The following is a 288,358-nucleotide window of genomic DNA, read 5'->3' as shown; positions in this document are numbered from 1 at the left end:
CCTTTTTGGGGTTATCTGCAGAGTCTTTAAGAAACAACCAGACTCGGGAAGACCTAACAGTTGTACTGGCAACTTCCGTCGTGTTGGCGTTACGGGGAATGCTTTCCCGCCTTGTGTCTGTGGCCACCACACAGCTTCTTCCTGCCTATTGTGGTGCTACGCCTCCCTCCCGTGTACTGCAGTTCTCGCTCTGTATTTCCCCATGCCAGGTTGGGTCATTTACTATATCATCCACCACCTCGTCTTCCACTTCCGCACCCTTGTATTCCTCCTGACTTTCTGGCAATTGTGTCTCATCATCATCATTCACCTCTTGTAACAGTAGTTGCACTTTCCCACCATTGCCTTCGTGTGACAGTGGCTGCTCCAATATTTGGGCATCTCTACACACATTCTACTCTTGACTCGCTTGAAGCAGGCCGGGCGAGAGGACTGAATCTACAAATGGAAAAGTGAACAGCTCTTCTGAGTGTCCAAGTGTGGGATCAGTTGTCTCCGGGCACTCAGCATGGTGGGAGGAAGGAGGATCAGGGTGAGGAACATGCGGTGCAGACTCTCGGCTACTGAGACTTGACCGTGTGGAAGACAGGGCGGTGGTGGTGGCAAAGTGACTGAAAGCATTATCTGCTATCCAACCAACAACCTTTTGACACTGCTCTGAGTTCAATAGTGGTGTACTGCGGTTACCTAGTAATTGGGACAAGAAGGTCAAGCGACAAGATGTGGGTGTTTGTTGTGGCACAATTTCAGCTTTCCCACGGACACGGCCTCGGCCTCTGCATGCACCATCACCATCACATCCACTTCCCTGTCCCTTGTCATGCACCTTGCCCATTTTAAATGGAGGACAATATTTTCCACATTCACGAGAAATGGCTGATCTTGGAACGCAGTTATATGTGATACTTCTGACAGAGAACCACGGTTTTAAATAGCAGGCCTGTAATTTACTAATATTATTTTACACAGAGACCTAGTGTGAATAGCTTGACTGACCCACTGCAACAAAATGGAAGGCAGAAATGACTGATTTTGGATCACTGTTATAGGTGATATGTCTGACAGAGACCCACGGTTTTAAATAGCAGGCCTGTAATTTACTAATATTATTCTACACAGAGACCTAGTGTGACTACCTCGACCGACACACTGCTACAGAATGGAAAAGGAGGCCAATATTTTCCAGGTTCAACTCAAATTTCTGGATTTTTATCGCTGAAATATGGAACAGTTCTGGCTGTATTCTGTAGTGCTAACAAGCAAATAGAGCAGCAAAATGATGTACTCTGGATTGCTTTTTAAGCAAATAACCAGGATTAAGATAAAAAAAAATTGCCCTGGTCACTGATATCTGGGGCTATGTCTACAAATATCTGTAATTATTACAGCAGCAGCAGCAGACAAGACGTTCAATGGACTCTCTTGCGCTATATGCACTGCAGTCTGCCACATACACTGCCTGCCTGCCTAACACTGATAATATGCAGCTGGATTAATCCTCAGAAGGACTGTTAGTTCAAATGGATATATATATATGTTGTAGAATACCTTTACTAACAGGACGTTCAATGGACCCTCTTGCACTATATGCACTGCAGTCTGCCACATACCCTGCCAGCCTGCCTCCTGCTATCATCACTGAATATATGCAGCTGTATTAGTCCTCAGAAGGACTGTTAGTTCAGATGGATATATATATACAGTGGGTACGGAAAGTATTCAGACCCTTTTAAATTTTTCACTCTTTGTTTCATTGCAGCCATTTGGTACATTCTAAAAAGTTCTTATTTTTTCTCATTAAAGTACACTCTGCACCCCATCTTGACTGAAAAAGAACAGAAATGTAGAAATTTTTGCAAATTTATTAAAAAAGAAAAACTGAAATATCACATGGTCGTAAGTATTCAGACCCTTTGCTCAGACACTCATATTTAAGTCACATGCTGTCCATTTCCTTGTGATCTTCCTTGAGATGGTTCTACTCCTTCATTGCATTCCAGCTGTGTTTACTTAAACTGATAGGACTTGATTTGGAAAGGCACACACCTGTCTACATAAGACCTCACAGCTCACAGTGCATGTCAGACCAAATGAGAATCATGAGCTCAAAGGAACTGCCCAAGGAGCTCAGAGACAGAATTGTGGCAAGGCACAGATCTGGCAAAGGTTACAAAAGAATTTCTGCATTTCTCAAGGTTCCTAAGAGCACAGGTGCCTCAATAATCCTTAAATGGAAGAAGTTTGGGACCACCAGAAGTCTTCCTAGACCTGGCCGTCCAGCCAAACTGAGCAATCGTGGGAGAAGAGCCTTGGTGAGAGAAGTAAAGAAGAAACCCAAGATCACTATGGCTGAGCTCCAGAGATGCAGTAGGGAGATGGGAGAAAGTTCCACAAAGTCAACTATCACTGCAGCCCTCCACCAGTCGGGGCTTTATGGCAGAGTGGCCTGACAGAAGCCTCTCCTCAGTGCAAGACATTTGAAAGCCCGCATAGAGTTTGCTCAAAAGCACATGAAGGACTCCCAGACTATGAGAAATAAGATTCTCTGGTCTGATGAGATGAAGATAGAACTTTTGGTGATAATTCTAAGCTGTATGTGTGGAGAAAACCAGGCATTGCTCATCACCTGGCCAATACAATCCCAACAGTGAAAAATGGTGGTGGCAGCATCATGCTATGGGGGTGTTTTTCAGCTGCAGGGACAGGACGACTGGTTGAAGGAAACATGCATGCGGCCAAGTACAGAGATATCCTGGATGAAAACCTCTTCCAGAGTTCTCTGGACCTCAGACTTGGCCGAAGGTTCACCTTCCATCAAGACATTGACCCTAAGCACACAGATAAAATAACAAAGGAGTGGCTTCAGAACAACTCTGTGACCATTCTTGACTGGCCCAGCCAGAGCCAAGACCTAAACCCAATTGAGCATCTCTGAAGAGACCTGAAAATGGCTGTCCGCCAACGTTCACCATCCAATCTGACGGAACTGGAGAGGATCTGCAAGGAAGTGGATCCCCAAATCCAGGTGTGAAAAACTTGTTGCATCATTCCCAAGAAGACTCATGGCTGTACTAGCTCAAAAGGGTGCTTCTACTCAATACTGAGCAAAGGGTCTGACTACTTATGACCATGTGATATTTCAGTTTTTCTTTTTTAATAAATTTGCAAAAATTTCTACATTTCTGTTTTTCTTTCAGTCAAGATGGGGTGCAGAGCGTACTTTAATGAGAAAAAAAATAAACTTTTTAGAATTTACCAAATGGCTGCAATGAAACAAAGAGTGAAAAATTTAAAGGGGTCTGAATACATTCCGTACCCACTGTATGTTGTGGAATACTTTTACTAACTATAAACAAGCAAATCTCTCCCTGACACAGCAGCAGCTCTCCCTACTCTGCCGGTTTCCGGGTAGAATATGACGAGCATAGCGGCGCCAGGTCTTATGTACACCTGATGACGCTGTGCGACCAGCCAATCACTGTAATGCCACAACCAACACGGCTATGGCATTACAGTGTGTGGTAGGCAATCCTTGCATGTTCATTGGCTCTCTAAAGAGCGCCAAACATGCAGGGCAGAGACCCGAGTTCCCGCCCGAGCAACCCGGAAATACTCGCCGAGCTTGTCGAGCACCGTGATGCTCGGGCGAGTACCGAGCAGTGGCGAGCACGTTCGCTCATCACTCTGGGACACAGAACCTGTCTCTCCTTCCTGAGCAGTATGATGGCTGGACATTCCCATCATGTATGTACTTGCGTATAATTGTTTGTACAGATGAAAGAGCCACCTTCAGGTATCTTGAAATTGTACCCAAGGATGTTCCAGACTTGTGCAAGTCCACAATTCTCTTCCTGATATATTGGCTGATTTCTTTAGATTTTCCTATGATGCTGCACAAAGAAGCAGTGTGTTTCAGATGGGCATTAAAATACATCCACAGGTGTGTCTCTAATTAACTCAGATGTTGCCAAAAAAACAAAAGCTTCTGTTACACGCAAGCCGCCTAAGTTCAGATAGGGGCGAGACCGGTTACATGAATTTGTTGGAATCCTGGGGGAACCGTTACTCAGGGCAACCATAGGCTGCAGCATCTCTCAGGCACACGATAGATTCAGTTGCTGACCAGACACATCTGACAAGAGTCTTCATAAATGGTAGAACAGTAACATTTAATAAGGCATGGCCAGTGCAATGCAAATGTCTCTTTGAGCAACAGGCTCCAGTAATAACAGTACAGTTTCCTTTGCAGCACAGCAGTACACAGTCTATTATCCGGTAGAACAGTACAGCACAGTTTTAATGCATACCCACCACAGGCTTTTCCTTCATAAGGACACAATAGTACACAGCATTCTTTAGCCTGCATGAAGATGAAGAGGGGTAAGGGTGTGATGAGGGAGATGATCTCTATGACAGGCTTCCTTCCTGTCCTTATCTTCCTGGCCGATAATACGTTACACGGTTAGCTCAGGGAGTCTAACTGACCTTTGATTAGCTTCCCTCCTGACCTGAATTCTGTTTCCTTGCCTTCTGTGAGATACAGATCATAAGCCACGTTTCTCTTCGGGTCTCGGGCCAGACAGTAAACAACTTCCCCACAATCCTCCTGGGGCTCTGCTAAAACTCTTCCAGTCTCCTGTGTCTGTGTAAACCCCTCTAGTTGCTGGATGATTTTAAAGCAACAGTGCTACTTCCGCATGTCACATTCTTCCCTCCTTTTTGAATGTTGTCCTCGCCTTAATTGGTCAATCTGACCAATTCTGAGACAGTGGTGAAAGTTGAGTAACTTTATATACAAATGACCAGTCAAATTGGCATAAAATTTATAAACATTGATAACAACCTATTCTTACGACCTTTTTCTTGTAGGATGCCTGTAAGAAATAAACAATTAACACAATTAAAACAATCAGCATCTCTTCAGCTGGAGCTTTTCGTACATCTTCAACCAGCTGTCTCTCTATGCTTTAACAGTTCTTTGTTTCTACAGTCTTTTAAGGAAAATCAAAGTATGAAAACAAGTCTTTCCACCAGGCAACATCTTCCATACTGCCTCTCGGTTGTGAATACCACTCAAGTGGGCTTACCTGGTCCGCAGGCAGAGATACCTGTTTCCAAACAACAGTACCCTTGGCACTTGACTCGGTTCACCAAGTGTCTCATACGTCAGCATCACGGGCCTCCTCACTTCTCGAGTCGACATCCTCCTGGTGGGTTATTCCTCAGAGACCACGGGTTCTTCGGTCACAGAAGTTTCTTCCATCACACTCATTTCCCATGCTTCCTCAGATGCTCTTGGAGCTGCCTCTGTAAGTTCCTGTACTTCTCCTGAGTCGCTTGTTTCTGCACGGACTGGTAATTTCGCTCCTCCCGAGTGTCGATCGGTCTCTTAAGGGACCGGTGTTCGATCATCAGATCTGAATTGCACTTCATCTGTACTCCTTGGTACGAACTCTGGAGCCTCAGGACTTAGTTCACTCTCCTGAGGATGGCACATCCCTCTCATTGCCATGCCCAGAAATACAACGGTGTGTTCTTCTCCATCGGAACTTTCAAGGTCACTATCCACCTCCAGAGCTTCAGTCTGTGGTGGTCCCTTAGTCGATTTCGGACTATGTCGGTCTACTTCTGGGAAGTCTTGTGGTGGAAGATAATCACAGGGTAGTAGTAAATTCCGATGGACTATTCTGGTTTTCTTGTCTCCCATTTCCAATTGGATTTCATATACTGGGCTGTCATAAGCTTTCCTCTTTACGACCACATACACCTTGTCTTCCCAGTATGAACAAAGTTTTCCTGGACCGCCTTTCTCACGTACGTTCTTGACTAGCACTCGGCTTCCGATTGCCAATTCTGCTCCATAACATTTTCGATCACAGTACTCCTTACTCTTGCTCTGTTCTTGCGTAAACACTTTGAAAGCTATGCTGTATGCCTCTGCCATCCGTTCCTTCCATTTCCAAATGTACTCTGGATACGTTCTGTAAGTCTCTGACACCAGAGTACCAAACATGATGTCGATTGGCAGTCTTGGCGATCGTCCATACAATAGGAAAAAGGGTGAGTAACCCGTTGCATCGCTCTTTGTACAGTTATAGGCATGTACCACTTTTGACAGAGAACTCTTCCAGTCTTTCTTCTCATCAGCTGTTAAAGTGCGCAACATCGACAATAATGTTCGGTTAAAACATTCCACTTGTCCATTACCCTCTGGGTGATAGGGCGTTGTGGGGATCTCTGAATTCTACAGTACTTACCTAGCTTGGCAAAGAGATGGTTCTCAATTTCTCTTCCTTGGTCGTGGTTAGAGAGATGAGCGGTGTTCGACTCGAACTGTTTGCCAATCTCAAATTCGAGCTGTTTTGGGCGGTGTTCGTGTCGTTCGACGAACTCGAACGATTTGCAAAAAATTCGGCTGTTCGAGGTTATGTTTGATAACTGTTCGTGCACCAAAAGCGTAACTGGATTTTTTCACAGTAATACTGTTAATCAATGTTAATAGACAGTTTCAGTGTAGAGTGGGCGGGGGGAGGGGCAGGGGATGGATCTCTTCAGAAATAATGCCGATCTCCATTTTTTTTTCTTTCCCGCATTTACAGTGGGGCTGTGCAATCTGTCAGCCTATCAGCAGCGCACACACGCAGCGAAGTGCTTTTTTTTCACACAAGCAAGGGCATGTGTCATTGGCTGTGTATGTGACATGTCCTTGCCCTATAAGACCCAGCCATTTTCCCCGTCGCCACCATTTTCTCACTACTGCAGCTGAGTGTTAGACGGCACCGCTGCTGCTGTGGGCGCTATACAGTATAACTGTGTGAATTGCGAGCGAATTTCAAGTTACAAAGAGAGATAGGTTTAGGGAGTAGGGACTAGTTATAATTGCAGCCCTTTTGAGGGCTAGGTTACAGCAGTCCATAGCACCTTTTGCCAGGCTGGTCTGTGCCAGTGCTGTGCAAGTGTTTTCCACAGCATTTGGCAAAATGTAGCTCAGCCAATCCTTTTGGGCCTGTATCAGTGTCTGGTAGTCAGTGGAGTAGCCCATCTGAAGCAAGCTACACCACCTGTGTATCTAATAACAATTTTTTACTGCATCTAACCCAGTAAATCCTTTTGGGCATAGTAGCAGTGTCTCGTAGTCAGTGGAGTAGCCCACCTGTGAAGGAAGCTACACCGCCTGTGTATCTAATTCTAATTTTTTACTGCATCTAACCCAGGAAATCTTTTTGGGCCTAGTAGCAGTGTTTGGTAGTCAGCGGAGTAGCCCACCTGTGAAGGAAGCTACACCGCCTGTGTATCTAATTCTATTTTTTTACTGCATCTAACCCAGGAAATATTTTTGGGCCTAGTAGCAGTGTCTGGTAGTCAGTGGAGTAGCCCACCTGTGAAAGAAGCTACACCGCCTGTGTATCTAATAACAATTTTTTACTGCATCTAACCCAGTAAATCCTTTTGGGCATAGTAGCAGTGTCTCGTAGTCAGTGGAGTAGCCCACCTGTGAAGGAAGCTACACCGCTTGTGTATCTAATTCTAATTTTTCACTGCATCTAACCCAGGAAATCTTTTTGGGCCTAGTAGCAGTGTCTGGTAGTCAGCGGAATAGCCCACCTGTTAGGGTTAGGTTGCGCCTTCCTGGACAGAGACAGAGTACTGGAAGCACGTCAACCACTGCATCCTCAACCACAACTCTGCCTCTGACCACAAGTCGTGGTGCCTCTTCAGGTCGCATGGGCTCTAAGCCTTGCATAGCCTGGGCATTTTTTCAGATCGCAAAGGATGACCCAACTCATGTTATATGTAACATTTGTCACCAAAAGCTAAGTAGAGGCCCAAAAATCCATAGTTTGAGTACTTCATGCATGAACCGTCACATGGATATGAAGCATAAGTTGCAGTGGGAAGCTCACTGTGCTACAATGTGGCCTAGCGGGCCGGGCCGACCACGGTCTGCCCCATCTTGTGCATCCGCGGCCTCTTCATCCTCTGTGACTGGGGGGACAGCAGTCACACATGTTTTTGGACGCAGACCTGACACCTTTTTACCCGCAACAGCCAGTGTGATTGGTAGGTCGTCAGTTCATTAGGAAGTGGAAACACCTGCTGGTGTTGAGCGATCTCCGACATCAAGAGCACCACCTTTGGATCAAGGCAACATAACATGTCCGCCTGCATCTTCCTCACAGACCGGCAGTTTGCCGAGGACACCCTACACAACCAGGTCTAAGCACAACAGCCAGCCCTCGGTCCCTCAGATGTGGACAAGTAAAAGACCATTTCCTCCTAGCCATGACAAAGCTAAGAGGTTGAATTTCACCATCTGCAAGCTGTTGGCTACTGAAATGCTGCCTTTCGGACTGGTGGACACGGAGGATTTTCAAGACCTTATGTCCGTCGCAGTGCCCCAGTACCAGCTGCCCAGTCGCCACTACTTCTCAAAGAAAGCTGAGCCTGCGCTACACCAGCATGTCGCACACAACATCACCTCTTCCTTGAGAAACTCTGTGTGTGACAGGGTGCATTTCACCACAGACACTTGGACGAGTAGGCATGGACAGGGGCGTTACATGTCGCTGACTGGGCACTGGGTAACTATGGTGACAGCAGGACAAGGGGCTGCTGTCCGAGTCTTGCCGTCCCCACGAGTTCTGCGTCAATCCTCTTTATCTAGAAGTTCCTCCCCTGCTTCTGCCTCCTCAACCTCCTCTTGGTCCTCCACCTGCACCCAAAGCCTGTTTGGCAATGCCACCCACGTTCTAACTGCGCAGAAGGAATCCTGCACACCTCCTTACTATGCTGGCAGCAGGGCTCAACGGCATCAGGCGATGTTTACTTTGAAATATCTGGGAAATGTGAGTCACACAGCTGAGGAGTTGTGGTCAGCTCTGGAGACCGAGTTTCATGAATGGTTGTCTCCACTGAACCTGCAGCCAGGGAAGGCCGTGTGCGACAATGCTGCAAACCTGGGTGCGGCCCTTCTCTGGGGCAATGTCACACACGTGCCTTGTATGGCTCACATGTTGAACCTGGCTGTCCAGCAATTTTTAGCCCACTATCCCGGACTAGATGACCTTCTGCAGAGGGCACGGTCACTGTGTGCTCACTTCCGCCATTCGCATCCCACAGCTCAACGACTTACATCTCTACAGAAGTCGTTGGGCCTGCCAGTTCACCGGCTGAAATGCGATGTGCCAGCACGATGGAATTCAACTCTGCACATGTTGCAGCGACTGTGGCAGCACCGACGAGCCCTGGTGCAATACGTTATGATGTATAGCCTGGGCCAACGAGATCCAGAGGTGGGGCAAATCACGCTGCAGGAGTGGTCTCAGATCAGGGACCTATGCACCCTTCTGCACAGTTTTGAAATGACAACGAAGATGTTTAGTGCTGACGATGCCATTATCAGCATGACTATTCCGGTCATTTACATGCTGGAGCACACTTTAAACAGTATTCGGAGTCAGGTGGTGGGACAAGAGGAGGGGGAGGAAGTACAGGAGGAGTCGTATGCGGAAGGGATAACATTTCCAAGGTATAGACGGTCGGCAGCACCAAGGCGGCAGGCATGGGAGGGTGGGGGAGAGGGATTAACCAGGGTGCAGGGTAGCAGCCAAACTGTTGAGGAAGGTGCAGAAGCCAAGGAAGAAGTGGAGGACGAACTGGCGATGGGCATGGAAGACTCATCAGATGAGGGATACCTTGATCACATTTCTGTTGTGCGAGGTTGGGGGGAGAGGGCAAAGGAAGGAAGCATGATTCTTACCTCGCCACCAACACAACAAGGACTTGGTCCTCCAGGATGCGCAAGACACATGAGTGCCTTCTTGCTGCACTACCTGCAACATGACCCTCGGATTGTCAGAATTCAAAGTAATCCCGACTACTGGGCTGCCACACTCTTAGATCCCCGGTACAAAGGTAAATTTGCCGAAATAATTCCTGCCATAGAGAGGGATTCACGCATGCAGGAGTATCAGCAGAGGTTGTTACAGAATCTTACATCTGCTTTTCCACAAAACACCAGTGGTGCACGTAGTGAATCTCACAGTTCTAACTTGCCAACCATGGGACTGCCGAGTCTTCATCACTCAAACCGTAACAGTAACACCGTATCTGCTGGTAACAGCAATTTTGTGGAATCATTTCACCAATTTTTTAGACCATCCTTTGCAAGGCCACAGGAGAAAAGAAGTCTGACACATAGTCAACGCCTAGAGAGGATGGTACAGGAGTATCTCCAAGTGAACATCGAAGCCATGACTGTGTCACTGGACCCTTGCTCATTTTGGGCTTCCAATCTGGAAACATGGCCTGAGCTCGCCACTCACGCCTTGGAGATCTTGTCGTGCCCCGCAGCGAGCTTTCTCTCTGAACGTGTGTTCAGCGCTGCTGTTGGTGTGCTGACAGATAAGCGCACGTGGCTGTCCACTGAGAATGTAGACAGACTCACGTTCATAAAGATGAACAAATCATGGATCCGCAAGGACTTTTCTACCCCTGTGTCATCCTGGGGAGACTAAAAGCTTGAGGATTTTGGAAAATCACATCACCAACCATTTTAAGCAACTCTGGAGTAATTGATGCCACTTAAGTGGTGTCTGTGCCTCAATTTTTGGAAAAAATGGAGACTCTTTTTGGAGTCCCCTTGCTGTGTTTTACATGACATTGGCATCGTCAATTCCAGGTGGGTCGGGTCGCTCCCCCACCTTTTAACCGTAAGAAACTACATTCACTATGGCTTTGGGTAACACAGATGGTTGAGTCTGCAGAGCTGTTTACTCATACTATAGCCTGGGAATCAGAGGTCTGCTCCAAAGCTTCAGTGTTTGCTAGTCAGCATAGTAGCCCTGCTGTGAAGCAAGCTACACCACCTGTGTATCTAATAACAATTTTTTACTGCATCTATCCCAGCCAATCATTTTGGGCTAGTAGCAGTGTCTCGTAGTCAGCGGAGTAGCCCATCTGAAGCAAGCTACACCACCTGTGTATCTAATAACAATTTTTAAATGCATCTAACCCAGGAAATCCTTTTGGGCTAGTAGCAGTGTCTCGTAGTCAGCAGAGTAGCCCATCTGAAGCAAGCTACACCGCCTTTGTATCTAATAACAATTTTTAACTGCATCTAGCCCAGGCAATACTTTGGGCCGAGTAGCAGTGTCTGCTAGTCAGCGGAGTAGCCCAGCTGTTAAGCAAGCTACACCGCCTGTAGATCTAATTACAAATTTTTAACTGCATCTAGCCCAGGCAATACTTTGGGCCTATTAGCAGTGTCTGCTAGTCAGCGGAGTAGCCCAGCTGTTAAGCAAGCTACATCACCTGTGCTTTGGACACAATTTTTTCAAAGAAAACGCTTCGGGCCCCCAGGACACTCAGTCAAGAGCATCGGGGAGGCGCCCCAAGGCAAAGGGGCTGGGACTGGCGGTAGCACGCCTTGCGGCGGACCGCCAAGCTCGATTCTTATAAAAGCTTTTTAACTGATTTTAGAAGGGCATGACATGCCTATATCTGTGTCTCCTCCTCCTTTTACTCCTCCACCTCTTTTCTTTTCGCATGACTAAATGTACTTGTCACTTTTCCATGTGTTAGTTGTGTCTTCTGAGCAATTTGTCAGCTTTTGGATACCTTTGAAGGTGTTTTCTATGTGTTTTCTATGTGTTTCTATGTGTTTTTGTTTGCCTGCCATTGGTTTTAACGGTGTTCGACGAACCGTTCGGCGAACATGCCGGTGTTCGACGAACCGAACCCGAGCACTACGGGGGTGGCTCAACACTAGTCGTGGTGTAACCTCGTAGGGTACCCAAACCTCAAAGCTAAATCATTGAAGATCTTCTCTGCCACTGTTCGACCTGATTTATTGGTGGTGGCATATGCTTGAGCAAATCGAGTGAAATGGTCCATCACCACCAAGATGTATTCATAACCACCCTTGCACATCTCGATATGTAGAAAGTCTATTGAGACCATCTCAAACGGATACGTAGTTTGGATGTTGCCCATAGGTGCCCGGTGTCTTCCTCCTGATAAGCTTGCACAGTTTGGGTAGTGCTCTTAATTGCTTCCAAACTGACTTCCTCCGAGCATTCTTGCATGAACTCCTCAGGCTCTAGTGGCATTCTTGACAATCCGTCAGCATCCGCATTGCATTTTCCTGGCCTGTACTTGATGCTGAAATTGAAGTCTGCTAGTTCAGCCATCCATCTCTGACCCCTTGCATTCAGTTTGGCTGTAGTAAGGACATAGGTCAAAGGGTTGTTGTCAGGGTATACCTCAAACTCTTTTCTGCAGCAGAGATCTCTAAATTGTTCACAGATAGCCCATTTCAATGCCAGGAACTTCAATTTTCCAGAATGTAGATGGTAATTGTTCTCAGTGTCTGTCAACGTTCTGGAACCGTAACCGATGACCCTCAATTTTCCATCTTGATGCTGATACAGGGGAGCTCCCAGTCCAACTTGAGAAGAGTCACAATGAAGAACAAATGGTAAATTGAAATCAGGATATCCCAAGATGGGTGGTTTTACCAGGTAGTCTACTAGTTCTTCCAATACCTCCTGGTAGTCTGCTGTCCAGAGAATAGGCTGTTGGGACGAAACGGCGTTGTCTCTTTTAAGCCCCATCCTACCCACGTTCTTCTTTTTCTCCATGGGTATTGTTGTCTCTGTCGTCCCCGCCAAGAGGAGGTATAGTGGGGCAGCAATCCTGGAGAAGTTCCGAACGTAAGTACGATAGTAGGAGAGGAATCCTAATATCTGCCTCAACTACCCGACGGTATAGGGCCGCTTGTCTTTTAAGGCCAGTACCAGGGTCCATGGTATATCCTTCTCCAGACACAATTTTCCCTAGAAATCAGACTTGTCTTTTGAACAGTTCACACTTCTTTGGGGTCAACTTAACTTCGTGTTGTTGACACCGTTGTAATACGGTCCTCACGTGTACAACATGCTCCTGGAATGTTTTGCTGTGTACCACATTGTCATCCAAGTACGGCTGGCAGATATTGTCCCTCAATCCTTCTAAACATGCCTCCATGCTCCTCTGGAATTCTACTGGAGCTGAACTGAGCCCAAACGGTATGCTGATCCACTCATATAATCTCCACGGTGTGATGAACACTGTCAAGGGTCTACTGGACTCTTCGACAAGCCCTTGGTGGTATACCTTACCCTGATCGAGGACAGAGAACCAGGTGCTTCCTGATAGGCTATCCAGCATATTTTGGATCTTTGGTATAGGTGTCGATCAGGTACTGACTTTCGGTTTAGTTCCCGGTAATCATAACAGAGTCTCAACGTACCGTCCTTCTTCCTAACACAGACAATAGGAGAGAAAAAAGACGACTTCGACTTTTGGACCCATCCTCTGTTGATGAGATCTAGTAAATATTCTTTCAATTCACGATGTAATGTTACTTCTGGTTATTGGGGTCGTGTCTTTCAAATTGATTTTCAAATGCAATGACGGGATACAGCCTATATCAGAGTCAACTTTGGAGAACGCATGACACTCTTCTCTCAGCATCTGTTTTGCTACCGCTAGATCTTCAGCACACAAGTGTTCCAGGGGTACTGGGGGATCCCAGGCCCCCGAGGTGGGTTGCGCAATTTCCTCCCTTGGGCAACTCCTTTTCCTTGGTGGAGAGACTGAATTCACTGTAGACCCCTGGACTGGTCTCACACTGGCTGGATATACCGTTTTAACGGATTTGATGTGACCTAGCACAGTCTTTGGATCCAGTCTAATTTCGTGTTTCGTAGTACTGTCACTCGAGCAAACCCACCAGTAGGAATCTTAAGCACAGTCTCACCTTGAACTAGGCCTTCCGGAAGTTCTGAGGAGTCTTTTGGCATGATCAGTCTTTTCTGGACTTTTCTTCCCGGATCTACCCGGACTCCACACCTCACCCCCATCATTCGGTTTGCAGGGATGATGGTTGGGCGCAAACCTACCTTGACTTCTTTTAGGTCCATTGTATTCTGTGCTTTCATTACTCTATGAATCACGTTTTCCCCCACGGTGTTGGGTATGGCGAGCGATGAGGCAATTGCATCCGCCACCAGCGCCCCTGCCTTGTGTTTCGTGATGACCTCACTGATTACATTATAACCCAGGATAGGATCCCCTGCCATGTTGTGATCACTGGTCACGAGAAAAGGTACCAAAAGCTTGATGGTGTTTTTGTTCTTCGTAGCGCTGAGTTGGAAAGTTACTTCCACCCATCCTATGAAAGGGTTTTTGGGCTGGTTGACGGCTTTGCCGTGGAGTTCCGCTGGCCCCAAGAGTTCTTTTAGTGACCGAAGGCAAGTGTGTGGCAGATAGCGCTTTCTCCATTTTCCAGTTAAAAGGCTCGCTTGGGCTCCTGTGTCTCACAGTGCTCTTACTAGGAGTCCATCTAGCTAGCACTGTATAAAGCACCTTTCACCGATTAGGCTTATGAGGCTATCTTTACTAACCGAGGAATCCTCCTCCCAGGAGTACATCATTTGACCTCTGAACTGGACATTAAGTAACTGATGCCCCTCTCTCCCTTGCAGCTGTTGTAGACAAGAACACACGTGGGGATAACACTGACGCAACCGCTTTACCTCATGCGCTGTCCTGGAGTTTGATGAGATTTGAATTTGCTTCTGGGGCCTCCTCCGTGTCGCAGTTACCAGTCCCACCCGACACTGGTAACCTTCTGTCTTTTAACTCAAATGACCGTGGCCATTGGCATTCCTTGGCATAATGTCTTTCCTCACCACATCTTAGACAGTGGACACACACCGTACTCTGATTTGATGAACGGCACGCTTCACAAGCCGGATATCTTCTATTTTGGAACCCACTCCTGGGTCTGAGGGATACCGGTTCTGGCCTAGAATGAATCAACTTTTTCACGTCAATCAACTCGGATCACAGTTCTCTTATTATTTTCTCCCAGTCAGTGCTGACGGTCCTCTCTTTTGTTGGTGATTTTAAGGTTTCCTTTTGGAGGTGGCACTGGAGGGTCTCTATGATGATCTTCGGATCCAACTTCAGCTGACTCATCTTGGTGATTTTAGGAGCAGAGCCTTTCTTTAACTTTCCAAACTAGTGGCCTCATTCATTTTTTCAATTAGGACTTCACCCAAAATGCCAGGATCTTCTAGGTACTGTTTCAGCTGCAACTTGATGTCTTTGCTTATTAATCCCGTTCCCAATGATCTCAAGAACTTCTTCTGGACTAGTCCAGCATCAAACTTCTCTTCCACTTCTACATATCTGGATGCAAACAACAGTCTATCCTTCAGTTCAATTGCTCTGAACAAGAAACTTTGGGGTGATTCATTATTTTTCTGTGAGAGGTTAATGAGTCGGTGGAACAGTTCTGAAGTACTCTCTTCTTTATAGTGCCCTTTTAAAATCATCTTCAGCTGTTGCAAGGTCAATTAACTTTTCATTTCTACCATACTACGGAGGTTCAGTCCTGGGCTGATCGCTTTCACCACTCCCTCAACGATCTCATCTGGCTGGTAGCCTTTCTGTAAGCCTGCATCGATCTGGTGCAACAAGTTCCTATAAGACAGTCTCTCTTTCTGTTCACACTCTCCAATCTGTCCCAGGATCTTGAGTTCTTTCCTTATGGCAATTTGTGGTGTTAGAGAGGACCGTCTCCCTGATTTACTTAACCCGAGCAGGTTAAAGGTTCTGTCTGAGTCTATCACCCATTCAGAGGTTTTGTTCGATTGCTGCAGGGCTGTTCTTACAGCTTTGAATTGTTCTTCCAATTCCTGTAGTTCAGTCTGTGGACGGAGATTCCCGCTTTTGGTAATTGGTGCCGCCCCTCCATCCTCCAACTTCAACCTGGTTAGAAACTGTGTTATATCCTGGAGGAATGTCCCCATGATGTCTTCATTTTCTTTCTCCCCCAGCTCATCCATTTTTGCATTAATGGCAGGTAAAAGTTGCCTGCGGTTGTGTGCTTTGGAAATCTGTTCTACATCTTTACATGTTCTGCTACTGTTCTCAATTCTTCACAGGTTAACTGATGATGCAGCTCACTAATTCTGTCCATTTGTATTTCCACATCCATTGCTTTAGGGCTGGTCCCCTTTAAGTGGTGTAGCAAGCAGAGTTGAGTTGAGGTGCTGTGCTGCTGTGTTTTTCGAGACACTTTTCCTCTTCTGAGGAGTCTCTGAGAGTCTCTGCAGCCCTCTATCTCCGGCGTTAATACGCTGTTTGAACCCATTTTCTGCAACACTCACGGCTTGTTCTACAGACTCCGGCACTTGTCCATCACCTCTAGTTTCAGTTGTGACTTCTTCAAAGGACCCCTGGAAGCTGCATGCGTATATCTTCATTTGGACTATCATTTTCTCTTAGACAGGTAGGAATCACTCTCTTGGTATTTTATGAGTGGTTTGCAGCGCATCTCTTTTCTTTTTATCATTTCATTATTATTTGCACCAGGGCATACGGTGCTTTGAGATTGCGGCTCTTTGCCTATCTGATCTTACTATAGCAGCAGCGCTACTGCAGTTTTTTACATTTTACTTTTCCTCTTCTCCCTCTACACACTAATTCCCTCTCAGGATTCCTCCCTGTCTCCTGTGACTGTGTTAACCCCTCTAGTTGCTGGATGCTTTTAAAGCAACAGCACAACTTCTGCATGTTACACTTCCAAACACCTGACATCATTATATAGGCAGTCCAGAATTGTTTAAAACCATAGTAATCTTAGTGTATGTAAACTTTTGACTTTGCAGTAAGTAATAAAAATGCTTTAAAACATTCTCTCTCTCTCTCTCTCTCATTATTCTATCATTTGGCAAATATTAAAAATAATGGTAATCCTAATTGGCCTAAAACGGGAAAGGTTTATTCTGATTTCATGTCTGATATTGAGAAAAACAAGCATACTGTGCTGGCCAAAATTATTGGCACCCCTGCAATTCTGTCAGATAATACTCAGTTTCTTCCTGAAAATGATTGCAATCAGAAATTCTTTGGTATTATTCTCTTCATTTAATTTGCTTGTAAGGAAAAAACACAAAAGAGAATGAAGCAAAAATCAAATCATTGATCATTTCACACAAAACTCCAAAAAAGGGCCGGACAAAAGTATTGGCACCCTCAGCCTAATACTTGGTTGCACAACCTTTAGCAAAAATAAATGCGAACAACCGCTTCCGGTAACCATCAATGAGTTTCTTACAATGCTCTGCTGGAATTGTAGACCATTCTTCTTTGGCAAACTGCTCCAGGTCCCTGATATTTGAAGGGTGCCTTCTCCAAACTGCCATTTTGAGATCTCTCCACAGGTGTTCTATGGGATTTAGGTCTGGACTCATTGCTGGCCACCTTAGAAGTCTCCAGTGCTTTCTCTCAAACCATTTTATAGTGATTTTGGAAGTGTGTTTTGGGTCATTGTCCTTCTGGAAGACCCATGACCTCTGAGGGAGACCCAGCTTTCTCACACTGGGCCCTACATTATGCTGCAAAATTTGTTGGTAGTCTTCAGACTTCATAATGCCATGCACACGGTCAAGCAGTCCAGTGCCAGAGGCAGCAAAGCAACCCCAAAACATCAGGGAACCTCCGCCATGTTTGACTGTAGGGACCGTGTTCTTTTCTTTGAATGCCTCTTTTTTTTTCCTGTACACTCAATTTTGATGCTTTTTCCCAAAAAGCTCTACTTTTGTCTCATCTGACCAGAGAACATTCTTCCAAAACGTTTTAGACTTTCTCAGGTAAGTTTTGGCAAACTCCAGCCTGGCTTTTTTATGTCTCGGGGTAAGAAGTGGGGTCTTCCTGGGTATCCTACCATACAGTTCCTTTTCATTCAGACGTCGATGGATAGTACAGGTTGACACTGTTGTACCCTTGGACTGCAGGGCAGCTTGAACTTGTTTGGATGTTAGTCGAGGTTCTTTATCCACCATCCGCACAATCTTGCATTGAAATCTCTCGTCAATTTTTCTTTTCCGTCCACATCTAGGGAGGTTAGCCACAGTGCCATGGGCTTTAAACTTCTTGATGACACTGCGCACGGAAGACACAGGAACATTCAGGTCTTTGGAGATGGACTTGTAGCCTTGAGATTGCTCATGCTTCCTCACAATTTGGTTTCTGAAGTCCTCAGACAGTTCTTTGGTCTTCTTTCTTTTCTCCATGCTCAATGTGGTACACACAAGGACACAGGACAGAGGTTGAGTCAACTTTAATCCATGTTAACTGGCTGCAAGTGTGATTTAGTTATTGCCAACACCTGTTAGGTGCCACAGGTAAGTTACAGGTGCTGTTAATTACATGAATTAGAGAAGCATCACATGATTTTTCAAAGGGTACAAATACTTTTTTCCACCCCCTTTTTTAAGTTTGGTGTGGAATTATATCCAATTTGGCTTTAGGACAATTCTTTTTGTGTTTTTTTCATTGAAGACAAATTAAATGAAGAGAATAATAACATAGAATTTGTGATTGCAATCATTTTCAGGAAGAAACTGAGTATTATCTGACAGAATTGCAGGGGTGCCAATACTTTTGACCAGCACTGTAGGTGTCTTCTTAATGATCACATTCTTCATTCACTTAAATGGAAAGATGGCTGCATTTGTATGCTGCAACATTTCCACTAAAGTATATTAAGAATGTAGCAGACGGGCATTGGTGCAAAAATTGGTCATTGGGCTGTAGTTTTCCTGATGGTTAGGGATCGTGGTATTTACAGAAGATCTTGTGAAGAGTGGAAACTGCACATGTAGTCCCATAGATAAACTGCTAAACAACATAGTTTTAAAATGATTAATGGCCATATAGTTTTATAGGTAAACAGCAATTTACCTACAAAATCACACAGCCATTTCCAATCAATTCAAAACGATGATGATTTGTTATAAAAGCATATACGTATGTCAACTTTCCCTTTGCCTACATTTTAGTCATTCAGTTGGTACTACGTGCGAGCTGACCCTTACTAATGTCGGATACACACGCCCATGTTTCAGAATGGCCACTGGTATCAGGTGCGACTTCTCCACTCCAAGTGCTCTTTTCCCTTATCTTAAGATATTGCTTATATCATATCAGCGCTGCTGCCTTCATGACTATGTTAGAATGGATGTTCACAGGTCCATCATAGTGGACACTTACAGTTCTGTCAGAGCACACATTCACAGTTATTTTACATCAAATATTCACAGTACTGTCAGAGCGGACGTTCATGGTTCCGTCAGAGCAGATGTTCACAGTACTGTCAGATTGGATGTTCACGGTTCCGTCAGAGCAGATGTTCATTGTTTCATCACAGCTGATGTTCACAATACAAAGGACAAATAGATAAAATTTCTAAAGGAGTTTTGTCAAACTTCATATAAATAAATAACTGGTCCACTCATAGAATTGTATTAAATTTTTTTTATAAAATATTCAATAATGTCCATAGCAGCAGACTAAATGACAAGCACACAAACTATATAGTGATATTGAAATTACAGATGAGAATTGAGTTATGGAATTGTTCACCTAAGAAGGTTGTGATTGTCACAACTCCAATTGTAGCCCATGAATATTTCAGCTGCTACAGTCCCATCAGCAAATGAAGGGAAACCCTTTTTTGCATATCGATTAGCAGAAAAAGGAGATTGATGTTTCAAAATAGACCACGCTGGTGTAAAAAGGAAGCAATTCCAGAGTGGAATAATAATTCTGTAGTTTTTATTCCATTCAGACAAGGGGCTAAAATTCTGCACTAAAACCTGCACCTAAATCCATGGAGCTAAATGGAGATTTTGGTGTAGAATTATCTATAGCTGTATATCTACAGTTGTGGATAATCCACAGAGGTTAGGAGACATGTTAATGAATCCTTAAGGTACATTCACATACACTAAGTAGTTGCAGCAGACAATCTGCAGCTATTTTAAAGCAGAAAATTCTACACTAAAATTGATATCTAGTGATGCGGGTTTGATGCGACAACCTTGTCCTTTGGCTGTGATTGACAATGGCTGGATACCTGCAAATCATGGTTGGTGGACAAGGTTACCACTCTGCTTATGAATATGGCAGACCACTGTATCTCAAAGGCAGGACTTCTACTTTGAAGCTGAGCAAAGAATCAGATTGCAACTAAACAAGTGAGGCATAGTTGGAATCAGTAGGCCTCACCCTACATTATACTATCCTCAAAGTTTCCCTTTAAGGAAAAAAAAATCACATAGTATTCTATATCAGCACTTTGTAATATAGAATTTTTCACATTTGTGCAACATAAACTTTGCAATAATTCTGCATAATGAAAATGTTAAATGCTTACCAGAGTCATGCAGAAGGAACTGCTGCTGGATACCATCAATATTGATCTCCTGGAACTCCTGGGGAATAACAAGTTGATCAAGGGTTTGGGGCAACCTTGGAGTATTGCCAAGTTGCCGTGATAATCGTATTGTTCTCTTCAGTAATGCTTTCCTTGGGAGAAGTGCTACAACATTAGAATGGGCTCCTGAAATTACTTCTGTGAGAATCTGTTGTGGTGTCTCCTGTGTTGTCCTTGCCCTGGTGACCGCCTCATTGACAAGTCGGATTGCTTCAGGTCTTGCTGCTTGTGCTGCGTGGTTGTGGGAATTGGTTACTTTCACCACTTCACCAGATGCTTCATTGGTCCAAACACGTCCCTTGCAAGTCAACCGTTTTTCACACACCCAGATGGAATGGACATCGTCAAATGTTCGTTTGGAAAATACGTAAATGTGATTCTCGTAGACCAACTTCTTCTTCCCACGTTTGGATAGAACTGAATTCATACTTGTAGACAGTGAATTGCTGTGAAAGCTGACTGATATTTTTGTGCTCGTACACCTCTCTCTTTGTAGAGATTTTAGACACTGCTATATTCTGATGTAAAGATGGAATAAAAGCTAGTCTTATGCAACTTGCAGGACACCTGACATGCAAATTGTTACATCTGCAACAAAACTTGCAAAAAAGCAGGTCAGTGCTAGGTCAGGTAAAAGTTCACAAAATGTTTAGATTTTAGAGTGGTTTACATTCCCCACATAAATCAGGCCTCATTCACACTACATTTTTTGAATCCGTTTATTTTTTTTACATTCCCCACATAAATCAGGCCTCATTCACACTACATTTTTTGAATCCGTTTATTTGTTTCGTGTTATGTTTTTGTAACACAAAAGCGTTTTAGAAACGTTTTGGAAAATGTCTTGTTAAAATTGAAGGCAAAATGCTCTGACACTATAATGCAATCAGTTGTGAGGTTTACAGATGGAAACAGTTGATTTAACATGTCACAAAAGTGCAGCACTCTGTACAGTACTTTGGTGACATGTGGATTGATAACGGACGGGAATTTATGAACCACAAGGACAAACTGGCGAAACATCCAAACACAAAATTCTGGGGGCAAAACAGGGTACAAACATCCAGGGGTGAACTGCTGGTGGCGAAACATCCGGGGGCGAACTGCTGGTGGAGAAACATCCGGGGGCGAACTGCTGGGGGCGAAACATCCGGGGGCGAACTGCTGGGGGCGAAACATCCGGGGGCGAACTGCTGGGGGCGAAACATCCAAAGGCGAACTGCTGGGGGCGAAACATCCGGGGGCAAACTGGGGGCGATATGTGCGGGGGTGAAATGTGTGGGGGCAAAACATCCTGGGGGCCAAATGCTAGGGACGAAATGTGCGGGGGCGAAGTACCCGGTGGCAAATTGTAGGGGGCGAACTGCGGGGGGCCAAACATCCAATTCCCGGCTGAGACAAGTGACAAATGCCGTAGGTCTATGCAGACATTGTCCATTTTGTAAGAAGATGCCAACTGAATGGACTTAAGACTGACTTGGTAAACCCAAGATGCTGCACAAGCTCATCAGAGAAAAGGATACTATACTAGGGTCTCTGACAATCAGAGGCGTATCTAGGGGGGGGCAGCCAGGGCATGTACCCCGGGCGCAGCCAGCAGGGGGAGCAGTCAGGGCACCTAATGCGGCGGTCCAATGGGTCTTCCCTGGCTGCGGCATTGTGCCACCCCCGGACTAAGAGTCGGCTGACACCCAGCTCAGAAAAGCTGCAGCGTGTCGGCTCCCAGCGTTGAAGCTCTGACCTCAGGGTCAGATCGACACCAGCGGCATGATCAGGTCATGTGATCACGCTGCTGACGTCACTCACTGGCGCTGCAGCAGCAGAGGCACAAATTGGTGGAAAGTGCTCTGTGCTTCAGAGCTGAAGACACCGAAGATGGAATGGAGGTGAAGATTCATTGTGGGGGCTGATTTACTATGGGGTGGGTGATTTATTGTATGGCTGGGGGGTGATTTATGCTATAGCTAGGGGGTGATTTACTATGGGGGGTGATTTATGCTATAGCTAGGGGATGATTTACTATGGGGGGTGATTTATGGTATAGCTAGGGGGTGATTTACTATAGGGGATGATTTATTGTATGACGGGGGTGATTTACAATGGGGGGTGATTTATGGTATGGCTGGGGGGTGACTTACTATGGGGGGTGATTTATGCTATGGCTAGGGGGTGATTTACTATGGGGGTGATTTATGGTATGGCTGGGGGGTGATTTACTATGGGGGGTGATTTATGTTATGGCTAGGGGGTGATCTACTATGGGGGTGATTTATGGAATGGCTCGGGGGTGATTTACTATGGGGATGATTTACTATGGGGGGGGTGATTTATGCTATGGCACAGCCAGTGTAAGGGACAGTAAGCCAAGGAGGCTTAGTGTGAGGAGGGGTCACAGTATAGACTAGGTCCTATAGGGGGGACACAGTGTGAGAGGATAGTGTGAAGAGGGGGCTCAGTATGGTAAGGAGAGGGCAGTGTGGAGGGCATGTACCATAAGAGGGACACTGTGGGGGTCATATTTTGTGTAGGGAATATAGTGAAGGGTAATAATTTATTCAGGGGCTCAGAGAAGGGCAGATATTTTTATTCAGGAGCATTATAACGACACTGCTATCTTTAAGGGCATTGTGTGGGGATGTGCTGCAGAAGACCAGAGAAGGTGGAAGTCTGCAGAGACAGCTGTGGATGAGAAAAGTCATAATGACGTCTGGACAAGATGAAGAAGAAAGAGAACGACTCCAGAGACGTCATCTATCAGGTATCTGGATGGAAATGCTTTTTTGTGATACTGACTAATTCTCATATTTGTATTTATTATTTATGTTAGGAGCATTAAAGTGTTGTCAAAGTTTGTGATGAGTCTGCAGTCATTCTATGTGACTGTGTGGCGCCCCTGAGGGTTCGGTCGCCACAGAGGTATTGCATCTCACCCAGAGGTGTGGTATCTCACTCTCGGGTAAGGAAGGAGTATGGCTCAGGACCCTAACACTACATCCACTACACCACATTTCCGGGGGACAGGGCGAGATTGCTCCTATGGGAGAGCACAGTCCCTGATCCCTGGCTGGAGTGTGGAGTAACCACCTAGAGAAGGGGAACTAGGTAGTGGATGAGTGGAGGACGTAGATCCTGGGAGCACGGTAGTAGGTGATATAAAAGGAAGGAACCATTTTGGTTCAACAGAGAAGGGAGTGGTAGAGTGAGTGGTCAGTCAGAGGAGGAAGGAGTCAGGAGCAGGGGCTCTGTACAAGCTCTGCTCCACAGGCAGGCCTAGTCAAGAGGCCTGAGCCTGAAAGGAGAGAAGAGTGGCAAGGGGAGCAGGAAGGCTCCAGGACAGGAACCGAAGGGACCCTAGGGGTAAGGGCCATGCAGCCAGCCACCCATACGCCCGCCGCTGCCAGGAGGTAGGGGGGTCAGGCCAGAAGAAGGGAACCGGATCCCTCAACCAGCAGAGACTACAGGGCTCAACTGGGAACCGGAGGCTGCAGCACTTCAAGTACAGCAAGCCGTCCACACTAGCCACTAGGAAGGTAGCCATATAGGGCCAGGGGACGGAACACACGTCGCCCACCAAGGCCCGAGGACACTGGACAGAGGTGCCGTTAGGTGTGAGGTACAAGGAGAGAGGCCAGAGAGGTCACACTGAAGGGGGTCCTGCTAAATGCTCCAGAGATACCTGAGGGTCGACTGAGCCCCTTACTGCGTGAGCACAGGACGGTGTGGGCTCTTACACTGGCCCTGTAAGTGGAACTGCTTAACCGTGAGTAAAAGATCTGAGACTGCATCATCTGGGCTCTGTGATTCTTCTTACACCGCGACACCCTGCACTATCACCACCATCATCCATACACGCTGCCCTGAAGCAACACTCTTCCTGTGGGGAGTTACACTATCTTGCTGCGCATAACAACAGCTTCAGTGGACTGCTCCGCAGCGGCGGTTCCCAATAACCGCATTCCACAGGTGGCGTAGTTGGACTATTTAAACCAGATACACATAGACTACCACTGGTTTGACCGCCCTGGGTCACGGACCGGGTCACCGCCACGGTGACTACAACCCCCAGCATCTACAAGGCCCAGCTCCGGGTATCCCCACGGCCCAGGGGGCGCGTCAACTTTGGTGTAGTCGGCAGGATCCATAACCCTCCCGTTACCATCGGGTATTGTGTGCCTAAGAGACTGTGTTTTCTACTGAATGCGGCATCCATCCCTGAAGAATGGGCGCCATTATGTGCCAGCCAAACAACAACCAAAGGTCACCTCCCATCGTGGGCCAGGTCCCAGAATGGCGCCAAAAGCGGGACCCGCCCCAAGCAGCAGTGATTATGTATGTGGATGTGTCCATCGACGTGGGGGGGGCTGCTCTTGGAGGTGACCGACAGCAGACTGACCTGGAACCGCCCCCGAAAGGGGAGGGGAGGCAAGAAAACTGAGAGACAGGGTGTGGTCTGGACCAGTCGAGGCAGGCCGCACCCGGGAAAGGAGATGGATTGTGGCAGCTCCGGAGACCCTGCCAGCGACATGCTGCTGGCCGAAGCGCCTTATACCCTGGAGGAGCTGGTGGCCAAGCTTCCCCGGGAGGATACCGAGTTCCTCTGCGCCGGCATGGGAGATCTGGGCCTGAGGATGGCCAGGGCGCAGAGAGACGCCATCACGGACTGGAAGAGGGAAATGGAGCAGAGGATGGCGGCCCGGTAGCCAGAGAGGCTGCCCAGCACCGGCAGCGCCCAAGCCTCCGAGGACCGAGATCGAGGTCAGGAGACCGCGCCTGACACAGGAGCGGCCGCAGGAGCAGGTAGGAGAAGTTCCCCTGTGCCGGACGCTGTAAGCGTCAACCAGCGCCTAGGCCCCCTGGTGGAGTCGCAGATCCCGGGCGTCACCGAAACAGCCCCACTCCCGACGCCAGTGCCAGGCCCTTTAAACCAGGTGAGACCGCCACGTGCTCGCTATGCGCGTACCAGGGCGCGCCAGTTCCAAGTGCCCTCCAGATCCCGGAACCAGCTCCAGTCACCAGCGACGCCGGCCAGCTCCTAGGTCCTCTGCAGGAGCCGCCCCCTCCGACACCCGAATGGGTGTATGGGCGCTTCCCCTGGGAGTGGTCCGCGGAGGTGGAGGACCAGCGGCCTTCACTCCTGCCAGCTCCACAGCCCACCGCCGCCGCTTCCCAGGCACTGGAGGAAAAGGCCCGGACCCACCATGACAAGCGAGCGGCTCGTGGTCTCAGAATCACCGGGACCGTGGTGAAATTCAACTTGGACGCGGGATGGGGGTTCATCTGGGATAAGCAGACAGACACAGATCTCTTTGTAAATAGGAGAGACGTAGAATCCCGTCTGCCAGAGGGACATCCAGATCGAGACCTGTATCCCAGGGACACCGTGTCCTACACCAGGCACCGAGGAGTCAGGGGCTGGTATGCCCTACACGTCCACCGAGTGGAGACAGAGTTCCACCATGATGAAGACCCGGCTGCGTCAGCCTGTGATAGGCCAGCGCCTCCCCGCAGGGAGCACCCTTACTAAGTACTGTAAGAGGGACAGAACTTTATATGTAAATAAGTTACCAGTCAGGGTGCGCAGAGTGGACACTGCAAGTTAACAATTTACCCGTTTATTTAGTTATCCGGAACGGGTCCCAAAGACTAACTGGCTGAGGACTGGGAGCAGCCAATTTTGGAAAATAGTTGCGCCTCTTCAGGTGCCCCTTATTGGTTTTATAAGAACTACGAGTACCTCAGAACAAAAACCCGTTGGAGGTGGCCAAAGACGAGGTCCAGCATCTGGATCATCTAAGCCCTGCAGCCACCCCAGGGCCTCCGTTGAGGGTTTGGGACGGGTCCCTCATATTCGTGTTTGCAAGTTGGCACTTTATAGAACAATGGACACCTGGTTGCAGACAATACTGTGACCGGTTGACTAAAAGTTTACTTGAAAAGTTTATGTGAAAATTGTTTACGGAAATGTTTTATACGCAAAGGAAATGTTTATAATGTCTTATATATGTGAAGAAATGTTTTATAACATGTGAAGAAAGTGTTTATAATGTTTTGGTAAATTAAACGTAACCAGTAACGTTAAAAGAAGTATGCCTCCCATAAAGGGAAGATGTGTTGTTTACAATCTTATATGTGGATGCATCCTAAAAGTTTTTGTATGTCTTTGATATACAGTGCTGGCCAAAAGTATTGGCACCCCTGCAATTCTGTCAGATAATACTCAGTTTCTTCCTGAAAATGATTGCAATCACAAATTCTTTGGTATTATTCTCTTCATTTGATTTGCTTGCAAGGAAAAAACACAAAAGAGAATGAAGCAAAAATCAAATCATTGATCATTTCACACAAAACTCCAAAAAAGGGCCGGACAAAAGTATTGGCACCCTCAGCCTAATACTTGGTTGCACATCCTTTAGCCAAAATAACTGCGAACAACCACTTCCGGTAACCATCAATGAGTTTCTTACAATGCTCTTCTGGAATTGTAGACCATTCTTCTTTGGCAAACTGCTCTAGGTCCCTGATATTTGAAGGGTGCCTTCTCCAAACTGCCATTTTGAGATCTCTCCACAGGTGTTCTATGGGATTCAGGTCTGGACTCATTGCTGGCCACCATAGAAGTCTCCAGTGCTTTCTCTCAAACCATTTTATAGTGCTTTTGGAAGTGTGTTTTGGGTCATTGTCCTGCTGGAAGACCCATGACCTCTGAGGGAGACCCAGCTTTGTCACACTGGGCCCTACATTATGCTACAAAATTTGATGGTAGTCTTCAGACTTCATAATGCCATGCACACGGTCAAGCAGTCCAGTGCCAGAGGCAGCAAAGCAACCCCAAAACATCAGGGAACCTCCGCCATGTTTGACTGTAGGGACCGTGTTCTTTTCTTTGAATGCCTCTTTTTTTTTCCTGTACACTCTATGTTGATGCTTTTTCCCAAAAAGCTCTACTTTTGTCTCATCTGACCAGAGAACATTCTTCCAAAATATTTTAGGCTTTCTCAGGTAAGTTTTGGCAAACTCCAGCCTGGCTTTTTTATGTCTTGGGGTAAGAAGTGGGGTCTTCCTGGGTATCCTACCATACAGTCCCTTTTCATTCAGACCCCGACGGATAGTACGGGTTGACACTGTTGCACCCTCGGACTGCAGGGCAGCTTGAACTTGTTTGGATGTTAGTCGAGGTTCTTTATCCACCATCCGCACAATCTTGCGCTGAAATCTCTCGTCAATTTTTCTTTTCCGTCCACATCTGGGGAGGTTAGCCACAGTGCCATGGGCTTTAAACTTCTTGATGACACTGCGCACGGAGGACACAGGAACATTCAGGTCTTTGGAGATGGACTTGTAGCCTTGAGATTGCTCATGCTTCCTCACAATTTGGTTTCTCAAGTCCTCAGACAGTTCTTTGGTCTTCTTTCTTTTCTCCATGCTCAATGTGGTACACACAAGGACACAGGACAGAGATTGAGTAAACTTTAATCCATGTTAACTGGCTGCAAGTGTGATTTAGTTATTGCCAACACCAGTTAGGTGCCACAGGTAAGTTACAGGTGCTGTTAATTACACGAATTAGAGAAGCATCACATGATTTTTCAAAGGGTGCCAATACTTTTGTCCACCCCCTTTTTTAGGTTTGGTGTGGAATTATATCCAATTTGGCTTTAGGACAATTCTTTTTGTGTTTTTTTCATTGAAGACAAATTAAATGAAGAGAATAGTACCAACTGAGTATTATCTGACAGAATTGCAGGGGTGCCAATACTTTTGGCCAGCACTGTATATATCTGTCTTTTGCCCTGTTCCAGCCCGCGAACGTGCTGTGTTTTACCAGGGGGGTGTGTGGCGCCCCTGAGGGTTTCGGTCACCACAGAGGTATTGCATCTCACCCAGAGGTGTGGTATCTCACTCTCAGGTAAGGAAAGAGTATGGCTCAGGACCCTAATACTACATCCACTACACCACATTTCCGGGGGACAGTGCGAGATTGCTCCTACGGGAGAGCACAGTCCCTGATCCCTGGCTGGAGTGGGGAGGAACCACCTAGAGAAGGGGAACTAGGTAGTGGATGGGTGGAGGATGTAGATCCTGGGAGCACGGTAGTAGGTGGTATAAAAGGAAGGAACCATTTTGGTTCAACAGAGAAGGGAGTGGTAGAGTGAGTGGTCAGTCAGAGGAGGAAGGAGTCAGGAGCAGGGGCTCTGTACGAGCTCTGCTCCACAGGCAGGCCTAGTCAAGAGGCCTGAGCCTGAAAGGAGAGAAGAGTGGCAAGGGGAGCAGGAAGGCTCCAGGACAGGAACCAAAGGGACCCTAGGGGTAAGGGCCGTGCATCAAGCCACCCATATGCCCGCCGCTGCCAGGAGGTAGGGGGGTCAGGCCAGAAGAATGGAACCGGATCCCTCAACCAGCAGAGACTACAGGGCTCAACTGGGAACCGGAGGTTGCAGCACTTCAAGTATAGCAAGCCGTCCACACCAGCCACCAGGAAGGTAGCCACATAGGGCCAGGGGACGGAACACACGTCCCCACCAAGGCCCGAGGACACTGGACAGAGGTGCCGTTAGGTGTGAGGTACAAGGAGAGAGGCCAGAGAGGACACACTGAAGGGGGTCCTGCTAAATGCTCCAGAGATACCTGAGGATCGACCGAGCCCCTTACTGCGTGAGCACAGGATGCCGTGGGCTCTTACACTAGCCCTGTAAGTGGAACTGCTTAACCGTGAGTAAAAGATCTGGGACTGCATCATCTGGACTCTGTGATTCTTCTTACACCGCGACACCCTGCACTATCACCACCATCATCCATACACGCTGCCCTGAAGCTACACTCTTCCTGTGGGGAGTTACACTACCTTGCTGCACATAACAACAGCTTCAGTGGACTGCTCCGCAGCGGCGGTTCCCAATAACCGCATTCCACAGGTGGCGTAGTCGGACTATTTAAACCAGATACACATAGACTACCACTGGTTTGACCGCCCTGGGTCACGGACTGGGTCACCGCCACGGTGACTACAACCCCCAGCATCTACAAGGCCCGGCTCCGGGTATCCCCACGGCCCAGGGGGCGTGTCAACTGCAGACTCCTGAATTCTCACAGTGCGCACTGTAAGAATTCTCTGGTGCCAGCGATTTGTATACTTGCGGTCACATGCTGACTAGACATGCGTGGCCTTACTCAATGGCAATGAATTGAGCCAGGCCGGACATGTCTAGTCAAAGTGTGGCCAGAAATATACAAATCACATACTTGTGCAAGGAAGAATCCTAAAAGTGTACAGTACATGTGCTGTGAGAATTCAGAAGCCTGCAGTCACATAGAGTGACTGTAGACTTTAATTTCAAACCTGGACAAGCCCTTTAATTATAAGATGAAGCCTTGTATTCAATCCTAACAGTGTGTAATATACTCGCTGTCAGGATTCAGATTGCTGGTTCCAGCAGTCATCACATGGATACCTCACTCATATGCGATTTTCAGAATTACAGTCACGTGACAACAAGCTTCTCTTTCTGCTTCTCTCAGTTTTTCACTGAACATTCAGAGAATTAGGCAGAGCAGCTCGTCGGCATGTGACTAAGTGTGCAAATCGCATATTTGCTGGGGGGGGCCAAACTAAACTCTTGCCCCGGGTGCCAGAAAGCCTAGACACACCTCTGCTAACAATATTACAGAGGCTTTAAGAATTAATGTGGCTTAACCAATGAGCACAAAAACTTGTCCTGGAACTATTCAAGGGTGTTTTTCACTCAGATCATACACGCATGCCAGCAACCTGTACAAAGCCCGGCACTAACAAAAGTGACCACTAACAAAAGTGAAATATCGTTGCACAGCTTATAAAAATGCACTTTTGTACAGGGTCTAATGCCCTGTAATATAAGCTAAAAGGCCTGGTATGTGTGCCAGAGTGAAATGTGGCCATTTCATTAAGGGGTGCACACCACTTAATAAATGAGAGGCATAGTTTAACTGGCATGCATCTTCGTGCACCTGGTCAGAAATGTTACTCCAGTCATGGACTGGAGTAACATTTCTGGCGTAACTGACACCACAGCTTTTGATGAATATACCGGACGGGCTTTACACTCCCTATTGTGCCCCAGGTCCATCCACTTTGGCAGAGCTAGCCAAAACTGACATGAAAACCCTAAAAGTCACAACTGTTTTACACAACTTCGAGTTGAGCAAAAAAAATGCCACATTTAAAGGTGTTTTACATCAATATTCTGGTGAGAGGTTCTTCATGAATTGGGCCCAAAGACTTTGTAACCAGGAGCAGCATCATGTGTCACTTGGTGCTTTATGTGCTTTTTCCTTGGTTACATACTGTATAGTTGAGACCTGGTGCCTTTTAAACAGTTTTGAACATGCTATATAGATTTCCAGAAAATGACCCATTATGAGAAGGGAGAGCATGTGAGGCAGCAGCTGCCTCAGGACATGAAGAGGATCACACTAGTGATGAGCGCAAGAGCTTGTTACTCCAGTTTGCTCAGGTATGCACCGAGTATCACGGGTGCTCAAGTGACATGTTCGAGCCCCTGCAGCCGCATGTTTTGCGGCCGTCAGACAGTCACAAAACATGCGGGGACTGCCTGACAAACACGGGCAATCCCCACATGATTTGAGGCTGTCTGACAGCCACGAAACATGTGGCTGCATAGGCTCGAACATGTCAGTTGAGCACCCACAATACTCGGTGCATACCCAAGCACCCTAGGAAAACTCGAGTAATGAGCACATGCGCTCATCACTACATCACACCCCTCTTCCCTTTAGGAGGGTTATCTATCTATAAAGCTTCAGGCCTGTGATCTCGCCGCCCTATACTGTTTCCCAATCCCCATCCCTTATCAGTGTATGAAATGCATTGATGATGGACTTGATAAGGAAGCTGGAATGTATTTATTTTGTAGTACTTCGCAGCTTGACTCCACAGTACATATGATGTTTGTACATAACTACATGATTATTAATAAACATTTACTTGATATTGACTTTTAGGGTAGCACCTCAAATAGAGGACAATAGATTGGCAGCTATTTTCCTCTTGACTGAGTGATAATTTGCATATATTCATATATTGTAAATGGGAATACATGAAACTTTGTAATATATCAAAAAATGGTAAAGTGGTATCTTTCTACTCTGTCAACATTTGCAAAAACTCTTTTGCAATAATAGGTATAGCACCTGACCACAACTGAATAATGATCAGTTCCCCTCCTGTGTTTAACCCCTTTACCCCCGAGGGTGATTTGCACGTTAATGACCGGGCCAATTTTTACAATTCTGACCACTGTCACTTTATGAGGTAATTACTCTGGAACGCTTCAACAGATCCCCCTGATTCTGAGATGATTTTTTTGTGACATATTGTACTTCATGATAGTGATAAAATTTCTTCGATATCACTTGCGTTCATTTGTGAAAAAGTCAGAAATTTGGTGAAAATTTTGAAAAGTTCGCAATTATCAAACTTTGAATTTTCATGCCCTTAAATCAGAGAGGTATGTCACACAAAATAGTTAATAAATAACATTTCCCACATGTCTACTTTACATCAGCACAATTTTGGAACAAAATGTTTTTTTGTAGTGAATGGAGTATATACTACCGCGCTCGCAGACGTCAAAAATAAATGTCTGGAAGAATCTAGAACACCAGGGTAAACATATGTCAGGAGTAATCCGGCTAATGCCGTAATAGACCTACCTACAATAGTGTCAATAATAAAATGGAAAAAAAAAAAAATCCCTGCACCTGCAATCCCCTATTGTGCTGCTATAGGGATCACAGAGACAACTGATAAAACCATCCAATTAGACACTACATATGATCCAATGCAGTGGATAGCACTGTGTACCTGTGTAGTTTGCTTTGTCCTCCTATATTGTGCTGGGTCCTGGAATCCCCGTATAATGCCTGGGGGTGAAAAAGTCTGTAATGGGAGCGTCCTCCCAGAGATGCCCCTTGCCGTATATAAAAAGGAGCCTGAAAAATATATAATAGTATCTTTATTCTGGATAGAAGAACACTGATTAAAAATTAGTTTATTTAATAGTAACTTATTTAAAAGGTATATGAACCTATATCAAGAATTAAAAAGTGAAAAATATATACACTGCTCAAAAAAATAAAGGGAACACTTAAACAACGGAATATAACTCCAAATAAATCAGACTTCTGTGAAGTGAAACTGTCCACTTAGGAAGCAACACTGATTGACAATCAATTTCACATGCTGTTATGCAAATGGAATAGACAATAGATGGAAATTATTGGCAATTATCAAGACACACTCAATAAAGGAGTGGTTCTGCAGGTGGGGACCACAGACCACTTCTCAGTACCAATGCTTTCTGGCTGATGTTTTGGTCACTTTTGAATGTTGGTTGTGCTTTCACACTCGTGGTAGCATGAGACGGACTCTACAACCCACAGAAGTTGCTCAGATAGTGCAGCTCATCCAGGATGGCACATCAATGCGAGCTGTGGCAAGAAGGTTTGCTGTGTCTGTCAGCGTAGTGTCCAGAGGCTGGAGGCGCTACCAGGAGACAGGCCAGTACACCAGGAAACGTGGAGGGGGCCGTAGGAGGGCAACAACCCAGCAGCAGGACCGCTACCTCCGCCTTTGTGCAAGGAGGAACAGGAGGAGAACTGCCAGAGCCCAGCAATATGACCTCCAGCAGGCCACAAATGTGCATGTGTCTGCACAAACGGTTAGAAACCGACTCCATGACGGTGGTATGAGGGTGCGACGTCCACAGATGGGGGTTGTGCTCAGAGCCCAACACCGTGCAGGACGCTTGGCATTTTCCACAGAACACCAGGATTGGCAAAGTCGCCACTGGCGCCCTGTGCTCTTCACGGATGAAAGCAGGTTAACACTGAGCACATGTGACAGACGTGACAGAGTCTGGAGATGCAGCGGAGAGCGATCTGCTACCTGCAAAATCCTTCAGCATGACCGGTTTGGCAGTGGGTCAGTAATGGTGTGGGGTGGCATTTCTTTGGAGGGCCGCACAACCCTCTATGTGCTCGCCAGAGGTAGACTGACTGCCATTAGGTACCGAGATGAGATCCTCAGACCCCTTGTGAGACCATATGCTGGTGGGGTTGGCCCTGGGTTCCTCCTAATGCAGAACAATGCCAGACCTCATGTGGCTGGAGTGTGTCAGCAGTTCCTGCAAGATGAAGGTATTGATGCTATGGACTGTCCCGCCCGTTCCCAGACCTGAATCCGATTGAGCACATCTGGGACATCATGTCTCGCTCCATCCACCAACATCACGTTGCACCACAGACTGTCCAGGAGTTGGCGGATGCTTTAGTCCAGGTCTGGGAGGAGATCCCACAGGAGACTATCCGCAACCTCATCAGGAGCATGCCCAGGCATTGTAGGGAGGTCATACAGGCACGTGGAGGCCACACACAATACTGAGCCTCATTTTGACTTGTTTTAAGGACATTACATCAAAGTTGGATCAGCCTGTAGTGTGTTTTTCCACTTTAATTTTGGGGGTGACTCTAAATCCAGGCCTCCATTGGTTAATAAATTTGATTTCCATTGATGATTTTTGTGTGATTTTGTTGTCAGCACATTCAACTTTGTACAGAACAAAGTATTCAATGAGAATATTTCATTCATTCAGATCTAGGATGTGTTATTTGAGTGTTCCCTTTATTTTTTTGAGCAGTGTATACGTGATTGTATGAAATATGAAATATAAATACACCCCCATAAAAAGTTGTTATATCAATTATTAAAGTGATATTAAAAATATAATATATGATAATAAAGTGTATATATATATAAAAACTAAACTAAGCCTTTTGGCAATTGTTCCCTAATCAGTCCTGAAAGGATGTCTTGCAGGGAACACAAATACTTGCCCCATCGATAGCCTACCTACCCTTAAGGGAAAAAAATAATATGTAAATAAAAATATAGAAAGGGAAAAAGGTAAAAAAATGAGGCATAGGGGTTCATGCAAAAAAAGGGGGGGGAGAGAGGGCTGACTGGATTTGGTGAACCCCTAATTAAAGGCATATAACTCGATCTCATGATTCAAACCCCTAGGTGCCAAACAATCCAGAGTAAAAATCCATATAGATTCCACCCTGGACATTTGCCTTAGATAATCGCCCCCTCTCCAGTTCCTTGGCACCTTCTGAATCCCACAGAAAGACATGCCTATACAGGATCGGTTATGATAATCAGAAAGGTGTCGAGTGGGGATGCCCTTTAAAACCCTTCATAATATTATCCAAATATTCCTTAATCATAACCACAAGTCTACGTTTTGTTCGGCCTATATATATTTTGTCACACAGGCAACGAATCATATAAATGACACTCGTTGAATGACAGGATATATAATCCTTGATGTTATAGGATCTCTTACCACTAGAATCAGAAAATGAGGTATGGATTGAAACCCATACTTATAGGGGCCACAGTTCTAGTAGTAACTTCGGTTTTTGGTTTAATTTTAATAGAAGGAGCTACAAGGTTACCCACTGTTTGATCCTTTCTAAAAATAAATCTTGGGCAATCGGGTAATAACTCCCCTATAATTTTGTCCTGTTTTAGAATAGACCAATATCTACTAATGATGTTTCTAAAGTTTCTGTGATTAGAATGATATTGCGTAATTATTGGTAAGTGATATATCTGTTGTGAAATATTATCATCAAATTGGGCTGTTTCCTTTTGCTTGAACACTAGGTCCCTACGGGGAATTTTTTGCACCTCTTGTAGAGATTTCTCAAGATGGTCCTTGTCGTATCCAGTATTTAGGAATTGGTTTTTCACATATTCAGATTCGTCCAAAAAGTCCTCCACATTTGTGCAATTTCTGCGAATGCTTGACCTGATGCTTCTAATGTCAAATAGAAGAGATTTGTACACACCACATTATCCAGACCCTCTACTTTTAACCCCCTCAATGAGTACTCCAGCGCATTCAGCGCATTTGAGAGTATGGTTACCTCAGATGTCCGGAAAATTAAAATGAGGGATCTGAAGTATATTCCACAAAATTTAAGTAGAAAGGAGAAGGAGGCCATTACTCGGCTACAAGAGAATTATGGCATAATTATCCATCCAGCGGATAAAGGGGGAGGCATTATGGTCCTTGATAGGACCATGTACGATGAAGAATCTCTGAAACTTTTAGGAGACTCTGTTGCATACAAAAATTGAGAAGTGAACCTACCACAAAGTTCATTAAGGAACTGAGTGTGCTTACATCTAGAGGGAAATCCTTAGGTATCCTTAATAAGAAAGAATATCAGTATATACTTACAAAAACCCCGACCATAGCTGTTTTTTACCATATTCCTAAATTACACAAGTATTACATGCCCGCCTGGTAGACCCATCATTGCAGCTATAAATTGTCTAACAGCCAATTTATCAAAGTATGTAGACATCCACCTACAGAAATGTGTTCCACATTTACCGGCTTTTCTAAAGGACACAGGCCATATACTACAGATTCTAGATTCTATTCAATGGCAAAATGGATATATTTTGGGTACATTGGACATCAAGTCCCTATATACGGTTATTAACCAACAAAAAGGATGCGAAGCATCAGGTCATTCCCTTCGAAAGGCTAATATCTATGAGGAAACACAAATCCAATTAATTTTGGACAGTATTGAATCTATCCTTACCCACAATTATTTCATGTATGAGCAAGATTTTTATTTGCAAACCTGGGGGACCGCGATGGGAACACGTTTCGCGCCAAGTTATGCAAATTTGTATGTGGCTAAGTGGGAGGAAACTTGCATTTTTATCAATGGGCAATTGCGTAATAATCTAATTTTATGGCGACGATTTATCGATGACATTGTATTTATTTGGGATGGAACACAATCTGACTTACAATCATTTATCGGAAGCCTAAATGAGAATGACTTCGGTCTTGAATTTACCCCTACCGTTAGTAATACTAGTATTAACTTTTTGGATCTGACGATCATCGTGAATCAGGGTTGCCTTTCCACAAAGTGTCATCGTAAATTGGTCGATTCCAATAGTTTTATACATATCACCAGTTGCCATCTACCAGTGTGGCTAACTAATATCCCTAAGGGGCAGTTTACTCGCATTCGCAGTAATTGCACAAATGTGGAGGACTTTTTGGACGAATCTGAATATGTGAAAAACCAATTCCTAAATAGGGAATACGACAAGGGCCATCTTGAGAAATCTATACAAGAGGTGCAAAAAATTCCCCGTAGGAACCTACTGTTCAAGGAAAAGGAAACAGCCCAATTTGATGATAATATTTCACAACACATATATCACTTACCAATAATTACGCAATATCATTCTAATCACAGAAACTTTAGAAACATCATTAGCAGATATTGGTCTATTCTAAAACAGGACAAAACCATAGGGGAGTTATTACCGGATCGCCCAAGATTTATTTTTAGAAAGGCTCAAACGGTGGGTAACTTTGTAGCTCCTTGTATTAAAATTAAACCAAAAACCGAAGTTACTACTAGAACTGTGGCCCCTATAAGTATGGGTTTCAATCCCTGTGGCAAATGTTCTTATTGCACTCGTACAAATATAAAACGGGGGATACAGACCTCATGCTGTGACTCTAGTGGTAAGAGATCCTATAACATCAAGGATTATATATCCTGTCATTCAACGAGTGTCATCTATATGGTTTGTTGCCTGTGTGACAAAATATATATAGGCCGAACAAAATGTAGACTTGTGGTTAGGATTAAGGAACATTTGGATAATAATAAGGGTTTTAAAGGGCACCCCCTATCTCGACACTTTTCTGATTATCATAACCAATCCTGTATAGGCATGTCTTTCTGTGGGATTCAGAAGGTGCCAAGGAACTGGAGAGGGGGCGATTATCTAAGGCAAATGTCCAGGGTGGAATCCAAATGGATTTTAACTCTGGATTGTTGGCACCTAGTGGTTTGAATCATGAGATCACGTTATATGCCTTTAACTAGGGGTTCACCAAATCCAGTCAGCCCTCTCTCCCGCCCTTTTTTTTTGCATGAACCCCTATGCCTCATTTTTTACCTTTTTCCCTTTCTATATTTTAATTAATATATTTTTTCCCTTAAGGGTAGGTAGGCTATCGATGGGGCAAGTATTTGTGTTCCCTGCAAGACATCCTTTCAGGACTGATTAGGGAACAATTGCCAAAAGGCTTAGTTTAGTTTTTATATATATATATATATATATATATATATATATATATACACTTTATTGTCATATATTATATTTTTAATATCACTTTAATAGTTGATATAACAACTTTCAATGGGGGTGTATGTGTACATATTAGATATTCATACATCCATTTATATTTCATACAATCACGTATAGATATTTTTCACTTTTTAATTCTTGATATAGGTTCATATACCTTTTAAATAAATTACTATTAAATAAACAAATTTTTAATCAGTGTTTTTCTATCCAGAATAAAGATACTATTATATATTTTTCAGGCTCCTTTTTATATATAATATATCTATTTTCATCCACTAATTATCACATATCTTGGGGCCCCTTTTTGCTTTGTGTGTGTCTCCTGGAGCCTAAACATCAGATGTGCTTAGAGGAATTAAAACTCCTCTGTAGGTGGAAAGGTTAATTAGTAGCGCTATATAATCATGATGAGCATGGGGGGCCACTCCCTGAAGAAGGACAGTGATTCCTTCGATACGCATTGGATTTTGTGGCCACTCTGAGGCTCTCTGAGCAGTGACGTCACCCTAACCACTCCCCACCGTGTGCGGCATCAGCTAGCGGCGTAGCTTCCGGCCAGAGCACGCCGCGGGTCGAGCGCCAGCTGAAGATTCACGGCAAGGGGCATCTCTGGGAGGACGCTTCCATTACAGACTTTTTCACCGCCAGGCATTATATGGGGATTCCAGGACCCAACACAATATAGGAGGACAAAGCAAACTGCACAGGTACACAGTGCTATCCACTGCATTGGATCATATGTAGTGTCTAATTGGATGGTTTTGTCAGTTGTCTCTGTGATCCCTATAGCAGCACAATAGGGGATTACAGGTGCAGGGATTTTTTTTTTCCATTTTATTATTGACACTATTGTAGGTAGGTCTATTACTGTTATGATCTGCAACAAGTACTAAGGAAAGATAGGGGAAAGCTGTCCCTACAGTAAGACTAAGCTGAATCCCTACGATGTAGCGGGCTGCCTGTTCCTTGTGAACAGACCCACCTTAGTCCTCGGCTAGTCTGAACGAAGACCTATAGAATTAAGGGAGGGGTCCCTAAATGAACTAAGGACTGGGATAAAAATGGGACACCTCCTTAACAGAAGTTGTTGCAGAGCACAAAAAGATAAACTGGCAAAAAGTACTAGAGGTCCCAGAGGACCAAGCGAACTTGACAGAGAAAGGCACAGAAGCACCAGGCTAGAGAACACTAGTCCAGCACAGCCAGGAGGGCATAGCTGGAATGTAAAGGCAGATGGTCACATGACCGCAAACCACAAGATAGAAAAACAAACAGGAGGGTTCTAACAGTACCCCCTCTTTTATGAGGATCCTCCGGATCCTCCAAGCCCAGGCCTATCCGGAAACCTCCTGTGGAAAGCTTTAGCAAGCCTAGGAGCAGAGACATCATCTGTCCTTACCCAGGAGTTGTCTTCGGGACCGAAACCCTTCCAGGAGACAAGATACTGTAATCTCCCTCTATGCCATCTAGAATTCAAGATACGAGAAATTTCATATTCGCCGTCTTCCACCACAGGAGGAACTGTGACAGTGGCGTCCCTATCAGATACGTCGGCCTTTTTCTACAAGGAAACATGAAACACAGGATTAATCTTCCAGGAAGTAGGAACATCCAACCTAACAGCAGACTGGTTAACAACCTGAAGCACTTTAAATGGACCCACAAACTTAGGACCCAGTTTGTTAGAGGGAATCCTCAACCGCAGGTTCTTCGAGGACAATCAAACCATGTCACCCACAGTAAACAAAACCTCTTTACGTTTCCTGTCAAAATACTTCTTGGACTTTTTGTTAGCCTCATGAAGGTTACAACGTATATTAGTCCAAACTCTCTCCAAATCACCGGAAAAATTCTCCTCCTCCGGCACCGCCGACCCCAATTTGGAGAACGAACCAAAAGACGGATGTCTCCCAGTACAACAAAAAAAGGGAGAACACCCAGCAGAGGAGGATGTATGATTGTTAAAAGCAAATTCTGCGAGAGGCAGAAACTCAGACCACATCTCTTGATTGTCCGCCACAAAACAACGCAAAAACTGTTCAACATCCTGGTTCTTTCTTTCAGTCTGTCCATTAGACTCAGGATGATAACCAGAAGAAAATGACAAATGGACTCCCAACCTGTCACAAAAAGCACGCCAAAAGCGAGCCACAAACTGAGGTCCTCTATCAGAAACAATATCCGTGGGAACGCCATGGAGCTTGACAATCTCCTTAACAAACGCCTTAGCGAGTGTCTTGGCGCAGGGCAACTTAATGGAACCAAATGACACATCTTACTAAAACGGTCCACGACCACCCAGATGACAGTAAAACCCTCAGACACAGAAGATCAGTAATAAAATCCATAGTGAGATGCGTCCAAGGCGCACTAGGAACCTCCAGAGGGCAAAGCAACCCCGCAACAGGAGTATGTGAAGCCTTTGACCTAGAACACAGTACACTGACTAACCCACTTGATGACTTCCTTCTGCCATCCAGGCCACCAAAAACTGTGACTGATCAGTCTCTTAGTCTCCGAAATTCCTGGATGACCTGCCAACAGAGACTCATGACACTCCACAAACAAATCTCTCCTAAAGGCTCTAGGCACGAACAACCTCCCATGGGGATTGTTAGATGGAGCATCATCTTGAGCTTTCAGAATCCCATTCTCCAAAATGGAGTCCAAAGCCGCCACCACAACTCCTTTCTGTAAAATTCTCTCTTCCTCCTCGGCACCGACCATAGGAGAGAAGCTGCGAGATAAAGCATTGGCTTTAACATTCTTAGTACCAGAGATATAGGTAACAGAAAAATGAAACCGAGAAAAAAAAAGTGCCCAACTAGCTTGACGGGCATTCAAGCGCTTGGCAGCATCCAGATATATCAAATTCTTATGATCTATGAAAACCTGAATAGGAAATCTAGCGCCTTCCAAAAAATGAAGCCAATGTTCAAACGCCAGTTTAATAGCCAGCAACTCCCGATTTCCAACATCATAATTCAGTTCGGTTTCCGAAATTTTTTTCGAAAAGAAGGCACAAGGATGTACTCCACCCTTGTTCTCCTGAGACAAAACTGCTCCGACCCCCACCGATGAAGCATCGACCTCGACCAAAAAAGGCTTGGTCTCATCAGGCTGCATAAGGATAGGGGCTGAACTGAACCTCTCTTTGAGATACTCAAACGCTTCAATGGCCTCAGTAGTCCACTGGGCCGTATTCGCACCTTTCCTGGTGAGATCGGTTAGAGGTTTAACAATTACAGAAAAATTCTTAATGAATTTCCTGTAATAATTGGCAAAACCCAAAAATCTCTGAATAGATTTCAAACCAATAGGCCTGGGCCATTCCTGCACAGCCTGAACCTTCACAGGGTCCATCTCAAAGCCCTCGCTGGAGACAATGTAGCCCAAAAAACTAATTTTCTGCACAGCGAACTCACATTTCTCCAGCTTAGCAAAGAGTGAATTATCACTCAATAACTGCAAAACTTCACGTACACTCTGCCAATGGGACTCCAGATCTGGTGAATAAATCAAAATGTCATCCAAATACACAACCACATTCTTACCAATCAGAGGTCTCAGGATGTCATTAATAAGGTTCTGAAAAAATGCAGGTGCATTGGTAAGACCGAAAGGCATCACCAGGTTCTCAAAATGACCTACCGGAGTGTTAAAAGCAGTTTTCCATTCATCACCCTCCTTCACACGTAACAAATTGTATGCCTCCCGGAGATCAATTTTGGAGAACCACTTGGCTCCCACTAACTGGTTAAACAGGTCAGGAATTAACGGTAATGGGTAGGAATTGCGTACGGTAATCTTATTAATTTCACCAAAATCCAGACATGGACGTAAACCGCCGTTCTTTTTTTTAACAAAGAAGAATCCAACTGCCACAGGCGACTTAGAAGGTCTAATATGACAAGCAGCCAGGCTAGTCTGTATGTACTCCTCCAAGGCCTTTCTTTCAGGTATAGTCAGATTAAACAAGTGACTTTTGGGAAGAGTAGCACCCGGAACAAACTCAATGGCGCAATCATAATCTCTATGAGGAGGTAAAACTTGCGACTTCTCCTCCGAAAAAAAACTCCAAAAATCTTGAATAGGTACAGGTAATTCCACTTTTTCCACAGCCGCAATGTGACCATTACAACATTTATCATAGCACTTCGGACTCCAAGACTTAATCTATACGAACAGCTAACTGCATAGCTTCCTGCAGAGTCTCAGGTGCAGGGAATGCAATTAGCAAATCCTTAACCCTTTCACTGAGACCAGCAAGAAATAAACATCTTAGCGCCGAATCATTCCACTTAACTTCCAAAGCCCATCTCCTGAAGTGTGTGCAATAATTTTCAACATCATCTGACCCCTGATTCAAATGTCTAAATTCTGATTCAGCAGATGAGATTCGATCAGGATCGTCATATAATAGCCCCATAGCAGAAAAAATTCTTCAACAGAACTTAAACACGGATCATTAGGCTGGAGAGAAAAGGCCCATCCCTGTAGTTCTTTGCGCAAAAGTGACATAATAAAACCAATGCGCTGTGATTCATTCCCAGAGGATCTTGGTCTCAAACGAAAATATAACAAACAAGCATTTTTAAAGGAAAAAAAATCTTGCTGTTTACCATAAAAAAACATCAGGCAGTCCTACCTTGGGTTTCACAAAATGCGCTCCAGGACAGCTACTCACGTGTTGCTGAAGCTCGGCCACCTCCAGAGGCAATCCCTGCTGGCGTTGAGCCAACTCCTGGACGGAAACCATACTGATCCCCGAATTTCTTTCCTTTTAGTTTTTTTTGGCTGGACTTACTGTTATGATCTGCAACAAGTACTAAGGAAAGATAGGGGAAAGCTGTCCCTACAGTAAGACTAAGCTGAATCCCTACGATGTAGCGGGCTGCCTGTTCCTTGTGAACAGACCAGCCTTAGTCCTCGGCTAGTCTAAACGAAGACCTAGAGAATTAAGGAAGGGGTCCCTAAATGAACTAAGGACTGGGACAAAAACGGGACACCTCCTAAACAGAAGTTGTTGCAGAGCACAAAAAGACAAACTGACAAAAAGTACTAGAGGTCCCAGAGGACCAAGCAAACTTGACAGAGAAAGGCACAGAAGCACCAGGCTAGAGAGACAGTAGAACACTGAAGTCCAGCACAGCCAGGAGGGCGGAGCTGGACTATAAAGGCAGATGGTCACATGACCGCAAACCACAAGATAGAAAAACAAACAGGAGGGTTCTAACAATTAGCCGGATTACTCCTGACATATGTTTACCCTGGTGTTCTAGATTCTTTCAGACATTTATTTTTGACGTCTGCGAGAGCGGTAGTATATACTCCATTCACTACATTTATTCCCACAGGCAGGTGATCACACGAAACCTGCTCTACTACCAGCAGCAGCATTTCTTCTAGCAATTGTATAGCGCGAGTGGATGGTGATTTTTAATTATTTGATGAAAAAAAAATTATTAGGAAGTTATAAGGGTTAAAAGTTGACCAGCGATTTCTCTTTTTTCCAACAAAATTTACAAAACCATTTTTTTTAGGGACCACATCACATTTGAAGTGACTTTAAGGGGCCTTTATGACAGAAAATAACCAAAAGTGACACCATTCTAAAAACTGCATCCCTCAAGTTACTCAAAACCACATTCAAGAAGTTTATTAACCCTTCACGTGCTTCACAGGAATTTTTGGAATGTGTAAGAAAAAAATTAACATTTAACTTTTTTCACAAAAATGTTACTTTAGACCGTAATTTTTTTTATTTTTGCAAGGGTAACAGGAAAAAATAGACCCCAAAATTTGTTGTGCAATTTCTCCTGAGCACGCCGATACCCAATATGTGGGGGAAAACCACTGTTTAGGCACACGGCAGGGTTCGGAAGGGAAGGAGCACCATTTGACTTTTTGATTGTAAAATTTGCTTGAATAATTAGCGAATGCCATGTCGCGTTTTGGGAGCCCCTGATGTGCCTAAACAGTGGAAACCCCCCCTACAAGTGACACCATTTTGGAAACTAGACCCCTCAGGGAATTTATCTAGATGTGTGGTGAGCACCTTGAACCCCCAGATGCTTCACAGAAACTAGACTCCTCAAGGATTTTATCAAGGGGTATAGTGAACATTTTGAATTCAGAGGTAAGACACAGAATTTGATTACATTAGGTCATCATATTGAATAAGTTGTCAGTCTTGAGCGCAAGTGCTTGCTACTTGTGTTTGCATCGGGTACTCGGGTATGCACCATGTATCGTGGGTGCTCGAGTGACATGCTAGAGTCCCGGCACCTATATTTCACGGTTATTAGACACCCAAAAAAAAAAAACACATGCAGGGATCGCTTGAGCATGGCAAGCAATCCATGCAACTTTTTTTGGCCACGAAGCATATGGGGCAGAGACATGTCTGAGCCCCCGATTTAAACTCAAGTAGCGAGCACATGCACTCAACACTGATCGCCATATCGTCATCATTTTTTTTTTCTTTACTTTTGAAAAAATCCCAACCTGAACCCTAACACAACCATAACCCTAGCACAACCCTAACCCTAGAGTTTATTTTTTACTCCATTCCTTATGCAGTATAAGTGATGAGACGACTTTATTCTTCGGGTCAGTGCGATTACAGCGATACCAGATTCATATCGGGTTTTTATGATTGACAGCTGTCATACACTAAAATACTCTTTTTTTTTTTTTGCAAAGACTAGTTTTTGCATCACCATATTTTGAGAGCTACAATTTTTCCATATTTCCAGTCATGTTACTGCTTGCTTTTTGTGGGACAAGTTGACGTTTTTATTAGTACCATTTTTGGGCACGTGACATTTTCTGATCGCTTTCTATTCCGATTTTTGGGAGGCAGAATAAACAAAAAATCAACAATTCAGGAATTGTTTTTTTTATGCCGTTCTGCGTGTGGTAAAATTGATAAGGCAACTTTATTCTTAGGATCAGTACGCTTATAGCGGTACCACATTTATATAGATTTTTATGTTTTGACGCTTTTACACAAAAACTATTTTCTAGAAAAAATTATTTTTTTTGTATCGCTTTATTCTGAGAGCTATAACTTTTTTATTTTTCGGATGATGGAGCTGTATGGCGGCTTGTTTTTTGCGGGACAAGATTCCATTTTTTGTTTGGCGGTATTATGATAAAGCATTGTTTCTTGCTTCATTTTTTATTTTTATTTTTTTACTGTGTTCACTAAAGGGGTGAACTAGTGGGACAGTTTTATAGGTCAGGTCGTTCCAGGCGCGGCGATACCAAATATGTGTACTTTTATTGGTTTATTTCTTTTCAGAATAAATAAATATTATGGGTATAATATATTTTTATTTTTGGGGGATTTTTTTTTTCGATTTTTACATTTTTTTTTTCACTTTCTGGCACTTTTTTTACCTTTAAACTTTGTCCCACTATGGGACTTTCACTTTTTGCAGCCTGATCAGCTGTATAGCATGGAGAGCAGCAGCTCATTATGCTATGCAGCCTGTCAGCGCTGCACGCAGGGAGAAGTTACTTTGGTCATGCTTCTGCTGTCTGGTGACCCAGATGTTGTCATGACGACATCGGGTCACCATGACAACATCTGGGAGCCACCGCAGACAGCGCGGGACACTGGCAGAGGAGGTAAGTATCGGCGCTTACCTCCTCTTGCCCCCACTTCGATCTTCGATCGCAGCATTTCGGGGGTTAATGTGCCAGTGACCGCTCCTCCTGGAACATAGCATCAGGTGTCAGCTGTGACAATCAGCTGACACGCAGCGGCGATCGCCCTGCACTGCTTGTGTGCGGGCGCGATCGCCGCACGTGTAATAGTACATAGCTGGTCCATAAGGCCCAGGGCGCAGCTACATACTAATACTGACAGGGTCATAAAGGGGTTAAAATTGCAACAAGAAGGAAAATTCATGGGGGTTATGAAAATCACAGGGTAAATAGAAAAAGCACTCCCAAAGTTTTTATCCTCTTAATATACTGCAATCATCATATTATACAGCACTGTGTACCTACAATTGCTCATTCTGCCTATCTAATTAATTCTTGTGTTTTCCATTAGGTCTATGATATCACGATTAAAAACTGACTAGCTGAATTCTTGTTATCTCTTTGTAGCAACAGGAGGTCAGTTTTCCCTGTATGACTCATGAGTCACTGCAAAAGGCCATGGCAGGGGGAAGGAGTAAGCAGCTGGGTCAGGAGTTGGAGGGGAATGATTTCTGCAGGGAAAGGAGACTTTGTTTCTACATAGCAGAGAAAAGAGAAGAATTAGCTGGATAGTAAGGCAAAATGAGTAATTGTACATACACAGTGCTACATACACTGCTCAAAAAAATAAAGGGAACACATACAACAGAATATAACTCCAAGTAAATCAAACTTCTGTGAAATCAAACTGTCCACTTAGGAAGCAACACTGATTGACAATCAATTTCACATGCTGTTGTGCAAATGGAATAGACAATAGATGGAAATTATTGGCAATTATCAAGACACACGCAATAAAGGAGTGGTTATGCAGGTGGGGACCACAGACCACTTCTCAGTACCAATGCTTTCTGGCTAATGTTTTGGTCACTTTTGAATGATGGTTGTGCTTTCACACTCGTGATAGCATGAGACGGACTCTACAACCCACAGAAGTTGCTCAGGTAGTGCAGCTCATCCAGGATGGCACATCAATGCGAGCTTTGGCAAGAAGGTTTGCTGTGTCTGTCAGCATAGTGTCCAGAGGCTGGAGGCGCTACCAGGAGACAGGCCAGTACACCAGGAGACGTGGAGGGGGCCATAGGAGGGCAACAACCCAGCAGCAGGACCACTACCTCTGCCTTTGTGCAAGGAGGAACAGGAGGAGCACTGCCAGAGCCCTGCAAAATGACCTCCAGCAGGCCACAAATGTGCATGTGTCTGCACAAAAGGTTAGAAACCTACTCCATGAGGGTGGTATGAGGGCCTGAAGTTCACAGATGGGGGTTGTGCTCACAGCCCAACACTGTGCAGGACGCTTGGCAATTGCCACAGAACACCAGGATTGGCTACTGGCGCCCTGTGCTCTTCACAGATGAAAGCAGGTTCTCACTGAGCACATGTGACAGACGTGATAAGAGTCTGGAGTAGCCGTGGAGAGCGATCTGCTGCCTGCAACATCCTTCAGCATGACCGGTTTGGCAGTGGGTCAGTAATGGTGTGGGGTGGCCGCACAGCCCTCCATGTGCTCGCCAGAGGTAGCCTGACTGCCATTAGGTACCAAGGTAAAATCCTTAGACCCCTTGTGAGACCATATGCGGTTGGCCCTGGGTCTCTCCTAATGCAGGACAATGCCAGACTTTATGTGGCTGTAATGTGTCAGCAGTTCCTGCAAGATGAAGGCATTGAAGCTATGGACTGGCCCGCCCGTTCCCCAGACCTGAATCCGATTGAGCACATCTGGGACATCATGTCTCGCTCCATCCACCAACGTCACGTTGCACCACAGACTGTCCAGGAGGTGACGGATGCCTTAGTCCAGATCTGGGAGGAGATCCCACAGGAGACCATCCGCAACCTCATCAGGAGCATGCCCAGGCGTTGTAGGGAGGCCATACAGGCACGTGGAGGCCACACACAATACTGACCCTCATTTTGACTTGTTTTAAGGACATTACATCAAAGTTGGATCAGCCTGTAGTGTGTTTTTCCACTTTAATTTTGGGGGTGACTCCAAATCCAGGCCTCCATTGGCTAATAAATTTGATTTCCATTGATGATTTTTGTGTGATTTTGTTGTCAGCACATTCAACTTTGTACAGAACAAAGTATTCAATGAGAATCTTTCATTCATTCAGATCTAGGATGTGTTATTTGAGTGTTCCCTTTATTTTTTTGAGCAGTGTACTATGACAATTGCAATATATTAAGAGGATAAAAACTTTGATGGGAGGAGGGCTTCTTTAATGTATGCAAATGAAAAATGAGAACAAAATTTTCAAAACATTTCGCTCTGTTCAGTATAGAGTATGAGCACAGAAAGCACACTTACACATCTTGGCTGCTATCAATGAAGTTATTAATGGTTGTCGAATGTTTTGCCACGCTGAATGCATTTGGGTACACAAATCATCAAGATGCACTGTAGATATAAAGAAAAAGTGGGAAAAGTCTCTGTCTTTGAACATCCTGGAGCTGATCGTTGGCTGAGCCTTTCCCATTCTTCGATTAATTTGAATGTAGTAGTCTTCCGTTTTCTTCCACATCTCTCTGGTTTTGATTTACACTTTAAAGCATTGGGGAACATTTTAGTTAAACAGCCTATCATTGTCTGCGCTTCTTTATAAGTTTTACCCTCTCCAATCAACTTTTTAATCAAAGTAAGCTGTTATTTTGAACAATGTCTTGAACGACCCATATTTCTCAGACTTTCAAGGAGAAATGCATGTACAACATGTGCTGGCTTCACCCTTAAATAAGGGCCACCTGATTCACAGCTGTTTCTTCACAGAATGATTGACCTCACTCACTGAACTCTACACTGCTATTATTTTGAACACACCCCCTTTCAAATAATTATTCAAATACACAGACTCAAAAACATGAAGATCATGAATGCAGAGTCTGTTGGTTTTCTTAGAATCTACTGCACCAACTGGTAAATTGTTTGACATGTGGTAATATAATTTATTCCACTCTCCACAAGGAGAAAAGTTACCCCTTAGACCTCAATCCAGAGCCTCTCTCCTAGCCAAATCAGTTCTCATACTTTGCACTGACGAGGGCCAATAGCCCGAAACACCATGTCTGCAAATTGAGATTCTGATTTGGCTTTTATCCTAAGTTATATTGTACGACTAATTAAAGGGTTGATTGTGACTTGTAGGATTGCTGCTTCCAATAGGTGGCGCTATAGAGTTCAAGTCCTCTTTTTCTCTTTAGAGGCAATTTGCATTCCAAAAACAATTAATCCGGTTAGTCATATTGGACTGCTATTAATTTGAACACTACTGTATGTTCCCTCAAGAAACCTTCTTCATAGCATTGCCCACGTGGTCTCCAGAAAGATGTAAGACTATCATATCCAAGACAAAAGCAGGACTTATCTCTGAAGAGGATAGACCTCTATTGCAGTCTTGTTCTGCACTACAATAGCCTTTGACTGTGGTTGCATGAGGTCAATGGAGCACCTGTAGCTAAACATCTGGCTTGTGGCCCAACATCATACTAATGCCTTCTGATGGTTTGAGTGGACAGTGTTTCACACATTAGGCTTTTTATATGATGTTCAAATTAACTTGTAGTACAAAATGTATTACTAGACACCATCTGAAAGACCACCTGGGCAACTCCATGAAAAGGCCTTCACAAGGGAACGTCACACCTGTCCTATTCGCAAGAGTTATTCTGTGGGGAGACATTGTATGATAGCCGCACCGTTCTAGTCTTCATTCGAGGCACAACAGCTTGGCATTACATTGATTTGGTCGTGGAACCAGTGGTACAGCCATTTCTCCAGAGAGTCTCAGAAGCCATTTTACAAAAAGATGCCGTCATGCTGCATGTTGCTCATGCTACTGTCAGTAACCTGTATGGCCTAAATATACTACCATGTCCTGACGCATCTCCCACCTGGTCCCCCATCAAACACATCTGCGATGTCAGCAGTTGGCAATTGCAAACGGAGCTACCAGTACTTGATGATTTGCGACAACCCATATTAACCTCATTGCCAAGATGTGCAAGTGCAAGTATTACTGGGTGTGACACTGAAAATTTGTTTCTTTTATTTAACATATACATTAACATGTCTATCATTCATGTGATTTTTAACAACTCCGTGACTTTTCGTTCTTGGTGTTGCAATTTTAATGTTGAGTAGCGAGATGCAACACTATATAAAGCAGACCTGCACAACATGCCCACACAGAAAACCGGTAGAAAGCCGGTTCCCTTATTTAATTGTATTCATCTTTCAGACATGAATATATTTGAAGACTTGAGCACTGTGACAGTAGTGAGTGTTTGTCAACTCCCACCCAACTTGCATTGGAGACATTAGGTCATCACGCCGCTGACCTCAGCAGCGAAGAAGGCAGGGAAGGTGAGCGACATGCAGAGCTGAAAAATGCAGGGACTTTTATTGTAGACAGATGATATTAGTGTGAGGGCACAGAATAATGGTGGCAGTGTGCTGAAGATGAGAAAAGTCTGAGAGGGCTCGTTGAAGACATGGAGCAGTGTGGTGGGACAGTATGAACAAGTGGCAACATGAGAGGGTGGGGGGCATTGAAAATGTAAATAGCATGAGGAAGGACAGCGTGGAGGCCACAGTTCATAAGGAAAGACTTTGCAGCGGTTATAGTTCATAAGGGGGGACAGTGTAAAGGCAATATATATCATAAGAGGGACAGTGTGAGGGTCATATTTTTGTACAGGAAACAGTGAGGGGCAATTATTTATTCAAGGGCACAGCATGGGAGATAATTCATTATAATAGCAAATAAATAAAATTAATTTTAAAATGACACCACTTCAGGATGTGCTTAAGAAAAGCAGGGGAATTCTACAGAGACTAGCTGTAGGTGTGAAAACTCATCATGGTGTCTATACTACAGGATCATGAGATACAAGTGTATATGGTGGGGGGCGGACCGGACATTACAATTGATCACAGTACCAATCTTGGTGGTGCATCCATCCAGGTTTTAGTCATGTATTCACGTACTGACAATGGTTCTGGTGCTGTATTCATGCAAGCAAACCTTTAATTTTTTTTTTTTTTTTTTTAAGTCATTGGGATTGGGACAGTGTGGCCTTTGGACCAAAAAAAGGCTGTGCATCCCAGATTTAGAACACTGTAGGCCACATTTTTCATAAACAATGCTTTGCTTCAAAGTGGCTTAACATTTTAGCCAAGATAAAATGGAAAACCTCTTCTGGTTGATGTCCACCTTTCAAAACAATCCTATAGGTTCCAGATACTGTGCCGATATAATTTCAACACCGACAAGATTTCTTCACTCAGGCGATGTTGTCTTTACATTTTGTAGAGCTTTCTATTGTTGTGAGTGTAAACAGATATCTGTATGGTGCTGTAGTTCAGCCTCAACTGAGGAAATAGGTGGAGAGTCCAATCCAAATTCATGTGGCACTTCAAAGACCTTACTCTAGGCGTCTATGGCAAGTCCTGGGGTTTGTCTTCCCTCTCATAATTCTCAGTTTTGTTAATGAATATATTCATGTTCCGTAGCATTTTTACCTGTGTGTTACCTGGTGGCAGCAATTCCAAATAGGTAAAAATGCCTGGGGTCTGTACATGTTCATTCACAGTTTGTTGCCAAAACACGTTGTTTGACAAACTCCTATATTGACTGTAACAGAGTGTCGTTCCCCCCACCCCCTCCAGCCTGTTTTCATGGACTCGGGCCTATATTCACATTTTCTGTCCTGCATCTAGTGGGGACCTGTGTGTCTTCGTTCCTCTCTGCTGGGGGCTTCCCTTAAATACATAACTCTGTAGACTGGCTGGAGACTGGAGTTCTGGAAGATTCCTCATTCTTCCAGTTACCTGTAGTACATGTTTAAGGGGATGGGGTGTGTACATCTCTGCCCAACCTGGGGGCTGATCCCAAGAGAAGGAGAACAATAAGCCACGTTTTTTAGTTAGTTGATGCTGTGCTGTGTGAAGGGCTAGAAACTGTTGCTGAGGCCAGATCCTGGAGCCGTGTATGGACTATTGAAGATCCGTTGGACTATTGGGGATCAGTTGCCACATGGGATTGTGATCTCTCGCCACCCTGCTGGATTTGAGGACTTAGTCTGAGACTGTTGTTGCATTGTACTTGGCATTGGATTACCGGGTGGCGCCCCCGGATTTGTCCCTTTCTGGGCTACTAACTAAGGAACTACAGCTAAGTTTGGTGTTCTATTCTCCTAGTACCAATAAAGGTTGTGGGATTGTTCATCGGCCTGCTGTCTGTGCTTGCTCTGTCCCACGCCCCGTCACATTGACAATAAAACAAGAATATAGATTTTTTGCCTGCTGTTCCTCTGCTTCGGGAGTGACATGCAGACCTATAACCTCTGCCTTCCTTTATTTTCTACTGTACAATAGTATTTTCACTACGTTATGCATTTTCTCCATGTGTAAATAGTTTTACAAGGAAATGCAAAAACTGCCATTGGATTGTTGCAAAATAAGAGGCTACACAAGTCCAGTGTAAACAATCAAACCCTTTATTGTGTAAATTACATTAGAGCGCTGTAAAAAATAACCTGTTAAAAGAGTGAGAAACAGTAGATTGGTAGAGGTAGTAGGAAAATTGATGTAACAGTCCACAGATGGTTAACAGGAGTGTGTCAGGCCAAAAGTAATTTTAAAAGCTGATCAAAACAGGTTGACTAAATAAATAACAAAAAAAAAAAATCATTTTTTAAATACTATAACCTAGCAGATTTCTACATTAACAAAATCAACACAATACTGATGATGATAAAATAAGAGCACAAAAGCTACACCACTAAATAGGGTGATATTACAGGGAAAAAAATATGTTGTTAGGATCCGTGGAGATTATTTTAATGCTTGTTCAATTATGTGAATCTTTTTTTTTTCTGAACTGTACACAGCATGTAATTACCTACAATCATTTCCCCCTACAGTTGTTCTCCATAAAGAAACACTGATGCTGTAAACTTTGCTGATTAATACCAACATAGCATCAGTGACAGTCATGCTTCCTGCCATTTGTCAGATGTTCTTCAAGTCTGTGCCAAAATGAAAGAGGACCTCTATTTAATTGTAAGATCACTGAAAGCGAGACTGTTTAATACCATAGTTGTCATGTTTTCAATGTTTTGATAATAATAGACCATATATTATACCATTTAATCACTATGCCTTTCCAAACATTCACATTAAACAAAGGGTAGGAGCAGTCTTCTAATGGAAAGAAAATGGAGATAAATGTAACCGGATGATACATATATTTTCATATACGTTAAGACATGGAATGCATCCATAACCTGAAGAAATACTTCTAACTAAAGCATCTCAAATCTATTACCTAGCCAGGCAATAATGTGGAATCCAGATTTAATAAATTGGAATATTTGAGGGGGAAATTGTGTAATCTAAAGATGGGGGAGGGTCTAAATTTTTTTTTCTGGTATACCATATATTGCCTTAAAGATATTGGTATGATCCGGAATAAAACAATAAACTAGATTAAAATATTTGTTGAAAAAACACGCACATGGAAAAAAAAAAAAGCATTTTTTTTATTTTTTTAAACCAAATTTCTATTAGAAGCCGATACTATAAAAAAAGCTATTCTTTATTGTACAAAGTAAACTGTTGCTCTCACCAGTATTAAAAGGTTAGCTTTATATCTGTACATGTAAAATTATTGCTTCTTTTGAAAAATATATTTAGCATGCTAGGATTTTTATACCCATTTCTGCCTTTATAAAAGGTTACAATAGAAAAAAAAAAAAAAAAGAAAAAAAAAAACACTAGTAAAGCTTTTGCAATTTTTTTTTTTTTTTTTCACAGAACATTTTCTTTCAAGGCAGCAGTAACTTTTCTTGATAATGCATAAAATCATATGTGCAAAAATTGAGACTCCGAGGCATTGCTGTAACACATAGTGTCACAGCAATAAGTGGGAAACAATTATTTATATCTATGGAATAATGTGTAGTCCCGGTCAGTACTGCACAGCACCACAGCCTGCTGGACTGAAGGGTTAAACTGGAGCACACTGCTTCACTTGCTTCTATTTACCATCACCCCACCAAAAAAATGTCGCTGCAGAAGAGGTATATAAAGCTTTTTATATCTTATTTTCCCCCACAACCTGAATGCCACCAACAAAAACAACTTTTTTTTTTTTTTTTTTTTAAACATGCTATAAACAGGAAAAAATATATATATATATAATCTTAAGACCTCTCTCAAGGTACCGGCTTGGAGAAGGGTGGTTTTTGCAGTGGGGAGAGAAATTCATGCATGCTAGTCCATGCGCATCTTATTTTTTTTCTTTTTTTTAATTGTTTAAATCCTCTATCTAGTACAGTACTAAAATCTGCAGCGGATGTGTGGCAATAACAAAAGGGAAGGAGAAAAAAAAATGGTAACTTGCATAATCTTTCACGAGTAGGATTAAGAAAGTAGCCCTATTATAAAAAGGTCCTGAGAGTAAAATGAATAAGCTTCCCCCCTGTATTAGTGTTCTTGGAGCACAATGTCACGTGTTCATTTCGGTCGTCGCGTGGAACATTCTCAGATGCAAGACCAGAAACATCTTAGCGAGGTCTTCAGATAGAGCAACTGCATATCACTATGCATTTTAGTGAGTCAGTGGTAGATGAATTCAAAGCATTTCTTGGGCCTCGTCTGTTACGCCCTTGTCATACTCACAAGTAGTCCTCTGAAGCAGGTAACAGATCAGTGCTTACAATTACATATGGTCCACATGGTGTCATGCTGTACCTTTCCTTCCATCCAGTGTGTGATGAAAATCTGCTGCATCAGCAAGTGTCTTAGGTCATCTCAACATCTGCCATTTGTAAAAACACAAAGTCTGAAACTTTAAACTAAACAGGAATTAAAATGATATGGATGTATTGTCTCCTACATCTTCATTTAGTATAAATTGTTAAGTAGCACAGATATACTCCTGCACTAGGGATAGGTCGACACAAGTAATGTTTTCTTCACTTTAGGACAAGAGCCCCAGGGACTTGATGATTTGAAGGCAAATTTTCCAGCTGTTCCTCCATGTAACTGTTGGGATTGTCACCTTGGGGTTGAAGAAGCTGCTTATCTGGGTACTCGCTGTTGTCAAAAGGTACCCGGTGCACACACTGCACATGTGTCTTTAGGTTCCCTTTTTGAGAGGCACTGTATGGACAATATCTGCACTGGAATGGTCTCTCCCCTAGGAAAAGACAAGAAACATCACTTTTTCACAGCGTAACAGGTTAATTGACTACATAAAAAAATCCTGAAAAACAACCAAAATTTAGTGCAAAATCTAAATAAATGTCATTATTCACATCACATTCTTAAAGGGAAGCTGTTACCTGGGTTTTTGACTATAAGATTCAACCACTTTATGGGTCTCTAATGGCTGTACTAACATGGTTTTAGTTCTTGAGGCAGAAAAGGATGCCTTTGAAGAAGAGCTCTTCCATTGTGTGCACTATGTAGTAGCCAGCCATTTGGGCAGAGCCATTTATCTCAACAGTCACACAGTCCCTGCCATCTGCTCTGATGACTTGATTCCTGGGCATTCAGTGACCTGGACCACATGCCCAGCTATAGCTGACGTAAGTATACCTAGGGTCATTGCCCTTTCCCCGGAAGAATGAATCAACAGAGCAGACAGTGGTGAGAGGGCCTATTACTATTTCAACCAGACTAGTTATAACATAGAACGCATAGAATTAAAAGTTCATCGTCTGCAGTAATCATTATCAGCTCACAAAACTAAAAATGTGTTTGTACAGCCATTAAAGAACTCCATAATATGGTGGAGCAAAATCCAGCTGACAGGTTTCCCTTTACCATAAGTGACCTGGAAAATAACAGTATGATGCTGAGGTCACAATGAGGAAAGGAGAATGAAAGAAGAACAGATAACAGGAAAGTACAAAAGCAAAGGGAGATGTAAAAGTGATCATCAAAGAAAAAGGTTCAATGTGTGTCCACAGAAAGAAGAGAAGTAAAGTATTACTCTCACACAAAGAACTGTCAAAACCTCACAGGCTTTGTACCGATTTCCATAAAGAATCACAATGAGGAACAAATAGGAGGTGCTAAGTACAGGGAGAAGCACGGCAAATGTGAACTAATGCGAGCCTGAAGCCTTCATAGAACTGTTCAACAATGACATTCTGAACATCACAGAACAATGCCATGTTCCTAACATAACATGGCAAGCTTAATGTTTAATTAATACATTAACCTTATGTAGAGTTAATTAGAAAGGGAAAATCATTTGGAATCAAAAGGAAACCAGCCAGGCAAATTATATTTAGGGCTGAGAAATGCTCCCGTCCTACTTACTTAAACATGCCACTGCTGGAAGGGGGCTGACACATGCACATTTTCATTATATACATTATAATTATCAACCAATTCAGATATATACCCAAATTAGTGTGGCTTATGTATGACATTAGATTGTAGTGAACAGTAAAATACATTTGCACACAAATTTACATGGATTCAAAATCCCAATTTCTTGCCAATGAATATAGGTTTCCATATATTAGCTCATAGTCTATTACAGTGACCATACTGCATCAAAACTGATTAAAGCACAACTTCAGCGTTTTTTGTTTTTTTTATATCACCGCTGGAGTGGTGCTTTAAATGCAAGTCCCCTGTCTGATACTGCCCTTCCAGCGCTTTTTCCCGTCGCTCCGGTCCGTCTCCTGCTGTTTGTGACCTGCCAGCTGCTCCAGTGTTTCATAGAGAGAGTCGGAGGTCATAAACCAATGCACGTCTATGGGAGGTCATTAACCAATGCACGTCTATGGGAGCCATTGAGAGCGTGATGTATCTTCTGAGCTCAAGCCAGTCAGAAGCTGCGCTCACAAGATGGCGCCGTGGAACCGGATGAGCACCGCAAAATGGTGAAGACACCGGAGGGTGAGTATATGACTGCGGGCAGGGGACTTACGTTTAAAGCACCACTTCAGCAGTAAAAAACAAACTTGCTGGAGTGGTGCTTTAAATATAACACTTGCAAGTTGGGAAAGAATGGATTATGCATACCCCATACCTGAAAACAAAACAGTAATTTGTAAAATATACATTTCTTCCGAATCACATTATAAATTAATATGGAGAGTTTTCGCTGCCTTTTTATTTCGAAGTGTACATGTGCAAACCGTGAAGAGTATTACTGTACTACAATATAAGAAAACGCACTCTAGGAAACAAATAACTAAGGATCTCAAATATTCTAAGATTCTTACAATTCATATAGGAACAAAAATCCCTGTGATTCTTGATTAGTCTGTTGCAGAATAAAGGAACAAATGCTATCAAAAACCAAAATAAAATAATAAAAAAAAACACCCAAACAATCTGCTGTCTCATTAACATTGAGGCAGCATCATGTTTAGTGCAAGACAATGGTTCTGTTGCAATGCAAAAATTGTATCATCGGTAGATAAATCTTAAGTGGTTCTCATATAAAGCAGCACTCTAGCCTTTTTTCTTTTTTTATTGCACTGCTGGAGTGGTGCTTTAAATGTAAGTCCCCCGCCCCGTGTCTGATATTCACATTCCGGCATTTTCATTGTTTTCCAGAGTCACTCCCGTCAGTCTAGGGCAAAAAGTGACCTGTTGGCAGCTCCAGTGTTTCTTGGAGCTGCTCAGAGGTCACTTTTCAATACAAGTCTATGAGCGCCTCCTCTGGCTACCACCACAAGATGGCGCCACAGGACCGGAGTACTGCTGAAAAACAGTGAAGACGTCGGAGGGCGAGTATATGACAGGGGGCTTACATTTAAAGCGCCACTCCAGGGCTGAAAAAATACACACTGGAGTGGTGCTTTAAGAGCAGGATAAGAGATCTCTCAATAGACTTTAGCACTGGAAAGGTGTTTTACTAAGAGCCCCATTTAGGTGAGTGAAGAGACAGCACATAAGTGTCAGCTCTCAAAAAGGTCAGAACCCACATAATTTACTTTTAAAATTGGTCTAATTTGAAAAGCTATATATATAAAAAAAAGACAATGTTGTGGCAAACACTCCTTTGTTTAAAGAGAAATTAAAATGTATGCAACTTTAACAATTTAACCCTCTCTTGACAGGTAACACACATGTAAGCCACACACCAGGCACGGGTGTATGCAGTGCACTCCCATCACTCCCCCCCAAGAACGCAATTGCGGGGTGCCAGTCGATTGCCATTGCAGCCCAGGGCTTGAAAGTATTATTACTGTCAGAGTAGACGTTCATAGTTCCGTGAATTAAATTAAAAAAAAAATAAAAGTTTGGCATCATTGTAATGTTACTGATTTGAGGGATCAGGTTGCTGGGTCATTTTCACTGTACAATGAATGCAATAAAAGCAAAACCAAAAAAACAAAATCGCGGAATCAAAATTCACCATCTGATCGCATTTATTTTTTCATGATACAATATGGTAAAATGAATGGGGTCATTCAAAAGTACAGCTCGTTCTGCAAAACAAAGGAATATGGCTAGGTCAACAGAAAATATGACTTTTGGAAGAGAGGGAATCAAAAAATGAAGGACAATCGCTCGGTCATTAAGGAGTTTAAAATATTTTACTTTGTAGCCTGTGGATGCACTGACTGCATAGAGATCTGGCAAATACAACAAAGCCCTACAGAACCCTACCAGAGTGTTAGCTACAATGTAATCCTGCCAAGGCTATGCATTTTGTATAAGTTCGGCTGGTAGTTCCAGTTACACTGTTTTTGTAAGTGTCGACACTGGAAGTCAAATTTTGCCGTAATTTAAGGGAATGTATCATCGACCTTCTATTGTCTGTTTTTTATTCTATTTGTAGAATCTTTTACTCTTTCTGTATACGATTATTGGAGCAGCCATCTTGACTGAGCTGCTGTTAACAGCATTAAGAGATCTAAGCACACAGAGGCAGTGTGCGCTTTTCAGCTATGCACACCATCCAACTTTTTATACATGGCTTGTGGCAGCCATTTTTCTTGTTTCAGCACTTAAGAGATATGCTTTCAAGCAGCCATATAGGCGTATGAAACAGCAGTCGGAGACGTTCATTGACTTACACAGGAGAGTTTTCTAGGCATGATCTGTGACCTGTGCAGAGGTCATTGTACAGGGAGGGAGACGAAGTGAACGGGGTCCATCACCTATTGTAAATGGAGGATCCAGAGATTTCCGTTTATAGGAGATACATTAGTGTAATTCTGCATGCGAATCCCAGTTGCCAATGAAAACGAAACAGATAGTGATTTATAAAATTAGGAGGAAAAAAATATAATCAAAAATGCAAATCTATATAATATTGAACATAACTTTGATTTACCCAGTAGCCAATTTTTGTCTTGAGATTATTTTTTGCTAACTATGCTTTAAACCATTATGAAATATCTAACATGAAAAGGTCCATGAAAGTTGGAATAAAAAAATAGACCATATAAAACGGATTATTTTTTTATTTTGCATTTTTCTCCTTGGCCACTAGAGGTCAGCCCAATCGGCAAAAATAATAAATAAAAAATTGTTCCACAGCCCACAAGTGGCTTATTATTAAAAATAAAAATCTCTGTTGTTACACAAAGAACCAGCTTTAAACAATGACAAAAATACTTTACTAAATAACATTGGTTATACAATGGTTTTATTTCTGTGACTATGTAAAATAATAAGTAACAAAATTATTATTGGTCATAAAAGTGTGGATATCTACCTTATTAGTTACAAACATTTATATTGATGCTAAAGATGGTTTTGTGGCTTTATGAAATATATCCGTTCACTTAAGAAGCTATGCAATTTTCAAAATATACTTTTTTTTGTTAATTCCTCAAATTTCCTGGTACCTGCTTTTCATTGGGAATGTAAATATTCTTATTTATATTCAGAAAAAAAAATCTGATGGCACAAGTGCATAGCTCATACCAAGAGAGGTCTAAACATATTATAGGGTATCCCTGCTACACAAACCCCATCAGTATTTGCTCTCTTGTGAATCATGCTCTGTTATACTGTGTAGCGAGCATTGCCAAAGACCGCATCCAGTATGTAAATACTGTAGAATATAAAATTCATATATTGCAAAAAAAAATCATTGTTTTGTGGGTCTTTTTAAGCAGATGTTCAAGGTGTTGTCCTATTTTATTTAATGCAAGTTAGGAGGCTTCTTATTTTTTTAGGATTCACATAATAGTTCTAAGGAATTCACCCCCCAAACTATTTATACGCGCATGTAGCTCTTTCATAGACAAGCCCAGCAATGCCTTTACATGGCCAGAAAGTTCTTCTGTTACTGAGAAATCGGCATTTGAATTGATATACAATCCTACTGACAGGTTGCTTTAAAAAATACACACAATTTAACCAACATTATCATATTAATAAACCAATCCTAATCAACGTACATCGCTTGTCAGTAATTGAGCTACCCGTAATCTTCACAATCTAAAACTTTTCCATTTTTTCCACATGTTATAAAGGGTTTTTGTGCCTAAAGATAGAGTTCCACCATATGCTTCGCCTAATAGATGAGGGTCCTGAAGAGGGAAAACCTCAATCAACTCAACATGAACCATAATTAAAAGATTTATGATAAGGAGTTTTCTAAATTTGACAACCAAACAGCAACCATAATAAAAGTTCTGGTAACAGTCTACATTAATAATATGGAAATAAAGGTTTGCATAATGAGTAGTGAATACGGTGACAATTAAAATAAACTAATGAATCAAATCTAAAATGTTTCTATGTTTGGATGACACTACAATTTTATCTCTTTCATTGAATCTAAACTTTATCCAATCTTCACTATGAACAGAGCTGGCATGCAGCAACAATCCTAACTAACATGTCACAAACTGAGCCTCCCTCACATTGCTAAGGTCCACTGTTGAGTCTCCGCCGCTGCTCCCGATGCCGGATATCATCTGCAGCGCTGACGTCATGTTGATAGCTCAGCTCTGAACTTGATAACTGAGCTCAATGGCGCTAAACGCCTCATGCCATCAACTTGGGCAAAGCCGCTGAGCTGTTATTGGCTGCACGATACCATAAGCAGTGGCGGAGACTCAGCGCTGGACCCAAAGAGGGTAAGCATAGCATAGGTTTGTGTTTTTTTTTTAAAAAAAAACTGCAGTCGGGGAATGGAGGCTTTCTGAAATGGAAAAACCACTTTAAGAAGCAATAGCAAAGACTTTTTTTGCAACAGAAGTTTAGATATAACCCAAAATATTTTAGTCAAACTCTCTGGCTCAAACAATGGGAAACTTAAAGTACAAGAAAAATTCCAGCAACACCTCACTTAACCTACTTTTATCCCATTTTGTTTCACATTGTAATGAAAACTGAGAAAAACAATATATGCACAAAATAATTGGGACACACTTCTTAAAAGGAGTTTTCCAAGACCTGTGTCTCAACTGACAGAGGAGCTGTATCATAAGCACACAAAGGTGAGCTGCCAGAGAAGAGCTATGACAGGAAACAAAATAAATCTGCTCTTTGACTGACTGACCACATTAAAAAAAAAGAAGAAGATCTCTGAGCTTCAGTCCTCTGATCAGTCAGCCGAGGAGATTTCTTCTCCTAGGCAAACCGAGGTATGTGTGTTTACAATACAGTGCCTGTCAAGTTGAGACACAGGTCTTAGGAGCAGTGTTTCTTCAGACTGCAGCCCATGTTGACACGTTACTAGGACGGGCCACCGTTTGAATTATGCGATGGGTCATTTTATTACATTCCTGAAAAGCCCATTTAATCACCGTTTTTCATTTAGTCACATTAGAATAAGTGTATAAAATCAAGCACCTAGTCATGTAGTCTGCTTTTTCAAACATTTCTGCCTTTACAAATATTTGTGAAAAAATGAATCATTCTAAAAAGATCACTGTACTGTAATAGGATGTAACAGTTGTGATAAGTCAGTTCATGGAATATATAGGAGAAGATTTTCCAAGATCAAATTGAGTGATATTATTGAAAAGTGGAAGCATTTAGAAATCACACAAAGTGGCAGACCAAAAAAAGTTACACCCTTTTATCAGATGGAGTGGAGTAAAGCATTCTGCCACTGGACTCTGGAGTAGTGGAAATGTGTTCTGCTGAGTAACAGATCTCACTTCTCTATCTGACAGTCTGATGGACAAGTCCGCGTTTGTCAAAGGACAGGAGGTATCCTGCCTGACTGCATTGTGCCAACTATAAAGTTTGGTGGAAAAGGGATACGGGGTAGTTTTCCAGCGGCTAACCTAGTACCCTTAGTTCTAGTGTGACGAAATCTTAATGCTTTAGCATACCAAAACATTTTGAACAATTTTATGCTTCTTTGTGGGAACAGTTTGGGGGAAGGCCCTTTTCTATTACAGCACGATTGTACCCCAGTGCACAAGAGAAGATCCAAAAAGTCATGGTTTGGAGCGTTTGGTGTGAGAAAACTTGATTGGTCCAAACAGTGCCCTGACCTCAATCCCAACGAACACCTTTAGGATGAACTAGTACAGAGAAATTGAGTCATTCTTTCTTGTCCAGCATCAGTGTGACCTCAAATACTGTTCTGGATAGCAGGCCAAAAATTCCCACAGACATTTACAAAAATCTCCTAGAAAGCCTTCCTCCAGAATAGTGGAAGCTGGTTTATCAGCAAAGGAGGGAGCAATTCTAAATTAATGCTAACAGATCTAGAATGAAAGTTTATAAAGGCTCCTGAATGTGCAGTGTGCATGTGCCCAATGTCCATATACACCAAGTTCTAAATTATTATGCAAATTGGATTTAAGTGTCATAAAGATGTAATTTTTTATTTTTCAAATAAACTAATGGATGGTATTGTGTCCCAGTCTCTTTGGATCACTGAAATCAATCTCAAACACCTGTGATGATTAGTTTGCCAAGTGAGCCCAATTAAAGGAAAACTACTTAAGGACTTTCTACATTACTAAGCAGGCCACAGTTTTCAAGTAATAAAAGAATGAAAAAGAATCTCTCTATTGTTGTCAAATAGTCCAATGCCTCGGACAAGGTATGAAAATATTAGATATGTCCCAAAAATGTAAGCATGATCATCATACTGTGAATAGATTTGTGGCTGATACAGAGCACAGATGGGTATGTGCAGATAAAGGCATAATGAGGAAGCTTTCTGCCACACATTTATCAGATTAAGAGAGCAGCTACTAAAATACCATTACAAAGCAGCAAACAGGTATTTGAAGCTGCTTGTGCCTCTGGAGTCCCACGAACCTCAAGGTGTAGGATCTTCTACAGGCTTGCAGTTGTGTATAAGCTTACTATTCACCCACCCCTAAACAGTGCTCACAAGCAGAATCAGTTGCAGTGGGCCATAATATTACATGAAGACTAATTTTAAATAGTCTTGTTCATTGATAAGTAGTGATGAGTGAGCGTGCTCGTTTAACCCTTTCGCCGAGCACGTTTGGGTGCTTTCCAAGTATCATCAACGTGCTCGTATATTAAGTTCAAGTCACTGAATCTGCATGATTTATGGCTGTTAGTCAGCCTCAATACATGCAGAGATTGCTTGTTTGTAAGGAAATCCTCACATGTGTTGAAGCTGACTAACAGCCAAGAATCATGCAGACGCAGGGACTGGAACTTAATATACGAGTACACCGAAGATACTCAGAAAGCACCCAAGCATGCTCGGCGAAAGGGTTAAACGAGTATGCTCGCTCATCACTACTGATGAGTGTTGTGCAACCTAGGATGGTTCAGATGAATAGAGTAGGGGATGGTTGGTAGGTGGCCACCATGTCTCAACAAGGCAGCAATGTCAGCAAGGATGTGGCAGAGTCATGTTTTGGGCCTGAATCATGTGGAGAGAGCTGGTAGGCCCCTTTAGGATCCCTGAATGTGTGAAAAGAACCTCGGCAAAGTATATAGAGTTTCTGACTGACCACTTCCTTCCACGGTACAATGACAATGCACCATCTCATGCTGCAAAGAATACTTCTGAGTCATTAGCTGCTATGGGCATAAAAGGAGAGAAACTCAGTGTGGCCTCCATTAACTCCTGACCTCAACCCTATGGAGAACCTTTGGATTATTCTCAAGAAAAAGATCTATGTAGGTGGAAAGCAGTTCACATCAAAGCAGCAACTCTGGGAGGCGATTTTGATATCCTGCAAATAAATTCAAGCAGAAGCTATCCAAAAACTCACAAGTTCAATGAATGCAAGAATGTGAAATCAAAGAAGGGGATCCATGTTAATATGCAGCTTGGCCTGTTAAGATGTTTTTGATCGAAAAAACTTTCATGTTACCTCTTAATGCCACAAATGACCGTTTTTATTTCTTTACAATCAAAATGTTTGGAAACTCTGTTGTGCGTAATCATTTGCAACAGAGCATTTTGAGTTGTTTTAGTTTTGAAAAAAAAAAATACTGTTTTCATTTGGAGGTTTGTCCAATAAAATTAGATTTATACGGTTGATGATTTGGACATTATACGGACTCATTTGCATCGACCAATACGGAAAAATCAGAGAAAAATAGCATTTGCATAATAATTTAGAACATGGTGTAGGCTAGATAAAGAAATGTATGCTGTGTCTTAGAAGCTCAGCCATGTCCCCCTTTCTACTGTGTGTGGCTGTAAGACTACTGGCAGTAGCACAAGCCTCTCTGTCGTGCCCAGCCGGACATAGGAAGATTAGCTAAAAGGGTGGGACGTCAGGGTTTCTGGTTCTGGATCATGTAGAAATAACTGCAGAGGAACAAACAGTGAGGGCAACTAAATCTCCTATTTCATTCATTGTACGGTTCTCATTCCGGTAAACACTGCACTTCATCCATAACTCACATTCAAACCTTAGTAGTACTCAATGTGTTCTAATTGTCCAAAGAAATAATTCACATCCCAAAAAGACCAAACCAAATATAGCAAGACGAAAAAGGAAGAAGGGAAAAAAGTTCACAATAAAGGTTCATAAAATAAAAAAAAATAAAAATTGTGGGCTAGTGGTCTGCACATTCACAGAATTCTGGTAGACTAACAAACCTGTCAGAATATTTTGTTAATCTAAAAGACTTAGACTAAAGTATTGGTTGCAAAGAAATAGGGATGATGGCAGTGCATATAGCGAACACCATTAGGTTGTTGGAGAAAATATTTCTCGTAGAAAAAAAAAAAAAAAAAAGATGGAAAGGTGAGGAATGAAACAAGCAGTAAGAACCCTACATGGAAACCTATGAGAGACCCTGGCTTTCCTGCCACCACTGGAAGGAACCGATGTGAATCTCCATATGCCAAGTAATGTAATGGGAATGGGTCTTTCTAAAAGTTTTCTTTGCTATGGCAGGTTTTCCCTTTTCACCATTTACGTTATATAAAAAAATAGACAATATTCTACAGCCCTTCTTACAAATTGTAATCTGTGCTTTTAGACACTGAATGGGAATCTTCATTGTTTAAAGAGATAATCAGTGGGGATTCACCACTGGAACTCCATCGATGGTCAGTATGGGGGACTTCTGTCCCCCCATTTAAATGGAGTGGTGGTTGAACATATGCTCAGTTTACGCTCTATGGGATTGCCATAGATAACCAAGCACTCAGTGCATGGCTTATTACATGGCAAGTACAGAGTTCAATTCATTCAATTAAGGCTCTTATTTAACCTTTCAACAACCCACCTGTTTTAGTTTTTGCATTAGCCATTTTTTATTATTATTTTTTAAAGGGGGTAGGTTTATTTTTATGTTTTTTCAGTTTTACATGATTTTTTTTTATCATTAGTTTTAGGCTATGTGCCCACAATGCAGAAAATTTCTGCAGCATTTCTGCATGTCCTTGCCAGTAAAAACACATGCGGATTTTACACACGTTTTTTGAAGAGTTTTTACTTGCGGATTTGCCATGCGTTTTTCAAATGCATTGTTAAGTCAAATCCGCATGCAGAAACGCACAAATAATGGACATGCTGCGGATTTTTCCGCTAAGATAATTCGCAGCGGAAATTTCCGCACCATGTGCACAGCACATGCGGATTATCATTGGGGACCATTGGGGCACGTATTACCAAGCGTTTTTAAAGCGTTTCCACTGCGGAAATTCTGCATCAAAAACGCTAGAAAAACGCATAGTGGGCACGGAGCCTTAATGTCATCCATATTCCAAATTTTTTTTTTAATAGGTTTACTTTTTAGTAAGGAAAGAATTAGCATTTTTTTAATTTGAAATGTTCCTAAAACTTACTATTGCCCAACCCCTCTCTGTTCAGTTCTATAAAAGAGGGCAAACCAGGGGCCATAGCAACGTAGTGTCCCAGAAGTGGTGTTCTTTCTGATCCCGGCAGTTGCGGGTGCTCTTATAGCCCCTGCCATGATCACAATGACAAATATTTATGTCACAGAACAGGAACTAGAATCCAACCATGACGTACATTTTTCTCATACATTGCTAAAGTAGATTCTTGGAAAACTACGAGGAATCCGTATGCCAAGCATATTGGAAAATTATTTTTCATAATTTAATGTGCTTTATTTCATGAAACTAGAAAACCCCTTTAATTAGAAAAGTGCTAATTTGGGGTCTTTCAGCTATACCATTTTGAATGACTATATTCTCTGTGCTCTTCTATGGCTTCAGGTACATTCAAGCACGGAAGTGTGTTCACATTTCCTCTACAGAAGCGGTTAGACTAGAAGTAAGGAGGAAGAGGAAAAGGAGCCTGTATAGATAGACACTGGACAGTAGAAAACAGGAAAGGCACGCCACCACACAGAGTCCACAGAAACTGCAGGGTCAGGATACGGAGGTGCTCTACAGACTTCATGTGTTGGGAAAAAATACTCTTCAGAAAAACACAGACTAAGTCTTTGCTTTATAAAACATGGAAACTTGGGATTTGTATGTTACTGGCTAGATTCTAAAAAAGATATATGCATACATAAGAATAGAAATTAAACGTTTGAGTATGGAGCAAATATGCAAAAGGTCATCTTGACGCAGATGACGAAAGGTCAGTGCTTTACTGAGGAGTACTACTGTGCAACGTTTCTCCCCAGCAATCATAAGAAAAACCAAACACTCAATTAGTTGATAACATACTTGTTTTGGGGCATCTGCGGAGGTGGTGTGAACTTCAGTACCTCGGAGTCCATTAGACTCAAATACCACTGTGGGAACAAGGGGTCTTGTTAAACAGAGGAGCATTGAAGCTTTCGTTAGTGTGTGTACATCATTGAGACCATTACAATTCAACCACATTAAAAAGGGAAGGGAGGGAAGGAAAAAAAAATAGACACCAGTTACTTGCCTGTGGCCAGTACATACCAATTTACTGTAACACTTTCAGTGAGAGTGTGTGCTAATGGCAGCCTAAGGCCACTGCCCTTTTTAATTCAGATTTCAGTGCTGAAGAAAGCAATCACTGACAACATTAATTATCAGTGTGTGTGTAAAGGGACCCTCTACTTGCATTACTTACCATTTGGCCTCTGTCATTTCACATCAGACTGGCTTATGTATGCATCATTCACACTTCTGCACATAAGCCCAATAGTCTGGAGCTGTCACAGAACGCTCGTAGCACATTTTAAGCTCTACCTAACTTGCAATGTTAATAGTCGCAAAGACCAAACTGGTGTAGCTTCAAACAGATATTAAATGGCAGTATTAATTAGGTTTCATTTGTCACTGTCCAGCCTACAGAGGGCATTTTGCCATAAAACAAAACTGGCATAAGGTGGTGGTGATGAGGAGGAGGATGATCATGTAAAACAGGGGTTAATGATATGCAGAGACGAGTAGCTGGATATCGGTGCGCTTGTGGCAAAATGAATCACTTGCATATTCATTCATACTCATTGTGGTCTTTAGTTAACCTTTCCCATAAAAAAGAAAAAATTCTCAAATAAAAGACGTAAAATTACAGCCGGTAATGCTTAAATGGGAGTATTAATTGCTCAATACCATCCATACCAAGATCAAGAAGACCTCTTATCAATACCAATAAAAGGTTATTTTTCAGGTAGGTAACTAGAACAAAAGACGTATAGAAGCAATCAATGCAAGTAAGTCCATGGAGCCAAAGCAATACATCTGCTTGAACAGGTTAGTATCTGCAATATTAGAAGGAATACGGCTGGAATACGGATTGCCAAAATGCAAAGAAGATGTACCTGTGTGAGACCTCATATGGGTCCTTAAGTGGCTGGGCTGGGTGAAACATTTCCCGCACTCAATGCAAACGTAGTCTCCTTGTCGTGCCTGTGTCCTTAGCATTCCTTTGGTTGATAGAAGGAGGAGGGAGGGGGAATAAAAAAAAAGGAGAGAAGTTGAGAAGAAAACATTATGCTAGAAGAAAACATCATTAGTATGTCTAATGTGTCATTATGTGAGGCTACCTTCAGGCCCTAGATGACAACTGTCAGCCTTCATCTGGGCTGGGGATGACAGGCCAGGCACACACAGGACTGCGAGAATGCATAAATTACATTGAATTAAAAAACACTCCCCGTGATGTGCCCGCACCAGGACTGGCATGTCAGGTGTGCGCTTTTCAGAGCAGCTGGATCCACTTTTCAGCCATCACCCAGCTTTGTCAAGCAGTGTATCAAGAAAATCAAAGTGACTCCAGCGTGCCAGAGACTAGTCACATGGATAATAGAAAATGAGCAGAACCAGAGATTGCCTGTCCCCCCTGGGCTGATGTACCTTGGAGACAAATGCAGAGTGAGCGGAGCCATCACAGACTTCTCAAACCTTTAGCCCTCACCTATCTGCCTGCTGGTGCTGCTCTGACCCTGGACCTGGGAGGCACACTGAGACAGCGCAGGATGAGAGTGGCTTTCTGGACGTTTGGAGACCGTGGCCACATAACAGCCCTCTCTTCTGCCTTTAGTAAACATGTTTTCTGGCCCATTAGCATTTGTGGAAAACTACTCAGACCTTCCTTTTTTTTAAAGGTCAGTTTACAACATCTGACTTAAAGGGCTAGCTGTTGTCTTTGCTGCTGATCAAGAAAGACATGTCTGACTTTTAGATTTGTATGTTTCCTTCGGAATCACATTTGCTTCTTTCAAACAAATGTTCCTGGAAACAACACACACTCAGCTTCTAGTGGGTCAGAAAAGAAAAAAAAAGTGTGTCCTAATAAACAGCATATAAAAAAATCATTTACAAAACTATTTTGTATTAAATAAAAGCAAAAAAAAAATAATTTTAAAAACTATTTGCTAAATGTGAGAAAATAAATTAAGGCAAATGTGATGTAAATAGTGCTAAATGGGCAAAACTGGCCCAACAAGAAACGCCATATGAGATTTGGATGACGTGAAAAGCGGAGCGTTATGATTTTAAATAGATTAAACTTTTTTAGACTTTCTGGAGAGTAAACAGTTAAAACAAACTATATAAAATTGGTCAGATTAATTAAAAATAAAAAAACACGCAGGTCTCCTTAGTGGTTTTACCTATAGTACTTCACATTTAGCAGATGAGCCTTCCCAAAAGGAGAACAGAAGCCCCCCACATAACAGAAGCCAATGTACTGTATATATACTAAATGTATATACTCCGGCCCAGGCTCTGATGACTATAGTTGACAGAATCTACAGTATTTCTTCACTACATAGAGGCAACAGGTCGTCAAAGGAAAAAAAATGGTTACATTGCATGATCGTTATCACATCTGTATTGTCTGCAGCCAGGAATTCTAGAAGTTTTTAACATGGATTATAGCATGACCCTAGGAACATGGAGTTGTAGTTACTGTTGCCTCATGGTTATAGAACGGTTAATTCTGAGGAAAAAAAAAACTCCAATAACCGCTATCGGACACTACCAAACAGGCAAACGCAACAGATACCTGGAGGAAGCAACCCGCTTAAGTCAATCTGTCAAGCTTACAGCACCATCTGGTGGCCACCAGAGCTCACTGCAGCAGCAGGTTCAATTCCCCGTACAAGTGCATACATCAGCAAAGAAGAGCTTAGGAAGGATAAAGCCTCCACTGAAGACTGAATCTTCCTTGAGAATCAATGCAACCCACGACTGAAAATAAAGTCAGTTGTCAGTCCACATTGACACCAAAAGCAGGGAAAGGCAGAACCAAAGCAAAAAGTATGGTGGGAAAATCTCTATGGACTAGAACATGTGTAATTCCCTTTATTAACATGCTAACACATAATACTGAACATGATGTGATGAGTAAATGTATGATGCCCACAACAGGACTGCGCTGCTAAGGAGTAGGAGAGACAGGTCTGTTCAGCATGAGGAATGAGACGGACAGACATTGAGCAATTCTACCATCTGTGCAGATTTCTGTGAAAGATAATCCTGTAAGCTGATGCTCCCTCTCCACAATAATAATAATAATGCACAAAAGAGAAGAGACATTCTGCAGTCCACTCATACAGGAACCCAAGATTCATTGCATCATCTAGGAGACTAGGAGAGCTTTAAGCAACGGATGTTACAGGGGTTACCCCATGATCTCTATCAGGAGTGCTCTGCTCCCCTGCCTCTCGGCTTCCTGCTTGCCAGGGCGCAAGTGCGATCCTGAATTATAGAGTTTGGGCCTTCCACACAGTTGTACTCTCTGATACTCTGAACTAAAGCTCCCCAGAATACTTGCATGGAGGTATCCCTTTTTATAATTAGGAAAATGTGCATGTCTTGAATTTCTAGAAAGGTGGGTGCCTAGTAATACTACCTATACCATATGTCCACTATCCACAGGGTAGGGGATACAATTCTACTCCTTCAGCCCAATATTAAAGGGAATCTGTCACCAGGTGTTTGCTACCCCATCTGAGAGCAGCACAATGCAGAGGCAGAGACCCGGATTCCAGTGATATATCACTTATTGGGCTGCTTATTGCAGTTTTGACAATATCAATGTTTCATCTGCTAAAGATATACCAGTTATTGGAGTGTTTGGCTCCGTAAAACTCTCCCCCGCCACTGATTGGCAGCTTTCAGTGTACACCATGCATAGTCAGAAAGCTGATAATTAATGACAGGGGCAGGAATATATAGACCTCATGAATATGCTTGACCACCTGGCAGCAGGTTTACTAGTCCTCTTATGATAATCTCCTGCTGATAAAACAGTGATTTTATCAAAACTACTCTAAGCAGCACAGTAAGTGACACATTGCTGGAATCAGATTCTGTCTCTACATTATGTGGCAAAAAGCTGGTGACAGATTCCCTTTAAAGAAGAAATCTGAAGAGCTATGAACAGTATGTGCAGTATGTGAACAGACTACATCACAGCAGAAATTTACCTGCATTATCCAAACTACTATTGGCGCCCCAACTTTGGTACAATGTTGCTAGGTCCTTTGGAATGTAGGTCTTGAAGATATTAAGAATGTCTACTCGCTTCTCAAGGCCCTCAGCCCCAGGCTCCTGCTTTATTGTCTGAAAAGGCGATGGAGTGCCCGTCGCACTCAGTTGAGATTGTGAAACAGAGCTCGTCTTGGGTCCAGCACTGCTGTTGGACATGGTTCCAAAGTCATTAATAATCTTAGCCTGAGATTCCCTTTGAGGCACTGCTGGGCTCTCCTGTTTCAAATGCGACTCTACTTTCTGGAATGGAAAATGTGGCTGTGACAATGTGAATCTGCTTTTTATCGCATCAGACACAGAAAGTTTATTTGGAGATGTAAAATTGGATACTCCCTGGGACATCAAGTATTTTTCTGCCTGTTTACTACTAGAAGGCTGCAGAACTTGTCTTGATACTGATGCCTGAACAGATGGATGATTTCTGCTGTAACTTCCAGTTTGGGTCAATTTGGGACTGGAGTCGTATGTGACCTTTGATGCTGGTTGTTGGACCACTGGGCTATATTGTTCCTGAGCAGGTGCTGCCTTAGGCTGCCGCTGTGCATCAAAGTTTGGGGTTTTCGGACCATTGATGCTACGAGAATTACCACGCACCTGAGATGTGCATGTCTTATTTCCTAAATTTGATGAATTGCCTTTGGATGCGGAAGGAGGATTTGGCATCTGTGTACGAGAGAACCTAGCTATGGGTAATGGTTGACATTCCTTGCCACCCAGAGCTGGAGGAGGTCCTGTACGCCCATTTCTAACCAGAAAAAGAACATTATTTTTTAAATTTTTGAAGCCATTTTGTTGAATCCATTGGGGAGCCATGGAGTTACAACTGACTTTATGCCAAATTCTTTTGTGCATCCATAAAACTTCTGGGTAATAGGTCTTATGACTACAGTAGGGACACGGATGAACCACCAGTTCAGCTTGCAATGCCTCAGTAGCACTTTTACTACAAACCTCGCTCCGGTTTGAGTTTTCACTTAGATCCAAGGGAATAAGCTCTTGATTCTCTGCTCCAATATTTTCGAACGCAGGTGTTTCCTTCGGCAAGTCAAGTGCCATTCCGCTTGAATGAGTAACTTCAGACAAGTGTTTTTTCAGATCCACCGTTTCCAGATTATTTTGTAACAGCGGATAGGATAAGCTAATATTATGGGTGGATCGGTGAGGATCTCTGTTGTATTTGAATGCTGGTACTTTTAAATCAGAAGGATATTCATTTTTCACAAAGGAAAGGTTTGGATGCGTCTCAGAAACAAAAGGACTTTGCAGATCTAGGTTTTCACATTTGCTGGTGTCTTCAGACTTGAACGTTTGATGGTTTGCGCTGGGTATTTCCATATCCATATCCTCAGCACAATATTCATGGTGGTATGGCTTCATTCCTGAAAAACAAAACAAACCATTTGTAGCGAAACGAAAAAATACAAAAACTCAAAGCACAAACCTCTGCCATGTGGAGGACCATAGCAGATCAGTGTCACTTACTTTATAACGTATGTATAAAATGGGGTTTTCTGAAGTATAACTAAAAATAATTATTCTCTGATTACCTACTGTACTTAGCATATAGCCAGTGCAAATAGCATTTTCCAAAGAACCAGGAACATAGGAATAAACAGAAGTTAAAGCGTACCTGTCATTTCATCTAAATTTTCAGAATAAGTTAACATGTGAGTACTTGAATAACCCTTTCATGCCACTTAATGACTTGTACCCTGCATTTTCACCAGTTTTTCCTTATGCAGGCACTTTTGAATATTCAGTTGTCTCTGAGCTGGTGGGTGGAAACTAGTTGCATTAATGTCTCCCATATATAGCACACAGACATGAGACTGGAAAGCAGGAATCCCTTAAAGAGAACCTGACACAGCTATTAATCATTTACAGGACCACTGTTTTTCACTGACTGCACTAGGACCAAAAAGTATGGCCATGTGAACGAGCCCCAAGGGTGATAAAATAAGCACTTACTAGAAAGCAGTAGAACAGTCTGTCTTAGTCCTCCCTCTACTCTCTCTATAGATTTTAATAGGCAGCTACAATCTGATCTCTTGGTAAGCTAACAGTCTATCTTGCCCAGGATGAATTTTGGCAATTTTTCAGTACAAATGATGAGTTTCTTAGGCGGGGGGAGGACAAATAGCGGTTCATAAGTGGGGGGGGGGAATATATTTCTCTAATAAGTTACTACAAAAGGTTTCTTCATTTGCTTGCACTATTGAGTCATGCAAAAGTTTGTTGAAAGATCAAAGACCCAGAGTGTGAACAGAACAATCCAAAATGTAGGTTTTTGCAGATGGGTGCAAATTCTCACAGACCACCATTTCCTGGATTGCAAACTAACATTCAGTAACCTTTAAGTATTGTAAATCAAAAAGGGCAATCTAATCAGATAAACCACAAAGATAGCGACAGGAGGAAGTAAGAGGAAAGATGGCCTCATCCCATCAAATGAAACCGAAAATTGTAAGTGTCCATGTGACACTTCATGGTAACATGAAAGCACCTTACAAAAGATCACAGTAATAGGGTGACCAGAATACCTAACTTTTTCACTTGACAGAAATAATAGGTGAAAGCTTCGCTAACAGTCATCTGTAAAAACTTCCAAGGCCTTCAGGAAATTGAGAAGGAATTATTTGTGGGAGATATGGCCTTTTCACAAGATCAGCTTTATCTGCAAAAGGCAGCTCCACAGAATGACTGCACAAGACCCGCTCCACACTGTGATGTCAAGCTTCTCTATATCAATTTTATAGCTACAATTGCTTTTCCTTAGGCACCGCGCCTGAAATGTGCGAGATGGCATCAATACAACAGCAATAGAGATGACCCCACATGCCATATGAAGAGGGAATATGGAGCTAAGCTACTTATCGCAGTCGTTTAAGCTTTATTTATACACAGAATAACTCTTTAGGCTGACACAAGGTCTCCGCTGCTGTTTTCTAATACCTTCGTTCACACTGAACTGTAAAGAGTTAATAAACCTCATATCCGCTTCTATTGCTCTGAATAAGAGGTGGCTGTGCAGTACCCTGCGGCGGTCACTACCAAGAAGACGGAGCAGTTGGGCAAGTGAGTACTTCCTGCCGGCGCCGCCACCACTGATGACAGCTGATCGGCGGGGGTGCCGGGTGTTGGACCCTGGCCGATCAGACATTGATGGCCTATCCTGAGAATAGGCCATCAATGTAAAAGTAGTGGACAACCTCCTTAATCACTGGGATCCATGATTAGTATATTTCGAGGAACAAGATTAAGGCTACGTTCCCATGATGAGTATTTGAAGGGTTTTTGATGTTGCAAATGTTCTGCTGAATTTCTGCACCTATTACTTGCATTGTTTCATTATGTTTTTAGTGTTTTTTGCCATCCGAATTAGAGAGGAGATGTGAGATTGCTTTCTATCATTAGTACAATTACTGGGAAAGAGTTCAGCTGCCATCTACACCACAGTGGAGAAGGGAGATCTGTGGAGCCATGCTGCCACTTGCTGGTGAGCTTTGGAAATAACAGCTTGGAAAACAAAACAGAAAATCATTACTGCATAATCAGCTTTTTATTAATATTATTACTAAAGGCTTGTGCAAATGGGACCTCTTGTTCTTTAAGATTGACGACCCTTCAATATTAGATCACGGACTCTTGGCAGTCCCACCGATCAGCCTTTTAAAAGGGGGTAACCTTCACCATTTACCAGGCATAGCCGAGTGACCGTGCCTGGTATTACACTGGGCTACAGGTCTTTATCTCTGTACCTGGGACTGAACTGCTACTTAGGCTACGTTCCCATGATCGGCCCAGAGGAAGGACCCCTAGCAAACACACTTTCTCATGGATAGCATATAAACGTGCTGGAAGATTCATCTTAAAAAGGCTACGTTCCCACAATGAGTATTTGGTGAGTTTTTGATGTTGCAGATTTTCTACAGAATTTCTGCACTTAATAGCTAAATTAGGTCACTCGTGTTTTTTTACATGTGTTTTTATCACGTCTTATTGGCATGACGCGTTTTAAATAAATCTGCTTGGTTTTTGATACTTCCTAGTATTTGGCAAAACTTTACTGATAAAGTCATGTGCGGATCACACACAAATTTAGCATGGAATTTCCACAACGGAAATGCACTAAACAAATTGCATTATTTTTACCAGCAGATTTTTCACATCTAATGTAATTTTATGAGGAAAATCCACGCATTAAACTCAGCGTACATGCAAGGGAACATGCTGCGGATTTCAGACATGCACTATATAAAAAAGCACAGTGGGCATAATATTTCTATAAATCCCATCCACTTTGCTGGATTTGTAAGAGGTTTGTATTTTCATCGCACGAAAAAAAAAACACAACACGAGCAACAAACACTCATCATGGAAACTCAACTTAAGGTTACATTCCCACGATGAGCTTTTGATGTTGCAGATTTTCTGCACCATTCTTTCACCTTTTAAGTAAATTAAGTTACTTGGGTATTTTTCATAGCTTTTTTTACATGCGTTTTTATTGCCTTTTTGACCCTGCGGTTTTTGTCTCTTATTGGTCTGTCATGTTTTAGGCTATGTGCCCACGATGCAGAAATGCTCCAGATTTTTCCTGAGCATTTCTGCATATCCCTGGCAGAAAAAACGCATGCGGATTGTACATGCGGATTGTACATGCGGATTGTACATGCGTTTTTTCTGCCAGGGACATACGGATGTGAAGCGTTCTTTACATGCATTTCCGCATGCGGGTTATCAAGTGCCTTCCAAGCGATTTTAGCATCACTTGGAAAGTGCTTGACAACTTGGTCACACTATATAAATCCATGCAAACAGCATGGCTTTATATACTGTGACCGTCAAAGAATGTTTAAAAATAAAAAAATAAATCTATACTTACCTTCTGACGGCCCCCCGTGTCTTGCTTCGCTCGATTCTCCCTTGCCGGGAGATCGCGGTACACTGAAGGACCTGCCGACGTCAGTGTCGCGTGACCCGTCACATGACTGACGTCAGCGCAGGTCCTTCAGTCCATCGCAATCTGCCGGCATGAGAGGACGAGCGCACCGGGGGCTGTCAGAAGGTAAGTATAAGGCTGTGTGCCCACGATGTGTTTTTAAGCGTTTCCGCAGCGGCAAAAACGCTGCAGAAACGCTTAAAAAACGCATGTTAGAAGGCCTGCCATGTTCCCCAATGATAATCCGCATGTGCTTTGCACATGCTGCGGAAATTTCCGCTGCGGATTATCATTGCGGAAAAAAACACAGCACTACAAATTATTTTGCGGAAGCGCTGCGTTTTCCCACCATTGACTTACATTGGAACGCATGAAATCCACATCACTGCACATGTACATGCGGAATCCACGCGTTTCAATGTGCGGATGATACCTGGGTGTGGAGGACAGGAGACTCTCCTCTGGACCCGGGTACCACAGTACCTGTAAAAAAAAAAAATAAAATAAAAAATAAATGTTATACTTACCTTCTGATGGCCCGCGGTGCGCTCGTCCTCTCATGCCGGCAGATCGCGGTGGACTGAAGGACCTGTGCTGACATCATAGTCATATGACGGGTCACGCGACACTGACGTCGGCAGGTCCTTCAGTGTACCGCGATCTCCCGGCAAGGGAGAACGGAGCGAAGCAAGACACCGCAGGCCATCAGAAGGTAAGTATAGATTTATTTTTTAATTTTTAAACATTCATTTACGGTCACAGTATATAAATCCATGCCGGTTGCATGGATTTATATAGTGTGACCAAGTTGACAAGCACTTTCCAAGTGATGCTAAAATCTCTTGGAAAGCGCTTGTCAACCCGCATGTGGAAATGCATGTGAAGAACGCTTCACATCCGCATGTCCCTGGCAGGAAAAATGCATGTACAATCCACATGCGTTTTTTCTGCCAGAAACGCTCAGGAAAAATCCGGAGCATTTCTGCATTGTGGGCACATAGCCTTTCATTTATTTTTTATTTTATTCTTTTTTTTACAGGTTCTATGGTACCCGGGTCCGGAGGAGAGTCTCCTGTCTTCCACAACCGGGTACCATCCGCACATTGAAACGCGTGGATTCCGCATGTACAGATGCAGTGATGCTTATTCCATGCGTTCCAATGCAAGTCAATGGCGGCGAAAACACAGCGCTTCCGCAAAATAATTGGTAGTGCTGCGTTTTTTTCCGCAATGATAATAAGCAGTGGAAATTTCCGCAGCATGTGCACAGCACATGCGGATTATCATTGGGGACATGGCAGGCCTTCTACCATGCGTTTTTTAAGTGTTTCTGGAGCGTTTTTGCCGCTGCGGAAACGCTTAAAAAGCACATCGTGGGCACACAGCCTTAAACAAAGCTTCTTTGTTTTTGATACTTCCTGCTATTTGGCTTTGACAAAACTTTACTGTGCGGATCACATGCGTTTTCGCCGTGAAAATGCATGTGCGTTTTTTTCCTGTAGTTTTCCGCATGGACTGCAAGTCTATGGGAAAAGTCTGAGAATAAAACAACGAGTACTTGCAAGAAGAACTGACGTGTTGCAGATTCAGGTCAATTTACGCAGAGTTAAAAAAAAAAAAAAAAAAAAAAAAGACAGTGGGCATGAGATTACTATAAATCACATCCACTTTGGTCAACCTGTAGACACTACGTTTGAGACGCATATGAAATTAATGCAGCATCAAAAACTCATCGAGTGCACACAGTCGAAAAGTGCAAAGCCGCACCTGTAAAAGGGGGAAAAGGACTTCACTCAGCTGCAGTTCCAAGAGCAGGATGGATCTCCACTGACCTTATATTGATAGGCATCCATTTAAAACCCTTGCCATGGCAGCTAGCTATGCAAGGGAATTTTTTTGCGGGACAGTCTCCCTGGTAAAATGTATTTATTTATTTTATTGTGTTCACATTGTGGTTTAAGGGTCATAACATTTTTGCTCAGGTGGTTACAGACGTGGCAATACAAGCTACGTGTAATTTATTTTTTCACATAAAGAATCTTATTAAATGGGGGAAAGTGTATGACTTTTTTTTTTTTTAATTTACCATATTTTGCTTTTCTTAGGGCCTACAATGGTGTAGATGACAGACCAGAGGCCACTGTTAGACCTATAGCTGCCACAGTAACAGCATCACATAGGAATCATTGAGGCCCAATCACTTAGATGGCATGGTCATGGTTTACAGCAGCATCTAAAGGGTTACAGCGGCTGGGATGTCACAGCCAGGTGACAGCTGAGCCTGCATGGATTTGGTGGGTATGTCAAGATACCTTTTTCCATAGTATCGCTAGCACACTATCAGCCATCAGAAGTTATAGTTTTCTTACCAGGGTCTGTTTCTGCAGTACGTTGTCACTTTGTGTACTGATCCCTGCCATATTGCTACACCATTACATTAGTAAATTGATAAGACAAAAAGGTGGAGCGTTACTTTAAAGGGGTTTCCTAAAGAAGAAAAAAATGCATTTAACTTTTCAGTGTCTCCAAAAATTGGTGATCAACTGCTATCCCCTAGAAGACCGGCACACAGTAATACATTTCACGCACCCTAAACAGTTACGATTGCTCCTAATAATTCAATGAAGATGGCAGGGGAGCATTCATCAGACAGAGTGAGAGGAAATTGGGACACAGCCCTGACCTCCCGGGACAAATGGGACAGTCCTGCTAGATCTGGGACACTTGGGGGCTATGACATAACTATGTGTTATGGCACATGTAAAATTAACATTGGGGTCTCCAAAGCAGGGCTGTGGAGTCGGAGTCTGTGGAGTCGGAGTCTGTGTCCATTTTGGTGGAGTCGGTATAAAATGGACAGACTGCAACTCCTAAAATATATAAAAAATTGGGTACAGTAGTTCAATGCAGTTTGTGGGAATTATTTTTATGGAAATTGAGGAGTTGGACGTTTGGCTTACCAGCTCCACAGCCCTGTTCCAAAGCCAATCAATTCAGCCCTTAGTGACCACCAACACGTCTTTTTAATGACCTCAGATATAAGAGAATAGCATCTCCCATCAGGTGAACATGCAGCAGCTGTGACCTGTACACCACAGCCAGGGCTATGGAGTCGGTAAGCCAAACTTGCGACTCCTCAATTTCCATGACACAGACTCCGACTCCCTCATACATGGCTCATGTTTAAGTGATACATTTACTGTAGCACAGATTCATCTCAGCTAAAGGTCTAGACCCTTAGATCAGGAATAGGACAGACATTTAAAGGACATTTCATAACATTCCCAAATTCTTATGAAAAAAAATATTCCCTACAAACTACATTGAACTACTGTACCCAATTTATTATATATTTTAGGAGTTGGAGTCGGTCCATTTTATACTGACTCCACCAAAATGGACACCGACTCCACAGCCCTGAGTCCACAGCTGACACCCTGCTGTATCAGCCATGATTGGTGTTGGCACAGACCTTGGCAGTTTAACGCCTTAGACGCTACAGTCAATAGTAAAAGCAGCATCTAAATGGTTAACAGTGTGTGAGGGCGCCCTCGTCCTTCTTTTACCCCACTGGCACCCTGAGATCTTTATTGTGTGGTCATGATTTTTGCCATGGCTATCCGAGGAAAAATAATGCCCAGCTCTAGAGGCCTGTTCAGATGGTAGCAAATTTTCATTCTCTTAACTTCTGAAAAGCATCTGGAGGGTTAACAATCTACCTGTTAGCAGTTTTGAAATTGCTGAAAAGTGCAGCTTTTAAAATGGTATCATTTTTGGGGAGTTTCCAATATATAGGTTCCCCATAATCACTTGAAAACCAACATATAGGTTTTGTAAATTTGCTTGAAAAAATGAAAAATTGATGCTAAAATGTTTAAACCTTCTTAAATCCTACTGTGTGCCCACTACGCGTTTAGGCGTTTCTGCAGCGGCAATTCCGCCGTGGAAACGCTTAAAAAACGCTTGGTAGAAGGTCTGCTATGTTCCCCAATGATAATCTGCATGTGCTGTGCACATGCTGCGGAAATTTCCGCTGCGGATTATCACTGCGGAAAAATCCGCAGCACGTCCATTAATTTTGCGGAAACGCGGCGTAATTGGCGCCATTGAAACGCATAATATCCGCATGACTACATGTGCACATGCGGATATTAAGCAATTCAATGCGCAGATGGTACTCGGGTCTGGAGAAGAGGTGACTCTCCTCCAGACCCGGGTACCATAGTACCTGTAGTTAAAAAAGAATTAAAATTTAAAAAAAAAACATTGTACTCACCTTTTGATGGCCCCCGGTCTCCTGTACGGTGCGTCCGGTGTCTTCGGCGGCTCGCGGTGGTGTAAAGGGACCTTCCATGACATCATTTAGTCATGTAACAGGTCATGCAACCGCTAACGTCGGCGGTCGCGTGACCTGTCACATGACTAAATGACGTCATGGAAGGTCCTTTTACACCACCGCAAGCCATCGAAGACACCGGAGAAGGAGACCGGGGGCCATCTGAAGGGGAGTAGAATGTTTGGGGTTTTTTTGCATGTGCAGCATCGTAACTTGGTCACACTATATAAATCCATGCCGGTTCCATGGATTTATGTAGTGTAACCAAGTTGTCAAGCACTTTTCCAAGTGATGCTAAAATCGCTTGGAAAGCGCTTGACAACCCGCATGTGGAAATGCATGTGAAGACGCTTCACTTCCGCTAGTCCCTGGCAGGAAAAAAGCATGTACAATCCGCATGCGTTTTTCATGCCAGGGAGATGCAGAAAAAATCCGGAGCATTTCTGCATCGTGGGCTGATGTAAAGAAGACATAAGGTAAATGTTATTACCTTTTTTGTGTGGTCTGTATCTCAATTATAGGTATAAAACATTAAAAGTTTGAACATTGCTAATTTTTAAAATTTGTCAAATGTCAATGTTTTTTTATAAATGCATGCAAAAACAAAGTATAATGTGTCATGAAAAAAAAAAAAAAAAATCTTGAAATCACTGGGATATGTTGAAATACTCCAGTTATTACCACAAAGTGACAGATTTGAAAAAATTGGCTTAATCACTAAGGGGTTAAACCCACAGATTTATAGATAATGGTTTGTAAATATACAAATATAATAAGGTCCTTATTTTCAGGGCTGTGGAGTCGGAGCCCATTTTGGTGGAGTCGGTATAAAATGAACCAACTCAGACTCCTAAAATCTATAATAAATTTGGTACAGTAGTTCAATGCAGTTTGTGGGGAATATTTTTTCATAAGGATTTGGGAAAGTTATGAAATGTCCTATAAATGTCTGTCCTATTCCTGATCTAAGGGTCTAGACTTTTAGCTGAGATGAATCTGGGCTACAGTAAATTTATCACTTAAACATGAGCCATGTATGAGGGAGTCGGTGTCATGGAAATTGAGGAGTCGGAAGTTTGGCTTCAGCCAAGAGCCATCTCACCTGACTCACTCATTCGGCTGCTGTGTTCTCTATGAGAAAGCCATTTGCTGACACAATGGCTGGCAACTTATCTCTAGGAGAACAATGCAACTGGCAATCCAAAATTGGACATGCCCGATCGACATAAGCCGACCAGTGCCCCCATACACGTTAGACCGTTAGCCTAACCTGTCCATATCGGCAAATTGGGCCAACATTAATGTGTATGGAGGCCTTTAGGTCACCTTGAATATATCTCTATCTATCTAGCTATACATTTTTTATTTGAATCATCCTCATTTTGCCATGTTAAAAAGTGAATAAAAAAAAAAAAGAAAATCGGTTTTGCATCACAGAGTCCATAAAAAAAAAAAATAAATAAAAAAAAATCGATATGTCAAAATATAAAATTAATTAACCCGTATAGTAGACAAGTCAATGGAAAAATAGAAAAGAAAACAAAAAAAGGTATAGATCTGAAAATAGCAAGTCTTTGAGCAAAAAAATATATATATATCAGATTTTTGTATTACTATACAAGTTTGGTAATCAATATAATGCTCCAAGGACAATAAATACTGCAGAAATAAAATAAAAACAAAATTAATTTCTAAATGTCTTCACCACATTGGATTACTTGTTTCTCATTCAGTACATTGTAAAGTAAAATTAATGCTGTCATTCAAAACTACACCTCGTCCCAGAAGAAATAAGCTGTCATGCAACTATGTTGATGGAAAAATACAACAGAAAAAAGTTATGTCTCTTAGAGTAAGGGTAGACTAGCACAAAAGAAACAAAAACTGGCTGCAGTGAGAAGGGGCTAATTAAAGGGTTTTTCACTACAAATAATGTTGATTACTCAACTTTAGGATGAGTCCTCAATATCAGATCATAGGGAGTCTGACAACCCGATGCAGTATTCCCCTCCAAACACTGCTGCAAGACCAGGTGGGGGTGCTGGGTGTCGGACCCCCACTGATCTGCTGTTGATGGCCTAAGCACAGGATAGGTCATCAATATCCTTGTAGTAGAAAACCATTTTAAAGGGTTTATGAGGCCTGTTGACAAGGGTGTTAAAATATGAGAATGTGATCCCAAAACTGAGATTAAAACATTTAAAAAAAGGACTCTTGTGGTACAGATTTTATGTATTTTGTGTCATGTAAAAACAGTTTTATTACACAAGTCAGGTCAAGTGCTCTGCTTTACTTACCTTTCCCGGAATTACCATCATGCACCCCTTGTGATCGGCAGCTCTTCAAGGAGCGCGGTCTGTGTTGGATCCCTAGCCCAGAAGATACTGATTACCGCTCGCTGCACACAGGATCGCACAGAAGTGGGAGGGGGAGATGAAGGTGATCATACACTGGCAGTGTATGCACTCCGCTCCTGCAGTGTCAGAAGGCATTCCCATCTCTCCTTTTAGCATCAGCCGCCCGCTGCTGTGCTGCCCTGTATGCAACAAGCGGCCTCTGCAGAAAGGACACGGGGGGTGTGGGATTAGCGGGCACATGCCAACATAGTGTGAGTGCTCAGTATGTGCAGGGCTTGGTATTCAATACATGCAGTGCTCCTTGGAAGCTGTCAATCATCCCAATGTGAGGGGTGGAGGAAGGTAATTAAGTGGGCAAAACAGTGCAACGAGCACTTGGAAATGCCAAGAGTGCTCTGAAGCCCCTCATTTACATATGTAATGAGTAAATCTGAACCACAAGTATGACTTTATAGGGTCAAGTCCCCTATATGAATGTATAAATGTTCCAATTTCAGTTTTGGGAGTGACCGACTCCTTTTAAATCTTCAGGTAAGTGAACTGTGTACAGGTAAAGGGAACTAATTCCACCTGATCTGAGCACAATTTACTGACTCTTAGGACACTGCAAATGAAAACGTTGAATGATTTTAGTATTTTCATGATGTACTTTGTGCTGGATTCATCTCCCGGCTCAAAATCTGTAGCTAAACAGTTTTCCCATCATCCATCATCATCTGTACACTGAAAAGTCTGACAATCGTTTATCGTCATGAGGGAACAATAACTACCATAATGCATCTCATAAGTATATAGAATTACTCATGATTGCCAGCACCAGGGCTGTGGAGTCGGAGTCTGTGTCCATTTTGGTTGAGTCGGAATAAAATGGATCGGCTCCTAAAATATATAATAAATTGGGTTCAGTAGTACAATGCAGGATGTGCTGTAAATGTTTTCATAAGAATTTGGGAAAGTTATGAAATGTCAGTTCTGATCTAAGGATTAAGGCTTTTAGTTGAGATGAATCTGTGCTGCACTTTATGCACAAGCTCAGTAGTGAGGCCGTGCTGTGGAGTCAGAGTCAGGGGACATTGAGGAGTCTGAGTCGGTGGTTTGCGTCACCAACCCCACAGCCCTGGCCAGCACACATGCCAGTGTAGTCCTGCAGACTACTTGAACTGTTAAATAGTGTGCTCCATTTTCAAAGAGATACACTAACCGGTCAAAACTTCTGAGATATATGAGCAGTGACACCCCCTACTAATTGCTAAAATGAAGGGGCACAAGTGCTAAGGCAGGCATTGCTCTTCTCCAAGAATGAAGAAAATACTCTATAAAGGAGCCCATCTTTATTCTCAGAAGAATAGTGCTTGGCTGAGTAATTCTGCCCATTAATTGGGGTCTCACCACACGGTCCCCTACTCCCCAAAATTGCTGACATATCAATTTTCTGAAACTGAAGTTACATTGTAACCCATATATTTCTAGATTTAGATTTCAAGCACTTGGTTTTATCAAGTCATCATTTTTTTCTTAGATTCTATCATTATATTAGGGGAAATTATTTGGATATCAGACTCCATAGGTTTTAGGTCTCATTCATCAAAGTAACAGATTGGCATCGGTGTTTGGTCAGTGTCAGTTTTTCTTCATATGCAAAAAAAATGAATCAAAAAAAAAAAAATGGAGGTTTCATAAGTGCCTGTGTTAGTGAAAAATAAATCGTTTGATCGGTGACTTGGATAAAAAAAAAAAACAACAACACTGACATGGTGAGGATTTCTTACTTTCCTTTTTCTAAAAGCAAAAACTAGGGTTAACAGGATGTAGTGGGCAATTAGCATGGTCAGTAGATCAAATGCATGGTTTAGGGGAGGACTACACGGCGACACGACATAAGTTGCTTTGTCACGTTGCGACATCGCCTCTAGCCATTTCTCATAGTGCCGCAATACTACATCTTCTAATGATTTCTGAGAGGGCCGCACTGCGACATCCCCTCTAAGGTTATCTGACAGTGTCACATTGTGACTTACAATCACCTGCGACTGATTTCCAAAGGTGTTGGATTTTCATTCGCTGGTTGCAAACGTCACACCAACCGTAGACTTTAATGGAGGTCACATGCAATTGCTACTTGGGCAATTTTTTTTACAGCAAAATCACAGCTCAAAAATAGTTTTGGGCATCAAACTGCAGACAAGTAGCACAAATGTTTTTGGTCGCACAACTTTCCTAATGATTGCCGTTTTGCGATGCTAGTTGCTATGTAGCCCAAGGCTGTGGGGTAAGCAAAACCTCCAACTCCTCAATTTCCCTGACTCCGACTCCACAGCCCGGCCTCACTACTGAGCGTGTACATAAAGTGTAGCACAGATTCATCTCAACTAACAGCCGAGATCCTTAGATCAGGAACAGAACAGACATTTATAGGACATTTCATAACTTTCCCAAATTCTTATGAAAACATTTACAGCACATCCTGCATTGAATTACTGAACCCAATTTATTATATATTTTAGGAGTCTGAGTCAGTCCATTTTATACCAACTCCACCAAAATGGACTCAGACGCCACAGCCCTGGTAGCTGCAGCCTTATTAATTATGCAGCTATTCCTACAGAAACAGTCGCTTTAAAAATCAAAGTAGTCCACAGAACCAATATAGCTATAGTAGAAAAAAAAATGTGCAAATTATTCTATCAGATTATAATATAAATCGCCTAAGAGGGTTTCACAAGGGTTAAATAAAATAAAAGAAATGGACATTTAGAAAATTCTTATTTCTTGACAAAAAAGCACATATTTTTGGTGACAGGAAAAAGAACCTGTCCTTCCATGCAAATGAGGTACAGCTGCCATTGTGTGCCTGCCCCACCCTTTCCTTTTGTGCTTCTAGAACCTCCAGAAAACATCTCTTTACCATCCAGAGGAAAATTAAATCTGCACTAATGACAAGATGCAGGAATCAATAGGAAAGGCTTCAGAATTGTTAGGCAACTTAGGTTTAAAAGTGAATTAACTTCTGACCAAAAAGACACCGTCCTCATTATGTAAAACAGGTCCTCAGCTGCACCACTAGATGGCGCCTGCTCACATTCTATGAAGAAGGTTTTCGCTTTGTGTGTGGTCCTCCCCTAAAATACCAATACAAATTATAGTAAAAGCACAAATGTGCTGTCTTATTGGGGTGGCGAATGTCTAAAAGCCATGAATCCAATTTATACTGGGGCAGGCATCAAGTTGATTGAAATAAGAGAATAGTTTGCCTTTTCTGACGTGATGTTCCTTCAAGCCATAACCTATTTACATGACAATGTGGAGATATGTGAAGCAAGCAATTAAATGCTACAATGCTTCTGTCTGCAAAGACCCTCCCTATAGAGACTCAAGTGTGTATATATATATATATATATTACTTAAGAATCATACCAAAGACTGAGTGTAGAAAGAAGCGAATGGGAAAACAAGAAGGACAGCATTTTATTCAGGGAGTGACTGATGCTGCTCCGGCAATCCTGCTGCTGTCAGCAGAATACAGTCCAGCTCCAGAGCATGGTGGGAAACATGAGGGGGCTGCTCACAAGTCCTGCGCCCCACAATCATGGGCTCCGTTCACACTCGCTGTTTGGGGTGCACCCTAACATTAAGTTGCCATGATGAGGTTTTGTGAGTTTTTCACGCTGCAGATTTTCTCTTACAGTTCCAGCAAAGTGGATGGGATTTATAGAAATCTCATGTGTTTGATGTTGTTTTTTTTCCCCACAAAGTAAACTGACCAACAAGACAATTTCTCGTACGCATACGCTAAGTTTTATGTGCGAATGTTCCCCATAGAATAGCATTAGATGCAAAAAATCCACAAGTACATCTACAGTTTTAGTGCTGCAGAAAAGCACTAAATACGCATGTAATCCGCACATGGCTATAGCAATAAAGTTTTGTCTAAGCCAAATAGTATCAAAAACAAAGCAGCTTTATTTCAAACACGGCATGGCAAAAAAAAAAACACAGCGTCAAAAAGGTGATAATTTTTAAAAAAATGCAATGAAAAACACACGAGTAAAAAACTAATAGGTCCAGAAATGGTGCAGAAAATCTGCAACATCAACAACTCACCAAATACTTATTGTGGGAATGTAGCCTAAAGGAGATGTCCTTGCACTAAAGCATTGTCGCCACGCTTTCTAATTATGAGAGGAGGAAATAAACCAAATAAAAAATATAGATGCATGCTGGCCAAAAGGTATATACCAAACGCAGTGGTGCAGTGTCGCCTCTGATCACTCCAGGTGCTGCTTTAATGCAAAAATGTAAAAAACTCTTTTGCAAATGTTCCAGACTACAAAAGTCTATGGATACATCAGAATATAACAGGGATTCACAAGCTGGATTTTTATAAAACGGGCATCACAGAACTAAAAAAATCGTTTTCCAAAGTTTATCTATGAATTGGGAGGCCAGATAAGTGCACCGGGCGCCCGCCTCATGTGGAGGTCACAGTCAGTTCAAGGTAAGAGGCAGATGCCCTGGACACAGCTGTTTCTTCTTTCAGACTTGTAGAAAACTAAGGCCCTCCTCCCCTCCCCCTGCTGTCCCATTATGTCCGCTGCCGGAGGACAGCTTCACTGGTAGACTATGTGCTGCCCATTGTTCCTTCCAAGAAAAAGCAGCAAGTATTGCAACCTAGCTGTAGTGACATGAGCTTCTGAATCTTGGAAGTTCCCAGAAGCAGTTCTTTCCTGGTTTACTACAATGGCAGAACTTCTTATTGCCTACATATTAACACCAAAAATGTTCACAAAGCACCCACAACAAAATACAAATCAAACTATTTTATTAGTCACTGTGAAAAATTATTTTATTATATTACAGTGCCAATATCTGTAAAGTGAAAAGATAATAAATTGAATTGAGAACATGAAGGGGATATCTAGTGCTTACCCATAATGTTTTATGATAGGGGGTCCCCCACAAATGCCTCAATGCACGTTTCGCGCAAGTTGCTTTCTCAAGGGGACCAACTCATATACTCACTTCTATCATTATCTTGTGGGACCAACTCTTATACTCACTTCTATCTATTATCTTGGCCCTTTGGAGATACTGGCACAGTAGTTGGTATATATAGGTACAGATTACATATTTAAAGATAATGTATTATGTGGTCTCCTTCTTATTTGATCCTCATTAAACAGTGTTTTGTAAATTAATATTTATAGTTTTTAATCGTGACTAATAACATTTTATTTGATTTTTAATTTGTTGTGAGTAGTTTGTGAACGCTTTTGGTGTTCATGTGTAGGCAATAATATTAGAGTAATCCACTCTACATGGTATTTTTATGGGGGAGCTTACACATTATTATGTCTCTAGCTGAAGAAAAATATATGTGTTACATCAATATTTTTGCAGTAAATGGAATAAATTAGTATTCACACAAACCATGTGTTTATTTAGTCTGTGGCTACATGGCGACTTTGGCCACAACATAGATTGTGCAATGTCGTACCATAATGCAGGTGAAAGGGATTGCATTGTCACCAGTAGGGCACCATGGCTGCGGCATGCAAGCGGTGGTGCTTTGACGGTCACAATGTACAGCATTCACCTCCATCACACTGCAGTGTAGCAGCACCAAACTGCAAGCTTCAGGTGTATGGTGACCAAAGTCGCCAGGTAGCCCCAGCCTTAAACGGATGCATGTCCTGACTGAGTCACATCTACAGGTGCTTCTCACCAATGAAAACACAAAAGTCATTATCTCAGTAAATTAGAATACTTTATAACAGCTGGAAAAATGTTTTTAAAATCCGAAATGTTGTCCTACTGAAATGTATGATCAGTAAATGCACTCAATACTTGATCGGGGCTCCTTTTGCATCAATTACTGCATCAATGCGGTGTGGCACGGAGGCGATCAGCCTGTGGCTCTGCTGAGGTGTTATGGAAGCCCAGGTTGCTTTGATAGCAGCCTTCAGCTCGTCTGCATTGTTGGGTCTGGTGTCTCTCATCTTCCTCTTGACAATACCCTATAGATTCTCTATGGGGTTAAGGTCAGACGAGTTTGCTGGCAATCAAGCACAGTGATACTGTTGTTTGTAAACCAGGTATTGGTACTTTTGGCAGTGTGGACAGGTGCCAAGTCCTGATGGAGAATGAAATTTCTATCTCCAAAAAGCTTGTCGGCAAAGGGAAGCATGAAATGCTCTAAAATTTCCTGGTAGACGGCTGCGCTGACTTTGGTCTTGATAAAACACAGTGGACCTACACCAGCAGATGACATGGCTCCCCAAACCATCACTGATTGTGGAAACTTCACACTAGACCTCAAGCAGCTTGGATTGTGGCCTCTCCACTCTTCCTCCAGACTCTGGGACCTTGATTTCCAAATGAAATGCAAAATTTACATCTGAAAACAACACCTTAGACCACTGAGCATCAGTCTAGGTCTTAATCTCCTGGGCCCAAATAAGACACTTCTGACGTTGTCTATTGGTCATGAGTAGTGTTGAGCGATACCTTCCGATATCAGGAAATATCGTATCGGATTGGATCGGGCCGATACCCAAAAAGTATCGGATATCGCCGATTCCGATACCGGAAACCAATGCAAGTCAATGGGACACAAATATCGGAATGAAAATAAACCCTTTCTTTCCTTGTAGGTTAATTCTACATGAAGTAAAACAACTAAGAATAATGTAGAATGACATGAAAAGCCGGCAATTCATCAGCGCATACACCGGTACCCGACAATTTACAACAGAAAGAATAGAGCTTCACACATAGATTAGATAGATAGAAACATGTCAGTCACATATATATGAAGTACAGTGACAGTGTTGCTTACTGTACTTGTCATTTAGTGTAAAGGATTTATTTTAAAAAATATTAGTGTTTTCATGCACCGTCTCTTTAAAAAAGCCGGCCGGCAATTCAGCAGCGGTACCCGACAATTTATAACAGAAAGAATAGAGAATCATACATAGATTAGATAGATAGAAACATGTCAGTCACATATATATGAAGTACAGTGACAGTGTTGCTTACTGTACTTGTCATTTAGTGTAAAGGATTTATTTTAAAAAAAATTGGCGTGGGGTTCCCCTTAATTTTAGGCTCTAGCGGAGGGTAAGCAGACGGCTGGGGCAGATGTTTGAAGCCTGGGAAGGGTGTAATACCCACGGAGCTTCCCAGGCTACTAATATCAGCCCCCAGCTGAATACCTAGCCTTTACTAGCTATTAAAATGGGGGAACCCCCCCAAAAAAATAACGTGGGGTCGCCCCTAATTTAATAGCTAGCAAAGGCTAGGCAGACAGCTGGGGGCTGATTTTAATAGCCCAGGAAGGGTGCCATGAATATTGGCCCCCTCCCAGGCTAGAAACACCAGCCGTCAGCCGCCCCAGAAATGGCGCATCCATAGGATGCGCCAATTCTGGCACTTAGCCTCGCTCTTCCCACTGCCCTGTAGCGGTGGCAGTGGGGTAATAGGGTTGGGGTTGATGTCAGCTTATAATGCCAGCTGACATCAAGCCCAGGTTAGTAATGGAGAGGCGTCTATAAGACACCCCCATTACTAACCCCATAGTCAAAGTTAAAAAAAAAAACACAAACACCCAGAATAAAGTCCTTTAATTGAAATAAAGACACAATTCTTTATTGTTCTAAATTAAACCATACTTACCATCACGCCCATTCCAGCTGAAGCCAACGATCTCCTGCAATAAAAGAAAAATAATAAAGCAACCTCATCCTTACCTTTCCATGGTTCCCACGACAGCTTCAGCTCTGCTACATCGAGATGACAGGCTGGACCGCAGCAGAACGCTGCCATCCAGCCTGTCATCCCGCAGACACTGAGAAGCGCAGGCATGCTTGCGCTCCTCAGTGTCTCTCTGTGACGTCATCCAGATGAGCCGAGTTCATGTCCAATGAACTCAGCTCACCTCATGCACGTCACTGACAGCGTGGGAAAATTCTCACGCTGAAGTGCTGAGTGCAGGAGAATTTTCCCACGCTGTCAGTGACGTGCATGAGGTGAGCTGAGTTCATTGGACATGACCTCGGCTCATCTGGATGCCGTCACAGCGAGACACTGAGGAGCACAAGCATGCCTGCGCTTCTCAGTGTCTGCGGGATGACAGGCTGGATGGCAGCGTTCTCCTGCGGTCCAGCCTGTCATCTCGATGTAGCAGAGCTGAAGCTGTCGTGGGAGCCATGGAAAGGTAAGGATGAGGTTGCTTTATTATTTTACTTTTATTGCAGGAGATCGTTGGCTTCAGCTGGAATGGGCGTGATGGTAAGTATGGTTTAATTTAGAACAATAAAGAATTGTGTGTTTATCTCAATTAAAGGACTTTATTCTGGGTGTTTGTGTTTTTTTAAACTTTAATAGAAATTCATGGTGGTCATGTCTAATATTGGCGTGACCCCATGAATTTCGGGCTTAGGGCCAGCTGATAATGCCAAGCTGGCCTTAACCCCTTTATTACCCAGTGAGCCACCGCACCAGGGCCCTGGATGAGTTGGGTACAGCGCCAGAAGATGGCGCTTCTATGAACGCGCCATTTTCTGGGGCGGCTGCGGACTGCAATTTGCAGCGGGGGTGGCCCAGAAAGCTTGGGTCTCCCTGCGCTGCGGATTCCAGCCCCCAGCTGCCTAGTTGTACCTGGCTGGACACAAAAATAGGGCGAAGCCCCCCGCATTTTTTTTTTTAATTATTTCATGAAATTCATGGAATAATTAAGAAAAAAAGGGCTTCCCTATATTGTTGTGTCCAACCAGGTACAAAGAGGCAGCTGGTGGTTGGGGGCAGCCCATTCCTGCCTGCTGTACCTGGCTGGACACAAATATAGTGCGAAGCCCCACGTCAATTTTTTTTTAATTATTTCATGAAATTTTTTTAAAAAAGGGCTTCCCTATATTGTTGTGTCCGGCCAGGTACAAATAGGCAGCTGGTGGTTGGGGGCAGCCTGTTCCTGCCTGCTGTACCTGGCTGGACACAAATATAGTGCGAAGCCCCACTTCAATTTTTTTTAAAATAAATCCTTTATTTTAACACTAAATGACATTTGAGGAGTTAATAAAGATGCAGTCCCTAAATTATTATTTATTTTTTAATTAATTTTTCCCAAAACTTTTGACGTGGGCTTCGCCATATTTTTGTATGCCAGCCAGGTACAGCATCCAGCTTCTATGAACGCGTCATTTTCCGGGGTGGCTGCGGACTGCAATTTTCAGCGGGGAGGGGGGGGGGGCAGAAAGCTTGGGCCTCCCTGCGCTGCAGATTCCATCCCCCAGCTGCCTAGTTGTACCTGGCTGGACACAAAAATAGAGAGAAGCTTCACGTATTTTTTTTTTTTTTTAATTATTTCATGAAATTCATGAAATAATTAAGAAAAAAGGGCTTCCCTATATTGTTGTGTCCAACCAGGTACAAATAGGCAGCTGGTGGTTGGGGGCAGCCCGTTCCTGCCTGCTGTACCTGGCTGGACACAAATATAGGGCGAAGCCCCACGTCAATTTTTTTTAAATCATTTCAGGAAATTCATGAAATAATTAAAAAAAATTGATGTGGGGCTTCGCCCTATATTTGTGTCCAGTCAGGTACAGCAGGCAGGAACGGGCTGCCCCCAACCACCAGCTGCCTATTTGTACCTGGTTGGACACAACAATATAGGGAAGCCCTTTTTTAAAAAAATTATTTCATGAAATAATTAAAAAAAAATTGACGTGGGGCTTCGCTCTGTTTTTGTGTCCAGCCAGGTACAACTAGGCAGCTGGGGGCTGGAATCTGCAGTGCAGGGAGGCCCAAGCTTTCTGGGCCCCACCCGCTGCAAATTGCAGTCCGCAGCCGCCCCGGAAAATGGCGCGTTCATAGAAGCGCCATCTTCTGGCGCTGTACCCAACTCATCCAGGGCCCTGGTGCGGTGGCTCACTGGGTAATAAAGGGGTTAAGGCCAGCTTGGCATTATCAGCTGGCCCTAAGCCCGAAATTCATGGGGTCACGCCAATATTAGACATGACCACCATGAATTTCTAGTAAAGTATTTAAAAAAAACACAAACACCCAGAAAAAAGTCCTTTAATTGAAATAAACACACAATTCTTTATTGTTCTAAATTAAACCATACTTACCATCACGCCCATTCCAGCTGAAGCCAACGATCTCCTGCAATAAAAGTAAAATAATAAAGCAACCTCATCCTTACCTTTCCATGGCTCCCACGACGGCTCCAGCTCTGCTACATCGAGATGACTGGCTGGACCGCAGCAGAACGCTGCCATCCAGCCTATCATCCCGCAGACACTGATAAGCGCAGGCATGCTTGCGCTCCTCAGTGTCTGGCTGTGATGGCATCCAGATGAGCCGAGGTCATGTCCAATGAACTCGGCGCACCTCATGCACGTCACTGACAGCGTGGGAAAATTCTCACGCTGAAGCGCTGAGTGCAGGAGAATTTTCCCACGCTGTCAGTGACGTGCATGAGGTGAGCTGAGTTCATTGGACATGACCTCACCTCATGTATGTCACTGACAGCGTGGGAGAAGTCTCACGCTGAAGCGCTGAGTGCAGGAGAATTTTCCCACGCTGTCAGTGACGTGCATGAGGTGAGCGGAGTTCATTGGACATGACCTCGGCTCATCTGGATGCCGTCACAGCCAGACACTGAGGAGCGCAAACATGCCTGCGCTTCTCAGTGTCTGCGGGATGACAGGCTGGATGGCAGCGTTCTGCTACGGTCCAGCCTGTCATCTCGATGTAGCAGAGCTGAAGCTGTCGTGGGAACCATGGAAAGGTAAGGATGAGGTTGGTTTATTATTTTACTTTTATTGCAGGAGATCGTTGGCTTCAGCTGGAATGGGCGTGACTAAGTATGGTTTAATTTAGAACAATAAAGAATTGTGTGTTTATTTCAATTAAAGGACTTTTTTCTGGGTGTTTGTGTTTTTTTTAAATACTTTACTAGAAATTCATGGCGGTCATGTCTAATATTGGCGTGACCCCATGAATTTCGGGCTTAGAGCCAGCTGATAATGCCAAGCTGGCCTTAACCCCTTTATTACCCAGTGAGCCACCGCACCAGGGCCCTGGATGAGTTGGGTACAGCGCCAGAAGATGGCGCTTCTATGAACGCGCCATTTTCCGGGGTGGCTGCGGACTGCAATTTGCAGCGGGTGGGGCCCAGAAAGCTTGGGCCTCCCTGCGCTGCAGATTCCAGCCCCCAGCTGCCTAGTTGTACCTGGCTGGACACAAAAATAGGGCGAAGCCCCACGTCAATTTTTTTTTAATTATTTCATGAAATAATTTTTAAAAAAAAGGGCTTCCCTATATTGTTGTGTCCGGCCAGGTACAAATAGGCAGCTGGTGGTTGGGGGCAGCCCGTTCCTGCCTGCTGTACCTGACTGGACACAAATATAGGGCGAAGCCCCACATAATTTTTTTTTAATTATTTCATGAATTTCCTGAAATAATTAAAAAAAAATTGACGTGGGGCTTCACACTATATTTGTGTCCAGCCAGGTACAGCAGGCAGGAACGGGCTGCCCCCAACCACCAGCTGCCTATTTGTACCTGGCCAGACACAACAATATAGGGAAGCCCTTTTTTTCTTAATTATTCCATGAATTTCATGAAATAATTAAAAAAAAAAAAAACACGTGGAGCTTCTCCCTATTTTTGTGTCCAGCCAGGTACAACTAGGCAGCTGGGGGCTGGAATCTGCAGCGCAGGGAGGCCCAAGCTTTCTGGGCCCCACCCGCTGCAAATTGCAGTCCGCGGCCGCCCCGGAAAATGGCGCGTTCATAGAAGCTGGATGCTGTACCTGGCTGGCATACAAAAATATGGTGAAGCCCACGTCAAAAGTTTTGGGAAAAATTAATTAAAAAATAATAATTTAGGGACTGCATCTTTATTAACTCCTCAAATGTCATTTAGTGTTAAAATAAAGGATTTATTTAAAAAAAAAATGGCGTGGGATCCCCCATAATTTTAGTCTCTAGCGGAGGTTAAGCAGACGGCTGGGGCAGATGTTTGAAGCCTGGGAAGGGGGTAAAACCCACGGAGCTTCCCAGGCTACTAATATCAGCCCCCAGCTGAATACCTAGCCTTTACTAGCTATTAAAATGGGGGACCCCCCCAAAAAAATGACGTGGGGCCCCCCCTATTTTAATAGCTAGCAAAGGCTAGGCAGACAGCTGGGGGCTGATATTAATAGCTCAGGAAGGGTGCCATGAATATTGGCCCCCTCCCAGGCTAGAAACACCAGCCGTCAGCCGCCCCAGAAATGGCGCATCCATAGGATGCGCCAATTCTGGCACTTAGCCTCGCTCTTCCACGCTGCCCTGGTGCGGTGGCAGGGGGTAATAGTGGTGGGGTTCATGTCAGCGCCAGCTGCCATGAAGCCCAGGTTAGTAATGATGGCCGTCTATATGACACCCCCATTACTAACCTACAAAGTGTTAAAAAGAAAAAACACACTACACCCAGAAAAAAATAATTTATTTGAAGTGAAACACACCATTTTATTTAATTCTTAGTTTACTAAAAAAAAATAGTTACCTGTCCACATTCCTGCGCTGATCTCCCATGCACAGCTGTCACATCTGGAGATGGTGACAGCTGTGCATGGCTGCTGTAAGCTCACACTGCCGGGAACACGTCCGCTCCCGGCAGCAGGAGCCACTGACTGAGGTCACCGGAGTGCATTCAGGCAGCGCAGCTCCGGAGACCTCCTTTACGGCACTGCGGTACCGTGGGAATTTCTCACGATACAGCGGGGCCGTAAAGCAGCTAACCGGAGCAGCGCTGCCTGAACTCCGGTGAACCCTTACGGCCCCGTCATTCTAGCGGCGGCAGCGGTTCAGAGCGGTCACATTCTATGTGGCTGCTCTAAACTGGAGATCTTCGTGGGACACTCGTGGACTACTACGGAGGGGTAAGGATAAGGTTGTGGTTTATTATTTTATATTTTATTACAGGAGATCGATGGCTTCGGGGAATTAGGTGTCTAGGTGAGTATAGGTGTAGTTTTTTATTTTTTACTTTATTTTAGGTGGCGATCGGCGGGGACAGGTAATGTATGAACTAATTTCTTTTAGGTAACCACTGGCCACCAATGACATGTATTTAACATTTATTGGGGACACAGTAGGGCAATTTAAATAGCAGGATCAGGCTGATGGGAACTACTGCTCCCATCAAGCTGATCCTGCTGGCACGAGTGGACGGGGGACAGACATAGGCCGATGGGAGTAGTAGTGTCACATCGGCCTATGTCTGCCTGCACGCACAGACACCCCGCGCACACACACCCCGCGCACACACACACCCCGCGCACACACCAATCATGACGGGTCCGGGAGGTGAGGCTGACCTGTGCGGCCGTGGGAAAGTTCATGTGAGTTCATGCAATGCAGTCAAGCATGAACTCACATGAACCCTCTGAGGGCACCGCGGCGACTTCAAATGAACAGCTGATCGGCATCACCTGATACCTCAGCTGTTCATTTGAAATAACCGGCGGGAAAGCGCAGCACAGAACGGGAAAGCCGGCGGTGAAGTCTTTTCACTGCCGGCTTCCCCGCCCGGGTCCTTCACTCCTTGGTGCTGCGCTCCCCGCCCGGTCCTAATTTACGATTGGGATTGGAGGTGGTGAGGGGAGCGGAGGATCGGGGTGGGAGGCTGCGGGGAACCAGTATGGGGCTGTGTGATTGTTTAAAAGCCGGCGGCTTTTTACCGCCCGCCGGCTTTTAAACAATCAGGAGAATTCTCCCACGTTGGGATGGCATTCTGATGACAGGCTGGATCGCAGCTGAGCGCTGCCACCCAGCTTGTCATCCTTCACAGACACTGCAGAGCGCAGGCATTATGGGAACTTCCGATTCCGGTATTCGATATTATAAAAGTATCGGAATTAAGTATCGGAATTCCGATACAGTGAATATCGGCCGATACCCGATATTTCAGTATCGGAATGCTCAACACTAGTCATGAGTGGCTTGAAACAAGGAATGCGACACTTGTAGCCCATGTCCTGGATACGTCTGTGTGTGGTGGCTCTTGAAGCAATGACTCCAGCAGCAGTCCACTCCTTGTGAGTCTCCCCCAAATTTTTGAATGGCCTTTTCTTAACAATCCTTTCAAGGCTGCCTACATGATTGTGGAGCCTACTGAAACAGACTAATGGACCTTTTTAAACGCATATGAAGCCTTTGCTGGTGTTTTTAATTATTTTAATTTACTGAGATAATGATTTTGTGTTTTCATTGGCTGTAAGCCATAATCATCAACAGAAATAAACACTTGAAATAGATCACTCTGTTTGTAATGACTCTGCATAATATGAGTTTCACTTTTTGTATTGAAGAATTGAAATAAATGAACTTTTTGATGATATCCTAATTTAGTGAGAAGCACCAGTATATGCCCATATAATGCAGACAATCCCCACTACCCCACCCACCCCCAAATAAACATAAAAAAATTACCATGACCCATCTGATTAGTACTGCTTCTTACTAAGGGCACTGTGCGAGTCCTATACTGTGGCTGTGTGTGCACGATTGCATATGTAGAATACACTTTGATGGATTCTGTATGGATTGAGCTGATCTGAAACCATTGGGCACTGCATGTAGTAAGGTATACTGAAACTATCAGAACTATACAGTCTTCTCTGCGGCATGCACAGGTCCTTAAAAAGACAAATGTAAAACACCACTGAAGTGTGAATGAGACCTATGTGATGCCAGGAATGTATTCCCATGCCTGTGTAAACGTTATAATTCAAACTAAATTCAGAATAAGGATCATTTAAAGCATTGCCAACAGAAATTGAGGGGGTTTTCCCTCTAAATACATTTATCACCACAGTATAACCAATAAATACATGATCACTGGGAGTCCAACTGATGAGAGACTCTCACTGATCCAGAGAATGGGAGTCCCCAAAGTCCCCTGTGTGAATAAAGCAGCAGTGCTCCCTTCAATTCTATGGGGCTGCCAAAAAAGCTATATTAAATTCACACAGTTCGCTCCTTTTTCATGGCTGCAGCGCGTGGATAATATTTATAAAATCTCAGCCTCTTGCCGGATACTGGATTTCTCATGTGCAATTCTGCAACAAATCCACATGTGTGAATTCACCTCAACAATCCAGAATTGCAAAAAAGAAAACCCCTAATGATTGATACTGCACTCTAACACACTCCAACATTTCATGGTTGGAAATGTAGTGAATAGTCAGCCAGCTGTGTCTGCTGTCAGGCTCACGGATCTTGTGTTTTGCAGGAATAACATTTACGTTCATATAAGGAACATCTGGCACAGTTCAGCGTTTGTAAGATGAGCTAGATTACGCTTACCCTGGAATCCTGACCTTTCATTTTGCAATATTGATAAGAAATACATTGTCCTCTGGAAACAGTTCTAAAAATGAGCCTGGTACAGGGGGTCTTCTGAGTGGCTTCTGCCCACCCAGCTCAACTCAACAACAGAGTCCGGCGAGGAGAAGCAGATTAGCACACACCTCTCTCTACATCTATGGTGGAATTTATGAAGACCAAAAATTAAAGGGAATCTGTCAGCAGGTTTTTGCTACCCATCTGAGAGTAGCATAATGTAGGAATAGACAGCCCGATTCCAAGGATGTCTCACTTTGTTTACTAGGTGCTGCAGTTGTGACAGATGTAGCAGAGCTCAAAAAGCGAACCCTGCCCACAGCTTTCTATGTACATTGTCTATTGACAGTACGTGGCTAATAAAAGGTGGCGTGGTCAGACCAGGGCTCAAGTGAGCTATTGTCCGGGCAGTGATAATCTCCTACTGATAAAACATTAAAATTGAAGCACCACCCAGCCTAATAAGTGACACTATTCATGCTGTCAGATTACATGGCAAAAAAACATTCTGACAGATTCTGTTTAAATATATCAGTAGTTAAAAAATAGTGTATTTTTTATTTATTTTTTTTGCTATACTAATCGGTATGTGTATCTGTGCATGTGTATAATATATCTACGTTGCATGTATCTATGTGTGCGTATACACATATATATCCATCCATCTGTACATAGGGTTATATTGGAGGCCATATAGAATCATACGTAATGTTAAGGTAAACTGACAAAATGGGGTCTGTCTGCAGCCTCTGCTAGGTGGGGCTTACAGCATATGGTTTGCAAGTGAAAACAAAAATCATTAAAATGGAACAACGGTCTTGTACTGTGTGTCCACAGTCCATTACCTGGTGATGATGTCGTTGCTTCCTCAAAACTGTCATCATCAGCTCCATCATCCCCAATGCCATATGCCAAAGAGTCTTCTGGAGCAGAAGCAGAGTCAGGACTACTGGGTCTACTCGCAGAGTCACCCTCGCTATTTGATCCGTATCTGTCATGCTGAGAGACAGAGCCACTCTCACTCAGACTTCTACGCTCTTTTCGATGAACCCTGGAATGAAGCACCATTTGATGGTACGTCCTGAAAATCTTTCCACACTCAAAGCACTCAGTAGATTTGTTTTGAGAAGATCTGCGGCTCTGCCGGGAAGGAGGTCTAAATTCTAAATCATTAGGCGGCTCCACGACATTTTCTACAGGCTGAATGCTGCTCTTTTCTGTGCGACTTCCACTTGAGCAGCTACGTCTCTTTGGATTGCTGGCATTACCAATTTCAGGCTCCCGTTTACGTTTCTCCTGATTGACAAGGACATATTCACCTTTGTCTCTATCATAAGAGACATCTGCATCAGCCAAAGTTTCATCCCATCCCAGGTACTTGACATATTCTGATGGCTCTGCAACTTTGCCTTTGGTGGCCAGCTGCCAAGCTTGATAGCTATTGACTGGGTCAAGTTCAGGTACTCTCTTCCCATTCTCTTCATCTGTACTTTTGGGAGCTTCTACTAAAGGTTTTAATTGCAGATAGTCCAAGAAAATCTGTTTTGAGGCAGGTACTTCTGAACTCACATTCTGCAGCTCATCGCTTTTATGCGCGGCTTTGTTTTCAGAGAGCTCTTCCATTTTGCAGTGGACCAGGTTGTGCGCGCTAAGGCTTTCCAGATTGGTAAATAAATTTCCGCATTTTACACAAACTTCGTACAGACATAAGCCTGTCATCATGGTTTCCTCCTGAACAACATCATTTATAGTGGCTACCGGTTCACTATCAGATTTGGGTTTGCTTTTGTTCCCAGTCTTTGGACCATGAGATTTCATATGGTTTTTTAGAAACCAAGGCTCCTTAAATCTCCTACCACATATATGGCAACCATGGTCAAATGATCCTCGATGCTTTTTCATATGAGCTTTAAGAAACCATGCTTGGCCAAAAGCCTGGCCACAGATTTCACAAGGGAACTCGCCAGAATTAAGTTCAGTTTTACCGTTTTCAGAGTATGCATCTCTATTCAATGGAATTGCTGTTGTGATATGGTCTTTCTCAATGTGGTTTAATAAAGTTTCCTCACGTAAAGTCATGTAATTGCAAAACCTGCATTTATATGGCTTGTGCACTTGTACAAGATGTTGATCAAGCTCCTTTCTTCGATCATACTTATTTTTACAAAACATACAGTTGTAGTCACCTGGCGTTTCGTCATCCACAACATCTGAATCTTCCATTTGGAGAGAACCATTTAGAATTTTGTTACAGGCAGATGTGCTTTTTGTTGGACTTGCACACACCCCCATACCTTCTGATGCACCTAGCTCTCCAACGTGAGAATCACCCATTTCAACATCATGAACTTGGCCAAGTGTACCAGTCCTATGGGTGCGGAGGTGTATCTTCAAGTTTCCCTTCTGTGCGGCCCTATGATCACAGTAAGGACATTTATATGGCTTTTCCCCTGTGTGCTTTCGCATGTGCTGAGAGAGGGAGCTCTGGAAAGGGAAACTTTTCCCACATATCACACAACTAAAAGAGGTTGGTTTGTCATCGTCCATCTCACTCTTTGACTTAGCAGCTGATTCACGCAGTTCCATGTCAAATTGTTTTCTTTTATCCATTACCAGCCAAACATCAGGTAGGGAATTTAAAGCCTATCCAGGAATGACAGGCTGGAGACTTCTGTACTCAGTTGAATGCTATTTAATGAGCATAACGTCGGCAATGAACTTCACAAATCTGCATTAATGTGTACCACACATGGATCCCTGTAAAAAAGAAAGAACGAAAATGCATGTTACGATTGGGAATAATTACAACAGAGGAAGAAGTGAAAATGTATCTCTAAAAGGAACAATACAAAACAATTTCTATCCATATATCTATATTACAAAATCAGAGTTGAGATACTCCAGTTATGAGACACATAGGCTTCAAATCATCTAGACTGGTGAAGAGAAAGGTGTGCTGGAGTAAGATGCGCTACATTAAGAGGCATGCGCCTCCTAACAAATTTGGAACATCTTTCAGCAGTTGTGCGCCATGGCAAGAAGTGTACTGTAGTCAGGGACTGGAGTACAATTCTGTAGTGTTTTCCACCACTATTTGGTGTAAAATTATGATGAACTAGTCGACCGAGCTCAGCAACACTCACCCAGCAAAGTTTCAACCACTCTTCAAAAAGTTGATGGAGCTGCCAGAGACTAGCGTGAAAATAGGTCAGCTAATAAATACCCTATATATAATACTATGTATATTGGAGGAAGTTTGGTGACCACACTTATGTGCCACGCAGTACCATGCGGACCCGCATATAAGGTTCTCAATCACTACGAGACCCTCTCTATGCTTTTTTGATAACTTCCCCCACCCCACTACAAAACAGTCTCCCCTGATGAATCCTCGGACCCAAGGAAGAAATGTGTAGGGAGGGAATTACATATCGTTTGGGATATCTTCTATACTTGGGTACTGCCCTTGTTAGCAATACATGAGGCACAAAATATATACTATATAATGAGCAGTATGTATGTATATACTATATAATGAGCAGTATGTATGTATGTATGTATGTATGTATGTATGTATGTATGTATGTATGTATGTATGTATGTATGTATGTATATATATATAAAATTTATTAGGCAGGCTACCATTATAAAAATGTATTACACATAGGCTATAGCGTCACATGTACAACATCAAACATCCGAGTACTAGGCCAAAAACAATCATGGAGCATACCGTACTACATCTCTGTCCCCGGAATATATACTGTATCTATTAAATAAAAGCCCCCAGTGATTGAAATATGCAGCCATATGTATACAAGGTGTTCAGTCAGTATGTCCATTGGTAGCATGCCTTCATTACTCGAACATACAGTTATGAGAAAAGTGCACCCCCTGAATTCTCTGGTTTCACACATCAGGACATAATGGAAAAAAAACATTTGGTCCTTAAAAGATCTTACCTTTTCTGTCCTTCTGCATTTTGACCTAGTTTTCATTAAACAATGAAACCATTTAAATAATAATCAAATGCCCTTGATAAATTGCTCATCAGCAAGAGTGCACTCAGGTACAGTGCCAAGGAGATAAGACATCAGCAATGATCATAGAGAAGCAATTATTGATCGCCATCAATCTGGCAAGGGTTATTAGGCTATTTCCAAACAATTTGGAGTTCACCTTTCTACAGTAAGTAATATTGCTTACAAGTGTAAAACATTAAAGACATTTGACAGTCTTCCATGAGTGGACATCCCAGCAAATTCACCATGGGCCGGGGTCAGATGGGCATATTTCATGGTCTGTATACAAACCACAAAAGATGGATTGAGGCCTCAGGAGAAAGCCTCGTATATCTAAAAACAAGGTAGCACAGCACAACTAAAATTTACAAAGTTTCTTCAGAACAATCCGCAAGACTAAGTCCTATGGACAGAAGACAACAAAGTGGAGAGGTCTGATCATAATGCCCAACCATACACAGCATCGAAGCAAAAATACCTCATACAAACGGTCAAGCATTGTGGTAAAGAGGAGATGATTTGGGCTGGTTTTGCAATCCCAGGACACCTAGCAGTCATGAAGTCAACCATGAGCTCTTCGATACACAAAAGTATACCAAAGTCAAATGTGAGGCCATCTATCCAAAAGCAGAACCTAGGCCGAAACTGGGTCATGCAAGAGGACAATGACCCCAAGCACACCAGCAAATTTATATCAATGTCTGAAAAAGAAAAAATCCGGGTATTGCAACAACCAAGTCAAAGCCCCAACCTCAACCCAACTGAAATGCTCTGGTGGGACCTTAAGGTTGTGTTGCCCATAGGGGTGTGGAGTCAGTATAAAATGGACGGACTCAAACTCCTAAAATACATAATAAATTGGGTACAGTAGTTCAATGCAGTTTGTGGGGAATATTTCTTTCATGAGCATTTGGAAAAGTTATGAAATGTTCTATAAATGTCTGTCCTATTCCTGATCTAAGGGTCTAGACTTTTAGCTGAGATGAATCTGTGCTACAGTAAATGTATCACTTAAACATGAGCCATGTATGAGGGAGTCGGTGTCATGGAGATTGAGAGTCGGTGGTTTGGTTTACCGACTCCACAGCCCTGGTATGTGCACACGGTCATAGCCGCTGTGGGTTTGACGCTGCATGTTTATGCAGCATCAAACCTGCAGCAGCCAGATGTTACAGCATAATGGATGGAATTTCTAGAAATCTCATGTCCACTATGAGTCTCCGTACACCCGCGGACACTGACACGCGGCACATCTTTCTTGACCGCTGCATGTCAATTTCTCTTGCGGTTCTGCATGTGGGCTTTCCCCATAGACCAAACCTCTAAAAAAGGAGCCACTCATTTGCATAACGAGCGGGAGCCGCTGACGACTATCCCGCAGTGTCGGGGCCGGAGGAGGCTCCGGACAGTGTGCAAGTACCCTTATGTGTGGATTTACCCCATAGAATTGCATTAGATGCAGAAAATCTGCAGTGCATGCATATGCAAGAGGGGAAAAAAATAGATTAAAGACAAAACACAAACAGCTGCAGAAAATCTGCAACCTCCTAAACTCCCCAAAAGTTGGTCACTAAAATGAAAACTAAAAATATCCCCAAACAGAGTGGGCCAAGATGTCATACAATGTGAGAGACAAAGTCATTCAGAAACAATTACTCCAAGCTACTGCCGATGCCAGACTCCTGTTGCAGTGGCTTATGTACAGAAGAAGAAAAGAAACATCTGTCAGAAAACAGAGTTGCGAGGCCCTATAGACTGTCAGCCAATGTGTATGGGGTCTTAAGTACTGCTCAGAAGGTAGAAGTTCATCTTAAGGGCTCGCTCACATGAGCGTATAACACAGCCTAGAGCTATGTTTTACCAGATAGCACTCAGACCAATGTTATACAATGGGGCAGTGCAGATCTTAAAATTTTTTCTCATGCCAATTCGGCATGTGAGAGAAATCGCAGCATGCTGAAAGTGGCTCCGAAATTCTGATCACACACATCCATACAAGTCTATGGGTGAATGTGAAACATCAGACTGCAAATGAATGTCATTGAAGTGCAGTCGGACAACCGCGGACTCAGACAATGGAGAAATTAAGTTATCTGTCTTCTCCACACCTATGATACGATTCTCACACGCGAGAGAAACAGAGAAGCCGACACTCGGCTAAAACTCTGACAGAGAATGAGCCGAGTATCGTCAGCATAATTGGTCTCAATGAGAGAATCTATAGCAGCCTGACCACAGCCTAAGGGCAAATCTACACAAGGAGACGTTGCGATTTGCACTGAGTAAAACAGAGGGCTGCAATAGCAGTCAAAGGAATACGATTTTTGAGCTATTCAAGTGCAGCTTAACGTTTCCACATGGAAACAGACCTGCAGTAGATTTTCAAATCCACAGCTCGTTCAATTTGTGTTATTAATTTTCACCACTGATTTTACCTTTTAAAAAGCAGATAGGGGGAAATCTATTGTAACCTTCCCCATGCTCCGATTTTGAAGTAGATTTTTTAATGAGTCTCCAAAATTAACAATTTTATCTTGCTTTTATCTAGAATGTGGTGGCAAATAAGCATTTTTGCTACAGAGGACAATTTGAACCATATAGTATATCATGACAGAATTTTTTTTTCTCATCAAATATTAAAGTTCTTAATGAAAATGTGAATTATGATGAATTCCAAACGAAGCTTAGCAGGCTAAGCTCTATAGAGAAAAATCACTATAACTTAGGTGCTTTTATACTGACTTAATACAAATACTAAATAGAAGTTACATTTTTCCAGTGAAAACTACTGCAGACTTCAGCATAAAATGTAGACCCTTGTCGGTAAAACAACAAAATCTAAAACAATTGCTAGTTTATTATTCAAGGTCTGGAATTGCTGCATGAAATGATGCATTCACTATTGGAAGAGTAAGTACCATTGATGACAACCTCGGGGCTTCTGCTGCTCTCAGGCCAATCAATAATCCATTATGAGCCAAATACATCTCTACTTTTCATACCAAGAAACACATAAAAGGAATCTCTATGTACACGGCTGCAGAACCATGGACATCATTGTAACTGGCACGGATTTGAAAGCATGCCCTTTCATTATCCCCTTTTTTGGCCTCTGCACAGTTGTCCAGTTTAGGCTTCTTTATTGTTCTGTAGTGGCTAATGAAAATGACAAGATCACAGCCAATACAAACGCCTGCATTAACCACCATTAATCCTAATTAGACTTAACAAACCAGTGTGCAAGTGCTAAGTATACCATTACCCTTCATGTTTCAGATGCATGCCTTCCAATGATTCACTATTGAGGCAGCCTAGGAAAAGAAAAGTTTCAACAATCTAGCAAAGCACACAAACGTGAAAAACTAATTATTTAAATTAGTGAAATTATTTATTCCTAACCCATTTACTGGACTTTTATTAATGTAGAACTAGAAAAAGGAACTATATTGATTATTTAAAAATGTACTTTCAGCACTGTTGACACAAGCACCAGGTTTTCCATTGTTAAAAAAGGACATTTGGAACCATCAAAGCAATAACAGATCAGTTTTCACACAGTTTCCATATTAATACTGCTTGGTCCTCTTTTAAAAAGTCCTTAACAATTACCATAAGTTATGTGTGTCAATAATGGCCATTTCTAAATGATTACCATACTTTATAGGGAACAACCGGGAGCACTTTATGTTCTACCAAATCTCCGGCAAGCTTTTCATTCGATGGGTGCTCAGGTCAGCTATGGGAGCATGGTTAGGAGTAAGACTGAAAGAGATGGCCATACACCCATGTGTTTGGTCAGTTTTACCAGTGAGTTAAGGATCCAAGGCAAGGCAAGCCTTAAGACGGGCAGCACTGAGGAAGACGAGCTGGAGGTACCAGGGAGAAGATTCTAGCTCTTGGGGACTGATAGAAGCAAAAAGAAAGTCAAGCAGCCCTCTCGTGAACTATTTTTCCCACAAGCTTTTGCATGTGTGTACTGTGTGTTAATATACAGAACTGCTCACCATTACTGCCACTCCTTCATTTTTTTCATAGACTGGTACATTTCCATTTATTTCTGAAGATATTGTACAAAGTTATATCCTCAGGAATTTTTAATTAGTGGTCCAAAGTAATACAACAATGAAACATTGTTTTTCAAATTCCATGCTGTAATTTCAAAGAAGAAACAGAATAAACCGCATGTGCAGGAATAAAGGCACCCCTAATTAATACTTGGTTGCGCACCCTTTGGCATTCATGACAGCCTCCAAACATTTCTTGTAGCCATCTATAAGATTCTTGCACTTCTCAGCTGGAATTTTCTCTCAGTCTTCCTTTGCAGTTTGTTCAAGCTCTTGAATGTTTGTAGGGTTCTTTTTCCCAATGGCAGATTTCAGCTCACCTCAAAGATTTTCAATGGGATGGAGGTCAGGACTCATCGCTGGCCATTTTAAAACAGTACATTTTTTTTTCAACCATTCCTGTGTACTTTTGGATGTGTACTTTGGGTCATTGTCTTTCTGGAGGACCCATGATCTTCGCCTCAAACCAAGTTTTCTTATACTGGGTAGGACATTTCCCTCTAAAATTACTTAATTCTCTGATTTCATGATTCCTGTGATACGGTCAAGTTCTCCAGTACCAGAAGCAGCAAAGCAACCCCACAGCATTATGGATCCTCCACCATGCTTAAATGTTTGTAAGGTCTTTTCTTTATAAGCTACATTGCGCTGTCTGTAAACAAACTGTTGCTTTGCATTGCCAAAAAGCTCTATTTTTGTTTCATCTGTCCACGGAACATTTTCCCAGAAGGATTATAGTTTGTCAAGGTACTCTTTGGCAAAGATCAGTCGTTCCTTTTTATGCCTTTTTTCAGCAATGGTTTCTTGCTTGGCCTTCACCCATAAAGCTCGGCTTGGTTTAGTGTGCGGCATAAGTTACTTGTTGAAACCATGACCCTAGACTGCTCCAGGTTGGCCTTCAGGTCTTTGAATGTTTGACGCTGTTTTTTCCACCATTCGCACCAACCTTCGAAGACATATCTTGTCAATTTTCCCCTTTCCCCCACGTCCACGGAGATTCTTGACGGTTCCATGGTGGGCAAACTTCTTAACATTGCACACTGTTGAAACTGGGATACCAAGGTCTTTGGAGATGACCTTATATCCTTTGGAAGTCTTGCGCTTGCTAATAATAGTAGTTCTGAAGTCCTCACCATTGTAACAAAGGAAAAGGGTCTAACATGTGGTTTTTTAAAACACTGAAGTCATTATTCATTGGCTAATTCATTTCACATGGGCACAGACAATCACAGGTGAATCTCTTGTGATTTACCACAGGCGAGTCAAAATGTGCTTCCATACTAAATTAATGTAAAGGGTGCCATTGCCAGTGTCACAGCAAGCTTTAGGTTTTTCCATTTTCCCCACCCATTGTTTTTGTTTTAAATTATTGTTTATTATTTTCTCTTTTGTATATAACACGAGTGCTCTATACAAAAAAACGTTCACTTGATTCATTTTTTTCAGGAGATATTCTACATTATGCACTTAAACTTCATGGGTGCCAATAACGATGAGCAGGAGTGTACTCATCTAACGCATTCTTCTCCAGTATCCAGTGCCATTCCGCTCCTCTTCTCGGTGACAACATTAATCTGCAGACTCTCCAAATCACGCTGTGCTCTGCATGACCCGGAAGTCTTTTACAATTTAATCTCATGGAGCATCAAGACAAGACACTATAGGATTAGGATTGTAAAAGACTGCCGGCTCACACGTAGTGACCTGGAGAGTCTGAAGAACGGTGATGTCACTGAGAAAAAGGAGCAAAACAGCACTGGATATCGGAGAAGACTGCAATAGGCGAGTAAATTAACACACTGACAATACACTACATAAACATGCACAGACTTAGAGGGAAAAGAAGTTCTTTAAAAATGTCTGATGGAGATGAGACATGACTAAAACCTGGAACATTGAATGTCATTTTACTTGTGAGTTAAGAGATGAATGTATAAAAAAAATTTTAGGTGAGGGTGTCGTTTAGGGAGAGAGACATTCACGTGTTCTGATAAACATAGTTACACCCAATAAACATTTTGTATACACAAAAAAGCCATCCTTAAAGTCAAGGAGCTCTCGCAATTTTTTTTTTCTTTTAAAACCTAATCGATCATGGACACATTACAATGACCGAATGGATCAATTTACTGAAAGGGGAAAGAAAAAAAACAATTTCATGTAGACATGTCTTACATTGAGCCGTGATGTGGATCAGACTCCCCAACACCAGTCAATAGGCCCGTAAAAAAATAAAAAAACACGGACGTCATCCATGGGTTGTTTGTATTTTATTAATTGGTAGGAGAAACCAAAAACATTTTTCTTCATACAAGAAAAAGAAGCAACAAGAATTGTAAAAAAAAAAAAAACACAACTTAGGCTGTGGGCCCACTATGCATTTAAGAGTTTCCGCAGCGGAAACGCTTAAAAAACGCTTGGTAGAAGGCCTGCCATGTTCCCCAATGATAATCCGCATGTGCTGTGCACATGCTGCGGAAATTTCTGCAGCGGATTATCATTGCGGAAAAATGCGCAGCACTACCAATTATTCTGCGTAAACACAGAGTTTTCGCCGCCATTGACTTGCATTGGAACGCATGGAATAAGCATCACTGTATATGTAGATGCGGAATCCATGCGTTTCAATGTGCGGATGATACCCAGGTTTGGAGAAGAGGAGACTCTCCTCCGGACCCGGGTACCATAGAAACTGTAAAAAAAAGAATAAAATAAAAAATAAATATTATACTTACCTTCTGATAGCCCCCGGTGACCTTAGCGATGCCTCTCGGCTTTCCGGCAACTCGGGATGGTCTGAAAAGGACCTGCCATGACGTCATTTAGTCATGTGAGGAGTCACGAGACCGCCGACGTCGGCAGGTCCTTTAGTGTACCGCGAGCTGCCAGCAAGCCAGGACGCATCGAGTAAAGAAATCGGGGGCCATCGGAAGGTAAGTATATATATTTTTTTTAATTTTTTACCATGCTGTTTATAGTGTGACCAAGTTGTCAAGCACTTTCCAAGTGATGCTAAAATTGCTTGGAAAGCGCTTGTCAAACCCGCATGCGGAAATGCATGTGAAGAACGCTTCACAACCGCATGTCCCTGCCAGGAAAAACGCATGTACAATCCGCATGCGGTTTTTTCTGCCAGGGAGATGCAGAAACGTTCAGGAAAAAATCGGGAGCATTTCTGCACCGTGGGCACATAGCCTGAATGACCAAAAATGGGTCTAGCACACTTACGAGAAAAAAAAAACAAAAAAAAAACACACATTTTTCACATTTGATAGAAACAAAACTGGCGTGTGAAACTGGCCTAAAGGGGAAATAATTAACAAGCATGGTGTTTCATTATGTATTTTAAGGTTCAATTCACAGCAGTGAGCCATTAAAATGCTGTTAAACATCAAACCAAAGAAAAAGAATTGCAAAAATACCCAAAAGATGTAGCAACAGTGGTTTTGTAACCAGTCTTAATATTTGTGCTGTAAAGTGAAAACTGCCCGAGAGTAGGAGACAATGGAAATATTAAAAAAAAAAAAAAAAAAACACACCCAGCCAAGAACAGCAGTGGTGCATATGCAGCTTAGCAATGGCTTTCAACACTATCCGGCTCACAAGAGCTTCCTGCTTTCTAGGTATGCCGTATTCCAGCAGTTAACATGACCTAGATATTACTTGCGTGTCTACCTGCAAAGACTGCACAAAGATCACCCGCTCTGTGAAGGGGACAAATCAGTTCATGAGTACTGTACAAAGAGCAATCAGTCACAAGTGCATGCAACTTCATGGTAATCATAGTGTCCTAACATGCCTGGAATTATGCTGCAGGTTGGACAAGATGCAGTAATAACCAAAAATTACATTATGAATGCATCATAATAGCTGCCATCAAAATACAAATTCACAGAGGGAAAGGGGTTAGTGCATAGTGGGTTTTCATTCTGATTGTATATTTAGACAAAGCCATGAAAAATCACGTGTGCCCGTCATTTTAAGAATTAGAAGAATAAGGCATTTTGACCTGCTGAGGCTCCAGCCAGCACTGGTACATTGCAGAGCTGCAGCTAAACAGTGTTAATAATGGTTTGTTGCTAATGCACTCGACATCACAAACAGAATCCCTAGTCTCCTGGTAAATTTGCAGAGTATTAATGTCGTGTGCAGATTTGCCGTACATTGCTAGGAGACAGATCAGGACTCAAGAAGACAAGTCACTACCATGAACACATCGGTAAACAATGCAGAAGACAAACCGCGCCTCGGAATGAGCTGGAGTTTTGCTGGGCATTTTTTATTATATATTGTATATGTATGTAATAGAACATGTCATGCAAGAAAAATCAGATTTAAGCAATTTAACTGTTTTAGCAATACAAAAACATTGTGATATCTAAAACAGTGTCTGTCTAAATAGATATTCACAGGCACAAATGGGTGAAAGCAATTTTCTGCACCTGCTTACGGTCAACAGACAGACATTAATAGTAGTACGGATCTCACCGAGTAGTTCAGGGATTTCAACTTTTGGCAAAGGTAGCATCCTAGGACAGTGTCACGTTTAGTTTGGGAGGTTTCTGAACTGCTAGATCCAACTGGAAGAATCACTGAAGAACAACTCGGCAGGGCGGTTGTTCCAAACATTTTGGAGAACTAACCCCAGATCTTTGGCTGTAGGCTTACACAAATCCTTCTGTCTCTTTATGTAATCCCAGACAGACTCAATGTTGAAATCAGGGCTCTGTGGGGGTACAGATTATAGGTCACATTTACGCAATGTTCCCACGATGAGTTTTTGGTGACTTTTTGATGTTGCAGGTTTTCTGCACATATTAAGTAAATTAGGTTACCGTATTTTACGAACTATAAAGACGCATTTTTTCCACCAAAAATTTGGCCGAAAGTGGGGGGAGTACATCTTACAGTCCAGATGGATGACCTGTGGATGGTTGGGTGTGTGGGGGGAGCTGCAGCGGCAGCATGGGTCACGGGAAGCAGGAGCCACCTGCTGTAGCTAACACCGTGCCCACTCTTAAAGAAAATGAATATTCACTGCTTCCAATATTAATTTTCCTTACTAGCACGCAGAGTGTCAGCCGCGGACTCCTGCAGCGGCTCGGCGATCATGTGTGCCGGCTATTAAAGAGAATGAATTTTAACTGCTCCCCATGCTTATGGGAGTGGAGAGCAGTGAATATTCATTCTTTTTAATAGAGGGGCCCAAGTGATCGCCGAGCTGCTGCAGGAGCGGCAGCTGCAGCTGATACTGTGCACACTAATAAGGAGAATGAATATTCACTGAATCCCACGCCCATAGTCCAGGCGTGGGGAGCAGTGAATAACCGGGCAGCTTACCTCAGCGTGTGAGGGCGCATGGCAGTGATGTCATGCGTGGCTCACATGCTGAGATCAGCAACTGGCATCAGAACAGGACACAGCGCTGGAGAAGAGGGAAGAAAGGAGAGTAGAATCCTTTAATTTTTTTTTGTGTGCAGCATGATGGGGCATGGGGGTGCCATGCATACCAGGATGGGGCATAGGGATGCCATGAATACCAGGATGGGGCGCCCTATATACCAGGGTGTGGGATATTAGTACAGAATTGGGGAACATTACCCCTATAACAGCATCAGCAGCAGACACACTCCCTCATAACAGTGCATCATGACCACTTTTTTGCTTCAATTTCTTTTCGATTTTCTAAAATCTACGTGCGTCTTATAGTCTGAAAAATATGGTACGTGCGTTATTTCATTCCTTTTGAGTGCTTTTTTTAACACATTTTTATCAAGTTTTTGACACTGCGTTTTTTGTCTCTTGCTGCTATGTCATGTTTTAAACAAAGCTGGTTTGTTTTTGATATTTCCCGGTATTTAGCTTTAACAAAACTTTACTAATACAGTACGTGCGAGTTACATGTGTTTTTGATGCATTTCAGCTTCAGAAACGCACTAAAGAGTCATGTATGTTTTTTTCCTGATTTTTTCCAGAGCTCTTTTGAGTGTCCCCACAAGAGAAATTTACATTTTGCGGATTTGAAACATGCATCGCAGGTCAGTTTATGCCGAGCAACAGAGAAGCACAGTGGGCATGAGATACAGTTAGGTCCATATATATTTGGACAGAGAAAACATTTTTCTAATTTTGGTTCTAGACATAACCACAATGAATTTTAAACAAAACAATTCAGATGCAGTTGAAATTCAGACTTTCAGCTTTCATTTGAGGGTATCCACATTAAAATTGGATGAAGGGTTTAGGAGTTTCAGCTCCTTAACATGTGCCACCCTGTTTTTATAGGGAACAAAAGTAATTGGACAATTGACTCCAAGGCTATTTCATGGACAGGTGTGGGCAATCCCTTCGTTATATCATTCTCAATTAAGCAGATAAAAGGCCTGGAGTTGATTTGAGGTGTGGTGCTTGCATTTGGAAGGTTTTGCTGTGAAGTAAACATGCAGTCAAAGGAGCTCTCCATGCAGGTGAAACAAGCCAGCTTTAAGCGGCAAAAACAGAAAAAAACCATCCGAGAAATTGCTACAATATTAAGAATGGCAAAATCTACAGTTTGGTACATCCTGAGAAAGAAAGAAAGCACTGGTGAACTCATCAATGCAAAAAGACCTGGGCGCCCACGGAAGACAACAGTGGTGGATGATCGCACAATAATCTCCATGGTGAAGAGAAACCCCTTCACAACAGCCAACCAAGTGAACAACACTCTCCAGGAGGTAGGCGTATCACTATCCAAATCTACCATAAAGAGAAGACTGCATGAAAGTAAATACAGAGGGTTCACTGCACGGTGCAAACCACTCATAAGCCTCAAGAATAAAAAGGCTAGACTGGACTTTGCTAAAAAGCATCTAAAAAAGCCAGTACAGTTCTGGAAGAACATTCTTTGGACAGATGAAACCAAGATCAACCTCTACCAGAATGATGGAAAGAGAAAAGTATGGCGAAGGCGTGGTACAGCTCATGATCCAAAGCATACCACATCATCTGTAAAACACGGCGGAGGCAGTGTGATGGCTTGGGCACGCATGGCTGCCAGTGGCACTGGGTCACTAGTGTTTATTGATGATGTGACACAGGACAGAAGCAGCCGAATGAATTCTGATGTATTCAGAGCCATACTGTGTGCTCAGATCCAGCCAAATGCAGCCAAACTGATTGGTCGTCATTTCATACTACAGATGGACAATGACCCAAAACATACAGCCAAAGCAACCCAGGAGTTTATTAAAGCAAAGAAGTGGAATATTCTTGAATGGCCAAGTCAGTCACCTGATCTCAACCCAATTGAGCATGCATTTCACTTGTTAAAGACTAAACTTCAGACAGAAAGGCCCACAAACAAACAGTAACTGAAAACCACAGCAGTGAAGGCCTGGCAGAGCATCAAAAAGGAGGAAACACAGCGTCTGGTGATGTCCTTGAGTTCAAGACTTCAGGCAGTCATTGCCAACAAAGGGTTTTCAAACAAGTACTAGAAATAAACATTTTATTTACAACTATTTAATCTGTCCAATTACTTTTGGTCCCTTTAAAAACAGGGTGGCACATGTTAAGGAGCTGAAACTCCTAAACCCTTCATCCAATTTTAATGTGGATACCCTCAAATGAAAGCTGAAAGTCTGAACTTCAACTGCATCAGAATTGTTTTGTTTAAAATTCATTGTGGTAATGTCTAGAACCAAAATTAGAAAAATGTTGTCTCTGTCCAAATATATATGGACCCAACTGTAAATCCCATCCACTTTGATGGAAATGTAAGACGCTGCATTTTTGAAGCAGTGAAAATACGCAGTGTCAAACTCACCAAAATCTCATTGTGGGAACATAGCCTAAAGAGGAAAAAGGTCTGAAAGATATCTGTTTAGGCATCAGTATTTTTGATCAGAATTTCATTAGTACTTGAATGCCAAAACCAGGAGTAACTGCAAAAGACAGAACAGGTGTTAATATTTCAATTATAGCTTTCATCTGCAAGTTCCACCCATGGTTTTGGCATACAAACCCTTATACAAAATACTGACATCAGAATGAGCCCTTAGTATGATTTTTTTACATTACAAAAACCTGGCATTTTAATAGGGGTAGGCACTGGCTAAATCAACTCCATTTGCTAAAATGCAGCCCCAAACTTGCAAGGAACCTCCACCATGCTTCACTGTTACCTGCACACATTATTGTACTACTCTTCAGCCTTTCAGTGAACAAACTGCCTTCTGTTACAGTCAAATTTTGACTCGAGTTGCTGGGCTTTGTTTCCATTATGGTTTTTGGACACAATATTTACATGAAGAAAAGTTTAGGGCAAAAATCTCCAAACAGTATGTGGGTGAAGCTGGGTCCCACTTGTTGCTGCCAGTTTAGTCCTGATGGCACTGCTGGACATCCTCTAGTTTCAAAGGGAAGTAAGCATGATGTTTCTTTTGTCTACTGCACTAATTTTCCATGGCGTGACCACTGTGTCTATGGTCTTCATCTTTGCCCTTTTTTGGCACTTCTTCAAAAGAGCTTTATCACCACATCTTGATAACCCAGGGTTTGAAATTTTTACCTTGCTGATGCAGTATCATTTCTTTCAACTTTGTGCTGTGCTCAGTATTGCAGTTGTGTATGACATTACAGCATGAAACTGTCTTCCACAACCTTAACTCTGTTGCAGAGTTCCCCAACCAGTTTTAAGCCTACTACACAGGTGTTTTTTGTTTCAGTTAATGACTTTCAACCCACGTATGAAAATTATGTTTATCACCTTGTTTGGTATTGTTGTTATTCATACACCAGAGTACAAAATGCCTGACATTGAGCAAAGCGTACCTAGAAAAATTGATGCGATTTTGAAGACAAAAGGTGGTCTCAAATATTGATGTGATTTAGATATCTCTTGTTCACTCAATCAAGTATTAACACTTATTTTTAAAAACATTTTTAATTTGCATTATATTTTTACAGATCTGCTAATACGTTTGTACAGTAATGCTATATATTATATAAATATAGCTATGGAAAAATTGTAAGCAGGTGTGAAAAAAAATTCACACGCCTCCCAGATAGTTTTGCATAGCAACATATTTATCATTTGGATTCATCAGTCCAGAGGACCTGCCTTATTTTGCTATAACAGAAAGCACTTTGTTCGCCAATCATTCTTTTTTCCAAACGGTAATATATATTACATAACTCTTACTGCATAAAGAGCTTAATGTTGAGGCGAGTCAGAGAAAAACATCAGCTGCAATTACTTCAGTAGGCCAGAGGGGCAGCATACAGAGATTTCCACGCGATCTGTCCAGCGCAATTCACTTTTTGAATTGGCCAACATCTCTGTAATCTTCTAAATGTTATGCCATTCACTAATTTATTAATTATGACAACTTTGCTGTTTATCGTGTAAAAAGTCATGGGTAATTGGAGTTATTTTTTATTATGTAGAGCACACTTTTCTAGCTTCTGAAACGTATTTGTTTCGGAACTTGGGCTGCTAGTATATACCATACATACACAAACATTCCAGAAATATATACAAAAAATCCCCAATAATTGAATTGCAACAATAAGAAGGAAATGTCATGGAATTATAAACATGTGGTCTGGCATTGTATTCTTGAAAAATGACTCCTGGGACACTTTGTAGAAGTGACTTACCACTGGTTCAGGGATTGACCCATTCTGTACTGCAAGTAAAATTAGATATATACCAAGCCTTAAAAGGGTTATTCCAATCTCCAAGATACTATCCCAGTTAATAATAATAATAATAACAACAACAGCAGCAAATGCCTTCAATTTCAAATGTAGCATAGTTCTTTTGATTTTCTATGTCATTTACCCTATGTGCAGGGCATGGCTGTAGCTTAGGTATCCATCGTTACGACCACTAACAACTGTCACTATACGAGTGGTTGTAACCATGGATACCTAAGCTACTGCAATGCCCTGCACATGGGGTAAGTGACCTAGCAAATCAGAATAACTATAGTTATAGGTATTTGCTAATATTTTGACACCAACTACATATTGGGATAGGATCTTGGAGTTTGGAATATGGCTTTAAGCATCAGAGTCTACAAAAACCATCAGTAGGCATAAGCACGATTTTGACCTACTAGCCATACATCCAGAATTGGAACACCAATTATTTGCCAAAACATCAGTGCCACTGACCTCTGAAATGCTCATTTTGGGCAAAAACTCTCACATACACAAGACAATATCTTAAGGAAAGCATCCCCACAAGAGTGGAAGCTGCTACTGCAAAAAAAAAAACACACACACCCTGGCCCAGTTGCATATTAACCATATTTTTGGAAAAGCACGAATGTGTGCTATATACATAAGAGAGTTATATTACAGTGCAAAGCAAACCACACATGAGAATATTTTAGGCAAATGAACGCATAAGTATCCAAATCTCCACAATCATTAGAGGTCATGAATAAAAGCATGCAGGCACCCACTCTTCAAGCAAGAGGAGTCACATATTTGCCCTGATTGTATGAACAGTACTATTGTTTTGCAGTGTCACATAATACACAAATGCTTTCAGGTCCACCTATAGAAAATGGGCATTACAAAACATAAAATGATGGCTGGATCTCATCAGCCTCGGGGGACCGGAACAAGGGACAAAGACAAGCTCATTGTTAAATGCATTTCTTAGCATGCGCCAGCTATTGAGGCTTAGCTGCCTCGTCATTCGTTATCCTTGAATTTTATTCAATGTACCTTGCTCACTGCTGTACAGTTATTAATCACAAAAGCACCATACAATGCAAGGAAAATAAAACTAGGAGTTAAGACATGATACTAAAAGAAGCCAAAAATGGAAACAGTTTCATACCAAATACCAACCAAAAATGTACAGACAAAGGCAGATTATTTCGTGACCAAGTTCCACTTTGCTATAACCACCTATCCAGGCATGGTCTCAAGTATTGCTAAATCTGCCAAAAGTAGCGTAAAAACATGCCTTGCCAGGGGAAGTCTGAAAGCTACACCATTAATTTATGGTTTAACAAAGGCTCTTTAATTCAGCAGGCACTGCTTCTACTACACAAGTAAATCCCGTTACACAACGAATAAGCATGGATTACTGAATGACCCTGTGATCAAACGCAAGAGACAAAGAAACTTTTTCAAACCATTAGATTCACAAAAAAAAAAAAAACAAGACGTGTAATGGTAGGTGAAAAAGAAAACGTGTCAGACCAGATATGAAGAAAGACAAAATAAACATTTTATATTTGCTATTAATTACAAAGGTAAAGCTAACTAGGCCAACTAGGGGACTTTTAAAACACGCAATACCTCTGTCCTGGGGGAGAGGGTGTAAGGAAAAAAATAATCTCTCTGAGGAAAAGTTCTTCCCATTTCTGTTGAAAAATGACACACTGTTCAGACAGTCAGTGATTGTTTATTATTAGCTTCAGCATTTAAAAGAAGTGACTTGTCAATATTTCAGACATTTTCAGCCATTAAGCCACTCCATAATTTATAATAGAGATCAATGTGAAAGCTACAAAAAACACTGCAAAGATAAAAAAGATAATTGGGCATCTTAGGAGTGTTTAGTAAGCAGGTTTGAGGCGGTTTCATATCATATAATGTTAAGATTTTATTCATTGCGTAGTGGATTTAAAAAATTGAGAATGGGCTCACTCTCACTAGCGATTAAATCAGACGAATGCAATCCGATAAAAAAAAAAATCGGATTGCATTTGTACCAATTTAATCCTTTGATGGTGTGTTCAGTGGTGTTTTTTTTTCCAGCTCCAATCAGGTTGAAAAAAAAAAAAAAAGCACACAGCATGCTGCGGTTGCATGCTGGATTCGGATTGCACGCACCCATATAAGTCTATGTGTGCGTAAGAAACATCGCACTGCACTCTAATATCACCCGAGTGCAGTGCGATTCTCACCAACGCCAGCAGCAGAGGAGATGGAGAAATTACATTCTTCGTCCCCTCCACAGCGGTGCTGTGATTCTCTCTGTGCTCCGATCCTCTCGCACAGAGCACTGACATTCAGCTCCCGCTCGCAGCAGAGCAGGAGCCAAATGTCATTAGCATATCGCATCCGATGCCATAAGCTTGTGGGACCCCGGCCTAGCACCCACAAAAAAAAAATTAAAATGTTTACAGAAAATGCTCCAGCAAATGTTAATAAAAAGCCAACAAAATGATTAAAAAAAAAGCATAAAAACCGCTACACAGAAGGAGCGTTTTCTTAAGTGGTATCACCTTGAAAAACTCATCTTTTTTGACCCATTTAAAACCTGTGCATATAGCCTTATATTTGCCAAGAAAACTAACTTTGACCGTGTATGCAAATGCTGTGCAGAGGGTCCCAAGCTAGGAAAGTGCTCTCTGACTTGTGTTAAGCCCCCGTCTCACATAGCGAGATCGCTGCTGTGTCACGGTTTTGGTGACTCACCAGCGACCTCACCAGCGATGTCGCTATGTGTGACACTTTGCAACGATCAGGCCCCTGCTGTGAGGTCGCCGATCGCTGCAAAGTGTCCTGGACCATTTTTTGGTCGTTGGCCTCAAGCTGGCCAGCACACATCGCTGAGTGTGACCAGCGGGACCAACGATCTGGCTGGTCACCATGGTAAATATCGGGTTACTAGGGGCACGCGCGCACTTAGTAACCCGCTGTTTACCATGGATACCACTCTGCTACGGTGCGCGGAGGCTCCCGCGCACCGTAGCAGAGTGGTATCCATGGTAAACAGCGGGTTACTAGGGGCACACGCGCACTTAGTAACCCGATGTTTACGATAGTTACCAGCCTGCTCCTGCTTAAGCAGCAGACTGGTAACAGGAGCAGGACATCGTGGAACGATTCTTTCCACGATATCGCTGCTCCCCTGATCGCTGGTGAGCCTGCCTGTTTGACAGCTCACCAGCGATGTATTAGCGACGCAGCAACGATCCCTGACAGGTCGTATCGTTGTCGGGATCGCTGCTGCATCGCTTAGTGTGACGGGGCCTTTAGCTAACACTGGCCTGTGCCTCCCCCATGCTGTGACTTGGTGGCTCCAGTGTTGGGAGATTTCAGTGAAAAGTACCCCCCCGCCGTATTTTACATTGATCTAGGGGGTAACCTTTGTCCTTGCAGAGAGTGACATGTTAAGCATGTCAAGGTGAGGACATTTTTAAGCCGCAATGCTCCTCTGGGTAATATGCAAATTGTCTCTTCAGAAAGGAAGAGGCCTAGAACTCTGTTGTCACCTATAGGAAGAAGCAATTCTAAAGGTCAATATCGACTCTCTAATGAAACTAGTCACATGACTTAGGATAAAAGCCAAAATCAGAATCTTAATTTGTAGACACTGTTTCGGGGTACTCAACATGTCACTCTCCGCAAGGAGAAACGTTACCCCTTGGATTCCGGTCAGATGCCTCTCACCCAGCCAAACCAGATCTCACACTGTGCACTGACAAGGGGCAGTACCCCGAAACAGTGTCTACAAATTGAGATTCTGGATTTGGCTTTCATCCTATGTCATGTGATAAGGCTCGTTAAAGGGTCACTATTGACTTTTATGACTGCTAGTTCCTATAGGTGGCACTAGGTGGTTCTAGCCCTCTTCCTCTCTGAAGAGACTATTTGCATATTTTACATGGGGCACTACTGCATTTAAGAGGAGGTTGTCTATGTAGTGGAAAACCCCTTTAAGACCCCCTAAAAAAAAAAATCAAAGGCTCCAAAACCGAACTGTATCTAGAAGAAAAACAAGCATGATATTAACTTGAAGTTTTCAACAAGAAGATTTTCTGTATAAGGAAATTTATATAAAAATCACAAAAGACACCAAAAACTGAGTGGTGTCCACAACACGGGAAGCACTGGCATACTGTGCATGAGAAAATGGCTTACTTGCATAATGTACTTCTTCAAATATTTTTTTGCCTCTCAGCATTAAAAAAAAAAAAAAAAAAACTAAAATAAAATGATGCAGTGCCAAAGATTATCCCACGCCGACAGAAAATACAGCTTTTTATAAAAGTGAAGTGTACCTTCATAAAAGGCCTGCTATTCAAGGTTGTTTTCTAACTAGTGTTCGGAAATCTAATGGGCAGAGGTTATTTTGCAAATGGAAACATTTAAATGGATATTTGCATTTCATAATGGGAAGGCAAACGGCTGTATTCCCCACGCAGAGGGAGAAAGGAAATCTCATTTATAGTGTAAATACAAAAAAATACAATAAAAAAAGTTAAACTTCTGATAAAAAAAAAACCTGGAAAAAATAAAATTTACATAAATGTACAATTTGGGGTCTTTCCACGAATCACATAAACTGCAAGTTATGTACTTGATCAAATAAAATATCTTAAGTAGTCTATGTCTGCTGCCCTCACAGCACGAACCTGCAGTCAGCATCAGGCCAGTTAACCAAAACCATGGGCAAAGCTCAAACTATTAGGCCGCAACCACCTGTCATTTCAGGTACAGAAGAGTTACCCAGGAATATCAACACTGTTATAGGGAATCTGTCACCAGGTTTTTGATACCGCATCTGAGGGCAGTAGGAACAGAAAACCTGATTTCAGTGATGTATCACTTACTTGGCTGCCTGCTCTCTGAGTGCTGATCTCTGTATAACCTCGCCCACACCACTCATAGGCAGTTTTCTGTCTATGCACAGTGTAATCAGTGATCGGGTGGGTTACACAGAGTACATGAATAGGGAGGACTATACATGAGCAGGTTTACTAGTCCTCTAATGATAAAACTGTGACTATCAGCAGGAGATTATCAAAACTACAGCAAGTAGCCCAGTAAGTGATATCTCTGAAATCAGGGTCCCAGTCTCTACATTATAGGGTGCAAATCCTATGGGCATTGAACCCCTGCTCCCCACAGCGCTGTTACATGCAGTGAACCATATGCAATCTGAAGAAGGTCCTTTAGACCGAAACGTTACTGTTTTTGGATTGCTTTACTAATAAATCTGATTTTTTTTTTCCTGCAACTCCGAGTGCCGGATTTTTTCTTCACTGAGTATATGGAGTGGTACGATATCCTATCCTGGCACCATATTTTTATACAGAGTAACGTACATCTTATTTACATATATTATACTCTAATATGTGGAAAAAAACTAGTGGCAAATTCCCTTTAAAATAATCAGTAATTTGAGTCAGAAAATTGATTTGGACATCACGCCATCCTGAAGATTGTGTTTCTGCTGAAATGGTGGCTCTAACAGATAAATGTTTTCATGGGACATTGCCTTTTATTATGATAACTGTATGGTTTCCAATGGGATCAGCGGCCGAGATCCCAAGTGATCTACAGAATGTAGATTCTAAACTCCCCTTTGTGAATGAAACATTACCAAGCTTGTGAACACTGCTCTATTAACTTGTATAAATTCTAAAGAGACTTCCCTGTGCAGCAATCATAAATGCTCATTCATGCTTCATTCACACAGGACCGAGTCCCCTGTTCTCTGGATCCGTGCCCACTGCAATCATACATTTATCATATGGCCTGTTTATGGGGCAACCCCATGTTAAAGTGAATTTGTCACCAGATATTCACAATATATAAACAGCATTAACTATTAGAAATTTACTATTAGACTTTGTTCACACATGTTGGGGTTTTTTTACATCACAAATCTGCAGCAAAACTGATCTCTGGCAGGAAATCAGCTGCGTCGTGCGTTTTTTCACTGTCCTTCTGTCTCTATTTATGCATGTACATAAAGTTCTGGGAAAAAAAAAAAAAAGAATCCCCATTCTATTTTGCTATCAAAAATGCTGAAAAAACGCTGATGCAAGTGTTGGTGGGTTTTTGATGAGTTTTTTTTCACCATTACTTTCTATGGATGAAAAAACGCTGAAAAGACACTGAAAGAAGTGACAAGCTTTATTTTCCAAAAACCCAACCAAGGCACAAAATACGAATAGACTTTGCTGGTACTGCAAAATGAAGCAGAAAATTTGCATAAAAATCTGCAGCAAAAACGCTGAAAAACCCAACATGTGTGAACATAGCCTTAAAGGGAACTTGTTGCCAGGTTTGTCCCATGTGAGCTAATACCACCACCTTTCAGCCCTGATATACAGCACTCTAATATGCTGTATATATGCCCCCAATCCGGCCTGCAAGACAAGAATTAATCTCCTACAGGGCAGTCTGGTCTGATGGGTGTCGCTGTCAAGGGCAGAGGAAAGTACTGCAGTGCGCATGCACCGGGAAAGGTCACAGAGCCCTGGCGTATGCACACAGCAGTATTTGCTCTGCCCTCGACAGGGTGGATAAGTGTGCATGCGCAGGAGCGCGATGCCGGGGACACTGTGTGGATGACGTAGGACATGTCACCCACATGAAGCAAGAAGGAAGATGGCATGGCAAGAAGAGATGAGGCAGCAGACCAAGACAGCAACGCTCATAAGACTGGACCGCCCCATAGGGGAGTATAATAAAAGGTATTTTTCTTGTCTTGCAGGTCGGATCAGGGGCATATAGAGAGCATATTAAAATGCTGTATATCAGGGCTGAAAGGTGGTGGCCTTATCGCACATGGGACAAATCTGGTGACAGGTTCCCTTTAAATAGACCTGACGAAGTATGTGTACTTACTCTGAAAATTCATGCCAGAATAGCTGTATAAGCCAGATATTCCCCTGTGCCGGGGAAGTACGGCACAGTGCACAACAGGCAGGCAAGTTGGAATCATCTGCCTGTAAGTGCTTTGGCACAGTCCTAGATACACCCTTTAAGAGATTTACTTAATGGCATATGCAATTTGTCTTGTAAAATTTGGTAACACTTTATTTATGCATGTACATTAAGTTCTGTGAAAAAAAAAAGAACACCCATTTTATTTTGCCATCAAAAACGCTGAAAAAAAATTTACCTGCGTTTTTTCAGCGTTTTTTTCACCACCCATTACTTCCTAAGGGTGAAAAAACGCTGAAAGAAGTGACATGCTCCATTTCCAAAAACCCAACCAAGGCACAAAATACGCAGCAAAAAAAAAAAAAAAAAAAACACAAGATGTGTGAAGAGAGAATTCTGGTTTCTCATAGACTTTGCTGGTATTGATAAATGCAGCTGAAAATTTGCATAAAAATCTGCAGCAAAATACGCTGAAAAACCCAACGTGTGTGAACATAGCCTAAAAGGGCTTAACATGATGTCCTCCTTGGAGCTACAAACCTTTCTTTGCAAAAGTGAGTTGTGTCAGATGCACTCTACAAGATGGCCCACCATTGAATGTTTATGGGGGCCTCCCAGCTCCCCACAGCAGGTGATGGTAATGACCAGTAATTATTAAATTTCATAAAAAAAATACAAAGTATTGAAAATATATTTTACCAGCATCAAATTTCTGCAGTATTGACATGCCGCTAAGATTTGCCCAAGCCTGACATACTAACAAATGCCTAGATACATAAATAAAGAAAAGGTCTGTGCCATAACAAAAATAGCTGCTCCATTTCTATCAAATCTACAGTTACTGGAAGCATTTGCTATCGCTGCTATGCTGGGAGCTATGTAAACTGACCTTGAATTGAAGTACTGATTGTCTCCGTCCATTTCCACACTAAGAAACTGGACCTGCTGCCATGGTGGGACGGCAAGAAATTCTCTATTGAAGCTGAAATAAAGCAAAACATCAGTGGATTACAAATCTATAAAAATCAAAACTTTGTGGCAACATTTCACTTTTAGTAATGTATAAAAGCAGTTTAAAGAGTGAAGTAATATACCTAAATTACAAAGCAACACACACACACACACACACACACACACACACACACACACACTGCAATTTTGGTGGGCATCATCTACTTGGATATGGAGGTGCGTGGCAGCCTCACACACAACAGACAAGTGAAGACACTCACCTCTAGGGTATGTTCACACTGCATGTTTTACCAGGGGTCAAAAATGCCATCTGATCAAGCAGGAGATTTCCCCTCTTCCCTTGAATTGGTAAACGTGAAGCATCTTTTGCTAGCATTTGTTATTGCTTCCAGACGGTTTTTTTTCCGCCAGCAATGTTTTGGGGAATTTTTTTTTTTTTTTTTTTTAATTGGGGAAGTGGCCAGAGAGATTTTCAGTTTTTTTTTTTTTGTTTTTTTTTCTATGAACAAAACTGAATTGTTATATGCAGCAAAAGAGCAATAAAAAACTGGGGATCCTTATCGAACTGCATTGCAAGTACTGAGACTCCTCCGAGCAGAAAACATCTGAAGAATGTACATGTTCTTCTTCACAATAATAATGCACTACAGGACGCAGGAGCCCCATGATTAAGGCGGAAGCAGCCCATCCATTAATGGTAGGTGTTTCATCTGCATATACACCTGTGCTGCCTCCATCATAGGGGCCTGCTGCAGCCTGCAGTGTACTTGTAGCAATTAGTACTGTGATCTAGTGTTGGGAACTTTTTCTGCCTTTTTTGTGATAGAATTAAAAAAAAAAAAAAGTCTTTCAGTGAGTTGATTTTAATTTTAGTGTAAAGATCCGCTAGACAATGCAGACCTTTGGTGTGGGTTGCGAGCTTCGGTATTTTGTCCATAATAATTGGCCAAAACCTCATTTTACATCCTTTTCATCTTTTTATTGCACTTTTATTTTTTCATTTTTTATGCAGTATACAGGCAAGCCCTTTAAAGGTTGCCTGGGAAATTTGGGGTGTGTTCTTGTGGGGTGCACGTACATAGTGCTGGGCAGTTCGCGTGATCTAATAGTATGGGCATCACTAATACACTGTAAGCCAGATACTGAACTACGCACATACAAGTGCCCTATACAAACCTTATCTGTGTACATTTAGAACACTAGACAACCACTCCCTCCATGAATTGGTCGGTGTGAGTGGGTGTCCCATCAGTATTTTGCACCTGTGCTGCCCCCGGCTTTATAGTGGGGCTGCTGCTGCCTGTAATCATTAGTATTGTGACCTGGTGATGGTAAATATGGCTGACTTTCTGTGGGGTTTATTTTAATTATGTCCTTTTTGGTAAGCCACTTAACTTTTAGATCTGATCACGTCAGTAACTCCCCATCTCTGATCGCTGCAGGTAAAGGCAGATAACAGCTGTAGATCATATCCAGCGGCCACCATGCTCCGAGTAGGCTCATACGCACCGTGCTAGCCTGTGGTGGCAAGCTCCACCATACGGCTCAGTTTACATTCTGGGGGCTATGCATGCCATATATATTTAAAGCATCAAGACATCTCATGCAGTTATAAACAGATCCAGGGACATAAAATGCTCGGCATATCTGTGACAAGCCGCAGTTGTTCATTTCTTTTATTAAATTCTGGAGGGTTGATGGAAAGAGCACCTCTCCAACTGCATGTCTACAGTATATTCACCTTGAGTTTAAGACTCATTTTGCTTGTACATAGTTAAAAATAACTAAATGACATCCATAAGTTTTACAATTGATTGGACGCCATATAATTATTGCTTTTCAGCAGTAAATCCCCTGGAGGGGGGAGATGCAGCTGCCACAGACCAAGAAGCACTAAAGAGCTATGGAGTCAAAAGACTTACAGGGAATGTATTCCTGGGAGCTACATAGAAATATCCATAAAGAAATAGGAGAAAAAATATATTGAGCAAAACCAGGTTCCAAATGCACCCCAGTAACCGAGTCTAAATGTATACCTCTAATAAATATACACACATTTTACACAAACATATATGTGTACACACACAGTCTGGCTTCCAAACCAAACTGTACGGTTCAGCTTCACCAAATAAAACCACAATAGGAAGCATTATCATAGCATGATCAATTATTTAATCGCACAAGCAAATGGAACATTTCTAGTCAATTGTGAAGAGACTACACAAGCACAGTATATGAGAACAGGATTCACCTTATATTACACTTGGCTTCCTGCCATTACCAAGTATGATACGTCCACATGCATACTAGCCTTACAAGCTGGATTGTGAAACATGTATTTATGTGCTGCATGTATACCATTTTAAACCAAGCTCAAATTTTGTGTTTTTAAAGTGTAAAAAAGGCAACAAACACTCCGTTCATTTAAAATGGTCTTTTTGGAGGTTTCACGTTTTTAACCTTTGCTTTGTCCTATCAAGCCGAGTGTTTGAGAAAAGAAAAAAAAATTCAAGTAAGAGATAGGAAAGAAAGGGATATAATTCTAGTCATAAAACACTTGTGCATAAGTGAAATTCCAATTTTGATTTACAATTTGTGCAAAGTTATAATCAGTGAATTTTACAAGCAAAGACTGATTACTGTGAGAATGTTGGGATCTGCAATCTCCAGCAGAAGATGAAACAAAACCTATGGCCTTTAGACAACAGGCCATGATGGCCATCTGCTCCTGCTCACTGTACTGGGAGGATCCAAATCACATTTCTTGGCATTTACAATGATCTTGATAAGTCATTTAAAAAGAAAAGGACAATTAATGAGATAGAAAGATAGAAAGATAGAAAGATAGAAAGATAGAAAGATAGAAAAAACACTGCGCCTTTTGAATGGGAAAAACACAGTTTTACAGTGCCAGCAAAGTGAATGGTTTCTGAAATCTCTCGCACACGCTGCTTTTTTTTTTCCCTTGCAGATTTGAACCAAAGCGTTTTTTTTTTCCAAATCTGTATCATGTCTTCAGGGTTTGGTCAGTGTGTCAGTTATCACCATCATAGTTTGGTCAGAGTTTCATCAGATTTTCTATGATCTGAAAAGGCTGAGAAACATTAATTTTTTTTTCAATCAAACAGTCCATAAAAAAAACAAAACAAAAAAAACCAGACAGCTAATGGAGGGCATCAGAGAGTGATAAGTGACTTGGGTCAAAATCAGACATCTCTCTGTGATCTTATGCTGATCACTAGGTCTGCAAAAATACACAGACATGTGAACAGCCCCAGAGACTATAATAAGTTTTAGCCATGAAAATCGTGGATTCAACTTGTATATAGAAAATGTCAGTCTAAATAAGCCCTTATATGTAACTTGCAGATTACTACAGCCCTAGAGTAGCTAGCATTGCTGTCACGCCCAACAGACATCAGAGGAGGGCACTTCGATACTACCGTAGTCACAGCTTTGCTTCCCCCCCAGAAGTCAAAAATCCAAGCCAATGCATCTTTTGGAATCAGGACATTTTACAAGATAGATCAATATATGTATGGATGTATGTAGATCTGTAGAGGGTAATTATATATCACACAAATACAGATGGCAATACATATAAGAAGAGTTAGCAGAACCTGTCAATTTCGGCTGGCCTTGCCAATAATATAAGGTGTATGGGATTGCCTCGACTTTCCTCTAAAGATGGATATTGGGCAATAAAAGGATAGGTTATGTTGGGAAAAGACTGTTCCTTTTTCTCACGAGGAGCACTGCGTGGTAGACCACACTTTGGTGTCCGCCTAAACACGGACACTGCCAAAACGTCGGCTGAACAAAGTCCAGAAGGACTGTCTGCACCATTATACTGAAAACCTATGTTGTGGCTTCTGGCCAAATCCTATTTTTCCGAGATTAAGTGTTGGCACCCTTGAAATTGTTACAAAACAGCGTCCTGTGATAAATAGAAGTGGGTCAGGGGAAATCTTTAATGAACGCCCCTCGTACATTTACAGTCATGGCCAAAAGTGTTGGCACCCTTGAAGTTGTTCCAGAAAATAAAGCATTTTTCCAAGAAAATTATTGCAATTACACAGGTTTTGCTATACACATGCTTATTTCCTTTGTGAGTATTGGAAAAACAAAAACAAATAAGAGAAAAAAAGCAAATTGGACATAATTTCAAGCAAAACCCCAAAAATGGGCAGACAAAATTGTTGGTACCTTTTCAAAATTGTGGGTAAAATATGAAAATCACATCTGAAACTAGATAAAAATGGGGAGAGGTTAAAGGGGTTGTCCGGTCAAAAGTGTTAAGTCTGCAGTCACTCTGTGTGACTGCAGACTTATGAATCCCCCCAGCGCACAGTGCCTGCACTGCAGGGATTTGCTGGTTTCAGACCCAGTAACGGAGGGTATGTATGTGTTACACATGCCAGTGGGCGTGGCCTCGCTCTCCATAAAAGTGTATGGAGTGAGGCGGCGCCGACTGGCCGGGGGTATGCAGAACACATTCCCATCTCGAAGATCCTATCCCAATATGTAGTAGGTATAATATTAGCATATTAGCATGGTCCTGCAATGCCTGAACATAAGGAAAGACGTAGCGACTCAGAAAAACTATTCTACATTTCTAATTGGAGGTATTTGCTAACATTATTATTAGACCTACTACATAAGGGGAGAGGATCGTGGAGATGAGAATACCCCTTTAACTCAATCTTTGCATTGTGCATGTGTGCGCCACATTAAGCAACAATCTCAAGGTTACAAGTCCATCTTGACGTTCCTTTGTCCATGGTGTGCAACATAATCAATAAGTTTACAATCTATGACACTGCAGCCAATCTCCCTGGACGGCAGAAAAAAATTGATGAAAGGTTGCAATGCAGGATAGTCCGGATGGTGGATAAGAAGCCCAATCAAGTTCCAAAGAAACTCAAGCTGTCCTGCAGCCTCAGGGTGCATCAGTGTTAGCGTGAACTATCCATCGACATTTAAATTAAATGAAACGCTATGGCAGAAGACCCAGGAGGACCCCACTGCTGACACAGAGACATATAAAAGCTAGACTGCAATAAGCCAAAATCCTTCTGGGAAAGTATCTTGTGGACAGATGAGACCAAGATAGAGCTTTTTTGTTGTAAAGCACATCATTCTACTGGTCACCAAAAATGGATTGAGGCCTACAAAGAAAAGAACACAGTACCTACAGTCAAATATGGGGGAGGTTCAAAGATGTTTTGGGGTTATTTTCCTGCCTCTGGCACTGGGTGCCTTAACTGTGTGCAAGGCATCATGAAATCTGAAGATTACCAAAGGATTTTGGGTTGCAATGTAATGTCCAGTGTCAGAAAGCTGGGTTTGCGTCCTAGGTCATGGGTCTTCCAGCAGGACAATGACCCCAAACATACTTCAAGTACCACCCAGAAATGGATGGAAACAAAGCGCTGGAGAGTTCTGAAGTGGCCAGCAATGGGTCCTAATCTAAATCCCATTGAACACCTGTGGAGAGATCTTAAAATTGCTGTTGGGAGAAGGCGCCCTTCATATATAAGAGACTTGGAGCAGTTTGCAAAAGAGTGGTCCAAAATTCCAGATGAGGGGTGTAAGAAGCTGGTTGAAGGTTATAGAAAGCGATTGATAGCAGTTATTTATTCCAAACGGTGAGCAACCAAATATTATGTTGAAAGTGCCAACAATTTTGTCCGGCCCATTTTTGAGGGTGTGTGAAATTGTGTCCAATTTTCCTTTCTCTGTTGTTATTACACACGAAGGACATGTGCATAAAAAAATGTGCAATTGCAATAATTTTCTTGGAGAAATACTTCAATCTCTGGAACAATTTCAAGGGTGCCAATACTTTTGCCATGACTGTAAATGTACGTAAAACTACCCATACCATGCCATCAGAGGTGTCTGGCAGTAAGTTTTTACTCTTTCCCCTTTGAGGACATACATGCACGCTCAGCCAAGCTTAGAGTGCAGGTGTGTGGAGAGGAGAGTCAGAAGGAATAGCCGTTTTGCTGTCAGCTATCTAAGTTTGTGCCCACCCTACAAGCTCCAATGAGTTATAAGAAAAATGATCATCTACAAAGCCCTTAAAAGCGCACCTGTCAGCAGGTTTGTGCTCAGTAAACTAAATACACTGTCAGGTGGGCGACATTACACTGATTAAAATGATACCTTGGATGATGAAATCCGTCCTGTGGTTCTTGTGTAATCTTTACTTTCAGTTTTGAGATAATGAAATGCCCATGCTTCAGGGAGACCTGTAGGGAGCGCTTTATCTGGTGCTCCGCTTACATATTCATCTGTATGCTCTTATGACAGCTCACTGATCCTTCACTGACCTGCCTCCTATTTTACATAATGCATCTAGGAGTGCGGGGCTAGGTAAAATAGGAGGCAGGTCAGTGAAGGCACAGTGAGCTGTCATAAAAGCACACAGATGAATATGTAAGCAGAGCACTAGATAGAGCGCTCCCCACAGGCCGCACTGAAGCACGAGCATATCATTATCTCAAAACTGAAAGTAAAGATTACAAAAGAACCACAGGACGGATTTCATCAACCAAGGTATCATTTTAATCACTGTAATGTCACCCACCTGACAGTGTATGTAGTGTACTGAAGTTTACTGAGCAAAATCCTGCTGACAGGTGTGCTTTAATGACAAAGAAAAATATAAATTTAAAAAAAAAAAAAAAAAAGCTTATAAAACAAGACCACCATTATAAGAGAAAAATCTCCATAATGACAAGACCCAAAATACAATTTTAGGGTATGTGCACACACATGTTGTGTTTTGCTGCGTATCTGCAGCAGATTTTTATGTAAATTTTCATCTGCATCTGGCAGTACCAGCAAAGTGTATGAGAAACCAGAATTCACTGTTCCCACGTCGCTTTTTTGTTTGCTGCGTATTTTCAGTGATTAGAAAAACGCTGAAAGAAGTGACATGACAAATAATAGGGGGGGAGGGGCGGGATGAAAAAACGCTACAAATGCGCAGCAAAAACGCACCTGCGTATTTTGCTGCATATTTGCAGCGTTTTTGATGGCAAAATAGAATGGGAGTGTTTTTTTCACAGAACTTTATGTGCATTACTAAATAGAGACAGAAGGACAGTGAAAAAAACGCTGCAAAAACGCAACAAAAAAATGCAGCTAAACCCGCGTTTTTGACGCAGCTAATCTCCTGCCAGAGAAAAGTTATCAGCAGATTTCGTGCAGATTTTGGTGCAGAAAAAAACACAACGTGTATGCACTTACCCTTGGAATTGATTATTGACGGTGTAATATGAGCAAATATTTCTCTCATTTATGTCTGTAACTATCACTAAAAGCATCAATCAGTAAAGCACATGAGGGTGGTGCCCTCTAAATACAAACAGCACGTATTGAAAATAGATAAAACCAGTATAGTGTGTGTGTGTATGTATAATATATATATATATATATAAAAAATGCATATATATATCTCACGTTCCTTTTGCTAGAGAATAGCAGCTTTGGGAGGGGGGGGCTACACAGATAAGCAGAGTTTAGATATATAACAAATATACAGGTTCAATCTATGCTTGATGCAATAAACAAAGCCATGGAAAAATAGGGAAAATAATTTCATTGTTCTGGCTCCTCCATATGGTATTGAGCACAGACTAGCAAATTAACAAAGACAGGATAGAAAAACATTATAACTAATCCGCACTGAAACGGATTACAGAACTGCCAGCAGGATCTCCAACCCAAAACTCATCACAAGAGAAATGCAAGTAGAGGGATAAAAAAAAAAAAAAAAACACAACCTGCCTGCACACACTAACACTAAGTGTATTTTTAGCCAGAAATCAGAATAACTGAAACTACAAGCCTATATAAACCTGCTATATATACCTGGAAGAGCACATAATTATCAGCACAGGAGGATGAGCTGCAGGGATGGTGGACACTGGGCCTCCAGAATAATAAAGCTGTATTTCTACTAACTTCTTGAGAGCTGACAGCCCATTTCTCTCATCATTTACAAGACTACTACAGTATTTGCAGCAGAGGGAAATCCAGAATATTTAGCACAGGGCAGCGCTCTCAGGATCTTCCTCTTATTGAAGCTAATTGTGGCCTGGCCTTTATTTTGGCATTATAGCCTACTTAGGCTACTGCAGCCTGCAGCGTTGGTGAAATGAAGCGCCTGAGCAAAGTCAGAAAATCCACCATTCGTTCCATGAGCTAAGTAGTTATTACCATGATATAATCCATGCACAGCTACTGTTCTTTGTAAGCCTCCAAGAGGTTTGCAGGCTTTGGCTTCTACAGCTGTACACTTGTATTTAGTGTGTGGAAGGGTGTGCAATGTGATTAGTAAGAATAAGAGGGTCCTCACACATCAACCAGAAGAGAGAATGGTCACATAATTACATAACAGAGGTATCGGATAAAAGGGTCAGAAAATGCGAAAACTACAGCATGGACAATTCAATAGATTGATACATACGGGAAGATTATAGAAAGTACACTATAGGAATATGAAGCTACTAAGGAGTTTTTCGAACATATGAAAGCAGAAAGCTAGAGGACGAATACAGCCAGCCACAGAGCCTGACACAGGGGTGGACACATTTATAGACATCTCATGCCCACTGTCTTTTTTTACGCAGCATAAAATGACCTGCGGTGCGAGTTTCAAATTCGCAACATGTCGATTTCTCTGGCGAGTTCACAGAGTTTCATGTGTGGATTTTCCCCATAGATACCTAAAAAGAAAAAAATATTCTAATGGAGAGGAGCTAAAAGATTTGCACTACCCTAGTCAGACATGCATTTTGGTAGTCTGTAGCAGCCAGACCACTAGGACAGCGTGAACTTCAGCGGTCAGAACTCGAATGCCGGCATCCTTGTAATTACCAGGACCCACAATGTCATGACTAGTAAGAGCACGAGGTGCCCAGGATGCCAGCATTCAGTTCAGGCCAAGGAAGTGCACACTGTCCAGATCGCCCGGCTGTGAAGGAGCACCAAATCAAGACGTCAGACCACAGTGTGAATGTTGTAGCTCATCTACAATACCTGAGGAAGTTCTTATTGTGGTCTACATCACTCAAAATGGTTCCACTATTTCTCAGTCCAGCCTATCAAATTGTGTCCTTGTAAAGTGCAGGGTTTTATCTGCAATAGGTAAAATATTAAATATTTCATATTTGTATTTTAAAGGGGTATTGCCATCTCAGACATTTATGGCATATTTAAAGGCTATAAGTAACTTATTAGTTCAGTCTCAGTGGTAAAACAATTAAGAAAAGTGCTTTTCTCTATTAACATTTACATAAGTTGCAAAAATAGACAAATACTATGCAGCCCACATGACATAAGTGTATGAGGTGGGAATACTTCGTGTCCTTGCAGAACGACTGTTAGAAAGTAATTTAAAAGGACTTGACATCAAATCACATTTTCTATTTAGCTCCATGTCCAAAACCATCATGTTTGTAGAAGTTGCTTTTAAATGTTATTATATGGAGCAGTCGTATTACAGAACCAGGAAACTAAAATGTTATTTCTACATCTCTTATGCCACTATACAGAGGGTGGAAAAAAAAAAGAAAAAACACACAAAAAGGCCAAGTTTTAAAATTACAAAGAAACCTTTCATTAAGTCCTTCAAAATTCTCTCATTTAAAAGGAAACATGTCACTAGACTTGTGCTGCCCCAACCATGGGCAGCATGAATCCAAGCCTGGCTGCACAACTGAGGAGGCAGCCCAGCTTCTACCTGCCCTGCTCCAAGCGATGGGCCCCGGATGGCCTTTCAAACTATGCTTTAACTGGCCGCAGTCGCACAGCACGAAGCTGGTGACAATTTCCCTTGAAATCACATCAGGCTTTAAAAGGGAAATACGGTAAATATCAAAACTACTGCAGTATAGTTACCACTTGAGATACACCTAAACATTTTTATACAATTATAGAGAAGCCATGCAAGACACTGAAATAAAATCAATATATAGATTATGTTCTAAAAAAAAACAAGCAAAAAATAACATTTACTAGTTTATTATTAAGTCCATACTAAAATCAGAAATATCTTTAATTTTTTTTCTTGCCTCCTTAAAGGCCTGTGCACACACTGTAGATTTGTGTCAAAATCTACCATGCTGAAATCATTCAGCAAAGCGAATGAGATTCCTGAAGTCTCATGTACCTGGGAAATATGGGTGAAAGCTGCACCAAAAAACACCAAAAAAAAAAAAATTCCGCCGCGAAAACGCTTAAAAAACGCTTGGTCTGCAATGTTCCCCAATGATAATCCGCATGTGCTGTGAATATGCTGCGGAAATTTCCGCTGCGGATTATCATTGCGAAAAATCCGCAGCACGTCCATTAATTTTGCGGACACGCAGCGTAATTGCCGCCATTGACTTGCATTGAATCACTTAATATCCGCATGACTACATGCGGATATTAAGCGATTCACTGTGCGGATGGTACCCGGGTCTAGAGAAGAGGAGACTCTCATCCAGACCCAGGTACCATAGTACCTGTAAAAAAAAAAAAAAAGAATTTAAAAAAAAAAAAAAAAAAAAACACATTATAACTACCTTCTGATGGCCCCCGGTCTCCTGTACAGTGCGTCCAGGCTCCCCGGTGGCGTAAAAGGACCTTCCATGACGTCACTTAGTCATTTGACAGGTCACGCGACCGCTGACATCGGTGGTCGCGTGACCTGTCAGATGACTAAATGACGTAATGGAAGGTCCTTTTACGCCACCGCGAGACACCGGGAAGACCAAAGAAGGAGACCGGGGGCCATCGGAAGGCGAGTATAATTTTTTTAAAATTTTTTTACCATTTTATTCTTTTTTTTAACTATTAACTTGGTCACACTATATAAATCCATGCCGGTTACATGGATTTATACAGTGTGTCAAGCACTTTTCCAAGTGATGCTAAAATCGCTTGGAAGGCGCTTGATAACCCGCATGCGAAATCGCATGTGCAAAACGCGTGACAAACGCTTGTCCCTGGCTGAAAAAACGCATGTACAATCCGCATGCGTTTTTTTTTCTGCCAGGGAGATGCAGAAACGCTCAGGAAAAATTCGGAGCATTTCTGCATCGTAGGCACATAGCCTTATACAGCGTTTTTCCTGCCAAGAGATGCAGAAACGTGTGCACACACCCAAATGCAGAATATCATCAAAATGAGTATAAAATAAGTCAGTTACCGGTATGTTGCTACTCTAAACTGCTGCAGAAAGAATGAATTGTGCAACTCAATCTCTTCTATGAAATCTGCTTCCCCAGCAATCAGTGGGTCCATCATCACAGTTTGAGAAGCACTGGCAATAACACCTCTGACTGCTGTAGGCTACGATTACAGAGAGATCATATTATTATATATATATATATATATATATATATATATATATATATATATACACACACACACACACACACACAGTTATATGAAAAAGTTTGGGCACCCCTATTAATCTTAAGCTTAATGTTTTATAAAAATTGGTGTTTTTGCAACAGCTATTTCAGTTTGATATATGTAATAACTGTTGGACACAGTAATGTTTCTGCCTTGAAATGAGGTTTATTGTACCAACAGAAAGTGTGCAATCTGCATTCAAACAAAATTTGACAGGTGCATAAGTATGGGCACCTCACCAGAAAAGTGACATTAATATTTAGTAGATCCTCCTTTTGCAAAAATAACAGCCTCTAGTCGCTTCCTGTAGCTTTTAATGAGTTCCTGGATCCTGGATGAAGGTATTTTTGACCATTCCTCTTTACAAAACAATTCCAGTTCAGTTAAGTTTTATGGTCGCCGAGCATGGACAGCCCTCTTCAAATGATCCCACAGATGTTCAATGATATTCAGGTCTGGGGACTGGGATGGCCATTCCAGAACATTGTAACTGTTCCTCTGCATGAATGCCTGAGTAGATTTTGTGCGGTGTTTTGGATCATTGTCTTGCTGAAAGATCCATCCCCTGCGTAACTTCAACTTTGTCACTGATTCTTGAACATTATTGTCAAGAATCTGCTGATACTGAGTGGAATCCATGCGTCCCTCAACTTTAACAAGATTCCCTATGCCGGCATTGGCCACACAGCCCCAAAGCATGATGGAACCTCCACCAAATTTTACTGTGGGTAGCAAATGTTTTTCTTGGAATGCTGTGTTTTTTTGCCGCCATGCATAACGCCTTTTTGTATGACCAAACAACTCAATCTTGGTTTCATCAGTCCACAGGACCTTCTTCCACAAAGAAATTGGCTTCTCCAAATGTGCTTTTGCATACCTCAGCCGACACTGTTTGTGGCGTGCTTGCAGAAATGGCTTCTTTCGCATCACTCTCCCATACAGCTTCTCCTTGTGCAAAGTGCGCTGTATAGTTGACCGATGCACAGTGGACACAATCTGCAGCAAGTTGATGCTGCAGCTCTCTGGAGGTGGTCTGAGGATTGTCCTTGACTGATCTCACCATTCTTCTTCTCTGCCTTTCTGATGTTTTTCTTGGCCTGCCACTTCTGGCCTTAACAAGAACTGTCCCTGTATTATTCCATTTCCTTACTATGTTCCTCACAGTGCAAACTGACAGGTTAAATCTCTGAGACAGCTTTTTGTATCCTTCCCCTGAACAACTATGTTGAATAATCTTTGTTTTCAGATCATTTGACAGCTGTTTTGAGGAGCCCATGATGCTACTCTTCAGAGGAGATTCAAACAGGAGAACAACTTGCAAGTGGCCACTTTAAGTAGCTTTTCTCATGATTGCATACACCTGGCTATGAAGTTCAAAGCTCAATGAGGTTACAAAACCAAAAAAAGGGCTTTAGTAAGTCAGTAAAAAGTAGGTAGGAGTATTTAAAACAAGAAAATGATAAGGGTGCCCATACTTATGCACCTGTCAAATTTTGTTTGAATGCAGACTGCACATTTTCTGTTAGTACAATAAACTTCATTTCAAGGCAGAAACATTACTGTGTCCAACAGTTATTACATATATCAAACTGAAATAGCTGTTGCAAAAACACCAATTTTTATAAAACATTAAGCTCAAGATTAATAGGGGTGCCCAAGCTTTTTCATATATATATATATAATATATATATATATATATTATATATATATATATATATATATATATATATATATATATTACACACATTAGTAAGAGTTGCATGCACTCAGGCGATAAGTCTGTGCAAGGGAGAAGGTATCATCTGTATGTACAGTAATGCAGATACAATGCTTGTGTGATGCTTGAATGTGTTCAATACAGTAGTTCCAGTAATGAATAAGTACTGTAGATAATAATCCAACATTTGAACCCAAAAATATTTCAAGGAATCTGTAAAGAAAACCGGAAAGGACAAGCAAGGTAGGGGATTGGCGAGTCCATGTCGCTGGGTTGCAGATTTTAGGCTAGGTTCCCACAAAGTATCTGTTGGGTGTTTGATGTTGTAGATTTTCTGCACCATTTCTGCAGCAATTAGCTAAATTAAGATACTAGCATTTTTTTCACTGTACTTTTTTAGTGCGTTTTTGACACTTTTTTTGTTCTTTTTGGCATGTCATACTTTAAATAAAGCTGCTTTGTTTTTGATAGTTCCTGATATTTGGCTTTGAGAAAACTTTCGCTCATCTAATGAAATTCTATGAGGAAGATCTGCACATAAAACCTAAGAGTACCTGCAAATGCGAATTTCAAAAACACACTGCAGGTCAGTTTATGAACATGAAAAAACAACATGAGATATCTAAACATCCCATCCACATTGCTGGACTTGCAAGACTTTTTTGTGCAGTGAAAATAAGCAGTGTCAGAAACTTATGGTGGGAACAGAGTCTTAAATGTGTTTAGACTCCATAAGAAATACCGTAATTGTACAGAGATCACAATATCACCTAACAGTACTATTTTACTCTTCATGCAAAGTTTTATACTTACTAATGTGACCCAAGAATTTTCAAATGGCAACAAGGTTTTTCGATCTTTGTCACTTGCTATCTGGTTTATTAAAGAAAAAAAAACCTTCCTACATTCTCTAGTAAATTTGCATGTCTGCCACAGAAGACAATGCTGGACGTGATTGTGTGGTGGGGTGACAAAGAGGCAACCTATAATGGAGATGTGAATTGCATATATCCGGTCACATTACGACTAGACGTCTCTGACTTCTCTCAATACAAATGAATTAAGAGAAGCTGCGCATGTGTTGTCGGTACGGGACAGCATGTATGCAAATCGTATACTTGTGGCCATGTGACTGCCCACTCTCACTGGTGAGTCCTAACATTGTGCACACCACACGGGGGTCAGGATTCAGGAGTCTTCAGTCACTCTATATGACTGCAGACTTGTCAGAAGACAAGACAGCCCCTTTAAGCATCATTTGTGTTCAGTAAGACCACAGACGATGGAATGAAACAAAAAAACCTGCATCTCTATTAAAGCTCATATTTTAGGTCTAATTTAAGAACTTCTAAGCTTCTTGTAAGGCTGAATTCAGATGCCTGTGAAATACAGTCCAAGTACAACCTGCAATGTCTGAATAACTTGCGGGCCTCCTGACCTGTAGTAAGCTGTTGACTCCAGGTCAGTAGTGATGAGCGCAAGTGCTCATTTCTCGAGTTGGCCTAGGTATGCACAAACAGTAACAGTCTAACAGCCGCGAAACATGCCGCCGTGGGGACTCAAACATAAAATTCGAGCACCGCGATACCTTGTACATATCTGAGCACCCTTGGCCAACGATGAACTTGCGCTCATCACTACTGACCTGAAGTCAACAGCTTACTGGGCATATATGAGGCTGTTCAGTTCAGACATCACAGTCCGTATAAGAACCATGTTACATAGATGTCTGAATTCGGCCAATGTTTTTTAGATGAATACTTGGACACAAGGAACTATTTGACAAATATAGTGCAAAGAAAAAACACACATTGAAAATAGGACAGGCAAACCTGTCAACCAGTGGCGTAGACGAAGCGACCACTATGGGGCCTCAGTTTTGGATGTGTTTTTATGCATGCATTAGAATGGGTAAAAAACACTGCAAAAAATATTAAAGTTGACTTTTTTTTTTAACGCATGAAACAACATTGCAAATACTCAATGTGTGCACAAGCCATACATGTGTGGGATAGTCAGATTACATTAGATTCTGTAGTCTCCACAAGCAGGGTCTATTTGTGTCTGTTCGGTGTATCAATGTATAGACTAAACTGGATTTTATACATGCAGCCAATACCATACACCGCTTAATTCATGCCACATCCCAGTGCTCTAACTACATATTGTATCCATAGATGGATGGGGACATTCTCTAGCCTAGAATTTGTCTCGACAAGAGCGAACCTAATGTGATCCAGCTCCACACGCACATATATGACAATGACAGAAGAGCCAGCCTCATGCACAAGGTGGAAGGATGAGCATTTACAAAAAGACAGAATGTTCTCAGAGTCCCCTTTACCATGATGTCAATGGTGTAATCCATGGGAGTGGCACACTACTGATGTAATCTGTTTTATGAAGAGGAGCTTTTATGGGAAACACCAGCTTATTATACAACAGGACATGAAGCACACATACTAAATGATTTACGACGTACTACTCGTTTTATAAGAAAAATCACAAAGACTTCAGGGCAAGAAGGAAAAGGAGCTAAAGGCAAAAGTGTTTTTTTCTGATAGCAACTGCCCAAATGGCAAGATTTGTCTAGGTGACACCTACAAGCTGCCTGGCATAGGACACCGTGAAATGTAGGCTTAGCAATTGCTAACAGCAGTGGTTAGGTTTTGCCATTTCATTGCACAAGCACTCTACATAGTCTTCATTTTCTTTAGTCAGTAAATAATTCTAGGAAAAATATAACCCAACAACAATGAACAAAAAAAATGAAATCCATAAATTAATTTGAAACAAATTGGGAAGATTAAACATACAGGCAATCCTCAATTACAACCGATTATCATTCTTCTCCCCAGACAGAAGATACCTGACACCAGTCACATCAGTGCAATGCTAGAACTAAGCTTTTTCTGGCTAAAGGCTAAAAAAAACATAACGAGAAGATGGCTCATTCTTCTTTTTAGAGTATTGTAACATAGTCATGCAGACTTTTGTGAAGTCAGTTCACAGTTAATTCTGAATAGGTGAAAACGCTCACATGTGGTATCAGCAGCAGTGGGAGACCCGCTAGGGACCCTCTAAGGACCCGCTCTCCCAATACAGCTACTTATTTCCCCGGGATTTCAGTCTATCACACTAGGCCGCCTGCACTCCCATTGAAGCCAATGAGAGAGCGATACTCTTGATCATTTACAAGCTTGTTCATTACATGTCCAGTGCCTTCCTCTCCATAAAGAGAAATTGATGAACACAAGAGAAAATGAACTTGTACAAAACAAAAACACATATTTTACTATGAACTGGGCCCAACATCTGATCAGACAACCCCTTTCAAGGGTATTCACAGCCTTTTGGATCGTAAAACTACTACACATTGCATCAATGACTTCAGTCCCTGAGATCTAATCCAGCTGATTTCAGGACCTGTACATCTGTGTTTGGTGACAAGGTCAAGAAACCTTTTGAACCACAATGTTAAAGTAAACATACAGCGGGTCAGACATTCCTGACAGCACAACACTACCACTTACAAAGCAAAGTACTGCATTTCTCAAAGGCAACAAGCTGCATTATATGTCACGTCCCAGTATACACGTTAGATACTTCAGATAATAGATATTTTCAGCCACTTCAAAATGAGCATAAAAAAGCCCTAGCAATACTGTTTAGGCATCCTTAGACGGTCATTGCCATCTCAACGTATTGACTTATCATTAAGAAATGCCATCACTGTGGCAATAATCCTGGTTTAGCACTGCAGCCCCTTGTTATTCCACGCACAAACTCCTGTTATCTGTATAAACACTTGTCCATTAATCAATATCAAAATTCTGGCAATATGCGGTAAAGCTGCATGTCGTAGTGGGATGCAACCGCAAAATAGCGCCACTACATGGCAAGGCACACCAACCGTAGGTTCACATGAGCATATGAATCAGAGCGTATGGTCAGAATTTCATCCAGAAAAGTGGGAGGATTTTTTTCTCACTTACCATAGTGTGCTGTCCGTATACAATCAGTTTTTTTACAGCAGCAGCAATTCATAATTTACAATTCTGGAATATCGGACACTGTAAATGATCTTGCAAAGTATCCGTAAAAACTGGATGCTTTACTGTGGCTCCGTATCGCATCAGATTTTTTTTGTGCACCCTTAAGACTTGAAAGTGTGAGCCTCATCCAATTTACAGGAGTAGCCAGTGAAGTTGCGATTTTTTTTTCCCACGTAAATTCGATCAATGGGGAAGGGGGGGGGGGGGTCTGCACTGCACTGTCCCATTGAATAACATTGGTCTCAGTGCTGTACATATTTATTTTCAGTCCGAGTGCTGTCTATGAAAACAGTCATATGAACAAGCCCAAAGGCGGGGTGAGACGTGCTTTTGGAAGAAAAAAAAAAAAAACTACTGATTTTCATTCAGAAAACTATACTCGTCCATGTGCCATCCGTGTGTCCGGATTTTAGGTCAATGTGACTTGCGTATTTATACATACAACACTTAAATGTACATGGTCAAATACAAATTTTCCAAGATAATAATGGCAATGTATCCATAAAAATTGGATGATATATGGATGATCCATATGAGATCAGATTTTTTTTTGTTTTTGAGCAGCATAGACTTATACAGGCGAGTCTCATCCGATATATGGAAGAGAACAGCGCATGCTGAAATTTTTTCCCACATGGTCACTCATCAAATGACTGCTTTTTCACAAGAGAACATTCCAATTGAATGACATTGACCAGTGCGCTGTTTGATTTTTACACAGCATAAAATGCTCGTCTGACCGAGCACGTAAGGTTGGTTTCACACTTGACATTCAGGGACTGGCCATGCGTCTCCTGAGCCGAGCTGTCCGGACTGGCCATGCGTCTCCTGAGCCGAGCTGTCCGGACTGGCCATGCGTCTCCTGAGCCGAGCTGTCCGGACTGGCCATGCGTCTCCTGAGCCGAGCTGTCCGGACTGGCCATGCGTCTCCTGAGCTGAACTTGCCAGGCTCATATATGCTCATCTTAATTGTTGGTGGACTGAAGTAAGCCAAAAGTTGACCATACATATCCACATCACTGAACTTCTCAATACACATGAATTCTCAGCTGAGAGTTGTTGTGTTTTCAATGGGGACAGAAGCGTTCAGATGCATTTACACCTGCTGACAGAGGCCAGTAAACCACTGCCAATCTGCTTATACAAGCCGATCAGGCCAACCTTAGTTATAGGCAGCACATCATTGGTTTACACTGGATGAAGTGCAGCAGATAATGATTTTAATGCCAGCATTAATGAAGCAAATAACCGGAGGAACGAGCTTTTTACTTGGTCATCAGGTAATTGCTGGCATACTTACACAAGCAGATAAGTCTAACAAACGCTTATCCCCAATTGGCTCGTCTCTTCTCTGGCAGCGGCTTTTCTTCTGAAGAAAGGATAAGTGTTCAAATTCTCTCCCTTATCTGCTTAGAGAAAGTTGGGGGGGCTAATTAGATTTTTGGCTGTTTGGGCAATTTTACTCTGTGTGTTTATCTGGTGTCTTGAGTCAGTGTTCACATGATGCGTTTTTTTCAGCCCGGTTTCGTCACAAATTCAGTAAAAATAAAAAAAAGTGTTGATTTTTCCACATTTCCAGAAAAATCACAGCAAAAAAAAACTGTATGGCAAGTGCATCATATAAACATGGCTTAAGAGATTTTCTAAGTTAGGCCTCATTCACACGTCCGTGTTCCACATACGTGTTCTATCAGTTTTTTTTTTTTACGGATTGAACAGGAACACCATTATAACATATGGTGCTATGCACAACTCAGGGAGACGTGTCCGTTTTTTTTCCGGTATCACAGATGCAAAGTGCCAATACAAGTCTATGGGTCCGTGAAAAACACGTACAGCACATGGATGGTACCGGTAACATTTTTTTCGTGTACGAATTTAAACACGGACATGTGAATGAGGCCTTAATGTGTTTCTAGTTATTTTTTTATTTTTAAAACAGACAAAGTCTTACCTGCTGCCCCCAGTCATAGCAGACATGGCAGCGGCAGTGACGTTGTTACTACAGTTATCCTAATTTTCCTAATTTTACAGAGGAGGCCTGAACACAAAAAAAAAAAAATAAACAAACTTGGACATCCTTTTAAGGCAAAAAATCAGAATGACTTTATTTTTCTATATTTGCATTGGTCTTTCCCAGATTTTTTTTTTTTTTTTTTTTAATCAGTTTCCATTTGCCTCTGTCTTTATTGCATAGCTGAAGGACTGAGACGCTACTGAATAATCAATGCAGCCACGACTACCTGCCTAGGAAATAAAATCATATTGACAGCTTATTTGCCAAGCATTTATATTTAGCATCAAAACAAAGCCTTAAAGCCAGAATAGAAATTACAATTAAACAATGGTTATTCTTTCCGGCTCAGTCATAAATGACATGAAAATATTCCAGGATCCCAGAAGCCAATGAGGCTTTATAAAAACACAATGCAATTAGGGTTTCATATTCTACCCACTCCACAGGATTGCAAGACCTCAAAGACGCACCAGAACCTAAACACTAGTATATAGTAACACCGTGGCATGAAAATGATCCAACCGCTGCTGCAGAGAAGTATTACCAAAGACTAAAACATCACTTTCCTAATCTACCGGATAAATGCAATGCTCATGCAGAGTTGTCAGCTTGTGTCAATCAGCAGGGCTTTTGTTAAATTAGGGCACTGAGAAACACCTCTTTGTTACGAGGCCTGACTTTATTTACTCTGCTCCTACAGCCCACCTGACACTTGCTTACATGGCTTTTCTGTGCTCCAGCAATACTACATATATTATCATTGTACAAACATGGCTAAAAGGCTCCAGCTGGACACCGGGATAAGCAATAGCATAGAATGTAATCAACTAATGGGCACATGTAACATTTCAGAATAAGACACTGCAGAAACACTGGTACTCCAGGGGTGGGTGGTGGTCCCTCAAGTTTCTTTACCCCCCATTTGTTAATAACCTTGCTTAAAAAGTTATTTCAATTAGCAAAACACATATGTATTTTGCTAGCTACATTAGAGGAAATGCGATTACTGTATCAGGAAATCTATGTGCACATTATATATACACATATAGTTGTCATACTTTGCCAAAAATATCAAAAGATGTGACCACGATGCATCAAACAGCTTTCATCAGAATTCTGGCATACATGTTTAAAATATTGCAACTTTTGGTATTTTTATGGCTGTCCTGGGCAGCTCTGTCCAATTTTGTAGCTTCATGTGGAGGGGCACGTAGGGTAAATTCATATTTTCTGCCACCGAAGTGCCGAAATCTACAAGTGTACTCCAATCCCTGACTGAAGGAAAATTCTTGCTCTTGCGTACATCTAAAAGATGTGCCAAACTCATTAAGAGGCGCTCGCACCTTAATAAATTTGGCGTATCTTTCTGCCGAACACAATTAATCAAGACTGGAATACAAAAATAACAGCCTTTATGAATCGGAGTCTACATTTAATAGCTGCCCAAATGCTCTTACAAAGTGATATTTAGGCTGTGTGCCCATGATGTTTTTTTTTAAGCAATTCCGCTGCAGAAACACTTAAAAAACGCATGGTAGAAGGTCTGCCATGTTCCCCAATGATAATCCGCTGCGGATTATTATTGCGGAAAAAAACGCAGCACTACCAATTATTTTGCGGAAGCGCTGCGTTTTCGCCGCCATTGACTTGCATTAGACCGCATGGATTACGCATCACTGTATATGTAGATGTGCATTCCATGCGTTCTAATGTGCGGATGGTACCCAGGTCTAGAGGAGAGGAGACTCTCCTCCGGACCCGGGTACCATAGTACCTGTAAAAAAAAAAAAAAAAGAAGAAAAAAAAAAAAAAAAGAGAATAAAAAATAAATACTATACTTACCTCCTGATGGCCCCCGGTGTCCTTGTCTTCGCTTGCCGGCAGATTGCGGTGGACTCAAGGACCCGCGCTGACGTCATTTAGTCGTGTCACGGCAGGTCCTTCAGTGCACAGCGAGCTGCCGGCAAGCCGAGACGCATCGAATCAAGACACCGTGGGCCATCAGAAGGCAAGTATGATATTTATTTTTTACCATACTTTCGGACACACTATATAAATCCATGCCGGTTCCATGGATTTATATAGTGTGACCAAGTTGTCAAGCACTTTCCAAGTGATGCTAAAATTGCTTTGAAAGCGCTTGACAACCCGCATGTGGAAATGCATGTGAAGAACGCTTCACATCCACATGTCCCTGGCAGGAAAAAAGCATGTACAATCCGCATGCATTTTTTCTGCCAGGGAGAGCAGAAACGCTCAGGAAAAATCCGAAGCATTTCTGCATCGTGGGCACATAGCCTTAATGTTAAAAGCAGAGGAAAAATGTAGAGGCCAGAAGTAATGTCCAGCACAAAAAACAATCTTTGCACCAGATAAGCAAAAAGGTCCAAAAAGTCAAATGTAACTGAACAGAAAAACAAAAAACAGCTGGATAATATTGGTCCTCCCATCCATCGCTCAATAGACCGGACATACCAAGACTATGCAATAATGACGCTTTCCATGACAGTATTAGTGGATGCCCCAGATTTTTTTTGTATAGGTAGCACTAATTTTAAACAAGCTGTCCACTTCCAGAAAAATATTTTACAGATCAGCGGTCGTTTAGTTCAGGAAGATGGGAGGTGTAAACCCTTCTCGAGTTTACACTGTCTAAATATTAGACAATATTATTAAATCTTTTCGTTTGTTCCAAATACGGCAAGTATATTATGATGTACAGTTTTCCCAAAAAAAAAAAAGTTTCACCCTACTCCAGAAAAGACCCTGGCATAAAAAGTGCCATCGTTTTTAAAGTCATCACATAATTACAAGTTTGTCAATATATCCGACAATAAATTAGCTGAAAAGTGAACCACTCAATTCAGAAAACTTCTGACAGGTAAATACATTTTGATTGGAGGAGGTCCGGGTGCCGTATACCACACCGATCATTACTACAAAGGGAGAGAAGTCAATTCAACACTGTGCACTTTCAACTGATCACGAAGGGCACAAGCAGGGCACAGTATGAACCCAAACACCACGAAGTCCATGGACCTACTTCATCATTCCAGTTTCTCCAGTCATCTGCAGTAATTTGATACTTCTTAGCGTCTTTGGTATTTGTGCCACTTTCTAATTTGCCTAAGTCTTTTTTTTTTTTTTTTTCTTTACAACTTTGCCTATCCAGCCGTTTTAGACAGCTTCAAGAAATGTGACACTTACAAAATCTAGCATTTTTCAACTGAGTAAGATTTCTGGCGGAGTTTTCATTTGGACACATTTTTTAAAACGATTTGCAACTTTTGGTGTTGAAAATTCGCAAAAAAAAAAAAAACAAACAAACACTCTTAAAGAGCATTTCTGATTTAGCACCAGATTCAACGAAAAATTTTGAAAAATTTGATGTAAAAATCTCTAGCGTATACCACAAGACAAAAGAAAGAAAAGGGACTTTAAAGACATCGTTTTACGATTTATTGAAGCCAGCCATACCAAAATTTATTACAAACCAAGATAAAGTGGTACCTGTTCAAACAAATGCAAAGAAAGGCTAAAAGACTGCTAAAATTCTACTTGCATGAAAAGCTTTCATATCTATATTAAAAAAAAATAAAAAAAGAAGACACACAACCAGGTAATAGCAAGGCACAAACTGTAACTGTTGCTGTGACTTTAATTCCAGGAATGCTGAAGTAACTGATAGCAGGAAATGCAATAATTGTTGTAGGCATATGCCTGTATCCAAGGACAAAAGGGTAAAACAGCAGCAGGAAAATGGTAAAATTATCTCCTATGCATCAAGCTTCTATGTCACTTGAAAGCCAAACCTACTAGAAAAAAAAAAAAAAAAAAAAAAGTAAAAAAAACGGGGCATTGAATAACACTGGCCTAGTTCTGGAAATCAAAGACCTGAATATACAACACTGTGTATGATGCAATAATACAAATGTTACTTATGTTCTCCCTGCCACCAAACTCCTAAAGCATCAGGACATATAGGATATCTATTCTTTTCAGTAAAACTACTCCGATAGCATACCATCCTGTTTTTCTTAGAATAGCAGAAACTGTACGGCTTAAATAAAATGAAGAATATGTAATCAGATGCATGTGAAAGCTGCAAAACAGAATAGCACCTCTGCCTGCAAATAATGAGTTTGCCTGTGGAATGTCAACTCCTCCACATAAAGGCCGAGAGGCAGGAGGGAATGCAAGCTCCTAAATACACAGAATATTACACACAGTATCATCATCATCATCATACAGTTGAGGTTGGCTTTTTTGTGGGTGTAGCTACTGTAAAGTCATCATCTACTGACTCACTGGGAAAAGGAGCATGAAAGGATTTCTCTTCCTCACCTTGCTGGTTTGCCAGCATCAATGACCTCTCCTAGTTACACAGGACTGGTAAATAAATAATAATGGTAATACTACAGTAACATTCCATGAACCCAGCATAAATGGCTCCGACATATCAAATATTTTCAACTAACACGGATACATTTTTAGATGTTAGAAATGTGGCAATATTCATACAGGCTTCATATCTGTACTACAGGGCCTCCTCAAAGAAAACAGAAAGATAAGCTACAAGATGAGTTACTAATTCAGTGTGAGATCCTACTGTTCTATCCCACATAAAAAACACAAATCTCCACGCCTAAAGCCAAGTTAACACAAGAGTAACATCAAAAAAAATAAGATTTTCATGCAGTAAAAAAAAATGGACATTTTTTCATCCGCATGCAGTTTTATACATCAGCACTGATTGAAATTTACAAGTTTCCTATGTAAATAATGGCATTAAATCTGTATAAATCGGATGGCGTGCCGTTGATCTGTATGAAATCCAATTTCTTTTTTGCTCACCATAGACTTGGCATCCAAAATAAGGAAAAGAATAGAGCATGCTGGAATTTTCTCAAATGTATATAGGGTCCATGTGGGAAAGAGAAAACTAATAGTCATTTGAACTGCCCCTATTGAATAACATTCGTCCTAATATTATCCTTCTGGTGTCAGCGTTTGTTTCTTTTTGTTTTCTTTTTTAAAACACAGACAGCACTTGGGCCAATAATACGGTCATGTGAACAGTGTCCGGCAGCTTTCACATATCTGTGTGTCACAGTTTGAGCACGGGCCGTAAAGCGTGGACAATCCACGGGTCTCCTGCAGGGCTGTGGAGTCAGTAAGTAAAACCTCCGACTCCCTCATACATGGCTCATGTTTAAGTGATAAATTTACTGTAGCACAGATTCATCTCAGCTAAAAGTCTAGACCCTTAGATCAGGAATAGGACAGACATTTATAGAACATTTCATAACTTTCCCAAATCCTTATGAAAAAATATTCCCCACAAACTGAATAGTACCCAATTATATATTTTGGGAGTTGGTCCATTTTATACCGACTCCGACTCCACAGCCCTGGTCTCCTGACCCGAATTTGTCTATGAGGCTGTCAAGTCCAGGTCTAGAGGCTCACGGCCAGTCTGTGCTCGGACCGTGACACATGGACGTGTGATTTTGGCATTAAACATGCGCCTACGTATGTTCAGATTTGATTTTCTAAGTGATTATGCCCGATATGTGCCACATTAACAAACCATGGTGAAATTTAGATATATATAGGAAGACATTTTATGGTTGTTTTCCCATGTCATACCTCGGATATTGTATGCTCTCATAGGACATTTCTTATTATCTCTTGAAAAATAAAGATTTAAACGTTCAACAAAAAAAAATCCTAAAGATAAAAATTAACAAACCAACTACCACTATGTGTATTAATCAAAGAGTCTGACTAAAAGCTGATATTTGCTACCAATATTTCGCCTCTAACCTTGAAAGAATCTAAATTACCATCGGCTGTTAGAGACAATAGCTGGACGACTATCGCTTGCCAAGCAAAAGTACAGTAAATACAAAACTTAACTTGTGCTATGTTAAAGGGTTTCTCCAGACCATTTTTATATTTGGGCAGGGAGTCTAACATGTGGAATCCTGACAGTGTGTAATGTACTCACTGACAAACAGCCATTCTACACTTTGGGCACTCACCATGGGGCCGCTCATAAGTGATTTGTATACTTCCGATCACGTGCAGACCACTTTCTCTTCGGCTAAGCTCAACAGACCATGAAGAGACGTGGAACAGAGGGGTCAGCGAGTGACAGCAAGTATACTGATCGTATAGGAACAGTCATGTGATGCCCGCGAGTGGTAAACAGAGCAGAAGCCTAACAGTGAGTACATTAAACGCAATAGGGTTCAGTGGATTATGCTGCATCTAGACAGACAATTTGGGAATGCTCGTTCCTCCATTGGACCAACTGGTCGACCATGCAGACCAGCAACCACCCGACAGTTAAAGAATCATTGCTATGAGCAGCACATCTTCCTGTGTAAACAGGCCGTGGGCTGCAGATAACATGATATTCTATGCGCCCAGAATTGTGGTTGCCAGTCTAAAAACGCCATTAAGCAACCAGAGATAAGCGTGCAGGTAGCCCATAGGCAGCAGTCCACAAGTGTACACCCAGCTTTATATAAAAGACATCAACAACCCATGTAAGACTCAATGGTCTCAAAAGACAGTTAAAAGAATTAGAACAAATAAAAGTTCAAGTTTCCAGTAACCAGTGCAGTAATAATAATAGTCATTGATTATATTCATGTTTCACGCCATTTGCTGACTGGACATTTAGCCAGTAGACCAGTAGTGACATGGTTGTATACATATAGACTTTAATAAAACAAATATTAACATTCAAGCAGTGACAGTCTACAGAGTAAAGCTTCCACTTAGTACATTCAACAGGATACAATTACTAAACACCGTCTACTCTCTGGGCACAGGTTATAGTGCTGAAAACTGGACAACATCAATGTCACCGCGGCTCCAAATACAACATAGCACGCTGCAGACAACTGAAAGTCCCAATGTGTAGTGTTTGCTGGAGGTTATAAAAATATAACGTACAGACTCCTAAACTGTGTGGTGTGGTTTACACATTAACTATCCTAGCAAGCCAAAATGGCTTTCTAAATGAAGTGCAGCAAAACCTCTCGTCTTTTAAGAAGCAGCTGTTACCATTTAGACATCTGAAAAGTATAACTTCCAGAAAGACAGCACAATCGCTGTCCCGCTCTCATCATAATAAAATGGTTAACCCAAATGGCCCAATAAATTATTTTAAAGGCTCAGCCACATCTCTGATAGCCTTCCATCTACCTGATAAACACACCAAATCTCAAGTGCAAAGCAACCATATCTGAATGAGCCAAGTGACCAGCTCTCATAGGCCACCATGTAACCTGCATGGAAGAGGGTTTATAGTTATACTACTTTAGAGCTCGGCTTACATAATCAAATGTTGTTTTCCCCTCTTAGAAAACGAATTGAACCAAAATTTGACTATACATGCCACATGTGTTAAAGGGTTTTGACACTTATCACACCCCGATAGGCGCTTCTACGAAAGCACAGCACGCCGTTTTCCCAATGGACATGCTGCACACTTCCGAGAGGAGCTTATTCCTGTTCACATGGACTCATGATGCAGAAGACATCCACATCTGGAGCACAACAATGACTGGGATAACACTCAAGAATATTGCTTAGGTCACACATTAAAGGCAACATGCCAAACACAGCTGACACTTTCTACATACAGCTCCAATGTAATGAAAGTAGCTGAAAAAACAAGCCCTATTTAGGCATGGCGGCAGGATATAGGGCTCGCCAGCTGCAGAGGTACAATTTTAGGAGACTATTTATCAAGCTCTGATGTCAATACTCCAAAACTTTTCATAGAACAGCAGATGGATCATGAGAGGCCGTGCAATGTCTCTAAATAGCGACTCGATTTCCCAATAATCAAATTATAGGTTATATAATGTGTACTACCTGTTGGACAAGGATACACAAGAAACACAATTACATAACTTCTCGGAGAGCTCTATAAAAATATCTGACAAAATAGATCACTTCACAGAACTGCCAGGTCTAGGTAGTGGAGAAGATGACCAATCCCAACCAGTCTAATCATCAATAGTTAACTAAGGGTCCGTTTACAGAAACTGACTGCCAATCTTTACCGATCGGTGGTCATTTAAAAGCCGGTTTACGCAGGCAGACCAAAGTTAACTATGTGTACTGAGCAATATGTAGTAGATGCCTCCGTATGCATAGGCTGACATTGATCTCAGCACATGAGTCCTGGATGATGCACTGCCAAGAAGCAATATTTTTGAGCAAAAGAGCATTTCACCCAATGAATGAGCGTTTTGCTTGTTCACCTTATAATCGGCAGCCTGCTTACACAGCAAGATTATCATGAAACGGGCAGTTTTAAGAATGGGGAATACAATACATACCATAGTCCTTTCTATGCACCATACTTTTAATACTTTAGGATTCAGTCATGCATTTTACACCCTATTCACATGTTTATTTCTACAGTGGATTCAAGCCATTGATTAGACCCCATTAAATTACAATATGCCTAATCTTCATGCGGATCTGCTGGCATACTGGCAGCAGGAATTCATTTTAGCGTTGGATTTCTAATGTGGATTATTTAACAAATCCACTTGAAATGTGCCTATGGTAAATTCCATAAGTCAACAAGGCCTAAACATATTTTTTAGTACTTCTGGACAAGAATGGTCTGCAAATTTTACAGCTAATTTTAAGTTCAAGAGGATATTTATTAGATTGAAGAATGCCTAAAAAAATGTCACCGAGATTATGGAACATAAGTCAAAATTTTAAGGGTTAACTAATTCACCTCAAAACATCAGACACTTCTAAACATATAAAGCCAATTTATGAAGAGAAGACAAGTTCAGACACATGCTACAGGAAGAGATGCCATAAGGCCAAGCTGCACTAAAGATCATTAAATCAGAGTTCATTGATCTTTGGGCCGTCCCAAAATGCAGGGTCACGTCTGACCAAGAGCTGGCAAACATATGCTGCATCAAATACTGCCTGCTACCACTAGAGTACATAGCTTGTCAAAATACAGGTTAATTCAGTGTTCTTTTTAGAGGAAAATACAAAGCAAATGTGAGAAAAGATTGCAAAGAAAGAAGTGGCAGAGAATACATATTCAGACAGAACCATAATAACAGTCCCGCCCTGCATGCCTTTTCATCTAGATATAATTGTACAAAAACTAATAGATTAATAAAAAATCTCTAACAAATCCCAGGAGCCAAGTATCTACTGACAACTATCTGAGTTGGATGCCAGGCCACTAGAATGACTAGCAGCCAACTGAACTATAAAGGAGCCAAAGTCAAGGATATTAAGCCCGTCCCATGCTAATCAGGTGGGTAGCCTCTCAGAGAAGGTGGCGTTATAATCACTTTCTGCCATGCCCACTACTCTAAGCAATCCAAGCCTTCAAAGTGAAATCGCAAACTCACTAGATTTCTCAATTTGGACCTTCCTGCCAAAAAAGTCACAGCCGGGTAGTTGAAGTGCACCCAAAGCACCACCTGTGGATCTAAGACTACACAGAGGGCCTGGCGCTGAGCTGGGTGCACGTCCTGCCATTGTTTGCTGCTCCATTCCAGAAAATAGCAATTGTGCTATATCCAAACACACAAGAGCTCTGCCGAGAACAACGCTATTTCACAACAGACTGAGAAATCCCTTTTCTTACCAGCACCATGGCTTATTTAATAAGAACTTAACTGCAGCGTCTGCATTAACCCCTACGGCACCAAAGCCATTGTGAGTTGTACACTAGTGCTCGAGAAAATAAGAATGAAAGAAGAAAAAAAAAAAAAAAGTGGCACAAGGCAGATCTCAGTGCCGATATGGAAATCCAGGAATGAATATGCATTATGTTGGGCGGCTGGATTCAGATAATTGGCATTCCAGGCAATAAAAGGTTGTTTCACAACAAAAGGAACATGACGTAAAATGATCTGCCCACTTCTGTACAGTTCTAGCCTTTATGGAGAACATATCAAGTGATTATTATTATATTTTTTCTTAACAAAGGTCACCCTGACCCTAGAGTCTCAGGACCCTCCAGAAAGTAACAGCAACTTGTGCACACAAGTGACAGCAGACCTGTTTAGGAGATATTGGCCCCAAACACAGCACAGGATTAGTTCTCAGGACCCCAGATCGCTGAGGATGACCCCCTGCAAGTAGCCTGTGGATGCCTCCTTACAGATGTGCCTCACCGATGACCCCACAGGTGCTCCTGAGGTCACACAAACAATCCATGAGGCTGCACAGAAGCCTGGCCCCCAGTGTCATGGAGCCATAGCCACAAGTTCCTGAGAGGCAGATAGTGTCAGCACATATTGGCCATGAATGATGCACAGGGGGCAGCACTTTAGGGGGGAGCACTGCCTCCTTCCTCTTTGTTGTAGAAAGTTACACAGGGGCTTTCACTAGTCCCCTGCACTTGGCCAGGCCGATCCTCCCTCTCTCCCTCCTTCCCTCCTCGGGAAGACAATACATTGTGTGCCCCCTCCGGAGAGCCATGGCTGCCACGCCTCACACTGCACCCTGGGCACCACAAACTTCCTCCTCTCCATTTATTTACCTCTCGGATCTCAGGGCAGCTCCAGTATAGAGGGCACAGTAAGTCCGGCTCTGGCATCTGACACTGCCCACAATGTCCAGCTCCAGGGCAAAGAGGACAAATGGAAACTTCCCAGTATAAATGTGGCGGCTCCGGAGTCTGCGGCCACACGGAGAGCGGAGCCGGAGTACGGGGCTTTGTTGGGGGCCAGAAGTTGGGCTTTGCCTGTTTGCTGAGCTTCTCTCTCACTCCCAGTACACAGAGTGACGCGCTCACCAGAGGGGGAGCCGCTCCATGCTCGCCGCCCAGCTATGCAGGAGCTCCTCCCCCGGACACTGCACGGCAACGGCTCCCAGGCCGGCCAGGTACGGGAGGGAACACTGTCATAATGGTGTTTGTGAGGAATTACCACAGTGCACTGCGCTCCTCCACTGCGGCGATACAAAAAGAAAGTGATAACAACCAATCGGGTGGCGTCTTACGTTTACAACCAGCACTAGAAATATGATAGCGCAAATCTTATTGGTCCGCTGAAAGTTACCGACCAATCAGGTAGTGTCTTACGTTTACAACCAGCACTAGAAATATGATCGCTCAATTCTTAGTGGTCCATTGAAGTTACTGCTGACCAATCAGGCAGCGGCTCACATTTTATAACACTGGATGTGTAGCTCAATTCTTATTCTTACATTTTATAACAACAGTTGAATTCGTATTGGTCCTCTGGAGTTACTGACCAATCAGGTGGCGCCTTACGTCCAGTGCTGGTGATCAAATGTAAGATGCCACCTGAGTGGTAGGTAAGCCCAGCAGACAAATAAGAATGAATCTGTTATAGTTTAAGACCGTGCTGGTCATAAAATGCATGACCAATCAGGTGGCGCGTTACATTTATTCACCTGTGCTGGAAGTATACTAGCTGAATTTCTATTGGTTGACTGGAGTTTCCAGTGATGGGAGGAGCAGGCACATATTGCTGCCGGCTTGTCTCTTCACAGCACAATAAGCCTCTCATGCAGGGGGAGGTCCACATAATCCTCACACAAGAAACTATCTAGTACTTGTGCTAATTTAATAGAGGACTAGTATGTGCCTGCATTCTCCTGGTATATGGGGGCACATTTCTGGAGGGGATAGCTGCCCCCCACCTGCCATTAGACTCCACATTAGCCGCCATACACTTGTGGAACATCCTGGGGGTTTAAGCTGCTTTCATGAAAGCCAAATAATTTCTAAAGGATTATATATTTTTTGAGGGTAAAGTTGGGTGGGGGATTAGCCGTGCATATAATGTGCTAGGGGCTCCTGACAGACATTCCTGCACTCAATGTGCCTTTTGTGCTGGGCAGAACTGGTCATTATTCATGGCATTCAGGGATCTGTGCCGGCAAGCTGCACTTCTTACTCTCCGTGCTGCTCGCCTTACGGTTATAGTGTACACTATTAACACGTCTAATTGTTTTACGACTAATTTCCACATCTGCTCCCAGTTTATGATTCTGCTATACGGAGCCCGCAATATAGTCCTGGGTCTAGCTGGCCATATACTAGGGTGCCCCAAGATGGCACCCACTCCCAGATTCCACCCTGACAATTAGATTTACATAGTTACTGTGTACGCTGAGTCTAGGACTACATGACGATACTAACATGGCAGTATCACATCGCAGCTAGTGATTCCTATGGTGTCTCATTGCGACCTCTGGCAGCTACGACAGTCGCACGTGTTGGATCCTCTGCCGCTGGTTACAAGTCGTACGCAACTCACTTGCCATAGACTACAATGCAAGTCAGATGCAACTGCGATTTGGGATTTTTTTTTTTTTTTCAAATCAGAACTCTAAAATAGAGGCTCAGACAAGTTGCACAAGTGTTTTTAGTCCTGTGACGTGTCTGAAAATTCCACATCGCCATGTATCCCCAGCCTTAAAAAGGAAGAAAAAAAGGCCCATTAAGTCCAACCTATATAATCTTATGTTGAGTTTGGCCACGGCCCCCCTACCACTATTTGGTCAGTATTTTTTCTCAGGAGTGGGAGCCAAAACCAGGAGTGGGTGATAAATGTAGAATTTGAGACTTGTTTCTATTATACCTTTTCTCTGATTGTTCCCCACCTGGTTTTGGCTCCCACTCCTGAGAAAAAATACTGACCAAATACTGATCGTGGGGCCATGGCCTTTCCCACAATATTCCACAGCAAATACGCCCTAAAGTCTGCCCTGTGAACTAGCGGTGTTTTGGGGAGGGTTGAGTAGGCAAAAAAAAAAAAAAACACTCTTCAGTCCCAGAGTTTCCCTCCAATTGGCTCTAGCGGTCACATTGGATAAAACATATGCCGTGATGCGTAGAAACTGACCTGGAAGCCCTGCCATGACCGGAGAAATCACAGGCAGGGCATTTTTTAATTCTTCACTAGTAGATTTCACCCCGGGTCCACCGCAAACACCACCGTGTTGCATATTAATTGTGTATTTTAACCACCTACTCTTGTCCACGGGGAAAATCCGTAATTAATCTTATTAACATAGGTGAGATTGACACGCAGTGGATTGAAAAACTGACAAAATAGATGAATCTCTGAAAATAAAATTACAAAAGCTCAAGCACTTTGCTAGAACTGTATTCTGTAGTCTAGTTTCCATTAAAAAAAAAATACATTACGGCTTGTTCTTATAAATGTATCTTCACGTATAAAAAGCCCTTCTGGGTGATATCTCTTTTGGTTGGAGCCAATCACTTTAATGACACAAAGATAGCTATAAACAAACCTTTTCAAAGTCAAATCATTACATGGATTTTCAGTGAATAAAGACAACCTGTTGACTCCCTATTAGTCACAGGAGTGGGCTCCAGACATTGATACAGTGGGTCATGACTGGTAGAACCACTCGTGTAGTTTGAACAATGTCCCTATTGATGACATATCATGCACACATGTGAACATAGAACTGGAGAAACCAAACAGCGACAGTAAAGAATTCTTCAGGTAATTATACAGTGGGGTTTTTTTGTTTTTCTTTCTTCAAATAATCAACCCTGAAACTCTTATGTTCAAGGAGTAAATTTACACCAGAAAAATCCAACATGTAATTGCTCCTCAGGTTTCTGCTACAGATTTGCGGTTTACAATTCTCTTCATTCAATGGGGCCAATTCACACACGACACTACCGGCTTTCATTTATGGACACAATCTATCCAGAAACTACTTACATATGGTAGGCAACATGTCACTTAATAAAATAGTTTTTTAAACTGTGCTGGGAAAAAATGCTACCTTATTAACGCCAATGTGATTATCCCATTTATAAAATGCGTAGTGTGAACATACCTATTAGGGTATCCTTCATGTGCCTTTTTTGGCATGTGAAAGATCACACTGAAAAAAAACAACAACCTATACATACATATTTTAAATGGGGTAATCACATTGGTGTTCATAAGGTAGCATTTTTTTCCCAGTGAAAATTGAAAGCACTGGCAAACAATGCAGTAATACTGGTGATGTAGGAAAAAGTACTAATTGTGATTTAAAAGCCCACTGGGCTTGGAAAAGCTGTCAGTTGAACCGAAACGCCGCTGAGCCCAATGGGCTATTGAATTACAAGTTCTACTTTTTCCTAAATGGTGTGCTGCCTTCATTTTTTTGGGAAATTATATTATATATATATATATATATATATATATATATATATATATATATATATATATATATATATATATATATATATACACATACATACACACACTCAAACATGCTTAGAACATGCTAGGTTTTGTAGAAAAAAAAAAGTAAAGGCAACATGCGCACACACACACACACACACACCAGACCCAAAATAGTACAACTAACATCCAGCTTCTTTTTTAATTTTTTTTTTTTTTTTTTTTAAAAACTAGCATTTTTCTTAGAACACTGGGTGCGAAACCGTCCTCAAAGATATTACAAAATTTGGTTAATAAATGTGAACATAATGCGCCATTTTGAAGTAAAATCAATGGCGCACACTATTGACCAGGATATGGTCAAGGCTAGTGTACATTGCCAGGATCCACTGGGCATGGTTTCTAAAAACTCACATAACCTTCAGAAGTTTGTCACACCTGTTCGGACCATTGCCCTCTGTTACCAACAAAAATGTAATTTGTGTCAATGACAACAAATAAAGTCTTCTTAACTAGATTAATAAAAATAAGCAGATTAAAAAGCCATTTTCACATTAATAACCCCCATGAAACTTTCATGTGCATAACATAAGTTTCTACCCCACATTTCACTTTATAGAGCAGATTCCTATATCTTAGAACCACAGGAGTCCCATGCTGAGGCACTGGAGGGGTTAATATGACCACGGTACCCCCATACACTAGCTCAGCTGGTATACTATGACCAGCATACAAGTCACCAGCACCACCTGTGTGTCGGCACTGCAGCACAGAGGATCTGCTCTCCTCCCCTGCCACATCTACCTGTGATGTACATGGCTACCCCCCCACACAGGTAGCAGCCCCCTTCACTCCCTGTACAGATTGCAATTATCGGGGACTATGGAATATGGGTGAAAGGAGAAGTGGATACAGATAAGCCATAGCTGGGGAGGATGGGAGCTCTGACACTGGCTGGAGTAACAGTAAGCCCCCGGAGGGGGGAAAGGCCATGGATTGGTGTGCTACCTTGTCCCTCTGCTCTCAGGGAGGGGATAGGCAAATCAAGGCTGCTTGCCATTCTCCATATACAAGTTATGTCTTCCCTAGAAATATCCATCTGCCCTGCCATACTTGTCCATTCCCGCCCCTCAGCAGCCACCTAACTACTATACACAACATAATCACATCTTCTGTATATCCTTTTGTTTCTACACTGCTAGCAGGAAATAGTGAACTGCAGCATTGAGAAGTGGGGGATGGGACAGGGAAGGGAGTTGTGTGCCTCTGCCCAAAATGGGACTTTGACCTTATATCGATCTACAAAAGATGTCGGAATTTAGAAGAAGAAGAAAAACCCAAAACAGTGCCAGTCACCAATCCACAAGTAATGGGCAATTTCATTATTTAATCATGCGCCAGCAATCGTGTTTCCTTAAGAAAGGACTGACCTATTTTTGGCTGGAGATAAACGATCATGTTAACAGATGTTAATCTTGTAATCTGGTTTTCCTGTAAGCACTTCACATACCCGCTTTTCAGACATACATACATACATACATACATACATACATACATATATATATATATATATATATAGTGAGAACATATTCCAGATTACATAGATGGCTGGTTACTGGAGAATTGATTATTTTTAATTAGCAGCCATACAACTCCCGCCGGCATTCATGGACGAAATCCACAGGTTTCCAAAATATTTACAATTCTATACTTTCATATTTACATTTACTGGATACATTGTACCACACACAAAAAAACTAAATGGCCATGACATGAGTAAACAATAGGTAATCAGATCCAGCCATGACATTCCCCAGGGTAAGGCTTATTATAATCATCATTTACAATCGATGGCTCTTAAGACACAGCGACACTTTCTTAGTAAAATACAGGAGCCTCTCTAATACTTAATTGCTGGAGGTTAGCTAGGCTAGCAGCAAACAAGGGCTGATTGTCATTCTACACCAACCTCCATACATACTCAGCCCATTTCAATACCCCACCCAGTTAGCTTTTCACAAAGTTTCCCAAACTTGTCCAAGCACATAGATCCCCAATTAGATCCTTATGTGGATCTGGCTTAGATCAAAAGTAAAGTGCATTAGCATAAAGTATGGATCCATTCCGATTAGTCAGATCTAAGGAGAGGACTAGTAATAGTCCAGGAAAAGCTTGATGTGTGGAATTAGAATAGTTGTGTACTGTGCACTCCACCCCCAACTTCCTCTAATACACGATATAGACTTCTCTGATGTGTTTATGGCCACATACAGATACAGAAGTCTTGTGAATTCTCCAGCAGACAAAAGCAGCAGCATCATCATCATCATCATCAGGCATTTTGTGCACACTCCCAATCAATACGATCAGCAGAGCCCCTTAATAATTGAATAAGTAGCCATCTCAGCAGGCTGCCATATGACGAAGCTATATGTGATCATTAGGCTAGGTAGCCAGGAATGAAGAATACAGGCAGCTCCTCATTAAAGCTGTCTCAGGACTCCATGTCCTCAATGCAGTAAAACGATCTTGAGAAAAAAAAAAAGAGACTGGCAGAAAAAAAGGCAAAGTTACATTATAAGTCATGCAAATGCTAAATAAAGCGGCTGCTGATTCCACCCAAAGAACTTGTCTCCCTCAGCCCCCTGTCATAGGCACCCCTGCCACTTACCTCTCACTGTGGGCACAAGATAGAATATTTTATTGAGGACACAGACAAACAGGAATCTGAAGGTGAAACCATGCACTGAATGCAATAAAGAAAGAAGTGCACATGATTGACTGAGACCGCACCACTGTCTCACAGGGGACTCCGCTGCCGGATGGGGCTCTCTGCTCACACAGTCCCCTTCTCCAAGAGGCTTCGGGCACCCAACTCACACACTATCACTCACACTGCACTTTGTAATATGTCACAAAGCCATGCGAGGCAAGAGACACAATCTGTCAGTCATCCAGTCAGTGTGTATGGCAGTGCGTCCCCCGCAGGCAGGACAGTGGTATGTCCTAAATTAAATGCACACACACTATCTACTATTGTCTCATCAGCTCACACAAAGTTCTGCTTCAACGCGGGGAAAGTGTGCGGGCATCAGATGACTCCTACATATGAGGGAGGGCAAGACTGCCGCACATGCACCCCTGTCTGGGGCACAGCACCCTCCATATATAATATACACAATCTTATAATATCACACTGCACCCCTGTCTGCGCTCTACACCCTCCATATACTGTATAATATTACACATGCACCCCTGTCTGCGCTCTACACCCTCCATATATAATAAACACAATCTTATATATAATATCACACAGCACCCCTGTCTGCGCGCTACACCCTCCACATATAATATTACACATGCACCCCTGTCTGTGCGCTACACCCTCCACATATAATATTACACATGCACCCCTGTCTGTGCGCTACACCCTCCACATATAATATTACACATGCACCCCTGTCTGCACGCTACACCCTCCACATATAATATTACACATGCACCCCTGTCTGCGCTACACCCTCCACATATAATATTACACATGCACCCCTGTCTGCGCTCTATACCCTCCACATATAATATTACACATGCACCCCTGTCTGCACGCTACACCCTCCACATATAATATTACACATGCACCCCTGTCTGCGCTACACCCTCCACATATAATATTACACATGCACCCCTGTCTGTGCGCTACACCCTCCACATATAATATTACACATGCACCCCTGTCTGCGCTACACCCTCCACATATAATATTACACATGCACCCCTGTCTGCGCTACACCCTCCACATATAATATTACACATGCACCCCTGTCTGCGCTCTACACCCTCCATATATAATATTATACATGCACCCCTGTCTGCGCTCTACACCCTCCACATATAATATTACACATGCACCCCTGTCTGCGCTCTACACCCTCCATATATAATATTACACATGCACCCCTGTCTGCGCTACACCCTCCACATATAATATTACACATGCACCCCTGTCTGCGCTCTACACCCTCCATATATAATATTACACATGCACCCCTGTCTGCGCGCTACACCCTCCACATATAATATTACACATGCACCCCTGTCTGCGCTCTACACCCTCCATATATAATATTACACATGCACCCCTGTCTGCGCGCTACACCCTCCACATATAATATTACACATGCACCCCTGTCTGGGGCACAGCACCCTCCATATATAATAAACACAATCTTATATATAATATCACACAGCACCCCTGTCTGCTCGCTACACCCTCCATATATAATATTACACATGCACCCCTGTCTGCACTCTACACCCTCCACATATAATATTACACATGCACCCCTGTCTGGGGCACAGCACCCTCCATATATAATATACACAATCTTATATATAATATCACACTGCACCCCTGTCTGCTCGCTACACCCTCCATATATAATATTACACATGCACCCCTGTCTGCGCTACACCCTCCACATATAATATTACACATGCACCCCTGTCTGCGCTACACCCTCCACATATAATATTACACATGCACCCCTGTCTGCGCTACACCCTCCACATATAATATTACACATGCACCCCTGTCTGCGCTACACCCTCCACATATAATATTACACATGCACCCCTGTCTGGGGCACAGCACCCTCCATATATAATAAACACAATCTTATATATAATATCACACTGCACCCCTGTCTGCGCGCTACACCCTCCACATATAATATTACACATGCACCCCTGTCTGGGGCACAGCACCCTCCATATATAATATACACAATCTTATATATAATATCACACTGCACCCCTGTCTGCGCACTACACCCTCCACATATAATATTACACATGCACCCCTGTCTGCGCTCTACACCCTCCATATATAATATTACACATGCACCCCTGTCTGGGGCACAGCACCCTCCTTATATAATATTACACATGCACCCCTGTCTGGGGCATAGCACCCTCCTTATATAATATACACAATCTTATATATAATATCACACTGCACCCCTGTCTGCGCTCTACACATGCACCCCTGTCTGCGCTCTACACCCTCCATATATAATATTACACATGCTCCCCTGTCTGCGCTCTACACCCTCCATATATAATATTACACATGCTCCCCTGTCTGCGCCCTACACTCTCCATATATAATATTACACATGCCCCCTGCCTGCGCTCTACACCCTCCTTATATAATATTACACATGCTCCCCTGTCTGCGCTCTACTTCCTCCATATATAATATTACACATGTACCCCTGTCTGCGCTCTACACCCTCCATATATAATATTACACATGCACCCCTGTCTGCGCTCTACACCCTCCATATATAATATTACACATGCACCCCTGTCTGCGCTCTACACCCTCCATATATAATATTACACATGCACCCCTGTCTGCGCTCTATACCCTCCATATATAATATTACACATGCACCCCTGTCTGCGCTCTACACCCTCCATATATAATATACACAATCATATATATAATATCACACTGCACCCCTGTCTGCGGCTCTACACCCTCCATATATAATATCACACTGCACCCCTGTCTGTGGGTCTCTACACCCTCCATATATAAGATTATACTGCACCCCTGTCTGGAGCACTGCACACTCCATATATAATGTACACAATCATATATATAACCCTACTGCTCCCCTGTCTGCAGCTCTACACCCTTTATATATAATGTATACAATCATATATATACTATCACACTACTCCCCTGTCTGCGGCTCTACACTCTCCATATATAATATCACACTGCTCCCCTGTCTGCGACTCTACACCCTCCATATATAATGTACACAATCATATACAGTACAGACCAAAAGTTTGGACACACCTTCTCATTTAAAGATTTTTCTGTATTTTCATGACTATGAAAATTGTACATTCACACTGAAGGCATCAAAACTATGAATTAACACATGTGGAATTATATACTTAACAAAAAAGTGTGAAACAACTGAAAATATGTCTTATATTCTAGGTTCTTCAAAGTAGCCACCTTTTGCTTTGATGACTGCTTTGCACACTCGTGGCATTCTCTTGATGAGCTTCAAGAGGTAGTCACCGGAAATGGTCTTCCAACAATCTCGAAGGAGTTCCCAGAGATGCTTAGCACTTGTTGGCCCTTTTGCCTTCACTCTGCAGTCCAGCTCACCCCAAACCATCTCGATTGGGTTCAGGTCTGGTGACTGTGGAGGCCAGGTCATCTGGCGTAGCACCCCATCACTCACCTTCTTGGTCAAATAGCCCTTACACAGCCTGGAGTTGTGTTTGGGGTCATTGTCCTGTTCAAAAATAAATGATGGTCCAACTAAACGCAAACCGGATGGAATAGCATGCCGCTGCAAGATGCTGTGGTAGCCATGCTGGTTCAGTATGCCTTCAATTTTGAATAAATCCCCAACAGTGTCACCAGCAAAGCACCCCCACACCATCACACTTCCTCCTCCATGCTTCACGGTGGGAACCAGGCATGTAGAGTCCATCCGTTCACCTTTTCTGGGTCGCACAAAGACACGGTGGTTGGAACCAAAGATCTCAAATTTGGACTCATCAGACCAAAGCACAGATTTCCACTGGTCTAATGTCCATTCCTTGTATTCTTTAGCCCAACAAGTCTCTTCTGCTTGTTGCCTGTCCTTAGCAGTGGTTTCCTAGCAGCTATTTTACCATGAAGGCCTGCTGCACAAAGTCTCCTCTTAACAGTTGTAGAGATGTGTCTGCTGCTAGAACTCTGTGTGGCATTGACCTGGTCTCTAATCTGAGCTGCTGTTAACCTGCGATTTCTGAGGCTGGTGACTCGGATAAACTTATCCTCAGAAGCGGAGGTGACTCTTGGTCTTCCTTTCCTGGGGTGGTCCTCATGTGAGCCAGTTTATTTGTAGCGCTTGATGGTTTTTGCAACTGCACTTGGGGACACTTTCAAAGTTTTCCCAATTTTTCGCACTGACCGACCTTCATTTCTTAAAGTATTGATGGCCACTCGTTTTTCCTTACTTAGCTGCTTTTTTCTTGCCATAATACAAATTCTAACAGTCTATTCAGAAGGACTATCAGCTGTGTATCCACCAGACTTCTGCACAACACAACTGATGGTCCCAACCCCATTTATAAGGCAAGAAATCCCACTTATTAAACCTGACAGGGCACATCTGTGAAGTGAAAACCATTTCCGGTGACTACCTCTTGAAGCCCATCAAGAGAATGCCAAGAGTGTGCAAAGCAGTCATCAAAGCAAAAGGTGGCTACTTTGAAGAACCTAGAATATAAGAAATATTTTCAGTTGTTTCACACTTTTTTGTTAAGTATATAATTCCACATGTGTTAATTCATAGTTTTGATGCCTTCAGTGTGAATGTACCAGACAATGGGCCAGACAAAAGTATTGGCACCCTCAGCCTATTACTTGGTTGCACAACCTTTAGCCCAAATAACTGCGAACAACCGCTTCCGGTAACCATCAATGAGTTTCTTTCAATGCTCTGCTGGAATTGTAGACCATTCTTCTTTGGCAAACTGCTCCAGGTCCCTGATATTTGAAGGGTGCCTTCTCCAAACTGCCATTTTGAGATCTCTCCACAGGTGTTCTATGGGATTCAGGTCTGGACTCATTGCTGGCCACCTTAGAAGTCTCCAGTGCTTTCTCTCAAACCATTTTTATAGTGCTTTTGGAAGTGTGTTTTGGGTCATTGTCCTCCTGGAAGACCCATGACCTCTGAGGGAGACCCAGCTTTCTCACACTGGGCCCTACAATATGCTGCAGTGCCAATACTTTTGTTCACCCCCTTTTTTAGGTTTGCTGTGGAATTGTATCCAATTTGGCTTTAGGACAATTCTTTTTGTGTTTTTTCATTGAAGACAAATTAAATGAAGATAATAATACCAAAGAATTTCTGATTGCAATCATTTTCAGGAAGAAACTGAGTATTATCTGACAGAATTGCAGGGGTGCCAATACTTTTGGCCACCACTGTATATAATTTCACGCTGCTCTCCTGTCTATTTCACGCTGCTCTCCTGTCTGGCTCTGCACCATCTGTATATAATATACACATGTACAGTGGGGAAAATAAGTATTTGATACACTGCCGATTTTGCAAGTTTTCCCACCTACAAAGAATGGAGAGGTCTGTAATTTTTATCGTAGGTACACTTCAACTGTGAGAGACAGAATCTAACAATAAAAAACAGAAAATCACATTGTACGATTTTTAAATAATTAAATTGCATTTTATTGCATGCAATAAGTATTTGATCACCACCAACCAGCAAGAATTCTGGCTTTTACAGACCTGTTAGGTTTTCTTTAAGAATCCCTCCTACTCTGCACTCATTACCTGTATTAACTGCACCTGTTTAAACTCGTTACCTGTATAAAAGACACCTGTCCACACACTCAATGAATCACACTCCAATCTCTCCACCATTGCCAAGACCAAGAGCTGTCTAAGGACACCAGGGACAAAATTGCAGACCTGCACAAGGCTGGGATGGGTTACTGGACAATAGGCAAGCAGCTTGGTGAGAAGGCAACAACTGTTGGCACAATTATTAGAAAATGGAAGAAACACAAGATGACTGTCAATCCTCCATCGTCTGGGGTTACAAGCAAGTACTATATATAATGTACACATGTATGTACACACAGCCATATATATATATATATATATATATATATATATATATATATATATATATATATATATATAATACCAAACTACTCGCCTATCTGGGGCTCTACACTATCTACATAAAATGTACACATGTGTTTACACACAATCATATATATACAGTATATATCACACTGCACGCCTGTCTGGGGCTCTGCACCGTCTGTATATAAGATACACAATCATATATATAATATCACACTGCACCCCTGTCTGGGGCTCTACACCATCTATATATAATGTACTCATGTATATATACAATCATTCACATTTGAAACCAGAAGTTTACATACACTATATAAAAAGACACATATGCATGTTTTTCTCAATATCTGACATGAAATCAGAATAAACCTTTCCCGTTTTAGGTCAATTAGGATTACCATAATTTTTAATATTTGCCAAATGCCAGAATAATGAGAGAAAGAGAGAATGTTTTAAGGCATTTGTATTACTTACTGCAAATTCAAAAGTTTACATACACTAAGATTACTATGCCTTTAAACAATTCTGGACTGCCAATATGATGATATCATGTGTTTGGAAGCTTCTGGCAACATCTGAGTTCATTAGAGACACACCTGTGGATGTATTTTAATGCACAGCTGAAACATACTGCTTATTTGTGTAGCATCATGTGAAAGTCTAAAGAAATCAGCCAAGATATCAGGAAGAGAATTGTGGACTTGCACAAGTCTGACTCATCCTTGGGTACAATTTCAAGATACCTGAAGGTGCCTCGTTCATCTGTTCAAACAATTATACGCAAGTACAAACAAGATGGGAATGTCCAGCCATCATACCACTCAGGAATGAGACGGCTTCTGTCTCCCAGAGATTAACGTGCTTTGGTCCGACATGTGCGTATCAACCCAAGGACAAAAGCAAAAGACCTTGTGAAGATGATGGCGGGAGCTGGTAAGATTGTGTCAATATTCACAGTGAAACGAGTACTGTATCAACATGGGCTTAAAGGCCACTCTGCCAGGAAGAAGCCATTACTCCAAAAGAAACATAAAAGAGCCAGATTAATGTTTGCAAATGCACACAGGAAAAAAGACCTTAATTTTTGGAGACATGTCCTGTGGTCTGATGAAACTAAAGTTTAACTTTTTGGGCATAATGTCCATCGTTATGTTTGGAGGAAAAAGGGAAAAGCTTGGAAGCCTAAAAACACCATCCCAACTGTGAAACACGGGGGTGGCAGCATCATGTTGTGGGATTGTTTTGCTGCAGGAGGGATTGGTGCACTTCACAAAATAGATGGCATCATGATAAAAGAAGATTATGTGGCAATACTGAAGCAACATCTCAAGACATCAGCCAGGAAGTTAAAGCTTCGGAGGAAATGGGTCTTATAAGTGGACAATTACCCGAAGCATACTGCCAAAATGGTAACAAAGTTGCTTAAGGATAACAAAGCCAATGTTTTGGAGTGGCCATCACAAAGCCATGCTCTCAATCCTATTGTAAATTTAAGGGCCAAGCTGAAAAGGAAGGTGCGAGCAAGGTGACCTACAAACCTGGATCGATTACACCAGTTTTGTCAGGAGGAATGGGCCCAAATTCTGACCAACTATCGTGAGAAGCTTGTGGAAGGTGTTACGGGTCCGGGTGGTAGAACCTCTGTGCTGAGATACGAGGAGGGACCAGAGGGACGTAACTAAGTTCCTACCCGGACCGACCCTGGCTGCACGGCGGCTTAATTGACTCCGTGAACCAAGTAGAGACCGGGAAGGTGGACCAGGTGCCACACTGGGACCGACCTCAAGTGAGAGAAAGCGACTCCCACGGGACTGATGGCTAAAGCCGACAGGCATGACAGATGAGCACGACTGGTTGACAATGCAGGTAGACGGGCAGGCTTGGCTGGCAGACTGACAGGTGGACACGCCTGATAGGCTGGCGGGCATGGCTGATAGACAGGCTGGCGGGCACGGCTGATAGACAGGCTGGTAGCACTGGGACCTGAGGGCTGGAGAGAGTGTTAAGAACACAAACCACAACTTTGCACAGGCACCTCCATTTTGGAGGAGGTGCCTTAAATAGGGGCAGTCCTCCGGCCATTGGCCAGGGACTTTTTAGGATGGCGCCCGCGGCCCCTTTAAGAGAGAGGGAGCGCGCGCGCCCTAAGTACAGTGCCTGGGGATCTGCACGCGATGCGAGCACCCCGGGCAGACGCTGCGTTGAGACCAGAGGAAGGAGCGGGGGACACTGGACCGGAGTTGCGGCGGTGAGTGGATTGGCGTCTCAGCCGGGTAGGAGGCAGCTACAGTACCCCCCCCCTTTATGCCTCCTCTACTTCAAGCCCACAAGAAACTTTTCAAGAAGAAGAAGAGCATGTATGTTCTCCCTGGGCTACCATGACCTCTCCTCAGGACCAAACCCCTTCCAATCCACAAGAAAGAAAGTCTTTCCTCTTACCCTCTTGATGGCCAAAATGTTCTCTCCCTCAAAGACGTCCTCAGCAGAGACTGGGGCTGGAGTAGTACCTGGATCGTCAGAGAAGGAATTGAGGACTACAGGCTTGAGGAGAGACACATGAAAGGAATTGGGGATCCGTAACGAGTCAGGGAGTTTCAACTTGTACGCCACTAGATTTATTTGGGTCAGAATCTCGAAAGGACCGATGAACCGCGGACCCAACTTGAATGATGGTGTCTTGAGATGGACATATTTAGACGAAAGCCAAACCTTGTCTCCTGGACAGAATAGAGGTGAATCCAGGCGTCTCTTATCAGCGAGCTTCTTCATCCGCTCCGAGGACTGTAGCAGCGCAGATTTAGTGTCCTTCCAAATCACCGAAAAGTCTCTGATGAGAGACTCCGCAGCAGGATTGTCTACAGAAGTAGAAACAGGAAACGGAATATTGGGATGCTGACCGTACACCACAAAGAACGAAGACTTGGCAGAGGACTCACTCACATGCTTGTTGTAAGAAAATTCGGCCCAAGGCAGAAGTTCTGCCCAGTCGCTATAGTGAGCGTTGACAAAGTGCCGAAGGAAACTAGTGAGGATCTGATTAATACGTTCCACCTGGCCATTGGACTGAGAATGATAGGCTGAAGAGAAATCCAATGTGACATCCAGCAGCTTGCACGCTACCCTCCAGAAGCGTGAAGTAAACTGAACTCCTCTATCCGAGACAATATGAAGAGGTAGGCCGTGGAGAAGGAAGATGTGACGGATTAAGTCTTTAGCCAGCACAGGCGCAGATGGAAGACCTGGCAGGGGAATGAAGTGAGCCATCTTGGAGAAGCGGTCAGCGACCACCCATATGACTGTACAACCGGCCGATACAGGAAGATCCGTAGCGATGTGTTGCCATGGAGCAGAAGGTACGGGTAGAGGAAGAAGTCGACCAGTCGGATGTTGGCGTAGACGAAGAAGAGAGGAGGCAGACAAGGATTTACGGCCGGGTTCATCAAAAACCCTGCGCAAGGCCGCAAGAAAAGCCTGAAGATTTGTCACCAGGGGATCCCCTCTCTCCCATAGGAGGTTGAGCCACACCAATGTCTCTCCAGTGAGATGAGACACGATAAATGACACTTTAGAAGCAAACTGATGAGGCAAGAGCTCTAAGTGCACTGTTGGTGAAACCCCGACATAGAGCGGAATCGCCGCCAAAACGTGGTGGAGCAGATAGCCTAAGCCAGGTGCCACTGGGTTGAGGTGCCGCCAAAGCAGATCCCGCTTGGTTAGAGGTGGACACAGCCGGGGTGGACAGTGCATCCAGGCGGGAGTTAAAAGTCCGCAGATAGGACAGGATAGTATCCTGTTGAGATCTCTGGCGGGAGACCTCTTGGTACAGGTCTGAGAGCGAAGGAGCCTGGGAGCCACCAGATTCCATGGCCTGTGCAAACTGTTACTGGTCCAGGTGATGGAACCTCTGTGCTGAGATACGAGGAGGGACCAGAGGGGCGTAACTAAGTGCCTACCCAGACCGACCCTGGCTACACGGCGGCTTAATCAAACTCCGTGAACCAAGGAGGGACCGGGAAGGTGGACCAGGTGCCACACTGGGACCGACCTCGAGTGAGAGCTGGCGACTGCCAGGGGACTGATGGCCAAAGCCGACAGGCACGACAGATAAGCACGGCTGGTAGACAATGCCGGTAGACGGGCAGGCTTGGCTGACAGACTGACAGGTGGACTCAACTGATAGACAGGCTGGCAGCACTGGAACCTGAGGGCTGGAGAGAGTGTTAAGAACACAAACCACAACTTTGCACAGGCACTTCCATTTTGGAGGAGGTGCCTTAAATAAGGGAAGTCCTCCGGCCATTGGCCAGGGACTTTTTAGGACGGCGTGCGCGGCACCTTAAAGAGGGAGAGAGCGCGTGCGGGGATCAGTGCGCGCACCCCAGGCAGGCGCTGCGGTGAGACCAGAGGAAGGAGCGGGGGAAGCCGAACCGGGACCACGGCGGTGAGTGGATCAGCGTCTCTGCCGAGCAGGAAGCAGAGACTCCGACGCTACAGAAGGATATCCCTATCGTTTGACCCAAGTCATTCAGTTTAAGGTCAATGGTACCAAATGCTAATGAAATGTATGTAAACTTTAAGTAATAAAAATGCCTTAAAACATTCTCTCTCTCATTATTCTGGCATTTGGCAAATATTAAAAATTCTGGTAATCCTAATTGACCTAAAATGGGAAAGGTTTATTCTGATTTCATGTCAGATATTGAGAAAAACATGCATATGTGTCTTTTTTTATATAGTGTGTGTAAACTTCTGGTTTTAACTGTATATATATCACACTGCTTTCTTGTCTGGAGCTCTGCACCATCTATATATAATGTACACATGTATATACACACAATCATTTATATATATCACACTGCTCCCCTGTCTGGGGATCTGCACCATCTATATATAATATACACATATACAGTATATACACACAATTATATATATATATATATATATACACTGCTCAAAAAAATAAAGGGAACACTCAAATAACACATCCTAGATCTGAATGGATGAAATATTCTCATTGAATACTTTGTTCTGTACAAAGTTGAATGTGCCGACAACAAAATCACACAAAAATCATCAATGGAAATCAAATTTATTAACCAATGGAGGCCTGGATTTGGAGTCACCCCCAAAAGTAAAGTGGAAAAACACACTGCAGGCTGATTCAACTTTGATTTAATGTCCTTAAAACAAGTCAACATGAGGCTTAGTATTGTGTGTGGCTTCCACGTGCCTGTATGACCTCCCTACAATGCCTGGGCATGCTCCTGATGAGGTTGCGGATGGTCTCCTGTGGGATCTCCTCCCAGACCTGGACTAAAGCATCCGCCAACTCCTGAACAGTCTGTGGTGCAACGTGACGTTGGTGGATGGAGCGAGACATGATGTCCCAGATGTGCTCAATCGGATTCAGGTCTGGGGAACGGGCGGGCCAGTCCATAGCTTCAATGCCTTCATCTTGCAGGAACTGCTGACACACTCCAGCCATATGAGGTCTGGCATTGTCCTGCATTAGGAGGAACCCAGGGCCAACCGCACCAGCATATGGTCTCACAAGGGGTCTGAGGATCTCATCTCGGTACCTAATGGCAGTCAGGCTACCTCTGGTGAGCACACGGAGGGGTGTGCAGCCCTCCATAGAAATGCCACCCCACACCATTACTGATCCACTGTCAAACCGGTCATGCTGAAGGATGTTGCAGGCAGCAGATCGCTCTCCACGGCGTCTCCAGACTCTGTCACGTCTGTCACATGTGCTCAGTCTGAACCTGCTTTCATCTGTGAAGAGCACAGGGCACCAATGGCGACTTCGCCAATCCTGGTTTTCTGTGGCAAATGCCAAGCGTCCTGCACGGTGTTGGGCTGTGAGCACAACCCCCATCTGTGGACGTCGGGCCCTCATACCACCCTCATGGAGTCGGTTTCTAACCGTTTGTGGAGACACATTCACATTTGTGGCCTGCTGGATGTCATTTTGCAGGGTTCTGGCAGTGCTCCTCTTGTTCTTCCTTGCACAAAGGTGGAGGTAGTGGTCCTGCTGCTGGGTTGTTGCCCTCCTACGGCCCCCTCCACGTCTCCTGGTGTACTGGCCTGTCTCCTAGTAGCGCCTCCAGCCTCTGGACACTACGCTGACAGACACAGCAAACCTTCTTGCCACAGCTCGCATTGATGTGCCATCCTGGATGAGCTGCACTACCTGAGCAACTTCTGTGGGTTGTAGAATCCGTCTCATGCTACCACGAGTGTGAAAGCACAACCAACATTCAAAAGTGACCAAAACATCAGCCAGAAAGCATTGGTACTGAGATGTGGTCTGTGGTCCCCACCTGCAGAACCACTCCTTTATTGAGGGTGTCTTGATAATTGGCAATAATTTCCATCTATTGTCTATTCCATTTGCACAACAGCATGTGAAATTGATTGTCAATCAGTGTTGCTTCCTAAATGGACAATTTGATTTCACAGAAGCTTGATTTACTTGGAGTTATATTCTGTTGTTTAAGTGTTCCCTTTATTTTTTTGAGCAGTGTATATATATATATATATATATATATATATATATATATATATATATATATATATATATATATATATACAGTTGTGGCCAAAAGTATTGGCACCCCTGCAATTCTGTCAGATAATACTCAGTTTCTTCCTGAAAATGATTGCAATCACAAATTCTTTGGTATTATTATCTTCATTTAATTTGTCTTCAATGAAAAAACACAAAAAGAATTGTCCTAAAGCCAAATTTGATACAATTCCACACCAAACCTAAAAAGGGGGTGGACAAAAGTATTGGCACTGTTTGAAAATCATGTGATGCTTCTCTAATTTGTGTAATTAACAGCACCTGTAACTTACCTGTGGCACCTAACAGGTGTTGGCAATAACTAAATCACACTTGCAGCCAGTTAACATGGATTAAAGTTGACTCAACCTCTGTCCTGTGTCCTTGTGTGTACCACATTGAGCATGGAAAAAAGAAAGAAGACCAAAGAACTGTCTGAGGACTTGAGAAACCAAATTGTGAGGAAGCATGAGCAATCTCAAGGCTACAAGTCCATCTCCAAAGACCTGAATATTCCTGTGTCTTCCGTGCGCAGTGTCATCTAGAAGTTTAAAGCCCATGGCACTGTGGCTAACCTCCCTAGATGTGGACAGAAAAGAAAAATTGATGAGAGATTTCAATGCAAGATTGTGCGGATGGTGGATAAAGAACCTCGACTAACATCCAAACAAGTTCAAGCTGCCCTGCAGTCCAAGGGTACAACAGTGTCAACCCGTACTATCCGTCGGCGTCTGAATGAAAAGGGACTGTATGGTAGGATACCCAGGAAGACCCCACTTCTTACCCCGAGACATAAAAAAGCCAGGCTGGAGTTTGCTAAAACTTACCTGAGAAAGCCTAAAATGTTTTGGAAGAATGTTCTCTGGTCAGATGAGACAAAAGTAGAGCTTTTTGGGAAAAAGCATCAACATAGAGTGTACAGGAAAAAAAAAGAGGCATTCAAAGAAAAGAACACGGTCCCTACCGTCAAACATGGCGGAGGTTCCCTGATGTTTTGGAGTTGCTTTGCTGCCTCTGGCACTGGACTGCTTGACCATGTGCATGGCATTGTGAAGTCTGAAGACTACCAACAAATTTTGCAGCATAATGTAGGGCCCAGTGTGAGAAAGCTGGGTCTCCCTCAGAGGTCATGGGTCTTCCAGTAGGACAATGACCCAAAACACACTTCCAAAAGCACTATAAAATGGTTTGAGAGAAAGCACTGGAGACTTCTAAGGTGGCCAGCAATGAGTCCAGACCTGAATCCCATAAAACACCTGTGGAGAGATCTCAAAATGGCAGTTTGGAGAAGGCACCCTTCAAATATCAGGGACCTGGAGCAGTTTGTCAAAGAAGAATGGTCTACAATTCCAGCAGAGCATTGTAAGAAACTCATTGATGGTTACCGGAAGCGGTTGTTCGCAGTTATTTTGGCTAAAGGTTGTGCAACCAAGTATTAGGCTGAGGGTGCCAATACTTTTGTCTGGCCCATTTTTGGAGTTTTGTGTGAAATGATCAATGATTTGATTTTTGCTTCATTCTCTTTTGTGTTTTTTCCTTGCAAGCAAATTAAATGAAGATAATAATACCAAAGAATTTGTGATTGCAATAATTTTCAGGAAGAAACTGAGTATTATCTGACAGAATTGCAGGGGTGCCAATACTTTTGGCCACCACTGTATGTATATATATATATATATATTTATAAGATCACACTGCTCGACTGTCTGGGGCTCTGCATGCTCTATATATAATGTACCCATGTGTATATAAACAATCATGTTGTTAGCAGGTGGTTTACGTGGTTCGCGGACCCACTGTGCTACGAGGTCGGGCTTGCATAGGAAGGGTGCAGCTAAGTGGCTATCAGGTGTTCACTAGAGCTCCTGATGGTGGAGTCAGGGTTGGCTGCAGGTAGCTGCCAGGTACCACTCCTATACAGACCACGGTACTGAAGCTGCTCTGCAAACATGGATATGAAGTTGGACTCCGTTCAGACTAATAGGTTCTAGATCCTCTGCAGAACGGTTACTGACATGGAGAGACAGGACTGATTCAGGTTCCGCCTGAGCGGTTTCAGGATACAGGTGCCATCGATGCGGCTTCAGTGTTCTGAGACTGGCTGGGAGCCATCTTGCAAGTGTACTCTAATACTAAATGCCTCCCAGCCACTGACAGGGTGCATTTTATTATGTGCTCGCTGTTCCTTTAAGAGCAGGGGAGCGCGCGCACTAAGCATACAGCCGGAATTCAGTACAGGAAGAAGCAGGGAGCCCGCCGAGGGACCTTGCCGCGTGGCTGGAGCGGTGAGTATGCCGGCGTTACATACACACATATATATATATATATATACACTGCTCAAAAAAATAAAGGGAACACTTAAACAGCAGAATATAACTCCAAGTAAATCAAACTTCTGTGAAATCAAACTGTCCACTTAGGAAGCAACACCAATTGACAAGCAATTTCACATGCTGTTGTGCAAATGGAATAGACAATAGATGGAAATTATTGGCAATTATCAAGACACCCACATCTCAGTACCAATGCTTTCTGGCTGATGTTTTGGTCACTTTTGAATGTTGGTTGTGCTTTCACACTCGTGGTAGCATGAGACGGGCTCTACAACCCACAGAAGTTGCTCAGGTAGTGCAGCTCATCCAGGATGGCACATCAATGCGAGCTGTGGCAAGAAGGTTTGCTGTGTCTGTCAGCGTAGTGTCCAGAGGCTGGAAGCACTACCAAGATACAGGCCAGTACACCAGGAGACGTGGAGGGGGCCGTAGGAGGGCAACAACCCAGCAGCAGGACCGCTACCTCCGCCTTTGTGCAAGGAGGAACAGGAGGAGCACTGCCAGAGCCCTGCAAAATTACCTCCAGCAGGCCACAAATGTGCATGTGTCTGCACAAACGGTTAGAAACCGACTCCATGAGGGTGGTATGAGGGCTCGACGTCCACAGATGGGGGTTGAGCTCACAGCCCAACACCGTGCAGGACGCTTGTCATATGCCGCAGAGCACCAGGATTGGCAAAGTCGCCACTGGTGTCCTGTGCTCTTCACAGATGAAAGCAGGTTCACACTGAGCACATGTGACAGACGTGATAGAGTCTGGAGACGCCGTGGAGAGCGATCTGCTGCCAGCAACATCCTTCAGCATGATCGGTTTGCTGTGAGTCAGTAATGGTGTGGGGTGGTATTTCTTTGGAGGGCCGCACAGGCCTCCATGTGCTCACCAGAGGTAGCCTGACTGCCATTAGGTACCGAGATGAGATCCTCAGATCCCTTGTGAGACCATATGCTGGTGCGGTTGGCCCTGGGTTCCTCCTAATGCAGGACAATGCCAGACCTCATGTGGCTGCAGTGTGTCAGCAGTTCCTGCAAGATGAAGGCATTGAAGCTATGGACTGGCCCGCCAGTTCCCCAGACCTGAAATCGATTGAGCACATCTGGGACATCATGTCTCGCTCCATCCACCAAAGTCACGTTGCACCACAGACTGTCCAGGAGTTGGCGGATGCTTTAGTCCAGGTCTGGGAGGAGACCCCACAGGAGACCATCCGCAACCTCATCAGGAGCATGCCCAGGCGTTGTAGGGAGGTCATACAGGCACGTGGAGGCCACACACAATTCTGAGCCTCATTTTGACTTGTTTTAAGGACATTACATCAAAGTTGGATCAGCCTGTAGTGTGTTTTTCCACTTTAATTTTGGGGTTGATTCCAAATCCAGGCCTCCATTGGTTAATAAATTTGATTTCCATTGATGATTTTTGTGTGATTTTGTTGTCAGCACATTCAGCTTTGTACAGAACAAAATTTTCAATGAGAATATTTCATTTATTCAGATCTAGGATCTGTTATTTGAGTGTCCCCTTTATTTTTTTGAGCACTGTATATATATATATATATACAGTATATATCACACCGCTCTCCTGTCTGGGACTCTACACCATCTATATATCTATATATAATGTACACATGTGGACTGTATATACATAATCATATATATAATATCACACTGCACCCTTGTCTATGCTTAAAAATAAATAGTAGGTGTATGATATAATATATATAAATATATATACAGTACAGACCAAAAGTTTGGACACACCTTCTCATTTAAAGATTTTTCTGTATTCTCATGACTTTGAAAATTGTACATTCACACTGAAGGCATCAAAACTATGAATTAACACATGTAGAATTATATACTTAACAAAAAGTGTGAAACAACTGAAATATGTCTTATATTCTAGGTTCTTCAGAGAAGCCACCTTTTGCTTTGATGAGATGACTGCTTTGCACACTCTTGGCATTCTCTTGATGAGCTTCAAGAGGTAGTCACCGGAAATGGTTTTCACTTCACAGGTGTGCCCTGTAAGGTTTAATAAGTGGGATTTCTTGCCTTATAAATGGGGTTGGGACCATCAGTTGTGTTGTGCAGAAGTCAGGTGGATACACAGCTGATAGTTCTACTGAATAGACTGTTAGAATTTGTATTATGGCAAGAAAAAAAGCAGCTAAGTAAAGAAAAACGAGTGGCCATCATTACTTTAAGAAATGAAGGTCAATTGGGAAAACTTTGAATGTGTCCTCAAGTGCAGTTGCAAAAACCATCAAGCGCTACAAAGAAACTGTTAGAACCCTCCTGTTAGTTTTTTCTATCTTGTGTTTTGCAGTCACGTGACCATCTGCCTATATATTACAGCTCCGCCCTTCTGGCCTTGCTGGACTTCAGTGTTGTTTGACTGTCTTGCTAGCCTGGTGCTTCGGTTCCTATCTATGTCAGTTCGCTTGGTCCTCTGGGACCTCTAGTACTTTTTGTCAGTTTGTCTTTTGTGTTCTGCAACAACTTCTGTTTAGGAGGTGTCCCATTTTGTCCCAGTCCTTAGTTCTTTTAGGGTCTATAGGTCTTCGTTCAGACTAGTCGAGGACGAAGGCGGGTCTGTTCACTAGGAACAGGCAGCCCGCTACATCGTAGGGATTCAGCTTAGTCTTACTGTAGGGACAGCTTTCCCCTATCTTTCCTTAGTTCTTGTTGCAGAACATAACAGTAAGTCCAGCCCAAAAAAACTTAAAGGAAAGAAATTTGGGGATCAGTATGGTTTCCGTCCAGGAGTTAGCTCAACGCTTGCAGGGATTGTCTCTGGAGGTGGCCGAGCTCCAGCAACACGTGAGTAGCTGTTCTGGAGTGCAGTTTGTCGAACCCAAGATAGGACTGCCTGATGTTTTGTGTGGTAAACAGCAAGATTTTTTTTCCTTTAAAAATGCTTGTTTGTTATATTTTCATTTGAGACCAAGATCCTCTGGGAATGAATGATAGTGCATTGGTTTTATTATGTCACTTTTGCGCAAGGAACCACAGGGGTGGGCCTTTTCTCTCCAACCTAATGATCCTTGTTTGGGGTCTGTTGAGGAATTTTTTTCTGCTATGGGGCTATTATATAACGATCCTGATCGAATCTCATCTGCTGAATCAGAACTTAGACGTTTGAATCAGGGGTCAGATGATGTTGAAAATTATTGCACACACTTCAGGAGATGGGCCTCAGAAGTTAAATTGAATGATTCTGCGCTGAGATGTTTATTTCTTGCTGGTCTGAGTGAAAGGGTTAAGGACTTGCTAATTGCATTCCCTGCACCTCAGACACTGCAGGAGGCTATGCAGTTAGCTGTTCGTGTGGACAGGAGACTGAGGTCCAGGCTTAGTGATGTAAAAACTCCTGTAACATCAGGTCCTAGTTCCCAGAAAATCTGCTCTGACAGCGGAGAACCAATGGAGGTGGGGGCAATGTCACTCCGCTCTCAGGAAAGAGACCGGAGATTCGCCGAAGGTTTGTGTCTTTATTGTGGTAAAGCTGACCATTTGATTAAGTATTGTGAGCGTCATTTAAGTAAAGAAAAAGAAAAGGTCAGTTACGCCCTTATAGCTTGTTTACGCTCTGCAGGAGTATTTCTTTCTGGGAGTACTTCTCTGCAGGTAGATTTGATTGAATTTCAGGTATTTGTGGATTGTGGTTCAACACTTAAAGTGATTGATAAAGGGTTTTTGGAAAACCTTAAATTGAAATCCAAACCTTTGTCATCACCTATTTCTGTGGTTGCAATTGATAACACTCCTTTGAAATGTATTACTCACAAGACTGCTGCATTTTCCCTCACTATCAATGGAGTTCACCAAGAAATTTTGGACTTGGTTGTTTTGGATAATTTGCCCTCTCCAGTTGTTCTAGGATTGCCTTGGTTAAAACTGCACAATCCTTTATTGGACTGGTCTACTAATGTGATTAAGTCTTGGAGTCCAAAGTGCTATAATAAATGTTGTAATGGTCGCATTGTGGCTGTGGTAAAAGGGGAATTACCTGTACCTATTCAAGATTTTTGGAGGGTTTTTTCAGAGGAGGAGTCGCAAGTTTTACCTCCTCATAGGGATTATGATTGCGCCATTGAGTTTTGTTCCAAAAGTCGCTTGTTTAATTTGACTATCCTTGAAAGAAAGGCTTTGGAGGAGTACATAAAGACTAGCCTGGCTGCTGGTCACATTAAACCTTCTAAGTCGCCGGTGGCAGTTGGATTCTTCTTTGTTAAAAAAAAGGACAGCGGTTTACGTCCATGTCTGGATTTTCGTGAAATTAATAAGATTACCGTACACAATTCCTACCCATTGCCGTTAATTCCTGACTTGTTTAATCAGTTAGTGGGAGCCAAGTGGTTCTCTAAAATTGATCTCCGGGGGGCATACAATTTGTTACGAGTAAAGGAGGGTGATGAATGGAAAACTGATTTTAACACTCATTTTGAGAATCTGGTGATGCCTTTTGGTCTTGTCTTACCAATGCACCTGCATTTTTTCAGAACCTTATTAACGACGTCCTGAGACCTTTGATTGGTAAGAATGTGGTTGTGTATTTGGATGACATTTTGATTTATTCGCCAGATCTAGAGTCCCATTGGCAGAGTATACGTGAAGTTTTGCAGTTATTGAGTGATAATTCACTCTTTGCTAAGCTGGAGAAATGTGAGTTCGCTGTGCAGAAAATTAGTTTTTTGGGCTACATTGTCTCCAGCGAGGGCTTTGAGATGGACCCTATGAAGGTTCAGGCTGTGCAGGAATGGCCTAGGCCTATTGGTTTGAAATCTATACAGAGATTTTTGGGTTTTGCCAATTATTACAGGAAATTCATTAAGAATTTTTCTGTAATTGTTAAACCGCTAACCGATCTCACCAAGAAAGATGCGAATACGGCCCAGTGGACTACTGAGGCCATTGAAGCGTTTCAGTATCTCAAGGAGAGGTTCAGTTCAGCCCCTACCTTTATGCAGCCTGATGAGACCAAGCCTTTTTTGGTCGAGGTCGATGCTTCATTGGTGGGGGTCGGAGCAGTTTTGTCTCAGGAGAACAAGGGTGGAGTACATCCTTGTGCCTTCTTTTCGAGGAAATTTTCAGAAACCGAACTGAATTATGATGTTGGAAATCGGGAGTTGCTGGCTATTAAATTTGCATTTGAACATTGGCGTCATTTTTTGGAAGGCGCTAGATTTCCTATTCAGGTTTTCACAGATCATAAGAATTTGATCTATCTGGATGCTGCCAAGCGCTTGAATGCCCGTCAAGCTAGGTGGGCACTTTTTTTTTCTCGGTTTCATTTTTCTGTTACCTATATCCCTGGTACTAAGAATGTTAAAGCCGATGCTTTATCTCGCAGTTTCTCTCCTATGGTCGGTGCCAAGGAGGAGGAGAGCATTTTACAGAAAGGAGTTGTGGTGGCGGCTTTGGACTCCGTTTTGGAGAATGGGATTCTGAAAGCTCAAGATGATGCTCCATCTAACACTCCCCACGGGAGGTTGTTCGTGCCTAGAGCCTTTAGGAGAGATTTGTTTGTGGAGTGTCATGAGTCTCGGTTGGCAGGTCATCCAGAAATTTCGGAAACTAAGAGACTTATCAGTCGCAGTTTTTGGTGGCCTGGATGGCAGAAGGAAGTCATCAAGTGGGTGCGTCAGTGTACTGTGTGTGCTAGGTCAAAGGCTTCACATACTCCTGCTGCGGGGTTGCTTTGCCCTCTGGAAGTTCCTAGTGCGCCTTGGACGCTTCTCACAATGGATTTTATTACTGATCTTCCTGTGTCCGAGGGTTTTACTGTCATCTGGGTGGTCGTAGACCGTTTTAGTAAGATGTGTCACTAGGTTCCATTCATTAAGTTGCCCTGTGCCAAGACACTCGCTAAGGCGTTTGTTGAGGAGATTGTCAAACTCCATGGCGTTCCCACAGATATTATTTCTGATAGAGGACCTCAGTTTGTGGCTCGCTTTTGGCGTGCTTTTTGTGACAGGTTGGGAGTCCATTTGTCATTTTCGTCTGGTTATCATCCTGAGTCTAATGGACAGACTGAAAGAAAGAACCAGGATGTTGAAAAGTTTTTGCTTTGTTTTGTGGCAGACAATCAAGAGGTGTGGTCTGAGTTTCTGCCTCTCGCAGAATTTGCTCTTAACAATCATACATCCTCCTCTGCTGGGTGTTCTCCTTTTTTTTGTTGTACTGGGAGACATCCGTCTTTTGGTTCGTTCTCCAAATTAGGGTCTGCGGTGCCGGAGGAGGAGAATTTTTCCTGTGATTTGGAGAGAGTTTGGACTAATGTACGTTGCAACCTTCAAGAGGCTAACAAGAAATCCAAGAAGTATTTTGACAGGAAACGTAAAGAGGTTTTGTTTACTGTGGGTGACATGGTTTGGTTGTCCTCGAAGAACCTGCAGTTGAGGATTCCCTCTAAAAAACTGGGTCCTAAGTTTGTGGGTCCATTTAAAGTGCTTCAGGTTGTTAACCCGTCTGCTGTTAGGTTGGATGTCCCTACTTCCTGGAAGATTAATCCTGTGTTTCATGTTTCCTTGTTGAAAAAGGCTGACGCTTCTGATAGGGACGCCACTGTCACAGTTCCTCCTGTGGTGGAAGACGGCGAATTTGAGATTTCGCGTATCTTGAATTCTAGATGGCATAGAGGGAGATTACAGTATCTTGTCTCCTGGAAGGGTTTCGGTCCCGAAGACAACTCCTGGGTAAGGACGGATGATGTCTCTGCTCCTAGGCTTGTTAAAGCTTTCCACAGGAGGTTTCCGGATAGGCCTGGGCCTGGGGGATCCTGAGGATCCTCATAAAAGAGGGGGTACTGTTAGAACCCTTCTGTTAGTTTTTTCTATCTTGTGTTTTGCGGTCACGTGACCATCTGCCTATATATTCCAGCTCCGCCCTTCTGGCCTTGCTGGACTTCAGTGTTGTTTGACTGTCTTGCTAGCCTGGTGCTTCGGTGCCTATCTCTGTCAGTTCGCTTGGTCCTCTGGGACCTCTAGTACTTTTTGTCAGTTTGTCTTTTGTGTTCTGCAACAACTTCTGTTTAGGAGGTGTCCCATTTTGTCCCAGTCCTTAGTTCTTTTAGGGACCCCTCCCTTAATTCTATAGGTCTTCGTTCAGACTAGCCGAGGACGAAGGCGGGTCTGTTCACTAGGAACAAGCAGCCCGCTACATCGTAGGGATTCAGCTTAGTCTTACTGTAGGGACAGCTTTCCCCTATCTTTCCTTAGTTCTTGTTGCAGATCATGACAGAAACTGGCTCACATGAGGACCACCCCAGTAAAGGAAGACCAAGAGTCACCTCTGCTTCTGAGGATAAGTTTATCCGAGTCACCAGCCTCAGAAATCGCAGGTTAACAGCAGCTCAGATAAGAGACCAGGTCAATGCCACACAGAGTTCTAGCAGCAGACACATCTCTACAACAACTGTTAAGAGGAGACTTTGTGCAGCAGGCCTTCATGGTAAAATAGCTGCTAGGAAACCACTGCTAAGGACAGGCAACAAGCAGAAGAGACTTGTTTGGGCTAAAGAACACAAGGAATGGACATTAGACCAGTGGAAATCTGTGCTTTGGTCTGATGAGTCCAAATTTGAGATCTTCGGTTCCAACCACTGTGTCTTTGTGCGACGCAGAAAAGGTGAACGGATGGACTCTACATGCCTGGTTCCCACCGTGAAGCATGGAGGAGGAGATGTGATGGTGTGGGGGTGCTTTGCTGGTGACACTGTTGGGGATTTATTTAAAATTGAAGGCATACTGAACCAGCATGGCTACCACAGCATCTGGCAGCGGCATGCTATTCTATCCGGTTTGCGTTTAGTTGGACCATCATTTATTTTTGAACAGGTCAATGACCCCAAACACACCTCCAGGCTGTGTAAGGACTATTTGACCAAGAAGGAGAGTGATGGGGTGCTACGCCAGATGACCTTGCCTCCACAGTCACCAGACCTGAACCCAATCGAGATAGTTTGGGGTGAGCTGGACCGCAGAGTGAAGGCAAAAGGGCCAACAAGTGCTAAGCATCTCTGGGAACTCCTTCAAGATTGTTGGAAGACCATTGCCCGTGACTACCTCTTGAAGCTCATCAAGAGAATGCCAAGAGTGTGCAAAGCAGTCATCAAAGCAAAAGGTGGCTACTTTGAAGAACCTAGAATATAAGACATATTTTCAGTTGTTTCACACTTTTTTGTTAAGTATATAATTCCACATGTGTTAATTAATAGTTTTGATGCCTTCAGTGTGAATGTACAATTATCAAAGTCATTAAAATACAGAAAAATCTTTCAATGAAAAGGTGTGTCCAAACTTTTGGTCTGTACTATATATATATATATATATATATATATATATATATAAATATATAAAATAATGTCACACTTTAACACTCTGTAACAATGCAGAGCAAGGAAACAATATTGCCTCAGTGCTCAGTCATCACAGACCCTGTCACTTAGCATAGTGAAATGGCAGCTAAACTCATATTTCCGTATGAATGCTTGCAGGATGCTTGACTTCCATGTTTTATGAGAAGCAAGTTAGCTAGCCAGGATTATGGCAAGTGTCATACACAGCTTTCCGTGCCTGCTTGATGTAACTAGTGGCTTTCATTTATTGTAAGACCTTTTGTATAGAATGAAGACAGATATTTTTAATAACGACAAGTGGCTGTGTAGAAGTCATTTAATGTCCAGATACTGTCTGTATATTATCTTTATGCTTTAATAAGCTAAATATGAAATTCTAGGCAAGTCTGATTAGACTAATTTAATTAGAACAGAAAGTTTAATGTCACAGATTAGGTTATGTTCACACTTGATTCAGAGGCTTCATCTCTAGTTCCTTCATTTTTTTTTAGAAGAAAAACACTTTTTCTCCATTAAGATGACAGACACTCAAATGTAAACCAAGTGATCCCCATTATAATTATAAACCGTATTCTGAGTGACTTAAAGGTAAGGGTCATCTTCATAATGTTCATAATGTTTTTTTGTGCTAATGAAGTGAAAAACAAAGAAACTTTGCAAATAGCCTTTTTAGACTAGTCCTGTTATCTCTCCTGATATGTTTTTGTAAGGCCATGTTCACACATTCAGTATTTGGTCAGTATTTTACCTCAGTATATACTTTTACTCTGATTGTTCAGAACGTGGTCTTAGAATAAGTTCCTACCAGCGTTCAGCATTCCGTTACAGGAACATAAAATCAAAACTTTTGCAAAAATCAGATACCACTTTAATTACAATGTGGTCTATCGGACTTCTGTTTGATTGCCCCTTATTTTAATGAAAACTAATAATGCAGCATGCTGCTCTTTTTAGTCTTCAGGATGCAGACAGCAGTGAATAAATTGATGAGGGTTTTTTTCATGAGAGTATGAGATGTTTATACAGTGAAGGAAATAATTATTTGACCCCTTGCTGTTTTTGTAAATTTGCCCACTGGCAAACACATGAACAGTCTGTAATTTTAAGGGTAGATTAATTTTAACATTGAGAAATAGAACATCCAAAAAAAAATCAAGAAAATCACATTGTATAAATTAGATAAATGTATTTGCATTTTGCAGTGAGAAATAAGTATTTGATCCCACTGGCAAATAACACTTAATACTTGGTGGCAAAACCCTTGTTGGCAAGCACAGCAGTCAGACGTTTTTTGGAGTTGATGATGAGGGTTGCGCACATGTCTGGAGGAATTTTGGTCCACTCCTCTTTGCAGATCATCTCTAAATCATTCAGATTTTGAGGCTGTCGTTTGGCAACGCGGAGCTTCAACTCCCTCCATAAGTTTTCTATGGGATTAAGGTCTGGAGACTGGCTAGGCCACTCCATGACCTTAATGTGCTTCTTTTTGAGCCACTCCTTTGTTGCCTTGGCTGTGTGTTTTGGGTCATTGTTTTGCTGGAAGACCCAGCCACGACGCATTTTTAATTTTAAAGGGAAGGAGGTTGTCACTCAGGATTTTACGGTACATGGCTCAATCCATTCTCCCATTGATGCAGTGAAGTAGACCTGTGCCCATAGCAGAGAAACATCCCCAAAACATAATGTTTCCACCTCCATGCTTGACAGTGGGGACAGTGTTCTTTGGGTCATAGGCAGCATTTCTCTTCCTCCAAACATGGAGAGTTGAGTTAATGCCAAAGAGCTCAATTTTTGTCTCATCTGACCTCAGCACCGTCTCCCAATAACTCACAAAATCATCCAGGTGTTCATTGGCAAACTTCAGTTGGGCCTGCACATGTGTCTTCTTGAGCAGGGGGACCTTGTGGGCACTGCAGGATTTTAGACCTTTAAGGCGTAATGTGTTACCAATGGTTTTCTTGGTGACTGTGGTCCCAGCTGCCTTGAGATCATTAACAAGTTTCCGCCATGTCGTTTTAGTCTGATCTCTCACCTTCCTCGTGATCAAGGATACTCCACGAGGTGAGATTTTGCATGGTGCACCAGATCGATGTCGATTGACAGTCATTTTGTATTTCTTCCATTTTCTTACTATTGCACCAACAGTTGTCTCCTTCTCACCTATCGTCTTACTTATGGTTTTGGAGCCCATTCCATCTTTGTGAAGGTCTATGATCTTGTCCCTGACATCCTTAGATAGCTCTTTGGCCTTGCCCATGTTGTAGAGGTTAGAGTTTGACTGATTAATTGAGTCTGTGGACAGGAGTCTTTTATACAGGTGAATATGTAAGACAGCTGTCTTTTTAAAGCAGTCAATGAGTTGATTAGGAGCGTCTAACTGGTCTGTAGAAGCCAGAACTCATATTGGTTTGTAGGGGATCAAATACTTATTTCTAACTGCAAAATGCAAATAAATTTATCTAATTTATACAATGTGATTTTCTTTATTTTTTGTTTGGATATTCTATCTCTCAATGATAAATTAACCCACCCTTAAAATTATAGACTGTTCGTGTCTTTGTCAGTGGGCAAACTTTCAAAAACAGCTAAGGGTCAAATAATTATTTCCTTCACAGTATGTGTATATATATATATATATATATATATATGTATATATATATATATATATATATACACACAGGTGCATCTCACAAAATTAGGATATCATCAAAAAGTTAATTTATTTCAGTTCTTCAATACAAAAAGTGAAACTCATATATTATATAGAGTCATTACAAACACAGTGATCTAATTCAAGTGTTTATTTCTGTTAATGTTGATGATTATGGCTTACAGCCAATGAAAACGCAAGTGTCGTTATCTCAGTAAATTAGAATACTTTATAACACCAGCTTGAAAAATTATTTTAAAATCCGAAATGTTGTCCTACTGAAATGTATGTTCAGTAAATGCACTCAATTCTTGTTCGGGGCTCCTTTTGCATCTATTACTGCATCAATGCGACGTGGCATGGAGGTGATCAGCCTGTGGCACTGCTGAGGTGTTATGGAAGCCCAGGTTGCTTTGATAGCAGCCTTCAGCTCGTCTGCATTGTTGGGTCTGGTGTCTCTCATCTTCCTCTTGACAATATCCGTAGATTCTCTATGGGGTTAAGGTCAGGCGAGTTTGCTGGCCAATCAAGCACAGTGATACTGTTGTTTTTAAACCAGGTATTGGTACTTTTGGCAGTGTGGACAGGTGCCAAGTCCTGCTGGAGAATGAAATTTCCATCTCCAAAAAGCTTGTCGGCAGAGGGAAGCATGAAGTGCTCTAAAATTTCCTGGTGGACGGCTGCACTGACTTTGGTCTTGATAAAACACAGTGGACCTACACCAGCAGATGACATTGCTCCCCAAACCATCACTGATTGTGGAAGCTTCACACTAGACCTCAAGCAGCTTGGATTGTGTGCCTCCCCATTCTTCCTCCAGACTCTGGGACCTTGATTTCCAAATGAAATGCAAAATTTACTTTGCATTTACTTAGTGTCAATGACTGCCTTCGGGACATCTGTCAAGTGGAAAACATCTCAGTGGTCTAGGATAACATCCAAGTGCGGTCTGTTTTCCGCAGACTCACAGAATAGAGAAATGTTGTTCTCCCCCTTCTCCTAACCTTAGCTATGATTCTTTCGAGAGAATCAGATCACACTAAGCTGACACGCTGATTAAACTCGGATCACAGTTTGATCGGAGTGTCATTACCATAATCGATCCGATTTTCTCGGAGGAGAGAATATACGCTTGTGTGACCCCGGCCTTAAGACTAGAGTATAAAAGTGTCGCTCTTCAATAGTCATCCCTTGGCTTGATGGTAACAATATGCTTGTCACCCCACAAGCATTCCAAAATACAGCTTGCCATACTTGCCAGCACAAACAAGGGCCCTGTTGGCTGTCTTTCATCACCCGACTGCAATCATTAGTAGTCATGGCTAGAGTCTTAGTCATCAATTTTACTTTGTCACTCTGGTCCCATGCTAATGTGGCACCCCGGGGGTCCGGTTGCCACAGTGGCATTGCCTCCCTCAAAAGAGGTAATGCCATGCCTGGAAGCAAGCAGGGGTCCCTTACTCATGTGCACTAAACAAGCAACACTTTCCTGGCTCCAGACCAGCAAGGGGAGCTCCTCCCCTTGGCAACTGGGATCTGGGGGCAGGGTTAGTTAGTCTTAGACTTAGTGTGAGGAGTTGAAGCGAGGACGTCGAGGAGAGAGGAGCTGGGGACTGGAGCTGCGCGGCAGCTCACCCCAGAAATACCGCACAGAAGAACCGGACACCGGAGTCCGAGGCTGTGGGGCACCGAAGACCCTGCAGTAGAAACCGGAGGGCAGGAGATTGCAGGTCTCTTGGCCCAATCAGATGCCCGGAGGCTCAGCAGCACCGCGGGGTCCAGCACCGCCACAAGGGAGCGACGCACCAGCAAGGCCCGAGCTGCCTGCCATACGGGTGAGCACAGAAACTTTGCACTCAGGGACGAGGGCCACCGCACAGCTACAAGTAGCAGGGCCAAAGAGTTTAGTGGAAAGGGAAGGCCTCCAACTTCACCTGACAAGGAGGATTCTTTACTTGCTTCCAGGCTGCCCGGACTTCCATTTCTAGCCAGTACCCTAGTCCCGGCTTGTCTAATCACCACCAGTAAAGACCCTGGGACTGCATTTCCTTGTCTCTGTGTTTCTTGCTGTGCCATCAACCCCTGCACTACAACGCCCAGCACAACCTGCAACATCCACACTGCCCTGGAGCTAGCTCTTCCTGTGGAGAGCCACACCATCCCTGCTGCAGTAACACCAGCTTCAGAGGACTGCTCCGCAGCGGCGGCTCCCTTTAGCCGCATTCCACAGGTGGCGTCACGAACTCTATAAAAACTCTATAAATCCCCTATATATAACCCCTTTTATTGACCGCCCTGGGTCACGGACCGGGTCACCGCCACTGTGACATTCCCCCAGCATCCACCGGCCCGGCACCAGGCACCCCATGGCCCAGGGGGCGCGTCACTGGGCCAACTCAATGTCCCCATCCATATCCACCTGCTGTTGCTCCTTCTCCCTCCACATCTTGCTGCATGAAACATGGAATTTGCAGCAGACACAGGGCAGCAATGAAAAAGACGCCGATGTACAAATTGCTGTTCTTCCCTTATCTCCTATTGCATTCTGTTAAGTGTTTTTTTACAGGACAAATAAGAGGGAATGACATAATTAATTCCATAGTTATCCCTGTTGACAAATTTTGTAAACTCTTCAGTAAGCAACACGAATTCCTCACCAGCTGCCAACAGCGTATCTGAATGTATCCCATGCTCCAGTTTGGCTGCTGCATAAAATAGTCTGTCACCGCTTTATGCTACTGGTACATCCAGCACATGTGGGATTTGCTGCTTGACGCACAGCAGCAACTTGTCCGTTCATAGTTTTTATGGTTGATGGTAGAGACATATGTCCATCAAGTTCAACCTATAGCCTAATATATTGATCAAGAAGAAGGCAAAAACCCCATGAGGCAGATACTAATTGCTTTTCTCTCTGATGCTTTCAAGATGTAAAACTCCTTGGCAGTGCTTCACTTTGAAGTGAACAAAAAGAATGAGAAAGGTGTGTGGAATCAGCACTGTGCCCTTTGGTCGTTGGGGATGGGGTCATGTTTGCAGAGTAGGATCTGGTGTAAGTGGAGACAGAGAAGAGAGATGACCACTGCCTGGTGGTGGAAATAGACGTAGCTCCCAGGTACGGAGTCTTCACCACTTTTCCCGGCTTTTGTGGTGCATCGCTGCAGCTCAAACTATTCACCCAATATGCCATGAAACTCATGTATTGTCCCTGCCCATAGCTCCTGCTCCAAGTTTCTACAGTGCAGTGCACTTCAGAGCTCGAAAACTATTTGAGAGGGCAATCTATGTTCTCATGTATTAGAGAAACTAAGGAGCGAGCACCCCTTTCAGAGAGAAATAATGGTGAATTTTAAATTCGGCACAAATCAAACATTGCTCATTCGGATTCGTGTTCAGATTCGCGAGCATTTTGCTCACAATCGGCAAAAGTCGGCCGAGCCCAAACACAAACATCCCTGGTTTCCCATGATGTCATCTGCGTGACAGCGCTGGAAACAGGGAGTCTGATCGGCGGTAACATTGTTACTGAGGGTCACAGCGCTGCGGGATCATGCTGTCAGATGTCAGTGTGATCCCGCAGCTGTCTCTTTGACCCGCGGTAAAAAGTTTACTGTGGGTCACAGGCGCCTGCTTATGGGACTACTTCTACCATCAGCCAGCACCCGCTCTCACTGTAAACAGCGAGCGCAGGTGTCGCTGATGGGAGAAGTAGTCTCATCAGCCAGTGCCTGTGCTCACAGTGTAAAAAAAATAGATATTAGAATAAAAAACACCTTATACTCACCTATTCGCCATAATCCTGAGTGTCCCACGACGATCTGATCACCTGACAGCATTCCATACACTGACAGGAGCATGATTGCTGCCGGGAGAGAGGTCACGTGAGTTCATCAGCTGATGATCTGATGAGCTCCGGTGACCTCACTTACGGCACCGGTGCTGCATGAGAATTTTCTCTCCCGTCAGCTGCGAAGCCTGGATAACACATGGGAAACTTTGAGGGACTTATAGGGTATGTACACATGATCAGGAAATGGCAGCGCTTTGGACGCAGCGTGTTTTTGCTGCGTCCAAAGCGCTGCGTCCGATCCCGCAGGTATATCTACATGTGTGTGGGAGAAGTAGTTCCATCAACCTGTGTATGTGACCCATGGTAAGCTTTTTACCGCGGGTCACAGTGATAGTGTGATCCCGCAGCGCTCTGACCCGCGGTAACAATGTTACCGCCGATCAGAACCCCTGTTTCCCACGCTGTCACACAGATGACAGTGTGGGAAACCAGGGATGTTCAGGCCCCATTCGGGTTCGTGTTCGGGCTCGGGTGCCCGAACACGAACCTTTTTTTGATGTTTGGGTAAAGTTAACGAACCCGAACATCAGTAGGTTCGCTCATCTCTAATCATAGCCTTACAAAAAGGAAGTGGGCCAACAAATTTACTTTTTTTTTTTACAACAGACACTTTGAGAGATGGATAGTTGCGTTTATATTTCTGTAATGTCAAAGTTTTTTGTTTGCCTTTTAAAAAAAGAAAAAAAAAAACCTTTAAAGAGGAATAAGAACTGCAAAAAATATTACTTAGGGTATGTGCACATTGTCGGTATTGGCAGAGCTTTGAACGCAGTATACTTTATGCTGTGTTCAAAGCGCTGCACGCAGGTGAATCCGCATGTGTTCATTGAACCATGGGGATTCATCTTATACATTGCACTGATATTTCTCTTGCGGAGACTAGCGTCTCCGCAAGAGAAATTGACATGCTGCTGTCTGGAAAGACGCACTGCATGTCCATGTCCGCGGGTGATCCGCAGGTGCACGGAGACGCATAGTGGACATGGGATTTCTTGAAATCCCAACCACTTTGCTGTAACATCTGGCCGCTGCGGATTGCACGCAGCGCAAGTGCGCTGCGTCCAATCCGCAGCGATTACTGATCGTGTGCACGTACCCTTCTGGTTTATCTATCAAACAGCCATGAAGCACACTTTCTGACATGCAAGCTTAGCTTTCAGTACTTCAGTATCAAAATTAGAACTGAGGGGTATTATGCTGCCTCCAGTTTTTGCATCATGAATTAAAAAAAAATTCTTATTAAGGTACAGTGTTGCAGTAAATCATGGATCAATCAATTCAAAGTCACCCTGATTCTACAGGTCCTACACCTCCCTATTACATGAATCTTTGTTTTATTCTCACAGACTTGGACTACTATTCCCAATGTCATTGTTGTACAGCGCTGCAGTACTGCTCCACAATCAGATTTAGGCCTTTTTATCTCTATCTGTAATAATGAGCTGTATGCTCTAATCTCCTGTCCCTGGGCTATAAAATCCTAAAATGGCAACTGCATTCCATGCACTCACCTTTTATAGTCCCTGTGGTCTTCCCCTGATTAGCTGTGCTAATGTGAGGTGATAGCTGCAAAGCATTATGGGAAAGCCTGTGCATATAAGACCTCATTCAGACATCTGTGTTTTACGTACATGTTCTAACCAAGTTTTCCATTTAGCACATGTATTCTTTATTGTTTATGAGCATGTTTACACGTGGATTGGTTGTCCACAAAAAAAACAGTAGAGATGTGCAATTTTGATCTGATTGTGGACAAAATTCACTCATTCAAATCACAGGGTTCTTGAAAAAAAAACATACAGCACATGGATATCATCCAAGTGTCATTCTACTGCTGTCCATTTTTTACTGTTTAATGGGTAGGAGAAGCTGGAATTTTTTTTTCATACAGAAAAGATGGCACCCACACTGATTGTAAGAGTTGACACATGGACCAAAAATGGATGAAAATCGGATCCAGAAAACTTATGACAGATGATCCTTTTTTTCTAGCATGAAAAAAAGGTCGGAATGAGATATAGGGATCATTTTGCTGTGGGCGTGAACCAGAGTACCTAAAGTTAACACATTTAACAACTGCCAATAAGTCTTTCAACAGTGGCAGTTAAGGGGCCTTATTCCACAGCACTGCTTTTTAACAGTGCTGAGAAATAAGGTAATAGCGCCCCCTAGCATCAGAAAATCTCCGGGGTCTCAGCTACCAGAGGTACTGAGACCATGGAGAACACGGTCAAGGCCATTTTTTAAGGTCACCGATCACATTAAACAAAAGTGAAGTCCTATTTAAAAATTATTTCTCTCTCCTCTAACATGATCTAATATGTCAAAAGAGAGAAAGAATTGGTGTCCCCAGCCCACCTACGGTACCTTAGTACCGGAATCGCCATCCCCTGGACCCCGTCGTCCTATTCCCAAAGCAAAATGGCAGGCACATGTGCTGTATGCCCACCAAGATCGGCCTGCCTGCACCCGGAAATGTCAGGAACCAATTTCATTGGTTCCTGACACTTGATTACAAAACTCCAATAATGAACAAATATGGCAACACTTGAGCTGTCCCTCTCTCTTTTCCCCCTTGTAGTTGTTCTGGAAGAGAAGAGATATATATTATGCTCAAGTGCTGTCAGACAAACAATCACATTTTTAGATCAGTTTCAATAAATTCTTCCCAATCTCCTCTTTACCACCCCGTGATCATCCTGCCCCTGTGTCATCCCCCTAGTCAGATTACATTTTTTCCTTCTTTTTTTTAATACTCTCTTTTAGTGATGAGCGAGCACGAAAATGCTCGGGTACTCATTGCTCGGGTCGAGCAAATTGGAATACTCGGGTGCTCGACCCGAGCAACGAGCCCAATGTAAGTCTATGGGAAACTCGAGCATTTTTCAGGTGGCTCCCCCCGGCGGTCTGCAGAGGGCCTAAAAATTGCCCAAATCGATAGGAACAGTGCTCAAATGACATGGGAACAGCATGGGGAAGACTCCCAGGTCACTGCTGTCAACAACGTGGTCAGAGTATTACGCCACTTTTACAGACTCACAATAAAACATACAAAAACGAAACAAAAATGGATTTTCCTGGGAAATACGTTAAGGAACATCCTTTCCAGGGTAATGACTTGTACATAAGGCAAAATAAATAACCAAAAGCAAAAATACTCCTCCACAACTTGGGCTATGTTCAAACGTAGCGTTTTTGATGCGTTTTTGCACTTATGCATTGCTTTCAACCAAGACAAATGCATTCACCAGGAAATGTAATTTTAACATTTTACAACCTTATCTGGCCATATGGTGTGTGACACATCATCAGACACATGCACACAATGCTGAAAAGACATGGGAACAGCATGAGGAAGACCTCTGGAAGACCTCTGGAAGCATCTCTGACTCCCAGGTCACTGCCTAAAAGTGTGCCCATCATAAGTGATCCTTGGCGCATGCGAAGATGCCTACCCCCATGCACCTGTCATTGCAGACTTGCAACAATCACCATCCACGTCCTTGTCCCACTGCAGCGTTCAGTTGTTCCTACCCCATTCCTTGGAATACAAGCGCAAGTATGCAGGCAGCCACCCACCCACAGGCTGCAATACTATACTGCCAAATTTTTGACAGCTGCTTGCACTTGAAATGTGGCCTTTTAGGCTCGTGGAGGCGGAAGCTTTTCATAACCTTATGCCGGCGGCGGCCGGGTGTCCATACTCAGTCCCCAGTCGCCACTATATTTCCCGGTATCGCCTGCGCCTTCTACAAGCACGGGTCCCACAACATTACCCGTGTTCTCCCTAGTGCACTTACTAGGAAGGACCGCCTAACCACAAACACGTGGACAGGTGAATGTGGCCAGGGACGGTACGGAGCCAGTCCACAACTTTTTTGCTGAGAGTTGTATTTAGCTCGGCGAAAGGACTGGCATAGAGGGAAACCATATCTACCCTGCGTGTCATTTCTCCCAGGAAGTCCTGTAATTGAGCTTGTTGCAGAAGCAATGGCAGCCCATTCAACATCAACTCGCACTTGTCGGTGGTGCTTTGACACACACACATCTTTCTTTGCCCATTTAATTTCTTGAATACAGAGTTGGACAATGGCCTGATCTGTAATGCGTTTTGAGAAATAACATGCATAAGCATGGCCGATCCACATTAAAAAAGCAGCCATAGAGTGTCCGGGAACCTTCCCCCACACTTTTCTTAGCCAGGGCTGCTTTTCGGCAGGGCTGGACAGGCCCACCAGAGAACCGGAGACTCCTCCAGCGGGCCCTGGCTTCTCCTTCAGGAGAGTTCATAGTGCCAAGGTGAGGCCATGATCATGATAGAGGCCACCATCTGCTTAGTTTTCTGTCACTTGGAATGCAAGTGCAAGTATGCAGCCAGCCACCCACCCACAGGCCGCAACACTAAGCTGCCAGATTTCTGGGCAGCTCTTTGCACTTAAAATATGGCCTTTTAAGCTCGTGGAGGCGGAAGCTTTTCACGACCTCATGCTGGAGGCGGCCGGGTGTCCATACTCGGTCCCCAGCCTCCACTATATTTCCCGGTATCGCCTCCGCCTTCCACAAGCACGGGTCCCACAACATTACCCGTGCCCTCCCCAGTGCACTTACTGGGAAGGACCGCCTAACCACAAACACGTGGACAGGTGAATGTGGCCAGGGACGGTACGGAGCCAGTCCACAACTTTTTTCCTGAGAGTTGTATTTAGCTCGGTGAAAGTACTGGCATAGAGGGAAACCGTATCTACCCTGTGTGTCATTTCTCCCAGGAAGTCCTCTAAAACTGCTTGCACTTGAAATGTGGCCTGAACATTACTGCTGGTACTTTTCTGTGGGAATTTGCTTGCCTCCTACCAGCCTGGAATATTTCCAGCAAACTATGGTACAACGCCATGGTATTAGCACTGCCCCCAGTACCAGTAGCGAAGCCATCCCCAATTTCCTTCTCAGGAATTTTGTTTGGTAGACTGAGTGGCTGCCCAAATACATTTTCTCACAAAGGAGCTGAAGATAGAGTGGCAGTAGCTGCAAGTTTCTCCAGCCTGGTAGATATTAGAGGGTGAACGGCAGCACATTGGATCAGTGGTTAGCACTGAAGCCTTGCAGCGCTGGGATCCTGGGTTCAAATCCCAGCAAGGACAACATCTGCAAGGACTTTGTATGTTCTCCCCGTGTTTGCGTGTGTTTCCTCCTCAGTAAAAATAGAGTGTCCGGGAACCTTCCCACACACTTTTCTTAGCAAGGACTGCTTCTCGGCAGGGTTGAACGGTCCCACCAGAGAATCGTCTGGTGTGCCTAGGCTTCTACCTCAGGAGAGTTCATGATAGCGCTAACTTTGCAGCAGCTATGGGGCTCTTGAGCGGGTGAGAAAGGTTATCCCTCAGAATCAAATCCTCTGGTGGACACAATGTTTTTCAATCTGAAATAGCTTCTCAGTGGGAGTTGTATTTCACCACAGCCATATTCTTTAGCTCGGTGAAAGTACTGGCATAGAGGGAAACCGTATTTACCCCGGCTGTCATTTCTCCGTTCTTCCGCCCATTGTCACACACGACCATGCCTGGCTGTATGTTCAGCAGTGAGAGCCACAGATCAGGCTGCTGTGTTACAGCTTTCAACAACTCTGCAGCGCTGGGCGGTTTGTCAATTAGGCATTAAGCATGTTATCTTCAGCACAGCCTGTTGCCGCTTGGCCAAGGCAGTGCTGCAGTGCTGTCAGCTTGTGACTGATGTAGTCATTATGGAGATGGAGGAGGAGGTGCATGAGCTGAACAATGTGATTACATTGAGGTTAAATTGGTGACGCTGTTTTTTATACTAAAGAAAGATCCTATTGTTTTGTTTTTTTTTACGTTATTTTTTAAGACAAATGCATTCACCGGGAAATGTCATTTTAACATTTTACAACCTTATCTGGCAATGTGGTGTGTGAAACATCATCAGACACATCCTGTTTTATTTATGATGGAGGGACTCTGAAAGTCATAAAGCCTATTTTTATAGGGCCATGAGACGGCCCTTACTATTCTTAAAAGGCCAGCAGTCGGCCCTCGCTATTGTTAGAGAGCCATCAGCCGGCTATGCTTTGTTGCTCTTATTATTAACAAGTGGGTCTCCTATACTGTTATTGCGTATCCAGTGACTGCAAGGCTGCCAAAAATTGACGAATTTTAGGAAAAACCCCACTAAGAATTTAAAGACACATAGAGCAGGGCCACAGTAACAAGGTACGACATGTTCCCATTAGAAAGGAGAGGGTCTGCTATACAGTTATAGGGTATGCAGTGAGCCCAACGGCTGACCAATTTTAGGAAAAACCCCACTAAGAATTTAAAGACACATAGAGCAGGGCCACAGTAATGACAAATTCACATTAGAAAGGAGAGAGTCTCCCAAAGTGTTGGCCTATGCAGTGAATGCAAGGGCTGCCAAAAATTTGGAGGCACTTCAATGACCCCTGGAGGAGACGTGGAGGAGGGCCTCATGAAAAAATGTTCCCATTAGAAAGGAGCGGGCCTCCTATACTTGTAATGCCCATGCACTAAGTGTATGGGCTGACAAACATTTACCCCTGGGGGGTATACATGAACATACTGTATAAAAAATTTTTTTTACCCGGCATCATAAACACCCATTAAAAAAATTAGGTGGGTGTTGCATCACGGTCCACGGTCACCCTGGTGATATGGTGGTGGAGGATGAGGAGAAGGAGGAGGACAAGAGCAAATAGCCAAAATCAGGAAGCGTATACCCATGTGTGGGTGTGAAAAGGTGCATGAGAATACACCTCCCAAGAAAAGACACTGGATTTGAGTTTATGTTACGCTGCTATCATTCGGTGGTGTTGAGAAGTCTGGCCCAATCCAGCCTTTGTTCATTTTTATAAGAGTCAGCCTGTCAGCATTTTCAGTTGACAGGCGGATGCGCTTATCAGTTATAATTCCACCAGCGGCACTAAAAACCCGCTCTGATAAAACGCTGGCGGCAGGGCAGGCCAGGACCTCCAAGGCATAGAGAGCCAGTTCATTCCACGTATCCAGCTTGGATACCCAATAATTATAAGGCACAGAGGAATCACGGAGGACGTTGGTACGGTCGGCAAGGTACTCCCTCAGCATCTTCCCAGACTTTGCACTCCTTGTGAGAGTACCCTGCGCCTCAGGGCCTATGCGATGGGAGGGTCTGAGAAAACTCTCCCAGAACTTTGACAGTGTTCCCCTGCCTCTGCTGGATTGAAGTTGTGTCTCTCTCGCCTGTACTCCTTAGTTGTCCAGCGAAGTGTGCTCTCTGCCGCCAGTGTTTTCAGATGGGAATTTTTTTAATAGTTCCGCAACAAGGGCCTTCTGGTACAGCCCCATTTTTGTAGACCTGTCCGCCTCAGGAATAAGAGATGTAAAGTTCTCCTTGTAGCGTGGGTCTAGAAGTGTCACCAACCTGTAATGACTGTCACCCAAAATTTTGAGAACGCGAGGGTCATGAGAAAGGCAGCGTAACATAAACTCAGCCATGCGTGCCAGACTACTAACAGGCAAGACTTCTGTGTCCTCACCAAGAGGATGACTGACCATGCTCTCCTCCTCCTCTCTGTCCTCTGGCCATCCACGCTGAACAGATGGTATGACAGCTGTGCAGGTAGTACCATCTATAGTGCATGAAACTAGCTCCTGTCCTTCCTCCTCCTCCTCCTCTTTATTGTCACCCAATCAACTTTGAGATGAGGCTTGGCTGTGTGTAATCACCCTGTATGGTTCCTTGCTCCATCTCATCATGCTCCGCCTGCTATGCATCCTCTTTGATTGTGAGCAGAGAGCGTTTCAGAAGACAGAGAAGTGGGATGGTGACGCTAATTATGGCGTCTTCGCCGCTCACCATCTTGGTGCAGTCCTCAAAGTTTTGGAGGATGGTACATATGTCTGACATCCATGTCCACTCCTGAGGTCTTATGTGTGGAGTCTGAACTGAATACCGACGGCCTTGTTGATGCTGGTACTCAACAACTGCCCTCTTCTGCTCACAAATCCTTCCCAACATCTGCAGTGTAGAGTTCCAATGCGTGCGGACATCACACCCCAATCTGTCAGCCGGAAGCTGCAAATGCTGCTGAAACAGTGCAAGGGCTGCGGAAGCTGTAGCTGACTTTCTAAAATGGACACACAGGCGGTGTACTTTAACAAGCAGATCCGGCAGCTCCAGGTAGGATTTGAGAAACCGCTCAACCACGAGGTTAAGCACATGGGCCAGGCATGGCACGTGTGTGAGCTCGCCTCAGAGCCGCCACCAGGTTCCAGCCATTGTCACACACGACCATGCCTGGCTGTAGGTTCAGCGGTGTGAGCCACAGATCTGCCTGCTGTTTCAGAGCTGTCCACAACTTTTCAGCATTGTGCGGTTTTTCACCTAAGCATATTAGCTTCAGCACAGCCTGTTGCCGCTTGGCCGAGGCAGTGCTGCAGTGCTTCCAGCTTGTGACTGATGTGGTCATTTCGGAGATCGAGGCTGAAGAGGAGGAGGAGGCTGAGAAGGATGAGGTGCAGGAGCTGTAGACCGTGGAGGCAACCCTGATTGACCTAGGGCCCGCAATCCTTGGCGTCGGCAGGACGTGTTCCGTCGCAAGGTCCGACTGGGTCCCGGCTTCCATTATGTTAACCCAGTGTGCCGTCACCGAGATGTACCTTCCCTGCCCACAAACGCTTGTCCACGTGTCCGTGGTTAGGTGGACTTTACCGGTAACTGCGTTGTTGAGAGCACGGCTAATGTTTTGGGACACGTGCTTGTGTAATGCGGGGACGACACACCGGGAGAAATAGTGGACCAAGTACTGAGGGACGGCCGCCGCCATCAGGTTGCAGAATGCTTCCATCTCCACGAGCCTAAAATGCAACATTTCGAGCGCAAGCAGTCGTGAAATGTGAGAATTTAGTGGTGTGGCCTGTGCGGCGTTGGCTGCATATTTACGCTTGCGTTCCAATGACTGGGGTATGAACAACTGAACGCTGCGCTGGAACAAGGACATGGACGTGCTTCCTGATGCTGCTACTTGAGAGTGTGCAACGACAGATGCAGGGCAGGAGGCATCTTCGCATGCACCATGGACAGGGGATTGGCTTGAATGCACAACAGCGGAAGAAGCAATGGTGCCACCCGTAGACACTGTTCCTGGACCCTGGGGTTCGGCTCACAAAGTCGGGTGCTTTGCTGCCATGTGCCTGACCATGCTGGTGGTGGTCAGGCTGGTCGTTTTGCCACCCCTGCTGATGCTGGCCTGGCAGGTGGTGCAAATGGTCTTTTTGGGGTTATCGGCAGAGTCTTTAAAAAACAACCAGACTCGGGAAGACCTAACAGTTGTACTGGCAAATTCCTTCGTGTTGGTATTATGGGGAACGGTTGCCTGCGGCCACCACACTGCTTCTTCCTGCCTGTTGGGGTGCTCTGCCTCCCTCCCCCTGTGTGCTGTTGTCCTCGCTCTGCATGTCCTCCTGCCAGTTTGGGTCAGTTACTATATCATCCACCACCTCGTCTTCCACCTCCGCATCCTGGTCCTTCTGACTTTCTGGCAATTGTGTCTCATCATCGTCCACCTCTTGTAACACTTTCCCACCGTTGCCTTCGTGTGACCGTGGCTGCTCAAATATTTGGGCATCGCTACACGTGTTCTCCTCTTGCCCCGCTTCAAGTGGACCGGGCACGGGCCTTGCCCATTTTAAATGGAGGACAGTATCTTCCACGCTCACTACAAATGACTGAGTTTGGAGCAAACTTATATGTGATCCGTGTGATGGAGAAAACAGAGTTTTAAATACCTGGCCTGTAGGTAAGTAGTTTGAACAGCAAACTGCTGTGAATTGCTTCACTGACACACTGAAAGAATTTTTTATTGGAGGCCAGAAATGGCAGTATTTTCTGACAACGTATATGTGATCCGTGTGACGGAGAAAACACGGTTTTAAATAGCTGCATTTCTAGCGCTCTAATATGGAAAGGGCCTGGCTGTATTCTGCAGTGCCAAGAAGCAAATGGCGCAGAAAAAATGGTGTTTGCTTTTTAAGCAAATAATGAGGATTACGATCCAAAGAAATGTATTCCTGGCCCCTGAGACCTGGGCCTTTGTATAGAAATATCTAACAGCAGCAGAAGTCAGAATTGAAATGGAGCCTCTTATGCTATATGCACTGCAGTCTGCTATATACACTGCCTGCCTATAAACCCTGCCTGCCTGATATCTCTGCAGATGGATTAGTCCTCAGAAGGACTGTTTGTTAAGATGTATATGTGTAATGTACGGTTTTTCTCCCTACACTACCTAATACACAATTAAATCTCTCCCTAACGCAGCAGCAGCTCTCCCTACACTGTCTGATCTGGAGTGACTGTGACGAACATGGCGGCGCCAGGTCTGATATAGACCTGATGACGCTGTGCGGCCAGCCAATCACTGTAATGCCCACAACCAACATGGCTACGGCATTACAGTGCATGGCAGGCAATCCCTGCATGTTCATTGGCTCTCTAAAGAGCACCAAACATGCAGGGAGGGGACCTGAGTTCCTGCCCGAGCAACCTGGAAATACTCGGCGAGCGCCGAGCATCTCGAGCAGTGAGATACTCGGGCGAGCACCGAGCAGTAGCGAGCATGCTCGCTCATCACTACTCTCTTTTAGTGATGAGCGAGTATGTTTTGTTAACCCCTTCGCCGAGTATACTCAGCCGAGCACCGAGTATTTATAGCGTGCTCGGGCTTTAAGTTTTCGGCGCTCCGTGAACATGATTTGCGACTGTTTGACAGATTTAATACATGTGAGGAATGCTGGAAAAACAGGCATTCCTCACATGTACTAGATCTGTCAAACAGTCGCAAATCATGTTCACAGTGCCGAAAACTTAAAGCCCGAGCACGCTATAAATACTCGGTGCTCGGCCGAGTATACTCGGCGAAAGGGTTAACAAAACATGCTCGCTCATCACTACTCTCTTTCTCTCCTTCTTTCTCGCACTCTTTTTCTCGCTCTCCCTTTCTCTCTCTCCTTTTAGCTAGGATTAAGGTTTAGGGTTTCTTCAAAAGTAAAAAAAAATATATAATTTATACAGTATATATAAATTACTACTGTTATGTTAGGTTTATGTTTACAAGTGTTAGATTAGGTTTTTTTTGTTAGCCATTAATATAAAATTATGTCCCGCAGAATGTTCACTCATAATTATAATACTAGTATCTCCCTATATAAATCCTTCCATGCTGCAAATAGAGTGGCCTGTGGGAAAGTAGGAAAAAAACGAGTAGGTTTTCCATCATATTTGGTTTCCAGACATTTGGAGAAGGGGGCGTCATTTTCACTTCCAAGTGACCAACTTCTTGCAGTGAAGTGGAATGACAGTAAACTTATCTACATGCTCACCATGCTGCATGCGGACACCACTGTAAGGCCACGGCCCCAATATCAGTATTTGGTCAGTATTCGTTCAGGATTTTTTCTCAGGAGTGGGAGCCAAAACCTGGAGTGGGTGATGAATGCAGAATTGGTGCACTTGTTTCTATTATACCTTTTCTCTGATTGTTCCTCACCTGCTTTTGGTTTCCACTCCTGAGAAAAATACTGACCAAATACTGATAGTAGGGCCGTGGCCTAATGGTCAGAGACAGAGGCCACCAGGGACAAGCAAAAACCGATCTGCATAAAAGACTATAATAAATTTATGGGTGGCGTTGACCTGTCAGACCAGGTGCTTCAACCATACCTGGTGAAGCGGAGGACCAGGGCCTGGTATAAAAAGGTAGCAATCTACCTCATCCAGATTGATACCTATAACAGTTTTGTTCTGTACAAAAAGTCTCAAGGAGCACTGACTTTTCTCCAGTTCCAGGAGAAAATTGTCAATTGTCTCCTATTTGACTTGATAGCATGGAAGGCGGCCTTTGAATCCAAGGGTGTCCAGAAACTTGTAGAGCGACATTTTATTCACCCCATGCCTGCTACTCTCATCCAAAAGTACTCCCAAAAAAGATGCCGGGTTTGTAGGAAGCATGGTAGACGGAGTGATTCCCGATATTAATGCCCCATGTGCCCATCACAACTAGGCCTTTGTATCTCCCCTTGTTTTTAGACATAAGAATCACAGCAAAGGATCTATATAGTTACGGTACCAACCAATCTAACAATTCACAGAGCTCGTACCTCTTCGAGACAAATTCTAAAATATAACTTTTAATATCTGTATTAAAATATTGACAGCCATAAAATAACAAACCACAACATCAGTGCACAATAAGAGGAGGGGATAGTGCCTCACCCTATTTAGGCCCTATCTCAGCCTACCTTGCCGCGGAGGTTGGCACCCTATTTTCCTGCACAATGGCGCCCCCGCTCAACGATGACTCTCCCTGGGATCCCTATAACACCCTATATTGACGGCCAATGCCGTACAGGGATTCTTAATGGATAACACACAATTTCTTGTGACAAATAGAAACAATGCAAAAAATACTCAAAAAGTTTTTATATATCTGTAGCCCTGATCAGTACAATTTGACCACAGATACAGAAGGGTGCATGAATATAATCAAAGCGCATAACATGGATCAAGTTTTAAAATTTGCGTGAAATCATGCCACATAGAAGGATAAATCTTAAAGTGCACTACTTAATTTCCATGACATGGACAGAGGATCCATTTCAAGATAATACTCAATGCCCGATCAGCTTATATATAGCTTGTAGCATCGGCGTCTCTGCCCCCTACTAGGCAGAAACGCCGTCCTTCTCACCTCCCCGCTCCCCGCGTGGCGTCCTCCTGCGCTCCTCTTCCTGCCGCTGCCGGCGCACGCAGCTTCCTGGGCACCGTGCTTAGGGCGCGCGCGCTCCCTCTCTCTTAAAGGCGCCGCGCACGCCGTCCTAAGGAGTCCACGGCCAATAGCCGAGGGTCGTCCCATATAAAAGGCACCTCCTCCAAAATGGAGGTGCCCGAGCAAAAGTTGATGCACAGTATACTTACCTCTGCTTCAGACCTCAGGTCCAGTTGCCAGCCTGACTACTGTTCCAGTCCGCCATTCTGACTACTCTCCAGCCCGACAGTCTACCTTCCGTTCTACCCGCCAGTCTGTCTATGGGCAAGTCCACCTGCTTACCAGGAAGCACCTGCCAGTTGCCTGCCAGCTATCTGCCGTGCCTGCTAGCCCGCTCACCTGGGAGCACTCGCCTGTTACCTGCCTGTTCCTGCCCGTTACCTGCCTGCTACCTGCCGTGCCTGCTAGCCCGCTCACCTGGGAGCACTCGCCTGTTACCTGCCTGTTACCTGATAGCCTACCTGGAGGCTCCTGCTGTCACTTGCCGTGACCACCTGTCTGTTACCTAGAGACTTCAACCTGCTCTGCCGTCACGTGCCGTGACCACCCGTCAACTATCCAGAGACTTCTGCCTGCCAGTTGTGTCCATCCCCTATACCGGTCAGTCCCAGTCTGCTGACCCGTGGGAGCCACCTGCTCTCTTACAAATTCGTCCCCAGAGTAGCACCTGGTCCCTCTGCTCGGTCCCTCCCTGGTCACGGAGTCATTAGCCGCCGTACGACCGGGGTCAGTCTGAGTTGATACTTAGTCACGCCCCTCTGGGTCCCTCCTTGCACCGCGGCACAGAGGTTCCACCACCCGGATCCATAACAGTTTGCTCGGGCCATGGAACCCGGTGGCCCCCAGACCCCCGCAATCTCCGATCTGCACCAGGAGGTCTTACGTCAGAGAGCTCAACAGGAGTCGGTCCTGTCCTACCTGCGGTCTGTTAACTCTTGCCTAGGTGCATTATCCGATCCGTCTGTGTCCTTCTCTGGTCAGGCAGCGCCTACTTCCGCGGCACCACCACCTAGTCCTATTATGGCGTCCGGCTATGGACCCCGGCACCTCCACGTTTTGCTGGCAACCCCGCCTTGGCTCGGGGTTTCATAAAACAGTGCACCCTGCACTTTGAACTCTTGGCTCATCAGTTCATCTCCGACTGGGCCAAGGTGGCATTCATCATGTCCCATCTCACTGGGGAGGCACTGGCATGGCTAAATCCCCTGTGGGAGAGAGGGGATCCCCTGGTGTCCGACCTATCATCTTTCCTCGCTGCTTTCCGGAAAGTCTTCTATGAACCGGGACGAAAATCCTCTTCAGCCTCCTCTCTGCTACGTCTCCGCCAAGAGAGTCTCACCATGGGCCAATATGCCATATGGTTCCGTACCCTTGCTTCTGAGCTTGCCTGGGACAACGAGGCTCTGGTGTCTGTCTTCTGGGAGGGCCTTTCCGGCCGGATTAAGGATCAGCTAGCCGGTCGGGACATTCCTACCACCCTGGATGACCTGGTCTCACTCGCTACCTGGATTGACATCCGGTTCCAAGAACGTACCAAAGAGACCACCCGGGAGAGAAAATTCCTCCGCCTCGCTCCTACTTTCCAGAGACCCGCCTCTCAACCAGTCACTGCCCAGACGCACTCGCCCGAACCCATACAGATCGACCAGACCAAGATGGTCAAATCTCGCCAAGAGTCACGTCGAGCCGAGGGGAGCTGTTTCTATTGTGGCAGTAAAGAGCACCTGATCCGTTCCTGCCCGGAGAGGCCGGGAAACTTCAGTGTCTAGGACCGCTCGGAGAGGTCGTCCTAGGCAAAAGTAAGCCCTCTCCATCCCTGACTTTGTCTGTCTCTATCTCCTGGGGAGAGAACCATCTCTTTGAAATTGCTCATCTGGATTCTGGAGCTGCTGGAAACCTCATTTCCCAGTCCCTGGTAGAGAAATACCGAATTCCCACCAAACCTTTGGCTGAACCATTGTCTGTCGCCTCCGTGGATGGAAGACTCCTTCCAGTGACCATCCTGCTCATCACTGAGCCCCTAACCCTGCAGGTGGGAATGCTGCACTCGGAGAAAATCTCCTTCCATGTGCTGTCCGGACTCTCTCACTCCCTATTGCTAGGTCTACCCTGGCTCCAGACATATGAACCCGTGCTGAACTGGCAATCCAGAGAAGTACTCCGGTGGGGGCAGGACTGCCATAGGTCCTGCCTGATTCCGGTTCGCCCAACTCGTCCTCCACCTACCCCAGCTAATTTACCCGGTCTACCGGCTCCTTACTGGCCCTACGCGGATGTCTTTGATAAAAAGGAAGCAGAGACACTGCCACCTCATAGGCCATATGATTGCCCGATCGACCTGGTACCTGGCGCCACTCCACCCCGTGGGCGTATTTACCCGTTGTCGGCGGCCGAAACCCTGGCCATGTCTGAGTACATTGAGGAGAATATGGCTAGGGGATTCATCCGGAAATCTACCTCCCCGGCTGGAGCCGGATTCTTCTTTGTCAAAAAGAAGGATGGTTCGCTACGTCCCGGTATTGATTATAGAGGACTCAATCAGATCACGGTAAAAAACAAATATCCCCTGCCGCTCATCTCCGAGTTGTTTGATCGCCTTAAGGGCGCCAGGATCTTTTCCAAGCTGGATCTACGTGGAGCGTATAACCTGGTCCGAATCTGTCAAGGAGATGAGTGGAAGGCAGCATTCAATACCCGGGACGGTCAATATGAGTACCGTGTGATGCCCTTTGGTCTCTGCAATGCTCCCGCTGTCTTCCAAGAATTGGTTAACGACATCTTCCGTGATCTTCTTTACTCCTGCGTGGTGGTATACCTGGACGATATCTGGGTCTTCTCTCTGGATCTTCCCACACACCGGAGGGATGTTTGTCAGGTCCTGCTTAGGCTCAGGCAGAACCACCTCTATGCAAAATACGAGAAGTGCCTCTTCGAGCAGACCTCTCTTCCATTCCTGGGCTTTGTTATCTCCCAGACAGGCCTACGAATGAATCCTGAGAAGCTCTCTGCTGTCCTAAAGTGGCCCCGTCTGGAGGGGTTGAAGGCGATTCAGCGATTCCTGGGCTTCGCCAACTACTATCGTCTCTTCATCTCGCACTTCTCTTCTCGGACTGCTCCCATATCTGTGCTCACCCGGTGATCATCTATACGGATCACAAAAACCTGGCATATCTCCAGAATGCCCAAAGACTCAACCCACGCCAGGCCCGGTGGTCTTTGTTCTTCGCCCACTTCGACTTCGTCCTACACTTCCGGCCGGTGGACAAGAATGTCAAAGCCCACGCCTTGTCCCTATCCTTCCTGTCCTTCGATCAAGAGGAGGAGCCTATGCACATCATCGACCCCTCCAAAGTGATGAATGTGGCCTCCTTGGATCTGACTCGTCTTCCACCCGGTAAGACGTTTGTAGCAGTACCAGATCGTGTGAAGGTTCTTCGCTGGGGTCATTCATCTAAACTAGCCGGCCATGCTGGCCAAAAGAAGACCTTCCTGCTCATCGCCCGGCATTACTGGTGGCCTACCCTGCGCAAGGATGTGGTAGACTTCGTCTCAGCCTGTTCGTCCTGTGCCCGCAACAAAGTTCCCAGACATCTACCAGCCGGTCATCTCCTGCCTCTTCCCGTACCTGATGCTCCATGGCAACACATTGCTATGGACTTTATCACAGATCTCCCTGTCTCTGCCAGTTGTACAGTCATTTGGGTGGTCGCCGACCTCTTTTCTAAAATGGCTCACTTCATCCCCCTGTCTGGTCTCCCGTCTGCATCAGTGCTAGCTAAGGACTTCTTCCTCCACATCTTCCGTCTCCATGGCCTACCCCTCCACATCGTGTCGGATCGAGGGGTTCAGTTCACCTCTCGTTTCTGGCGAGCTACGTGTAAGCTGCTGGATGTCACCCTGGATTTCTCCTCCGCTTATCATCCACAGTCCAATGGTCAAGTGGAGCTGATCAACCAGATCCTTACCAGCTACCTCCGGCACTTTGTTAACGCTCACCATACTGATTGGGTGGATCTCCTGCCATGGGCCAAATTCTCCTACAACAACCATGAGAGCGAATCATCTTCTAAGTCTCTATTCTTTATAGTCTATGGTCAACATCCCCGGATTCCATTTCCCGTCTCCGCTTCTGTGGACAACCCTGCCGCGGAGTCTCTGGTCAGCGAATTTTCCACCATTTGGGAGAGTACTAGACGTCTGGATCCGCCTCAATTCCATCCGGGAGACAAGGTTTGGCTCTCCTCCAAACATGTTCGGCTCAAAATACCCTCCAATAAGTTGGGTCCTCGGTTCATCGGTCCATTTGAAGTCCTTAAGCAAATCAATCCAGTGGCCTACAAGTTAAAACTCTCAGCCACCTTACAGATTCCCAACTCCTTCCACGTATCTCTCCTCAAACCAGTTGTCTTTAACTCTTTTTACAACAATCCAGGTTCTTCCCCTGCTCCGGTTTCAGCTGAGGACGTGTTTGAGGTAGAGAATATTCTGGCCACCAAGAGGGTAAGAGGAAAAACCTTTTTTCTGGTGGATTGGAAGGGGTTTGACCCAGAGGAGAGAACTTGGGAACCCAGGGAGAACATCCATGCCCCTCTTCTCCCTGAAAAATTTCTTTCTGGCCTAAAAAAGAGGGGGCGTAAAGGGGGGTACTGTAGCATCAGCGTCTCTGCCCCCTACCAGGCAGAGACCCCGTCCTTCTCGCCTCCCCAATCCCCGCCCGGCGTCCTCCTGCGCTCCTCTTCCTGCTGCTGCCGGCGCGCGCAGCTTCCCAGGCACTGTGCTTAGGGCGCGCGCGCTCCCTCTCTCATAAAGGGTCTGCGCGCGCCATCCTAAGGAGTCCCCGGCCAATAGCCGAGGGTCCTCTCATATTTAAGGCACCTCCTCCAAAATGGAGGTGCCCGAGCAAAAGTTGATGCACAGTATACTTACCTCTGCTTCAGCCCTCAGGTCCAGTTGCCAGCCTGACTACTGTTCCAGTCCGCCAGTCTGACTACTCTCCTGCCCGACAGTCTGCCGTCCATTCTACCCGCCAGTCTGTCTATGGGCAAGTCCGCCTGCTTACCAGGAAGCACCTGCCAGTTGCCTGCCAGCTACCTGCCGTGCCTGCTAGCCCGCTCACTTGGGAGCACTCGCCTGTTACCTGCCTGTTCCTGCCCGTTACCTGCCTGCTACCTGCCGTGCCTGCTAGCCCGCTCACCTGGGAGCACTCGCCTGTTACCTGCCTGTTACCTGATAGCCTACCTGGAGGCTCCTGCTGTCACTTGCCGTGACCACCTGTCTGTTACCTAGAGACTTCAACCTGCTCTGTCGTCACGTGCCGTGACCACCCGTCAACTATCCAGAGACTTCTGCCTGCCAGTTGTGTCCATCCGCTATACCGGTCAGTCCCAGTCTGCTGACCCTTGGGAGCCACCTGCTCTCTTACAAGGTCGTCCCCAGAGTAGCACCTGGTCCCTCTGCTCGGTCCCTCCCTGGTCACGGAGTCGTTAGCCGCCGTACGACCGGGGTCGGTCTAAGTTGATACTTAGTCACGCCCCTCTGGGTCCCTCCTTGCACCGCGGCACAGAGGTTCCACCACCCGGATCCGTAACATAGCTCATGATCTCAGTTAATAAATTGTCCTGGACCAGGGATCCATTTAATACAAATAAATATTGCTTAGTAGATATAAACACAATTAAATGCCCAAATAGCTCAAGGCAATTCATATGTAGCTCATGGCCACTGTTTACATGTCATGAATCAAAATATATTACCGAATCTATACATATATGACTTAATGCCTGCACTGCTAAGATTGCATGTCATGAATGAAAATATATTGTGCATATATGACTCAATGCCTGTACAACTCAACGCATTTCCCCTTTTACCAAGGCTCATCAGGAGTATCTTATTTAGGCAAATCTTCCAAAGACATAATGTATAATGTCAAGGTTTACTTATCTGAGTCATGAATTAAAAACAGGTAACAAGAAGGTCAGGCAGTTTAGATACATTGGATACACTCATGATTGCAAAAAAGGCTAAGAAACCAACATGTTTTAACCCAACCAGGTCTTAATCATGGAGTTGCAACTTGTATGTCTGTTGCCTGAGCTTCTTGTTACCTGTTTTTAATATGAAGAAATAAACGGATGTTTTAAGAAACCTTGGATTTCCTGGGATCATTTGTCCAAAAAGGCGCTGGATGCTTATTATTTTGAACAAACTGTGTGGTCCACTTTTTGGCGTTACCTCTTGCAAAAGTGAAAAATTTGCGGATTAAGCAACATTTTTGTGAAAAAAATGATAATTTTCAATAAGACGACCTAATGTTCTCAAATTCTGTATAGTACCTTTGGGTTCAAAATTCTCACTATATCCCTGGATAAAATCCTTGAAGGGTGTAGTTTCCAAAATGGAGTCACTTTTGGGGTTTTTCTGCTGTTTAGGAATCTTAATGGCCCTGCAAATGCGACATGGTGCCCACAATCTATTTCAACCAAATTTGCGTTCCAAAATTCAAATGGTGCTCCTTCCCTTCCGAGACCTGCCATTTTTCCAAACAAGAGTTTCTGACCACATGTGGGTTATCAGTGCGCTCAGGAGGTAACAAATTGGGGTAACAAATTGTGAGATCAAGTTTGTCGTGCTATCCCTTGTAAAAGTGAAAAAATTGGGGCTAAAGCAACATTTAAGAGACAAAATTCTTTTTTTTTTCATTCCATTTTGCATTAAGTCCTGTGTAACACCTAAAGGGTTAAAAAAATTTACTGCCAGCAGTGTTGAAGTATTTTAGGGTGCTGTTTTTAAAATGGTATCACTTTTGGGCAGTTTCCAATATATACAAGTTTTTCTCACAAAATTAGAATATCATCAAAAAGTTAATTTATTTCAGTTCTTTGATACAAAAAGTGAAACTCATTATATAGAGTCGTTACAAACAGAGTGATCTATTTCAAGTGTTTATTTCTGTTAATGTTGATGATTATGGCTTACAGCCAATGAAAACAGAAACGTCATTATCTCATTAAATTAGAATAATTAACAAAAAACACCTGCAAAGGCTTCCTAGTTCTTATGTGTTTACAAAGGCCCCTTAGTCGGTTTCAGTAGGCTCCACAATCATGGGGAAGACTGCTGACTTGACAAATGTCCAGAAGGCTGTCATTGACACACTCCACAAGGAGGGTAAGCCATAAAAGGTCATTGCTAAAGAAGCTGGCTGTTCACAGAGTGCTGTATCCAAGCATATTAATGGAAAGTTGAGTGGAAGGAAAAAATGTGTTAGAAAAAGGTGCACAAGCAACTGGGATAACCGCAGCCTTGAAAGGATTGTTAAGAAAAGGCCATTCAAAAATTTGGAGGAGATTCACAAGGAGTGGACTGCTGCTGGAGTCATTGGTTCAAGAGCAACCACACACAGATGTATCCAGAACATGGGCCAAAAATGTCACATTCCTTGTGTCAAGCCACTCATGACCAATAGACAATGCCAGAAGCGTCTTACCTGGGCCAAGGAGAAAAAGACCTGGACTGTTGTTCAGGTCATTCAGGACTGTTGTTCAGGTTCAAGGTGTTGTTTTCAGGTGAAAGTAAATATTGCATTTCATTTGGAAATCAAGGTCCCAGAGTCTGGAGGAAGAGTGGAGAGGCACACAATCCAAGCTGCTTGAGGTCTAGTGTGAAGTTTCCACAATCAGTGATGGTTTGGGGAGCCATGTCATCTGCGATCTAGTCTCCCGGTACTTACCTGCACGCAACCTCCAATCCTCACAGGATCTCCTTCTCTACTCCCCTCTTATCTCCTCTTCCCACAATCGCATACAAGATTTCTCCCGCGCATCCCCCCTACTCTGGAACTCTCTACCCCAACACATCAGACTCTTGCCTACCATGGAAGCCTTCAAAAGAAACCTGAAGACCTACCTCTTCCGACAAGCCTACAACCACCAAGTAACCACCGCCCCACCACATTACTGCATGACCTCCTCTACCCTCACTTACTGGTTCCTCACCCATCCCTTGTAGACTGTGAGCCCTCGCGGGCAGGGTCCTCTCTCGTCCTGTACCAGTCGCTGACTCGTTTTATTAAGATTATGTGAATGTTTTTGCTATGTACAGTACAGACCAAAAGTTTGGACATACCTTCTCATTTAAATATTTTTCTGTATTTTCATGACTATGAAAATTGTACATTCACACTGAAGGCATCAAAACTATGAATTAACACATGTGGAATTATATACTTGACAAAAAAAGTGTGAAACAACTGAAAATATGTCTTATATTCTTATATTCTAGGTTCTTCAAAGTAGCCACCTTTTGCTTTGATGACTGCTTTGCACACTCTTGGCATTCTCTTGATGAGCTTCAAGAGGTAGTCACAGGAAATGGTTTTCACTTCACAGGTGTGCCCTGTCAGGTTTAATAAGTGGGATTTCTTGCCTTATAAATGGGGTTGGGACCATCAGTTGTGTTGTGCAGAAGTCTGGTGGATAGTCCTACTGAATAGATTGTTAGAATTTGTATTATGGCAAGAAAAGAGCAGCTAAGTAAAGAAAAACGAGTGGCCAACATTACTTTAAGAAATGAAGGTCAGTCAGTGTGAAAAATTGGGCAAACTTTGAAAGTGTCCCCAAGTGCAGTTGCAAAAACCATCAAGCGCTACAAAGAAACTGGCTCACATGAGGACCGCCCCAGGAAAGGAAGACCAAGAGTCACCTCTGCTTCTGAGGATAAGTTTATCTGAATCACCAGCCTCAGAAATCGCAGGTTAACAGCAGCTCAGATTAGAGATCAGGTCAATGCCACACAGAGTTCTAGCAGCAGACACATCTCTTCAACAACTGTTAAGAGGAGACTTTGTGCAGCAGGCCTTCATGGTAAAATAGCTAGGAAACCACTGCTAAGGACAGGCAACAAGCAGAAGAGACTTGTTTGGGCTAAAGAACACAAGGAATGGACATTAGACCAGTGGAAATCTGTGCTTTGGTCTGATGAGTCCAAATTTGAGATCTTTGGTTCCAACCACCGTGTCTTTGTGCGACGCAGAAAAGGTGAACGGATGGACTCTACATGCCTGGTTCCCACCGTGAAGCATGGAGGAGGAGGTGTGATCGTGTGGGGGTGCTTTGCTGGTGACACTGTTGGGGATTTATTCAAAATTGAAGGCATACTGAACCAGCATGGCTACCACAGCATCTTGCAGCGGCATGCTATTCCATTCTGTTTGCGTTTAGTTGGACCATCATTTATTTTTCAACAGGACAATGACCCCAAACACACCTCCAGGCTGCCTAAGGGCTATTTGACCAAGAAGGTGAGTGATGGGGTGCTACGCCAGATGACCTGACCTCCACAATCACCAGACCTGAACCCAATCGAGATGGTTTGGGGTGAGCTGGACCGTAGAGTGAAGACAAAAGGGCCAACAAGTGCTAAGCATCTCTGGGAACTCCTTCATGATTGTTGGAAGACCATTTCCGGTGACTACCTCTTGAAGCCCATCAAGAGAATGCCAAGAGTGTGCAAAGCAGTCATCAAAGCAAAAGGTGGCTACTTTGAAGAACCTAGAATATAAGACATATTTCAGTTGTTTCACACTTTTTTGTTAAGTATATAATTCCACATGTGTTAATTCATAGTTTTGATGCCTTCAATGTGAATGTACAATTTTCATAGTCATGAAAATACAGAAAAATCTTTAAATGAGAAGGTGTGTCCAAACTTTTGGTCTGTACTGTATATCCCTATCACATGTAAAGCGCCATGGAATAAATGGTGCTATAATAATAAATAATAATAATAATACATATGTAAAAAATAAATAAAGATCTTATAATCTGACAATCAGCATGGTGTAATCAAAATCTTTTAAAAGCAGTACTGGCAAATATGGTGGAGTCAAATATATAATCAAATTACTTTTTACTTGATTTGGCTTTTAATTGTGTTTCATTTTGAAAACCCCAGCCACTAGAACAAAGGGATTTCATAGAGTGGGGTCCCCCAGCTTTGGACTTTTATTTCAAAATCACTTTATTGTTTTTTTTACATAACAAATGCATTAATGTATTATAAAATTAACAAACAATTGTAAGAGAAGGGTAAAGGGTAAAGGGTAGAGGTAGGGAAAGCAGAGGATTGTGGTAATGGTTGAACTTTATTAATAGGGGAAGGTGAAGAATGAGGTTAGGTGGAGGGGGAAGGGTTAGGGGGGAGGTAATTAACATAAATTGTACTTTTTCCTTTCTTTAAAAGTTTTAAAATTGTATTATATAACAATGCTGTAACGCTTTCTCTAAGTAACAGTAACATTTAGGCTTGTTTTCTACTGTTATTGTCTGACTGGTGATGAGCCTTTTATTTATGGTTTGTTCAAGGTTTCATCCCGGTGGGAATTTTTTGTACAGGACCAGTCATTCAAATATTTTTGGAATATATTATTCCTGAAGGAGTAATTGTATTCATTTATATTATGTAGAGAGGCTTTTTCTATAATTTCTGTCATAAGAGGGGATTTTAATTGTTTCCATTTGGATGCGATAAGAGTTTTTGTGGCTAATAACATAAGTATCGTAATGGGTCTAATTTTGGGGGATAGTTCGTCAATGTCCAAAGATAGAAGAGCAAATTGGGAGGATAGGGTAAATTTATGTTCTGTTATTTTCTGAATGAGTTCATGTACTTCTTTCCATATTTTTTTTAATTTTTGGACATTTCCAGAAAATGTGTAGTGAATCACTTGTTTTGTCACAATTCATTCAACACTTTTTAGAATAGTTAGGTGATATTTTGTTTAGTTTTACTGGAGTGAAGTAGAATCTGGCCAATATTTTATAGTGGGTTTCTTGGAGGGAAGCACTAGTTGTTGGTGAATGGGTCAATGTAAGGGCTTGAGACCATTTTTCAATGGGATATGAAAGATTCAGGTCTCTTTCCATTTTAGTATATTTATGTTCTTTGAAATGTTTATGTTATCATTGAACTATTGATAGATTCATCTGGTACTCCATAAGTTTTTTTTTTATTATCTAGAAGACTTGAGATTGTTTTGGGGAACGCAAGGGGGAATTTTAGTTTTGTTTTTATGTATTTCTCTATTTTTTCATATTTATATAGATCTGAATCAGGGATGTTGAAGTCACTTTTAATAGAGGTTTGTAATTTTCCAAGGTCTTGTAGGTTGTCTGATAGGTGAGATATTCCAGATGATGCCCACTGGTTTATGAAAATTTTCAGCATGATTATTATTTATTATTATAGCGCCATTAATTCCATGGCGCTTTACATGTTTAAAAGGGGTTTACATAGCAAACAACAAGTACAATAATTTGAACAAAAATGAGTCAGCAACTGGTACAGGAGGAGAGAGGACCCTGCCCGCGAGGGCTCACAATCTACAAGAAATGGCAATTTTTAAGATTATTATTATGATTTACTATTATAGTGCCATTTATTTCATGGCGCTTTACATGTGAATTTGTTTGGTATATTATAAGGATTAATCTTAGATACTTTATCCTTATGTGTAAGATGTAATTTTTTTACACGCATATACTGGGGCTTTAAGTGTGGGGAAGCTTGGTAAATTAAGTTTTGCATCAAGAATATGAGCCTGAATTAGAAATGTGAGAGGGATGTTGTTGTTGAGGTATGTCTCTATTTCTAACCAGCCTGAGGGAGACCAGGTTAATAATTCTTCTAGTGGAGTCAGAGGCTTGTCTTTCGCTGACAAAACCAACCAGGTGGGAGTGAACCACACTAATTTTCTCAAGACTTTGGGCTAAAAGTTTAGCATATACCTTTACATATGTGTTTAGTAAAGATATAGGCCTATAGCTGGTTACTTTGGTTGGATATGCACCACTTTTAGGTATATGTACAACTGTCGCCTTTAGTATCTCTTTGGGTAACCTTCCATCTATTGATGCTTTATTTAAGATGTTCGTTAATGGAGAAATTATAAGCTCTTCAAATGTTTGTAGGTATTCATTAGAAAAACCATCAGGGCCTAGAATCTTCCGCTTCTTCAGTGCCCCAACAACGGAGTGGAACTCTTATTCTGTAAATGGTCTGTTTAGGTTGGTTAGTAGTTCTTCAGATATTGTGGGGATGTTGATTTTTTTTAAGGAAATTTGTTCTAGTTTCTTGATTTGGCTGAGGAGTGTTTGTCTTTCCTTTTAAATTATAAAGTTGGGTATAATAGGAGGCGAAAGTTTCTACTATTTTTTGAAGGTGTGTTATTAGATTCTTATTGTCTATGATTTCCTTCATCCTTGTTTTATTTCTAATCCTTTTAACTCAGCCATTAATTTTGTAACTTAGTTATTCGAATAATAATGATTTTAACTGACTGGATCTATTTGTCAAATTAATTGGCTAATAGGAATTTGAACTCTATTCTGAGTTTTTGAGAATTTGTTGGTGGATGGTATGGCAAGATTTAATTTCTTGGGCTTTTTCTAATTCATCTAGTTTATGGTAGATCGTTTTAATTTTTTCTCTGGTTATCTTTTTATGTTTGTATGAAAGGGAAATAAGAAAATATGTTAATACTGCTTTGTGAGCATTCCAACGGGTATTTCTCCTGGTTTATTTTCTTTGTATTTTTCTTTGAAATTTTGTATATTTATGGTTATTAGTTTTTTGATCTCTGGAATTTGCATTAAATATGTATTACATCTCCAAATTTTATTCATGTTAGCTTGATAGTTTGAATAAATTTAACAGGAGTGGTCAGACCATGCTTTTGTCTGATTTAAAAAAAAATTTTTAATTTTTGGAGGGAATGTATAACAGTTAGGACCAGATCTATATGAGAAAATGTACAATGTCTGTCCGAGTAATAGTTATATTCTTTACAATAATTTAGGCCTCTGAAGACACTGTACATTTGTTCTTTAATTAGCCATTTACTTAGTGTTGGAGAATGGTGTCTTGTTGACGAAGTCTAAGGATGCTTCAGGAACTATATTGAAGTCTTCCAATAATATTAGTATACCTTTGCAAACTTCTGATACTTTGGATATTATTTTATCCAATAGGGTGATCGGACCCTTGTTGAGGAGGTAGATATTTACAATGGTATATGTAGAGTTGTCTTTGTTACAGACAAGAATATGATATCTGTTATTTTCATCGCACGTTTCTGACAGAAGTTGGAAAGTGACTGTGTCTCTTATTGGAGTAATCAATCTCTAACAGTGGCATTTAACAGCGCCGCGCCGGAAGCTTGTAACTTGTTCCTCCCCCCATCGGTGACCCCGTCACTTGCCACAAAGCCAAGCTTAGGTAGTCTGTGAACCCGGTCTATTGTGCAGTCCATGTCGTTGTTATCTGGCAGGGCATTCTGCATCAGGTTCTTGATGAATTGTGGTAAGTTCGGAGGTAAGATAGATTCCGATATACCTCTAAGCTTGAAATTATTCTTCCTGCTCCTGTCCTCCATAGCTGCGATTTTCAATTTTAGTTTGTGACTTCCTCTTTTAGAAGTATGTTATCCTTTTGTATGACAATTTGGGATATAGATATACCATAATTTTTCTCCTCAAACTTCAAAATTCTGATTTTAATATCATCAATGGAAGCTTGAAATTGATCAAACTTCTTGCTGACATTTATTTTTAGGGTATTGTTAAGTGTCATCATTATATTTTTAATGCTTGTTGAATTCAGAATGGAACCAGGGTTGTTGCAATCTGATTTGGGGTTCCCCTTTAAAATGTGCTGGAATTGTTTTAGGAGAGTCTGCAAGGTCCAATCTGGGCTTTAATGAGGACTGAGAATTCCTGTCTTCATGTTCAGGGTCATTTATTAACTCATCCTTGTCAGTGTATATAACAGGAGAGTTCATGGTCATGACTCCTTTCATGTCCTCACCATCACTCACACAAGTCTTTCTTTTAATTCTGCTACTGTTGATTGGTGAGTCTCATCTTCCTCGGTGAGGTGGAGGATGAGGAAATTTTCTGTGGCCTTCTGCAGACCCATCGCTGTATGGATGGGGCATCTAGTATTGCAGGCCGCAGGTAGGTCTTGTGGTCTGGCAGTCAGTCTACTAGAGTCTGAGGCGTTGTTGCGTTCAAGTTCTTTTTGCAGTGTTACCAGCAGAGACCCAGTAACTTTATCCTTCTACCTGGTTTTAATCATCTGGGTGCCTGGAGTGTCCTGGAGCAAGATGGCCTGGGTTTCGGTGGAAATTATGCTTTTTAGAGCACTTTTAGTCACTTTTTATGGGCTCAACTGTGGAGCCTCAGCACAGTGCAACCATTCAGTAGCACTTCAGGCCATGTCCCGCTTGTGACTTTTATGAACAAGAAAGGGATGCTGAGTCAACATCATTTCATAGCAGATCTGGGGGTTTTTTCTCTTTTTTTTTTTAACGCCTTTTGGCTTGATCTCGAGCCATGGCGACTTGATGAATGAATCATCCGTACGAAGATCCAGATTTCAAATCTGTGTGTTACCACAGAAAAGACCAAACTATTTACGGGTTGTATCTTCATTGCCAGTGAAATGTTTCTCGACTTGAAGACCTTGTCCAGTAACTTCATTATTGATTTCCCATTAAATGTCCCTATTTTAATTAAGAGTAATTAATTAAAGGCCCATTATGACGATAGTCGTTTCGGCAGAACCGGAAAACCGTCTGATGGGGACCTCTCGAATCTCCTGCCAAAGGATGATGTTAGGAAAGAGAAGGATTTGGAATTTCAACACCTGATACTTTTATTTTCAAGGTAGATAACTCTGGCAGAGGATTTCTCCTGCCACCCACTGAAAACACTGGATGAGGGTTCATGTATATGGGGCAGTATTTAGAGATAACTGTCTGCTGAATTAATTTATGGCCAACAGCTAGCTCATGTGTACGGCCAGCTTTAGAGAGTCACAATCACAAGGGTTGAGGAAACTGAGGTATTGAAGGATGTTGGTAAGTTCTTTGATTGCCTTATCTGTTGTTTTGTAGGTTTTAATAAAGAGCCAAAATACACATTAAAAATGTGTACACACCCAAATTAAAGTGAACCTGTCACCTCCAAAAATGATATTTATCTGTTGATACTGTGGCTATCTGTAGATATATAGCATGTAAATCATGCCAGGCAGGCTTATTGGAAGTGTGGCTACAGGGGACAAATGAACTAATATTCGCCCTACTGCTGCTCACTTCTAGTCATTGGTCAGGAACGATAGGCTGTTACAATCACTGATCACGATACAGTAAGCACTCTGTAATCACTCCCCTGCAAATTGATTGACAGCCTGCTTTATAGTGTGTTCACAGGGAGGAGTGACAATAGCATGCACGCTATGTAGTAAGCATTGACTGCTACAGCCTCCTGCATCTCCCCAAAGACTGAAGGTTGCAGGGAGAATGTAACTTAATTCCTCCCTGCCGCATTTAAATTTTGTTTAATCGGAAGATTACCTCTACATTTGCAGTTAAATAGCATTTTTTGAGGTGACAAGACTCCCTTTAAGGATCACATCAAAAAGAAAAATATAATTTATTGTTAAAAATCCACTACTGGAGTAGATAAACAGTCACTAGAAAAGCAACTACATAGTTATATCAGGCACCTAACTAAAAACAATAACTAAGTTTAAAACAAACAGATTTATTAGAATCATTCCCCAAATGGTTACAATGTGTCCACTTGCAAGAAGATACAATCTACTAAGCAATATATATATATATACAGTGGGTACGGAAAATATTCAGACCCCTTTAAATTTTTCACTCTTTGTTTCATTGCAGCCATTTGGTAAATTCTAAAAAGCTATTTTTTTTCTCATTAAAGTACACTCTGCACCCCATCTTGACTGAAAAAAACAGACATGTAGAAATGTTTGCAAATTTATAAAAAAACAAACCAAAAATATCACATGGTCATAAGTATTCAGACCCTTTGCTCAGTATTGAGTAGAAGCACCCTTTTGAGTTAGTACAGCCATGAGTCTTCTTGGGAATGATGCAACAAGTTTTTCACACCTGGATTTGGGGATCCTCTGCCATTCTTCCTTGCAGATCCTCTCCAATTCCGTCAGGTTGAATGGTGAACGTTGGTGGACAGCCATTTTCAGGTCAATCGGGTTTAGGTCAGGGCTCTGGCTGGGCCAGTCAAGAATAGTCAAAGTGTTGTTCTGAAGCCATTCCTTTGTTATTTTAGCTGTGTGCTTAGGGTCATTGTCTTGTTGGAAGGTGAACCTTCGGTCAAGTCTGAGGTCCAGAGCACTCTGGAAGAGGTTTTCATCCAGGATATCTCTGTACTTGGCTGCATTCATGTTTCCTTCAATTGCAACCAGACGTCCTGTCCTGCAGCTACAAAACGCCCCCATAGCATGGTGCTGCCACCACCATATTTCACTGGTGGGATTGTTTTGGGCAGGTGATGAGCAGTGTCTGGTTTTCTCCACACATACCGCTTAGAATTATCACCAAAAAGTTCTATCTTCATCTCATCAGACCAGAGAATCTTATTTCTCATAGTCTGGGAATCCTTCATGTGTTTTTGAGCAAACTCTATGCGGGTTTTCATATGTTTTGCACTGAGGAGAGGCTTCCGTCAGGCCACTCTGCCATAAAGGCCCGACTGGTGGAGGGCTGCAGTGATAGTTGACTTTGTGGAACTTTCTCCCATCTCCCTACGGCATCTCTGGAGCTCAGCCACAGTGATCTTGGGGTTTTTCTTTACCTCTCTCACCAAGGCTCTTCTCCCACGATTGCTCAGTTTGGCTGGACGGCCAGGTCTAGGAAGACTTCTGGTGGTCCAAACTTCTTCCATTTAAGGATTATGGAGGCCACTGTGGTCTTAGGAACCTTGATTAATGCAGAAATTTATAACCTTGGCCAGATCTGTGCCTTGCCACAATTCTGTCTCTGAGCTCCTTGGGCAGTTCCTTTGAACTCATGGTTCTCATTTAGTCTGACATGCACTGAGAACTGTGAGGTCTTATATAGACAGCTGTGTGCCTTTCCAAATCAAGTCCTATCAATTTAATTAAACACAGCTGGACTCCAATGAAGGAGTAGAACCATCTCAAGGGGGATCACAAGGAAATGGACAGCATGTGACTTAAATATGAGTGTCTGAGCAAAGGGTCTGAATACTTATGCCCATTTGATATTTCAGTTTTTATTTAATAATACAGTACATTTGCAAAAATTTCGACATTTCTGTTTTTTCAGCCAAGATGGGGTGCGGAGTGTACTTCAATGAGAAAAAAAATGAACTTTTTCGAATTTACCAAATGGCTGCAATGAAACAAAGAGTAAAAAATTTAAAGGGGTCTGAATACTTTCCGTACCCACTATATATATATATATATATATATATATATATATATATATATATACAGTACAGACCAAAAGTTTGGACACACCTTCTCATTTAAAGATTTTTCTGTATTTTCATGACTATGAAAATTGTACATTCACACTGAAGGCATCAAAACTATGAATTAACACATGTGGAATTATATACTTAACAAAAAAGTGTGAAACAACTGAAAATATGTCTTATATTCTAGGTTCTTCAAAGTAGCCACCTTTTGCATTGATGACTGCTTTGCACACTCTTGGCATTCTCTTGATGTGCTTCAAGAGGTAGTCACGGTAAATGGTCTTCCAACAATCTTGAAGGAGTTCCCAGAGATGCTTAGCACTTATTGGCCCTTTTGCCTTCACTCTGCAGTCCAGCTTACCCCAAACCATCTCGATTGGGTTCAGGTCTGGTGACTGTGGAGGCCAGATCATCTGGCGTAGCACCCCATCACTCTCCTTCTTGGTCAAATAGCCCTTTCACAGCCTGGAGGTGTGTTTGGGGTCATTGTCCTGATGAAAAATAAATGATGGTCCAACTAAACGCAAACCGGATGGAATAGCATGCCGCTGCAAGATGCTGTGGTAGCCATGCTGGTTCAGTATGCCTTCAATTTTGAATAAATCCCCAACAGTGTCACCAGCAAAGCACCCCCACACCATCACACCTCCTCCATGCTTCACGGTGGGAACCAGGCATGTAGAGTCCATCCGTTCAACTTTTCTGTGTCGCACAAAGACACGGTGGTTGGAACCAAAGATCTCAAATTTGGACTCATCAGACCAAAGCACAGATTTCCACTGGTCTAATGTCCATTCCTTGTGTTCTTTAGCCCAAAAAGTCTCTTCTGCTTGTTGCCTGTCCTTAGCAGTGGTTTCCTAGCAGCTATTTTACCATGAAGGCCTGCTGCGCAAAGTCTCCTCTTAACAGTTGTTGAAGAGATGTGTCTGCTGCTAGAACTCTGTGTGGCATTGACTTGGTCTCTAATCTGAGCTGCTGTTAACCTGCGATTTCTGAGGCTGGTGACTCGGATAAACTTATCCTCAGAAGCAGAGGTGACTCTTGGTCTTCCTTTCCTGGGGCGGTCCTCATGTGAGCCATTTTCTTTGTAGCACTTGATGGTTTTTGCAACTGCACTTGGGGATGCTTTCAAAGTTTTCCCAATTTTTCGCACTGACTGACCTTCATTTCTTAAAGTAATGATGGCCACTCGTATTTCAGAACTTAGCTGTTTTTTTCTTGCCATAATACAAATTCTAACAGTCTGTTCAGTAGGACTATCAGCTGTGTGTCCACCAGACTTCTGCACAAGACAACTGATGGTCCCAACCCCATTTATAAGGCAACAAATCCCACTTATTAAACCTGACAGGGCACACCTGTGAAGTGAAAACCATTTCCGGTGACTACCTCTTGAAGCTCATCAAGAGAATGCCAAGAGTGTGCAAAGCAGTCATCAAAGCAAAAGGTGGCTACTTTGAAGAACCTAGAATATAAGACATATTTTCAGTTGTTTCACACTTTTTTGTTAAGTATATAATTCCACATGTGTTAATTCATAGTTTTGATACCTTCAGTGTGAATGTACAATTTTCATACTCATGAAAATACAGAAAAATCTTTAAATGAGAAGGTGTGTCCAAACTTTTGGTCTTCACTATATATATATATATATATATATATATATATATATATATGTAATATAAAAGTCACTACTATTACATTAGGTTTACTAGAGTTGGATTAGTTTAGGCTTACTAGTGTTAGATTAAGTTTTTTTGTTGTTAGGCATTCATATAAAATAAAATAATGGCCCACGGAATATTCACCGCGGAGCATGCATTCACCCTGCTTTGCTCCAGCAGTTCCGGGAGTGAAACCAAATCTGCTTCTGAAGCAGAACAGTTTTCAGCCAGTGACGACTCCTCTTGCTGTTATGTTCTGCTACCAGAGCTAAGGAAAGAGAGGAGATCTGTCCCTACGATAGAACTCAGCTTTATCCCTACGATGTAACAGGGGACCTGATCCTGCGATCAGACCTGCTAAAGTCCTAAGCTAGTCTGTACGGAGACCTATAGATGTGGGGAAGGAATCCCTACAAGTACTAAGGACTGGGAGGAAAATGGGACACCTCCTAACAGAAATAGTAGCAGACAGACAAACAAACAAAATATATAGAACACTGAGGTCCGTAGACCAAGCAAACTAACAGAGTTAGATACAGAGCACAGGCTAGCTAGAAAGTAGTTATACAATGAAGTCCAGCAAAGCCAGAAGGGCGAGCAGGATTAAATAGGCCAACAAGGTCATGTGACCAGCAAAGGAAAAAACCTAAGCGCAAGGTTCTAACAGTACCCCCCCTTCTAAGAGGATCCTCCGGATCCCCTAGGACCAGGCTTATCAGGAAATCTCCTGTGAAACGCTCTGATAAGTCTGGACGCGGAAACATCATCTGACCTCACCCAAGAGTTATCCTCGGGTCCGAAACCTTTCCAGGCCACAAGATACTGCAAACTACCTCTATACCGTCTAGAGTTAAGGATGCGAGAAATTTCATATTCCCCGTCCTCCACCACCGGAGGAACAGAGGCAGAGGCGTCACCATCCGACACAACAGCTTTTTTTAACAGAGAGACATGAAATACCGGATTAATTCTCCAGGAGGTAGGAACCTCCAACCTAACAGCAGATTGGTTGACAACCTGAAGCACCTTAAAGGGCCCTACAAACTTGGGACCCAATTTCTTAGAAGGAATCCTCAACCGCAGATTCCTAGAGGACAACCAAACCATGTCACCAACAGCGAACAAAACCTCCTGTCGTTTCCTATCAAAGTAGTCTTTAGATTTTCTGTTGGCCTCCTGAAGATTACCACGCACATCCGTCCAAACTCTCTCCAAATCACCGGAAAAATTCTCCTCCTCAGGCACGGCAGATCCCAACTTGGAGAACGACCCAAACGACGGATGTCTCCCAGAACAACAAAAAAAAGGCGAACAACCAGCAGAAGAAGATGTATGATTGTTCAGAGCAAATTCAGCAAGTGGCAGAAACTCAGACCACCCCTCTTGATTGTCTGCCACAAAACAACGCAAGAACTGCTCAACATCCTGGTTTTTCCTTTCTGTCTGGCCATTAGATTCAGGATGATATCCGGACGAGAACGACAAATGAACTCCCAACCTGTCACAAAAGGCACGCCAAAAACGAGCCACGAACTGAGGACCCCTATCAGAAACAATGTCAGTAGGAACGCCATGAAGTCTGACAATTTCCTTGACAAAGGCCTTAGCGAGAGTTTTAGCGCAGGGCAGTTTGACGAAGGGAACCAAGTGACACATCTTGCTAAAACGGTCCACGACCACCCAGATGACAGTAAAACCCTCAGAGGGGGGAAGGTCAGTTATAAAGTCCATAGCCAAATGTGTCCAAGGAGCACTGGGAACCTCCATAGGACAAAGCAACCCCGCAGCAGGAGTATGTGAGGACTTAGATCTAGCACATATAGTACATTGACGCACCCACTTAATGACTTCCTTCTGCCATCCAGGCCACCAAAAACTGCGACCCACCAGTCTCTTGGTCTCAGAGATTCCGGGATGACCTGCCAACCGAGATTCGTGACACTCAACAAACAAATCTCTCCTAGAGGTCCCAGGCACAAACAACCTCCCATGAGGAGTGTTAGATGGGGCATTCTCCTGTGCTTTAAGAATCTCATCTTCCAAAACGGAGTCCAAAGCAGCTATCACAACACCTTCTTGTAAAATGTTCTCCTCTTTCTCAGCACCGACTATGGAAGAAAAACTGCGAGACAAGGCATCCGCCTTAACATTCTTAGTACCAGGGATGTAAGTAACGGAGAAATTAAACCGCGAGAAAAACAGTGCCCACCTAGCCTGACGGGCATTCAGGCGCTTGGCAGCATCAAGATAAATCAGATTTTTATGATCCGTAAGAACCTGAACGGGAAATTCCGCACCTTCCAAGAAGTGGCGCCAGTGTTCAAATGCGAGTTTAATAGCCAATAATTCCCGATTACCAATATCGTAATTCAGTTCAGTCTCCGAAATTTTTTTTGAAAAAAAGGCACAGGGATGTAATCCATCCCCGTTATCCTGAGACAATACTGCGCCAACCCCCACAGAGGAAGCATCAACCTCAACCAAAAACGGCTTAGTCACATCAGGCTGCATAAGGATGGGAGCAGAGGTGAACCTCTCCTTGAGATACACAAAAGCTTCAATGGCCTCAGAAGACCACTGAACCGCATCAGCACCTTTCCTGGTGAGATCGGTCCGAGGTTTGACAATACTAGAAAAAATTTTTATGAATTTTCTGTAATAATTGGCGAAACCTAAAAACCTCTGTATCGATTTCAAACCAATAGGCCTAGGCCATTCCTGTACAGCTTGAACTTTAACCGGGTCCATCTCAAAACCTTCGCTGGAGATAATGTAACCCAAAAAACTAATTCTCTGTACAGCGAACTCACATTTCTCCAGCTTAGCAAAAAGCGAATTGTCCATTAACAACTGTAATACCTCACGTACGCTCCGCCAATGAGACTCCAGATCCGGCGAATAAATCAAAATGTCATCCAAATACACAACCACATTTTTGCCGATCAAAGGTCTAAGGATGTCATTAATAAGATTCTGAAAAAATGCAGGAGCATTAGTAAGACCAAAAGGCATAACCAGATTCTCAAAATGACCCACAGGAGTGTTAAAAGCAGTCTTCCATTCGTCACCCTCCTTCATGCGCAACAGATTGTATGCCCCCTTAAGGTCAATTTTAGAGAACCACTTGGCCCCCATTAACTGGTTAAACAGATCAGGAATCAATGGCAGTGGGTAAGGATTGCGTACAGTAATTTTGTTAATCTCACGAAAATCCAGACAAGGACGTAAACCGCCGTCCTTTTTTTTTACAAAAAAAAATCCAACCGCCACAGGAGACTTAGAGGGCCTAATGTGACCGGCGGCCAAACTTGTCTGTATGTATTCCTCCAAAGCTTTCCTCTCAGGAATAGTAAGGTTAAATAAACGACTTTTAGGAAGAGTCGCTCCAGGGACAAATTCAATAGAACAATCATAGTCTCTATGGGGAGGCAAAACCTTCGATTCCTTCTCAGAAAAAACTCTCCAAAAATCCTGAATAGGAACAGGCAATTCTCCCCTATCCAAAGCTGCAATATGCCCGTTACAACACTTGTCATAACATTTATGGCTCCAGGATTTAATTTCACTGGTAGACCAATCCAGTACAGGATTGTGAAATTTTAACCAGGGCAATCCCAATATTACTGGAGAAGGAAAGTTATTCAAAACTACCAAATCCAATTTTTCATGGTGAACACCATTAATAGTGAGAGGAAATTCACAGACCTTGAGAGTAATATTCTTCAAAGGGGAACCATCCACAGAAACCACAGCAATGGGGGATCATAAAGGTTCGGGTTTTAAATTGAGTCTTTCCAAGAATCCCCCATCAATTACATTCAGAGTAGACCCACAATCAACAAACACCCGAAAATTCCATTAATTTTTCCTGAGCAATCGTGGAAGCAGCTAAAAATACACCCTTGGAATTTAAACAGGCAATACAGGCATGACTGACCATTTTTTTTTCTTTCTTCATACGAAGCTCACAGCCTTTAATCAAATGACCAGATTTTCCGCAATAGAAACACAAGCCTTCAGAAAATCTGCGATCTTTTTCTTGAGAGCGAGGTGCCACCGATCCAATCTCCATCAGTTCACCACTGTTAGTACACACATTCTCATAACCAGAAACTGACATAGCAGAGGATTTGCTCTCATTAACCCTTGCACGCAGTCTCCTATCCACCCGTATAGCTAATTGCATAGCCTGTTGCAAATCTTCAGGTGTAGGATAAGCAATTAGCAGGTCTTTAACCCTTTCATTGAGCCCAGCAAGAAATAGACTTTTCAGAGCAGAATCGTTCCACCCTGTTTGAGTAGACCAACGACGGAAATGAGTACAATATTTTTCCACATTACCTGATCCCTGTTTCAAACGTCTCAACTCAGTCTCAGCTGATGCGACACGGTCAGGATCATCATATAATAGCCCCAAAGCAGAAAAAAAACTATCCACTGATCTGAAGCATGTATCACTAGGTTGCAAAGAAAAGGCCCACTCCTGAGGCTCTTTGCGCAAAAGTGACATTATGAACCCTATGCGCTGGGATTCATCCCCAGAGGACTTGGGTCTCAAACGAAAATACAATAAGCAAGCATTTTTAAATGAAAAAAATTCTCGGTGTTCACCAAAAAATAAATCCGGCAAACATACCTTACGCTCCAAGAAATGTGCTCCAGGACAGTTAATCACGTGCTGACGGAGCTCGGCCACCTCCAGAGAGAGTCCCTGCAGGCGTTTAGCCAAATCCAGAACCGACACCATGATGGAACAGAAAAATCTTTCCTTAGAGAATTTGCAGGCTGGACTTACTGTTATGTTCTGCTACCAGAGCTAAGGAAAGAGAGGAGATCTGTCCCTACGATAGAACTCAGCTTTATCCCTACGATGTAACAGGGGACCTGATCCTGCGATCAGACCTGCTAAAGTCCTAAGCTAGTCTGTACGGAGACCTATAGATGTGGGGAAGGAATCCCTACAAGTACTAAGGACTGGGAGGAAAATGGGACACCTCCTAACAGAAATAGTAGCAGACAGACAAACAAGCAAAATATATAGAACACTGAGGTCCGTAGACCAAGCAAACTAACAGAGTTAGATACAGAGCACAGGCTAGCTAGAAAGTAGTTATACAATGAAGTCCAGCAAAGCCAGAAGGGCGGAGCAGGATTAAATAGGCCAACAAGGTCATGTGACCAGGAAAGGAAAAAACCTAAGAGCAAGGTTCTAACACTTGCTCTACGAGATCTGACAGACCGATGGTAGTGGAGTCATTCGACACTGCTGAATTGTCAGATGATGGGCCAAGTTCCGCAGACCCCACTCCGACAATGCATTTTCCCCTCAAATTTAGAATATTTCCAATTTTTTTTTTACCTCTGAAGTCCTACAATTAATTGCCCACCAAGTAAATCCATATGCCTGACAATATATTTCCCAAAAACCCCCACCCTTTCAGTCCCGTTCATGGATCCCCACAAATGGAAGTTACCCTCAACATGGGTTTAGCAAAAAAAAAATACACTCTCTGTTCCTATTGGGCAATTGAATCTGTCCACGGTACGGCTGTATTTGCAGCTGTCATGACCCGAGGCCGTTATGAAGCCCTAATGAGATTACTTCATTTTAATAATAATTCCCAAGCCCCCCAAAGAAATTAACCCAACTTCGATCGCATTAACAAATTGAGACCCCTAATTTCCCTCCTACAAGATTAATTTTTACATTCATATATCCCAGACCAAAATGTTGCAGTCGACGAGTCCCTCATGAGTTTCAAGGACCGTCTGTCATTCTGTCAATTTATCCCCTTTAAGGGAGCAAAATAAGGTGTAAAATTGTACAAAACAGGGTACACGTGCACCTTTCTAATTTACGAAGGTAGGGACCTCCAAATTAACCCACCAAACTTCCCTCAGACAAATTGGTATCCTGGGTAAAATTGCCTGGGAACTAATGATGCCATTTGTTCACCAAGGGTACCACATGTACACCGACAAAAACGAATGCAATAAAATTTGAGGTGTGTTCCTCAGTATGTATAAAAAAAGATTCATGAAAGTGACAGTGAAAAACATACAAACTGTAATTTTTCAAACTTGTGTTGCATCAACTGCATACAAAACAGTGGTATCAAACTACTCACTACCTCCCTAGATAAATACATTAGAGGGTATAATTTTCAAAAGTCATTTATGGGGGGTTTCTGTTGCTCTTGAACCACACAGGCTCTGCAAATATGACAATCTATTCCAAATAGAGCCAAATTTGTGTTCCAAAATTCAAATTGTGCCTTTTCTGTTCCAAGCCCTGAGGTTTGTCCAAACAGAGCTTTTTGACTACATGTGGGGTATCGCTTGTAAGAAAGTGGGTAACAAACTGTGTGGTCCACTTTTTGGTGTTAACTCTTGCGAAAGGGAAAAAATTGGGGCTAAAGCAACATTTTTGTGAAAACAATGAACTTTTTCAATATGACGACCTAATGTTATCAAATTCTGTGTAGTACCTGTGGGTTCAAAACTTTTAACCTCTGTAACATCCTAACAAAAAAAAATTATGTTTCAAAAATGATTCAGATGTAAAGTAGACATATGGGAAATGTTATTTATTAACTATTTTGTGTGGTATAACCATATGATTTAAGGGCATACTAATTTAAAGTTTGAAATTGCAAAATTTTAAATTTTTTTGTCAAATTTTCAATATTTTCATAAATATACGCAAATCATATTGACCAAAATTTTCCACTAATATGAAGCCCAACATGTCATGAAAAAAACTTTCTCAGAAAGAAACTGTTGAGGCTTTCCAGAGTTATTATCACACAAAGTGGCACTGGTCAGATTTCTAATATTTGGCCTGATCATTAAGGACAAAATTGGCTCCATCACTAAGGGGTTAATAGTTTATTTTTAGCAATTAAAATTCTAAATAAATGAACAAAATAGAAATCTAAATCAGAACAATATTTGGTGTGACCACTTTTTGCCTTCAAAACGGCATCAAATCATCAATTCTTTTATGAACAACTGCCCAAAGATTTTGAAGGAACAGGGAGCTTATTTCAAATATCTTGAAGAACTAACTACAGATATTCTGTGGATGGCTTGCGGAAATTCCTCTGTTTCTTAATGTAGTACGAGTCAGACTCTGTGATGCTGACATCAGAGCTCTGTAGGAGCCATATGTTGACCTGCTACAAAATGCATTTATAGCCAATCAGACGCCTCCCTGATGGTATTGCGTGTTGAGTAAGTATCTTCTTGTATATCTCAGCATTAAGGACACAATTATTCTTGATCAAATCCCCAACTCCATTGGCTGAAATGCATTCTCAACCTTGCAAGGAATCTCCAAACCTCCACAATGCTTCACTGTTGCATGCAGACACTCATTATTGAACCGCTCTCCAGCCCTTTGATGAACAAAGTGCTTTCTGTAACAGAAAAATATTTCACATTTTCAAATTTTGACTCCATATCTGTTGCTTTTTTTTCTGCAGCACAGTACCTATGTTTTGATGTATGGTTCAGTTGGTTTACCTTGTTTCCATGTCGAATGTATAGCTCTTTGGCTTCAATTCTTCCATGAAGAGCACATCTAAACAGTAGATCAATGTAACTGGGTTCAATCAGTTGCTGCCAGTTCTGAGCTGATGGCACTGCTGAATACATCTTTCACTTGCAAAGGTAAGTAAGGATTATGTGTCCTTCATCTTCTGCACTAAGTTTCCGTGGCCGACCATCTATGTTTTTTTTCTACTTCTTTGTGCGTCTTCAGAAGAGCTCTTCAAAAGAGCTTGATCAGCACATCTTGAAACCTGCTTTGAAATCTTTACATTTCTTATGGAGTATAACTACCTTATATATTGTTGCTGTGCTTGGTCTTGCCATGGTGTATGACCTGTGATGTGAAACTGTCTTCCACAAGCTCAGCTTTGTAGCAGAGTTTGCCTGGTGATCACGTTTATGCCTCCTACAGAACTGTTTCTGTTAATGACTGTGTTTTAACCTACATATGAAAACGATGATCATCAACACCTGTTTGGTATAATTGGTCATCCATACACCTGACTGTAATCCTACAAAATCTCTTAGTTTGTACAAGTGTAACTAGATGAATTGATGCTGTGTTGAAGATAAAGAATGGTCACCACCAACCTTGCATTTCGTTAATTGATAAAATTAAACAAGTAACACTTTTATTTTTGAAGTCATTCTTTCTTTGCAGCATGTTTTCCATACCTGCCTAAATCTTTTGCATGGCATTGTGTGTGTGTGTGTGTGTGTGTGTGTGTGTGTGTGTGTGTGTGTGTATACAGTACAGACCAAAAGTTTGGACACACCTTCTCGTTTAAAGATTTTTCTGTATTTTCATGACTATGAAAATTGTACATTCACACTGAAGGCATCAAAACTATGAATTAACACATGTGGAATTATATACTTAACAAAAAAGTGTGAAACAACTGAAAATATGTCTTATATTCTAGGTTCTTCAACGTAGCCACCTTTTGCTTTGATGACTGCTTTGCACACTCTTGGCATTCTCTTGATGAGCTTCAAGAGGTAGTCACCGGAAATGGTCTTCCAACAATCTTGAAGGAGTTCCCAGAGATGCTTAGCACTTGTTGGCCCTTTTGCCTTCACTCTGCGGTCCAGCTCACCCCAAACCATCTCGATTGGGTTCAGGTCTGGTGACTGTGGAGGCCAGGTCATCTGGCGTAGCACCCCATCACTCTCTTTCTTGGTCAAATAGCCCTTACACGGCCTGGAGGTGTGTTTGGGGTCATTGTCCAGTTGAAAAATAAATGATGGTCCAACTAAACGCAAACCGGATGGAATAGCATGACGCTGCAAGATGCTGTGGTAGCCATGTTGGTTCAGTATGCCTTCAATTTTGAATAAATCCCCAACAGTGTCACCAGCAATGCACCCCCACACCATCACACCTCCTCTTCCATGTTTCACGGTGGGAACCAGGCATGTAGAGTCTATCACAGAGATCAAAAGTCAGGATCCAATAGGAATAATCCCTGCAGTTGCCGGGTGCTGGTCGGCAGATCTCGGCAGATGCGTTGCGCATACGCCGAAAATTTTGCTTCGAGAACAGGAAGAGGAGGGCTGGGGATGGTGGATCCATTACTAAGATACCGTGGAGGGCCAGGGGACATCATTTCTCTCTCCTCTGACATGTCAGAGGAGAGAGGAATCATTTTTAAATGGGACTTTAATTTTTTAACGTGATCGCCATTATTCTTTGAATCGAGGTCTGAAAAAAAACGGCCCTGATAGTGTTCTCCAGGGTCCCAACTACCCCTGGTAGCTTAAATCCCAAAGATTTTCTGATGCTGGGTGCCGCTATTCACTTATTTCTCAGTGCCGTTAAAAAGCCGCACTGAGGAATAAGGCCCCTTAACTGCCATCGTTAAAAGGCATTTAAGGGTATGTGCAAACCCTCAGGAGCGCCTGTGGCCCCGCCATTTTTTTTTTCACATGCGGACTTTCCTCATAGAGGTTAGTCTATGGGGAAAGTCCACATTCGGACCCGCAAGAGGAATTGACATGCTGCTGGTCTGAAAGATGCGCCGCATGTCAGTGTCTGCGGGTGAGCTGCAGGTGTACAGAGACACATAGTGGACATGGGTTTTCTAGAAATCCCATCAACTATTCTGTAACATCTGGCCGCTACGGGTTTGATGCTGCATGACACGCAGCTTTAAACCCGCAGCGTCTCCTGATCGTGTGCACATACCCTAACACTTTAGTTTTTTAAAGCATCATTACCTTGCAGACTTATTTTTACACCTGCCTAAAACGCTCTAAATATAAATGCACAAAGAGTAGAAGCAGCATCAAAGTAGTATGGGTGCAAATCCTCTTCAGACCTCAACCAGGTCCACAATGGATAAAATCTAAAACAAGAGAACTCCTCCATTCATGTAAAAAAATTAGATGCCTTTATTAGTGCATAGCCAAACAACAACGTTTCAGTTCCTCCTGGAACCTTTCTGAAGCTGGCTCGAGTAAGGTTCCAAGAGGAACTGAAACATTGCTGTTTGGATATCACCTAATAAAGGCATCTCATTTTTTCACTTGAATGGAAGAGAGGTTTTACATAATATAATATATTTATTTGTACATTTTATATATGCATATATGCATTCTTATTTACACCTGTCTTAACAATATACATATATATAATATAATATACACTGCTCAAAAAAATAAAGGGAACACTTAAACAACAGAATATAACTCCAAGCAGCAGGACCGCTACCTCTGCCTTTGTACAAGGACGAACAGGAGGAGCACTGCCAGAGCCCTGCAAAATTACCTCCAGCAGGCCACAAATGTGCATGTGTCTGCACAAACGGTTAGAAACCGACTCCATGAGGGTGGTATGAGGGCCCGACGTCCACAGAAGGGGGTTGTGCTCACAGCCCAACACCATGCAGGATGCTTGGCATTTGCCACAGAAAACCAGGCAAAGTCGCCACTGGCACCCTGTGCTCTTCACAGATGAAAGCAGGTTCACACTGAGCACATGTGACAGACGTGACAGAGTCTGGAGACGCTGTGGAGAGCGATCTGCAGCCTGTAACATCCTTCAGCATGACCGGTTTGGCAGTGGGTCAGTAATGGTGTGGGGTGGCATTTCTTTGGAGGGCCGCACAGCCCTCCGTGTGCTCGCCAGAGGTAGCCTGACTGCCATTAGGTACTGAGATGAGATCCTCAGACCCCTTGTGAGACCATATGCTGGTGCGGTTGGCCCTGGGTTCCTCCTAATGCAGGACAATGCCAGACCTCATGTGGCTGGAGTGTGTCAGCAGTTCCTGCAAGATGAAGGCATTGAAGCTATGGACTGGCCCGCCCGTTCCCCAGACCTGAGTCCGATTGAGCACATCTGGGACATCATGTCTCGCTCCATCCACCAACGTCACGTTGCACCACAGACTGTCCAGGAGTTGGCGGATGCTTTAGTTCAGGTCTGGGAGGAGATCCCACAGGAGACCATCCGCAACTTCATCAGGAGCATGCCCAGGCATGGTAGGGAGGTCATACAGGCACGTGGAGGCCACACACAATAATGAGCCTCATTTTGACTTGTTTTAAGGACATTACATCAAAGTTGGATCAGCCTGTAGTGTGTTTTTCCACTTGAATTTTGGGGGTGACTCCACATCCAGGCCTCCAATGGTTAATAAATTAGATTTCCATTGATGATTTTTGTGTGATTTTGTTGTCAGCACATTCAACTTTGTACAGAACAAAGTATTCAATGAGAATATTTCATTCATTCAGATCTAGGATGTGTTATTTGAGTGTTCCCTTTATTTTTTTGAGCAGTGTATATAGATATACACACACACACACACACCCACACCCACAAACACACCTGTTCACAAATTACACCATATCATAAGTTATTTAACGAGAGCTAAGCTAAAATGCAGACAATATGTGAAAATTAAGTACACCCTTGCTGCTTCAAAAGTAATTCAAAAAATAATTAGCAGCCAAATGCCCTTAATTGTTCATTCGTAAGTGTGAGCACCTCTATAAAAGCAGAAGCTTTGGCAGTTTGCTGGTTTGGAACATTCAGGCATGTGTTATCATAATGCCAAGGGGAAAAGACATCGGTAATGAACTTGGAGAAGCAATTGCTGCTGCCCTTCATTTGGGGAAAGGTATTTCATGCATGAATTGTTTGGAAGGGTTGCCAGTATTTGCCTAATTTTAAGCCCTTCTAGGCCATATTTTTTATATTATGTCCTGATACGTAAAATCATAGAATTAAAAAAAGGTGTACTTAATTTTCCTCATGACTGTATATTAATCTTTTATTCTGAATATAGCCAACTAAAAGGTGTTATAATGTCAGACTTAACAGTCTAACAATGTGACAAATTTATCATCCACCATGAGTCACTGTGATAAATTTGGTACATCTAGGTTAATTTCTTGGTTTTTTTCCTCCACTTCTTCCAAGAGCCATAACTTATTTATTTTTTCATTAACAAAGCGGTATGAGGGCATGTTTTTTGGGGGACGAGTTGTAGTTTTGAACAACGGAGTCAAAGTGATCCAGCTCACCGCAATAGTTCCTCCTTACTGTCCGAAGCACAGAGGTGTTTCTGCCGGCACTTGATTACGAGTTGATGGATCTCAATTTAATTTCCAGTTTTGAACAACACCATTCATATTATAATATTATTTACTAATAAATGTGGAAAAAAATCTAAGTGCATTACAGTGTTGAATCAACGAATTTCTGTTATTTACAAATCCAATTTTTTACAGACTAATTTTGTTTTGAAGGTCCCTTTATATCAGCAACCCCCTGAGTTGATAACATTTTAAAAACTGCACATCTCAATTTATTCTAAACTGCTGTTAGGAAACTTGCTAACCTTTCAGGTGCTACACAGGAATTAAGGAAAAGTGGATTGAAAAATTTAAATTTTTCCCACTAAATTACTGCTGCAAATTTTTCATTTTGACAAGGGGTAATGAGAGAAAATGGACCCCAAAAATGTACTATGCAATTTCTCCTGAATGTGGGAACATCCCATATGTGGTCAAAAACTGCTGTTTGGCACATGGCAGAGCTTGGAAGGGAAGAAGCGCTATTTGGTTTTTGAAGCATAAATTTGAAAGGAATAGATTGCAGGCACCATGTCTCATTTGCAAATCCCCTGAGGTACCAAAACAGCAGAAACCCCCACAAGTGACCCCATTTTGTAAACTTCACTGCTTAAGGAATTTATCTAAGGGTGTAGTGAATATTTTGAACTCACACATGCCTCACAGAATTTTATGACATTGGGACATGGAGACATTTTAGTGGTAAAAATTTATTTTTTTTATTAGTTTAAAAATTTTCAGTTACACAAGGGAAAATTGGTGAACTGGACCCAACAATTTGTTGAACAATTTCTCCCAAATTCAGTGATGCCCCATATGTCATGGCTTAGTAGGAAGAAGCCCTGATTGGATTTGGGAGCACAAATTGTGTTGGAATAGTTTGTGGGCGACATTTGCGGAGCCCCGAAGGTGCCAGATCAGCAGGAAAAAGGCAAACAAAAGTGATCCCATTTTAGAAATTGCACCTCTCAGTATATTCATCTGTGGCTGTAGTAACTATTTTGGCCCCACAGGTGTTTTCACTTTATAACATCAACTCCATGCATTTTTTCTGGAGAATTGAAAATACAGTGCTGGCCAAAAGTATTGGCACCCCTGCAATTCTGTCAGATAATTCTCAGATTCTTCCTGAAAATGATTGCAATCACAAATTCTTTGGTATTATTCTCTTCATTTAATTTGTCTTCAATGAAAAAAACACAAAAGAATTGTCCTAAAGCCAAATTGGATATAATTCCACACCAAACCTAAAAAAGGGGATGGACAAAAGTATTGGCACCCTTTGAAAAATCATGTGATGCTTCTCTAATTTGTGTAATTAACAGCACCTGTAACTTACCTGTGGCACCTAACAGGTGTTGGCAATGACTAAATCACACTTGCAGCCAGTTAACATAGATTAAAGGTGACTCAACCTCTGTCCTGTGTCCTTGTGTGTACCACATTGAGCATGGAGAAAAGAAAGAAGACCAAAGAACTGTCTGAGGACTTGAGAAACCAAATTGTGAGGAACCATGAGCAATCTCAAGGCGACAAGTCCATCTCCAAAGACCTGAATGTCCCTGTGTCTTCCGTGCGCAGTGTCATCAAGAAGTTTAAAGCCCATGGCACTGTGGCTAACCTCCTTAGATGTGGACGGAAAAGAAAAATTGACGAGAGATTTCAACGCAAGATTGTGCGGATGGTGGATAAAGAACCTCGACTAACATCCAAACAAGTTCAAGCGGCCCTGCAGTCCGAGGGTATGACAGTGTCAACCCGTACTATCCGTCAGCGTCTGAATGAAAAGGGACTGTATGGTTTGATACCCAGGAAGACCCCACTTCTTACCCCGAGACATAAAAAAGCCAGGCTGGAGTTTGCCAAAACTTACCTGAGAAAGCCTAAAACATTTTGGAAGAATGTTCTCTGGTCAGATGAGACAAAAGTAGAGCTTTTTGGGAAAAAGCATCAACATAGAGTGTACAGGGAAAAAAAAGAGGCATTCAAAGAAAAGAACACGGTCCCTACAGTCAAACATGACGGAGGTTCCCTGATGTTTTGGGGTTGCTTTGCTGCCTCTGGCACTGGACTGCTTGACCGTGTGCATGGCATTATGAAGTCTGAAGACTACCAACAAATTTTGCAGCATAATGTAGGGCCCAGTGTGAGAAAGCTGGGTCTCCCTCAGAGGTCATGGGTCTTCCAGCAGGACAATGACCCAAAACACACTTCCAAAAGCACTATAAAATGGTTTGAGAGAAAGCACTGGAGACTTCTAAGGTGGCCAGCAATGAGTCCAGACCTGAATCCCATAGAACACCTGTGGAGAGATCTCAAAATGGCAGTTTGGAGAAGGCACCCTTCAAATATAAGGGATCTGGAGCAGTTTGCCAAAGAAGAATGGTCTACAATTCCAGCAGAGCATTGTAAGAAACTCATTGATGGTTACCGGAAGCGGTTGTTCGCAGTTATTTTGGCTAAAGGTTGTACAACCAAGTATTAAGCTGATGGTGCCAATACTTTTGTCCGGCCCTTTTTTGGAGTTTTGTGTGAAATGATCAATGATTTGATTTTTGCTTCATTCTCTTTTGTGTTTTTTCCTTGCAAGCAAATTAAATGAAGATAATAATACCAAAAAATTTGTGATTGCAATCATTTTCAGGAAGAAACTGAGTATTATCTGACAGAATTGCAGGAGTGCCAATACTTTTGGCCAGCACTGTATGCCAGTTTATTGCGTATACATCATGCCCAGCTTGTGCTTCTGGAGACATGCACCCCATACATTGTTAATTGGGCTCTCCCCATTACAATAATGCACAACATGTGGTTGCAAACTGCAGTTTAGGTACACCGTGGGGCTCAGAAGGTGGGGGGATTTGCGCAGATTTCGCTGAATTTTATTTGAGAGGGTGGGAGCCATTTCACTTTTCTAGAGTCTTTGTTCTTTGTTCCAGAAAGGAGGAAAACAAGGATATATTTCCAGTGACAGATGATGGACCTGAGTGGCAGCTTGTTTGTGCAGAATAAGTTAGGGTTTTTATTGGTAACATTTTTGGGTACATAATATTTTTTGAGAATGAACAAATAAACCACAGAATAAGAATAGTTATTCTTTTACTCCATTTTTCGTGCAGTATAAGTGATAAGATGACTGTATTCTTCGGGTCAGTGAGATTACAGCGATACCAGATTTATATATTTTTTTATGTTTTGCACTAAAAACAATATTTTACAAAATTTTTGTTTTTCCTTCTTCATATTCTAAGAGCTGTAATTTTTTATTTTTTTGTCAAAAGAGCAATATTTGGGATTTTTTTTGCAAGATGATTTGCAAATTTCATTTATACTATTTTTTTCTGAATTTTTGATCACTGTTTATTCAATTTTTTTGTGTGTCAGTATGTTGAAAAAGCTACATTTTTTATGTGTTTTTATTCATTTATTTTTTTAAGGTGTTCGACATACGGAATAAATAAAGTGACAGTTTTATAATTCGAGTCATTCTGGATCTGACGATACCAATTATGTGTAAGTTTTGTTTTCAGATTTTTTTGTGTATTTTTTTAACTTTTTTACTTAGCTCCACTGTGGGACATGAATATTTTTTACTTTGATCGGCAGACTAATAGGCCACAATACCCTAAGGTCATCAGACAACCTCGATTACGATCGATGGTAGTCGATGATGTTAAAGGGGGAGTCCTCTCCCTCTTTTAACCACTTAGATGCCGCTTTTACCATTGATAGCAGCATTTAAGGGGTTAATCGGCCCAGACTGGTTCCAATACAATGTACAGCTGACACCTGTGGGATTTCCACTCTCTTAACGGCTGTCTTGAAAAGGCATTAACGGTGGTCGTTAATTATTATTGTGTACAGTCATGGCCAAAAGTTTTGAGAATGATACCAAAATTATATTTTCACATGATCTGCTGGCCTCTGGCTTTTATTAGTGTTTGTCTGATGTTTATATCACATACAGAAATATAATTGCAATCATATTATGAGTACCAATAGATTATATTGACAGTTAGAATGAGTTAATGCAGCAAGTCAATATTTGCAGTGTTACCCCTTCTTCTTCAAGACCTCTGTAATTCTCCCTGGCATGCTCTCAATCAACTTTTGGACCAAATCCTGACTGATAGCAGTCCATTCTTGCATAATCAATGCTTGCATTTTGCCAGAATTTGTTGGTTTTTGTTTGTCCACCCGCCTCTTGATGATTGACCACAAGTTCTCAATGGGATTAAGATCTGGGGAGTTTCCAGGCCATGGACCCAAAATCTCTATGGTTTGTTCCATGAGCATTTAGTTATCACCTTTGCTTTATGGCAAGGTGCTCCATCATGCTGAAAAAGGCATTGTTGGGCGCCAAACTGCTCTTGGACGGTTGGGAGAAGTTGCTCTTGGAGGACATTCTGGTACCATTCTTTATTCATGGCTGTGTTTTTAGGCAAGACTGTGAGTGAGCCGATTCCGTTGGCTGAGAAGCAACCCCACACATGAATGGTTTCAGGATGCTTTACAGTTGGCATGAGACAAGACTGGTGGTAGCCCTCACCTCTTCTTCTCTGAATAAGCTGTTTTCCAGATGTCCCAAACAATCGAAAAGGGGATTCATCAGAGGAAATGACTTTGCCCCAGTCCTCAGCAGTCCACTCCCTGTACCTTTTGCAGAATATCAGTCAGTCCCTGATGTTTTTTCTGGAGAGAAGTGGCTTCTTTGCTGCCCTCCTTGAAACCAGCCCTTGTTCAAAGAGTCTCCGCCTCACAGTGCGTGCAGAAGCACTCACACCAGCCTGCTGCCATTCCTGAGCAAGCTCGGCACTGCTGGTAGTCCGATCCCGCAGCTGAAACAGTTTTAAGATACGGTCCTGGCGCTTGCTGGTCTTTCTTGGGTGCCCTGGAGCCTTTTTGACAACAATGGAAGCTCTCTCCTTGAAGTTCTTGATGATGCGATAGATTGTTGACTGAGGTGCAATCTTTGTAGCTGCGATACTCTTCCCTGTTAGGCCATTTTTGTGCAGTGCAATGATGGCTGCACGTGTTTCTTTAGAGATAACCATGGTAAACTGAAGAGAAACAATGATACCAAGAACCAGCCTTCTTTTAAAGTGTCCAGTGATGTCATTCTTACTTAATCATGACTGATTGATCGCCAGCCCTGTCCTCATCAACACCCACACCTGTGTTAATGGATCAATCACTAAAACGATGTTAGCTGCTCCTTTTAAGGCAGGACTGCAATGATGTTGAAATGTGTTTTGGGGGTTAAAGTTCATTTTCTGGGCAAATATTGACTTTGCAAGTACAGTAATTGCTGTTAAGCTGATCACTCTTTGACATTCAGGAGTATATGCAAATTGCCATTACAAAAAATGAAGCAGTAAACTTTGGAAAAATTACTATTTGTCTCATTCTCAATACTTTTGGCCATGACTGTACTAAATAATAATATAAAAAATACCAGTAGATAAGCATACATCTTTAAAGGGGTATACCCATCTCCAAGATCCTATCCCAATAGTTAGTAGGTGTAATAATAATAATAGGAAATACCTCCAATTAGAAATGTAGTATAGTTCTTCTGATGTTGCTTACCCCAAATGCAGGGCATTGCAGTAGTTTAGATATCTAGATATCCATAGTTATAACCACTAAAAATTAACTGTCACTATATGAGTGATCGTAATCATGAATACGTAAGCTTGCAATGCCCTGCTCATGGGGTAAGTGACATAGCGAATGAAAAGAACTATACTACATTTCTAATTGGAGGTATTTGCTAATATTATTATTATTATTATACCTACTACATATAGGGATGTGATCTTGGAGATGGCAATACCACCTTTAATTACCCTATTGTGGCAAAAATATGCTGATCCACGTTTAGCTACCCAACATGGAATCCACATCAAGAAATAACATGTTACTCCCGTCTAATCCGCTATCTCTCAGATAACTCTCTTCTCGACACTTTACAATCTGGTTTCCGCTCTTTACACTCTACTGAAACTGACCTCACTAAAGTCTCTAATGATCTACTAACAGCTACATCTAATGGTCACTGCTCCCTGCTGATTCTCCTGGATCTCTCTGCCGCATTTGACACTGTGGATCACCAGATCCTCCTCACTATGCTCCGCTATATCGGCCTCAAGGACACCGTTCTCTCCTGGTTCTCCTCCTACCTCTCTGACCGCTCCTTCACTGTATTTTTTGTTGACTCCTACTCCTCTCCTCATCCCCTTACTATCGGGGTTCCTCAGGGCTCAGGCCTAGACCCCCTCCTCTTCTCTCTATACACAACCCCTATAGGACAAACAATCAGTAGATTTGGGTTCCAGTATCATCTCTATGCTGACGACACTCAAATATACAATTCTCCTAACATCACCCCTACCCTAATACAAAATACCAAGGATTGTTTGTCTTCTGTCTCTAACATCATGTCCTCCCTCTATCTTAAACTCAATCTCTCCAAAACTGAACTTCATGTGTTTCTCCCCTCTACTAACCTAACTCTACATGACATTGAAATTACCTTGGAGGGTTCAACCATAACTCCCAAGCAGCACGGTCACTGCCTTGGGGTCATATTCAACACTATGCTTTCCTTAACTCCATACATCCGATCACTCACCTGCTCTTGCCACCTGCATCTTAAAAACATCTCCAGAATCTGACCTTTTCTCACCTTTGAAACTGCTAAAACTCTTACTGTCGCTCTTATCCACTCTCGTCTGGACTACTGCAACTCTCTTTTGATCGGTCTCCCTCTTACCAAGCTTTCTCCTCTCCAATCCATCCTGAATGCAGCAGCCAGGGTCGTAGTTCTGTCCAGCCGCTTCACCGATGCCTACATCTTGTGCCAGTCATTACATTGGTTATCCATTCGCTACAGGGTCCAATATAAACTCATCGCTCTCACCCACAAAGCTCTCCACAGTTCTGCATCGCCTTATATCTCCTCTCTCATGTCTGTCTATCACCCTACATGTGCCCTCTGTTCTACAAATGACCTAAGACTAACATCCCCCATAATCCGAACCTCACACCTCCGTCTCCAAGACTTCTCCCTTGCTGCACCAGTTTTCTGGAATGTACTTCCCCAGACAGTTTGACTGATACCTAGCCCTGAGGTCTTCAAGCACGCTTTAAAAACTTATCTCTTTAAACAAGCCTACCACTTCAACTCAGTAAACTAACTTTCCCCCGTTCCCTTCTTCTAAATGTTATTCTGAATCTGTTCCCTCCTATTCATCTGTCTCCACACCCTCCATGCACACAATAACTGCACTTGATAATTGCACTTAACCTCTTTCTGACGTGGAGCGTAATACTATGCCCCACGTCAGATCCCCCTGTTTGGTGCGGGCTTTGGTGCTGACCCCGCACCTTTCCGGGCACCTGTCAGCTGATCTATACAGCTGACAGGTACCTGCAACAGCCGCGGGTGGAATCGCTATCCACCTGCGGTTGTTAACTAGTTAAATGCCGCTGTTAATCTCTGACAGCAGCATTCAACTCACACTAACCGGATGCACGTCATTGACCCCGCCCATCACCGATGGGTTGGCATGACAACCTGGGGTCTGCAGCAGATCCCTGTGGTTGTCACTGCAAGATTGCTATGAGCGCCGCCCAGCGGTCGGTGCTCATAGTAAGTGAGCAAATCTGCTACACACAGGCAATCTGATCATCGCCTGTGTGTAGCACAGGAGATCAGACAACTGCTGCTTCCATTCTCCTATGGAGACTAATGATGCAAGCAAAAAGTAAAATGTTTTTAAAAATATGAAAAAATATAAATGTTTAAATCACCCTCCTTTCGCACCAAAATAAAAATAATATCAAAATAAAACAATTAAAAAAACCACACAGACATATTTGGTATCGCCGCGTTCACAATCGCCCGATCTATCAATATAAATAAAGAATTAATCCGATCAGTAAACGGCGTAAGGAAAAAAAAAATTCTAAATGCCAGAATTATGTTTTTTTGGTCTCCGCAACATTGCAATAAAATGAAATAACGGGCGATCAAAACATCGGATCTACCCCAAAATGGTATCAATAAAAACGTCTGCTTGGCATGCAAAAAATAAGCCCTTTCCCGTCCCCAGATCCTGACAAATGGAGGCGTTACTGGTCTCGGAAAATGGCGCCATCTTTTTTTTAAGCAAACTTTGGATTTTTTTTCACCACTTAAATAAAAAAGAACCTATACATGTTTGGTATCTACAAACTCGTAATGACCTGTAATGGCAGGTCAGTTTTAGCATTCAGTGAACATGGTAAAAAAAAAAACCTCAAAAAACAACTGTAGAATTGCAATTTCACCGCACTTGGAATTTTTTTCACGTTTTCCAGTACACGATATGGTAAAACCAGTGATGTTGTTAAAAAGTACAACTTGTCCCGCAAAAAAATAAGCCCTCACATGGCCATATTGACCAAAAAATAAAAAAGTTATGTCTCTTACCTTGAATTGAATTTATTGTCTGTATATGTGCCCGCTTAATTGTAAAGTGCTGCGGAATATGTTGGCGCTATATATATAAAAATTATTATTATTTTTTTCTGTAGCAGAGGAGATCTAATACATGTGGAATATATGAGTAGTTCAATATGGAATACGCATTCAGTCAGGGTTATCTCTGCCCACGCAATATGAATGATGTTCTCGGCTTTGTGCTGACATCTATAGCTACAACTATATACAGCTTCACAGCGCATGCGCGGCTCCCCGATACACACTGCTCAAACGCGGCATTTCAAAGCGGATTCCAGTGACGTCAGCGCAAACCCGGGAACATCATTGAAATTACGTGGGCGGCGACAGCCCTGCCTGAATGCAATGAAGCACACCCCTATGATTAAATGAGCAAGTAAGATATAACTATATAAAGTAGTGTTTGCAAAGGATTATAGCACCAATTGTAATGAAAAAAGCGTGTTAGTGATGCACATTGCATCACTAACAACGTACTGGGTACTGTTTAGATGCCACAAATCACATGACAGGTTCCCTTTAAAGCTTCTGAGCCTCAATGCAAAATGTATACCTTATCATAGCTATTTATAATATTGGTGTCTTCTTATGAAACAGAAGGACCATTTTTAGTTCCTTTAGGGCTTGTTCAGATGAGTGTATAAAAATGTCCGTTTGCAGTCCATATGCAAAAGAGGAAGCACAGGGACGGCACACTGACCAACGGAAGTCATTGTGGTAGTTCACATGCGTAAAAAACGGATCACATGCAGGTTGCCATCTCTATGTTGTGTTTTTCATGGATACATTACTATTAGGTCACGTGTACACATTGAGTATTTGGTCAGTATTTTGCATCAGTATTTGTGAGTCAAAACCAGGAGTGGGTGATAAATACAGAAGTGGTGACGTGTTTCTATTATACTTTTCCTCTGATTGTTCCACTCCTGGTTTTGGCTTGCAAATACTGATGTAAAAAACTCACCAAATACTGAACGTGTGAACGTGGCCTAAAAGATAGGAAACTGTATTTGACCTTTATTATGTATTAAATTGTTCATGTAAAAATGGATACCATACGAAGGTACAAAATGGACATATGGATGGCACACAGACATCGGATGTAAAAAACAAACATACGGATGCAATACAGGTATAAAAATGTCTTTTTTTTTTAAGGATGAAAAACGGATGATTTTGCATGCGCTCATTTGACATTTTCATTCCACACTTCTATGGTGGTCATCTCCAGTGTATGTATGTTCTTTCACGCCAGCACATCAACTTTAACCATTTTAAATATTCATAGATAAAAATTAGTTCCTTCCAGAAATAATAAAGTTTCAGGTTGGGGTTGTGCATGTGAAGTAAGATATAAATAAATGCATTTTCCAGTGCATAAAATCACATCTAGTTTATAATGGGGAGAAAAAGTTAATTATGACTTTCTATGGAAACTCCTCCAATCTTACCGCTTCAGCTGTAGAATGTAGATACTGATGTGCTTTTTTGCCTCATACTGTTTGATTCTAATATTTAAGGGTTATTCTGGTTATAAAGAATGTGTAATAGTAAGTAAATCCATTTTCTAATATACTCTATATGAATTGCTTGTAATTTTGAAGATTTCTGCTTGCAAGCATTCAATGGGAACTCTCATTGTTTATACCTCCGGGATAGAAATCTGTCTATGGTAATATGATGATTACACAGGTGTATGACTTCTTAGAAGACAATGCTCTAATTCACTAGGGGCTCGTGCACATGCAGGCTTTTTCAGGGTGTCATATGTACAAAGATATCCTCACCAAGAAACAATGCCTCTAGAGAAAATACACTTAATTATTTGGAGTCCATTGGACTATGCAACTGTATTATTGTTTTCTGATTCAAACAGATGTGCACAGAAAAAGAAAAAAAAAACTAAGTGTTAGAGGCATTAATTCTATGGCATCAGTACCCAACATTTTTTGGTCCAACGGCCACATTGCCATACTGAACAAACCCCAAGGGCCACAAAAATTTTAAAGGGGTACTTACATAAATTACATAAATACATCACTAGAACCACCACCAGTACATTAATACATCACAAGAACCAAGTATTCAGTATATGAGGAGGATTTGGAGAGTTTCTGCTCCAAAAAAATCAGTATGAATACACACTAGCAAACTGAGTTTTTGCAGCAGAAACTTCCCAAATCCTCCTCATAATCTCAAATCTCTAAGTTTTGAGGATTTTTAAATTCCAACATAGCCATAAAGAACATTATGGATAGTTACGTGTACAAGATCAGAACCACTGTCAGCGTATGTATGCGGTGCCAAAAACACCATAAGTACATGAATGCAGTATCAGAACTATCATCAGTACATGAACGCGGCGCCAGACACAAAGTCAGACTATGAAAATTGTACATTCACACTGAAGGCATCAAAACTATGAATTAAAACATGTGGAATTATATACTTAACAAAAAAGTGTGAAACAACTGAAAATATGTCTTATATTCTAGGTTCTTCAAAGTAGCCACCTTTTGCTTTGATGACTGCTTTGCACACTCTTGGCATTCTCTTGATAAGCTTCAAGAGGTAGTCACCGTAAATGGTTTTCACTTCACTGGTGTGCCCTGTCAGGTTTAATAAGTGGGATTTCTTACCTTATAAATGGGGTTGGGACCATCAGTTGTGTTGTGTAGAAGTCCGGTGGATACACAGCAGATAGTCCTACTGAATAGACTTAGAATTTGTACTATGGCAAGAAAAAAGCAGCTAAGTAAAGAAAAACGAGTGGCCATCATTACTTTAAGAAATGAAGGTCAGTCAGTGTGAAAAATTGGGAAAACTTTGAAAGTGTCTCCAAGTGCAGTTGCAAAAACCATCATGCGCTACAAAGAAACTGGCTCACATGAGGCCCGCCCCAGAAAAGGAAGACCAAGAGTTACCTCTGCTTCTGAGGATAAGTTTATCCGAGTCACCAGCCTCAGAAATCGCAGGTTAACAGCAGCTCAGATTAGAGACCAGGTCAATGCCACACAGAGTTCTAGCAGCAGACACATCTCTACAACAATGGTAAAGAGGAGACTTTGTGCAGCAGGCCTTCATGGTAAAATAGCTGCTAGGAAACCACTGCTAAGGACAGGCAACAAGCAGAAGAGACTTGTTTGGGCTAAAGAACACAAGGAATGGACATTAGACCAGTGGAAATCTGTGCTTTGGTCTGATGAGTCCAAATTTGAGATCTTTGGTTCCAACCACCGTGTCTTTGTGCGACGCAGAAAAGGTGATTGGATGGCCTCTACATGCCTGGTTCCCACCGTGAAGCATGGAGGAGGAGGTGTGATGGTGTGGGGGTGCCTTGCTGGTGACACTGTTGGGGATTTATTCAAAATTGAAGGCATACTGAACCAGCATGGCTACCACAGCATCTTGCAGCGGCATGCTATTCCATCCGGTTTGCGTTTAGTTGGACCATCATTTATTTTTCAACAGGACAATGACCCCAAGCACACCTCCAGGCTGTGTAAGGGCTATTTGACCAAGGAGGAGAGTGATGGGGTGCTACGCCAGATGACCTGGCCTCCACAGTCACCAGACCTGAGCCCAATCGAGATGGTTTGGGGTGAGCTGGACCGCAGAGTGAAGGCAAAAGGGCCAACAAGTGCTAAGCATCTCTGGGAACTCCTTCATGATTGTTGGAAGACCATTTCCGGTGACTACCTCTTGAAGCACATCAAGAGAATGCCAAGAGTGTGCAAAGCAGTCATCAAAGCAAAAGGTGGCTACTTTGAAGAACCTAGAATATAAGACATATTTTCAGTTGTTTCACACTTTTTTGTTAAGTATATAATTCCACATGTGTTAATTCATAGTTTTGATGCCTTCAGTGTGAATGTACAATTATCAAAGTCATGAAAATACAGAAAAATCTTTAAATGAGAAGGTGTGTCCAAACTTTTGGTCTGTACTGTACACAGCACCAAACTTAGTACAGCGATCAATTGTAATGTCAGGTCAGCCCCATACAATTCCCAGTATGTCCTAAACAATGTTAAGGAGATGCTGGGAGCTATCATCAGACTGGGAGCGACCATACAAGACCCATATCACTGAAGAGACATAGTAAGTATCACAAATAAATGTTTGCATCCAGATACCTTATAGGTAATGTCTTCTCTGATTCAAGTTGTTCCCATCCCTTTTGTCTTTGCATCACACGAAGTTTCAAAACTGTTAAGTTAAAGAATACCATGAGTATTTAACCTTTTGTGATGAGCTTTTACACCCAGAGCATGTCTCTGAAGACTTCCCTATTCTCCATCTTCAGCAGCACATCCTGACACGGTGCCCTTAGAAATAAAAGTATCATTATACTGCCCCATAAATGTAAATATCTCCCGTGCTGCGCCCCTGAATTAATATTTGCTCCTCACTGTGTTTCCTTTACAAAATATCCCCCTCACACTGCCCTTCTCCATAGTATCCCCCATACTACCCCTCTCCATAATGTCCCCCCAAATTGCACCTTTCCATAATATCTCCCCCACACTGCATCGCTCATAAAGTCCCCTCCACCATACACTATACTGAGACTCCATTCACAACCCCCCCAACTGCCCATAATGTCCCATATTGCCATATAATGTCCCCCATTGCCCCATAATGTCCCCCATAATGTAACACATTGCTCCATAATGGCCCCATAGTATCCTCCATTACTCCATAATGTCACCCATTGCCCCATTATGTCCCCCATTACCTCACAATGTCCCCTATAATGGCATCCATAGTGTCCCCCATTGCTCCAAAATGTCTCTCATTGCCTCATAATGTCCCCCATAATGGCCTCCATAGTGTTCCCCATTGCCTCATTATGTCCCCCACAATGGCCTGCATAGTGATCCCCTTTGCCTCATGATGTCCCCCATAATGACCTCAATAGTGTCCTCCATTGCTCCATAATGTCACCCATTGCCTCATAATGTCCCCTATAATGGCATCCATAGTGTCCCCATTGCTCCATAGTGTTCCCCATAATGTTCCACATTGCTCCATAATGGCCCCATAGTGTCCTCCATTGCTCCATAATGTTCCCCATTACCTCATAATGTCCTCTATAATGGCACCCATAGTGTCCCCCATTGCTCCATAATGTCACCCATTGCCCCTTAATGTCCCCCACTGCTCCATAAGGGTTCCCATTGCCTCATAATGTCCTCTATAAAGGCATCCATAATGTTCCCATTGCTCCATAATGTACCACATAATGGCTTCCATAGTGTTCCACAATGACCTATGGAAAATAACACCAAGCACAAAACAAACATTTCTTCTTCGGATCCTGGAGCACTTACCTGTCTCTGCCTTGTCCTCAGCACATATACGGCCTGGCACCAGCGGCATTGTGATGATGTCAGCAGCGTGCTGACCTCATCACACTGCTGCACATCGGGGCCGGGACAGATGAGCACTGCTCTGCCCCAGTCCTGGCGCCGCAGTTTTCAAAGACGCGAAGACATTTGAATTTAAGAATGACAGAGTGGCGTCTCCCTGGCAGCAACGTGGGCCGCACAACATACTTCGGCAGGCTCCATGTGGCCCACAGGCCGTAAATTGTGCAGGCCTGCACTATAGAGACAGCATGTCTGAGGTATACAAAACAAAGCAGTAATATGGGCATGTTCCTCAACTATCTGTGCTCTATTGCCTGGCGCTGTTCCTCTCTTTTATGGTCGCCGCCCTTTTCTATGATTCATGTTGGGCTACTGAAGTTGTAGGGTGAGCTTCTATGATATCATCACCCAGAGCCTACCTTTTAAGGCCGACTCAGACATCCATGTGTATCTGAGTATTCAGCATGCTTTGTATCCAGTTACCATGTGCCTTGGCATTTGCCTCACAAACTAGATCTCTCAGCTGGCTATCATCTCTGAAAACTTTGATTATTCAATCTACATTTTATTCTGGCTCAGACCTGCTGCTAACCCTTCATCTGCTATAAGCATAACGAACTCTTCCTTGATGCTGTTCACATTACAAACTAGTTTGGTTGTTCATCACTGCTGTCAGTGGCTATGCATTTGTTTGCTGATTAACCCTTCATCTGCTGTAAGCATAACAAACTCTGCTGAGGAGCTGTTCAAATTACAAACGCTGCTGCCAGTCCTGGACTCACTATACATCTTTGGTTTCTCATGGCTCTGTATTTTCTGGTGTTTCCTGCTCCATTTGTTTACCATCCCAGTCCATAGTGTTCCACGTGGCAACCAGTAAGTCATACAGCTATGCCATCAACTTCGGTCTGTGTTGTCCACCTTTACCTGCAGCTCAGAGAATTCACCTCTACAGGTGAGCCCATAACAGGGCTATGCATAACCCCCTAGGGAAACATTGAAGATTTCTATAAAGATTTTGAAATTGTGAATTTCATTGTTACAGGATGTATCTTGGAAATTTCATATTCATATTTTACTGCGACCGGCATGTTTATGTTTTCTATGAGCAGACATGGATATGCACTTAACTTTATGCCAAGTTATGCCATAAATTATGTTAAATCTGTCAGGTGACTGATGATCCTGCCCACTTTTTTGAAAAGAGACGACAGCAGTTGAAATAAAGACTCAAATTTTTGCACAAAACTGATAAGTGAAATGTCAACATTTTTACCTTTTATTCTACCAGAAACGTTTCGCAAATTGCTTCACAAATCTACCCTATATATGTGATGCTCATCATGTGTATATCCTGGAAAAATCTCTACCTGTGCTCATAGATGTTTATGGGAAAAAGTATGTCAAATCTGTGTCTTTTTTTAAAACTACACATTTCCATAATGAATATATGTATTGTTGACTAGATCAAAAAGCAAAACTTATAATTCGCTGGTGGAGTAAACTTGGATTTTATTGCTTAATGACATCTGTTCTTACAGAAACATTATTTTCATATAACTATATCTCTACTTTTTTATTTTGATATGAGCAAAAGGAACATTTCATGTTTCCACTGCTTCCACTATCCATGCCCTTGTACCGTTACAGATTTCATCTAACACTTATGCACTTAACAATGGCCACAACTCGGCTTGGGTAAATTCAGTTATTATAAGGAGTCAGGTTGATTCTGAAAACGCACATCAAGCTCAACTCTTATGCCTGCTGATGTCAAAAACATACACTTTTCCTAGTAATTTATGTAAATCGAGCTTGTAATCTTACATGGCCGGCTCACTGGCTTCACAAGCTGTATTAGCCCCCAGGCAAAGTTGGAAAAACATCCTCCTATTTTCAACAAATGACCTCACTCATGGCACATTTATTCATACCGACCGCAGCGACTAAATGACTGCCGATCGGCTACAGGCGGTAATTTACACACCACGAATTCTTCTATGCACACGGAACGATTGTTATACCATTTTTCTGTGCACATAGAATGTCATGTTATCAGCAGCACATCTCATATTTACACAGGAAGATGTGCTGCCAATAACAATGATTTTTAAGCAAGACTAACAATCATCACACACGACAAACAAGCACTTTGCTCATTCATCAGGTGATTGACTGCATGATCCCGTGAACGCTTGTTCACCACATTGGACCATCTAAATTAACCTTTACCAAAAACACCCAGTATACCCTACAAATATTTATTTATTTTACTCACTTATATAGCGCCATTATTTCCACAGCGCTTTACAGACATCAGCATCGCAGTTGGAAACACGGGGAGAACATTCAAACTCTTTGCAGATCTTTTCCTTGGTGGGATTTGACCCCAGGACACCAGTGCTGCAAGGCTGCACTGCTAATCACTGAGCCACCGTGCTGCCCAATACCGGCTAGCTGGACTTACACAGGAGATGGCTATCTATCCAGACTCCCCTCATAAACAATGGCACTGGTAAGATCATTCATGTCAACATAAACAATCTAATCAGCTGGCTGATGGTGCCATGTTTACGAAGGTCGATAATAGCCAACAAGAGTTCTTTTGAGCCCTCGTTCACTGATCATTGGCATGTATCAGACGCTGGCTGTATGATTTCAGCCATATATGTCTAACTCTGAAACACTACAGCGTCTCCGAGAAAAACATAGCCACTAGGGACCAAGCATCTAGTCGGACAGGAGGTTCACCGGCAGCTTCTCCACGGCCACTGCTTTGGAGTGACAATTCTCTCACTGTGTTCATGTATAGGGAGAGAACTATCACTCAAGGGCAGTGGACAGGGAGAAACCGCCGGGGCAATTAGGGTACGTTCCCACAATAAGTTTTTGGTGCATTTTTGCTGTTCCTGTTGTTGATGTTTTGTTTCTGCACCTATTATTTAAATTTGTTTTCTTGCATTTTTTCATTGCATATTTGTGTGCATTTTTTTAACATGCGGTTTTATCGCTGCATTTTTTGTCTGGTGTGTTATGATTTACATATAGCTGCTTTGTTTTTGATACTTCTTGGTTTTTTGCTTTGATAAAACTTTATTGCTATATTTCGGTGCAGATTACATGCGTTTTTGATGTGTTTCCATTGCAGCAACGCACTAAAAACACATGTACATTTTTTTTGCTGCAGATTTTCCGCATCTAATGTAAGTCTACGGGGAAAACAGAAAACTCAGCGTACCAGCAAGAGAAATTGACATCTTGTGGACTTAAAACATGCACCGCAGGTGAGTTTACGCAGCATTAAAAAGAAGCACAGTGGGCATTAGATTTCTAGAAATCCCATCCACTTTGCTAGAACTGTAAGACGCTGCGTTTTTGACGCAGCCAAAACACAGCATCAAAAATGCATCAAAAGCTCATTGTGGGAACATTGCCTTACACTATATTTCCTCTTTCGCAGCATTTCATGGTTAGACATATACAGTGGGGAAAAAAGTATTTAGTCAGCCACCAATTGTGCAAGTTCTCCCACTTAAAAAGATGAGAGAGGTCTGTAATGGACATCATAGGTAGACCTCAACTATGAGAGACAAAATGAGAAAACAAATCCTGAAAAATACGTCTGATTTGGAAAGAATTTTTTTTCAAATTTTGGTGGAAAATAAGTATTTGGTCAATTACAAAAGTTCATCTCAATACTTTGTTATATATCCTTTGGCAATGACAGAGGTCAAACGTTTTCTGTAAGTCTTCACAAGGTTGGCACACACTGAAGCTGGTATGTTGACCCATTCCTCCATACAGATCTCCTCTAGAGCAGTGATGTTTTGGGGCTGTTGCTGAGCAACATGGACTTTCAACTCCCTCCAAAGGTTTTCTGTAGGGTTAAGATCTGGAGACTGGCTAGGCCGCCCCAGGACCTTGAAATGCTTCTTACGAAGCCACTCCTTCATTGCCCTGGCGGTGTGCTTGGGATCATTGTCATGCTGAAAGACCCAGCTGTTACGGATCCGGGTGTGGAACCTCTGTGCCGTGGTGCAAGGAGGGACCCAGAGGGGCATAACTAAGTATCAACTCAGACCGACCCTGGTCGTACGGCGGCTAACGACTCCGTGACCAGGGAGGTACCGAGCAGAGGGACCAGGTGCTACTCTGGTGACGACCTTGTAAGAAAGCAGGTGGCTCCCATGGGTCAGATGACTGGGACTGACTGGTATAGTGGATGGGCACAGCAAGCAGGCAGAAGTCTCTGGGTTAGCTGACAGGTGGTCACGGCACGTGACGGCAGAGCAGGCTGAAGTCTCTAGGTTAGCAGACAGGTGGTCATGGCAAGTGACGGCAGGAGCCTCCAGGTAGGCTATCAGGTGGTCACGGCAAGTGACGGTAGGAGCCTCCAGGTAGGCTATCAGGTGGTCACGGCAAGTGACGGCCAAGCAGGCTGAAGTCTCTTGGTTAGCAGGCAGGTGGTCACAGCAAGTGACGGCAGAGCCTCCAAGTAGGCTAGCAGGTAACAGGCGAGTGCTCCCAGGTGAGCAGGCTAGCAGGCACGGCAGGTAGCAGGCAGGTAACTGGCAGGTGCTTCCTGGAAGCAGGCAGGCTTGCCCATAGATAGACTGGCGGGTTGAACGGAAGACTACTTGTGCAACAACTATTGTTGGGGCACCTCCATTTTGGAGGAGGTGCCTTATATATGGGAGGTCCTCCGGCTATTGGCCGGGAACTCCTTATGACGGCGCGCGCGGCCCCTTTAAGAGCGACAGGAAGGATCGGGACAAGGCATCGGCTTTGACATTCTTGTCCGCCGGGTGGAAATGCAGGACGAAGTCGAAGCGGGCGAAGAATAAAGACCAAAGGGCCTGACGCGGATTGAGTCTTTGGGCATTTTGGAGATATGCCAGATTTTTGTGATCCGTATAGATGATCACCAGGTATAGAGCCCCTTCCAGCAGGTAGCACCATTCCTCCAGCGCCAATTTAACGGCTAACAATTCTCGGTCTCCAATGGAGTAGTTGCGCTCAGACGCGGAGAAGAGTTTGGAGAAGAAGCCGCAGGTTACCATTCTCCCGGATGAAGACTTTTGGGTGAGCACCGCTCCGACTCCGAAGGAGGAAGCATCAACCTCCAGGTAGAATTGTTTGTTGCAGTCCGGAAGGTGCAGTACCGGGGCGGAGGAGAAGGCTTGCTTTAAGGAGAGGAAGGTCTCCTCAGCTTCGGGTGACCATACCTTAGGATTTGCTCCCTTACAGGTGAGCGCAGATATGGGAGCAGTCCGAGAAGAGAAGTGCGGAATGAAGAGACGATAGTAGTTGGCGAAGCCCAGGAATCGCTGAATCGCCTTCAACCCGTCCGGACGGGGCCACTTTAGGACCGCAGAGAGCTTCTCAGGATCCATTCGTAAGCCTGTCTGGGAGATAACGTAGCCTAGGAATGGAAGAGAGGTCTGCTCGAAGAGGCACTTCTTGTATTTAGCATAGAGGTGGTTCTGCCTGAGCCTAAGCAGGACCTGACGAACATCCCTCCGGTGTGTGGGAAGATCCGGAGAGAAGACCAAGATATCATCCAGGTATACCACCACACAGAAGTAAAGAAGATCACGGAAGATGTCGTTGACCAATTCTTGGAAGACAGCGGGAGCATTGCAGAGACCGAAGGACATCACATGGTATTCATAGTGACCATCCCGGGTATTGAATGCCGTCTTCCACTCGTTTCCTTGATGGATTCGGACCAGGTTATACGCTCCACGTAGATCCAGCTTGGAAAAGATCCTGGCGCCCTTAAGGCGATCAAACAACTCGGAGATGAGCGGTAGGGGATATTTGTTTTTTACCGTGATCAGATTGAGTCCTCTATAATCAATACAGGGGCGTAACGAGTCATCCTTCTTCTTGACAAAGAAGAATCCGGCTCCAGCCGGGGAGGTAGTCTTCCAGATGAATCCCCTAGCCAGATTCTCCTCAATGTACTCAGACATGGCCTGGGTTTCGGACGCCGACAACGGGTAAATACGCCCACGGGGTGGAGTGGCACCAGGTACCAGGTCGACTGGGCAATCATATGGCCTATGAGGTGGCAATGTCTCTGCTTCCTTTTTACCAAAGACATCCGCATAGGACCAGTAAGGAGCCGGTTGACCGGGTAAATTAGCTGGGGTAGGTGGTGGACGAGTCGGGCGAACTGGAACCAGGCAAGTCCTATGGCAGTCCTGACCCCACCGGAGTACTTCACCGGATTGCCAGTTCAGCACGGGTTCATGTATCTGGAGCCAGGGTAGACCTAGCAATAGGGAGTGAGAGAGTCTGGATAGCACATGGAAGGAAATTTTCTCAGAGTGCAGCATTCCCACCTGCAGGGTTACGGGTTCAGTGACGAGCAGGATGGTCACCAGAAGGAGTCTTCCATCCACGGAGGCGACTGACAATGGTTCAGCCAGAGGTTTGGTGGGAATTCGGTATCTCTCTACCAGGGACTGGGAAATGAGGTTTCCAGCAGCTCCAGAATCCAGGTGAGCGATTTCAAAATGAAGGTTCTCTCCCCAGGAGATAGAGACAGACAAAGTCAGGGATGGAGAGGGCTTACTTTTGCCTAGGATGACCTCTCTGAGCGGTCCTAGACACTGGAGTTTCCTGGCTTCTCCGGGCAGGAGCGGATCAGGTGCTCCTTACTGCCACAATAGAAACAGCTCCCCTCAGCTCGGCGTAACTCTTGTCGAGATTTGACCATCTTGGTCTGGTCGATCTGCATGGGTTCGGGCGAGTGCGCCCGGGGAGTGACTGGTTGAGAGGCAGGTCTCTGGAAAGTGGGAGCAAGGCGGGGAAACTTTCTCTCCCGGGTGGTCTCTTTGGTACGTTCTTGGAGCCGGATGTCAATCCGGGTAGCTAGTGACACCAGGTCATCCAGGGTGGTAGGAATGTCCCGACCAGTTAGCTCGTCCTTAATCCGACCGGAAAGGCCCTGCCAGAAGACGGACACCAGAGCCTCGTTATCCCAGGCAAGCTCAGAAGCGAGGGTACGGAACTGTATGGCATATTGACCCACGGTGAGATTCTCTTGGCGGAGACATAGCAGAGAGGAGGCTGAAGAGGTTTTTCGTCCCGGTTCATCGAAGACTTTCCGGAAAGCAGCGAGGAAAGACGACAGGTTGGACACCAGGGGATCCCCTCTCTCCCACAGGGGATTTAGCCATGCCAGTGCCTCCCCAGTGAGATGGGACATGATGAATGCCACTTTGGCCCGGTCGGAGATGAACTGATGTGCCAAGAGTTCAAAGTGCAGGGTGCACTGGTTTATGAAACTTCGAGCTAAGGCGGGGTTGCCACCAAAATGAGGTGGTGCAGAAAGCCGGGGACTGGGGCTGGATGCCATGGTATTGGTGGGCAGAGGCGCTGCCGGAGCGGGAGTCGTGCGACTCGAGGTGGATGCAGGAGGAACAGGAGTGTGTCCAGGCGGGAGTTGACACTCCGCAGGTAGTTCAGGATGGTTTCCTGCTGGGATCTCTGACGGGACACCTGCTGGTCTAGGTCAGAGAGCAAGGGAGCTTGGGTGCCACCGGGTTCCATGGCCCGAGCAAACTGTTACGGATCCGGGTGGTGGAACCTCTGTGCCATGGTGCAAGGAGGGACCCAGAGGGGCGTAACTAAGTATCAACTCAGACCGACCCTGGTCGTACGGCGGCTAACGACTCCGTGACCAGGGAGGGACCGAGCAGAGGGACCAGGTGCTACTCTGGGGACGACCTTGTAAGAGAGCAGGTGGCTCCCATGGGTCAGATGACTGGTACTGACCGGTATAGCGGATGGGCACAGCAAGCAGGCAGAAGTCTCTGGGTTAGCTGACAGGTGGTCACGGCACGTGACGGCAGAGCAGGCAGAAGTCTCTAGGTTAGCAGACAGGTGGTTACGGCAAGTGACGGCAGGAGCCTCCAGGTAGGCTATCAGGTGGTCACGGCAAGTGACGGTAGGAGCCTCCAGGTAAGCTATCAGGTGGTCACGGCAAGTGACGGCAAAGCAGGCTGAAGTCTCTTGGTTAGCAGGTGGTCATGGCAAGTGACGGCAGAGCCTCCAGGTAGGCTAGCAGGTAACAGGCAGGTAACAGGCGAGTGCTCCCAGGTGAGCAGGCTAGCAGGCACGGCAGGTAGCAGGCAGGTAACTGGCAGGTGCTTCCTGGAAGCAGGCGGGCTTGCCCATAGACAGACTGGCGGGTTGAACGGAAGACAGACTGTCGGGCTGGAGAGTAGTCAGGCTGGCGGACTGGAACAGTAGTCAGGCTGGCAACTGGACCTGAGAGCTGAAGCAGAGGTAAGAATACTTGTGCAACAACTATTGCTCGGGCACCTCCATTTTGGAGGAGGTGCCTTATATATGGGAGGTCCTCCGGCTATTGCCCGGGGACTCCTTTGGATGTCGCGCGCGACCCCTTAAAGGGCGAGGAGCGCGCGCCTTAAGTACAGTGCCTGGGAAGCTGCGCGCACCGGCCGCAGCAGGAAGAGGAGTGCAGGAGGACGCCGCGCGGGGAGCGGGGAGGGGAGAGGGACGGCGTCTCTGCCTGGCAGGGAGCAGAGACACCGATGCTACACCAGCAATGTTTCATCTTCAATGCCCTTGCTGATGGAAGGAGGTTTGCACTCAAAATCTCACGATACATGGCCCCATTCATTCTTTCATGTACACGGATCAGTCGTCCTGGTCACTTGGCAGAGAAACAGCCACAAAGCATGATGTTGCCACCCCCATGCTTCACAGTAGGTATAGTGTTCTTTGGATGCAACTCAGCATTCTTTCTCCTCCTAACACGACGAGTTGTGTTTCTACCAAACAGTTCTACTTTGGTTTCATCTGACCATATAACATTCTCCCAATACTCTTCTGGATCATCCAAATGCTCTCTAGCAAACTTCAGACGGGCCCGGACATGTAATGGCTTAAGCAGGGGGACACGTCTGGCACTGCAGGATCTGAGTCCCTGGCGGCGTAGTGTGTTACTGATGGTAGCATGTGTAACGTTGGTCCCAGCTCTCTGCAGGTCATTCACTAGGTCCCCCCGTGTGGTTCTGGTATTTTTGCTCACCGTTCTTGAGATCATTTTGACCCCACGGGGTGAGATCTTGTGTGGAGCCCCAGATCGAGGGAGATTATCAGTGGTCTTGTATGTTTTCCATTTTCTAATTATTGCTCCCACAGTTGATTTCTTCACACCAAGCTACTTGCCTATTGCAGATTCAGTCTTCCCAGCCTGGTGCAGGGCTGCAATTTTGTTTCTGGTGTCCTTCGACAGCTCTTTAGTTTTCACCATAGTTGAGTTTGGAGTGTGACTGTTTGAGGTTGCGGACAGGTGTCTTTTATACTCATAACAAGTTCAAACAGGTGCCAGTAGTACGGGTAATGAGTGGAGGACAGAGAAGCCTCTTAAAGAAAAAGTTTCAGGTCTGTGAGAGCCAGAAATCTTGCTTGTTTGTAATTGACCAAATACTTATTTTCCACCAAAATTTGAAAAAAATTTCTTTCCAAATCAGACAATGTGATTTTCAAGATTTGTTTTCTCATTTTGTCTCTCATAGTTGAGGTCTACCTATGATGTCAATTACAGGCCTCTCATCTTTTTAAGTGGGAGAACTTGCACAATTGGTGGCTGACTAAATACTTATTTTCCCCACTGTATGACTGAAATCGTGCAGCCAGAGTCTGATACATGCTGCCCATGGATCGGACAGCATGTATCAGCTATAATTTTCATCTAAAACGTCTGCAATCTAGCACGAGCAAGTCGGATCCTTGTTAGTTAAAGACAGCCTAGTCAACTTAATTATTTTTTCTGGGACCCAAGATGAAGACAGAAGTGGTTTATAACTGCTCTTGCCTTTTCTTTTCCAGAGAAAATAGCACTTAATGTGAATGTGGACATGGCACTCTGCCAATGACTAATGACACCACGATTTTCCACTGTAACTTTCCAATCTGGAGACTTTTTGGTCTAAGCTGATGTGTGATGGAGGAGAGCAAGCACCTCAAACAATAGCACCCAAACAGGAGTGGAGCAGCTGAAGCAAAATATTACCAGGCTTATCAAGGACGTCCTGGGAGTCATACGCCAAGTTTATGACTATATGTTTATAACTTGTGATTGTGATGACTTTTGATGCCAATATTAGTCCACTTATATTGTTAATACTTCAAGGGTATGTGCACACATTGAGTATTTGCAGCTGATTTTTCTGCACTAAAAGCCAGAGTGTTGGCAGGAAAAACGCTGAAAAAAAAACCAGTTCAGAATGTTCATAGCAGGTAGTGGGTTAAACGGCAGCAGATGCAGGTATTGCAAACAGACTTCAATAATAATTCAAGTTTTGCACAGCAAGGGATGAGTTAACTTTCCGGGATAATGAAGAGTTTGAGTAGACAACAGGAATCAAGGACTTGGATAAATTCAGAGATCAAACACAAGTTTGTGGAACACCGTTCTGGTTTAATGTTCATACTCAGGGGTGTATCCAAACAGGGAGATGATGTCATGGAGCCACCCCGGGCCACTTGTAAAACCCGGCATAAAGCACAGCAGAGAGCAGCGGCCATAGGGAAAAGAGGCAGAGCCCTTCCAAGCCGAGGCATGTACATAACACTTGTGGGTTTTTTCCATTTATTTTCATGGGTGAAAAAAGCTGTAAAAAAGCTAAAAAATTTGGCATGCTGCAGATTTGAAAAAAAAAAAAAGCTTTGCCGATTCAAATCTGCAAGGAAAAAATAAGCAGTATGTGCATGAGATTTCAGAAATCTTATTCACTTTGCTGGTACTGTAAAATGCTACGGTTTTCCCCCTGGAAAAACACACCCATGGAAAAAATTCTGCAAACATACAGGGGTGAACAAACCCTAATTGAGCTACAAGATTATTTTCAATGTGTTCTTTTCCAATTGACAGACCCCATGGTGTCTTGATTTCAAACTTTTCTCAAAATGTCTATTTTGGGTTTCTGGTACTCGTAGCTGGATGGTAGAACCATTTCACACCACTAGTCCTAGGGCACGGCCCCACTATCAGTATTTGGTCAGTATTTTTTCTCAGGAGTGGGAGCCACAACCAGGAGTGGGTGATAAATGCAGAATTGGTGACTTGTTTCTATTATACCTTTTCTCTGATTGTTCCTCACCTGGTTTTGGCTCCAACTCCTGAGAAAAAATACTGACCGAATACTGATAGTGGGGCCGTTGCCTCACCCTCCATGGATATATTATAGATTCTACCCTTAAAAAATCCATATTGACAGTTCAAAAAAAATGTTGCAGCTGTTTGATAAATATAAATACTCTTAGGTCAGTTTTACTTCTTGGATACATGGTGTAATCTGCCTTCAGTATTGTTTTAGCTCTGCTCTAAGATGTGTCTATAATGGAATAAAAGTTACATCTACACATTTTACACAAATACTCTGAAATTACAAATACTTGTGCATATGTGTGCAAATACATGATGAAATTAGTGATTGACATGTGAGTTCATTCTTATCTGGTATACTTACATTTCATTCAAGTCAAGAGTTAAAGAATGTGTATTTTTCTGAAGTGCTGGCTCTAGATTTTTTATTTTTTCTATTTTAGTGAATAGCACTTTGCTGTCTTACTAAATAAGTTAAATGGATGCAAGTCCTAATACAAGTGTAGCTGTCAACATTGTGTGTTAATTAATCTTGAAATGTGCAAATATATGTCAGCTTTTCTTGGAATTTCAGAAGCACTAGCTTGTCTCCCCAGCTGTTTGCTCATTGCTGCTTTAGGTTGCCTGGTCACTGAGCACTTGCCTCCCTACGGAGATCACAGCATGTGCCTATAGGTACATTACATTATACATTATATATATAAAAACTAGCTGATAAAAATTGGAGCAAAATAAAACAATCAGATCATTTCTCTGTTTTCTATTTTTTTATTAGTTTTTTTAATTTGTCATGGGATGTTTAATCTCACCGGCTACTGGGGGATCTGATCAACATTTTTTCTGAACTTCTTTTTTTTTATAGATACGAATTTGGGTATTTCAATAAGGAAACAATTTTTATACTCTAAATTGCCCAAAAATTTCACTATGCTATTTAATGTGATGTGGTGCTCTATCCTCTCTTTGTTTTCATCTCTTTCAGTGATAATCATCACCTTTTATGTATATATATGTTAAAAACCTAGCTGGAAAACCAAGGGAGTACAAGGAACATCCAGCATTGGAAGAATTGTCAATGATTTCTACCTTGGTTCACTCAGGTCATAAGGAGTAAAAATAATACATGTCTGTTTACAGGGAATCTGTCAGCACAAACTAACAGAAAATACTGAACACAGCCTTGTAGGGGCTATAGCCCCCATTGTTCTAATTGCCTTCTAAGTACTGCAGAAACAGAAGTTTAATCTAACATGCTAATTACTAACATGCTCAGTGCATACGTGGCATGGTCAAGAGGCTCAGTGTTATGCATGCAGGTGGCGCACGTGGGTCAGGCACGCAGACACGGATATGGACTTGGGCTCCTTTCAGACTACTAGGTTCTGGATCTTCTGCAGAACGGTTACTAACATGGACTCAGGCTCCGTTCAGATTACTAGGCTCAGGATCCACAGGTAGAACGGTTACTGACTCGGAGTCTCAGACAATGCTGATTCGGAGACTGATGGGACAGTTTGGATAGACGGAATACACAGATAGGCACTAGTGATGGGCGAGCACTGAAGTGCTCGGGTCAAGCAAATCGTAATGCTCTGGTGCTCGACCCGAACAATGAGCCCAATGTAAGTGAATGGGAAACTCAAGCATTTTTCTGGCAGTCCCCCCCAGAGGTCTGGAGGGGGCTTAAAAATTGGTCAAATCGATGGAAACAGTGCTCAAATGATATGAGAACAGCATGGGGAAGACCCCTGGAAGCATCTCTGACTACCAGGTCACTGCTGTGAACAATGTTGTCAGAGAATTACGCCACTTTTATGGACTCACAATAAAACATACAAAAACAAAGCCAAAATGGATTTTCCTGGAAAAAATGTTAAGAAACATTCTTTCCAGGGTAATGACTTGTATATAAGGCTAAATAAATAACCAAAAACAAAAATGCTCCTCCACACTTTGGCCTACACGTAGCATTTTTGATGCTTTTTTGCACTTTTGCATTTGCATTCACCAGTAAATGTAATTTTAACATTTTATTACCTTATATGGCCATGTGGTGTGTGAGACATGATCAGACACATCCTGTTTCATTTATGAAGGAAGGAATGTGAAAGTCACTAAGCCTATTTTTACAAGACCATCAGGCGGCCCTTACTATTGTTACAGGGCCAGTAGTCATCCCTCACTATTGTTAGAGGGCCATCAGTCGGCTATGCATTGTTGTTCTCATTATAAAGGAGTGAGTCTCCTATACTATTATTGCGTATGCAGTAACTGCAAGAGCTGCCAAAAATTTGGACGCACTCCAATACCCCTTTGAAGAGACATAGAGGAGATCCTCATTAAAAAAAATTGTTCCCATTATTAAGGAGTGGGTCTCTTATACTGGTAATGTCCATGAACTAAGTGAACAGCTCTTCGGAGTGTCCAAGTGTGGGATCACTTGTCTCCAGGCACTCAGCACTGTGGGAGGAAGGAGGAACGGGTGAGGAATATGTGGTCCAGACTCACAGCTACTGAGACTGGACCATGTGGAAGGCAGGGTGGTTGTGATGGCAAACTGACTGGAAGCATTATCTGCTATCCAACCAACAACCTTTTCACACTGCTCTGGCTTCAATAGTGGTGTTCTGTGGTCCCCTACAAAGTGGGACAGGAAGGTAGGGCGACATGATGTGGGAGCTTATTGTGCTCCCTCAGCAGGCACAATTTCAGCTTGCCCACGGCCTTGGCCTCTGCGTGCACCATCACGTCCTCTTCCCAGTCCCTTGCCACGTGCCTTGCCCATTTTAAATGGAGTATAATATTTGTCATATTCCCAAAAATGTCAGGATTATTATCACAGTAATATCAGATCAAGTCTGATCACCACGGTTTTAGGCAGTGGCCTTATAGTATCGTATTGGACAGAGACCAAGTGTGAATAGGTTTGAACAACACACAATTGGCAGACTTTAAATGGAGTGGAAGATTTGGCACGCTCCCAAAAATGTCAGGATTATTACCGCAGTAATATCGGATCACACCTGATGACCACGGTTTTAAGCAGTGGCCTTATAGTAAGGTATTGTTCAGCAAACAAGTGTGAATAGGTTTGAACAATACAAAACTGGCAGACTTTAAATGGAGTATAATACACTGCTCAAAAAAATAAAGGGAACACTTAAACAACAGAATTTTACTCCAAGTAAATCAAACTTCTGTGAAATCAAACTGTCCACTTAGGAAGCAACACTGATTGACAATCAATTTCACATGCTGTTGTGCAAATGGAATAGACAATAGATGGGAATTATTGGCAATTATCAAGACACCCTCAATAAAGGAGTGGTTCTGCAGGTGGGGACCACATACCACATCTCAGTACTCAGTATGCTTTCTGGCTGATGTTTTGGTCACTTTTGAATGTTGGTTGTGTTTTCACACTCGTGGTAGCATAAGACGGACTCTACAACCCACAGAAGTTGCTCAGGTAGTGCAGCTCATCCAGGATGGCACATCAATGCGAGCTGTGGCAAGAAAGTTTGCTGTGTCTGTCAGTGTAGTGTCCAGAGGCTGGAGGCGCTACCAGGAGACAGGCCAGTACAGAAGGAGACGTGGAGGGGGCCGTAGGAGGGCAACAACCCAACAGCAGGACCGCTACCTCCGCCTTTGTGCAAAGAGGAACAGGAGAAGCACTGCCAGAGCCCTGCAAAATGACCTCCAGCAGGCCACAAATGTGCATGTGTCTGCACAAATGGTTAGAAACCGACTCCATGAGGGTGGTATGAGGGCCCAACGTCTACAGATGGTGGTTGTGCTCACAGCCCAATACCATGCAGGACGCTTGGCATTTGCCACAGAACACCAGGATTGGCAAAGTCGCCACTGGCACCCTGTGCTCTTCACAGATGAAAGCAGGTTCACACTGAGCACATGTCACAGACGTGACAGAGTCTGGAGACGCCGTGGAGAGCGATCTGCTGCCTGCAACATCCTTCAGCATGACCGGTTTGGCAGTGGGTCAGTAATGGTGTGGGGTGGCATTTCTTTGGAGGGCTGCACAGCCCTCCATGTGCTCGCCAGAGGTACTCTGACTGCCAATAGGTACCGAGATGATATCCTCAGACCCCTTGTGAGACCATATGCTGGTGCGGTTGGCCCTGGGTTCCTCCTAATGCAGGACAATGCCAGACCTCATGTGGCTGGAGTGTGTCAGCAGTTCCTGCAAGATGAAGGCATTGAAGCTATGGACTGGCCCGCCCGTTCCCCAGACCTGAATGCGATTGAGCACATCTGCGATCTCATGTCTCGCTCCATCCACCATCGTCACGTTGCACCACAGACTGTCCAGGAGTTGGCGGATGCTTTAGTCCAGGTCTGGGAGGAGATCGCACAGGAGACCATCCGCAACCTCATCAGGAGCATGCCCAGGCATTGTAGGGAGGTCATACAGGCACGTGGAGGCCACACACAATACTGAGCCTCATTTTGACTTGTTTTAAGGACATTACATCAAAGTTGGATCAGCCTGTAGTGTGTTTTTCCACTTGAATTTTGGAGGTGACTCCAAATACAGGCCTCCATTGGTTAATAAATTTGAATTCCATTGATGATTTTTGCGTGATTTTGTTATCAGCACATTCAACTTTGTACAGAACAAAGTATTCATTGAGAATATTTCATTCATTCAGATCTAGGATGTGTTATTTGAGTGTTCCCTTTATTTTTTTGAGCAGTGTATTTGACACACTTCCAAAAATGTCAGGATTATTACAACAGTAATATCAGATCACCTTAGATGATGGACAAGTTTCTCTGCTTCCACAATACAGCAGTGCTATTAAAATCAAACAAATCTGGCAGTATGCTGCTAACAAGCAAATGGAGCAGTAAAAATTGTGTATTATATTGCTTTTCAAGCAACTAATCAGGTATAAGAGCAAAAAGAATATTAGCCCTGATATCTAGGGCTATGGATATCAGTGACAGCAGCAGACAGAACGTGCAATGGTCCCTATTCTGCTCTATACACTCTTCACTAACTATGCCTGCCTAATTCATGCTGTCACCAGGATTGATATGCATCTGGATTAGTCCGTAGAAGGACTGTTAGTTGAGATGTATATTGCTCTGGAATACCTAACTAAATAAACCGCCAATTCTCTCCCTAGCTTAGCAGCACCTCTCCCTACTCTGCCTGTCTGAAAGGTAGACTGTGACAACCATAGGGTCACCGGGTCTTATATAGACCCGATGACACTATGCGGCCAGCCAATCACTGTAATGCCACAACAAACATGGCTGCGGCATTTCAGTGACTGGTAGGTAATCCCTGCATGTTTATTCGCTGTCTAAACAGCGCCAAACATGCGGGGCGGAGACTCCAGCTCCCGCCCAAGCATTCAGGAAGTACTCGCTGAGCACCGAGCATTTCGAACAGTGAGATGCTCAGGCGAGTACCGAGCAGTTGCGAGCATTCTCGCTTATCACTAATAAGCACACTTTCAGACAATCAGGTCTCGAATACTGGTTCAGGTACCACCAGAGCTGCTTCAGGGTTCAGGCACTGGCCACACTTGGACTAGGGGTTCGGGTTTCAGGCACTGGCCGCACACGGACCAGGGGATGAGATTCAGGGACTGGCCACACAAGGACCAGGGACTACGGTTTCTGGACTGGCCACAAAAGGACCAGGGACTATAGGTTCATGACACTGGCCATACCAGGATCAGGGACTTCGGGTTCAGAACATTAGCCACAACAGGACCAGGAGACCTTACAACTCACTAGTAGAACACCACACTAACTAATGATTCAATGTTGCTTTGGCACCTCCCTAATAGGTAGGGTGCCTTTTAGCGTTGAGCGAGCACTAAAATGCTCGGGTGCTCGAAGCTCGGGCCGAGCTCACCGTGATACTCGGGTGCTCGACCCGAGCAATGAGCCCAATGTTAGTCTATGGGAGACCCGAGCATTTTTGCGGCGGTACCCCCGGCAGTCTGTAGAAAGCCTAAAAAGTGCCCAAAACGATAGTGACAGTGCTCAAAAGACATGGGGACAGCATGGGCATCGCCCCAGGAAGCATTTATGACCCCCAGGTCACTGCTGTCAACAACGTGGTCAGAGGTATTAAGCCACTTTTACGGGCTCACAATAAAACGTTCAAAAACGAAACAAACGGTTTTCCTGTGAAATATGTTAAGGAACTTACTTTCCAGGGTAAAGACTTGTGTATAAGGTAAAATAAATAGCCACAAACAAAAATACTCCTCCACACCTTGGGCTATGTTCACAAGTAGCATATTTTATGCGTTTTTGCCTTTTGTATTGCTTTCAACCGTGACAAATGCATTCACCGGGAAATGTCATTTTAACATTTTACAATCTTATCTGGCCATGTGCTGCGTGACACATGCATACAGTGCTGAAAAGACATGGGAACAGCATGGGGAAGACCCCTGGAAGCATCTCTGACACACAGGTCACTGCCTAAAAGTGTGCCCATCAGAAGTGATCCTTGCCGCATCAGAAGATGCAGACTTGCAACTATCCCCGTGCAAGTCCTTGTCCCAGGGCAGTGTTCAATTGTACCTCCCCCATGCCACCCACCCATGCCCAGGCTGCAATACCATACTGCTAGCTTGCTGGCACTTGAAATGGAGCCTTTTAGTTTGGAGGAGGCCGAAGCTGGCCACTACCTCATGGCTGCTTCGGCAGCGAGGTATCCATACTCAGTCCCCAGCTGCCAGGGGACGGCCGGGTGTCCACACTCGGTCCCCAGCCGCCCCTATTTCTCTTTGGAACATCCCCCCACACTTTTCTTAGCCCGGCCTGCTTTAGGGCAGCATTGGACGAGCCCACCAGAGAACCAGACTCCTCCGGTGGGCCCTGGCTTCTCCATCAGGGGAGTTGAGAGTGCCAAGGTGAGGAGCATGATGATGATGATAGAAGTTAGCATCTGCTTTGTTTTCTTGGAATGCAAGCGTAAGTGTGCAACCTGCCACCCACCCACCCCCAGGCTGCAATGCCATACTGCTAGCTTGCTTGCACTTGAAATTGGGCCTTTTAGGCATGTGGAGGCAGACGCCGGCCACCATGTCATGGCTGCGTTGGCGGCCTGGTATCCATACTCAGTCCCCAACCGCCCGGCGGCCGGGTGTCCGCGCTCGGTCCCCAGCCGCCAGGGGACGGCAGGGTGTCCATACTCGGTCCCCAGCCGCCCCGCGGCTGGGTGTCCACACACGGTCCCAAGCCGCCTGGGGGCGGCCGGGTGTCCATAAACGGTCCCCAGCCGCCCCTATTTCTCCTTGGAACATCCCCCCCCACACTTTTCTTAGCCCGGCCTGCTTTAGGGCAGCATTGGACGAGCCCACCAGAGAACCAGACTCCTCCGGTGGGCCCTGGCTTCTCCATCAGGGGAGTTGAGAGTGCCAAGGTGAGGAGCATGATGATGATGATAGAAGTTAGCATCTGCTTTGTTTTCTTGGAATGCAAGTGCATGTATGAAAAACCGCGAAAATGAGTATAAATGGCATAAAAACGTTAAAGTTTATTAGTCACTTAAAAATGTACAAAAGTAATAATACAAAATGTGTGGACACATGTAACTATAGAGACAATAGGTGAGTGTTGGATCGCAAAAAAGAAAAAGAAAAAAAGCCCCCATGACATCTTCAGAATCTCCCATAGAGGTATATTACAAAATACATTGTGTGCAAATAAAATCCACACGAGGAGGAATCAAGAGGGAAAGAAGAGACAAGGGGATAGGGTAAAGAAAGACAATATAAGAAAGGTGGGATCAAAGGGAGAGCATACAGACACAATCAGGTAAATGGAATAGGATACCCCTTACATATAGTTCCGAAATACCGGAGTGAAAAGTAAATCGGGGCACTCACCAAACTGATTGGTGGCTCACGCAGATATATAGGGCACAGAGGGGCAAACTGTAGACATCCACGCATGTATGTAGTAGCGGCTAGGCCTGAGGTGGTCAGCGTTTTGGCGCATATCCTACCTCCTCCGAGGATTGCTGGATGTTTTCCTGCTACTATCACAGTTCTATGACTCCAGTTAAAACAAAGCTTCAGGTGATGAATAATGAATGAGGTGGTGGCAAAGGAGAAAGAGCAGGAGGAACAGGGACCATTCACATCAATATCAGGCCAGTCAACCACACATGTCTTGTAGCATATGCTTCTGTACCAAAAGGAGAGGTTCGGCTACACCGTTATAGGGCATGCAGTGAGTGCAATGCCTACCAAAAATTTCGAGGCACTCCAATGCCCCTTGGAAGTGACATGGAGGTCAGAGGGCCTTAACCAAACCGTTTTTTCCATTTATAGCAACTGGGTCTCCTGTGCACTGTTGGCCTAAGCTGTGAATGGAAGGCTTTCCAAAAATTATGAGGAACTGCAATGCCCATTGAAACAGACGTCGATTACAGCATACTAAAAACCTTCTACCCATTATTGGAGAGTGGGTCTCCCTTAGTGTTCGCCTATGCATTGAAGAGCAAAAGCTGACTAAAATTAGGAGGAAATGCAAAGCCCGTTGGAAGAATGGTGTAGTTCGCAGTGGAATAAAAAGACAATATCAATGCCCCTGGGAAAAGTGGTGGAGGTCGCAATAGCTTAACAAGACGGTTTTAATGCCCCTTGGAAGAGATGTGGAGGTCGCAGTAGCTTAACAAGACGGTTTTAATGCCCCTTGGAAGAGTGGTGGAGGTCGCATTAGCTTAACAAGACGGTTTTAATGCCCCTTGGAATAGACGTGGAGGTCGCAGTGGAATAAAAAGGCAATATCAATGCCCCTGGGAAAAGTGGTGGAGGTCGCATTAGCTTAACAAGACGGCTTAAATGCCCCTTGGAAGAGACGTGGAGGTCGCAGTAGCTTAACAAGATGGTTTTAATGCCCCTTGGAAGAGTGGTGGAGGTCGCATTAGCTTAACAAGACGGTTTTAATGCCCCTTGGAAGAGCGGTGGAGGTAGCAGTAGTTTAACAAGACAGCTTTAATGCCCCTTGGAAAAGTGGTGGAGGTCGCATTAGCTTAACAAGACGGTTTAAATGCCCCTTGGAAGAGACGTGGAGGTCGCAGTGGAATAAAAAGACAATATCAATGCCCCTGGGAAAAGTGGTGGAGGTCGCAGTAGCTTAACAAGACAGCTTTAATGTCCCTTGGAAAAGTGGTGGAGGTCGCAGTGGAATAAAAAGACAATATCAATGCCCCTGGGAAAAGTGGTGGAGGTCGCATTAGCTTAACAAGACAGCTTTAATGTCCCTTGGAAGAGCGGTGGAGGTCACAGTAGCTTAACAAGACAGCTTTAATGCCCCTTGGAAGAGACGTGGAGGTTGCAGTAGCTTAACAAGACGGTTTAAATGCCCCTTTGAAGAGTGGTGGAGCTTACAGTAGCTTAACAAGACGGTATTAATTCCACGTGGAAGAGACGTGGAGGTTGCAGTAGCTTAACAAGACGGTTTTAATGCCCCTTGGAAGAGTGGTGGAGGTCGCAATAGCTTAACAAGACGGTTTTAATGCTCCTTGGAAGAGCGGTGGAGGTCGCAGTAGCTTAACAAGACAGCTTTAATGCCCCTTGGAAAAGTGGTGGAGGTCGCATTAGCTTAACAAGATGGTTTTAATGTCCCTTGGAAGAGACGTGGAGGTCGCAGTGGAATAAAAAGACAATATCAATGCCCCTGGGAAAAGTGGTGGAGGTCTCATTAGCTTAACAAGACGGTTTTAATGCCCCTTGGAAGAGACGTGGAGGTCGCAGTGGAATAAAAAGACAATATCAATGCCCCTGGGAAAAGTGATGGAGGTCGCAGTAGCTTAACAAGACAGTTTTAATGCCCCTTGGAAGAGACGTGGAGGTTGCAGTAGCTTAACAAGATGGTTTAAATGCCCCTTGGAAGAGACGTGGAGGTTGCAGTAGCTTAACAAGACCGTTTAAATGCCCCTTGAAAGAGACGTGGAGGTCACATTAGCTTAACAAAGACGGTTTTAATGCCCCTTGGAAGAGACGTGGAGGTCGCAGTGGAATAAAAAGACAATATCAATGCCCCTGGGAAAAGTGGTGGAGGTCGCAGTAGCTTAACAAGACGGTTTAAATGCCCCTTGGAAGAGACGTGGAGGTTGCAGTAGCTTAACAAGATGGTTTAAATGCCCCTTGGAAGAGATGTGGAGGTCGCAGTAGCTTAACAAGACGGTTTTAATGCCCCTTGGAAGAGTGGTGGAAGTTGCAGTAGCTTAACAAGACGGTTTAATTGCCCCTTGGAAGAGACGTGGAGATCATAGTGGTTTAACAAGATGGTTTTAATGCCCCTTACAAGAGCCATGCAGTACAGCATATTAAAAACATTATTCCCATTATTGGGTAGTGGGTCTCCCATAGTCTTTGCCTATGCCTTCCAAGCAAAAGCTGCCAAAAATTAGGACGGAGGAACTTGCAATGCCCCTTACAAGAGCCATGCAATACAGTATATTAAAAACATTATTCCCATTATTGGGTAGTGGGTCTCCCATAGTCTTTGCCTATGCCTTCCAAGCAAAAGCTCATAAAAATTAGGACGGAGGAGCTTGCAATGCTGGCAACACGGACCATGGTCACCCTGGTGGTATGGTGGTGGTGGAGGCTGAGGATAAGGAGAAGAGCAAAAAACAGCCGAAATGAGGAAGCGTATACCCATGTGTGGGTGTGAAGTAGTGCATGGGAATACACCTCCTGAAATAACACAGTGGATTTGACTTTATGTTACTCTGCTGTCATTTGGTGGTGATGAGAAGTCTGGCCCAATCCAGCCCTTGTTCATTTTGATAAGGGTCAGCTTGTCAGCATTGTCAGTTAACAGGCAAGTGCGCTTATCAGTTATAATTCCCCCAGCGGCACTAAAAACACGCTCCGATAACACGCTAGCGGCAGGGCAGGCCAGGACCTCCAAGGCGTACAGAGCAAGTTCATTCCAAGTGTCCAGCTTGGATACTCAATAATTAAAAGGCACAGAGGAATCACGGAGGATGTTGGTACGGTTGGCAAGGTACTCCCTCACCATCTTTTGAAACTTTCCACTCCTTGTGAGAGTACCCCACGCCTCAGGGCCTGTAAGCTGGGCGGGTCTCATAAAACTGTCCCAGAATGTAGACAGTGTTCCCCTGCCTCTGCTGGATTGGAGTTGCGTCTCTCTCGCTTGTACGCCTTGGTTTGTCAACGAACTGTGACCTCTGCCGCTAGCGTGTTCAGATGGGAATTGTTTTAACAGTTCTGCAGCAAGGGCCTTCTGGTACTGCCCCATTTTTGTAGACCTCTCCACCTCAGGAATAAGAGAGTGAAAGTTCTCCTTGTAGCGGGGGTCTAAAAGTGTCACCCAACATTTTGGCAACGTGAGGGTCACGGTTAAGGCAGCGTAACATAAAGTCAGCCATGCGTGCCAGACTGGTAACGGGCAAGACTTCCGTGTCCTCACCAAGATGATGACTGACCATGCTCTCCTCCTCCTCCTCCCCCCTGTCCTCAGGCCACCCACGCTGAACCGACTGTATGACAGTTGTACAGGTACTACCGTCTACAGCGCATGATAGCCGCTCCTTTTCTTCCTCCTCCTCCTCCTCCTCTCCCTCATTGTCCCCCAATGCACATTGGGATGAGATGAGGCTGGGCTGTGTGTAATCGCCCATTATGGGTTCTTGATCCATCTCATGCCTCCTCTTTAATTCTCTGCAGAGAGCGTTGCAAAAGACAGACAAGTGGGATGCTGACGCTAATGATGGCGTCACAACCACTCACCATCTTGGTGGACTCCTCAAAGTTTGTCAGGATGGAACATATGTCAGACATCCAGGTCCACTCCTGAGGTCTTATGTGTGGAGTCTGACCTGAATATCGACGGCCTTGTTGCAGCTGGTACTCCACAACTGCTCTCTTCTGCTCACAAATCCTTTGCAACTTGTGGAGGGTAGAGTTCCAACATGTGGGGACATCACACACCAGTCGGTGTGCCGGAAGCTGCAAACGCTGCTACAACACAACAAGGGCGGTGGAAGCTGTAGCTGACTTGTGAAAATGAGCTGACAGGCGGCGTACTTTGAAGAGCAGATCTGGCAACTCGTGGTACGATTTAAGAAACCGCTGAACCACGAGGTTAAGCACATGAGCCAGGCATGGTACGTGTGTGATCTCGCCTCGCCTCAGAGCCACCACCAGGTTACGGCCATTGTCACACACGACCATGCCTGGATGTAGGTTCAGCGGTCTCAGCCACAGATCTGCCTGCTCTTTCACAGCTGTTCACAACTCACAAGCAATGTGACGTTTATCACCTAAGCTTATGAGTTTCAGCACAGCCTGTTGCCGCTTGGTTGAGGCAGTACTGCAGTGCTTCCAGCTTGTAACTGATGTGGTGATATCTGAGATGGAGGCTGAACATAAGGAGGAGGAGGAGGATGATGCACAGGAGCTGTACACTGTGGGGGCAACTCTGACTGACATAGGGCCCGCAATCCTCGGTGTGGGGAGGATGTGTTCCGTCCCAAGGTCCGACTGGGTCCCGGCTTCCACTATGTTTACCCAGTGTTCCGTCAGGGAGATGTACCATCCCTGGCAACAAACACTTGTCCACATGTCCGTTGTCAGGTGGACTCTCCCAGTAACTGCGCTGTTGAGGGCACGGCAGATGTTTTGGGACACGTGCTTGTGTAGTGCGGGGATGGCACACCGGGCAAAATAGTGTCGGCTGGGGACCGAGTACCGAGGGATGGCCACCGCCATAAGGTTGCGGAAGGATTCGGTCTCCACCAGCCTAAAAGGCAGCATTTCCAACGCAAGCAGTCATGAAATGTGCGAATTTAGGACTGTGGCCTGTGGGGCGTTGGCTGCGAATTTGCGCTTTCCTTCAAAGCTCTGGGATATGGACAATTGAACGCTGCGGTGGGACGTGGACATGGACGTTGATGCTGTTTCTTGAGAAACTGCCATAACAAGTGAAGACTGAGAGGAGGGGGCATCTTTGCATGCAGTATGGACAGGGGATTGCCTTGCACGCACAAAATGGGGTACTATTACATGCACAACAGCGGAAGAAGCAGTGGTGACACCCGCTGACACTGGTCGTGGCCCTGGGGTTCGCCCCACAAAGTCGGGTGCTTTGCTGCCATGTGCCTGATCATGCTGGTGGTGGTCAGGCTGGTAGTTTTGTCACCCCTGCTGATGCTGGCATGGCAGGTGGTACAAATGGCCCTTTTGGGGTTATCAGCAGAGTCTTTAAAAAAATTCCAGACTCTGGAAGACCTACCGGTTGTACTGGCAACGTCCCTCGTGTTGGTGTTACGGGGAACTGTTGCCTGGCTTCTGTGTTCGGCCACCACATTGCTACTTCCTGCCTGTTGGGGTACTCTGCCTCCCTCCCCCTGTGTGCTGCTGACCTCGCTCTGCGTGTCCTCCTGCCACGTTGGGTCAGTTACTAGATCATCCACCACCTCCTCCTCTTCCACTTACGCACCACGATCCTCCTCCTCACTACGTGGCAATTGTGTCTCGTCATCGTCCACCTCTTGTGACAAATTGCCAGCGTCGACTTCCTGTGGCCGTGGCTGTTCAAATATTTGGGCATCGCTACATGGGATCTCCTCTTCCACCACTTCAAGCGGAGCAGGCGAGGGGCCCAAATATGGAAATGGACAAGTGAACAGCTCTTCAGAGTGTCCAAGTGTGGGATCAGTTGCTGTCTGACGACACTCGGCATGGTGGGAGGAAGGAGCATCAGGGTGAGGAGGAGTATGCGGTCGAGACTCACGGCTACTAAAACTTGACCGTGTGGAAGACAGACCGGAGGTGGTGGTGCCCAGGTAACTGGAAGTATTATCTGCTATCCAATTAATAACCTGTTCACACTGATCAGTTCGCAATACTCGTGTTGTAGTGTGCTTCCCTATTAATTCGGTCAAGAAGTGGGAGCGAGAAGATGTGGCTGTTGGTTGTGGAACATTTTCACCTTGGCCACGGCCCCGTCCTCTACACACACCATCACCAGAACGTCCAGTTCCACGTCCCTTGCCACGCGCCTTGCCCATTGTAAATGAAGTAAAATAGCTTACACTCGCACTATCAATGGAAAAAGGGTAATATAAAGGAGATTAGAACCGTGGAAGAGGAAAACCACAGTTCTATTTCTCTGGCCTACACCAGACTCTTTTAAACAGATATATTTGTGACTGAACAGACAATGAGACACTATTACTGTTTTTATTTACGTAAAACAGGCCAAAAGCTGGATAATACAGAGATTAGAACCATGGAACTGCAAAACAACAGTTCTAATTTACTGGCGTATACCAGACTTTTTTAAATAGATATATTTGGGGCTGAACAGTCAGCGACACACTCAAACTGTTTTTTTTTATGTTAAAAAGGCGCAAAAGTGGATAATACAGAGATTTGAACCATGGAACTGCAAAACCACAGTTATAGTTATGTGGCATACAACCAGAATCTTTCAAACAGATATATTCGTGTCTGAACAATCAGGGAGACACTATTACTGTTTTTCTTTACGGACGAAATACCAAAAGCTGGATAATACAGAGATTTGAACCGTGGAACTGCAAAACCACAGTTCTAATTTACTGGCGTATACCAGACTTTTGTAAAGAGATATTTTTTGGGCTGAACAGTCAGCGACACACTCAAACTGTTTTTTAATGTAAAAAAGGCCCAAAAGTGGATAATACAGAGATTTGAACTGTGGAACTGCAAAACCACAGTTATAGTTATGTGGCGTACAACAGAATCTTTCAAATATATTGGTGTCTGACCGGTCAGGGAGACCCAATTACAGTTTTTTTTATGGCAAAAAATGCCAAAAACAGGATAATACAGAGATTTGACCCGTGGAACTGCAAAACCACAGTTATATTTTTCTGGCCTACACCAGACTCTTTTAAACAGATATATTGGTGTCTGACCAGTCAGGGAGACACTATTACAGTTTTTTTTTTTACGGCAAAAAATGCCAAAAAAAGGATAATACAGAGAATTCACCCGTGGAACTGCAAAACCACAGTTATATTTTTCTAGCCTACACCAGACTCTTTTAAACAGATATATTGGTGTCTGACGAGTCAGGGAGACACTATTACAGGTTTTTTTTACGGCAAAAAATGACAAAAACAGGATAATACAGACATTTCACCCGTGGAACTGCAAAACCACAGCTAAATTTTTCCGGCCTACACCAGACTCTTTTAAACAGGTATACTGGTGTCTGACCAGTCAGGGAGACACTATTACAGTTTTTTTTTACGGCAAAAAATGGCAAAAACAGGAAAATACAGAGATTTGACCCGTGGAACTGCAAAACCACAGTTATAGTTATGTGGCGTACACCAGCCTCTTTAAACAGATATATTAGTGTCTGACCAGTCAGGGAGACACTATTACAGTTTTTTTTTACGGCAAAATATGCCAAAAACAGGATAATACAGAGATTTGACCCGTGGAACTGCAAAACCACAGTTATATTTTTCTGGCCTACACCAGACTCTTTTAAACAGATATATTGGTGTCTGACCAGTCAGGGAGACAGTATTACAGGGTTTTCTACTGCAAAAAATGACAAAAACAGGATAATAAAGAAATTTCACACGTGGAACTGCAAAACCACAGCTATATTTTTCTGGCCTACACAAGACTCTTTTAAACAGATATATTGGTGTCTGACCAGTCAGGGAGACACCATTACAGTTTTTTTTTATGGCAAAAAATGCCAAAAACAGGAAAATATAGAGATTTGACCCATGGAACAGCAAAACCACAGTTATATTTTTCTGGCCTACACCAAACTCTTTTAAACAGATATATTGGTGTCTGACCAGTCAGGGAGACACTATTACAGTTTTTTTTTACGGCAAAAAATGCCAAAAGCAGGATAATACAGAGATTTCACCCGTGGAACTGCAAAACCACAGTTATAGTTATGTGGCGTACACCAGCCTCTTTAAACAGATATATTGGTGTCTGACCAGTCAGGGAGACACTATTACAGTTTTTTTTTACGGCAAAAAATGCCAAAAACAGAATAATACAGAGATTTGACCCGTGGAACTGCAAAACCACAGTTATATTTTTCTGGCCTACACCTGACTCTTTTAAACAGATATATTGGTGTCTGACCAGTCAGGGAGACACTATTACAGGTTTTTTTAACGGCAAAAAACGCCAAAAACAGGATAATACAGAGATTTGACCCGGGAACTGCAAAACCACAGTTATATTTTTCTGGCCTATACCAGACTCTTTTAAACAGATATATTGGTGTCTGGCCAGTCAGAGAGACACTATTACAGTTTTTTTACGGCAAAAAATGCCAAAAACGGGATAGAACAGAGATTTCACCCGTGGAACTGCAAAACCACAGTTATAGTTATGTGGCGTACACCAGACTCTTTTAAACAGATATATTGGTGTCTGACCAGTCAGGGAGAGACTATTACAGTCTTTTTTTGTGGCAAAAAATGCCAAAAACAGGTTATTACAGAGATTTTACCCGTGGAACTGCAAAACCACAGTTATATTTTTCTGGCCTACACCAGACTCTTTTAAACAGATATATTGGTGTCTAACCAGTCAGGGAGACACTATTACAGGTTTTTTTTACGGCAAAAATGCCAAAAACAGGATAATACAGAGATTTCACCCGAGGAACTGCAAAACCCCAGCTATATTTTTCTGGCCTACACCAGACTCTTTTAAACAGGTATATTGGTGTCTGACCAGTCAGGGAGACACTATTACAGTTTTTTTTTTACGGCAAAAAATGCCAAAAACAGGAAAATACAGAGATTTGTCCCGTGGAACTGCAAAACCACAGTTATATTTTTCTGGCCTACACCAGACTCTTTTATACAGATATATTGGTGTCTGACCAGTCAGGGAGACACTATTACAGTTTTTTTTACGGGAAAAAAAGGCCAAAAACAGGATAATACAGAGATTTGACCCGTGGAACTGCAAAATCACAGTTACATTTTTCTGGCCTACACCAGACTCTTTTAAACAGATATATTGGGGTCTGACCAGTCAGGGAGACACTATTACAGTTTTTTTTACGGGAAAAAAAGGCCAAAAACAGGATAATACAGAGATTTGACCCGTGGAACTGCAAAATCACAGTTACATTTTTCTGGCCTACACCAGACTCTTTTAAACAGATATATTGGGGTCTGACCAGTCAGGGAGACACTATTACAGTTTTTTTTACGGGAAAAAAAGGCCAAAAACAGGATAATACAGAGATTTGACCCGTGGAACTGCAAAATCACAGTTATATTTTTCTGGCCTACACCAGACTCTTTTAAACAGATATATTGGGGTCTGACCAGTCAGGGAGACTCTATTACAGTTTTTTTTACGCCAAAAAATGATAAAAACAGGATAATACGGAGATTTCACCCGTGGAACTGCAAAACCACAGCTATATCTTTCTGGCCTACACCAGACTCTTTTAACCAGGTATATTGGTGTCTGACCAGTCAGGGAGACACTATTACAGTTTTTTTTTACGGCAAAAAATGCCAAAAGCAGGATAATACAGAGATTTCACCCGTGGAACTGCAAAACCACAGTTATAGTTATGTGGCGTACACCAGCCTCTTTAAACAGATATATTGGTGTCTGACCAGTCAGGGAGACACTATTACAGTTTTTTTTACGGCAAAAAATGCCAAAAACAGGATAATACAGAGATTTGACCCGTGGAACTGCAAAACCACAGTTATATTTTTCTGGCTTACACCTGACTCTTTTATACAGATATATTGGTGTCTGACCAGTCAGGGAGACACTATTACAGTTTTTTTTTAACGGCAAAAAACGCCAAAAACAGGATAATACATAGATTTGACCCGGGAACTGCAAAACCACAGTTATATTTTTCTGGCCTATACCAGACTCTTTTAAACAGATATATTGGTGTCTGACCAGTCAGGGAGACACTATTACAGTTTTTTTTACGGCAAAAAATGCCAAAAACAGGATAAAACAGAGATTTCACCCGTGGAACTGCAAAACCACAGTTATAGTTATGTGGCGTACACCAGACTCTTTTAAACAGATATATTGGTGTCTAACCAGTCAGGGAGACACTATTACAGGTTTTTTTTACGGCAAAAAATGCCAAAATCAGGATAATACAGAGATTTGACCCGTGGAACTGCAAAACCACAGTTATAGTTATGTGGCGTACTCCAGCCTCTTTAAACAGATATATTGGTGTCTGACCAGTCAGGGAGACACTATTACAGTTTTTTTTTTACGGCAAAAAAATGCCAAAAACAGGAAAATACAGAGATTTGACCCGTGCAACTGCAAAACCACAGTTATATTTTTCTGGCCTACACCAGACTCTTTTAAATAGATATATTGGTGTCTGACCAGTCAGGGAGACACTATTACAGTTTTTTTTTACGGGAAAAAAAGGCCAAAAACAGGATAATACAGAGATTTGACCCGTGGAACTGCAAAATCACAGTTACATTTTTCTGGCCTACACCAGACTCTTTTAAACAGATATATTGGGGTCTGACCAGTCAGGGAGACTCTATTACAGTTTTTTTTACACCAAAAAATGATAAAAACAGGATAATACGGAGATTTCACCCGTGGAACTGCAAAACCACAGCTATATCTTTCTGGCCTACACCATACTCTTTTAAACAGGTATATTGGTGTCTGACCAGTCAGGGAGACATTATTACAGTTTTTTTTTACGGCAAAAAATGCCAAAAACAGGAAAATACAGAGATTTGACCCGTGGAACTGCAAAACCACAGTTATATTTTTCTGGCCTACACCAAACTCTTTTAAAAAAACAGATATATTGGTGTCTGACCAGTCAGGGAGACACTATTACAGTTTTTTTTTACGGCAAAAAATGCCAAAAACAGGATAATACAGAGATTTGACCCTTGGAACTGCAAAACCACAGTTATATTTTTCTGGCCTACACCAGACTCTTTTAAACAGATATATTGGTGTCTGACCAGTCAGGCAGGCACTATTACAGTTTTTTTTAACGGCAAAAAATGCCAAAAACAGGATAAAACAGAGATTTCACCCGTGGAACTGCAAAACCACAGTTATAGTGATGTGGCATACACCAGCCTCTTTAAACAGATATATTAGTGTCTGACCAGTCAGGGAGACACTATTACAGTTTTTTTTTTTACTGCAAAAAATGCCAAAAACAGGATAATACAGAGATTTGACCCGTGGAACTGCAAAACCACAGTTATATTTTTCTGGCCTACACTAGACTCTTTTAAACAGATATATTGGTGTCTGACCAGTCAGGGAGACACTATTACAGTTTTTTTTACGGCAAAAAATGCCAAAAACAGGATAATATAGAGATTTGACCCGTGGAACTGCAAAACCACAGTTATATTTTTCTGGCCTACACCAAACTCTTTTAAACAGATATATTGGTGTCTGACCAGACAGTTAGACAATATTACAGTTTTTTTTACGGCAAAAAATGACAAAAGCAGGATAATACAGAGATTTCACCTGTGGAACTGCAAAACCACAGTTATATTTTTCTGGCCTACTCCAGACACTTTTAAACCGATATATTGGTGTCTGACCAGTCAGGGAGACTCTATTACAGTTTTTTTTTATGTCAAAAAGTGCCAAAAACAGGTTATTACAGAGATTTCACCCGTGGAACTGCAAAACCACAGTTATATTTTTCTGGCCTACTCCAGACACTTTTAAACCGATATGTTGGTGTCTGACCAGTCAGGCAGACACTATTACATTTTTTTTACGGCAAAACGTGCCAAAAACAGGATAATACAGAGATTTCACCTGTGGAAATGCAAAACCACAGTTATATTTTTCTGGCCTACTCCAGACACTTTTAAACCGATATATTGGTGTCTGACCAGTCAGGGAGACTCTATTACAGTTTTTTTTATGTCGAAAAATGCCAAAAACAGGTTATTACAGAGATTTCACCCGTGGAACTGCAAAACCACAGTTATATTTTTCTGGCCTACAACAGACTCTTTTAAACAGAAATATTGGTGTCTGACCAGTCAGGCAGACACTATTACAGTTTTTTTTTACGGCAAAAAATGCGAAAAACAGGATAATACAGAGATTTCACCTGTGGAACTGCAAAACCACAGTTATAGTTATGTGGCATACACCAGCCTGTTTAAACAGATATATTGGTGTCTGACCAGTCAGGGAGACACTATTACAGTTTTTTTTACGGCAAAAAATGCCAAAAACAGGATAATACAGAGATTTGACCCATGGAACTGCAAAACCACAGTTATATTTTTCTGGCCTACACCAGACTCTTTTAAACAGATATATTGGTGTCTGACCAGTCAGGGAGACACTATTACTGGGGTTTTTTTACGGCAAAAAATGACAAAAACAGGATAATACAGAGATTTCACCCGTGGAACTGCAAAACCACAGCTATATTTTTCTGGCCTACACCAGACTCTTTTAAACAGATATATTGGTGTCTGACCAGTCAGGGAGACACTATTACAGTTTTTTTTACGGCAAAAAATGCCAAAAACAGGATAATACAGAGATTTCACCCGTGGAACTGCAAAACCACAGTTATAGTTATGTGGCGCACACCAGCCTCTTTAAACAGATATATTGGTGTCTGACCAGTCAGGGAGACTCTATTACAGTTTTTTTTTTTTACGGCAAAAAATGCCAAAAACAGGATAATACAGAGATTTGACCCGTGGAACTGCAAAACCACAGTTATATTTTTCTGGCCTACACTAGACTCTTTTAAACAGATATATTGGTGTCTGACCAGTCAGGGAGACACTATTACAGTATTTTTTTATGGCAAAAAATGCCAAAAACAGGATAATACAGAGATTTGACCCATGGAACTGCAAAACCACAGTTATATTTTTCTGGCCTACACCAGACTCTATTAAACAGATATATTGGTGTCTGACCAGTCAGGGAGACACTATTACAGTTTTTTTTGCGGAAAAAAAATTCCAAAAACAGGATAATACAGAGATTTGACCTGTGGAACTGCAAAACCACAGTTATATTTTTCTGGCCTACACCAGACTCTTTTAAACAGATATATTGGTGTCTGATCAGTCAGTGAGACACTATTACAGGTTTTTTTACGGCAAAAAATGCAAAAAACAGGATAATACAGAGATTTGACCCATGGAATTGCAAAACAACAGTTATATTTTTCTGGCCTACACCAGACTCTTTTAAACAGATATATTGGTGTCTGACCAGTCAGGGAGACACTATTACCGTTTTTTGTACGGCAAAAAATGCCAAAAACAGGATAATACAGAGATTTCACCCGTGGAACTGCAAAACCACAGTTATAGTTATGTGGCGTACACCAGCCTCTTTTAAACAGATATATTGGTGTCTGACCAGTCAGGGAGACACTATTACAGTTTTTTTTTACGGCAAAAAATGCCAAAAACAGGAAAATACAGAGATTTGACCTGTGGAACTGCAAAACCACAGTTATATTTTTCTGGCGTACACCAGACTCTTTTAAACAGATATATTGGTGTCTGACCAGTGAGGGAGACACTATTACAGTTTTTTTTACGGGGAAAAAAAGCCAAAAACAGGATAATACAGAGATTTGACCAGTGGAACTGCAAAATCACAGTTATATTTTTCTGGCCTACTCCAGACACTTTTAAACCGATATATTGGTGTCTGACCAGTCAGGGAGACTCTATTACAGTTTTTTTTATGTCAAAAAATGCCAAAAACAGGTTATTACAGAGATTTCACCCGGGGAACTGCAGAACCACAGTTATATTTTTCTGGCCTACACCAAACTCTTTTAAACAGATATATTGGTGTCTGACCAGTCAGTTAGATACTATTACAGTTTTTTTTACGGCAAAAAATGCCAAAAGCAGGATAATACAGAGATTTGACCCGTGGAACTGCAAAACCACAGTTATATTTTTCTGGCCTACACCAGACTCTTTTAAACAGATATATTGGTGTCTGACCAGTCAGGGAGACACTATTACAGTTTTTTTTATGGCAAAAAATGCCAAAAACAGGATAATACAGAGATTTGACCCATGGAACTGCAAAACCACAGTTATATTTTTCTGGCCTACACCAGACTCTTTTAAACAGATATATTGGTATCTGACCAGTCAGGGAGACACTATTACAGGGTTTTTTTTACGGCAAAAAATGACAAAAACAGGATAATACTGAGATTTCACCTGTGGAACTGCAAAACCACAGCTATATTTTTCTGGCCTACACCAGACTCTTTTAAACAGATATATTGGTGTCTGACCAGTCAGGGAGACACTATTACAGTTTTTTTTACGGCAAAAAATGCCAAAAACAGGATAATACAGAGATTTGACCCATGGAACTGCAAAACCACAGTTATATTTTTCTGGCCTACACCAGACTCTTTTAAACAGATATATTGGTGTCTGACCAGTCAGGGAGACACTATTACAGGGTTTTTTTATGGCAAAAAATGACAAAAACAGGATAATACAGAGATTTCACCCGTGGAACTGCAAAACCACAGTTATAGTTATGTGGCGCACACCAGCCTCTTTAAACAGATATATTGGTGTCTGAACAGTCAGGGAGACTCTATTACAGTTTTTTTTTACGGCAAAAATGCCAAAAACAGGATAATACAGAGATTTGAACCGTGGAACTGCAAAACCACAGTTATATTTTTCTGGCCTACACCAGACTCTTTTAAACAGATATATTGGTGTCTGACCAGTCAGGGAGACACTACTACAGTATTTTTTTACGGCAAAAAATGCCAAGAACAGGATAATACAGAGATTTCACCCGTGGAACTGCAAAACCACAGTTATAGTTGTGTGGCGTACACCAGACTCTTTTAAACAGGTATATTGGTGTCTGACCAGTCAGGGAGACACTATTACAGTTTTTTTAATGGCAAAAAATGACAAAAACAAGATAATATAGAGATTTGACCCGCGGAACTGCAAAACCACAGTTATATTTTTCTGGCCTACACCAGACTCTATTAAACAGATATATTGGTGTCTGACCAGTCAGGGAGACACTATTACAGTTTTTTTTGCGGAAAAAAAATTCCAAAAACAGGATATTACAGAGATTTGACCTGTGGAACTGCAAAACCACAGTTGTATTTTTCTGGCCTACACCAGACTCTTTTAAACAGATATATTGGTGTCTGACCAGTCAGGGAGACACTATTACCATTTTTTTTTACGGCAAAAAATGCCAAAAACAGGAAAATACAGAGATTTGACCCGTGGAACTGCAAAACCACAGTTATATTTTTCTGGCCAACACCACACTCTTTTAAACAGATATATTGGTGTCTGGCCAGTCAAGGAGACACTATTGCAGTTTTTTTTACGGGAAAAAAGGCCAAAAACAGGATAATAGAGAGATTTCACCCGTGGAACTGCAAAATCACAGTTATATTTTTCTGGCCTACACCAGACTCTTTTAAACAGATATATCGGTGTCTGACCAGTCAGGGAGACTCTATTACAGTTTTTTTATGGCAAAAAATGCCAAAAACATTTTATTACAGAGATTTCACCCGTGAAACTGCAAAACCACAGTTATATTTTTCTGGCCTACACCAGACTCTTTTAAACAGATATATTGGTGTCTGACCAGTCAGGGTGACACTATTACAGTTTTTTTTTACGGCAAAAAATGATAAAAACAGGATAATACAGAGATTTCACCCGTGGAACTGCAAAACCACAGCTATATTTTTCTGGTCTACACCAGACTCTTTTAAACAGGTATATTGGTGTCTGACCAGTCAGTGAGACACTGTTACAGTTTTTTTTATGGCAAGAAATGCCAAAAACAGGAAAATACAGAGATTTGACCCGTGGAACTGCAAAACCACAGATATATTTTTCTGGCCTACACCAGACTCTTTTAAACAGATATATTGGTGTCTGACCAGTCAGGGAGACACTATTACATTTTTTTTTACGGCAAAAAATGCCAAAAACAGGATAATATAGAGATTTGACCTGTGGAACTGCAAAACCACAGTTATATTTTTCTGGCCTACACTAAACTCTTTTAAACAGACATATTGGTGTCTGACAAGTCAGTTAGACACTATTACAGTTTTTTTTACGGCAAAAAATGCCAAAAGCAGGATAATACAGAGATTTGACCTGTGGAACTGCAAAACCACAGTTATAGTTATGTGGCGTACACCAGCCTGTTTAAACAGATATATTGGTGTCTGACCAGTCAGGGAGACACTATTACAGTTTTTTTTTACGGCAAAAAATGCCAAAAACAGGATAATACAGAGATTTGACCTGTGGAACTGCAAAACCACAGTTATATTTTTCTGGCCTACACCAGACTCTTTTAAACAGATATATTGGTGTCTGACCAGTCAGGGAGACACTATTACAGTATTTTTTTACGGCAAAAAATGACAAAAACATGATAATACAGAGATTTGACCCGTGGAACTGCAAAACCACAGTTATATTTTTCTGGCCTACACCAGACTCTTTTAAACAGATATATTGGTGTCTGGCCAGTCAGGGAGACACTATTACAGATTTTTTTTTTTACGGCAAAAAATGCCAAAAACAGGTTATTACAGAGATTTCACCCGTGGAACTGCAAAACCACAGTTATATTTTTCTGGCCTACACCAGACTCTTTTAAACAGGTATATTGGTGTCTGACCAGTCAGGGAGACACTATTACAGTTTTTTTTTTACGGCAAAAAATGACAAAAACAGGATAATACAGAGATTTGACCCATGGAACTGCAAAACCACAGTTAGATTTTTCTGGCCTACACCAGACTCTTTTAAACAGATATATTGGTGTCTGACCAGTTAGGGAGACACTATTACATTTTTTTTACGGCAAAAAATGCCAAAAACAGAATAATACAGAGATTTGACCCGTGGAACTCCAAAACCACAGTTATATTTTTAGGGCCTACATCAAACTCTTTTAAACAGATATATTGGTGTCTGACCAGTCAGGGAGACACTATTCCAGTTTTTTTTTACAGCAAAAAATGCTAAAAACAGGATAATACAGAGATTTCACCCGTGGTACTGCAAAATCACAGTTATAGTTATGTGGCGTACACCAGCCTCTTTTAAACAGATATATTGGTGTCTGACCAGTCAGGGAGACTCTATTACAGTTTTATTTTAACGGCAAAAAATGCCAAAAACAGGATAATACAGAGATTTGACCCGTGGAACTGCAAAGCCACAGTTATATTTTTCTGGCCTACACCAGACTCTTTTAAACAGATATATTGGTGTCTGACCAGTCAGGGAGACACTATTACCGTATTTTTTTACGGCAAAAAATGCCCAAAACAGGATAATACAGAGATTTCACCCGTGGAACTGCAAAACCACTTTTATAGTTATGTGGCGTACATCAGACTCTTTTAAACAGGTATATTGGTATCTGACCAGTCAGGGAGACACTATTACAGTTTTTTTTACGGCAAAAAATGCCAAAAACAGGATAATATAGAGATTTGACCCGTGGAACTGCAAAACCACAGTTATATTTTTCTGGCCTACACCAGACTCTTTTAAACAGATATATTGGTGTCTGACCAGTCAGGGAGACACTATTACAGTTTTTTTTGCGAAAAAAAATTCCAAAAACAGGATAATACAGAGATTTGACCCGTGGAACTGCAAAACCACAGTTATATTTTTCTGGCCTACACTAGACTCTTTTAAACAGATATATTGGTGTCTGACCAGTCAGTGAGACACTATTACAGTTTTTTTACGGCAAAAAATGCCAAAAATAGGATAATACAGAGATTTGACCCATGAAACTGCAAAACAACAGTTATATTTTTCTGGCCTACACTAGACTCTTTTAAACAGATATATTGGTGTCTGACCAGTCAGTGAGACACTATTACAGTTTTTTTTACGGCAAAAAATGCCAAAAACAGGATAATACAGAGATTTGACCCGTTGAACTGCAAAACAACAGTTATATTTTTCTGGCGTACACCAGACTCTTTTAAACAGATATATTGGTGTCTGACCAGTCAGGGAGACACTATTACCGTTTTTTTTACGGCAAAAAATGGCAAAAACAGGATAATACAGAGATTTCACCCGTGGAACTGCAAAACCACAGTTATAGTTATGTGGCGTACACCAGCCTCTTTTAAACAGATATATTGGTGTCTGACCAGTCAGGGAGACACTATTACAGTTTTTTTTTACGGCAAAAAATGACAAAAACAGGATAATACAGAGATTTGACCCATGGAACTGCAAAACCACAGTTATATTTTTCTGGCCAACACCAGACTCTTTTAAACAGATATATAGATGTCTGACCAGTCAGGGAGACACTATTACAGTTTTTCTTTACGGCAAAAAATGCCAAAAACAGGATAATACAGAGATTTGGCCCGTGGAACTGCAAAACCACAGTTATATTTTTCTGGCCTACACCAGACTCTTTTAAACAGATATATAGATGTCTGACCAGTCAGGGAGACACTATTACAGTTTTTTTTATGGCAAAAAATGCCAAAAACAGGATAATACAGAGATTTCACCCGTGGAACTGCAAAACCACGTTATAGTTCTGTGGCGTACACCAGACTATTTTAAACAGATATATTGGTGTCTGACCAGTCAGGGAGACACTATTACAGTTTTTTTTTACAGCAAAAAATGCCAAAAACAGGAAAATACAGAGATTTGACCCGTGGAACTGCAAAACCACAGTTATATTTTTCTGGCCTACACCAGACTCTTTTAAACAGATATATTGGTGTGTGACCAGTCAGTGAGACACTATTACAGTTTTTTTTTTACGGCAAAAAATGACAAAAACAGGAAAATACAGAGATTTGACCCGTGGAACTGCAAAACCACAGTTATATTTTTCTGGCCTACACCAGACTCTTTTAAACAGATATATTGGTGTCTGATCAGTCAGGGAGACACTATTACAGTTTTTTTTACGGCAAAAAATGCCAAAAACAGGATAATACAGAGACTTGACCCGTAGAACTGCAAAACCACAGTTATATTTTTCTGGCCTACACCAAACTCTTTTAAACAGATATATTGGTGTCTGACCAGTCAGGCAGACACTATTACAGTTTTTTTTTACGGCAAAAAATGCCCAAAACAGGATAATACAGAGATTTCACCCTTGGAACTGCAAAACCACTTTTATAGTTATGTGGCGTACACCAGACTCTTTTAAACAGGTATATTGGTGTCTGACCCGTCAGGAAGACACTATTACAGTTTTTTTTACGGCAAAAAATGCCAGAAACAGGATAATACAGAGATTTGACCCGTGGAACTGCAAAACCACAGTTATATTTTTCTGGCCTACACCAAACACTTTTAAACAGATATATTGGTGTCTGACCAGTCAGGCAGACACTATTACAGTTTTTTTTTACGGCAAAAAATGCCCAAAACAGGATAATACAGAGAGTTCACCCGTGGAACTGCAAAACCACTTTTATAGTTATGTGGCGTACACCAGACTCTTTTAAACAGATATATTGGTGTCTGACCAGTTAGAGAGACACTATTACAGGTTTTTTTACGGCAAAAAATGCAAAAAACAGGATAATATAGAGATTTGACCCGTGGAACTGCAAAACCACAGTTATATTTTTCTGGCCTACACCAGACTCTTTTAAACAGAAATATTGGTGTCTGACCAGTCAGGGAGACACTATTACAGTTTTTTTTACAAAAAAAAATTCCAAAAACAGGATAATACAGAGATTTGACCCGTGGAACTGCAAAACCACAGTTATATTTTTCTGGCCTACACCAGACTCTTTTAAACAGATATATTGGTGTCTGACCAGTCAGGCAGGCACTATTACAGTTTTTTTTACAAAAAAAAATTCCAAAAACAGGATAATACAGAGATTTGACCCGTGGAACTGCAAAACCACAGTTATATTTTTCTGGCCTACACCAGACTCTTTTAAACAGATATATTGGTGTCTGACCAGTCAGGGAGACACTATTATAGTTTTTTTTACGGCAAAAAATGCCAAAAACAGGATAATACAGAGATTTGACCCGTGGAACTGCAAAACAACAGTTATATTTTTCTAGCCTACACCAGACTCTTTTAAACAGATATATTGGTGTCTGAGCAGTCAGGGAGACACTATTACCATTTTTTTTAACGCCAAAAAATGCCAAAAACAGGATAATACAGAGATTTCACCCGTGGAACTGCAAAACCACAGTTATAGTTATGTGGCGTACACCAGCCTCTTTTAAACAGATATATTGGTGTCTGACCAGTCAGGGAGACACTATTACAGTATTTTTTTACGGCAAAAAATGACCAAAACAGGATAATACAGAGATTTCACCCGTGGAACTGCAAAACCACAGTTATATTTTTCTGGCCTACACCAAACTCTTTTAAACAGATATATTGGTGTCTGACCAGTCAGGGAGACACTATTACAGATTTTTTTTACGGCAAAAAATGCCAAAAACAGGTTATTACAGAGATTTCACCCGTGGAACTGCAAAACCACAGTTATATTTTTCTGGCCTACACCAGACTCTTTTAAACAGGTATATTGGTGTCTGACCAGTCAGGGAGACACTATTACAGTTTTTTTTTAAGGCAAAAAAATGGCAAAAACAGGATAATACAGAGATTTCACCAGTTGAACTGCAAAACCACAGTTATATTTATGTGGCGTACACCAGCCTCTTTTAAACAGATATATTGGTGTCTGACCAGTCAGTGAGACACTATTACAGTATTTTTTTACGGCAAGAAATGCCAAAAACAGGATAATACAGAGATTTGACCCGTATAACTGCAAAACCACAGTTATATTTTTCTGGCCTACACCAGACTCTTTAAACAAATATATTGGTGTCTGACCAGTCAGGGAGACACTATTACAGTTTTTTTTTTATGGCAAAAAATGCCAAAAACAGGATAATACAGAGATTTCACCCGTGGAACTGCAAATTCACAGTTATAGTTATGTGGCGTACACCAGCCTCTTTTAAACAGATATATTGGTTTCTGACCAGTCAAGGAGACTCTATTACACTTTTTTTTATGGCAAAAAATGCCAAAAACAGGATAATACAGAGATTTGACCCGTGGAACTGGAAAACCACAGTTATATTTTTCTGGTCTACACCAGACTCTTTTAAACAGATATATTGGTGTCTAACCAGTCAGGGAGACACTATTACCGTATTTTTTTACGGCTAAAAATGCCACAAACAGGATAATACAGAGATTTGACCCGTGGAACTGCAAAACCACAGTTATATTTTTCTGGCCTACACCAGACTCTTTTAAACAGATATATTGGTGTCTGACCAGTCAGGGAGACACTATTACAGTTTTTTTTTACGGCAAAAAATGCCCAAATCAGGATAATACAGAGATTTCACCCGTGGAACTGCAAAACCACTTTTATAGTTATGTTGCGTACACCAGACTCTTTTAAACAGGTATATTGGTGTCTGACCAGTCAGGGAGACACTATTACAGTTTTTTTTACGGCAAAAAATGCCAAAAACAGGATAATATAGAGATTTGACCCGTGGAACTGCAAAACCACAGTTATATTTTTCTGGCCTACACTAGACTCTTTTAGACAGATATATTGGTGTGTGACCAGTCAGTGAGACACTATTACAGTTTTTTTACGGCAAAAAATGCCAAAAACAGGATAATACAGAGATTTGACCCGTGAAACTGCAAAACAACAGTTATATTTTTCTGGCCTACACTAGACTCTTTTAAACAGATATATTGGTGTCTGACCAGTCAGTGAGACAGTATTACAGTTTTTTTTTTACGGCAAAAAATGACAAAAACAGGATAATACAGAGATTTGACCCATGGAACTGCAAAACCACAGTTATATTTTTCTGGCCAACACCAGACTCTTTTAAACAGATATATAGATGTCTGACCAGTCAGGGAGACACTATTACAGTTTTTCCTTACGGCAAAAAATGCCAAAAACAGGATAATACAGATATTTGACCCGTGGAACTGCAAAACCACAGTTATATTTTTCTGGCCTACACCAGACTCTTTTAAACAGATATATTGGTGTCTGACCAGTCAGGGAGACACTATTATAGTTTTTTTTTACGGT

General features: G+C 42.9%; 1 protein-coding gene and 1 long non-coding RNA gene across 6 annotated transcripts; one reads left to right on the top strand and one right to left on the bottom strand.

Annotated features, from left to right (window-relative positions):
* Positions 1–51,788: 51,788 nt before the first annotated feature.
* On the bottom strand, positions 51,789–159,530 carry ZNF516 (zinc finger protein 516). Of its 5 annotated transcripts, none has more exons than XM_073678931.1 (7): positions 159,406–159,530; positions 123,247–123,339; positions 113,530–113,647; positions 98,482–100,393; positions 70,549–71,991; positions 67,435–67,539; positions 51,789–54,511 (listed from the first exon to the last, which is right to left on the bottom strand). In XM_073678931.1, exons 4-7 carry the CDS (start codon positions 100,244–100,246, stop codon positions 54,288–54,290), a joined length of 3,537 nt encoding a protein of 1,178 aa, XP_073535032.1. In that variant the 5' UTR covers positions 100,247–100,393; positions 113,530–113,647; positions 123,247–123,339; positions 159,406–159,530; the 3' UTR covers positions 51,789–54,287. The 5 variants fall into 5 exon arrangements, with proteins under 5 accessions (XP_073535032.1, XP_073535031.1, XP_073535030.1 ...); XM_073678930.1 differs by lacking the exon at positions 159,406–159,530 and adding an exon at positions 153,092–153,448; XM_073678932.1 differs by lacking the exons at positions 113,530–113,647; positions 159,406–159,530 and adding exons at positions 66,362–66,429; positions 153,092–153,447 and having other exon boundaries at positions 54,299–54,511.
* LOC141265629 (uncharacterized) lies at positions 153,384–257,893 on the top strand. The gene is made up of 3 exons (XR_012320135.1): positions 153,384–153,435; positions 250,208–250,304; positions 256,891–257,893. It is a non-coding gene; the product is annotated as an uncharacterized lncRNA (long non-coding RNA).
* Positions 257,894–288,358: the final 30,465 nt, after the last annotated feature.

This window comes from Phyllobates terribilis, unplaced genomic scaffold (assembly GCF_046119375.1).
Source record: "Phyllobates terribilis strain yellow unplaced genomic scaffold, ASM4611937v1 Scaffold_4__5_contigs__length_816908805, whole genome shotgun sequence".
NCBI lineage: Eukaryota > Metazoa > Chordata > Amphibia > Anura > Dendrobatidae > Phyllobates > Phyllobates terribilis.
The sequence above is the reverse complement of the archived record's forward strand: the minus strand, read 5'-3'. Positions and strand labels throughout refer to the sequence as shown.

Coding starts and splice junctions, on each gene's coding strand:
- ZNF516 (XM_073678931.1), bottom strand. CDS start 100,246: ATGGATAAAAGAAAACAATTTGACATGGAACTGCGTGAATCAGCTGCT. Junction 67,540..70,548: donor TAGTAGTTTGGATAATGCAG/GTAAATTTCTGC, acceptor TATCAACCAAAG/GAATGCTAAGGACACAGGCA. Junction 54,512..67,434: donor CCATATGAGGTCTCACACAG/GTACATCTTCTT, acceptor GTCTTTTCCTAG/GGGAGAGACCATTCCAGTGC.